General features: G+C 43.2%; 8 protein-coding genes across 14 annotated transcripts; 3 read left to right on the top strand and 5 right to left on the bottom strand.

Moving 5' to 3' along the window:
- Positions 1 to 11,320: 11,320 nt before the first annotated feature.
- On the top strand, positions 11,321 to 22,459 carry slc1a1 (solute carrier family 1 member 1). The gene is made up of 12 exons (XM_038976026.1): positions 11,321 to 11,420; positions 15,588 to 15,728; positions 16,050 to 16,142; positions 16,346 to 16,460; positions 16,615 to 16,657; positions 16,884 to 16,994; positions 18,014 to 18,198; positions 18,660 to 18,767; positions 19,318 to 19,440; positions 21,172 to 21,366; positions 21,707 to 21,841; positions 22,219 to 22,459. The coding sequence occupies exons 1-12, from the start codon at positions 11,321 to 11,323 to the stop codon at positions 22,457 to 22,459; spliced, it is 1,590 nt and encodes a 529-aa protein (XP_038831954.1).
- Positions 22,460 to 34,680: 12,221 nt separating this feature from the next.
- On the bottom strand, positions 34,681 to 38,561 carry trmt10a (tRNA methyltransferase 10A). The gene is made up of 7 exons (XM_038975786.1): positions 38,118 to 38,561; positions 37,116 to 37,284; positions 36,816 to 36,887; positions 36,609 to 36,683; positions 35,738 to 35,887; positions 35,420 to 35,525; positions 34,681 to 35,243 (listed from the first exon to the last, which is right to left on the bottom strand). The coding sequence occupies exons 1-7, from the start codon at positions 38,285 to 38,287 to the stop codon at positions 34,984 to 34,986; spliced, it is 1,002 nt and encodes a 333-aa protein (XP_038831714.1). The 5' UTR covers positions 38,288 to 38,561; the 3' UTR covers positions 34,681 to 34,983.
- Positions 38,562 to 89,686: 51,125 nt separating this feature from the next.
- hacd4 (3-hydroxyacyl-CoA dehydratase 4) lies at positions 89,687 to 99,529 on the top strand. Its single transcript, XM_038975771.1, has 7 exons — positions 89,687 to 89,789; positions 90,286 to 90,392; positions 91,170 to 91,297; positions 91,631 to 91,743; positions 94,266 to 94,372; positions 95,397 to 95,528; positions 98,666 to 99,529. Exons 1-7 carry the CDS (start codon positions 89,695 to 89,697, stop codon positions 98,746 to 98,748), a joined length of 765 nt encoding a protein of 254 aa, XP_038831699.1. The 5' UTR covers positions 89,687 to 89,694; the 3' UTR covers positions 98,749 to 99,529.
- Positions 99,530 to 99,541: 12 nt separating this feature from the next.
- Positions 99,542 to 167,834, bottom strand: focad (focadhesin). The gene is made up of 42 exons (XM_038975770.1): positions 167,761 to 167,834; positions 167,570 to 167,644; positions 167,172 to 167,326; positions 162,586 to 162,684; positions 148,022 to 148,123; positions 147,481 to 147,724; positions 147,107 to 147,307; positions 146,428 to 146,515; positions 145,898 to 146,091; positions 145,357 to 145,617; positions 140,246 to 140,350; positions 139,811 to 139,912; positions 134,906 to 135,036; positions 134,354 to 134,480; positions 130,166 to 130,300; positions 129,437 to 129,487; positions 129,267 to 129,350; positions 128,668 to 128,812; positions 127,598 to 127,786; positions 127,120 to 127,241; positions 122,280 to 122,372; positions 121,992 to 122,080; positions 118,325 to 118,366; positions 117,845 to 117,953; positions 117,059 to 117,175; positions 116,610 to 116,848; positions 116,359 to 116,448; positions 113,072 to 113,222; positions 112,728 to 112,847; positions 111,080 to 111,202; positions 110,847 to 110,924; positions 110,027 to 110,098; positions 109,795 to 109,897; positions 105,014 to 105,223; positions 104,705 to 104,820; positions 104,218 to 104,478; positions 103,970 to 104,059; positions 103,648 to 103,825; positions 103,200 to 103,297; positions 100,407 to 100,658; positions 100,144 to 100,219; positions 99,542 to 99,948 (listed from the first exon to the last, which is right to left on the bottom strand). Exons 1-42 carry the CDS (start codon positions 167,815 to 167,817, stop codon positions 99,875 to 99,877), a joined length of 5,448 nt encoding a protein of 1,815 aa, XP_038831698.1. The 5' UTR covers positions 167,818 to 167,834; the 3' UTR covers positions 99,542 to 99,874.
- A 7,533-nt stretch (positions 167,835 to 175,367) lies between these two features.
- Positions 175,368 to 215,869, top strand: mllt3 (MLLT3 super elongation complex subunit). Its single transcript, XM_038975824.1, has 14 exons — positions 175,368 to 175,461; positions 176,065 to 176,245; positions 197,479 to 197,561; positions 197,818 to 197,961; positions 198,787 to 198,825; positions 199,908 to 200,036; positions 202,418 to 203,011; positions 210,795 to 210,867; positions 211,020 to 211,073; positions 211,188 to 211,332; positions 211,657 to 211,756; positions 212,126 to 212,194; positions 212,642 to 212,713; positions 214,132 to 215,869. The coding sequence occupies exons 1-14, from the start codon at positions 175,450 to 175,452 to the stop codon at positions 214,261 to 214,263; spliced, it is 1,827 nt and encodes a 608-aa protein (XP_038831752.1). The 5' UTR covers positions 175,368 to 175,449; the 3' UTR covers positions 214,264 to 215,869.
- An 11,355-nt stretch (positions 215,870 to 227,224) lies between these two features.
- Positions 227,225 to 228,774, bottom strand: LOC120030369 (histone H2A.Z). The gene is made up of 5 exons (XM_038975755.1): positions 228,677 to 228,774; positions 228,320 to 228,397; positions 227,920 to 228,033; positions 227,664 to 227,793; positions 227,225 to 227,558 (listed from the first exon to the last, which is right to left on the bottom strand). Exons 1-5 carry the CDS (start codon positions 228,677 to 228,679, stop codon positions 227,497 to 227,499), a joined length of 387 nt encoding a protein of 128 aa, XP_038831683.1. The 5' UTR covers positions 228,680 to 228,774; the 3' UTR covers positions 227,225 to 227,496.
- A 13,899-nt stretch (positions 228,775 to 242,673) lies between these two features.
- On the bottom strand, positions 242,674 to 244,833 carry LOC120030705 (DNA damage-inducible transcript 4-like protein). Its single transcript, XM_038976156.1, has 2 exons — positions 244,722 to 244,833; positions 242,674 to 243,442 (listed from the first exon to the last, which is right to left on the bottom strand). Exons 1-2 carry the CDS (start codon positions 244,810 to 244,812, stop codon positions 242,961 to 242,963), a joined length of 573 nt encoding a protein of 190 aa, XP_038832084.1. The 5' UTR covers positions 244,813 to 244,833; the 3' UTR covers positions 242,674 to 242,960.
- Positions 244,834 to 273,820: 28,987 nt separating this feature from the next.
- Positions 273,821 to 285,790, bottom strand: LOC120030684 (uncharacterized protein PB18E9.04c-like). Of its 7 annotated transcripts, none has more exons than XM_038976128.1 (12): positions 285,507 to 285,790; positions 281,261 to 281,350; positions 280,982 to 281,083; positions 280,517 to 280,615; positions 280,297 to 280,371; positions 279,768 to 279,788; positions 278,298 to 278,342; positions 277,995 to 278,036; positions 277,336 to 277,437; positions 277,198 to 277,222; positions 276,993 to 277,060; positions 273,821 to 275,557 (listed from the first exon to the last, which is right to left on the bottom strand). In XM_038976128.1, the coding sequence occupies exons 1-12, from the start codon at positions 285,568 to 285,570 to the stop codon at positions 275,544 to 275,546; spliced, it is 747 nt and encodes a 248-aa protein (XP_038832056.1). In that variant the 5' UTR covers positions 285,571 to 285,790; the 3' UTR covers positions 273,821 to 275,543. The 7 variants fall into 7 exon arrangements, with proteins under 7 accessions (XP_038832056.1, XP_038832059.1, XP_038832060.1 ...); XM_038976131.1 differs by having other exon boundaries at positions 276,990 to 277,060; positions 280,982 to 281,059; positions 285,507 to 285,789; XM_038976132.1 differs by having other exon boundaries at positions 276,990 to 277,060; positions 280,994 to 281,059; positions 285,507 to 285,789.
- Between the last annotated feature and the right edge of the window lie 2,568 nt (positions 285,791 to 288,358).

Raw genomic sequence — 288,358 nt, 5'->3', positions numbered from 1 at the left:
GGGAGGCATCGATTTTCTTAATGACATCAGAGGATTAGTATGCGAACCAGGTCAGCAGAGACCCTTTTTTTAGTAGACAGTGGATCTGGAAAATGTGAGAGCAGTGGTGGATTGGCCAGAACCCATGTCCAGGGTGCAACAACGGTTTCTGGGGTTTGCAAATTTCTACCGCCCTTTCATTCGGGGCTACAGCACCCTGGCGGCTCCCCTCTCTGCACTCACCTCTCCCAAGGTACCGTTCACATGGTCCCCAGCAGCGGACAGGGCTTTTGTGGATCCGACGCAGCAATTCACTACTGCCCCCATCCTCATCCATCCGGACCCGACCCGTCAGTTTGTGGTTGAGGTTGACGCTTCCGACGTGGGAGTAGGGCCGTCCTTTCCCAGCGATCCGTCCAGGACCAAAAGCTTCATTCCGGTGCCTCCATGTCCCATCGTCTCAACTCTGCGGAAAGGAACTATGACGTTGGGAACCGGGAACTCCTGAAGGTTAAGATGGCTCTGGAGGAGTGGAGACACTGGCTGGAAGGGGCGGAACGTCCATTTTTGGTGTGGACTGACCATAAGAATTTAGAATACCTCCGCACTAACAAGCGCCCTAACTCAAGGCAAGCCCGTTGGGCCCTGTTATTCACCAGGTTCAATTTCACCATCTTCTACCACCCAGGGTCCAAAAATGTGAAGCCGGACACCCTCTCTCGCCTGTACAGTTCTGCTGCCACACCCTCTGAATCTGAGACCATCCTCCCTGCCTAATGTCTGGTGGCTTTGGTTGTCTGGGGTATTGAGGCCCTGGTTCGCAAGGCACAACGTTGAGGGGGGGCCCGGTTATCCGGGCCTTTGTTCCTGATTCGGCCCGGCCTCAGGTCCTGGAATGGGCTCACTCCTCTAGGCTTACCTGTCATCCTGGTGCCCGTCGTACCCTGGCTTTCCTCCGACAATGCTTCTGGTGGCCCAACATGGCTCCTGATGTCTCGGCCTTCGTCGCCGCATGCATGGTGTGTGCTCAAAATAAGACTTCGCGGCAAGCTCCGTCTGGCCTCCTTCAGCCACTCCCTGTTCGTCATCGCCCTTGGTCCCATATTTCCCTGGATTTTGTCACTGGCAACACCACTATCCTGACGGTGGTGGAAAGGTTCTCCAAAGCCGCCCATTTCATACCTCTCCCCAAGTTACCGTCAGCCAAGGAAACGGCCCAGCTCATGGTGCAGCACGTCTTCCGACTCCATGTACTCCCGGTCGACATTGTCTCTGATCGGGGTCCTCAGTTCTCGTCCCGATTCTGGAAGGCGTTCTGCACCCTTATCGGGTCGTCGGCCAGCCTGTCGTCCGGGTTTCATCCCCAATCCAACGGCCAGTCGGAGCAAGCCAATCAAGACATGGAAACGACACTTTGGCGTCTCGTCTCTAGTAACCCCACCACCTGGAGCCAGCAACCAGTCTGGGTGGAGTATGCTAGGAACACTACCCTGCTCGGTCACTGGACTCTTCCCTCTTCGAGTGCTCCATGCTCTTCCCGGAGCAAGAAGTAGAGGTCAACATACCCTCAGCCCAGATGTTCGTCCGTCGCTGTCGGTGTACCTGGAAAAGGGCTCGGTTGTCTCTTCTCAAGATCACCTCCAGGTACCGTCAACAAGCGGACCGCCACCGGACTCCGGCTCTCCGCTATCGTCTCGGGCAGAGGGTATGGTTGTCTACACGGGATCTGCCCCTCTGGGTGGAATCCCGCAAACTTTCCCCCCGTTTCATTGGTCCTTTCCCCATCTCGAGTCCTTAGTCCTACTGTTGTTTGCCTGCTGTTACCCCGTACCCTCCGTATACACCCTACTTTTCATGTGTCCAGGATTAAGTCCTTGTCTCACAGCCTTTTGTCTTCTGTTTCCAGGCCCATCCCCCCCCCCCCCCCCCCCCCCCCCTGCGTCATCGATGGCCAGCCAGCGTACAAGGTGAGACGCCTCCTGAGGGTTCGACCATGGGGCAGGGGTTTCCAGTACGTGATTGACTGGGAGGGTTATGGCCCGGAGGAGAGGTGCTGGGTTCCCGCTAAAGAAATCCTGGACCTGGCCCTCATCGCCGACTTTCACTTCCAGCACCCCGGTCAACCAGGTATGCGCCCAGGTAGGACACCAGGTGGCGCCTCTAGAGGGGGGAGGTACTGTCACGCCCTGATCTGTTTCACCTGTCTTTGTGATTGTCTCCACCCACCTCCAAGTGTCACCCGTTTTCCACATTATTCCCAGGGTATTTATTCCTGTGTTCTCCGTCTGTCTGTTGCCAGTTTGTCTTGTCAAGTCAACCAGTGTGTTTTTCCATGCTCCTGCTTTTTCCTAGTCTCTGTTTTTCTAGTCCTCCCGGTTCTGTCCTTTGCCTTCCCTGACACTGAGCCTGCCTGCCTGACCATTCAGCCTGCCCTGACCTCGAGCCTGCCTGCCACTCTGTACCTCCTGGACTCTGACCTGGTTTATGATCTTTTGCCTGTGCACGACCTTTCTCTTGCCTGCCCCTTGTTTTATAATAAATATCAGAGACTCTAACCATCTGCCTCCCGTGTCTGCATCTGGGTCTCGCCCTGTATCGTTATAAGTAAAGGTTGTCTAGTTTTTTTCCCTCTGGTTGCACATGTGACATGCTGGTAGAAATTAGGTTAAACGGATTTAAGTTTGCCTGCATTAATGTCCCCGGCCACTTGGAGCGCCGCTTCTGGATGAGCATTTTCTTGTTTGCTTATGGCCTTATACAGCTCGTTGAGTGCGGGCTTAGTGCCAGCATCAGTTTATGGTGGTAAATAGACGGCTATGAATAATATAGATAGTGTGGTCTACAGCTTATCATGAAGTATTCTACCTCAGGCGAGCAATACCTCGAGACTTATATTAGACATCGCGCACCAGTAGTTCTTGACAAATAGACGTAGCTGCTGTGTCCTGCCGATGCACGGAGAGTCCAGCCTGCTCTATATTATGTGTCATCGTTTAGCCACGTCTCGGTGAAACATAAGATATTACAGCTTTTAATGTCCCATTGGTAGGATGGTCTTGATCGTTTTCCAATGATTGCACGTTGGCCAATAATACAGAGGATATTGGTGATTTACCTACTCATCGGAAAATTCTTACAAGGCACCCCACCCCCTTTTTCTCCGTCTTTTCGTTGCGTCGGACTCATTAAAGAAAAAATCTTCGTCCAGTTCGAGGTGAGTAATCGCTGTTCTAATGTCCAGCAGCTATTTTCGGTCATAAGAGACGGTAGCAGCAACATTATGTACAAAATGAGTTGCAAACAATGCAAAAAATAAATAAAAAATACCACAGTTGGATAGGAGCCCGTAAAACAGCAGCCATCCCCTCTGGCGCCATTATAATATTTGTGTTAGTGCAAGAAAGACAAGTCTTCGTACATACGTCCCTATATTATCCAGCATTTAGTTTTGTGGAGAAATGGAGCATACGATTAGCAGCGTGCATTCGCCATACATTTAAGGAGTCAGGTTACACTGAGATTGTGCCCTTGAATCAAATGGTGCACTTTAACGGTTGTTTCTTTACCAGCTTTTCCCGCTAATCTGGTTTAACTTCTCTGCGCTACGGATCCCTTTTACGGGATCATTTTCCTAAACAACTGCTGAATTGCAGGGTGCAAAATATTACTAAAAATATTTATAATCATGCAATCACAAGTGAAATATACCAAAACACAGCTTAGCTTGTTGTTAATCCACCTATCGTGTCAGATTTTGAAAATATGCTTTACAGAGAAAGAAATACAAGCTTTTGTGAGTGTATCAATCAATGCTAGAACAGCTAGCCCCAAATTAGCATGGTAACGAAAGTCAGAAAAGCAATAAAATGAATCGCTTACCTTTGATAATCTTCGGATGTTTGCACTCACGAGACTCCCAGTTACACAATAAATGTTATTTTTGTTCGATAAATATTACTTTTATAACAAAAAAACGCCATTTGGTTTGCGCGTTATGTTCAGAAAACTACAGCCGGTCCTGAAAGGCAGAAGAAAATTCCCAAACGTATCAGATTCAAAAATATTACTAAAAATATTTATAATCATGCAATCAGGTTTCGCGTTATGTTCAGAAAACCAAAGCCTCGTTCCGTTCGACGAAAATTCAAAAAAGTATCCGTAATGGTCGTAGAAACATGTCAAATGTTTTTTATAATCAATCCTCAGGTTGTTTTTAACAAACATAATCGATAATATTTCAACCGGACCGTAACCTATTCAATAAGAGAGAAAAAGAAAATGGAGAGCTACCCTCTCGCGCGCAGGAACTAATCAGAGGACACCTGACTAGTTTTGAAAACTCTCGCTCATTTTTCAAAATAAAAGCCTGAAACTATGTCTAAAGCCTGGTCACAGCCTGAGGAAGCCATTGGAAAATGAATCTGGTTGATACCCCTTTAAATGGAAGAAAGACAGGCCAGGAAACACAGATTTTTAAATAAAAAAATCACTTCCGGGTTAGATTTTCTCAGGTTTTCGCCTGCAGAATCAGTTTTGTTATACTCACAGAATATTTTGACAGTTCTGGAAACTTTGGAGTGTTTTCTATCCTAATCTGTAAATTATATGCATATTCTACGATCTGGACCTGAGAAATAGTCCGTTTACCTTGGGAACGTTATTTCAAAAAAAAAAAAGCTTCGAGAAAAAAGCTTTCTAAAGCTTCGAGAAAATATGGTGTGAATTTGAAGCTCTATCACAAGCCTTTTTGTTATGGTGTTTTTCCCCTAAAATATCTCTGCTAATATTTCCATTAACGACATTTTACAAATGTTCTGCTTTCTACTGTGTGTTTTCCTCTTGCTGGATCGTTGCAACATGACCATCAACATAATTGGAGATCGCTTCTGTACTATCCCCACACCAATGCTGTCTAAGAAGGAACTGCAGAGGATGGATCAGTTGGCGACGGGGGAGGAATTGGAGATGATGTGAACACCGTAGCCAGAGCCCTCAAGGTGATGTAGTTCATTAGGCATGGATTCATTAGGTTCCAAATGGAAGACAACAGATATAAATATTAATTGACTACCTGGACATATTTTTTGTTGTTGCATGCTTTATTGAATACAAACCTGGGGTGACATTGTTTGTCCTCAAAACAGTATTTGCGTGCAAAGAGATTGACAGAGGCAATCACCACATTCTTATCGGCAGACTCAGCAGCCTTGGTTTCTCAAATGACTGCCTCGCCTGGTTCACCAACTACTTCTCAGACAGAGTTCAGTGTGTCAAATCAGAGGGCCTGTTGTCCGGACCTCTGGCAGTCTCTATGGGGGTGTCACAGGGTTAAATTCTCGGACCGGCTCTTTTCTCTGTATACATCAATGATGTCACTCTTGCTGCTGGTGATTCTCTGATCCACCTCTACGCAGACGACACGATTTTGTATACTTCTGGCCCTTCTTTGGACACTGTGTTAACTAACCTCCAGACGAGCTTCAATGCCATACAACTCTCCTTCCGTGGCCTCCAACTGCTCTTAAATGCAAGTAAAACTAAATGCATGCTCTTCAACCGATCGCTGCCCGCACCTGCCCGCCCGTCCAGCATCACTACTCTGGATGGTTCTGACTTACAATATGTGAACAACTACAAATAACTAGGTGTCTGATAAGACTGCAAACTCTCCTTCCAGACTCACATTAAGCATCTCCAATCCAAAATTAAATCTAGAATTGGCTTCCTATTTCGTAACAAAGCATCCTTCACTCATGCTGCCAAACATACCCTAGTAAAACTGACTATCCTACCGATCGTTGGCTTCTGCCATGTCATTTACAAAATAGCCTCCAACACTCTACTCAGACTGCATCCAATTTGCTATCACAGTGCCATCCATTTTGTCACCAAAGCCCCATATACTACTCACTACTGCGACCTGTATGCTCTCGTTGGCTGGCCCTCGCTTCACATTCGTCGCCAAACCTACTGGCTCCAGGTCATCTATAAGTCTTTGCTAGGTAAAGCCCGCCTTATCTCAGCTCACTGGTGACCATAGCAGCACCCACCCATAGCACGCACTCCAGAAGGTATGTTTCACTGGTCACCCCAAAAGCCAATTCCTGCTTTGGCCGCCTTTCCTTACAGTTCTCTGCTGCCAATGACTGGAACGAATTGCAAAAATCACTGAAGCTGGAGACCCATATCTCCCTCAATAACTTTAAGCACCAGCTGTCAGAGCAGCTCACATATCACTGCACCTGAACATAGCCCATCTGTAAATAGCCCATCCAACTACCTCATCCCCATACTGTTATCTCTACTTGCACATTCATCTTTTGCACATCTATCACTCCAGTGTTTAATTGCTAAATTGTAATTATTTCGCCACTATGGCCTATTTATTGCCTACCTCCCTCATCTTACCTCATTTGCACACTCTGTATATAGACTTTCTCTATTGGGTTATTGACTGTATGTTTGTTTATTCCATGTGTAACTCTGTTGTTTGTGTTGCACTGCTTTGCTTTATCTTGACCAGGTCACAGTTGTAAATGAGAACTTGTTCTCAACTAGCCTACCTGGTTAAATAAAGGTGAAATAAAATAAAAATAATAAAATAAAAAGTTGGAGCTAGTTATATAATCTGAGAACTAGAGATCCTAATTCTGCATATTCGGACTGTAATAATGTAATGGATATTTTCAATTACCAATAATGAGGAGAGACAAGGTCAATCACCAATCAGGATATTCACTTTATTAAAAACATATTGATAAGGGAGCTGGTCACACCACCCACAAAGTGAATAGAGTGAGAGCCCACTGAGTGGAGTGAGCCTCTGGGTTATATACTATATAGGTGCAACATTAGAGATGACGTACAATGGTTCCAGACACCAACCCCACACATCCTGTGCCAAATCTTGGCCCCAAATACAAAGATATTGTTTTGATCAGTACTAAGAACTTAAAAGGACATTTGTTATTACTTAGTCTCCACCTTGCTAAAAAGGGAACTAGGGAAGAGAATAATCTCCCCCAAGGTGCAAGGAGGGGGTGACTGATGCACAGACATTGTGATTGGTGATTGGTTCCCCATTACTCACGCCATCCCTTCACATGGTTTGCAATTGGTAAAGACACATATTCACATATGGAAACAATGGTCCCTTCTGACCTCCTTTGCCCTATTCACTTTCTGATATTTTGTACAGCAACAGGGACATGTGATAGACAAGCCTGACTTCTCCCCTCTCTGGGCCCCAGGTGACTGAGGCCATATGAGGTGCAGCTGCCAACACCAGAGTCCGAAGGGAAACATTCTAATAATAAGAGTTCAAAAGTTCAATCATGTAAGCATATTCTGCAGATAAGACATCTTAATTATCTATGTTACTTAGCTAATTCTGATTCTCCTACCACAATATCTCATGATAAAAAAAGATATCTGAGTTCACCCCCAGTCGCCTAACGCCTCCTAAGAAAGTGACCGGATCCTCCCATAGCACCACAGGGAGCGAGCGCAATAGACTCCACAACAGCCACACTGTCTGACACCCAGGTTTAAGCATTTTAGCAGACCCTTTTATCCAGAGTGAGAGCATACATTTTCCCCCGTGGGAATAGAACCCACAACCCTGGCATTGCAAGCCCCATGCTCTACCAACTGAGCCACAGGCTGCTAAGTAGCCCTGTTGGAACACTTCGTTATGGGCGGGATATTAATATATGCATATGCCATGTTTTTTAAAATCTATTTTGTGTACAGATTTAACAGCTTATCACTGCCTATCCTCTTCCAGACCTATTAACTGTCATATATATATATATTGTATTTCTCTGAATTCTGTATAAACTCCGCTAGGGATGGGGGGGAAATAGATAAAGTTGAGTATTGCAATATTATTTAAGACGATATATTGATTCTATGACTCCAAGTACCGATTCTTTACAATTATTCAGTTGATTATTTTACGATGATAATAAACATTCTGAATCGAACAAATATTCAGACCCCTTGACTTTTTCCACATTTTGTTACGTTACAGCCTTATTCTAAAATTGATAATATTGTTTTTTTCCCTCATCAATCTACACATAATACCCCATAATGACAAAGCAAAAATAGGTTTTTAGATTTTTTTGCAAATGTATTCATAATAAAAAATTGAAATATTACATTTACATAAGTATTCAGACCCTTTACTCAGTACTTTGTTGAAGCACCTTTGGCAGCGATTACAGCCTAGAGTCTTCTTGGGTATGACGCTACAAGCTTGGCACACCTGTAATTGGGGAGTTTTTCCCATTATTCTTTGCAGATCCTCTCATGCTCTGTCAGGTTGGATGGGGGGAGTGTCGCTGCACAGCTATTTTCAGGTCTCTCAAGTGATGTTAGATCAGGTTCAAGTCCAGGCTCTGGCTGGGCCACCCAAGGACATTCAGAGACTTGCCACTCCTGTGTTGTTTTGGCTGTGTGCTTAGGGTCATTGTCCTGTTGGAAGGTGAACCTTTGCCCCAATCTGAGCTCCTGAGCGCTCTGGAGCAGGTTTTCATCAAGGATCTCTCTATACTTTGCTCCATTCATCTATCCCTCTATCCTGACTAGTCTCCCAGTCCCTGCCGCTAAAAAACGTCACCACAGCATAATGCTGCCACCACCATGCTTCACCGTAGGGATGGTGCAAGGTTTCCTCTAGACGTGACGCTTGGCATTCAGGCCAAATAGTTCAATCTTGGTTTCATCAGACCAGAGAATCTTGTTTCTCATGGTCTGAGAGTCTGTTGGTGGCTTTTGGAAAACTCCAAGCAAGCTGTCACGTGCCTTTTACTGAAGAGTGGCTTCCGCCTCGCCACTCTACCATAAAGGCCTGATTGGTGGAGTGCTGCAGAGATGGTTGTCCTTCTGGAAGGTTCTCCCATCTCCACAGAGGAACTCTGGAGCTCTGTCAGAGTGACCATCGGGTTCTTGATCACCTCCCTGACCAAGGCCCTTCTCCCCTGATTGCTCAGTTTGGCCGGGCGGACAGCTCTAGGAAGAGTCTTGGTGGTTCCAAACTTCTTCCATGTAATAATGATGGAGGCCATTTTGTTCTTGGGGACCTTCAATGCTGCGGACATATTTTGGTGCCTCCACACAATCCTGTCTTGGAGCTCCACAGACAATTCCTTCGACCTCATGGCTTGATTTTTGCTCTGACATGGACTGTCAACTGTGGGACCTTATATAGACAGGTGTGTGCCTTTTTAAAATCTTGTCCAATCAATGGAATGTACCACAGGTAGACTCCAAGTTGTAGAAACATCTCAAGGTTGATCAATGGATGCACATGAGCTCAATTTTGAGTCTCATAGCAAAGTGTCTGAATACTTATCTAAATAAGGTTTATTTTTAATAAATGTGCAAAAATGTATAACCTGTTTTCGCTTTGTCATTATGGGGTATTGTGTGTAGATTGATAAGGAATAAGGCTGTAATGTAACAAAATGTGGAAAAAGTCAAGGGGTCTGAATACCTTCCAAATGCGCTGCATACTGAACAATGTTATGAAGAAATAAGGACAGCAGAATGTATGTTTAGAAATGAGATATCTTCTCAATGTTCAATTAGAATGGTATTTCTATCAATGGGCATTTTTATTAAAGGATCTTGTGTTATATATTCTTATACAATGCATTTTGTGTGTTAGTTAGTGTAAAGATTAGGTGCAGGTGTCTAAGGCACAGTAGGTGGCAGTATAGTTAAGGAATGGACACTGTGCGGGGCTGTTGTTGCCAGGCCAAATAGGCGATACGATAAAATCTCAGCTAAGATTTGGTGCCTCCACACAATCCTGTCTTGGAGGGCAGTTTGTAGTCCAAAACAGTTAATTACATTCATCCACAAATTTGACATTTGAAAAATTAATGCACACAAACAAAACTGAATGGAAAGGCATTCCCATGAATCATACGACTCCTATGAACATTGAGTTAATCATTTGATAGTTGTCGCGAGAATTTTCAATCCCAATGATAATAACTGACAATCAATAGCTCTGACCAATCCCCTAGATCTGTAAGACCATGGGTTTAATAATAATTAGTCAGAGACTCAGCTTATGCAAAAAGATAGTACAGTTTATTCAGAGAACGTTCTAAAGTCCATTATACAAAGACATCCATTTTATAGCTGCACACATACTTCCACACAAACTGTAGATATCCTACGCACATACATACATACGAACAGTAGGTGAGTTGTATCTACTATTTATCACTACCAAGCCAGCAGTTCCATTCCCCCGAGATTAGAGAAACCTTGAGAAGTACTCCCTATGCTATTATAAGTTCCTTAGAGGCCTAGCCAGGTCGGTTCAAACACAGTTTTAATTGTTCTTCGGGTATTTTCCTAGGCACCCACATCCAAGTTCAAATCCTAACCTACGCCTTGCTCAGACAGTCTGTGTTTTTCCACTATACAGATACATTGTTTAACCTAATTCCGACTAAAACTATACACATCATCAGATTATAATTTTATGATTCTAATCAATTTCATACAGTCATAAGGTTTCAGTGGAATTATTTTATCATTATCTTTCAACATATACATTATTTTATCAATAGTACATGTCAGAAAAGACCCATAATTATCCATACATGTTTTACATGGTTCTTTATGCTTTTAATGATCCATACATGTTTTACAGTTGTGAAACCAAGGATGCCCTTTGAAAAAGGTTTTTCATAGGCCATCTGTAACATCACTGCAAAATCTTTCCAATCCCTCCCAGAAATGGTTAACTGTCTGTGCACATATGATACAGCAGTCAGCAGCCAGCCAAACAATATTGTGCCATTTCTCCATAACATACTAACTCTGTTAGGATACTACCCATGCAAAGTAGGCTATTGCATTCAGTGACTGTCTCTGGAGAATATATTTTTAATCTCCTAGATGTAATGAAGGAGAAAGACCCCAGACTGAGCAGCTCTCGGGGGTGTGTAGGTGGGTGGGTGTGTGCGTGTAATGGTGGGGGGTTGGAGGTGACCCTATGGATAAAAACCTGGTGATGTATCTCCCCCTCTCATTCTCTCCGTCACACACACTTTCTGCCTCACACAAACACAGAGACACACACAAGAGGCGGTTCTCTCCAGTCTCTCTCCATCAGAAACAACTGACAGCCAGGCAGGCTAGCCGCATCCTCTGGTAGCTATAGCAGCAGCGCAGACAGCTACTAGCCGCCTCTACTGTCTGCTGCATCTGTCAGCTGGCCGCCCGATACGTGGAGCCTTTTGTGTCTCCGGAGAGTCCCGAATCCCATTGTGCTCTCTATTGCGGGGGCTAAAGGAAACAACCAACAGCCACACCAATGGACATGATGGGGAAGAAAGAACGCAGGGGCTGGGACTTCAAAGGCTTGCTGAAGAGGAACTGGCTGCTTATTGCGACCATTGTGTCGGTGCTGTTAGGTAAGTGAAAGCGAAGCCCCCATAATGTCTGCGCTCTGCTTAACGTGAATAAGTCTTGCTTGATGTCACACTTCCGCGAGGCTGCCCGTCTGTCTCCACTCTCCTTGCTCTGTCAATGGTGGTGCATCCTACCCATTTCCCCTTCCCTCTGTCCTTTTTTTCAGCAATTTATTTTCTCCTGTTTTGCCACATTTGTCATTGCTTTCTCTCCTGATGTATTCCCCTGCTGCAGTCCAGGCTTGGAGTCATCCAGCAGCCTCTCTTGGTCATATAAGGATGCGTAGGGCTGAGGGCTGGTTGATTAGAATAGCAATGTGCACGCATGTGTGTGTTGTGTGCATAATGTCGGCTTTGTGCATGCTGCATACCAACCTGGTCTCAGAGCATTTCGTATGATTCTGTACGTAAATCCGAGACACTACATTTAGTATATGTTGCGTTTTGTATGTATTAATTTGTGGATGTCCATCACCAATTTCGTATGATATATTCCAAATTACAATTTGTGTTATATGTTAAGAATTTACTAAACGTACAATATGTTACACATTTCCAAAACGTACAATATGTTAACATTTTTCAAAATGTATGATATGTTTATGAGTTAGGTTAAAGGGTTAAGGTTAGGGCAAGAGTTAGATAAAAGGGTTAGGGGAAAGGTTAGCTAACATGCTAAGTAGCTGCAAAGTAGCTAAAAAGTAGTAAGTAGTTGAAAAGGTGGAAATTAGCTAAAATGCTAAAGTTGTCCATGATGAGATTCGAACTCACAACCTTTGGGTTGCTAGACGTTTGCGTTTTACGACCAATCACCCTACTTTCGTTTTTGCCTTAAGTAACCATCTGTCTTATGTAAGCAAACCAAACGTAACATACTAATTTGGGTGTTCTGGATTTACGTTTACTATGTTACATCTAGTGTATGAGACCAGGCTGTGCATGCATCTGTGTGTGTGCTTATGCTGTGAGGATGTTCGAAGATGGATGCAAACAGTGTGTGACTGTGGCTGTTCATAATGAGTATCTGTGTGTGTTTCTGTGTGTGACTTATCATTATAGTGTGTGACTGTTCATAATTGTGCACGTGTGTGACTGATCATTATGCGTTCGCAGTTTCTGCTACACCATTCGTTGCCCACTCTCCGACAGAGACAGGGTTCCCTGTGCTGAGCTTTGCTGCCTCCCAGAGCCTGTCTCACAGCCCCAGTCGAACGTGACTAGACTGAAGCGGCACACTCCACTGGCTCCTTCAGTCCAGTCAGTCGGTACAGCTGTTCTGCATGCAAGGTCCTGTCAATGTGATTCGCAAATAGTGTGATTCAGGGGCCATATATGGCCCAGCCCACCACAGCATTTCTGGCTTATGACATTTATTTAATAGATATAAAATACATAAGGGATAATCAACCAGGGGCTGTGGAGTCCTGTGGAAATAACCTACGACACAGTCTCGCCGTGGTATAAACTATAATATGCTCCTTTGTTGTCATTCACAGTGCTAAAATGCAAAGATGAGCTCACAGCAAAAGGCTAATGGTGGGGGTGGACAATTAATCAAAAAATGCATTGTTAATTATGGAACGTATTACTTTATTATGCAGAGAAGGCTATTATTTATTTAGATTTATTCACAATCCTCCTCTGAAGCTGCCTGCGACCCCTTGTTTGTAGAAAGAATTACACACTGATTTGTATGGCCCCTGTCACCGAATTGTCCTACCCGTGAACAATTTTTGGTGCTTGCTTGGCTTCTTAATGGTTGGACATTTATCATTTTATGAACTAAATGGACTTTGGCTCAGTGGCAGTATTGTGTCTAATGCGTTTTAAAGGCTTTCGACCAATTAAATGATAAATGCTGACTTTGAAGTGTCCTCCACAAGGATTACACCATCTCTGCTTAAGCAGAGTTTTAGAATGTCAACATAAACCTGTGTTGGTCCAAATGCACATGGCAAAATAGATAATCCATTCCTCTTTCTTACGTTCTAAGAGCTACAGTGGAGAGGAGTGGGGGTTAAAAGCCAATTGGAAGCCGGGGACATGGTATATGAGGGTGCAGTGAGATACCTGATGGGTTGGACGATGCTTTTCTCATCAATCATCTTGGGAGAAAAAACATAAACTTAACTGGAAATCAACCAATCGTCCATCGTTAACACAATGGAAAGGTCAAATGCTTTATTATCTGAATGTTGAAAGTGCGTGGGCGACTGAGAGAAACAAAATGGTGCAATTTGAGGCCATATGGCGGAGTGATGCGGGCGCTAGAGATGAGGGTGGGAGCAGGTGGGTCTGGGCAGGGGTGATGTTGTGGATGTTTGTGTGCATCTGTATGTTGTTTGTATCATATATGTTTTGTGTAGTTCAATAAAATCTTTCAAAAATCTAAATAAGGAAGCTGGGGACTTTTAGGTGGCCATAGTAGTGTCCCATTTGAATTCTGGCCTAAGTTTGAGTGTTCTGATTGAGCCTTCATTTTTCGTGAATTTCATCAGAGAAATGGCAGCATACGCCTTTAATTAACACCCCTAATTGAGTGACATGGAATCTTGAGTGACAACAGAGAAGTCAGGACCTCGTTTGGATTACATGCTGAGATGAGCACTCTTGTCAGTCTGTAATTTGGTTGGATGCCATGGAACGCCTTAAACAGAAAAGTAGTTCTGCCATTGGATGACAAAAGTTCACTACTCCACCATGTGGCCCATGTTGCTGACCACTACTCTTTAATAGCAAGGCAGCCCCTTTCATGCCAGTTCTGTACTTAAGTAATTACATGGGCGGTATTGTTGGCCGTCATCATGTATGTTTCATTCATAAGTAAGTAATTTAGCTTTGCCAATAACTGTCCTGTTGTGGCAGTACGAAAATGTATGCACTCACTACTTACTGTAAGTCGCTCTGGATAAGAGTGTCTGCTAAGTGTCTGCTGCAAGATTTCCATCTCCACATGCTGATCTAGGATCAGGTCCCCCCTCTCCATATAATCATATTTATTAGCATCTAAAAGACAAAACTGATCCTAGCACACATACTCTAAGACGCTTTGTGAATTCCGACCCAGATCTCAAGAGATGTGCCGACTCATCTTTTTAATTAAACCATGAAAACTGATCAGAAAACGTCATGGAGAGTGCGATTCGTCAATTTTTGGAAGCACATTATTTTACAGAAATTACCTGATATTTACATAGAAATTGCATGGCAAAATGCGAATTATAACATAACTTATGAATCACTTGTTTGCTTCAGGAGTATTCGTCTAGGCTTGTGCAATGTCTATTTGGGCGTATTTGGTTCTCAGCATGTCAACATGACCCATCCAGTAGCCCCCACAACAGTTTCTAACCTTACCACCACCACCATTAACACTAAACCACTACTATACAGTGTATTCATTATGAGAGGTTTTATTTTTCATTAGGAATGATGTAACTTGTTCAGTTACGATTTGCTGTGTCATCACCTTGCACAAGGTTATTTTATGGTGGCCTGTAATGGTTGATAACACACTCAGGGTGGTGGGGCGGGGGGGGTTTGAGAAACTCACTGTATGTGGCATTTATGGGCGAAAACCCCCATAGCGATGCGCAATGAGCCTTATAAAAACGCCAAGACAGGCAGCCCGCTTGGCCAATAAACTAATGCTCTCCAAGGCCGTTGTTGCTGCGCAGGTCAGCAATAGCAATGCTACATAGCTTATGGCTAAAGGAAGTGTTTTCCTCAATGTCACAACCTTGAGCCAGCGTCATGAAACCCAGAGCAAGGCGAAACTTATGCAACACCTTGGCCCGTAAAACTAAAAACAAGAAAATCACATGGGCATAATATTGTGGTAGCTTACATGGCAGCTCTGAAATGATAATGATGTTTCCGTTTTAATTTGACGTGGCAGGCAGGTCAAACATTAATATTGTTCCTTTTTGTCATCATTATCTCTCCCTCTCTCTGTTCTCCCACTTTAAATTTCCACTGTGAAAATGCATCATACTCAGTGTATGGCTAGTGTGGGACACGGTCTGCAATAATACAGTGTGATGTATTGAACTAGCCACGCATTGAACTAACCCGTGTGAACCAACCTCTTGAATTGGCTGTCTTATTTATCGCTTTCTTTCGCTCGCTCGCTCTCCCTCCTTTCTCTTCCTCCTTCCTTCTGTCCCTCAGGGATAGGTCTTGGGGTGGTGGTCAGGGAATATGCCTCCCTCTCCCACCTTCATAAGCAGTATTTTGGCTTCCCGGGAGAGATCCTGATGCGGATGCTCAAGCTGGTCATCCTGCCCCTCATCATCTCCAGCATGATAACAGGTAACTTGGGATGAATTGCATTTCAGTCACTCAGCACTATGTTTAATGAAGAGGGCCATCAGAGAAGGTTAAGATATCTTACTTAAGTATTAATCCTCTTAGTTCCTAGAAGAACTTGGGCTGCTTTCTTTGCCTCAGGCCATGGCAAGCGGATCTTCTTGAGTTCTGCGTCTAGACATCTGCGACAGGTCATTGTTGCGCCAGATATCTTAGTCAAGGACAAATGAAATAGCCATTGTCATTGAGAGGACTTGTTGACAGATATGCCTCCTTTGGGTGAACAACAGGTTACTTGTCTTTCTGTCTTGTTTGTGGTCACAGGAGTCGCCGCCCTGGATTCGGAAGTTTCTGGAAAGATAGGTTTGAGGGCTGTGGTGTATTACTTCTCCACCACCATCATCGCAGTCATTCTGGGTGAGTTAACAGGATGACTGGCTTGGTCCCATTCTCTTTCAGCTGCCATCTGTTATGAAGCATGAAGCACTGAACAAAATGTGGAAGGTTTCAGTGCCTCATGCTTCAGATTAAGTGAGTGACATACTAACTATGTAACATGTTGTTATTTACACGTCACCATTGAAAGCTGAATATTGACTGACGGTTAACATGTGTTCCAGGTATTGTATTGGTGATGACCATCAAACCTGGTGTCTCTCAGGAGGCCGAACATATCGACAGGACAGGGATCACACCAAACGTCACCACTGTCGACACTCTACTGGATCTTGTCAGGTGACAGCTACGCTTCATACCATCATATAGAAGAATAGTTTTATAGAATTTCTACAAAAGGTCCATTCTCCATCAGTCAGAGGTGCAGTGTGTATAACATTTCCACATTTGTCTCACATTGTTGCAATCTCAACATGTTTTATTCCATCCACAGAAACATGTTTCCTGAAAACCTACTGCAGGCTTGTTTCCAACAGGTAAACGTCATTGTCTGATTTGTACATTAAAGCTTTCAGTTACTAGCCTGGTACCAGGTGTGTTTGCGCTGTCTTGCCAATTCTCATAAGAGTTGACAAGACAGCACAAACAGATCTGGGGCCAGGCTATACAATCACTGCACTTTGAGGAGAAAACATGATCCTACATTAAAATGTAACCATGTCAAATGTAACTATTTCAATTCAACCTATTCAATCATTCCAGTACAAGACAAAGCGCAAAGAGCTGGAACCACCTAAAGTGAAGGGGAACACTACAATTACAATGTTCCCTCCTCTCTCTACCGCTGTCATGGCAACCATTTTCCCCCCAGAGGTAGGTGTCACTGTTTCCATGTGTTTATCCACCTGCGTGTCAAAAGCTGTGATTTGATAGGATCGAAGCTGCTAAGCCTGGTTTACTTTTAATCAGATGTGGTTTACTTTCTATACCTGATTAGAGTTAATCAGATTTGGTTTACTTTTTATACCTGATTAGAGTTAATCAGATGTGGTTTACTTTCTATACCTGATTTAGTTAATCAGATTTGGTTTACTTTTTATACCTGATTAGAGTTAATCAGATGACTATCTGTCCAATCACAATCTTTGTCTTTGTGGGTTGAAAATGTGGGTCTTCAACTTAGCCTTTGTTAATTGACACCTGACCACCCACATCTAATGTAATGGATATGACCACAAATCAACTTACATTATCATGCCACTGTGTAGACGGGTCAATATGTTGTGATCTGAGGAAAAAGCTCAAGACATGGATGTCAGCCCACTGTAACACAATACTTCACAAGTGGATCTTTAAAAAAAAATGTATACAATTTTTAACCCCTTTTTCTCCCCAATTTCGTGATATCCAATTGGTAGTTACATTCTTGTCCCATCGCTGTAACTCCCGTACGAACTCGAGAGAGTCGAAGTTCGAGAGCCATGCGTCCTCCCAAACACGACCCTACCAAGCCGCACTGCTTCTTGACACACTGCTCGCTTAACCCGGAAGCCAGCCGCACCAATGTGTTGGAGGAATCACCGTCCAACTGGCGACCGTTTCAGCATGCACTGGAGTTGCTATAGAGCGTGACTCCTGCGGACATCCCGGCCGGCCAAACCCTCCTCTAACCCGGACAATGCTGGGCCAATTGTGCGCCGCCTCATGGGTCTCCCGGTCGCAGCTGGCTGCGACAAAGCCCTGGATCGAACCCGGATTTGTAGTGACGCCTCTAGCACTGAGATGCAGTGCCTTAGACTGCTGCACCACTTGGGAGGCCCCACAAGTGGATCTTTTGACCAAAATCTATTTTGTACTTAAACTACTTTCTTCCTTATTTTTCCCCTCTGCAGAACATCACCAAGGACTATAAGATAGTCGGGTCATATTCTGATGGGATCAACGTGCTGGGCCTCATCGTGTTTTGTGTGGCGTTCGGCCTTGTCATCGGCAAGATGGGCGAAAGGGGACGCATTCTGCTGGAATTCTTTGACGCTTTAAACGAGGCCACCATGAGGCTAGTCCAGATTATCATGTGGTACGTAACAGCCTGTTAGACGACATACATCTCTCACTTACAGTACATAACAGCTGTTTAGGTGAATTCATCCGGTAGCTGTTTTCTATGCTATTATAGATGTAATGCTGCCATTTCTGTGGTGGTGATGATGATGATGATGATGATGATGATGATGATGATGATGATGATAACAATGGCATTAACACTACATTCTTAGAAAAAAAGTGGTCATCTAGAACCTAAAAGGGTCTTTGGCTGTCCCCATAGGAGAACCCTTTGAATAACCCTTTTAGGTTCCAGGTAGAACCCTTTTGGTTCCAGGTAGAACCGTGTTGGGTTCCGTATAGAACCCTTTACACAGAGGGTTCTACCTGGAACCCAAAATGGTTCTACCTGGAACTAAAACGGGTTCTCCTATGGGGACAGTCAAAGAACCCTTTCAGAAACTTTTTTCTAAGAGTGTATTGTTGCAATTACAGCTACATGCCAGTGGGGATACTCTTCCTCATAGCTGCCAAGATCATCGAGGTAGAAGACTGGGAGATCTTCAGAAAGATGGGCCTGTACATGGTGACAGTGCTGAGTGGGTGAGTCTGAGCCAGCCATCTTAGTCCCTCTTTCTCTTTCTGATACTTCGCCACAACAATGCTAGATTTATAGCTGGCATTAGGGTCCAGGTTTCCTGCAAAGATACTATAAAAGCCCAGCTCTGTCCCGGCACAGATAAGAACCAAGGACATTTAAAACTGCTCAACCTGCAGTTGCGGTAATGAGGCCTTTGGCGAACGCCTGTCCAACCCGTAAATTTACCGGACAGAATGATGCTTCTGGGTGACCAGCAAAAGGAAACTGAGTTTAGTGAGGGGGAACGCAGTCATGTGTGTCCCAAATGGCTATATAGTGCACTACTTTTGACCAGAGGCCTATGGGCCCTGGTCATAAAGTAGTAGACTATAAAGGGAATAGGATGCCATTTGGGACGCAACCCTGGACATTGTGTTATTATAAGCTGGAGGAGGAGAGTTTTAGTCCCCAGTTAACGCCAGGGGTTAGTCAGCTATTTCTTACGAGTCAAAACTTGTTTGATCATCACAATTTTTTTTTCATGGGAATGTAATGTTTTATTTCTCTCCTTAGCCTAGCTATCCACTCCACCATTTGTCTGCCGCTGATCTACTTTGCCATTGTGAGGAAGAACCCATATACCTTTACCTTAGGGATGGCCCAGGCACTGGTCACTGCTCTTATGATCTCTTCCAGGTAAGCCTCAGTCACTATTCAGGATCATACAGTCGTGGCTAAAAGTTTTGAGAATGACACAAATATTACATTTTCACAAAGTCTGCTGCCTCAGTTTGTATGATGGCAATTTGCATATACTCCAGAATGTTATGAAGAGTGATCAGATGAATTGTAATTAATTGCAAAGTCCCTCTTTTCCATGCAAATGAACTGAATCCAAAAAATTAATTTCCACTACATTTCAGCCCTACCACAAAAGGACCATCTGACATCATGTCAGTGATTCTCTCGTTAACACAGGTGTGAGTGTTGACGAGGACAAGGCTGGAGATCACTCTGTCATGCTGATTGAGTTCGAATATCAGACTGGAAGCTTCAAAAGGAGGGTGGTGCTTGGAATCATTGTTCTTCCTCTGTCAATCATGGTTACCTGCAAGGAAACACATGCCGTCATCATTGCTTTGCACAAAAAGGGCTTCACAGGCAAGGATATTGCCTTGATAGGTAAGATTGCACCTAAATCAACCATTTATCGGATCATCAAGAACTTCAAGGAGAGCGGTTCAATTGTTGTGAAGAATGCTTCAGGGCGCCCAAGAAAGTCCAGCAAGCGCCAGGACCGTCTCCTAAAGTTGATTCAGATGCGGGATCGGGGCACCACCAGTACAGAGCTTGCTCAAGAATGGCAGCAGGCAGGTGTGAGTGCATCTGCACACACAGTGAGGCGAAGACTTTTGGAGGATGGCCTGGTGTCAAGAAGGACAGCAAAGAAGCCACTTCTCTCCAGGAAAAACATCAGGGACAGACTGATATTCTGCAAAAGGTACAGGGATTGGACTGCTGAGGACTGGGGTAAAGTCATTTTCTCTGATGAATCCCCTTTCCGATTGTTTGGGGCATCCGGGGAAAAAAGCTTGTCCGGAGAAAACAAGGTGAGCGCTACCATCAGTCCTGTGTCATGCCAACAGTAAAGCATCCTGAGACCATTCATGTGTGGGGTTGCTTCTCAGCCAAGGGAGTGGGCTCACTCACAATTTTGCCTAAGAACCCAGCCATGAATAAAGAATGGTACCAACAAATCCTCCGAGAGCAACTTCTCCCAACCATCCAGGAACAGTTTGGTGACGAACAATGCCTTTTCCAGCATGATGGAGCACCTTGCCGTAAGGCAAAAGTGATAACTAAGTGGCTCGGGGAACAAAACATCGATATTTTGGGTCCATGGCCAGGAAACTCCCCAGACCTTAATCCCATTGAGAACTTGTGGTCAATCCTCAAGAGGCGGGTAGACAAACAAAAACCCACAAATTCTGACAAACTCCAAGCATTGATTATGCAAGAATGGGCTGCCATCAGTCAGGATGTGGCCCAGAAGTTAATTGACAGCATGCCAGGGCGGATTGCAGAGGTCTTGAAAAAGAAGGGTCAACACTGCAAATAGTGACTCTTTGCATCAACTTCATGTAATTGTCAATAAAAGCCTTTGACACTTATGAAATGCTTGTAATTATACTTCAGTATTCCATAGTAATTTCTAAAGACACTGAAGCAGCAAACTTTGTGAAAATGTATATTTGTGTCATTCTCAAAACTTTTGGCCATGACTGTACAATCTGTTGTGTATAGCAAAGCATAGATGTAATGGCTGACTTATCTATGTATCCATCCATCTAATCCATCTATCTATACAATCCACCCATCCATCTATCCGTGCATCCATCCTTCATTAAACTTAAAAACGACCTCCAGCTCTGCCACCCTGCCGGTCACCTTCCGCTGTGCCGAAGAGAACCTCCGGATCGACAAGAGGATCACCCGCTTCGTGCTGCCTGTGGGTGCCACTATCAACATGGATGGCACGGCTCTCTACGAGGCGGTTGCTGCAATCTTCATTGCCCAGCTCAACGACTACTCTCTGGATGTGGGTCAGATTGTCACCATCAGGTAAATCACCAACAGCCTACGTCGAAATTAGATTTTATATTCAATGTACATAATTTGAGCAAGTTAACGTGTCTTAGTATACTTGTGATCAGAACCCATAGCCTTTGGTGGCATTGGACTTCAGCTGCTCTGAATGAGTATGCCACTCAGTGATGTAAGAACAAAACATATTTGATCTTGACAAAACTGAAAAAACTCAATTGTAATCAGGTGAAATCTGCTGTCACATCAATTTATAACATCTGTCGTGTCATTATTTTAGTATCATGTGTCAAGCATCTGACCTAATAATATGTCAGGGTAAGGGAATTGTAAAGATGTTAACTTACTCCAATTTCAGTATAACAGCAACAGTAGCCAGCATCGGAGCTGCCGGTGTGCCTAACGCTGGACTTGTCACCATGGTGATTGTGCTGACTGCCGTTGGACTACCTGCAAATGATGTCACTTTAATTGTTGCTGTGGATTGGCTACTGTGAGTAATACCTTGTTGAGCGTAATATTGTCAAGATAAATAATTATTTTAGTGATGAATACAACAGTGCGACGTGTTAAAGGTAGACTCAGCAATATAACATCACCATACGCAGTGGTGCGACTTCTTAAGAGAAAACAACAGAATTTCAATTTGTCAAGACTGCCACTACTTTCTCTTCCCGATTTGTGCCATCCCTTGAGCAATGCCCAAGAGGGCCAGTCTTGGCAGAATACATTTTTTTGTTGTTGATGTCTGTAAGCAGGGAGTTGCCCAGCAATGTATGATGATCTGATATTGCAAAGTCTACAGTATCTTTAACTAACTCATAATCAACAGACAATAGTCACTCACCATACCCCCTCCGGCTGTTTTAGAGACCGCTTCCGCACCATGATCAACGTGCTGGGGGATGCCTACGGAGCTGGCATCGTCCAGAAGCTGTCCAGGCGGGAGCTGGAGAGGATGGACGTCACCTCGGACGTGGACGTGACCAACCCCTTCGTCCTGGAGACCACGCTGGACGACGAGGAGTGTGAGAAAAAGTCTTATGTCAACGGCGGCTTCACCATCGACAAGACCGACGCCATCTCCTTCACCGAGACTTCACAGTTTTAGGAAGGAGGGCGGGGAGCAAAGAAGTGCCATTGCTGCTAGATGTTAGCCTGGTGGTCCCATCCTGTTTGCAGCCTGGTTCTAGATCTGTTTGTGCTGTCTTGTCAACTCCTATGGTCATTGGCGTGACAACGACTATTGGAGTTGGCGAGACAACACAAACAGACCTGGTACCAGGCTAGTCTGTTTGTGATTTAGCCAACTCCTCTCTATGTTCGTTCATTGCCATGTATACAGTGTAGTACGGCTTGACAAGGATAGAAGAGTTGGCTATAGCCAGGGGTGAAAGTCAATTTAATTTCTTCCCAGTACGGGACCGCCTATGTGTGTACGCACTTCATCATAGAATTGCATATAGAATCCCTATTCATTCATAAGGATCTCTGTGGGCTTAGTCGTAAAGATTTGTAATTAAGGCCTCCCGAGTGGCGCAGCGGTCTAAGACACTGCGGTGCTTGAGGTGTCACTACAGATCTGGGTTCAATCCCGGGCTGTGTCCCAGCCGGCTGCGACCCGGGAGACCCGTGAGGCGACGCACAATTGGACCAGCGTCGTCCAGGCTAGGGGACGGTTAGGCCGGCCGGGATGTCCTTGTCCCATCGCACTCTAGCGACTCCTGTGGCGGGCCAGGCGCATGCACGCTGACACGGTCGCCAGTTGGACGGTGTTTCCTCCGACACATTGGTGCGGCTGGCTTCAGGGTTAAGCGAACAGTGTGTCAAGAAGCAGTGCGGCTTGGCAGGGTCATGTTTCGGAAGAACCACGGCTCTCGACCTTCGCCTCTCCCAAGTCTGTACGGGAGTTGCAGCGATGGGACAAGACTGTAACTACCAATTGGATATCACCAGAAAAAGGGGTATAAAGTTTTAATAAAAGGAAAAAAAAGATTTGTCTTAAACACATGGCATAAACACAACCAATCATGATGTTTAAATCTGATTGTCCAACAATCACGTCAAAAGGGCTTCTTTAGCCTATTAGTCTACTCGTGCACAATCATTCACTCAAAATATATTTCCAGCCTCCAAACAGTGGTGAATGGAAAGAGACACAAAACACCACAAAGTGTAATGACATTTTGACAATTGTCATTAGGCCAGAATTTATGCGCCCACTGCTGTTCGTTAGCGTCTTGGTGTCGGCCATTCATCTCTGCCTTGGCAAAATTTCAGTGTTCTTGTCGAACCACATCGCATTTTTGGAGCGTAGGCTATCCCACCCGTTCGAGTCCATTTGCTCATTTTTCATGCCTCTGACATGCGGTAGCCTATTGATAAATAATGGTGTAATGGTTCTTGACATTTTGTTATAAATATTGTGACAGGCTCATGTTGTTTTACCAGTACGGCGTAACCCCACTATTTATTTTGCTGGGACGCCATACTGGACCGTACCGTCTTACTTTCATCCCTGGCTATAGCACATACAGTATACGACCAGACTTGGTAGAAATGTGAGGGGGGTTCGAAGCTATTCATAAAACCAGCGCTTGTAAAAGGGAGAAAAAAACATGACATGAGACATTTTCAAGCTCGAACGTTAGCAACATTAGCCACCATGTGTTTTCTCTCAATGCTCTTCCCAGCACTGTCCCTGATGATCATCCTGCTTTTTAACCATGAGTGGAAATCCACAGCAGCCCTTAAAATGAGCTGGAAAGTGTCTGAATTGGCACCCTATTCCCTAAATAAGCCCTGGTCAAAAGTAGTGCACTATGTAGGGAATAATGTGCCCTTTCAGACAGACCCATGCTCTCCTTTACTAAAAGCGCTTCCATCGTTATGTTGACATAATGAACACAGTCACTTTTGAACGAATCAATACTTTTGTTATTGTTTTTACATAAATGGAACTAGGATATGGGGACTACAAGAGGAGTCAGAGCTTTTGAAATGAATACCTCCAGGTATGTGTTCTGGTGGTCGTTTGTCTGTTTGTATTTGTGTCTTTGAGAAAACGTAAATAATATATCGCCGGGCTGAGCTGTGTAAATGTATTGCAAAAAAGAGCATGGAAGAAGAAATACAACTATATTCCAGACGTTCAATATACTGTGTATTGCAAAGATTCAAACAGACTTTCATAAACTACAGTGTTCCGCTTTGTTTGCCCTTCAGAAGACAACTACTCTTTACAAATGTCTTTTCATTTTTGTCAAAATTCTTGTCAATTTTGTGTGTAATGTTAATGTTATTAAGCTTCCTGTGTCCAACTGTAGATTTACAATATGTGCCAAACATCATATTCATTCATTCACTTTGTATCATTCCATGCACATTTTTTCATTGCATGAAGCAATATGGCAAAGAAATACAGTGAAACTTGTAATGAACATAGACTTGCTATACAGTATGTATTTTTCAAGTGACAAATGGCCTTTAGTAAGACAATAGAGTTGATGGCACAATAACGAGGTTCTGGAGTTACGACTTAATTGAATACTGTTAAATATTTGGAAATATTTTCATAATGAATTGCTAAAGAGTTAACGCTTAACCCTCGTTAAGGGGGGCTATATGGATGACTTAAGTATTTAAGGATGGTCTTAGCGACAAAGGCTTTCTGATAGCGAACGCTAACTATAAAAGCTTCATGATAGTTTGTCAGAGAAACAATAAAAAATGGTGGCGCCTCTGAAGCAATGTTTCAGAAGACCCGGCAGTAGAATCCAGGAATTCAATTGAATGCAGTTGGTCCAATTCCAACTTTAACCATGAAACCTTAGTTAAATGAGATTTTAGAAAAACTCAGAATGATGAGCTCCAAACAGCTCATAAAAAGGCATTATGTACGTAATCACTTTGTGTGGTCCAACAAATTAATTATTTTATGTAGCCTTACTTTAGCGATATGACCCTTTCTGAGCCTTCACGTCAGTTGCAATCAAGGTGTTTACATTTTTTTAAATTATAATAATCTCCATCAATTTATTTCCATTTTTCATCCCTTGAGGCATGGGATTATTGAAACTGCCACTCAATGTTACAGCTCATTGCAATCCACCCTCTGTGACTTGTTTTTGTTCTACAACAGTGGCATAAGGGCCTAATTTGAGGTAGTAGACAACTTTAATATATAAAATCTCTGAAGCTGGCAAGATTTTGGGTACTGGAAAGCAAATTGAGGGCAATTTGTAACATTTGGTTAATCAGATGTGACTAAAATAAAGCTTGTGAATCAGGTTCTTCTGTACATTTCAAAAGCACATTATGATGATATTAACAACAAATCAATAAATGGCTATAGTGTGTACCATTCACAAATCACCTCAGTATATGAATCAACATGTACTAGATGTATCTAACTGCAAGCTAATAAAGACAAATATAACTTGGGCGTTTCTCTTTTGGAGGGGTTTCAAAAATGGTTGAGAATGGAGTATTACAGAGTTGTGGACATTACTTCTTTCATTTACTTGTTTTTTTCTGTCCAGCATCTGATTATTGAATGTGCATATTTTTCATTTTTCTACTGAGAATGGTTACTGTACACCGTTTTTTTTTAATTATCTATGAGCAGTGCTTGACTTGGGCAGGAGATCACCTCACATTTTCTACTGCTTGAGCTCCTGTTCCTCTTATAGAATATTATCTCAAAAGTATTGTGGAACTCCTGTACCCAAATATAAACAGTACCGGCACCCAACATGAGTACCGGCACCTATTTCAGTCCAAGTCAAGCACTGTCTATGAGAATGCCTTAGCACAGGGTTTCCCAAACTGTCTTGCTTCGTGACCGAACATACACAGACCAAAGAATAAGTAAAAAATATCATCTTGGCAGGAGACAGAACATTTAGCAGTTTTCAAGGTAGACGGCGAATGACGTTGCCACGAGCAGCACCACAGATATTGAGATGAGCGAGACGCAAGACTTCGCTCTCAAACAGTCACTCACACACAGTATGCGCATGTGCACGGGTTCGCTTCACGCTGTTCATAGCGTGGTAGCCAGGGGACCAAAAGTTAATTAACCAGGGGACCAAAACAGCGGAGAAGTTGAGCCTTGTGCTTGAACGCTATTAGTTGTTGCAGAAATTGACCCACTATGCTGTTTACTTTCAGCATCTACGTCATATCGCTGAGTCTACCTTTAAAGCTAATTTCCTGCAATTCTACATATTTTGCCATGGAGCTGAAAGAAATGTTTGCAGTTTTAAAGCCAATTTCCTGCAATTCTATACATTTTGCCATGGAACTGAGAGTACATTTAGCAGTTTTTAAGCTATTCTACGCATTTTGACATGGCTACTGATGTGTTCAGGGTTGGGAAAGTTACTTTCTAAATGTAATCCGTGAAAGTTAATAGTTACCTGTCCAAAATTGTAATTAGTAACTTTTGGATTACCCAAACTCAGTAACATAATCTGATTACTTTCAGGTACTTTTAGATTACGTTCTCCTTAAGAGGCATTAGAAGACAAACATCCAACAAACACATTTGGTGTGTCATCAAAGTGGTCTTTGGCTTGTGTTCAGACTCTCTCTGGTGGAACAAACTTAAACTTGCACCTTTTTTCAATGCTGAATTGAATGTCATTGAGAAAACAGAAAGGTGTCATAATGGCTGTTTGGCAAACATCCTTTCTGAATTCAAAAGTAATCATGTAGTTTTTCAAAAGTATCTGTAATCTGATTACAATATTCTTGCTGGTAACGTAACTGACAACAGTAAACGTTTTTTTGTAATCAGTTACTCCCCAACCCAGGTTCTTATGCTCAGACATTATAGCAAAATGAACGGGAGCCTGATTATCTAGCTTTTATTTTGTTGATTGTAAATTCTCAAAGATTATAGACTAGGTTACACCTTACGATGTTATAAATGGAATGAAATGCCTTTGTTCTCTCTCTTATCCTGTATCCCGTCCATGGAGGAAGGTTGTATGATCAATCCTAGGCTTCTAGGCCTCTTGCCTAGTAGGCATTTCTTTGTTCATGTCTTGTAAGTTAACCTTAGGATCTATATGCTTGGAATAATGCCTTGTAATGCTTGTTAATGCTTTGTAACTTAATCTTTATGCCTTGTATGTGAATCCATTAATTTAACAAATAAATTAAATACATTTCTATTTAGAATTCCATTTCTGAGACATTTCTTGATTGCCTATTACCGTAACTCAACTATAGTGTTCTTACATATTGCTATTTATCTTATGGAGTCAGATAATTCATTTAATGGGCTAATTGCTTAGTCTTATTCAGAGTCGCATGTGATGTAAATATAACATACAAATATCAAATAATAATACCCCACTACAAAGGTACGGTTATGGAATAGAGCTAGATCCCAATGTTCCTGAAGCAGCCAGTCAGTGTATATAATCACCTCGACGGCTATAGAGCTCGCCAGCTTGTAGTCCTAAATAACGGAAATGAGTTACCTCTGGTTCGTTCAGCCATTCCTAATCGGGAAAATGAATGCGGAAGAGTAAGGTTTTGGGATGAATGCAGAAAATAAGGTCTTCGGAGATCTTATACGTTTTGTTCTATGAGATAATATCAGTCAGTTAACATGACCTTTATGAATTATGAAGCTTTTTATGTGCTTTTTTTTTATTTTACAAAATGCTTCAACATTCACAAAAAGTGACCTTAGCTGCAGTTGCGTAGGCAGAAATCAGTTGATGGCAGGGCCAGCAACAATCTACGTGTGCCATAATTTGGGCACTCAAATCATTCAATTATCATAAAAGCCTACCCTATACAGCAAATTATCCAGTGTTAAATCAACACTGACAGTGTTCAATTTAACACTGGGCCAGTGTCTATACAGGTCCACCCTTTTGAGTGTTAAATTAACATTGTGCTTAGTGCTGACGCTGTTACACTTTGTAAGTGTTAGGGAATGAACACTTTCAGTGTTATGCAATAACACCTCATATAGTATTTTTAACACTAGGAAGTGTATGTAGTTTGCACCAATGGTGTTATGCAATAACACCTCATTTATTTAACCATTACACCAAGACATCCGCATCTCTTGACAAGGTAACTCAATGTTGGGTTAAGGACATTACAATAATATTTACAAGTCTTTCTTGCCACATGCACTTATGTAAGCATTTATAAAGACTTCAGAATTGGAAGCAGAGTTCCACCCATGACTGTATTTGTTAGTGACAGAGACATGGTTGTTGAATTTGTTCATTTTCAGTCCTGTGGACTTCACCAAGTGAGTTCCTACTGTAGGAGAATGGTATCATTAAAATTTGAATGTTTATGACAATACATTACATATATCATAAGGCATTGGTCACCAACCGGTCGATCGGCAGTGGTCACCAACACATCAGCACTGAGTTCACACCACATCACTAGCTTAATCCCATATCTGTTTGTGCTATCTTGCCAACACTTGTCATTGTCAATCTTGCCAACACTTCTCATTGTCAATCTTGCCAACACCTATGTCATTGTCAATCCTGCCAACACTTCTCATTGTCAATCTTGCCAACACCTACTGTATGTCATTGTCAATCTTGCTAACACCTTTGTCATTGTCAATCTTGCTAACACCTTTGTCATTGTCAATCTTTGTACAAAAACAGATCTGCTCTATGACATCACACAACAGCCAGAGAGAAAGAAGAGAGAGACAGAGACAGATAAAGGGAAAGAGGAGAGAAAAGGAAAGGGTGAGGGGTGATTTCTGTCTTTCTGCTGGAGTTCAAGATCCCCCCATGATCAATTCTGCATTTCTATCGGGTGTATCCTCCTGTCCATACCAAACCCTACGGTGGCTAATTGCTAATACTTTTAATAAAATTTGTGTGATGTGATCAGAGGATGAGACAAGATATGACATTGTCAAAACATTGGCTTTCAAACAAAGTGTAGGGATCAGGCATGACTGCAGACCTGGGTTCAAATACTAGGCTATATGTTTAGCGTTTGTTCTAGCCTGCCCGGCGTGCCAGATGGGCGGGGTTTGCCGGTTTACAACTATGCTATTGGTTCCATTGCGCCAGGCAAGCTCAATGAACCTGACAGGGAAAAAAGTAGCTTTTATAGGTTTCAGCTGTTGAGAATGTAACTGGGTCAATTGAAGTTACAATCTTGTCAAGGTATATTTGGGGTCAATTGCTGTTGTGATTACTGTTATGGATTCCTATCCACCCACTACAAATGATAGTGGTGTGTGTGTTACTCACATGGGAGAGTCTGTGCACTGCTCTTGGGGTGATAGGGAGTCCTCGGACGCGGGGATGGACCTCCTCCCACGTGCCCTGGGAACTTGGGCGTAACCTGTCCATAGAAATAGAAATAAGAATCAGGACAGGCTTCAACTGGGGCCTTCTGGTAAAAACTTGCCCCGAACCAAGTGCCATGGAGGACCTTCGTCAATGGCATACGCTCCTGATAGGAGTCAAGGGCTTACGTCAAGTTAAGTCAAATAGGCTAGACATACCTATATGGCTCAAGCTTTCCATGTAGGCGCGCCAAAGCATGGAAGGGATAGGTGTGGGTGTAGGGGTGGGAGACCCCCCTTTGTTAGCCAGGGAACATTGCTGGCTTGGACCTGGGGGGTAGTCCAGGAGATTGTCTGTGTCAGAGGACGGGGACCGTGGGAGACAAGGAGAGGAGCCGTTGGTCAGGGTGTGTTTGGCCATGACAAGGAAGAGATGAGGTGTGGGGGAGTTGCCAGTACCGAGCCAAGGGTCCCTCTTCTAGGGACAGGAGGAGAACACAGCAAAAACACAAAGTCTAATACAATAAAGTGAGGTAACACGTCACTTGAAGGGGTATACATAAAATGACAGGCATGAACCAAATTGATTGAGTTGGGAGTCCAAAGCCTGAAATAACCCTATCATTTGCCAAACGGAATGTTGTTTTATTTGGAACTGGTGTCCAAAGGTAGACACTAGTCTTTTACATGAACTAATGATGTGCTGCTTTTGCTGTCTCCATATCCTTTGTTGTTATTGTCTAATTATTGTTGTTGTAGTATGTATTGGCTTGTGCAATCAAAATTCATCTTTAGGGGATTGATAAAGTACTATCTAATCTTACCTTATTAGTTGAGTTCAATGTCCTATTTCCTTTATCAACAATGCCATCATCTCAATAAAAGGTGTTACGCCCAGTACAGGATGTCATTGCTACATGACTGAGCAGGGCTATGGATAAAAACACATCTGGAAATATTCCTCATCACTACAAATAACAGTGAGCTATTCTCTGCCACCTGCTGGCTGTATATTGCCACACGCACACACAAACACAAATGCATGTGCGCACACACACCCACAAGCACACACAAACCGAATAAAAGAACATGAACACGCATCAATATAACTATCACTTGAGCCCACTGACTTGTCGCTGGCTCTCTGGTATGACATAGCAAAAGTCATACTTTCATTTGTCACCATGACAACTCACACCACTAGAAGTTAAATATACTAACATGGCAAGGTCAAAACTCCTCATCTATATCCCAGCTTGAAGCCAAACTGAGCTGTGCCAGTCGACCCATGTTTCCATGACAACCGTCCATCTGGCTGGCTTTGTACGGGGGAGAGGGAGCACAACCTGGGCATTGCTGGTGCCCATCGGGCACCGTCCCAATCTCCTCCTCAATACCCATTTTGGGACCTTTTAGTGTGTTCCTTTGGCCCCACCGTCCTCTGTGAACAAATGAACGAAGACAAGAAAAGAGCAAACTATTACGGAAGCCACATGTTTGACTCCATTCCATTTATTCCAGCCATTACAATGACCCTGTCCTCCTACAGCTCATCCCACCAGCCTCCTCTGTGCTCAGTGTTTCAATCTTGGTCCTTGGTCCGATGGGAATAAGTGAAGTGGTTGAAATGATGTTCTGCACATAGGCATACAGCTCCTACCTTGGACCAGAGACACCTCGTGCTAGGGTAGGGGACAACAAAGTCTACGGAGAGTGATAGAAGTGCTGATGATGTAGTGAAAACATTACCATTGGAGAACTGAGATGGGTGTTGTTGACCTTGGCGTTCGCAGAGCACTCGCTGATGTTGTTCTGGTGGAGAACTCTAACCTTGGAGCAATACCCTAGGGAAGATGAAAGAGTGGAGGACTTGAATGGATAGTGGCCCGCTCCACTAGTTAGAAGAGCAGCTTAATGCGTCAACATAAATTGTATCCTCTCAGTACTTGTACGCTGTCTCTGTATTTTCCTACTGTGACCTATCAATTAGTGTCCAGTGAAACATCCTTGTCTCACACATCTCACTGTAGCAGGACTATAGCCTACATCTCCATAGTGATGGTGTAAGCTCTGTGGTGTAAAAAGCTCCTACTTACAAGGAAGCTAATAGACCGTGTCATGAGAATATTTCTGACCAATCCAGAGAAGGAAGGAGGCCGTTTGGGTTCTGGGAATAGCAAGCTTCTGGTGTCATCCTCAAAGCAGGCCAGGGCCTTCTCCACTGCAGCAAAGCATACAGTGGTCAATCATTGTGGTCCTGTGTGGCTCAGTCGTTAGGAACTTGGCGCTCACAATGCAAGGGCCATGGGTTCAATTCTCGCTGGGGTCACACAGTGTACTAAAATGTATGCACTCATTGTAAGTTGCTTGTATATGGCATATGATCAACTTGCTTATTGTCTATAAGGCTACCACGTTTCCATCATGTTAAACACTTAGCCAATTGTTGGACTAAAGTCACTTCTTAACATTTAGAAGATAAATTACAGAAAATCAAGCCTGCTGATGAACAGCTGTTTAGTTAGTATCTACTGTGCAAGAGCTGGGCTGGAACAAAAGCATGCACACCTGATAGCTCTCCAGAAGAGTTGGTTGGCCACCCTTGGTTTAGAATAATCAGGAGGAGACGTGTCACATTGAGCCACCTTCTCTAATCTCATCTTCTCTTGAAACAGGAGTGGGAAGACGGGGGAGACACTCCAACTTGTGGTATTGGCCCATGAAGCACCCACTGAGGTAGATGTCATCCTTGGCTGGCAAATGCACACCAGGGCATGATACCTGAAATGCATCATTATATTTAATAACTGGTTATGGTGTCGTGACATCGGCTTTGCAAACAGTTAGGACGTATGTTCCCCATTGATAATGTAGCAATTGAAAAGGAAGATCCAACCAAATTGGGGCTTATACCATAACTCTCCAATGATGATGACCATCTGTGCCATAAAAGCCCTGGCCTCGTGGCAGCGGCAGTAGTGCCAGTACAGTACACTCAAGGATACACAATTACTGCAATTCAAAATGATGAAGTCCGGTAAAAACAAACACTGTGGATGGATCCCACAAGTTTATCACCAAGTTCATTATTGTTATGCATGTCCTGCATGTGTTGGAACAGAGACAGTTGAGTTTATTTTCCAGGTTGCTCAAGAGAACCCAATAGCACCCCTAAAAATGTTTTGGATTATGTCAGTAAGATGCCAGTTATTATGTCAGTAAGTCTCTCTCCTCGTCTCAAAAACGCATGAAGTCGCATTATGACAAAAAAGGCTGTTGGCCGTTCTTTTGCACCAGGGGTGTTTTAGTTTTGTTGCTCATCTCTGTCGGCACGTTTTTCTGGACCATATCTTGTGGAAATGAAACTCAGTGACACCAATTATGTGATGAAGACCCCAGATCGAAGGCGTTCTTCTCATGTGTGTCATGTTAACGTACATAATATGCTAAAACGTGACTCTCCAGACAGCTCCTCAGGTAAGCCGGTCCAGCCCGCTGTCTCCAGTGTGGCTGCGGTGGTGCTGAAGCCTGGCTGGGACCTAGAGGAGGATAAGGAGGACGGGTTGGAGTTACGCCATACGTTACAGCAGTGTGAACGCCTATGTAATTCAGAGATGCTGAAGAAGTTACCCTCTCAAATGGAACATTTGGATAACGATCAAACTAAGGACCTTATCCTATTGATAAACCGTTTTCTCAATGTGTTTCAGGACGTTCCAAGTCGCACGTCCATCTTGGAACACGACGTGGATGTGGGGAACGCTGCTCCTATACGTCAGCATCCGTACCGGGTTAATGCAAAGAAAAGGGAGGTAATGAAAGGTGAGGTGGCTTATTTATTACAGAATGACATAAGCAGTACAATTTGGCACTTCTGCAAACACAATGTTAACTAGACGCTGAAAAGTAGCAGGTGCATTACACATGCCAAAGGGCATCACAGTGTATTGTACGAAGTTATCAGGCGTAACGAAAGCCGAGATGTCTGAAGCTCGAGAGGTCAGAGGCACCTGCCAATAACCTTTTAGCAAATCTAACTTACTAACGTAAGCAGCATATCCAATTCCATCAATGCAGTCATCTAATCGAGGTAGAGGAAAAGAATCAGACTTTGTAACTGCATTTACGCGACGATAGTCTGTACATAAGCGGGACGTACCGTCAGGCTTAGGAACAAGAATACATGGGGAACTCCAGGAGCTGGAGTATTCTTGTTCCTGAGCTTCAGACATCTCGGCTTTCGTTACGCCTGTTAACTTCGTACAATACACTGTGATGCCATTTGGCATGTGTAATGCACCTGCTACTTTTCAGCGTCTAGTTAACATTGTGTTTGCAGAAGTGCCAAGTTGTACTGCTTATCTTGACGATGTAGTGATACTTTCGTCTACTTGGTCTGATCTTCTCTCCACTTTGAAAAGTGTGTTTCAGCGGTTGGAGAATGCTTCTTTAACCCTCAATTTGGCCAAGTGTGAGTTTGGAAAGGCTACTGTGACTTACTTAGGGAAATAAGTGCTAAATGGACGTGCTAGTTGAATGGGCTAGTTTCCAGGTAGATAACTCTAAATACAACACTGTAAACGACGCTCCTCACAAAGTAAACTACTCTGAAGCAGGTACGTTAGCTAGCTAGTTTAATTAACAAAACGTTCTTACCGCCCTGAGCTGTAATTAAACTACCACTTTCATTGCTTTTCTATTCATTTGATGTTAGCTAGCTGCTAATGTAGTTTATCAGGCCATGTATATATAGCAAACAGAAGCAGCACAGGTCATCGTCATGTGTTTCCATGGCGTCTGAAACTTCCGGTTTCAACCAGATTATTTTAGGTGTATCATCTTTCCTTGGCCACAAGAGGGCAGTAGGTTAAAATGTATAATACTAGTGCAGTGATTCTCCTGCAGAATTACCCATTACATTTACAGTGCTCCAGTGCTTGGATGAATTACCAGGCAACTTTAATTGCATATTGATGTATGTAGGTTATCTTTCCTACAGAGACCCAATTTTATACCAGTAATATCAGTCTGTGTAAGTCAAAATGTTTTAATTTAATGAAAAGCATTAGACTTGCTACAGAGCACCAATAACAGGTCAAAAGGTATAACATAGATCTGCAAATGTGTGACTTGTTCACTTAATATATGCACTCCAAGTCAAATATCTTCCATAAAAAAATGCATAAATCAACAGAAATCTGATAACAAAACAATGACTAAAAACTACTATAATTCTGCAATCAAAAATAACTCAAACTCGCAATTCACTAAATCAACCATATTGCAACAGATAACAATTCATATTAAGACCCAGAAGAACATGGTAGCATTTGGGGCTATGGTGCAGTCTGCTCTTTGGGAGCCTCTTTCAACTGCAGTGTGTCCTGTCCTCCCTGTCCTTTCTCCTGTTGGTCCTGTGTGTTCGTGGTGTTCTGTATGACTGGCTCTGCTGTGTCTGAGTCTCTGTCAGAATCCTCCTCTTCCGTCGCTGTTCCCTCTTGGCCCAGGGGAATGGCCCCTTTCCTTAGAGGCAGGACGGTGAAGAAGGCCTCCTGCCAATCCCTCTTCTCCAAGTACACCAGCATGATCTCAAACACTGTGGCAGGGAACATGCACACACAAACACAGTTATACATTAAGAATTTAATATTAAAAACCCTTATCACATACCACTCTTTTATTCAAATTTCATAGGTCTGTCAATGCTACACACTACGGTAAATGGAGGTGGTTTCCTATCTTGAGGTGTAAATCTTTAGGATATTTCCTCACCGTGGTTGACCGCCAGCACCTTGCGGCTGTTCATCTTGACGAAGCTGTTCAGTGGGAGCTGTGCGTGGTCGATCCCCAGCTCCTGAGCCCGCTCAAAGGTGATACCCTACAGGACAGGGTAAAAGGTCAAACACAATGCTCACCAACGACTGACATAAATGGCTCAGACCTAGGTGAAGTGTCTCGGGGCAGGGGGTCAATTTGGAATTGGTTGTCTTGACTTGCTGCTTAACATACCCAACATGTTGAGTTAAAAAAAATACTTAATAGACCATAAATGAATCTTCTAAATGTTCTAGGTCATTCTGTAGTCCTGACCTTGTGGTGGTTGTGATCCACCAGGCCTCCGATGACGTAGGCCTTGGTATCGTCCAGCTCCGTCAGAACGTTGGGAGAGTCAGAGGTCAGGTACACCAGCTGCTCCTTGTTCACCACCTCGTGGTACGCCTCTGCTTTCACCGTTATATCCTGCCCAGGACGGACGGACGGACGGACACACACACACAAACAAAAATGTACCAGGTGTTAATGTAAGTTGCCACCTCCTAACCTACATAACACCCACGGCCTAATGACATATTACTCTTCCTTCTTCACTTACAGCCGTCTTGAACCACTCAGATTGCATCCCTAAGTAGTGGGATATTTAATGGGTAATATGGTTGGCATCTGATGGAAAGTGTTTGGGAGAGGTGTTGACTTGTGAATGTATCCATTTGCACCCAGCTCAAAAAATCTATTTTTTATTGTATTTAACCTTTATTTAACTAGGCAAGTCAGTTAAGAACAAATTCTTATTTACAATGACGGTCAAACCCTAACGACGCTGGGCCAATTGTGTGTCACCCTATGGGACTCCCAATCACGTCCGGTTGTGATACAACCTGGAATCGAACCAGGGTCTGTAGTGACGCCTCTAGCACTGAGATGCAGTAGCTTAGACTGCTGCACCACTCTTGTTGCACCAGACAAGAGTCTTGCCACCTTTCGCCAGAGCTTTAAATATGGAAACCCCCACGAGACATTACTCCCCATATGTATGCATACCCCTCAAGTCATTTCCTATCTTCTCAAACACAGTGTAAAATAAGCAGTGCGTCTCTGAAAAACACTCCCCTAACTATTTCCATTAGTAATTTCAACATGCATTGGCAGTGCGTATCCAAACTAACAGACAGGGTACACTCACCTTCCAGTTAACCCATCCTTCATCGGTCTTATCCATGTTTTGCTTCAGCTGTCCACCAAGGCTGGTTAGATAAAACTGGGAGATGAAGAGAGAGAAAATACAGCACTAAGATGAATGAGTCTTGAATCACTTGAGTTCAGTGGTGGTTGATGGATGATTCTGCAACCGATGATGATGCAGGGGGTCCTGTGGGGCAGGTAGACTCACCTGAACAGGGTGCACCGCTCGTCTGTTCACTGCATAGCATCTCTGTATTTGCTTATGGAGCTTCCTAACATCCTTCACAGGGGAATCAATACATAAAGCATGAAACACAGGATTCAATACTGTGCCATCTTCTATGTACACGGAACGTTGCAGTCAGATAGAAATGCCATGAATAGAACTGCCGTGATTCGTTACTCTACATGTCTGAGATGAATGTTTGTTCGACACAATATATTTATATCTGAACATTCCACAACGTTGTGCCCTACTGACCACAGGGGGCCCTGACAGTCTTGCTACCTTAAACATCATGAGGTTGTCGAAGCTGCAGTCTATCACCAGTCTCAGGGGGCTGCTGAGCTTCACCTCTTTCCTCAAGCGCTTCCGGCCAGCCACAAACTCCCCTCCCTCCTCCCCCTGGGTCTTCCTCTCGAGGCTCCTCTTCTGCCTCTTCTCCTTCCGCTTCTGCCTGTGAAGGACACAGTTGGTCAAACAGAACTTTAAAAAGGTAAGACAATACACGACATGATCATCGTACACAAAATGGTGCTTTCTGCTTTCGGATATCAACAACATTACAATTTGTCACATGGGCATTCTTCAAGGTACAACTTGCCATAAGTCAATAGTGGCAATCTTGGTAGATTTGAATTATATTGTTGTTGTTTGTAAGCAGGAAGTAGTATGATGATGTCATACTGTTGAGTTAATTATTGCCCATTATGCCCAGAATCACTAAGAAGTAGCCTAAGTGAATACAGGGGGCAGTTTAAATGTAAAACATCACTTATGTGAAACACAGTATACCTAGCTAGTTAACTAGCTACTTGCCTGGAAACCCGATGTTGAATTGCATTGAATTCTAAATCGGCACAAATGAGTGTTAAGATCAATAAAGTTTCCTCTCTCAACCTCTACAAGCCAGTATGTTGAATTAAATGAAATTTAAAACATACTCTACCAGTTGTTACAACTATTGGTCCTTTTGACAGTAGGAATGTGAGACAATATATCCACAGGAAAGTATAAATAAATCACCTTATCAAAGCGCTGTTAGTGAATTCAGATTTCTATCCACTGAAGCATAAGCAGAACCATGTAAACATGTGCAGGAGCTCAGCAAGTATGCATCACTGAGGTATAAATGCGTGGCGTGAATGCATTTGTATTTTAATCTTGTGTGCATGCTTCCGGAGATAGAAATCTTTGAAAAGTTGATTTAATTGTACAAATTTCTGCCCGACATTGACTTCAATGCAATTCAACGTCGGGTTGCCAGGTAAACAAGCTAACGTTACTTACTTGCGAAGGTTCCTTTCCTCCTCCCATTTCTGGTGCCTCAAAAGCTTCTTCCTCTGGTTTTTTGAGAGAATCTCTGTTCCTCCGTTATTACCAATATGTGCATCCTTATTTTCAGTGGCAACATTGTTCTCCCGGGACGGTGTCAAATCTTTGACAGTGTCGCTGGACATTTGACGTGTATTTTTTTATTCTGTTGTAAACTGAATGCGGAGTGTCTTCGACCAGGCTGCCTGGTTGTAACTACTAGCTAGCTAGTGTTCAAATATACGCACGTACTACGGGAAAGTAAAGCTTACCAACCTCATGCATATAATAATTCACACACACATTAGTTAACTATTGTTTTTAATCGAAAAGTACCATCTAAGAACCTAACAAATTGGCAAAATATTCCCTGTCAGTCTGGCCATTCCACATGTAGCTTTTTCGTTGTCGCACAGTGGGTCGTCATCAGCAAACACCTTATTCTTCTTAGGTGGGGTTTAACGGAGGTTGGCATCCAATTTGTTGCATTACCGCCCCCAACTGGACTATAGTATAAAGCCATTATACTTTGTGATACAAAATAGGAAAAGGGGAAATAAAAAAAAACACCCTTCCAACTAAGCCTACACTCATCAAAAACACACTACCTCGTTCCACTACTTTAACAATATCTTCTCCTGCACCATGCCAACGGCCTGGGGAGATGGGACACCACCACTCAACACAGCCAGGAACTTTTTTGAAGTCAAATCTCATACACCCAAGTACTTCTCTGCAGCTGCCACCACAACATCTATTTTCTGTGATTTAAGTTCCATTTCTGCAGTAAAGTTGATAACCATTGCTCTGAACGCTAAGAAGCCAACCTTGCTGATGCATATATCACTCATTGGCCTGTCCCTCTGTGCTGGAACAGATCTACTTCTCACAGGGATCCTCTCAGGATCCATCACCCTTGACCCATCCTCCTCTACTTTCCTCACTACCTCAGCATATGACACCTTCTGCATGGTCGTGGTACACAGAATTATGGCCCAGTTTATCCTGGTCAGTTTGTGGTCAGGAACAACTTCTGGCCCTACACCGTCTGTGCAAGTGGGCCTGCAGAAGGAGCCGACCCTGCACTGTCAGTTTGCCGTGGACCACAAGGCCCCTCACCTCACAGTGGAGTGGCATCTACAGCGGCACGGTGGGTACCGAACCAATTTGTTCAGCTACTCCAGCAGCTCAGGGCAGACAGAGGGCAGCGGGGTGTCAGTAAAGGGCATTGCCAGGGGTGACGCCTCCCTGACTGTGCCCGTTACCAGTGTGAGCAGTGAGGGGACGTAGGTGTGTTCCATCCGCGTACCCCTACTCAGTGGTAGCCTGGACATTGCCCTGCTTGTCATGGGTGGGACCTCTGGGGGTGTGAGGGGGGTAGCTCACTGTGTTGGGGTCAATTCAGTTTTCAATTCAGTCAAATCAGGAAGTGATTTGAAATGATTTCATAATCATAAATCGAGCTGTACAAAAGAGTACAATACTTTACTTGCGGAAGTATACGTAAAGGTTCACAACTTCACATAATCACGCGACAGACACTATTAAATGATACCTCACTAACCTCTCCATGATATTGCCCATCTTTCGGGTTTCACCCTCAGAGCCTCCCCGTGTGTTCTTGACCACAGAGCGGTTTTACCCCCGGGACATGGAGATTGACCTATTCAAGGAGACCAGTAGTGGTCATCGGCCTGAGTAGCTGGAGAATATCACTTACTACAGTCACCATAAAAACAACGATGGTACCTACTCTCTGTCAGCCTTTGTTGTGCTGCGGCCCTCCCCTGAGGAATCAGAGTGCGCATTGTATTCCTGTAGAGCGTCTCCTTGCCGGGCCTGTACATCCACAAGAGCATTATTATAACTCCTACATATGTGTGGCCTGTACCATTTTAAGCCCAAAGTTTTTAGCAGCTTCATGGTTAAGCATGTTACTGCTCTGCAATTTGCTGTTAGTGCATAGGGAAGATTGGAGCTAAATCCAACAAGGGTCAATTGTAGGGTAACTTGGGGTAAAACGCAACCCTACCTCAAAATACGTTTTTGGGAGCGACTTAAAAAATTGTGATGACATTTTTAGTTGAGCAAGAGTAGTGGCAACCAGGGAAAGTTTTGTTTCCAGAGGAAACAATGTGTGTGGTACTATGTTATTTTTTTTTAAATTAAATAAATGCTTTTATTTAAGAATTTCTGTACTGCTTCTGGATTGTGCATTGTTTAAACAGTTATGCTATACTTGCTTCTGTCTTTGTTAATCTGGAAGACATAAATGTATAGCCTATATAGTCTGATGTAGACTATAGATTTTAGCAATAGAAGTAAAATCCATAAAGCCATATCCTTTCCAAACAGGGAGACTGGAGGAAGGGACCTCAGGAGAAGTGAAATGGCCTCTGTCAGTATGTCTGGAATGTGTTGCTGGCCAACTGGGATTAAAGGGTCTCTTCCACATCAATTTGATCCTTCCGAAGTCTGGCCACAACCCTGTCTGTGACCTTCCTCCGCCTGGGATCAGCCACGATATATAAATGCTGCTGGATCAGGTCTGTCGAGCATAAAATGAGATGACAAAAGTCCCTGCTATTAACCTACCATAAAATGGTCTAATTGAACACACTTCAATGGCCATCTATAGCTTTCATAGACAAGTCATTACAGTGTACTATACTATCTCTGAATATGTCTGTCTATAAATAGTAATAAAAGAGGCAGGTTTGGTATCACCTGTTTCTTTGATCTTACAATCTTACTTCCTTAGTGAAAGCTGGAATGTTCCGCTTCATAAACAGTCATTGTCGTTAGATGACAGGCATTCCATATCCAGAGTGGCTTGCATACCTTGTTTATTTATTTTCTTTATAGGGCTTATATAGTATGTGGCATTGTGTGCTGGGCTTGTGCCCACTGTTGACTGCCTTTGACCAGTGTGGACAGGTGGACTGTAAACGTTTGATGTTAAAGCTCCATCAATAAAAGGACAGTAGATAAATTACAGGAGTCAGGACCACAACAGGTGGTGCAGTATTTGTGGCCTTTTTGCCTGGATGCATGCCTGGTGAAGGCAATGCTTCAACTGTAGATACAATGCTCTTAGGAAAGCAAAGCAACTCTGGATCATTCATGCTATGGGTTTCAGAATGGAATGGATATGTGATGAAGCAGAAAAATAAATAATTGAAACATTCTATGTAAATAAAGTTAGATTTGGTTTGAATGCTGTCACAAGTGTAGAGAGGAGTAGGCAGGAGGCAGTCGCAGGTATAGAACTACTGAGTTTTTAAAGCACTATATAAAAGCGGGACGAAACCAAAAGTGCAAAATAATAAAGTACTCAGGAAATAGTAGGAGAGATTCCTCTCAGGAAAACAAGCAACATTTACAATGACCGACAAAGACAAATGACAGAGGGAGTATATATGCAGTGATAGAGTGGGTATTGGAACCAGGTGTGTGTATTGATGACGAGACAAGTCCGGGGTTGATGAGTGAAGGGCGTTTGCTTCAGCAGCGGGGTGCCGCCGACCTTGGGGACAACCCCGGAGATGCAGTGCGGGTCGGTCGGGACAACGCCTGGGGATGTCCCGACTGAGAGAACAGTCCAGGACGTCCCGCTCCGGAACCCAGCACCGCTCTTCGGGACCGTACCCCTCCCAGTCGACAAGGTACTGGAGAGACCCCCCACGACGCCGTGAGTCCAACAGGCTGTGGACGGTGTAGGCCGGGGACCCCTCGACGTCCAAGGGAGGTGGAGGTGCATCGTGGGGTCCAGCAGCTGTAATCTGTACGTCACCTCATTGACTCTCCGCAGGACTTTGAATGGCCCCACAAACCGTGAGCTCAGCTTCCGGCTGGTCCTTCGTAGAAAGCCAGACCCTGCCACCGGGGTGAAAGACAGGGGCCACACTGCGGTGACGATCAGCCTGCACCTTCTGCCGGAGGACGACACGCTGGAGACAGGTGTGCGCTGTGTTCCATACCTCCTCGGGGCGCCGGAACCAATCGTCCACCAGGGCATGGACTGGGATAGGGGGTTGTAAAGGGTATAGAGGAATGCATAATAATAAGGCCACTGACCGGTCTAGGAAATTGCCTGTCCACTAGGGCAGGACTCAGTGGGGGGCCAGGATAGTCCGGGAAGGTGACAGGAAGAAGGACGGGCTGGGTGGACAGAGAGGAGCAAGGCACGTCCACTCCTACCTGGGAAGGTACAGGAGCGCTCCTCGGGCCTGTCGCTTCCTCGCCTGGTTCTCCTACTGGGACAGGTGTTCCAGGGGTTGTCCGACTCCCAGCAGTAGGAGCAGAGACCCTGTTGACAGCTGCGTTGACGTTCCTCTGGGGGAAGGTGCATCGTGCCCACCTCCATGGAATCCGTCTTGCTGGAGGTTCCTGGGAGAGACCTGAACCCCCGGGATGGGCGATGACAGGCATGCAGGAGATTATCCAGGCGGATCAATCAATCAGATGTATTTATATAGCCCTTCTTACATCAGCTGATGTCACAAAGTGCTGTACAGAAACCCAGCCTAAAACCCCAAACAGCAAGCAATGCAGGTGTAGAAGTACGGAGGCTAGGAAAAACTCCCATGAAAGGCTGGAACCTGGGAAGAAACCTAGAGAGGAACCAGGCTATGAGGGGTGGCCAGTCCTCTTCTGGCTGTGCTGGGTGGAGATTATAACAGTACATGGCCAAGATGTTCAAATGTTCATAGATGACCAGCAGGGTCAGATAATAATAATCACAGTAGTTGTCGAGGGTGCAACAAGTCAGCATCTCAGGAGTAAATGTCAGTTGGCTTTTCATAGTCGATCATTCAGAGTATCTCTACCGCACCTGCTGTCTCTAGAGAGTTTAAAACAGCAGGTCTGGGACAAGGTAGCACGTCCAGTGAACAGGTCAGGGTTCCATAGCCGCAGGCAGAACAGTTGAAACTGGAGCAGCAGCACAACCAGGTGGACTGGGGACAGCAAGGAGTCATCAGGTCAGGTAGTCCTGAGGCATGGTCCTAGGGCTCAGGTCCTCCGAGAGAAAGAAAGAAAGAAAGAAAGAAAGAAAGAAAGAAAGAAAGAAAGAAAGAGAGAGAGCATACTTAAATTCACACAGGACACAGGATAAGACAGGAGAAATACTCCAGATATAACAGACTGACCCTAGGCCCCCGACACATATACTATTGCAGCATAAATACTGGAGGCTGAGACAGGAGGGGTCGGTAGACACAGTGGCCCCGTCCGACGATACCCCCGGACAGGGCCAAACAGGCAGGATATAACCCCAACCACTTTGCCAAAGCACAGCCCCCACACCACTAGAGGGATAACTTCAACCAGCAACTTACTATCCTGAGACAAGGCCGAGTATAGCCCACGAATATCTCCCCGACGGCACGAACCCAAGGGGAGGCGCTAACCCGGACAGGAAGATCACGTCAGTGACTCAACCCACTCAAGTGACGCACCCCTCCTAGGGATGACGTGGAAGAGCACCAGTAAGCCAGTGACTCAGCCCCCGTAATAGGGTTTGAGGCAGAGAATGCCAGTGGAGAGAGGGGAACCGGCCAGGCAGAGACAGCAAGGGCGGTTCGTTGCTCCAGTGCCTTTCCGTTCACCTTCACACTCCTGGGCCAGACTACACTCAGTCATAGAACTTACTGAAGAGATAAGTCTTCAATGAAGACTTAAAGGTTGAGACCGAGTCTGCGTCTCTCACATGGATAGGCAGACCATTCCATAAAAATGGAGCTCTATAGGAGAAAGTCCTGCCTCCAGCTGTTTGCTTAGAAATTATAGGGACAATTAGGAGGCCTGCGTCTTGTGACCGTAGCGTACGTGTAGGTATGTACGGCAGGACCAAATCGGAAAGATAGGTAGGAGCAAGCTCATGTAATGCTTTGTAGGTTAGCAGTAAAACCTTGAAATCAGCCCTTGCCTTAACAGGAAGCCAGTGTAGAGAGGCTAGCACTGGAGTAATATGATAACATTTTTTGGTTCTAGTCAAGATTCTAGCAGCCGTGTTTACCACTAACTGAAGTTTATTTAGTGCTTTATCCGGGTAGCCAGAAAGTAGAGCATTGCAGTAGTCTAACCTAGAAGTGACAAAAGCATGGATACATTTTTCTGCATCATTTTTGGACAGAAAGTTTCTGATTTTTGCAATGTTACGTAGATGGAAAAAAGCTGTGCTTGAAACAGTCTTGATATGTTCATCAAAAGAGAGATCATGGTCCAGAGTTATGCCGAGGTCCTTCACAGTTTTATTTGAGACGACTGTACAACCATCAAGATTAATTGTCAGATTCAACAGAAGACCTCTTTGTTTCTTGGGACCTAGAACAAGCATCTCTGTTTTGTCCGAGTTTAAAAGTAGAAGGTTTGCAGCCATCCACTTCCTTATGTCTGAAACACAGGCTTCCAGGGAGGGCAGTTTTGGGGCTTCACCATATTTCATCGAAATGTACAGCTGTGTGTCATCCTCATAGCAGTGAAAGTTAACATTATGTTTCCGAATGACATCACTAAGGGGTAAAATATATAGTGAAAACAATAGTGGTCCAAAAACGGGGACTTGAGTAACACCGAATTTTACAGTTGATTTGTCAGAGGACAAACCATCCACAGAGACACACTGATATCTTTCCGACAGATAAGATCTAAACCAGGCCAGAACTTGTCCGTGTAGACCAATTTGGGTTTCCAATCTCTCCAAAAGAATGTGGTGATCAATGGTATCAAAAGCAGCACTAAGGTCTAGGAGCTCGAGGACAAATATAGGCCGATAGTTTTTTATATTTTCTGGATCAACGTTTGGCTTTTTCAAAAGAGGCTTTATTACTGCCACTTTTAGTGAGTTTGGTACACATCCGGTGGATAGAGAGACTTTTATTATGTTCAACATAGGAGGGCCAAGCACAGGAAGCAGCTATTTCAGTAGTATATAAGAATAGGGTCCAGGTATATACTGGAATAGGGTCCAGTATGCAGCTTGAAGGTTTAGAGGCCATGATTATTTTCATCAATGTGTCAAGAGATATAGTACTAAAAAACTTGAGTGTCTCCCTTGATCCTAGGTCCTGGCAGAGTTGTGCAGACTCAGGACAACTGAGATTTGGAGCAATACGCAGATTTAAAGAGGAGTCCGTAATTTGCTTTCTAATAATCATGATCTTTTCCTCAAAGAAGGTCATGAATTTATCACTGTTGAAGTGAAAGCCATCCTCTCTTGGGGAATGCTGCTTTTCAATCACCCGAACTCAACCCAATTGAGATGGTTTGGGATGAGTTGGACCGCAGAGTGAAGGAAAAGCAGTCAACAAGTGCTCAGCATATGTGGGAACTCCTTCAAGACTGTTGGAAAAGCATTGCAGGTGACTACCTCATGAAGCTGGTTGAGAGAATGCCAAGAGTGTGTAAAGCTGTCATCAAGGCAAAGGGTGGCTACTCTGAAGAATCTAAAATCTAAAATATATTTGATTTGTTTAACACTTTTTTGGTTACTACATGATTCCATGTGTGTTATTTCATAGTTTAGATTTTTTTCACTATTATTCTACAATGTAGAAAATAGTCAAAATAAAGAAAAACTTTGAATAAGTAGGTGTGTCCAAACTTTTTACTGGTACTGTAGATTGAGTAAAACCAGCAGTTTTGATTGCGCTGGTTCTACCACTTCGATTGCATGATTTTCCAGGAGCAAGGAGATTTCTGAGCAGAGTGTTTGCTTTTGAGTAGGGTTACAACCTGTTGTTTTCAAAACACCCCTGAAAAGTGGGGATCGCTAACAAAATTGTAGTGTGTAGCCTTGTGTTAGAGTGCATAACACCCATTTGTTGGCCATTGACCTTTTCTAGCTGGAAAGATAGTGCTCGAGAAAACGGTGTTGTGCTAGAGAGTCGGTCCCATCAGGACCGAGGAAGTGCGTGCTGTGGTGCAGAGGGGATGCGGCCTGCATATGGTGCACCTCTGCCTCTTTGGCGATGCTGCGCTCCACCTCTTCAGTAGGGCTGAGTGTGTCTGTTCCTCCACTCCTGAGCAGGTGCAGCGTGAGTCTAAACCTTGCTTCTTGGCATCTCAGTTGGGGAACTGTATGGGGTGTAATGGTTTGTTGGTTGATGCATTCTAGGCTTTGGAATGAGGCGCTGAAGTTCCATCTGTGCTTCTCTGTCCTCCTTAGACACTTGGAGGTTGGCCGCTGCTGGGCCAAATGTCTGGTCAGGTGATATGGGCACACCTAGTAGTGGAACCTTCTCTTCGTCAGGGAGGATGGACTGCGCTAACCATCAGCTAACCATGAAGGCATTGGATGAGCAGGTCTGTAACTGTAGACCGTTCTTTCATGGGCTCAGCATCATAGTTTGCAGAGAAGCATTCCTGCAGCTCCTTATGACAGAATTGCTGATTTGCTAACAAAGCCTATTGGCTGAAGCAGTGCTGTCATGTGTGCTGCATGGTCGCAGTTGTAAATGAGAACTTGGTCTCAACTGGCCTACCTGGTTAAATAAAGGTGAAATATATATATATTTTTTTATTTTATAAAAAAAAATAGGAAGCGATCAGATGCCTGCATCGTTTGTTAGGCCGCTCTTGGTCTGAACTGTGACAGAGAAGCAGGCAGAAGCAAATTATTTGTCCATACGGGCTAAAACCATTCTCAACTGCACCGTGAACTGTAGGGGTTGGGTTTGGTACCGGCAAGGGAAACCTGGCCAGGATGTGCTCGAGGTCAGACTCAATGGTTGCCATATGACTGTCCAGTGACTTAATCTCTTTGCGCATCTCAGTGTTGAGATTTGTGCCCAGGCAATGATGAGTGATGCAGTTTATTGATCATTGATCTGTGTGATAAACTCATCTGATGAGAATCCAGAGGCTCAGCCCCCAAAGCACGCAAGTCGAGATTTCAATGCTTTTGGTTTGTGAATGCAAGAGCTGCTACCCTGTGCAGCCGCTTGAGCATGTTCAGCTCCCAAGCAAAGAACGCAAAGTGTGTGCTCATCTGAGGCTAGAAGTTGTTTTTCACACTGCTGACATGGGGGATTGATAGCAATCTCGTAATGTAAAACACATACATGTGAGCGTGAAGAAAAGACAGTATGTCACGCCACACCGCCTTTTATATGGAAAGTGTCAAGTTGTATTTGTCAACATTTTAAGGGATGAGTAGATGGACATAACCTACTGCAATCATTCTGATCGAACACATTAAAATATTTTATGTGACTGTGTGTGTGTGTGTGTGTGTGTGTGTGTGTGTGTGTGTGTGTGTGTGTGTGTGTGTGTGTGTGTGAGAGAGAGAGAGAGGGAGAGGGAGAAGGACCCCTTTGGCATTTACGGTCTGAGTTCATCCTTGGTGAGAATGTCTTTACAAATACGTCTGGTTGTCATCTATGCCAGTGTGTATCATCAGGGTATCAGGAGATAGGAAGCCCACCTGCCAACTCTGCCTCTCCAGCACTGTGACACCATATTTTCTGAATCAGTAAAGCTGTTGCTTGACTCAATATTGTCAAAGCTGCTAGCCATCGGTATAGCTACACTGCATATTGACTTTTTCCTTGCCATGGTCAACTGTAAATTGAGAGGCATATTAGCCAATAACAGTGTTTAATTAGTTCATTGATTTGTCATGTCCAGGTAACACTGTTATTCTTGTCATTAGAATCACTGGTGTTCAAGAAACATGTTACAATTTACACAAAGTGTTGAACTATGTTTCCTGGATAATGGTTTCCAACATACAATTGGCAGTACTTCACTGAAGAGCAATATTTTTTTATTGTAATTCTAATAGCAGAATACTTAATTTTTTATACTAGTTTCTGGTAACAGAGTGGCACTCTAAATTTGACTGAACACAGTTTAGCAACAATGGATAATTCCATTTATAGGGCCTTGCTCTGAGCAAGAGGACAAGCACATTAGAGTGTCTCCTTTGAGAAACAGACGCCTCACAAGTCCTCAACTGGCAGCTTCATTAAATAGTTCCCGCAAAACACCAGTCACAACGTCAACAGTGCAGATTATTGTCAGAAACTCACAGGTCTGCTGTTCAAAGTATGTTGTTTTCACAGTTTTAGAAACAGGAAGTCCTGGTTTGTTTTGTAATGTCTCTCAGGGTAATGAGAGAAGGGTCTGACTTATGTTGTTGATACTTTAAAAATATACCTTCCAGAAAATACTCTCCTTCCATTTGTCCAAAAGTATTTCTCATTCATTGTGTTCGAGCACTGCTCATTCATGTTTTAATAGTAATGATATACAGTCGACTCCTGATAAGTGCACTTTGAATAAGTGCAAACTCTGTGGGGGGTTTTCCAGTCCCAATAATATATGCCATATAGCAGAAGTTTTGGGACTTGAGTGCATACATTTTAGTCCGGCTCTATCTGTTCGGGGTGCCAAGCGAGGTTTTATTGGGCCCCCTCAACCTCACAACCCATGCAACAAGCAGATTTTCATATGGGCCCAAAACATGACTGGCGGTTACGTTAGTTCATCTCTATGCTTCATGGCTAGGTCTGTCTGTGACTGACATAGGAAGGAATCCTGTTGATGCACTACAATATTTCAAAATTTCACCTTGTGTTTTCTCAACATTGAGACTGTTTTGTTTGTTTTTCATCAGGGGCCCTATGCATAGTGTGTGGTCTGCATATAGTGCAAAACGGCCCTTATTTTAGGGTTGCATGTGTGACCCCAGCGGGAATCAAACCCTCAACCCTGGCATTGCTAGTGCCACGTTCGTACCAACTGAGCCATATAGGACCACTAGTGTGAACTTGTTAGCTTTAGTGGCCTTTTGAAATGAATCCAGAACGAGTATCATCTTTCTAAATTAACACCTAGATACACAGATTAGCATGATGATGGCATAGCTCTTTCACTTAAAGTTCAAGGTCCAACTCATCAGTCACCCATTATTGGATCTTGACTCACTCTCTCGTGAATGGCTTTCCAGAACGCATAAACACATACTGAATAACAGGAACACATACCATTTACTGAGGTCTAAGTATAAAACTTCACCTTTTCCGCCTTCTCTTAAAAGTTCAAAGGGTGCATCTATGGAAGTAGCAGCTTCGTTTGTTTGGGTGATAAAGAGAATACCATTTCTTCAATTTAAAATTGTAATCAATATTCAAATTTTTCTTGAACTCACTACCAACACCTGTGTTCGGTTCACTTCATATCAACGAAGAAATGTTATATAACATACAGTATCAAACAATGTAAAGTAATTAAGTAAAAATACTTCAAAGTACTATTTAAGCTGTTTTTGTTGGGTCTGTACTTTACTTTACTATTTATATTTTTGACAACTTTTACTTTTACTTCACTACATTCTTAAAGAAAATAATGTACTTTTACCTCCATACATTTTCCTCCATTCATTTTCCCTGACAAATGGTCCAATTCACATACTTATGAAGAGAACATCCCTGGTCATCCCTACTGCCTCTCATATGGCGGACTCACTAAACACAAATGCGTAGTTTGTAAATTATGTCTTAGTGTTCTAGTGTGCCCTGGCTATCCGTAAATTACAAAAACAAGAAAATTGGTTTGCTTAATATAAGGAATTTGAAAAGATTTTTACTTTACTTTTGATACTTAAGTATATTTAAAACCAAATACTTTGGGTGACTTTCACTTTTACTTGAGTCATTTTCTATTAAGGTATTTTAACTTTTAATCAAGTGTCACGGATCCCTCCGAAACTGTGTAATTACGCACACCTGGTGCCCATTTCCTTGATTAGTAATTGTATTTATGTGCCCTTTGTTTCGCCATTCGGCTGTCCATTATTGTTCCCATGTCCGTTGGTCGTGTGTGAGTACCTACGCGTTGTCTTACACTTGCCCAAACCGGCTGCGCGCGTGCGCCATCGTGCGCTATCGTGCATAAATTTATTTTTGCCCCCCCACACCAAACGCGATCACGACACGCAGGTTAAAATATCAAAACAAACTCTGAACCAATGACATTAATTTGGGGACAGGTCGAAAAGCATTAAACATGTATGGTATTTTAGCTAGTTAGCTTGCACTTGCTAGCTAACGTTAATTTGTCCTGTTTAGCTAGCTTGCTGTTTCTAGCTAATTTGTCCTGGGATATAAACCTTGAGTTGTTATTTTACCTGAAATGGACAAGGATCTCTACTCCGACAATTAATCCACATATAAAACGGCCAACCGAATCGTTTCTAGTCATCTCTCCTCCTTCCAGGCTTTTTCATCGTTTAAATTATATGGTGATCGCATCTAAACTTTCATTGTATTACCACGACTACCGGCAAAACAGTTTTCGTCTTTCTTTCACCCACGTGGGTATAACCAATGAGGAGATGGCACGTGGGTACCTGCTTCTATAAACCAATGAGGAGATGGGAGAGGCAGGACTTGCAGCGCGATCTGCGTCAGAAATAGGAACGACATCTATTTTAGCCCTTGGTGTCGCAGACGCTCCTTGGCGCGCGCAAGCAGTGTGGGTGCAATAATTGAATAACATGGGTTTCTAAATTTATTTTGCGACGCTCGCGCACGCGACGTGTCGGGTCTGGTCAGCATGTCAGCCTGTGCTGCGTGTTTTGTGCGTTGTGTATTACGGGTCTCGTCCGGTGTCATTCTAGAGGTTTACCCTCGCTCTTTTGTTTGGGTACATCCCAGTGTTTTGTATACATGTTTGTTTTGGGTGTATTAAAAACCCAGATGATGTATTCCTGCTCCTGTCTCCAAATCCTTTATATCAGGTGACATCAATTATGAGAATTGGGTACCTTTTGGGTACTCGTATCAAATAAATAAGAAAAGGAGACCAAGTTCTGGAAAAGTATTTCAAATTTATTAAACAAGTCTCAATGTACATTTGCTTGCAAAAACACATTAATTCGCAGTAGCAATATATTTTACACCATAAAGAAGTCTGTGCTTGTTTCCTTCAACTGCTAGTTTTCTACATTTCCTGTGGCCAGTAGAGGCATATTCAATTCCTTTGCTGTTTCACAAAAAATCTACATTTTCTTTTCCGTTAGGTCCATCCATATTGTGAGGTAAGGAGAGACCTCAATATCTAAAAGACACTCACTTTTTTTCACTCACTTTCTCTTCCTCCCTTCAACCCTTATTTTTAGACTTGCTCATACCCTCACAACATTCTTTAGTCCTTCTGTCCAATATTTAGTATACACCTTTCACAATGACGCCTCAAAGGTTAAACCTTTTTTCTGCAGCAATACTCATCAAATGTAGTGGATTACAAAAATTCCATCCCTAGCCAACCCTGAAACAATCCACTGCTGCAAATATATTTTTCCACGAAGACCTGTGTGATTTATGAAAACAGGTAAAATTATGAAAGTAAATTGTGTAAGTGTATTGTCCTGCATTAAAGTAACTGTCCAGTGTTTCCAGATTTTGATGAAATATGACCAATTATTAATTACAATATGAGTGAAATAGATTTCCTTAAAAAAATGGTTACTAAGTATGTTTTTCTGTGTTGGAATGGTGTGGGCGTACCCCAACAACAGAATGGTGTGGTCATATACTGCTCATTAAAAATATTAATGCGAGTAGACCGCAGATTGGCCAGCTCATCCTCCTCGGGAAGGTGACATCATCCTCTGAGGAAATAGCAAGTATTTTTTAAACGGTCTGTTTGAGATACAAGTTTAAAGTGTTTTTTCTCCAATTGCAGCTTTGGCCACAAATACGAGTATTGGATAAGTCAACAACAAAACATAGTCATTAAATTTGATTTTCACTAGACAGTTACTTTAAAGGCCCAGTGCAGGCAAAAATGTGATTTGCCTGTGATTTTCTATATTTCCACACTAGGTTGGAATAATACTGTGAAATTGTGAAAATTATGACCGTGCTCTTTTAGTGTAAGAGATGTTTGAAAAGACCGCCTGAAATGTCAGCCTGTTTTGGTGGGATGGAGTTTTGGCCTGCCTGGTGACATCACCAAGCTGTAAATTAGTTAATAGACAAATAAAAAAGAGAGTTCCAAACCTCTCTGCCAATAACAGCTAGTTTTCAATTATCCCCTCCCCACTCAGACCACTCCCAGACAGTCCTAGCAAAATTATTTGAGAAATTGCTCTTTGCTAAGCAGCTATTATTGTTTATTTTTGGACCTTTAAAAATATCAAACAGCAATCCCAAAACATACTCATGAAGGGAAATGGATGGACTGGCCAGCAGTTCCGAAAGCATGTGGTTTGCTGTACACATCAATATAATACAGCGAAAGCCCCATCAGCTTGTCCAAAACAGACTTCAACTCATAAATGTGAGATTACTGTATCCCTGTTACTGTAAAAACATCAAGAATACTTTCAACACCGCAAATCTTCAGTTGTGTTTTTATGAAATCTTATGAAATGTCTAAACATCCACCTCTTACTCACAGTGCTTGCTACCTGCATTAAGAGCACTTAAATGTGACAGGGCAAAATTGTCAACACTTAATGACATTGCAGTAATAACAATACCCAAGATAAACAGGCAACAACATACCAATTTCAGTAGAAGTATATCAAACCAAACCACATATTGCATAATGTGTATTCAAGACAAGCGCTCATTCATTTTCAATAGTAAAATAATGACAAGGTTCAGAAAGAAAATAGAATGTCCACCATAATTGTTTTTAGTGCTAATATTGTTGGCAACATATCGTTTTTTTAAACAATTAAACCAATACAAGATTATACTGTACTGAACTGAACTCATCAACAGGGATAAAGCAAACAGCGGGTGGCACCGTAACAGAGAGAAGGGAGGAAGCCGTCTTCCATTCTCCTGAGGACTTAGTTCAAGTGTGCTGTTCAAGTGTGCTGTCCAAGTGTGCTGTCATGCCTCATGTACTTGCTAAAGAAATAAATGGGACAAGCTGCACCCTTCCGGAAGTTGTGCATTTTAGAACATAGACCTCTAGTGTGGAGAATGCGACAAAGAAAATGTCTACAACATATTTCCCAATCCGTTCCTAGGAACCTCTCAGTGAGCACTTATTTTTAGCCCAGCACTTGCACACCTGATTTAACTCCTCAACCCTTGATTTGTTGACACAGGTGTGTTAATGCTGGGCTATAACAAAGGGGTAATGCTGGGGGTCCCACATGAATGGATTTGGAGCCTAATCTTATTAATAACCAATGGAGGGTGGGTTTGACAATCATGCTTTTCTTACGTGAAAATACATGATTACTATTATTAATTCAATGTCCAGATGAAATTGATTATCATGACAATGCCTGCGAGAACAATTGCATGAGGTTATTTTGCATTGCATGAGTATTGCAATATGAAATCAAAATGACACAAAATCAAACATGTAAATAAAATATACAGCACATGGTAAAAAACTACATTAACTAGTGGATTTTTTTTTTTTTTTTTTTATACAATTAAACATTTCTGCCAAACTCCCAAATGTAACACAGAGTTGTTAAGAAAATAAAGGGGGATAGAGTGGTAGCCTACTTCAGAAAGGTGAGGCAATAACAATCCTGTCGGTTGAGATGACCAAGAACCCTGATGACCATGACGACCGGCATTGATGACCATGAACCATAGAGTCCAGACGGTAGGGTTAGTGGCACTGGAGGGCCCAGAACACATCAGGACACGTCAAAAGTCACTCCTGTGTTGGAAACAGAACACATCAGGGCATGTCAAAAGTAACTCCTGTGTGGGAAACAGAACACAAGATAATGGGAGATTGGGATTAGGAAACTGGAAACTTGTCATGGTTCCTACATAAAACGTTAACACTTTAGTTGAAGAAAAAAAGGTACTATCTAGAACCTAAAAGGGTTCTTCAGCTGTCCCCATAGCAGAACCCTTTGAAGAACCCTTTTTGGTTCCAGGTAGAATCCTTTTGGGTTCCATGTAAAAGCCTTTCCACAGTGGGTTCTACATGGAACCCAAAAGGGTTCTACTTGAAACCAAAAAGGGTTTTACCTGGAACTAAAAAGAGTTCTCCTATCAGGACAGCCGAAGAACCCTTTTGGAACCCTTTTTTAAGAGTGTACCTAAAGAATCATGCTTATTTACTGCTACAAATTAATGTGGCATGTATGGAAATAAATATCCTTCAAATAAAGTATTCCCCCCAAAAAAACAATGAACTGCAGGAATTACAGCATAACATTTTTCTGCAATTAACGTTAATAGTCCTTGTTTTATAACCATAACCAAGGGGTATGTGGACACATGCTCATCGAACATCTAATTCTAAAATCATGGGCATTAATATGGAGATGGTCCCCCCTTCGCTGCTATAACAGCCTCCACTCTGCTGGGAAGGCTTTCCACTAGATGTTGGAACATTGCTGTGGGGACTTGCTTCCATTCAGTTACAATAGAATTAGTGAGGTCGGGCACTGATGTTGGGCGATTAGACCTGGCTCGCAGTCGGCTTTCCAATTCATCACAAAGGTGTTTGGTGGTGTTGAGGTCATGGCTCTGTGCAGGCCAGTCAAGTTGTTCCACACCGATTTCGACAATTTCTGTATGGACCTCACTTTGTGCACGGGGGCATTTCATGCTAAAACAGGAAAGGGCCTTCCCAAAACTGTTGCCACAAAGTTGGAAGCACAGAATCACCTAGAATGTCATTGTATGCTGTAGCGTTAAAATGTCCCTTCACTGGAACTAAGGGGCCTAGCCATAACCATGAAAAACAGCCCCAGACCATTATTCCTCCTCCACAAAACTTCACATTTAGCACTATGCATTGGGACAGGTAGCGTTTTCCTGGCATCCCCCAAACACAGATTCGTCTGTCGGACTGCCAGATGATGAAGAGTGATTCATCACACCAGAGAACACGTTTCCACTTCTCCAGAGTCCAATGGCGGCGAGCTTTACACCACGTGTGCCGACACTTGTCATTGCGCATTGTGATCTTAGGCTTGTGTGCGGCTGCTCGGCCATGGAAACCCATTTCATGAAGCTCCCGACGAAGAGTTCTTGTGCTGACGTTGCTTCCAGAGGCAGTTTGAAACTCGGTAGTGAGTGTTGCAACCAAGGACAGAGGATTTTTACCTGCTTCAGCATTCGGCAGTCCCATTCTGTGAGCTTGTGTGGCCTACCACTTCGCGGCTGAGCCATTGTTGCTCCTAGAAGTTTCCACTTCACTTCACAAACAGCACTTACAGTTGACTGGGCCAGCTCTAGCAGGGCAGAAATTTGATGAACCGACTTGTTGGAACGGTGGCATCCTATGACGGTGCCACGTTAAAAATCACTGAGCTTTTCAGTACGGGCCATTCTACTGCCAATGTTTGTCTATGGAGATTGCATGGCTGTGTGCTCGATTTTATACACCTGTCAGCAATGGGTGTGGCTGAAATAGCCGAATCCCCTAATATGAAGGGGTGTCCACACACCTTTGGCCATGTAGTGTACTTGGTATAAAACTTTTTAGTTGGGTAGGGGAAGTCCCAATCTAATTGTCTGCTGTGCTTGCGTCCCTGCTGGTACTGTATGTGCCCATGATTTGTTTATGTAATGGCTGAGTGCCAGAGATGCTGGTCCACTTCTCACTTTTTCCCTTCTGCGTGACTGTGTCCTATAAAAAGGTTGACGCCGTTGCAGCCCTGCGTTGCCACAGCCAAGAGCCTTGATTTCCAGCAGCAGCTGGCCTACCCCTGTATCAGCACAACAAGTGCCTTGCATCGCACTGACCTTTCCCTCCCTCCCCCGGCCCCCTAGCTATGCTGGCCTGGCCACGCCTCTTCCCCTTCCCCAGCAAACACCAACCAATGCCACTCTGGGCCAGCCGAGGTCTCCTATCCCTGATATCATCCTCGATAGCTTTAATATGACACATCATTCTGTTACTGGAAGCAGCTAGTATACTTTGAGATGTGGGTAAACAGTGTTTCTTAACTCCGTCCCTTGAACATCCCACTCCCAAGGTTGCACATGTTCCAGCCAAGTTCAAGCACACCTGATTTAACATATAAAGGGCCTGGTGTTGAGTTCAGCGGTTGAATCAGGCATGCTTGAGCAGGGCTAGCATACAAACGTGCAACCTAGGACTGGAGTTGAGAAACACTGCAAGAGAGGCATGTCTGCAGGTGGAATGGGCTCGCCTTAGCCGAATAGAACTGTATCCTTCATCCCAAACAGCATGTTTAAAAATAGCAGGTGGTTAATGTCACTTGTTTTAAACAGAGCTGTTTTGATACCAGGTCTGGAAAGAGGTTAAAGTTCAAAAGGTTGTGCATGCTAGAGTTGCATTACTCAGGAGTGGGTTACCACCTATTCATTCCCTTTACTGGAATAATTAACTGTTGCAGAATGCCAACAGGCTCATAAACACGGGGCTTCAGGTCACCTGCAACACCTTCTGTCCCTGTCTACACACATTATTAGCTGCAGTAATGATATGTTAATTAACTGGTTCAAGGGCTCCCACCTGGGAAAATACTGTACCTCTTGCACTGTAAGGACGTGTTTACACTGGAACTGGTTTGTACAAGACGTCTCGGCCTAGACACATATTTTTGTAGTTAAGACGATGGAGTATTTTTGGAGTTAAGAAGATGGAGTATTTTTGTAGTTAAGATGTTCTTCTATTCTATGATCCCGACTTATACATTTGAAACAGCATTATTATGTTTTTGAGACTGATATGTCACCCATCAATCCTCCCTTAAAATAGCCTAAGACTTGACACCAAAAATCACCTGGAACAATATCCATAGATGTTTTACTCCATTATAGTGTAGGGAAAGATACATTGGTGCGCAAGTGATTAAGATTGTGAATTATACTGTCATAATTAGGATGTAAATTATGCTGATTAGTGAGAAGAAAGAAATATAACAAGGGATGCCTGTCTTAATGCAGCCATACTATATGATAGAGTACTCAAAAAATTCACTTACGTATCATGTGACAGGTCCTGCCGTTTACCTGTGCTCCACCACAAAGCTCATGGTGGTCCCATCGAAAGAGGGCGGGGCGATGATGCGTGGTCCCTGCTGGGAGGTGATGCTGATCACTGGCTGCTTCCCGTTGGAGAAGCCTAGGACCCCCGGCCTGCCCTGCTGCTGGACTTGGCCCATACTGGAGCCTCCAGCCAAGGGAGACTTCCCAGACCCTGTGGCCATGTAGTAAGGACTCTCCATGTCCATGTAGTCTGGCTGGGAGGAACCGCCTTTGTCTCCGGAGTCTTCCTGCTCCAACGGCATGGAGAGCTGCGACTGCATTCTAGTGGGGATCAGGGTAGGCGTGCTGGGCATGGCGGGCATGAAGCCTGGGTAGATCATATAGGTGGGGCCATAGGAGCCGGGACTCAGGGCTAAAGGCAAGATGGGCATGGGCATGGGCGGCATTTGGGGCATGGACATGGACATGGGAGACATGGGCTGCTGGGACATTGGCACGTCCACATACTGGCCCGTCTCGGGGTCGAAGAGGCGGCGGGTGGCCTGCTGGACGGGGGTGTCCACCAGGTAGTAGTTCCCTGTGCTGGGGTCAAAGAGCATCTTTCTCTGGGTGCGCTGGTAGTGGTCGATCTGGGGGATGGCTTGTGGGGACATGGTTGGGGAAAAGCAGTACATCTGTGGTTGGGCGGACGCCATGCTCTGAGCCATGGGCATGTGGTAGATGGTGGCAGTTGGCGTGTCCTGGGCTCTCGTCTCCATGACGATGGTGGAGCGTTTCTGTGGGGAAAGTCGTGTCTCATCCTGCCTCCTGGCGCCGCAATAACCGGGTGGGCTGGCCATCTGGGACTTGGCGCCAGTGGCGGGGAAGTTGTAAATTGCTGTCTTCTCGCATCCACCGCCAGCGGACGCAGCGGCTTGCTTGGCGCTGGTGGCATGAGACTTGACGGGCATGGTGAGGTAGTTTTCGTGCTCGGCTGAGGCTCTGCTGAACTGGAAGGGCATGTCTGCCGTCATACTGTTGGCTGTCTCCCTCTGTCTCTCCCTCTGTCTCTCTCTCTGTCTCTCCTCTGCCTTTCTGAGCTGCTGGGAGATTTTCACTGACACCGGAAGTTTAGGAGACACTTGGCTGAAGCCTTTGCAGTAAGGGGATTGTGATACAGCATGTGGCTGTGATGATGCCTTGTTATTGTTATTTGTGGGGGGGTTTCCTGAAGCCATGGAGCTGACATTAAACACATTATTGGTACCCATTGGTGTTCCACCTAGCTGAGCCAGGGATTTGGGCACATCCCGGCTGATGGGAATGTGAAAAGTCTTCGGGGGCTCTTTCTCCTCTCGTTTGGGTGGTGTCGTTTCGCAGACGGGCAAGGCGGTCGTAGCAGGCAGGGATTTGCCAGAGTTAGGGTATGAGTCCCTCCGGATGAACTTGTCCATGTTAAATGTTGGTACGGCCATGGCATTGGCCACATTCACTCCCTCCTCCTCTGGCCCATGCTCCTCTCTGGATATGAGAGAGAGCACATGACTGTCTGATAATATGGAGTGTGGCTCTGATTTCCTCTTCCACTCATTTCTATCAAAAACATACAACTGCTCCATGGTTTTGACTGCAGCCTGTAATTTCTCGAAGGCACCCAGGTTGGACATTTTACACTCAGGTTTGGTCTTGTCACCGATGTCAGGTGTTTTATCCTGTCTTCTAGAAGCTGTTCTGGTTTCAATTACAAGTCCAATGGGGCCTTCAGACGAATCACCTTTCTGTTGTTTTGCATTGCCTAATGGCTCTCTCCATGTCGGTTGGTGGATGCCGCTTTTGGTGCCCTCTTGCTGGGGTGATGACCTGTCAACTTCAAATGAATCCTCGTTGAGCCTCGGTTTAGAATACCCAATTAAATTTCCAGATAGCTTCCCATTCCCATTGGTATTGGTATTCACAGACTGACACTTTATTACTATGGGGGAAAGCGACGCAGGGTTTCGATAAGACCCCTGTTTGAAAAGCTTTTGATCTGAGTTCAGGTCGCCGGCGCTGGCGTTATTATCCAACGACACAAAGTGATAAGAACTTTTAACCAATTTACGCACGTCTCGAACTTGGTGTATAGGTGTTTGCAGCTTGCCCCTGTGGTCTCGTATGTCTCTGACCGTGAAGTGTGGTACTTTTTCGGAGGACTCACCCTTCAACGCTGCGGCGAGCGCTTGACATCTGGACTCGTCGCCTGCCTTTATCAGGTTGACTGAGTTGCAGCCTATATTGGAAGGCACCAGCTTTGCAACGTTGAACGGGTCGCTTTTGTTTTCTTTTACACTCCGTAAACTGATTTTAATTTCCGGTGATTTGGATGTTACCACACTCCTCGGACCAGCGACGTATTGGGTGTTTTTTGCGCGTAATTTCATACCTCCTCCCTCTCCTTGATCCGCGGCCGCGCGGGTCGAATAATTCATAGTTGGCAGCTGTTTTGAAACTTCTCTCTCATTGGACAGTTGTTGGATACTTGGCACAAACAAATGTAACATTTTGGTTAGCTCACTGTTGCCTGAATCGGTGTACAAGTCCGTTTCCCCCTGGTTGTCGTTGGACGAAGACGGTTTCCCCTCCGGAGTTTTATCGTTTATATGTTCCTTTTGAAACTCTAGCTCACCGTCTCTCCAGGATCTGAATGCGCTATTTTGGCTGCGTAGCAGTGTGTTGTTGGCCACTTCGAATGCTCCTTTTTTAGTATCGAATCCTACTTCATTTGTCGACGCTAAATTCGTTTCTGGTGCAAGAGTTAAAATGTCTTGTCTACGACATTCGTCCTTGGCATCGCACGAGCTAGTGTCCACTAAGTCCCCTAGTTCATCGACACAAACAATAGTTAAGTCTGAACTCGCCTCTGAGTATTTCGGGCTTTGCCTTTGGAAATCCTTGGACTCTTTCGGTGTAGCCCTCTCCCTTTCCATGTGCGCAATTTCAGGCTGTTGTTGGAGAAGGCAGTGAGATGGAGCGTGATAGGACTCGCGTATCTCCCCCCTCTCCATTTTGCGCTCCTGCTCAAACTGCATTTTCTTAGAAATTACATTTTTAAGAAGGCTCGAGGCGAATATTGCTTTCTTGTGTGTGCCTTCCATGGTTTCCCCTGCATTACAGGGTTGCTTGCTGGCCTCATTCCTCTGGCCGCTTGGCAAGGTGCTGGTAACTTCATCTGTGGAACGTGATCCTGTTGCGTTTTGTGCAAATTTCGAGCGCCTTTCGCTCCCAGGCAGCCCTGATTTGACATTACAACGAATATTTAATGTTTCTGTGAGCGTGATAACTCCACCGTGCCCCGTCCCAAATTTTCCCATAAGCTCAAGTTTCTTTGCTGCAGAAGATGCGTTATAGGGACCAGAAAGAGCACCATTCAATGCAAAGAGCTTGTTCGGGGGCGGTTTAGTACTAGCCAATGCCAAACCCTTATATCCTTTATTGTCTTTATTCTTAACAATTTCAGAGGATGACGTAGAACTTTTATTAGACCCTGTATTTGGTTCGCGTCCCTGAGACATGTTCATGTTGCCATATTTAAGGTCAACAAAAGTTGACCACCTGTTCAACCCCAGCTCGGAGGCGGAGGACTCGCTGGAGGTACTGAAATTGATGGCATCAAAATATGGGTATGCTAAACTCTTGAACGCTCTGGCAGTCAAGTTGCGCACTTCCTTATCGGCGTCGTCAAGTTCACTGACGGCGCTGGAAGCACCGCTGGAATAGTCGTTAACATCTTTCCCTTTTAATTTCTTGCCAAAGTGCAAGCGTCCGGGGGCGGCTATGAAACACTTAGCACTATCACAGACATTCTCCGTATTTGCATCACCAGCTCCTCTAAAAACATAGCGACTCATGTCTCCGGCGTGCTTGGCATGATAAATAATATTTTCATTTTCTTGGACGTTGCTAGGCTCATTTATAGCTCGAGAAGTCGTTTTGATTGACAGGTGGATCTGTCCTATAACATTATTTTGGTTCTTTGACAGACTTTCATCTGAGATGGCGCACTTGTCCCTGTCCCCGAGATCACTTTCCAGCTTAGTGCTGACTGCCCGTCCGCTATTAGCCTGACCCTGATTGCTTTTCACCCTCTTCTCTCTTCCTGCCATCGTTCCATCGCCGTCAAAAGCAGCATATTCTACAAAAGAGTAGATCTGGTTATCATCCCACCCCTGTCCGATATCATTATCGACATCGTGATCTGATAGCTCGGAGAGCTGGATCTCGTGCGTGGTTATGTAATGAGGCTCATCCTCCACGGTACTGCAAGGCACGCAATCTTCACAATCACCGGTCAGCACCAAGCTCACATCATCATCCGATTCACTTTGCCCGCTTAACATGTCAGTGTATTGTAAATCTTCATTGTCAATTGGCATATTTTCTACATCCTCAAATGAGTCCTTTCCCGGTGTACACTCCGCGGTGACCTCCCTATTACCAACGTATCTAGGGGATTCGGGAGAGTCCATCATGTTTTCATTCATGTTAGGAACCTCAGAGAAGCAGACAGTTCCAAGAAACCCTGATAGATAGCCCTTGGCACACTCCTTTGTGTTAATATCCTCCTTTAATTTGTCGCCGTTGATATGATCAGTCACCTTACTCATCAGGTCTCCGTCTCCAGAAGTTTTCTCTTCTGCTCTCGAGCCACCGTTGCCCTCGTCAATCGCCATTTGGCTCCCCTCACCGGTGACAGTGTTCGTGTCGTCTGTATCTATGTCAAGTAAATCATTAAATTCAACGTACTTCGATTCGTCTTGCGTCCCAGTGGTATCCTTGCTATCTGGCATGCGCTTTTTTAACACGACGGTGGACTTTGGGTAAGTTCGATTTTTGTCGGACGCGTCCATTGTTTCCATTGCATTATGCACGCCTTTTATGCTGTCTATTTTACATTTGGCATAGGATAGAAAAGAAACAATAGAGGTAGAGGTCCCCAGGATTCCCTACTTCACTCCCTGATGTCCAGAGAATCAACCACAGGATCCTAGTGGAGGTATTGCTGTGCGCGGCGGCTCTGGCCAACAGTGGCACTCCGGACTGTCACTTCGGATGCCATTGGACACGCCGACACTACAGACATTCCATACTGGAAGCATAAAGCATCTAAAATGATTAGCTATTTCTGAACCGGTGCGCGCTTCCACAGGCGTGAACAAAATTAACGCATTAAGCTATAGGCCTACTGTATAATGGATATTTTTAGTTGCTCCAACTCAAAGCCTGAACTTGGGAGATGAACAGAATAGGCATTGTGTGATGGGACGGACCCGTTGCAGCTGGTCTTAACAATACACAAATATAGAAATGGTGACGAAATGTTAAAACGGCTTTTTTTAACTTCGGTTATGTGCAGCGTGTTTTGTTTCACACCGGAGACAAGGCTGTCTCACAGACATACCACCCAAGTGCAAACAACCCACTGGGCACAGACGTCAATTCAACGTCTATTCCACCTTGGTTCAACGTAATTGAAATGACGTGGAAACAACGTTGATTCAACCAGTGTGTTCCCAGTGGGAATGATTGGAAGGGATTTAGAACTTAATGTAAATGCTTGTAAACGCCTAAGTGTATTATCACACTTTTATGCAGGGCATTTTAAGCCACATGATAATTATTTTAAGACTAAAAGTGAGATGCGTGTCACTGGGTGGGAATAGGATAGTCACGTTGTAAGCGTTGCTTGTAGGCATATGCCAATAGGACAGTAATGTTTTGCTGACACGCACAGGCAATGGTGAATATGCACGGTTGCATCTCAATGAATCTACTCAATTGTTCTATTCTCAATGAATAGTTATTTGTGTTGAAAAATAATTACATTGCTTAGGCTAATGACAGTCAATACAGACCATTTATTTAATCATGAAATGAACACTCAATATCGTATTTTCCATAAAAGCACAATTCTAACTGATTTTGTACACAAATAAACAAATGTCTCTTGACATGTAATATGTATCAAATTAAGGCTAGATTTTAAGATAGTGATTTTCAGTATAACAAAAATGTTTTGCTGTGTTCTGCTCAAAAGTGACCGGTTCAGAACCATTTCTGCGCCGGACAGCTCCTTAGGACCGCCTCCGTAAATTCAATTCGCACACAAATGAGCTCGTACACTATTGGTTTAGGCTGCTAAGCATACAGTCACCTGCAAACATATTGGCACCCTTCATAAAGATGAGCAAAAAAGACTGTATAAAATAAATAATTCAAATACTGAGCTATATTGTATGCAACAAAAAAGGGAAATTATTTAATTTTATACTAGCACAATTGCTCAGAGAAATGTATTTTGTTTAACAAGTAATACAAATAAATACAAAAAAGATAGGTGTCAATATTATTGGCAGCTCTGTTTTCAATACTCTAGCAGCCTCCCCTTGTGAGGATAAAGACAGCCTTTTTCTAAAATGTTTTATGAGATTGGAGAACACATTGGGAGGCATCTTAGACCATTTCTCCAAACTCCACATCCTTGATATCCTTCGTCTGCGCTTATGGACTGACCTCTTCAATTCAAACCATAGGGTTTCAATGGGGTTCAAGTCCAGAGACTGAGATGGCCATTGCAAAATGTTGATTTTGTGGTCAATTAACCATTTCTTTGTGGATCTGGATGCATGCTTGGAGTTATCGTCTTGCTGGAAGATCCACTTGTGGCCAAGTTTCAGCCTCCTGGCAGAGGCAACCAGGTTTTTGGCAAAAAAGTCCTGGTACTTGGTAAATTTCATGATGCCGTTGACCTTAACAAGGGCCCCAGGACCAGTGGAAGCAAAATAGACAAAGAGCTCTATTTCCATGTCATCTGACTATAGCACTGCCTGGAGTTTGCTAAACAGCATTGGCACTTGGATTGGAACTGGTGCTATGATCAGATGACATGAAAATACAGTTCGCTGGCCACGCACACACCCAGTGGTGGGTTTGGCGTCAAAAATGGAGGAAAATGCAGAAAAGTACCACATACCTACTGTAAATTATGGTGGTGGATCTGTATATTATTGTTTTTTTTACCCTATTTTCTCCCCAACTTCGTGGTATCCAATTGGTAGTTACAGTCTTGTCTCATCGCTACAACTCCCGTACGGACTCGGGAGTGGCAAAGGTCGAGAGCCGTGCGTCCTCCAAAACACAACCCAACCAAGCCACACTGCTTCTTGTCGCAATGCCCACTTAACCCAGAAGCCAGCCGCACCAATGTGTCGGAGGAAACACCGTACACCTGGCGACCATGTCAGCGTGCACTGCGCCCGCCACACCACAGGAGTCACTAGTGCGTGATGGGACAAGGACATCCCTGCCGGCCAAACCCCCCCCCCCTGGCCCGGACAACGCTGGGCCAATTGTGCGCGAGCCCCATGGGGTCTCCCGGTCGCGGCCGGCTGCGACAGAGCCTGGACTCGAACCCAGAATCACTGCGATGCAGTGCCTTAGACCACTGCGCCACTCTGTAGGCCCATGGTGGATCTTTGATGTTATGGGACTATTTTGTTCTCATATAATTTATATTATTATAATCTTTTTTTGTAGTATCATACATAATTGCTGTCATATTTTATTGCAAGCAATGGGATTTAAAAACATTACTAGTACATTGTGTTATTACATTACCTGGAAACATAAAGAGAGCATTTGGGGAATGTTCTGGGGTGGTTGTTACTGATGTTGTGCACACATTTAATTGAACTTTAGGAGAACATTCCAAGGATATTTAAAATATTTTCAAAAAAAATTAACACATTTTGTTGTCAAAAACATTCTTTGAATGTTTGGGATGTTATCATCCTTATGTTAGATAAAACCCCAACTAGAACTTATTGCGAATGTTAGCTAACGTCCTGGGAATGTTCCTGGTTCGCTGGGCAGTTTGCAAGAGTTTTTTTCAGCAAGTGAAATAAAGATAGTAGCAACTGTATTGATGACAAAGACTTTACTGTTCGAATAATGACATATAGTGCATTCGGAAAGTATTCAGTCCCCTTGACTTTTCCACATTCCACAATGAAAAAGCAAAAACAGGTTTTTAGAAATTTTACCAAATTTATTAAACATAAAAAACAGAAATTACACATTTACACAATTATTCAGACACTTTACTCAGTACTTTATTGAAGCATCTTTGGCAGTAATTACAGCCCCGAGTCTTCTTGGGTACAAACTTGACACACCTGTATTTGGGAAGTTTCTCCCATTCTTCTCTGCAGATCTTCTCAAGCTTTGTCAGGTTTGATGGGGAGTGTCGCTGCACAGCTATTTTCAGGTTTCTCCAGAGATGTTCAATTGGATTCAAATCTGCGCTCTGTCTGGGCCACTCAAGGGCATTCAGAGAGTTGTCCCAAAGCCACTCCTGCGTTGACTTGGCTGTGTGCTTAGGGTCGTTGTCCTGTTGGAAGGTGAATCTTCACGCTAGTCTGAGGTCCTGAGCGCTCTGGAGCAGGTTTTCATCAAGGATCTCTCTGTACTTTGCTTCGTTCATCTTTCTCTCGATCCTGACTAGTCTCCCAGTCCCTGCCGCTGAAAATCATCCCCACAGCATAATGCTGCCACCATTCTTCACAATAGAGATGGTGCCAGGTTTCCTCCAGATGTGACGCTTGGCATTCAGGCCAAAGAGTTCAGGCTTGGTTTCATCAGACCAGAAAATCTTGTTTCTCATGGTCTGAGAGTCATTAGGTGCCTTTTGGCACTCCAAGCAGGATTTTATGTGGTTTTTACTGAGCAGTAGCTTCCGTCTGGCCAATCTACCATAAAGGCCTGATTGGTGGAGTACTGCGGAGATGGTTATCCTTCTGGAAGTTTCTTCCATCTCCACAGAGGAACTCTGGAGCTCTGTCAAAGTGACCATCGGGTTCTTGGTTACATCCCTGACCAAGGCCCTTCTCCCCCGATTGCTCAGTTTGGTTGGGCGGCCAGCTATAGGAAGAGTCTTGGTGCTTCCAAACTACTTCCATTTAAGAATGATGGAGGCCACTGTGTTCTTGGGGACCTTCAATGCTGCAGAATATTTTTGATACCCTTCCCCAGATCTGTGCCTTGACACAATCCTGTCTCGGAGCTCTATGGATAATTCCTTCGACCTCATGGCTTGGTTTTTGCTCTGACATGTACTGTTCACTATTGGGACCTTATATAAACAGGTGTGTGCCTTTCCAAATCATGTCAAATCAATTGAATTTACCACAGGTGGACTCCAATCAAGTTGTAGAAACATCTCAAGGATAATCAATGGATACACCTGAGCTCAATTTCGAGTCCCATAGCAAAGGGTCTGAATACTTATGTAAATAAGGTATTTCTGTTTTTTTTATTTTATAAATTTGCAAAAATGTCTAAAAACCTGTTTTCACTTTGACATTATGGGGTATTGTGTGTAGACTGATGAGGATGTTTTATTTATTTAATCCATTTTAGAATAAGGCTGTAACGTAACAAAATGTTGAAAAAGTCATGGCTTCTGAAAACTTTCCGAAGGCACTGTACTTTGTTATTTATGTCTGACAGTCATACGCAAGTCACCATAAGTTGACATCAGCTGTTTATGACATAGGTTATGACAGTATTATGACAGCATTCTTAAGGATTAACTCAAGTGTTATCAATGATACTTCTATATCCCTAAAGATGCCATTTCTCTGGGTGATAGTGTGATTGGTAATGGTGATATCTACAACGTGATGGTCTATAACAGGGGTGGGCAAACTTTTTGGCTCTGTTGAAATTCAACAGAGGGACGCATTTTTTGGGGGACCAATTGTTTGTTAAAATCAACTTGTGGCGGCCTCCCGAGGGGTGCAGTGGTCTAAGGCACTGCATCGCAGTGCTTGATGCGTCACTACAGACCCGGGTTCGATCCCAGGCTGTGTCACAGCTGGCCGTGACTGGGAGACCCATGAGGCGGCACACAATTGGCCCAGTGTTGTCCGGGTTAGGAGAGAGTTTGGCAGGCCGAGATTTCCTTGTCCCATTGCGCTCTAGCGACTCCTATGGCATGCCAGGCGCATGCACGCTGACACGGTCGCCAGGTGTACGGTGTTTCCTCCGACACATTAAGTGCGGCTGGCTTCCGGGTTAAGCGAACAGTGTGTCAAGAAGCAGTGCGGCTTGGCAGGGTCGTGTTTCGGAGGACGCACGGCTCTCGACCTTCGCCTCTCCCGACTCCATACGGGAGTCGCAGTGATGAGACAAGACTGTAACTTCCAATTGGATACCACGAAATTGGGGAGATAAAAGGGGTTACAAAAAAATATATATTAGATTTTTTCGTGGAACAGTTTCATTTCAATAATGACTTTTTCTGTAAAAAATGGCTAGCTGGAGCTTATCTGAGTGGTCGGCTGTGAATGCCCTCACCTGCTAGTACTTATTGCTGATTGTTAACATTCTGACTTGCTAAAGCCTGTCCGATAAGAACAAGACAGACTTGTCCATATCCAGAGTTGTATTGTCTCTTGGTCACCACCACACATTAGGACACACATACACATAGAAGAAGTGATCTTTGTGATACATAGGAGTGGACTTGTGTTTTTTTATGGATGAGGTCAATCCATAACGCAGACGAAGGACATCAAGGATCTTCTATGTGTGTGTGTCATCTGCCGACAACGATAGCAACTCTGAGATAGTTGGAGTGGCCACAGTTAAAATGTGCATTCGGGCATTCTGATTGGTGGAAACCAGGAGGCTGTGATAGACAGCTGAGAAGGGTAGAAATCCCCCTAACCGGACTGTGGGGAAAGACACATGCACAGGCATGTCCTTTTTTTACATTTTCGTTCCTCAAAATCATTGTCACGTGGTTTATCATAAAAATCTGAAGTAAGATGATAAAATCTAAAAGTTCAAATTTAACTATGGTGAGAGCACCAGCCTCTGCCATATGGACACATTGATAGACTGTGATCCATTGGTGGCTAAAGAAATTAGAGCATATAACTCAGAGATAGCCTATAGGCCAATGCAGCAGTAGGCCAATAACTTCCATCATCAACTAAGTAAAATACATAGGCCTAAACCCGACAAAATAAAAACAGTATAAAATATCCTTATGAAAATTCTGGTCCTTTCAATAACATTCATCTCTCCACCCTGCCTGCTTGCCTCCCTCCCTTTCCATCTGTCTTGACTTGGCTATTGCTAGTATCAAATCATCACTGGGTCTGGCCAGAAGCTGACACTTGCGAACTTGCAACATTGTATCAACTAGCCTATTCCATGCCCTCAGAGTTTCCTGTGCCAGTAAGCTCGGGACAGACAGCTGTTTTTTTTAAAGACTTTTCCACGGGATATATGGGATAATCAGATCATGATATTTTGCTCTATCACACTGAGGCTCTGTGATTATCGAGCCTGGGAGTGTTGGAAAGATTTAACAAATACTGAGGTACTATCAATCGCAATGGGTGTTCAAAAGACAGACTTCGTTGACTTGCGTGAGGTTAACAAAAAATGACTGAGAAGCTCAGCTGATGAGTGGTGTACGTGATGAATTAAGACAATCAGAAATCAGACATTGTCAAATGGGCACTTTTCTACATAGGCATGTATTCTGGAAAGAGACGCACCACCTCTTCGCCACACACGCCTCACATTCTTCTCGAAGCAACGTTTTAAGTTATACTCAAGTCACACTATCTTCAAAAATGTTTGACACTTTTCACTGACAGCCGCAACTCAATCAGCTAAACCTATTGCCACGCGCACAACCCATGGGCTTCCCAAAGTATAGCATAGGCATAGCATAGGTCTACATACTTTTGATTTGAAACAATCCACAGCAATTTCTTTTAAATAAGCTAATGATCCTCTTTGCCTAAGTCATGCTCCCTGGTAAAATATTTTGAATTATTTCATTTAGACAGGAGTAATTATATAATTATGTCGAAAAATCTATTTACTTTAGAGCAATCCAGCATCCTAACAGTGCACTGTGCACCTGCCAACTTTCCTTTCCAATTCGCAAGAGGCTGAAACCAGATCTGTACATAATGAATAGATGCTCATGTCCCCGCCCTTAACAATGGGAGGATGTAGACACCTGCTCATCAAACATTACATTTACATTTAAGTCATTTAGCAGACGCTCTTATCCAGAGCGACTTACAAGTACATACATTCATACTTTTTTTGTACTGGCCCCCCGTGGGAATCGACCCCACAACACTGGCGTTGCAAGCGCCATGCTCTACCAACTGAGCCACACGGGGCCTCGTCTCATTCCAAAATCATGGGAATTAATATGGTGTTGGTCCCCCCTTTGCTGCTATAACAGCCTCCACTCTTCTGGGAAGGCTTTCCACTAGATGTTGTAACATGGCAGAGGGGACTTGCTTCCATTCAGCCACAAGAGAATTCGGGCACTAAGGTTGGGCACTGATGTTGGGCGATTAGGCCTGGCTCACAGTCAGGGTTCCAATTCATCCCAAAAGTGTTTGATGGGGTTGAGGTAAGGGCTCTATGCAGGCTAGTCAGGTTCTGCCACACTGATCTCGACAAAGGTCATTTCTGTAAGGACCTCGCTTTGTGCACAGGGGCATTGTCATGCTGAAACAGGAAAAGGCCTTCCCCAAACTGTTGCCACAAAGTTGGAAGCACAGCACTGTCTAGAATGTCATTGTATGCTGTAGCATTAAGATTTCCCTTCACTATAACTAAGGGGCCTAGCCCAAACCATGAAAAACAGTCCCAGACCATTATTCCTCCTCCACCAAACGTTACAGCTGGCACAATACATTCAGGCAGGTAGCGTTCTCCTCCTCCTGGCATCCGTCAAACCCAGATTCATCAGATGATGAAGCTTGATTGATCACACCAGAGAACACGTTTCCACTTCTCCAGAGTCCAATGGTGGCGAGCTTTACACCACTCCAGCCGACACTTGTCATTACGCATGGTGATCTTAGGCTTGTGTGCAGCTGCTCGGCCATGGAAACCCATTTCATGAAGCTCCCAAGAACGGTTATTGTGCTGAAGTTGCTTTCAGAGGCAGCTTGTAACTCTGTAGCAAGTGTTGCAACCGAGGACAGACGATTTTTACCCTTTACCCTTTACGCGCTTCAGCACTCGCCGATCCCGTTCTGTGAGCTTGTGTGGCCTACCACTTCGTGGCTGAGCCATTGTTGCTCCTAGACGTTTCCACTTGACAATAACAGCACTTATAGTTGACCGGGGCAGCTCTAGCAGGGCAGAAATCTGATGAATTGACTTGTTGGAAAGGTGGCATCCGATGATGGTGCCACGATGAAAGTCAAAGCGCTCTTTAGTAAGGCCATTCTACTGGCAATGTTTCTCTGTGGAGATTGCATGGCTGTGTGCTCGATTTTATACAACTGTCAGCAACGATTATGGCTGAAATAGCTGAATGCACTAATTTGAAGGGGTGTCCACATACTTTTGTATATAGTTGAAGTCTGAAGTTTACATACACCTTGGCCAAATACATTTAAACTCAGTTTTTCACAATTCCTGACATTAATCCAAGTAAAAATTCCCTGTCTTAGGTCAGTTAGGATCACCACTTTATTTTAAGAATGTGAAATGTCAGAATAATAGTAGAGAGAAAGATTTATTTCAGCTTTTAGTTCTTTCATCACATTCCCAGTGGGTCAGAAGTTTATATACACTCAATTAGTATTTGGTAGCATTGCCTTTAAATGTTTTAACTTGGGTCAAACTTTTCGGGTAGCCTTCCTCAAGCTTCCCACAATAAGTTGGGTGAATTTTGGCACATTCCTCCTGGCAGAGCTGGTGTAACTGAGTCAGGTTTATAGGCCTCCTTGCTAGCACACGCTTTTTCAGTTCTGCCCACAAATTTTCTATAGGATTGAGGTCAGGGCTTTGTGATGGCCACTCCAATACCTTGACTTTGTTGTCCTTAAGCCATTTTACCAGAACTTTGGAAGTATGCCTGGGGTCATTGTCCATTTGGAAGACCCATTTGCGACCAAGCTTTAACTTCCTGACTGATGTCTTGAGATGTTGCTTCAATATATCCACATAATTTTCCTCCCTCATGATGCCATCTATTTTGTGAAGTGCACCAGTCCCTCCTGCAGCAAAGCACCCCCACAACATGATGCTGCCACACCCGTGCTTCACATTTGGGATGGTGTTCTTCGGCTTGCAAGCGCCCCCCTTTTTCCTCCAAACATAACGATGGTCATTATGGCCAAAAGGTTCTGTTTTTGTTTCATCAGACCAGAGGACATTTCTCCAAAAAGTATGATCTTTGTCCCCACGTGCAGTTGCAAACCGTAGTCTGGCTTTTTTCGGTGGTTTTGAAGCAGTGGCCTTTCAGGTTATGTCGATATAGGACTAGTTTTACTGTGGATATAGATCACTTTTGTACCTGTTTACTTCAGCATCTTCACAAGGTCCTTTGCTGTTGTTCTGGGATTGATTTGCACTTTTTGCACCAAAGTACGTTCATGTCTAGGAGACAGAACGTGTCTCCTTCCTGAGCGGTATGACAGCTGCGTGGTCCCATGGTTTCTACTTGCGTACTATTGCTTGTACAGATGAACGTGGTACCTTCAGGCGTTTGGAAATTCTATGATGTCAAGCAAAGAGGCACTCAGTTTGAAGGTAGTCCTTGAAATACATCCACAAGTACACCACCAATTGACTCAAATGATGTCAATTAGCCTATCAGAAGCTTCTAAAGCCATGACCACATTTTCTGTAATTTTCCAAGCTGTTTAATGGCGCAGTCAACTTAGTGTATGTAAACTTCTGACCCACTGGAATTGTGATACAGTGAATTATAAGTTAAATAATCTGTCTAAACAATTGTTGGAAAAATTACTTGTGTCATGCACGAAGTAGATGTCCTAACCGACTTGCCAAAACTATAGTTTGTTAACAAGTAATTTGTGGAGTGGTTGAAAAACAAGTTTTAATGACTCCAACCTAAGTGTATGTAAACCTCCGACTTCAACTGTAGTATATATCACAAGAGAAAGCATCCGAGCGAGCGAAACAGCGCCCCTCTATATGTAGCCCATGTATCTGATGCTGTCTGGACAGAAATAGTATGAGATGCCATACTCTTTTGGTCCAGACACATCAGATACATGGTCTACACATACTGAGACAGAATGGCACAGTTTCGTTCGCTCAGATGCTTTACCTGAGATTGATGCGTCTTTCTGTCGGTGAGCCTCGGTCAAATAAATGATCAATATTTCAATATTTTATTTGGACTGACAAGTAGGAGCAGTGCACTATATGACTGTTGTTCCAAGATAGCAGGAAAACATAAGGGTGTTGAGTTAGTGCTGCTGACTATAGAACAGTGTTCTCCAACTCCTATCCTGGAGAGCTACTGGATGTGCAGGCGTTTGTTCCAGACCATCACTAACACACCTGGTTCAAATAATCAACTAATCATGATCTTCTATCGACACCATGATAGCTGGATCGGGTGTGTTACTGCAGGGGTGGACACCCAGGGGCTTTCCAGGATCAGAGTAGGAGCCCCTGCAGAGTCTGCCCGGTTACGCATGGGGGCATGGGAGATATTGTGTTCAGATGACTATCATAACTGAGAAATGATCCGAGTACGGTGTCCATGTTGCTGAGATTGAGGCTGTCCTAATATGGACACCGTATCTGAGAGCTAGGTAAAGATCTTAACCTAACATGTTCAGATGTAAGAGGTATATTTTCAAAACTCTAAGTACAAACCTCTAAACTGATAATCGATCAATCAAATGTATTTATAAAGCCCTTTTAACATCAGCAAATGATTGTGCATTTGTTGGGATTTCACACATCTTTCACCCCTGAGTCATTCATGCAAAATCAATGTTTTCTGTGAAATATGAGCACATTTTGTTTAGTCACCAATACATCAGATAATGATAGGCTCATCATTTAGTCATTTCAACTGCCATTTAAAATATAATATATACATTTCTAAACTGTTCGTTTTGAATGCTGAATAGAAAGAACAGTAGATGGTAAATATAATTTTCCGTACAGTATTTGACTATAACTTCACATGTAATATGGCATGTTGTGAGGATGTTGAGAAATATGTCAGTTTCATTAGTTTTTTTTATCGCTTTGGTGCAATCTTCACAAGTAGGTGGTACATTTTCACAACTCTTAGTACAAAACTCTAAACAGAATATTAAAAAAGGCAGTTGTTTCAAAACTCCAGTACAACACACAAAATCATAGTCAATTTATCCCCAAACTTAATCAGTGTTTTATCGAGAAATAAATGTTTCACATGTTCATATAAAGTAATTTATTTTCACAATGTAATGCTCACATTACTTTAGATATGATTCTCTTCTCTTAAAATCCATTTTACTATTACTTAATTGATGATCACTTAAACTTTTAGTAAACCTATACATTTTACATTTAAACTGGTTTGTCTACCACATATTTTGAGAACTACATAATGAAAATGTACACTGAGTGCACAAAAAATTAGGAACACCTGCTCTTTCCATGACATAGACTGACCAGGTGAATCAAGGTAAAAAGCTATGATCCCTTATTGATGTCACTTATTAAATCCACTTACATCAGTGTAGATGAAGGGGAGGAGACAGGTTAAAGAAGGATTTTTAGGCCTTGAGACAATTGAGACATGGATTGTGTATGTGTGCCATTCAGAGAGTGAATGGGCAAGACCAAATATTGAAGTGCCTTTGAACGGGGTATGGTTGTAGGTGCCAGGCGCACCGGTTTGAGTGTGTCAAGGGTTGTTTGGTTTTTCACGCTCAACAGTTTCCCTTGTATATCAAGAATGGTCCACCACCCAAAGGGCATCCAGCCAACTTGACACAACTGTGGGAAGCATTGGAGTCAACATGGGCCAGCATCCCTGTGGAACGCTTTCGACACCTTGTAGAGTCCATGCCCCGACAAATTGAGGCTGTTCTGAGGGCAAAAGAGGGTGCAACTCAATATTAGGAAGGTGTTCCTAATGTTTTGTACACTCAATGTATGTCTGAAGTAGAAACATAAAAAGTATGATATACACTGAACAAAAATATAAACGCAACATGAAAAGTGTTGGTCCCATTTATCATGAACTGAAACAAAAGATCCCAGAAATGTTCCATACACACAAAAAGCACATTTGTTTACATTCCTGTTAATGAGCATTTCTCCTTTGCCAAGATAATCCATCTACCTGACAGGTTTGGAATACCAAGAAGTTGATTAAACAGCATGATCATTACACAAGTGTTCCTTGTGCTGGGGACAATAAAGGACCACTCTAAAATGTGCAGTTTTGTTACACAATACAATGCCACAGATATCTCAAGTTTTGAAGGAGCATGCTATTGGCATGCTGACTGCAGAAATGTCCACCAGAGCTGTTTCCAGATCATTTATGTTAATTTCTCTACCATAAGCCGCCTCCAATGTTGTTTTAGAGAATTTGGCAGTACGTCCAACTGGCCTCACAACCGCAGACCACGTGTAGCCACGCCAGCCCAGGACCACCACATCCAGCTTCTTCGCACAGCCATTGAAGAGGAGTGGGACAACATTCGAAAGGCCACAATCAACAGCCTGATCAACTCGAGGCGAAGGAGATATGTCGCATTGCATGAGGCAAATTGTGGTCACATCAGATACTGACTGGTTTTCTGATCCACTCCCCTGCCTTTTTTTTAAGGTGTCTGTGACCAACAGATGCATATCTGTATTCCCAGTCATGTGAAATCCATAGATTAGAGCCTAATGAATTTATTTTAATTGACTGATTTCCTTATATGAACTGTAACTCAGTAAAATCTTTGAAATTGTTGCATGTTGCTTTTATATTTTTGTTCAGTGTATACTTGAATGTACTACTATGATGATGATGACTATTATTTTACTTCACAGTACGTTAAAAAAAAAGTCAGATATTGACAAGATCAGAGACGTACTGTATGTTACAAATCAAATTCACACTGCTTTAGTAAAATTGCATTGGCCAATAAAAGCAGACACTTTTATCCAAAGTGACAACTGTCCACACATTTTGGTATGTGACCCCAGTGGGAATCGAACCCACAACTCTGGTGTTGCTAGTGCCATGCTCTTGTAAACTGAGCCACATACAGGACCACTACAATACATACTGTAAGTACTATACAATACTGTAAAATACAGTAGACGATTACAATATAGGTGGAAGATGTCTGGTTGCCAGACCCATGAGCGTACCATCCTCCTTCAGGCCATGGATGAGGCATGTGATGACATCGTTCCTGACCTACAGTATGTCAGGCTTGATTTCGCCATGCCAAAATGGTTTTCCCCAGGTTCATGAACAATGACAATATTTACTGCGATTTCTATGAGCACCTAAAGTATGTCCAAAGGCTCAAGACATACTTGATGCAAACTAGTGCCTGCTAATCGTTATGTTTCTTTCATTTCTTTCATTTGATTACATTGTGAAAGATGTCTTCAATGATCACACCTTTTTTTATTTGATTTTATTTGACCTTTATTTATACAGGTTTTTCTCATTGACATCTCTTTTCCAAGAGAAACCTGGTCCAATAGCAGCAGGGGGAACAACGTTTCAGACCAAACAACTTACATACACTAACACAACATTAAACAGAACTATTAAAACACACATACAGTTCAACAATTACATATTACGTTAAACACACGAAAGTCTTGACTAAAAACAGCTGTCCTAAAGACAATTACACTCTTTTATGATATATACATCAATCAAGTGTTTAAATTCAACCAACAAAACTTGATCATACATGGAATAGAACATATGGAAATTTGATGTTCAGTCAATTTGAATGGATAGTGCAAGTGTATTGCCTAACGTGAAAACACTGTAATTTACAGTAGCCTTCTGTAGCATACAACATAATGATTGAAATATATTGTTATATACAAGCCAAGTATTTCAGCAATGCATTGTACACTACTCTATAATTCAAAATAGAGTGACTCTTTCCACTTTGTCCTATTGAAGCCCACTGGCTGATGGAGAAGGGTGTAGTATTTACAGCCACATCCATATATGATTTGGTTTTACCTTCCAGCATACACTACATATACAAAAGTATGTGGACACCCCTTTAAGTGGATTCGTCTATTTCATCCACACCCATTGCAGACAGGTGTTTAAAATCAAGCATACAGCCATGCAATCAGGTCAATGGCCTAACTGAAGAGCTCAGTGACTTTCAATGTGACACCGTCATAAGATGCCACCTTTCCAACAAGTCAGTTCGTCAAATTTCTTCCCTGCTAGAGCTTCACCGGTCAACTGTAAGTGCTGTTATTGTGAAGTGGAAACGTCTAGGAGCAACAACGGCTGGACAGTGGTAGGGAACACAAGCTCACAGAACGGGGCCGCCAAGTGCTGAAGCTCGCTACAGAGTTACAAACTGCCTCTGGAAGCAACGTCAGCACAATAACTGTTCGTCAGGAACTTCATGAAATGGGTTTCCAAGGCCGAGCAGCCGCACACAAGCCTAAGATCACCATGCGCAACGCCAAGCGTCGGCTGGAGTGGTGTAAAGCTCGCCGCCATTGAACTCTGGAGCAGTGGAAACACGTTCTCTAGAGTGATGAATAACGTTTCACCATCTGGCAGTCCGACGGACAAATCTGGTTTTGCGGGATGCCAGGAGGACGCTAACTGCCCCAATAAATAGTGCCAACTGTAAAGTTTGGTGGAGGAGGAATAATGGTCTGGGGCTGTTTTTCATGGTTCGGGCTTGGCCCCTTAGTTCCAGTGAAGGGAAACATTAGCACTACAGTATACAATGACATTCCAGACGATTCTGTGCTTCCATCTTTGTGGCAACAGTTTGGGGAAGGCCCTTTCCTGTTTCAGTATGACAATGCCCCCATGCACAAAGCTAGGTCCATACAGAAATGGTTTGTCGAGATCGTGTGGAAAAACATGACTAGCCTGCACAGAGCCCTGACCTCAACCCCATTGAACACCTTTGAATTGGAACGCCGACTGCGAGCCAGGCCTAATTGCCCAACATCAGTGCCCAACGTCACTAATGCTCTTGTGGCTGAATGGAAGCATGTCTCAGCAGCAATGTTCCAACATCTAGTGGAAAGCATTCCCAGAAGAGTGGAGACTGTTATTGCAGCAAAGGGGGGACCAACTCCATATTAATGCCCATGATTTTGGAATGAGATGTTCGACGAGCAGGTGTCCACATAATTCTGGTCATGTAGTTTATGTTGATGTCAGATTGATACATCTATGTGGTGAAAATATACATATGTACAGTTTTCAGCAGTTATCAAACTATGTACAGTGTATTCGGAAAGTATTCAGACCTCTTGTATTTTTTCACATTTTCTTACGTTACAACCTTATTCTAAAATTGATTACATACATTTTTATCTTCATCAATCTACACACAATACCCCATAATGACAAAGCGAAAAAAGGTTTTGAGACATTTTAGCAAATGTATAAAAAAAAACAGAAATACCTTATTTACATAGGTATTCAAACCCTTTGCTTTGAGACTCGAAATTGAACTCAGGTGCATCCTGTTTCCATTGATCAACCTTGAGATGTTTCTACAACTTGATTGGAGTCCATCTGTGGTAAATTCAATTGAATGGACATGATTTGGAAAGGCACACACCTGTCTATATAAGGTCCCACAGTTGACAGTGCATGTCAGGGCAAAAACCAAGCCATGAGGTCAAAGGAATTGTCCATAGAGCTCCGAGACAGGATTGTGTCGAGGCACAGATCTGGGTGAAGGGTACCAAAACATTTCTGCAGCATTGAAGGTCCCCAAGAGCACAGTGGCCTCCATCATTCTTAAATGGAAGAGGTTTGGAAGCACCAAGACTCTTCCTAGAGCTGGCCGCCCGGCCAAACTGAACAATCTAGGGAGAAGGGCCTTGGTCAGGGAGGTGACCAAGAACCCGATGGTCACTCTGACAGAGCTCCAGAAACCTGGCACCATCCTATGGTGAAACATGGTGGTGGCAGCATCATGCTGTGGGGATGTTTTTCAGCGGCAGGGACTGGGAGACTAGTCAGGATCGAGGGAAAGATGAACGGAGCAAAGTACAGAGAGATCCTTGATGAAAACCTGCTCCAGAGCGGGGCGAATATTTACCTTCCAACAGGACAACGACCCTAAACACACAACTAGTGGTGCGGGGGCTGTGCTTTGGCAACGTGGGTGGGGTTATATCCTTCCTGTTTGGCCCTGTCCGGGGGTATCATCGGATGGGGCCACAGTGTCTCCTGACCCCTCCTGTCTCAGCCTCCAGTATTTATGCTGCAGTAGTTTATGTGTCGGTGGGCTAGGGTCAGTTGGTTATATCTGGAGTACTTCTCCTGTCTTATCCGGTGTCCTGTGTGAATTTAAGTATGCTCTCTCTAATTCTCTCCTTCTCTCTTTCTTTCTCTCTCTCTCTCTCGGAGGACCTGAGCCCTAGGACCATGCGTCAGGACTACCGGGCATGATGACTCCTTGCTGTCCCCAGTCCACCTGGCCTTGCTGCTGTTCCAGTTTCAACTGTTCTGCCTGCGGCTATGGAACCATCCGGTGACCTGTCCACCGGACGTGCTACCTGTCCCAGACCTGCTGTTTTCAACTCTCTAGAGACCGCAGGAGCGGTAGAGATACTCTTAATGATCGGCTATGAAAAGCCAACTGACATTTACTCCTGATTTATTATTTGACCATGCTGGTCATTTATGAACATTTGAACATCTTGGCCATGTTCTGTTATAATCTCCACCCGGCACAGCCAGAAGAGGACTGGCCACCCCTCATAGCCTGGTTCCTCTCTAGGTTTCTTCCTAGGTTTTGGCCTTTCTAGGGAGTTTTTCCTAGCCACCGTGCTTCTACACCTGCATTGCTTGCTGTTTGGGGTTTTAGGCTGGGTTTCTGTACAGCACTTCGAGATATTAGCTGATGTACGAAGGGCTATATAAAATAAACTTGATTTATTTGATTTGAACTAACAAAACGCAGGAGTGACTTTGGGACAAGTCTCTGAATGTCCTCGAGTGGCCCAGCCAGAGCCAGACTTGAACCCGATTGAACATCTCTGGAGAGACCTGAAAATAGCTGTGCAGCAACGCTCCCCATCAAACCTGAGAGAGCTTGAGAGGATCTGCAGAGAAGAATGGGAGAAACTCACCAAATACTGGTGTGCCAAGCTTGTAGCGTCATACCCAAGAAGACTCGAGGCTGTAATCGCTGCCAAAGGTGCTTCAACAAAGTACTGAGTAAAGGGTCTGAATACTTATGTAAATGTGATACTGCAGTTTTTTATTTGTAATACATTTTCAAAAATGTCTAAACCTGTTTTTACTTTGTCATTATGGAATATTGTGTGTAGATTGATGAGGGGGAAAAACGATTTAATCAATTTTAGAATAAGGCTGTAACATAACAAAATGTGGATTAAGTCAAGGGGTCTGAATATTTTCCGAACGCACTACATCATTTTGGTTCAGTATCAGTTTTGAGCACTTTGATTAAGTGATAGTTAATTGTATTGTTAAAGTTAATTGTATTGTTAACAAATAACAAGACAATCATATCAAAAGTAAAGTGAATATTGCATTTTGAAAAGCAGATACTTAGATTGAATATGTATCCAAATAGAAAGATTTATTTGAAAAAATTGAAAGTTTTGAGTTTTGGAGTTTTGAAACATGAGCAATTTGGATTATCTGTTTAGATGTTTGTGCTTAGAGTTGTGAAAATGTACCATATACTTGTGAAAATTGCACCAAAGTGATTGAAAAAACACTTATTAGACAATAAGCTAATATGATTCATATGGTTTTGAGATAATGTGCCATGTTTGTGACAGGTGACAGAATTAGTTATTTTACAGTAAAATGTATTATTATTTTCTTAAATTATGTAACTCTATAAATTGAACCAGTGGGTCAGTTTGTAGATTTGCTTCATAAATAGTTTGATCACAACACTGGTTTAAATTTAATAGTGCCGTGTGTGTGTGTCAGTGTTGACGACCAGACATAATCAACACTTCATTCCGAGATTCAACAGCTGCATACTCATATTGCGTACTCATCCCTGCCAAGAGTTACAGCACTGGTCATGTCACGGTCAGAGAGTGGCCCTACTCAGTATTACACAGATCTCATTGATCTGGTTTGTATCTCCGATATCTGGATGACAGATTTAATGCCAAATTACTGAAACGCGCACTCCTGGTTGCAAACTCCTGTTTGATCAGAGATAAGCTTAAGGTAAGTAATCAGATCAAGCGGCATAACAGATGTTTTGGTGGTGTAGGAGGTGGAACTGCGTTGGAGCTCTCAAATTGTTGAGCAGCTGCTCTTGTGATCATTGTCACGAAGCCACACCCGTCCCACTCGCGTTAGAAGTTCCGAACAAAATAGTGTAACGTTTACAGAAATAAATCAAAGTGAAAATCATTAAACAAAATAATGAGGATTTAATCAGCCTGATCAAGGTGTAGATTACATCTCACAATCCAGTGTTCGAACTCGTAAATAAAGGCTGCATGGGATTTGTCTTAATGCAATGGCAATGTCCGCTTTAGGTATAATGCCAGGAGCCGCTTGTGGATTTGACAGCTCTAAAGCAGTTTCACCTCTGACACCCTCAGCTATGCAGTTGTCGGCTAATGCATATCTGATTGAATTCTAAGCCAGGAAGAAAGGAAGGAAGGAAGGAATAAATTGATAAGGCCCACGAGCGATCAGGGCAAAGCTGCCTTTGAGGAGTCAGGGTGGGCATCCAACAAAGAGGTACAGTTGTAGAATCTCCATGGCTCTGCAAGGCAATGGTGGCCAACCGTGTAATGTACACTGGGTATCTAGGTAACCAGAGAGGTACCCAGCCGCCAGGGAAGAGAAGGAAAGTGGGCGAAGCCCCAGTTATGTCAGCTCTGCATCTGAATAACTCCGGCCCCTGTTGCATAATCCAAATGATTTCTACCGTCTGTATATTTCTGTCTGTCTGCCCATCTGCCTGTCTGTATATCTGTCACTTGTTTGCCTCGGCTGTCTAGTACCAAGTTTATTTACCTGACCGTCTATCTATGCGGACCTCATTCCATTAAAAAACACCATTCCATGCTGTGACCAAGGCTAAACCTTCCTTCCCCCACTGAAACAGGGTAAATTTAGAGCGCTATTTTAGACAGGCGGGCTGGTCAGTGCAAGTCTTGGAGAGTAGATACAGTTACTTTTGGAGTCAGCTTGTTAAAACAGCAGGTGGTAAATCATGTTGGCCGTTAATCGTAAATGGTTCCAAGTCCTCTGCGGGTGGTTAACAAGGAACTGGTACCCTAGAATTCACACGCACGCACGCACGCACGCACGCACGCACGCACGCACGCACGCACGCACGCACGCACGCACGCACGCACGCACGCACGCACGCACCCACCCACCCACCCACCCACCCACCCACCCACCCACGCACGCACGCACGCACGCACGCACGCACGCACGCACGCACACACACACACACACACACACACACACACACACACACACTCACTCACTCACTCACTCACTCACTCACCAATACACAGTGCAGACTTTCACTGGATCAGTGATTTGTCATGATTGATCATTTTTCTCATTTTTCTTCTCACAAAACCTCTCAAAACACAATATGTCTACATACAAACACTGCTTTAGTGTATTTTAACCGTACAATGGGTCTTCACTGTGTACAGCTTCACTACATACATTTCCAAGGTGATAATTATAGCCATTGCCTAATACCTCAAGGTATTCAACACAGCGCTGTATTCACCCAGTGATTTAGTTAGAGCTCATAGGTCATACTCTGCTATGGGTCAGTACAGGCTCTAAGATGTCTTGTGAAAAGCCCTGTAAAAGCTATCAGCTATCGGGAGGCAAGGCAAGACATCTTCTTTAGCAGCCAATAACGCATCCAGACATGAGGCTTCCTAGATGGGCCATATCTCTCATCTCAATTCATAGGCAAGGCACACATACAGTATATGGGGCTGGATTCAAATCCAAAAAAGCCTGATGGTTCATGATATGCCTGTGGCATATCAGAGAGCGAGAGACAGACAGATAGAGAAAGTGAAACAGCTGTAAGCTAACATACAAAAGGCCTAGAACAAAGATAACAACCCAACACACGGGGCAGCGGTCTAAGGCACAGCATCTCAGTGCTAGAGGCGTCACTACAGACCCTGGTTTGATTCCAGGCTGTATCACAACCGGCTGTGATTGGGAGTTTGATAGGGCGGCACACAATTGGCCCAGCGTTGTCCGGGGGCCCAGAGTTCTCCGGATTAGGGTTTGGCCGGGGTAGGCCGTCATTGTAAATAAGAATTTGTTGTTAACTGACTTAGTGGTTTCTATGCGTTTGATGCCGTTCCAGCCATTATTATGAGCCGTCCTACCCTCAGCAGCTTTGACTGATACTGGAGCTTTTCTCTACTGGGTCATGTTAGCAGTGGCTGTGGGTTCACACTTCACACACATAGGAGAGAACATAACAGGGATAGGAGTGTTGTACAGGCATGGAGGTGTTGGGTAGCTGACGGATGGCCTCCGAACCCTGTACCTGTAACATCAAAACGGGCCGGTGGGAGCCTGACACCCTGCGAGGCTCCAGAGGAAGCCTGGTGAACAGGCATGATGAGTCCGACCGCTTTACCATCTGTCACTATGCATTTATCAGCTAGTCAGCCAATGGGGTCAAGGCTGGAGCTGGACAGGGGATTTCCAAAGGGAGGGTAGATACTAGGTGTAAAGGTAATCTGATATGGATCCTGGTATGGTTGTATGGGACCTGGTACTGGAGCCTATAATGTGTGGGTGATAAGCGTAATGTTACAAGACATTTGCATGACAATTGCTACTTGTATAGTGTTTGTATAATCATTTTTGTTTACTTGTTTTATTCAAGAAATCAAATCCAACTTTTGTTTGGTTTTTTGTTAAATTTCCCTTTGCCCGCCTTACCCTCAAAAAGAACAACAGAACACTCCCCATTTCTCTAATGATAGTTACTTCAATCATCAATTTTGACATGGCACTTCTCCATTCTTGAATTGGAATTTCAATTCACTTCTACCACCAGGCCATCAGACTCCTGAACAGCTAACCCTAGCTGTCTACTTGCTCAGGTGCACACCTGAGACTATTTGCACCTTAAAGGGCAATTCCACCACTTTTCAACCTCATATTCATCATCTCCGGTGCCAAACCAGTGTCTAAATATGTGAAAACAGCGCGTTTCTATGACCTGTTGTTAAAAAAGAAATGAACGGTCCTAAAACATGCTTCCCTGTGGCATCGCAGGCTATGCTTAAAAGTAGAAAACAGTGATTTTCAAAACTTACAATGAGTTTCTATCCAGAGGGAGGGTATTTTCCTGCTCCCCACGCATCCACGAATATCATAGTGTTTGAAAATCACTGTTTGAAAATGTTTTCACTTTTGAAGATGTCATCGGGTAAAACTTTGTAACTTTATATTTCTTTCTACAAATCTTAGAAATGCGCCGTTTTCACATATGTTTACACTGGTATTGTGCTGGAGATACTGAAAATGAGGTCGAAAAGTGGTGGGGTTGCTCTTTAAAGCTGCCACGTCCGTTTGCCATATCACAACAACAAAGAACTTACTGCAAACAACAAACAAACACACATTATTGCACGCGCGATAGAAGAGAACAATATGTACTGCAATAACAACGATGTGGGGTGGCCAGTGACGCTGTTCCCCCCCTACTGCCGATTCCATCTTTAAAGACTATCTACACCTAGAGACTATTTGTACTGACTCTCCCCACATCCAAAACTTACACGCACAACTATGGCAGGTAGCCTAGGGTTAGCAGATGCTAAGCTACAGTAGTGTTTCATCTTCCGCGTAGGTCATCGATTTTATTTTCCAAAGATTGCACGTATAAGGTATGAAAGCAAGACTATTTGCATTGCGAGCGTTGGGCCAGTAACCGAAAGGTTGCTAGTTTGAATCCCTGAGCCGACAAAGTGAAACATCTGTTGATCTGCCCTTGAGCAAGGCACTTAACCATAATTGCTCCAGGGTCGCCGTCAATAATGGCTGATCTCTGGCTATGACCCCACTCTCCAAGGGTGTCTCAGGGGGAGTTGGGATATGAAAAAAAACACATTTCCACCTCTCACTTGTACATGCAGTGAAACAGGACAAATATAAGCACCCCCTATTTGACACACTGATATTCAACGCTGCTTACCTAGTATATACTGTTGATTTAACTGCACTACCAATACACTACCCACTTTATATTTGTAAATTCAGTTATACTTGACATAGCACATTCAGTATATATTCTGTACATCCTATTATGTATATATCAGTTTATTACTTTGCATACTACCTTCTTCTAATTACTTGATATTTTACTTTTTTAAATTATCGATATTCATTATTGTAATGTAATGTTGAAGGAGATAGCATGCAAACATTTCCCTGCACCTTTTATACATGCTGTAACTGTGACGAATGTCATGAATTGCCTCGGATTGACCCATTCCACAAAGGCCACATACCTCTAGGTCTAGGATTAAGTTGGGAAGCAATGAAAAACATTGGTAGCGGTTTGGATGGCTGACAAATCTGAGCAGACACTGGGCCTCTCTTTAGTCACCTGCCCTGACAACAAGGAGCTCATTGGGTTGTATTTAACCCGGCCTCCTTGGGACACCAGGTCTGTTGAAGGGTTAGCAAACAGGCTCCTTTGGTTGTCTACAGAGAACTATATTAAGGGCTGGTGCCTTGTGGTTGTAATGGGTCCCTGAAAACAGAATATGTTTTCACAGAAACATGATTCTCGCTTGGTCCGTCTAGCAATCCATTTGGATTAGTGTTGTTTTTTTTCTAAGAATATGATGGTTGGGTGACCTTAGACTCTGGAGTCACGTTTTATGGATTTGTGACAACTGCAATACAGGCATGTGTTCATACTGTATATTGTCTCTGTAAGCTCATAAACTAAACTGCCAGTAGAGATACAGGGTGTTTGCCTAGTATTTACTAAAATACATATAGTATCCTACTTTGAGGAATTCTAGACAGTTGGTAGCTATATACCTGCTACCAAATGGTACTAAATATTACTTATTTGAATTAATCATAAACAAACAGAATAGTAAATACTAGATACTTATTGTGTAATAACAATCTTACCTCTTTTCTCAACGTAAACATCAGGTAAATAGTAAAGTGTAAGATAATCAATCACATTGTAGGCAGTCATATTGGCATGAAGCCGTTTGGTTTGGAATTGTGTGGAGAGCGTCCTAACGTCCCCCTTCAACAAGGCATTTCTTCATCCGTGCACTGTGGTAGAGCGGGCAGAGACACAGGCATCTAAAAACTGCAAACTTGGAATGGACTTGAGTACTTCTCCGGTGTCACTTTGACCTTCCTATATGGTGGGAACCTCTACCCAGTCCCAACAGACAGTCTTACTTTACTAAAGCCCTGTCAATGAGACATTTGTGGGATCTGAAAAACAGAAATCATTGGGTGCTACTTTTCTGCAGTAATAGAGGGCCTGCATCTTTAAGACATTCAATGCGAGCAAAAGTGAGCTGTCATCAATACTCGTAACCATGCCCGGCATGCAGGGTTGCTCCCTACAAGCTCCATTGTTTATTTTCTACCACACACCATTAACCCGAAACCACACCATCACCACCACTACCCCATCCTGGTGTCTAATAGCTGTCTATTTACAAACCGATGTTGGCACTAAGACCACACTCAATGAGCTGCATAAGGCCATAAGTAAACAAGGAAATGCTCATTCAGAGGTGGCGCTCCTAGGGGACAGTGATTTTATTGCAGGGAAACTGAACTCCGTCTTACCTCATTTCTACCAGCATGTCACCTGTGCAACTAGAGGCGACAAAACTCTAGATGACCTTTACTCCACACACAGAAACGCATACAAAGCTCTCCCTTGCCATCCATCTGGCAAATCTGACCATAACTCTATCCTCTTGATTTCTGCTTACAAGCAAAAACTTAAACAGGAAGTACCAGTGATGCGCTTAATACGGAAGCGGTCCGATGAAGTGGATGGTAAGCTACAAGACTGTTTCGCTAGCACATCCGATGGCATTGCGGAGTTTACCACATCAGTCACCGGCTTCATTAATAAGTGCATCGACGACGCCCCCCCCCCCCCCCCCCCTCCGCGACCGTTAATACATATCCCAACCAAAAGCCATGGATTACAGGCAACATACACACTGAGCTAACGGCTAGAGCTGCCGCTTTTACAGAGTGGGACACCAGTCCGAACGTTTATAAGAAATCCTGCTATGACCTTCGATGAGCCATCAAACAGGTAAAGTATCAATACAGAACTATGATTGAATCCTACTACGTCAGCTCTGATGTTCATCGGATGTGGCAGGGTAAACTATCATGAATTACAAAGAGAAACCCAGACATTAACTGCCCAGTGACACGAGCCTACCAGACGAGCTAAATGCCTTCTATGCTCACTTCGAGGCAAGCAACCCTGAACCATGCATGATAGCACCCGCTGTTCTGGATGACTGTGTGATCATGCTCTCCGTAGCGATGTGAGTAAGACCTTTAAACAGGTTAACATTCACAAGGCCGCAGGGCCAGACGGATTACCAGAATGCGTAGTCAGAGCATGCGCTGACCAGCTGGCAAGTGTTTTCACTGACATTTTCAACCTCAACCTCAACCTGACCCAGTCTGTAATACCTACATGTTTCAAGCAGACCACCATAGTTCCTGTGACCAAGAACGCTAAAGTAACCCGTCTAAATGACTATCACCCCATAGCACTCACATCTGTAGCAATGAAATGCTTTGAAAGGCTGGTCATGGCTCACATCAACACCATTATCCCAGACACCCTGGACCCACCCCAATTTGCATACCTCCCCATCAGATCCACAGATGATGTAATCTCCAACCTGCCCTCTCCCACCTGGACAAGAGGAACTCCTATGTGAGAATGCTGTTCAATGACTACAGCTCAGCATTCAACATCATAGTGTCCTCCAAGCTCATCACTAAGCAAAAGGACTCTGGGATTGAACACCTCCCTCTACAACTGGATCCTGGACTTCCTGACGGGCCGCCCCCCATGTGGCAACAACAAATCCGCCACGCTGACCCTCAACATGGGTGTCCTCAGGGGTGCCTGCTTAGTCCCCTCCTGTAGTCTCTGTTCACCCACGACTGCTTGACACAACTCCAACACCATCATTAAGTTTGCTGATGACTTGACGGTGGTAGGTCTGATCACTGACAACAATGAGACAGCCTATAAGGAGGTCAGAGGCCGCAAGGCACTACAGAGAGTAGTGTGTACGGCCCATTACATCACTGAGGCCGAGCTTCCTGCCATCCAGGACCTCTATACCAGGCGGTGTCAGAGGGAGGCCCAAATAATTGTCAAAGACTCCAGCCACCCAAGTCATAGACTGTTCTCTCTGCTACCGCATGGCAAGCAGAACCGATGCACCAAGTTTGGAACCAACAGGACCCTGAACAGCTTCTACCCTCAAGCCATAGGACTTTTAAAGAGTTAGTTAAATAGTTAACCAAATAGCTACCCGGACAATCTGCATAACATTTTTTGACTCATCACATACACTGCAGCTACTGTTTATTATCTATCCTGTTACCTAGTCACTTTATCCCTAGTTATATTTACATATCTACCTAAATTACCTTGTACCCCTGCACATCGACTCGGTAATGGTACCCTGTTTACAGTATATAGCCAAGTTATCGTTACTCCCCCTAAAAATTGTCAAAGACCCCAGCCACCCCAGTCATAGACTGTTCTCTCTATTACCGCATGACAAGCGGTACCGGAGTGCCAAGTCTAGGACAAAAAGGCTTCTCAACAGTTTTTACCCCCAAGCTCTAAGACTCCTGAACCGTTAACCAAATGGTTACCCGGACTATTTGCATTGTGTTCCCCCCCCCCAACCCCTCCTTTATGCTGCTGCTACACTCTGTTTATCTTATATGCATAGTCACTTTAACTATACATTCATGTACATACTACCTCAATTGGCCCGACCAACCAGTGCTCCCGCACATTGGCTAACCGGGCTATCTGCATTGTGTCCCACCACCCGCCAACCCCTCTTTTTACGCTACTGCTACTCTCTGTTCATCATATATGTATAGTCACTTTAACCATACCTACATGTACATACAGCCTCAATAAGCCTGACTAACCGGTGTCTGTATATAGCCTTGCTACTCTTATTTTCAAATGTCTTTTTACTGTTGTTTTATTTCTTTACTTACCTACACACACACACACACACACACACACACACACACACACACACACACACACACACACACACACACACACACACACACACACACACACACACACACACACACACACATAACTTTTTCCCCCGCACTATTGGTTAGAGCCTGTAAGTAAGCATTTCACTGTAAGGTCTACATCTGTTGTATTCGGCACACGTGACAAATAAACTTTGATTTGATCATTGTGTATTTATTATTACGTTTATTATTACGTGTTATTACTTTTCTATTATTTCTCTATTTTCTTTCTCTCTTCATTGTTGGGAAGGACCTGTAAATAAGCATTTTACTGTTAGTCTACAACTGTTGTTTACTAAGCATGTGACAAATAAAATTAGATTTGATTGGGTTGGACCCTGTGGGTGCTGTTCACACCCGAATCCTGAGGTGTCAGAGTGGCATGCTGCAGCTATAAGCAAGACCCCTTGGCATGTCACACTGCATGGCTTCTGTTACACCGACATTGGGGAAGCACAACATGTAGGTCACATGGATTCATTCCATACACTATATTAGCCAAAAGTTGACTTTGTGGAAATGTCTGGATTACCTAGTCTTGTAAAAACAAACAAATGACCAAGGTTGTTTAACGTTTTACTTCAAGTACTTTAAATCAAGTTAGATTGGGTTGGTTTACAGGGTATGGTTTAAAAACAGATTATGGAGTAAGGTTGAAAACCAGTGATGTGAAGACCTCAAGGACTGAGTTTGAATTCCCTTGTTCAAAATCAACCACTAGAGGGCATTAACCCCCATATCTGACAGATGGTCAGAAATCAGCGACTTAAACCACTGGGAAAAGATGCATAACAGGGGTGCCAGGTTCCCTTAGGTAGGCTAGTGCGTTCCCACACCTCAACATTCTCTCAAACCCCTTCATGGGTCTGTCTGCTCACTCTTCGGCCGTGCGGTGTCTTCCCACTTCTGACATCAATGTAGTGAACTGGGCGGTGGTCTGACTCTGCATACAATAACACCACTGTCTGACTGAATAGCCGGATTTATGTTTATCCATGCAGCATTGTAACAAAGCACTGCAGGTATGATTGAATTCTAGTATAATTCATATTCATACAACATTTGATCTATTGTTTGTTTTATTTATCATATTTATGGACCTTTGATTTATATAATATTTTAGGTAGAGGAATAGATAACGTAACATATGCAAGCACGCGCCATACTGCGCATACAGAATCAGCATCATCATCATTTTTTTAGGAGGAAAAAGCACCAAGCATGACTGAATATCCGACCAACCTCCTTGACGTCAGATAGTTGCACTTGCATGAGAGAGATGTCGACTTCCTCGAATTTGGGATTTCCAAAAGCACAGGAAACAACTTTAGTACATCATTTACTTTTTCGTCCGTCGTTTCCAGGTGAAATGAGGTAAGGACACAAAGCTTTGTCTAGCCCAATTTCGGAATTAAATATAGGGAACTTCCCCTTATGACAAAACTGCATAGAAAATCACCAAATGGTTAAAAACACTAGTCGAGTGGCATTATGTGGCTGAACATTCCGTGACTGTTAACATTCTTTTCAGTAGCCTAAGGCTATTATGCTAATTTATTCCAACAAGCCATTAACCACAACAGGATTTGTCAAGACTTGTTGAGGCGTTTTAGGAAAACATAAGACAAAGTTAAGAATTGAGTCGCGTAGTAGGCTGTATAATGATTTGTTTTATTGCCAAACAAATACATATATATTAATCTTAGAATTATTTTATTAAAATAATGATAATTAATTATAATTCATGTTATGTTGTATTGTCATGAGCTATTATTATGTTAAATACTGTAAAAGATGTCTTCCTGTGGAAGGTATGCATATCATCATTTTTTATAAATCTTGTATTAGTGTGTATTCTTTTCTTTTCTAGGCTCAGCATAAGACTTGCTTACCTTTTCCTGTATAACCTGCTTCAGTTCTGTGGGCACACATGGATATTTGCAAACATGACAGCCAGGTTTCTCACATTTGGTGGAGGTAAGTTGTCGAGAGCAGAGTCAAAACAGCAGAGCTGGATAGTCTAGACCAGGGATGGGCAACTTTCACTGAACTCATAACGAGGCGCTGCAGGGGTCTGCTACGGGTGTGCTGATCTCGTTACTACTGTTATTCGTACGTTTTATCATGCTTGATACTCGTGATTGGAAAACCCGGAAGCGTGCTTTAAATGTCGGTAGAGCCTATACTTCAAGTAGGCTACGCGTTACTGCGCTATTACTCAGATCACATCTTTATGTTCCTTCATTCATTACGCACATGCAGTCAGAACCGGATTTAGCCTTTTGTCATAATTTTGTTGGTGCCCCCCCCCCCCCCCCCCACCTTGAGAGCAAAACATTTTCGCAGCCCCCCTCTTGACAGCTGAGAGAAATTGTTTTCGTTTTTGCCATTTTAAAGCAAGTTTGCTGCATTTCTACACATTTTGCCACGGAGCGGAGAGAAGATTTTGCAATTTTATAACAAATTTCATGCAACTCTACACATTTTGCCAAAGGGTTCCCCTATGGGGACAAACCGAAGAACCCTATATGGTTCTACTTAGCACCTTTTTTTTTATAAGAGTGGAGACTAATCTAAAAATGTTTGGCTGACAGTCAGTGACTTACATAACGAGAAAAACTGCTGTGGGCTGCTAGTAGTTGCCCATCCCTTGTCTAGACTCAAGAGCCTATTCATAAATGCTTTACAAGACTGTATAATGCAGTATGAGTACAGGTAAAGTATGAACCCAAACCAAATGTTCTTGTTTTCCAGATGCGCTTGCTGACACCTTCTATGCTGTGGGGGTTGTGATGAGTCTATGCCAGCTGTTGTCCGTGCTGGAGCTCTTCCACATCGCTGATGGGATCGAGAAGGCACGCCTTCTGCCACGGTTTGTTCAAGTGTGTGCCACTGCCAAGCTTAACACTGTGTTCTGTCTCTTTGGAGTCTGGGCCCTGTTCAAATACTACAAAGTGTACCCTTCATCCATTAATTGAGAATTTTCACTTTACCGATCAGACAAAATAGGACCTGTTAGAGCAATTCCTCTCTGATTAGTGGTCCTGTTTGGTGTGTACACGACTGTATGTGACTGTGCAAGAAACAAATGGAGATAAGTGATGCACTATGTAATTTTGGAAAGCACAGTATGTCCGCAACGACTTCTGTGGTAGTAGTTCACGCCAATATCAAAGACCTCAAAAGTAGTCTAATGCCAACGTTTCCTTGTCCAGGTTATGACCAGAAACTTCCTACTGTTTATGGTGATAGTCAGTCAAGAGGAGATCCAGAGTAAACCAGTTGTGTGTGCACAGTTTTACCTGTGGAATATTCTAGATCTGTTAAGGTATGTATATTTCATCGGAACAAAGACATACAAAGGGTTTGGGTTGCACATTTTTGTCCTAACTCAGCACTTACATCTGATTCAACTATTCACCTAGCCCTTGATTAGTTAGGCTGGAACAGGTGTGTTGACCTGGCAGTATGGTGCCGTGACAACAACATTTCCCTCAACCTCAGTAAAACCAAGGAGATGATCGTGGACTATAGGCACAGTCATGAAGAAGGTGCGACAGTGCCTCAGGGTCGCATGGCGCTACAGAGGGTGGTGCGGACAGCCCAGTACATCACTGGGACCGCGCTCCCAGCCACCCAGGACCTCTATATGAGGCGGCGTAAAAGGAAGGCCTGGAAAATCGTTAACTCCAGCTACCTAAGCCATAGACTGTTCTCTCTGCTTCCGCATGGCAAGCGGTACCGGTGCATCAAGTCTGACACCAACAGGCTCCTGAACAGCTTCTATCCCCAAGCAATAAGACTTTTAAATAGCTAACAGAATGTCTACACGCTCTGTCTGAGTTGACCCTTGTATTTTATTTTTGTACTGTCTCTATGCACACTCACAAGACTCTACACATTCTCACTCACTGACACGCGAACACACACATAACATGCACACATTAATACTGACTCTACACACACGCACGCACATATAATCATAATTTACGCTTCTGTTACTCTGTTTATCATATATCCGTATGCCTAGTCACCGTAGCCGTATACATATATACCTCAGTATTCTTCAGAAAGTTCTGAAAGTATTCACACCCCTTGACTTTTTCCACATTTTGTTGTGGGATTCAAATTGATTTAATTGTCATTTTTTTGTTAACAATCTACACAAAATACTCTGTAATGTCAAAGTGGAATAAAACTTCTAACATTTGTAAAAGATTAATGAAAAATAAAACATGGATATATCTTGGTTAGATAGGTCTTTAACCCCCTAAGTCAATGTGTTAGAATCACCGTTGGTAGTGATTACAGCTGTGAGTCTTTCTGGGTAATATGTCTTTAAGAGCTTTTCACACCTCGATTGTACAACATTTCTATTACTCTTTTCAAAATTCTTCAAGCTCTGTCAAATTGGTTGTTGATCATTGCTGGACAACCATTTTCAGGTCTTGCCATAGATTTTCAAGCAGATTTATGTCAAAACTGTAACTCGGCCACTCAGGAACATTCACTGTCTTCTTGGTAAGCAACTCCAGTGTAGATTTGGCCTTGTGTTTTTGGTTATTGTACTGCTGAAAGGTAAATTCATCTCCCAGTGTCTGATGGAAAGCAGACTGAACCAGGTTTTCCTCTAGGATTTTGGCTGTGCTTACCTCCATTCAGTTTATTTTTTATCCTCAAAACTCCCCAGTCCTTAATGATTACAAGCATACTCATAACATGATGCAGCCACCACTATGCTTGAAAATATAGAGAGTGGTACTCAGTAATGTGTTGGATTGGATTTGCTCCAAACATAACACTTTGTTTTCAGGAAAAAAAGTAAATTGCTTTGCCAATTTTTTTACAGTATAACTTTAGTGCCTTGTTTCAACAAGATGCATGTTTTGGAATATTTGTATTTTGCAAGGTTTACTTCTTTACTGACTTCTTTTCAGTGAGGTTAGTATTGTGGAGTAACTAAAATGTTGTTGATCTATCCTCAGTTCTCTCCTATCACAGCCATTAAACTCTGTAACTGTTTTAAAGTCACCATTGGCCTCATGGTGAAATCCCTGAGCGGTTTCCTTCCTCTCCGGCAACTGAGTTAGGAAGAACGCCTGTATCTTTGTAGTGTCTGGGTGTATTGATACACCATGCAATGTGTGATTAATAACTTCACCATGCTTAAAGGGGTATTCAATGTCAGCTTTTTTTTACCCATCTACCAATAGGTGCCCTTCTTTGCAAAGCATTGGAAAACCTCCCTGGTCTTTGTGGTTGAATCTGTGTTTGAAATTCACTGCTCAACTGATAATTGTATGTGTGAGGTAGTCATTCAAAAATCATGTTAAACACTATTATTGCACACAGTGAGTCCATGCAACTTATGTGATTTGTTAAGCACATTTTTACTCCTGAACTTATTTAGTCTTGCCATAACAAAGGGGTTGAATACTTATTGACACAAGACATTTCAGCGTTTCGTTTGTAGTTAATTTGAAACATATAATTCCACTTTGACATTATGGGGTAATATGTGTAGGCCAGTGACACAAACATTTAATCAATTTTACATTCAGGCTGTAACAGAATGTGGAAAATTTCAAGGGGTGTGAATACTTTCTGAAAGCACTGTAGCTTCTCACTTTCTCTTATTTCTTGTGTGTTTTTGTTCTACCTTATGTAATTTTTAGTGCTACATTGATATTGGTTACTGCATTGTTGGGTTTTGAGCTTGCATGAAAGGCATTTCACTGTTCTTGTGCACGTGACATTAAAACTTGAAACTAGTGTTAAGATGGAACAAAAATGTGCACCACTCCAATGGTTGCTAATGGGTTGACTTTTGGTTCTGTCTGGCATTTGCAGGTACCCCCATGTTCTCCTGTGTTTGATGGGAACGGATTCCTTTGGCATGCTGTGGGCTCGATACACCCTATCCATCCCCATCTACATAATCTCCGTCATCACAGAAGGTTCATACGTTACTATTATTTTACATAAGGTGCACTCAGTAAGATTTCATTGCCACAGCTCAGGGATTATTTCAACTATTAAAATACACCCCCTGGTTTTTGAAATAGATTCTTGCAGGGACGTGAATATGGTTACAAAAAAGAAAATATCTGAATGAACCTGCTGTTTTTATACAGTGAGGGTTTGAGACCGATGCTTTGACAGTAAACATTAAACAGTGGTTTTATAGGTTGCTTGGAATGTTATTTTTCTCTCACAGAATTTAGTTCCTGACCAACAGATTCATTAGACTCAATATCTACAGACTCAGGGCTCATTGCATCTTACGGAATGCCCCTTTAAAAGGCCAATCTGCAGTTGAAACAATAACAAAGCTTCTACCCCATCACTGTTTTAGTAAAGAGATGAGGGATAGAGTTTGAGAAATGTAACCACTCTCAAATGTATAGACAGAGCTATGGATAAAAGGACTGATCATCCATGATATCAAAACCATGTTTTGAGGCTATACAGTGTTTGTTTTTACATGTGTGTTGTTTACAAACATTGTAGTAAAACAAGATTATATTTTGGGTTCTGATGGGCTACAACAGTTGAACTAAGCTCATGAGGCATTTCTAAGTAATTTTTTTTGAGGGGAGAGAATTTAGAGAAATGTAATAGTACACTTTCACTTGGTTTGTTTTAATCTCCTCTCACAGTGTCTCGTTTTATCCTGTTACAGTTGGTGATGATGTGTCAGGCGTTGCATGTTGTGAGGAAACAATATTTCGAACAGACAGGAAGTGAGTTGGCACAGCAGGCTGACCAAGATATTAAAGTCAGGAAATGGGACACATTCCAACTTCTTTAGGCGCCTGTGTGTGTTTTTTAGACAGTACAGAGAGTACATGCATTTTGCCTAAACAACTTCTGTGTTTTAACAGTAGACCATAGACATTTTTGCAATTTTGCCTTCTACTTGGTCTATTTTGTGTAACGAAGAGTGTGTGCGAAGAATCTTTCTGCTTTGGTCTTTTCCAGGCATTACCATTCACCAATCACTGCCTTACTTTGAGTCATTGGGAACATACTCATTCCAGCTCAGCCTGCCTGTGTCTGCAGACATTTACTTCCCTATCCTCCTGAAGGCATACTTACCTTTACTGGCTGTTGGTAAGTTAACAGATTTAGCTTCCTTAGCAGAGCCTAAAGGCGCATGCTGACTGAAACTGGAAGAGCCATTTACAAAAAGGGAATGTTTCTGTAATTAATTCCTTAAATGAGTTCCACTATGTCTGACGGAAACAAAACACTGCATTCCACAGTAAGAACCTCATACCAATGTTTAAGCATGGTGGTGGTAGTGTGATGTTTTGGGTATGCTTTGCTGCCTCAGGACCTGGATGACTTGCCATCATTGAAGGAACCATGAATTCTGCTCTGTATCAGAGAATTCTAAAGGAGAATGTCAGGCCATCTGTCCGTGAGCTGAAGCTGAAGCGCAGATGGGTCATGCAGCAAGACAATCATCCAAAACACACAAGCAAGTCTACATCAGAATAGCACAAAAGCAACACATTCCAAGTTCTGGAATCGCCTAGTCCAGGGGTTCCTAAACTTTTTTGTCCCACGACCCCATTTTGATATCTGAAATTTCTCACAACCATGTGAAAAAAATTCTGTACATAACAGCCAATGTTTACTTTTTTATTTGGGGCTATGGCGGTCAATTGAAAAACATTCTAACATTATTTCTGATTGTCTTCTCACCATCACATACTTTTAATGTGGGGCTATGTCAGTCAATTGGAAATTAGTCTGACAATGTATCTTATCTCACCACCACTAATGAGATGGGTGTGCTTAATGCATGTCGCGTCGGAGCTTCTCAAAGTCAGGGGGCGTGGTCGACACTGCACTCCTCATCTCTGCGGTCACATCCAACCTGGATCGATATTTGGTTTTAATTCAGATGATTGCGCTGAATACAGCTTCACACAGATATGAGCTGGCGAAGGGTACCATGAGTTTTATGCTGCTTTCAAGACAACTAGGATTCAAGGTCAAATCCTGACATTAGTGATCTTCAAGTCGGGAAGTCGGAGCTCTAAAAAGAGGCCAGAGTTCCCGAGTTGGAATTCCAAGTTGGATGACTGTCAAAAACGATTTTTTTCCTCTCGGAGTTCGTTTTTCCCCCCAGAGTTCCCAGTTGTCTTGAATGCAGTGAAGTCGGATAGCAGAGATCTCTGAGTTCCCAGTTGTTTTGAACGGTGATGATTTCTCTATTTTGAAAGTTACAAATCTTGAAAAGTTCATTGCTTACAAGCAAAACATTTTGGAATTATGTCAACAATGAACTAATGAAACAAATACAAAAATAGATTTTGGGTGGAATTTTTCATTAATGCTCAGAGGCCTACCATAGGTCAGGGCTGGCCGACCCTGTTCCTGGAGAGCTACCCTCCTGTAGGTTTTCACTCAAACCCCAGTTGTAACCAACCTGATTCAGCTTTTCAACCAGCTAATTATTAGAAGCAGGTGTGCTAGATGAGGGATGGAGTGAAAACCTACAGGACAGTAGCTCTCCAGGAACAGGGAGTCAGGAACCAAAACTCGTTCTTAGAGACCTGTGAATGCATTCAGTCACATGACAGCTCGATCAGATGTTCGATTTTACTTACGGGCACGTCAACTGAGCCAGGACCACAGTGAAACTTCCAAGTGTTGGGAGGTGAGCGGTCATCACTCGTGTGATCCGAGGGAAGGGGGCATGGTTCGCTTTTGAAAGATACATTTTATTTTCATTACACAAAAAGTCGACTGTCTTTTTTTTTTTTTTTTACACATCCATTGTGAATGACAACGGTTCCTCTCAATGCGAAAAAACCTTTCCAACACTCCCCCTCGATAACCGCCAAGCATTGGTATGAAATAGATCATTGTTATCGGATCCCATATCGCCACAGTGTTGCGAACTGCCGTGCGCGCAGTGGATTGTGGTTTGATGTAGTTTACAATCGAAGTTACCTGCTGCAGTACACCTCCGAGTTCTGTTCTCAGGTCTTTTTCCGGCAGTTGCTCTTGGTGTACCATACAATGCGTCCATATGGCAGAGTGAGACACATTCATAACTAGAGTGCAGAGGTCTGCCCACCGTCCCGCTATAGATGGAGCCCAATCTGTGCAAAAGCCCACCATTCGAACCCATGGAATCTGTTTTTTTATCAATAGAGGCACGTAGCAAACTAAATATCCCATGTACCCTTTCATGCTCGGGAATCATGAGACGCATCATCATCGCATCTGCCGACATGTATAGCGAACAAAAGTCAATACATGGGCATCTCGGCCCTCACAGCTAACGTCCATTTGGAGAGCATAAGCTGGGGAGTTTTGAGTCCAGCTTCAGTTCTCTCTTGATTGCTAGCAATATCATAAATGCTTCATTTAACAGTCTTATATAACAATGGTATAAAGCGAGTTTCTGTGCCTCTGCCTCTCCACACATTGTTTCCACCAAATCAATTGCCTAGCTATTCACCGTGGGAATGACTTATGTGCAATGGTCAAGTACTGCCTTTTCCCACTATTTAAGGTCGCTCTGGGTTCTTTTAGATTTGAATAATTTTCATTTACATTTTTAAGATTAAACACATTACAATGATTTTGAGATAAAAAATAAAAAATAATATAATCTTTGTAAGTATATATTTTTTTCAGGATTTTGGAAATTCTCCCGTTACCCCATTTTCATATCAGGTGACCCCACATGGGGTTGCGACCCCTAGTTTGGGAACCACTGGCCTAGTCAAAGACCATACCTAAACCCAATTGAGATGTTGTGGCAGGACCTGAAACTAGCAGTTCATGTTCGAAAACCCACAAATATCATTGAGTTAATGCAGTTCTGCATGGAGGTGTGGGCCAAAATTCCTCAACAGGGATGTGAGAGACTGATCAACAACTACAGGAAGTGTTTGGTTGCAGACATTGCAGCTAAAGGGGGCACAACCAGTTATTGAGTGTAAGGGGGCAATTACTTTTTCACACAGGGGCATTGGGTGTTGCATAACCTTGTTAATTAAATAAATAAGCATCAACATTTTGAGTCATTTGTTCACTCAGGTTCCTTTTATCTAATATTAGCATTTGGTTGAAGATCTGATAACATTCAGTGTCAGAAAATACACACAAAAAAATAGAGAACATCAGAAAGTAAGCAAATACTTTATCACAGCACTCTAGCTCCTGTACTGAATATTTTATATTTTCAACTACTTGCTAACTGTGACAACCTTTTGTCTTTCTAGGGGCTTGTGTAACCGTGTGGCATTCGCTGAGTGCGAGGGAACTGCGTCTTGACAAGTGGAATAAGAAGATTAAAAGGAAATGAGGTGGATTTCTTATTGTAGGATATATCACTTCGGGAGTTCCTTAAGAAGACATGATAGACATTATTACCCAACAGCAAATGAGAACATCTTCCTAAGAAGCCTTCATTGCACAACATCGCTTCGATGAGGTCACACTTTCGGAATAGTTGGCTAAGCAAAATGTTTATAAACGTGTTCAGTTGAGAAACTTGCTGGTCTTTTCTTCCAAGGCTTGATGTCTAATCTAAGCACTACTTAGTCTAAAATGAACAAAACATCAGAAAATCAGTTTGTGTTAACATCTCAAGTGTTTTAATGAGGAACTCATGGTTGCACAACAAGTCTTTTTCTCAATAATGTTAGTAAAGCAAACAATTGCACAGTACAAGTGGCAGGAATGATAAGCTTCCATACACACACACACATATATATGTACGTACGTACATACATACATACGTATGTGTATATATATATATATATATATATGCTTTGTCCTGGGGAAAATAGATTGTTTCATGGCCAAACCATCCCACAGTGGAAAGCCCACCTTAAAGCCAGGGCAGGCACAGGGGTGTCTAGACTCTCTCCACAAGGCCTTTCCACAGTGCTAGATTCCTTAGTTGCTACATCCATATTTTATATATACCCATTGATTCTTGAAGACTATAACTTGCCTCGTGAGTTTTGTTCAATTGTTGTACTTCATCAGAACCCAAAATATAAGCTTGTTTTACTCCAATGTATAAAGTAACCAAACACTGTATAGCCTCAAAACATAGTTCAAACTATAATGTTGATATAATGGATGGTCAGTCCTTGCATCCATAGCTCGGTCTATGAATTTGAGAGTGGTTACATTTCTTCAGGCCCATCCCTCAGCTTTTTACCAAAACAATCAAGGATTCTAGCTTTAAGCAGGACACCTCAGAGTGGGGGAATTCTTCTTCTCCTCCCTTTCAAATTCCATCCCTAACCCCCAAGTCACCTCTGCGGCTGCTACCCTGGGATACCGCCCACAATACACTGCTACAAGCAGACCAAGGCAGTGAGTGTTTAAAGCGTCAAAGCTGAAGAAGGTCAGGCTGGGCCGAATGGCTGTGATGTCACTTCCTGTGAGCCCAGAGGAAAGCAGGAAGTTGGCCCAGGTCACCAACCGTACGCTCGCGTCCACACCGCTTTTTTCTTGAAATCTGTGGAGGACTTCAGAGCCAGCAAGGCAGCTGTACAGAAAGGGGAGAGAAATATCGGTGGGGTGTGAGAAACCAGTACTTAAAGTCGAGAATGGTCAGTGGTCAAAATCAAAAAGCCCTTTTGCCTTGAAATACTGCATGTACTTCCTATTTTTCCATATAAAAGTGTCTGCTAAATGACCATATTATGAATTGGACATTGAGCTTTGTGGCGCTGTGTCTTACCTTTGGCAGTGTTGATGGAAGTCTCTGACAGACCCGTTTCCGGACCTTCAGTGATGCTGAAAAGCCAATCTATGAACTAAGAACCACAGAAAAATAGTTTTCTTATTGGTAACCGTCTGCTACCAATTCACTGACATTATTCATCTCTTATGTTGTTTAGAGCCGTGCGTAGTAGTGTCTTTTTGTGATCTGTTTCCACATAGTAAACCTCATTTTGTCATCACACAAACAAAATGATCAATGTGTGGAGGTTGGGGATCTACCTTCTGTGACTGTTCCCTCCAGGGCTCTTTAGCCAATAGCTGCCTCAGGCTGTGGGGCAATCCCAACAGGCATAGCGAGACTGACTGCTCGGCCAGCACGGCGTCACCGTAGAGAGCGTGAGGTAGACCGGGCGGCTCTGACCCCTGCTGCCATGGAAACCACTGGGTCCTAACGCCCAGAAGGAGGGGCATGGTGTGGTCGCCCCAGGAGATCACCGCCGCAGCGAATACCTGGAGCAGGAAGTCTGTGGCCTGCACAGGATGATAGGGTAATGGAGTCCAGGTTATTCAGCCCAAGTATATGCAACACACAAATAGACTACCTGATTAAAAGACTACACACTGTGCACTTGGCAATTAAATGACTATAAAAGCATTCCAATGCTAACAAATAGAAGTCAGAAATCATACTATTCCTTGAAATACCACATCTACAACTTCACGAGGGTCGACATTACAAAGTAATTCCTGAATGATAGCCATTCAACCAGAACCCACCCACTACAGACCCACCCACTACAGACCACTACAGCACATACAGTGAGCTCCAAAAGTATTGGGACAGAGCCAAAACAACAAAACATGTGCCAATCTACTCCAGCACTTTGGATTTGAAAATATACAATGACAATGAGGTTAACATGCAGACTGTCAGCTTTAATTTGAGGGTATTTTCATCCATATCAGGTGAACCATTTAGAAATTACAGCACTTTTTGTACACAGTCCCCCCATTTTAGGGGACCAAAAGTATATACAGTGCATTCAGAAAGTATTCAGACCCCTTAACTTTCCCCACATTGTTACTTTACAGCCTTATTCTAAAATTTATTAAATTGTTTTACACACAATACCCCATAATGACAAAGCAAAAACTGGTTTTTAGAAATGTTAGAAAATGTATTGAAAATAAGACTGAAATATCACATTTACACAAGTATTCAGACCCTTTGGTCAGTACTTTGTTGAAGCACCTTTGGCAGTGATTACAGCCTTGAGTCTTCTTGGGTATGACTCTACAAGCTTGGCACACCTGTATTTGGGGAGTTTCTCCCATTCTTCTATGCGGATTCTCTCAAGCTCTGTCAGGTTTGATGGGGAGCATTGCTGCACAGCTATTTTCAAGGCTCTCCAGAGATATTAAATCGGGTTCAAGTCCGGGCTCTGTCATGGCCACTCAAGGACATTTGGAGACTTGTCCCGAAGCCACTCCTGCGTTGTTTTGGCTGTGTGCTTAAGGTCGTTGTCCTGTTGGAAGGTGAACCTTCGCACCAGTATGAGGTCCTGAGCACCCTGGAGCAGGTTTTCATCAAGAATCTCTCTGTAATTTGCTCCTTTCATCTTTCCCTTGATCCTGACTAGTTTCCCAGTCCCTGCTGCTGAAAAACATCCCCACAGCATGATGCTGCCACTACCATGTTTCACCGTAGGGGATTGGTGCCAGGTTTCCTCCAGACGTGACGCTTGGCATTCAGGCCAAAGAGTTCAATCTTGGTTTCATCAGACCAGAGAATCTTGTTTCTCATGGTCAGAGTCGATTAGGTTCCTTTTGGCAAACTCCACTGAGGAGTGGCTTCCGTAAGGCCACTACCATAAATGCCTGATTGGTGGAGTGCTGCAGAGATGGTTGTCCTTCTGGAATGTTCTCCCATCGCCACAGAGGAACACAGCCTGGAGCTCTGTCAGAGTGACTAATGGGTTCTTGGTCACCTCCCTGACCAAGGCCCTTCTCCCCCGATTGCTTATTTTGGCTGGTCGGCCAGCTCTAGGAAGAGCGTTGGTGGTTCCAAACATCTTCCAATTAAGAATGATGGAGGCCACTGTGTTCTTGGGGACCTTCAATGCTACAGACATTTTTTGGTACCCTTCACCAGATCTGTGCCTCGACACAATCCTGTCTCGGAGCTCTACGGACAATTCCTTCGACCTCATGGCTTGGTTTTTGCTCTGACATGCACTGTCAACTGTGGGACCTTATATAGACAGGTGTGTGCCTTTCCAAATCATGTCTAATCAATTGAATTTACCACAGGTGGACTCCAATAAAGTTGTAGAAACATCAAGGATGATCAATGGAAACAGGATGCACCTGAGCTCAATTTCAAGTCTCATAGCAAAGGGTCTGAATATTTATGTAAATAAGATATCAGTTTTATATTTTTAATACATTTGCCAAAATATCTAAAAACCTGTTTTCTCATTGTCATTATGGGATAGTGTGTAGATGAGGATTTAAAAAAATGTAATCCATTTTAGAATAAGGCTGTAACGTAACAAAATGTGGGGAAGGGGTCTGAATACTTTCCGAATGCACCGTATATGTATTAAAGTAGTCAAACATGAAGTGTTTGGTCCCATATTCATAGCACGCAATGACTACATCAAGCTTGTGACTACAAATTTGTTGGATTCATTTGCTGTTTGTTTTGGTTGTGTTTCAGATTATTTATGCCCAATCGAAATAAATGGTAAATAGTGTATTGTGTCTTTTTGGAGTTACTTTTATTGTAAATAAGAATAGAATATATTTCTAAACACTTCTACATTAACGTGAATGCTACCATGATTACGGATAATCCTGAATGAATTGTGGATAATCCTAAATGAACCGTGAATAATGATGAGTGAGAAAGTTACTGTCCCAATACTTTGAGCTCACTGTACCAATATCTCACCTGCACTCTAAACATACCAGCTATCCCATGTATCAATTCACACACATGCACACACACACAGAAATAACACAGCATCTGTGTATGTGTTTCTGAGAATAGTGTTAAAATACTGTACTGACCTGCTTGGTGTCTCCACACTTGACAGTGGTCACTCCGTAAGCAACATTTCTTATGAGTCCCATCAGCTCCAAAAGCCACTCCATTCGTTTGGACACACCTAGAAAGTGTACTTGTTATAAACCAGGGTTTCCCAAACTCTGGTCCTCCAGTACCCTCAACGTTACATGTTGTTATTCTAAACCTGCACAAGCACACGTGATCCAACTAATTGGAAACCACAACTAATAAAGATAATGGATTCGCCAAGTATTTCAAATCACGTGTACTTTTGCAGCTAGAACAAAAATACTTTAGGAGTACTTCAATGACCAATAAATGATCAATGCAGTATATTACAAAAACTTTCCAAATACCCCTGACCCCCCTTGGCACTTCTATAGGTCAGATCAGTTCAAGCACAACGTTGAAATCCGCCAGCCCTGAAAGCTGATTGGTTGCTGGGCTGACCTAAGTTGGGGCTGGCGGCCAGACGGCATTGGTAGAAAGTCTGCAGGAGGAGCCAGCCCACCTTGTGGCTGGACCAACCCCGGAGCACGGCAGCGATGACATCGTTGAGGCCCAGGAGTGGCACTCGGCCCTGGGAGGTGAGGTGAGCCAGGATGAAGCTGGTCTTCTCCATCTGTGCCTGTAGAGGAGGCAAGAGAGCAACACATCACTCAAAGAAGGGATGTGATCGATATCGGACAAAATAGAAACGCAGCAGGAAGACAACATTGGTTTTGGGGAAGGTTGATTTTAATGACGCATGGGGTGAGGCGACAATCAGTACCTCTGTGACTTGGGCGATGCGGTCGATCTCTGTGTCAGCCAACTCGGACAGACATTTGGAGACTCCCACGTACAGGTGCACCTCTTGGTCCTACAATAAACCATGGACATACATCTCAGTGCATGGTCGATATTCAATAATGCTTAGTGATCACTAGTCTTGCACACACAGCCATTTCTTGTCGTGTGATTGACTAAGAAGAAAAACTGACAGGTGTACTTGTCTAAAACAAAGAAAGATTTCCCTGCCTGTATGTGGTTGGGGAGTACGTTGAAGATCTTCTCTATAGTAGTACACAGGACGGCCCAGACGGTGTTGGGCGGGTTGGGGAGGGCCATGGCCTGTGCCAGGCCTCGGAGGAGGGACAAACAGATGGCCAGGCGCTGGGGCCGGACGTCCTGCTGGAACTGCTGCAGACCCAGGGTCTCCACGTAAACCTGAAGCTTGTCCTCCGACACGTGCTTCATCCATACAGAGAGATTGTCGTAGAGGTGACCTCGCGTCCGCATCTAAGGGGAAGACAACCGTGGAGGAAGAATGAATGGAGGGCTCACACTCTTCACTTCGTTCCCAGGGAGGGTTTATTACAAGCTGTAATGTCTGGCCAATTGACCAATTAACTTCCAGGGAGAAAATGAAACCCATAGTACTTTGACCATCCACTGACATTCAGAATTGAAAATCCCTGAATGGCATATTCATAGAGCATTACAAACTGGGTTATGGAGGACTCACACTAAGACTGTGGACCAGGGGAGGGCTCAGCCACACCCCCAGGAAGAGAGATGCACTCTGGGAAGACTGGGCTTGGTTGGATGCCAGCTCTATACATTGGTGTTGGACCACCTCACCTGTTGGGAAAATAACATGTATTTTGCTAATACATGATTGCTAGGCTTTCACTGTGTGTGTGTACATATTTTCATATTTATCCTTTCCTACTGAGATGTACATCTCTTTTACAAGGAGGCCATATCATTTATCTGTGTGTTTGTGGACTGTATGACTATGTGGAACAGATAGGTGGCGAGGGTATCACAGTACCAAAGTTGAGCCTCATGAGAGGGGACAGGATGGCGCTCCAGTTGACAGGGGGGTACTGGTAACTCCCTCCCACTGTGGCCAGGGGGCCCAGGGCTGTCTTCACCAGGCTAGGGTGGGAAAACTCTGGACCTTTCTTTCCTGCCTCGGTGAGGAAGTCCACAACAGACCTGATCACACTCTTCTCTGGGAGGTAACTGAAGTCCTGGGGCACTGCGAGAGAGAGAGAGGCGCCTGACTAAGCTTTTTTCCATGCATTGGAAGGGGCAGGATTTACACGTTTAGCACGACTCCATTAGTTGTGTTACACAGGGCAAGCTAAGTCTAGCTAAAGTATTTAAAAGAAAATACTGAGTCATGCGTAGAAGTACATACAGTCGTGGCCAAAAATATTGGCACCCTTGCACTTTTTTCAAGTAACTCACAATTTTCACAAAAAATAAGTTGAAATTGACCAAAGCGTTTGGTCTCCACAATTTATTTCATTGTTAATATTACAGAATGTTTGTTTTTCCATTCAGAACTTAATATATCTATTTAAATCAGAAAATAAACAAATGGCATTATTGATACCCTAGACTTAATATTTGGTAGCACAGCCTTTAGTCACAATTACTGCAATGAAGCACTTCCTATAGCCATCAATGAGCTTCCTGCACCTTTGTACTGGCAGTTTGGCCCACTCCTCTTCTGAGAACTGCTTCAGTTCTCCCAGATTTGAAGGGTGCCTTCTCCCAACTACTGTTTTCAGATCTCTCCACAAGTTTTCAATGGGATTTAGGATCTTGACTCATTGCTGGCTACTTCAGAACAGTCCAGAGTTTTGTCTTGAACCATTCCTGGGTGATTTTTGAAGTGTGTTTGGGGTCATTGTCCTGCTGGAAAACCCATGACCTTCGACGGAGACCCAGCTTTCTGACACTGGGTCCGACATTGTGCTCCAAAATGCCTTGGTATTCTCCTGATTTCATGATGCCATGCACACGTTCAAGGCACCCAGTGTCAGAGGCAGCAAAGCAACCCCAAAACATCACTGAACCTCCTCCATGTTTGACTGTAGGGAAGGTGTACTTCTCGTTGAAAACTTCCATTTTGTTTTCTGTAAACAGAGAGATGGTGTGCTTGGCCAAAAAAACTCTAATTTGGTCTCATCTGTCCAGAGGACATTCTCCCAGAAGGATCTTGGCATGTTCAGGTATGTTTTGGCAAATTGCAGTCTGGCTTTCTTATGTCTCTCTCGCAGCAGTGGGTTCCTCCTGGGTCTCTTACCATATAACCCCCTTTCATTGAGTTGGCGACGGATGGTGTGAGTTGAAACTGTCATACCTTTGTGTCTGATGGTACGCTTGAGTCTGTGTGGCAGTTGATCGAGGTGCATTCTCCACCATTCAAACAATCCTTCGCTGCAATCTTCCATCAAGTTCTCTTGCGGCCACGTCCAGTGAGGTTGGCTACAGTGGCATGGGCCTTAAACTTCATGATAACATTCCGTACGGTGGAAACAGGAACATCAAGGTCTCTGGTGATGTACTTGTAGCCTTGAGATTGTCAACGCTTGGCTACAATCTTGTGTCTGACCTCCTCAGCTAATTCTCTGGTTTTCGTTCTTTTCTCCATGCTCATTACGGTACACACAGTGACACATAACAGGAGAATGAGTCCTTTTCTCTATTCAAACTGGTTGAATGAGTGATTTTTATATTGCAGGCACCTGCAACTCACCACAGGTGAGTTCAATTCCAAAGTAAAGGAAAATCACCTGCTTGAAATCTAATTATTTCTAACTACTTAAGCTAACATACAGATTTGTTCAACTGCATACCAAAGACATGCATATGTGGATACCAAAATATTTTTTAATTTCAGCAGAAATTGTGCATTATTTGAAAAAAGTGCAAGGTTGCCAATATTTTTGGCCACAACTGTATAGAACAGTGGTCACCAACCGGTCGTTCGCGATCGACTTGTCAATCTCCAAGGCAGTTCTAGTCGATCGGCAAACATTTCTGTATAAAACCCAACGATAAAGCCTTGTGTTCCTATTTTTTTATATATTTTTAAAAATGTATTAGTCTCGGGCTGTTGGTGGTAGGTGCAGCCATTTCAGCTGCCCTGCGCGCCGGGTAGGCAAACTGTTGCCATTTCATGTGTCTGAAGGTACAAACTCTGCCTTCCCAGTGGGCCTGGAGAGGAAATCAAGTGCACTATGTTCCCGCTGGCCAATCAGATTGCTCAGATGACCGAGTCTGCAATAATGTAGCAGACATAACAGAAAGCTACGCCAAAATTGATACTGTGAGATTTCAAAACGTTTAAAACCATGACTAGAGACTGTCAACGAATACAGCAAAGAGCTGCTGTTTTTATGAGTGTTCTTACTCAGCACTGTCAACACTTTGTATTCAACACTTTTATAATCCATAAAATTCCTGTTCTTCCTATTATCACTCAGCGCTAAAACAAGCAGTGCAGCAGTAATGAATGAGAAGGAAAGTGTATCTACAGCCATGGCCAAAAGTTTTTGAGAATGATAATATTAATATTAAATATTAATTTCCACAGAGTTTGCTGCTTCAGTGTCTTTAGATATTTTTGTCAGATGTTACTATGGAATACTGAAGTATAATTACAAGCATTTCATAAGTGTCAAAGGCTTTTATTGACAATTACATGAAGTTGATGCAGAGTCAATATTTGCAGTGTTGACCCTTCTTTTTCAAGACCTCTGCAATCCGCCCTGGCATGCTGTCAATTAACTTCTGGGCCACATCCTGACTGATGGCAGCCCATTCTTGCATAATCAATGCTTGGAGTTTGTCAGAATTTGTGGGGTTTTGTTTGTCCACCCGCCTCTTGAGGATTGACCACAAGTTCTCAATGAGATTAAGGTCTGGGGAGTTTCCTGGCCATGGACCCAAAATATCAATGTTTTGTCCCCGAGCCACTTAGTTATCACTTTTGCCTTACGGCAAGGTGCTCCATCATGCTGGAAAAGACATTGTTCGTCACCAAACTGTTCTTGGATGGTTGGGAAAAGTTGCTCTCGGAGGATGTTGGTACCATTCTTTATTCATGGCTGTGTTCTTAGGCAAAATTGTGAGTGAGCCCACTCCCTTGGCTGAGAAGCAACCCAACACATGAATGGTCTCAGGATGCTTTACTGTTGGCATGACACAGGACTGATGGTAGCGTTCAACTTGTCTTCTCCGGACAAGCTTTTTTCTGGATGCCCCAAACAATCGGAAAGGGGATTCATCAGAGAAAATGACTTTACCCCAGTCCTCAGCAGTCCAATCCCTGTACCTTTTGCAGAATATCAGTCTGTCCCTGATGTTTTTCCTGGAGAGAAGTGGCTTCTTTGCTGCCCTTCTTGACACCAGGCCCTCTTCCAAAAGTCTTCGCCTCACTGTGCGTGCAGATGCACTCACACCTGCCTGCTGCCATTCCTGAGCAAGCTCTGTACTGGTGGTGCCCCGATTCCGTAGCTGAATCAACTTTAGGAGACGGTCCTGGCGCTTGCTGGACTTTCTTGGGCGCCCTGAAGCCTTCTTTACAACAATTGAACCGCTCTCCTTGAAGTTCTTGATAATCCGATAAATGGTTGATTTAGGTGCAATCTTACTGGCAGCAATATCCTTGCCTGTGAAGCCCTTTTTGTGCAAAGCAATGATGACGGCACGTGTTTCCTTGCAGGTAACCATGGTTGACAGAGGAAGAACAATGATTCCAAGCACCACCCTCCTTTTGAAGCTTCCAGTCTGTTATTCGAACTCAATCAGCATGACAGAGTGATCTCCAGCCTTGTCCTCGTCAACACTCACACCTGTGTTAACGAGAGAATCACTGACATGATGTCAGCTGGTCCTTTTGTGGCAGGGCTGAAATTTAGTCGAAATGTTTTTTGGGGATTCAGTTCATTTGCATGGCAAAGAGGTACTTTTCAATTAATTGCAATTCATCTGATCACTCTTCATAACATTTGTGAGTATATGCAAATTGCCATTATACAAACTGAGGCAGCAGACTTTGTGAAAATGTATATTCGTGTCATTCTCAAAACTTTTGGCCAGGACTGTATAGGCTTGCGTTGTTGTTATTATTAGTGACTTGGGTCTTTTTTAATATCAAGGAATATTTCACTTTCTCTGTTTATAGGTGTAACAACATGAATTTGTGCATGAGGCAGAAATAATGCGGTGTGACTCGAGTTTCGCCATCAGCTGGAAGACGGTGTCCCTTTTTGGTCAGTGTCAGTGGAGGAAAGGGAGAGCGGAGGGATATTGAGAGACGGACCCTCAGTCTGCTGCTCTCTCCCTTCGCTGAGACTGACCATCAGATGCAGGCACCAGCCCAGTAAAATAAAAATAGCATTATTTAAATGTAGGCTCACTCAGCTGTGCCTCACAAGTACTACACCAATGGCTCTATTACCGGTGTGATCATATAGTCTACCTCAATTTTTTTTATTTATTTAAATGCCCCGAACAACAATGCATTGGCAGGTCAATTCAAGCAAAGCCAGTATGCGGTGATAATGTATTGGGCCTATAGCTTACTGCACAAACCTCATTTCTACAGTACTGTTTTTAATTGGTTAATGTTGCATAGGCTTACATTTTTTTAAGTCATGTTAATAAAAAATCAGAGCGGTAGATCTCGGCATGCATTTTGACTCAGAAAAGGTTGGTGACCACTGGTATAGAACCACTGAATTATAGGATCTCTATGAAGCCACAAATCTCTAGGTATGTTAGGTCTGAGGCATGTTGTTGTGTGGTCCTTACCTGCTGTGCGGCTGTGGCTGGTGGACATGTGGGCCAGGTGGAGGTGCCCCACCAGACAGGCACTGTTAGACTGCAGCCCGATGGCCCCTGAGAATGTGATGATCTACAGGTGAAAGACAGGACCAGTGTTAGTTTGTTGCTTGTTTCTTGCTTTATGCATGTCCCTTGTGAGCTGTTAAAACAACATCCTCTTGAAGGACAGTAAACGTCATCAATCAATCAACTTTCTTACCTGTGTGATGGCCCGTATGACCTCGTTCATTCTGCTCTGCTGCTGGGAGGACTGCTCAGATTCATTCTTCAGCTAGAAGGGAGAGAACGGACACACATTGTCACTTATAACAGAGAGGAAGAGTAAGAGAAAGAGAGAGGACCAACTGGGCGTAAAATCAGTCTCCCACCAGCAGGTGACGTTTTTTCGCCAAGCAAGGAGTTTTTGTATGGAGGTCAATGAGAGTGTGTCGAATTTGGTCCCCAAAGAATGTATGGCTTATTTGCTACGTGAGGTTTACTGGATCTAATAGAAGTCTTGTAATGCTTAAGTTGTTACAAGTGTACTGATATAAGTAGGACACGTGACATCCTGGCAACTTTGAGAAAAAATACTTTATATCGGAGTTGTTTCGAGATGGCCATGCATATTCATGACATGAGGTTAGTAGCATAGCATCTCTCTCCATTGAATACAGGCAGTTGACTTCAACAACTTTCATTGAATATTCAAAAAAGGATTACAATAATGAGATGTATCCACCAATCCAAAGAAAGGATAGGTGGGAGCTAGACAGCCTGCCGTGCTGCTTTGTGGACGACGACTCCCATTGTTAGGGCCGGAGAGACATCTTGTCAGTATTTCCATTCTCTTTGCTTATATTCACTTAGAACACACTCTACCATTGCACATGTAAAGCCATAAATAGCTGTTTGGCTCTATCTAGGGGGAAGTTTTTGAACTGTTCATTTGGGAGGATTACCTTTTGTATTTGTACAGTACAGCTCTGCACTTTTAAGTTCGATTCCACTAACCCCATCTCAAATGTAGGAAGACTCACCTGAAGGATGCCAGTCTCTGATCCCACCAGAGCCACCAGGCCGTTGACAGCAGCCAGCCTCTGCATGGTGGGACAGCCCTGCAACACAGGGGAGGAGAGCCCACTCAATGAATTACAGCCGGACTCACACTGTTCATTGGCATGAATCACTTGCGATGCCAGGCCCATTGTTTGAAATAGCTTGTTTGGAACATAGGTAAACGTTTGCTCTGCCCTGGTTGTCGCTCCAGTACCTCAGCCAGTAGGATCTTGATCCAGGCATCCAGAAGGCGGGGTTGGATGTCCTCTGCCTTGCCGTGGCCGAAGGACGACAGACCATGAACAACTAGGCCAAGAGCCAATGAGAAACCTGGAGTCTGGACAACACAGGAAAGACGTATAGTTGTAGATTAACTTCTCTAGGGTATGTGGGACGGTAGCGTCCCACCTAACCAACAGCCAGTGAAATTGCAGGGCGCCAAATTCAAAACAACATAAATTTCATAATTAAAATTCCTCAAACATACAAGCATTATACACCATTTTAAAGATAAACCTCTCGTTAATCCAACCAAAGTGTCTGATTTCAAAACGGATTTACGGCGAAAGCACACTTTGCGATTATGTTAGGTCAGTACATAGCCACAGAAATACACAGCCATTTTTCCAGACAAAGAGAGAAGTAACAAAAAGCAGAAATAGAGTTAAAATTAATCACTAACCTTTGATGATCTTCATCAGATGACACTCATAGGACTTCATGTTACACAATACATGTATGTTTTGTTCGGTAAAGTTCATATTTATATCCAAAAATCTGAGTTTAGGCGGGACGCTACTGTCTCACTTGGCCAAAGGCCAGAGAAAATGCAGCGCGCCAAATTCTAATTAATTACTATAAAAATCAAACTTTCATTAAATCATAACATGAAAGATACCAAATTAAAGCTACACATGTTGTGAATCCAGCCAACATGTCAGAATTCAAATAGGCTTTTCTGCGAAAGCATACGATGCTATTATCTGAGCATAGCACCATAGTAAACAAAAGAGAGAAAACATTTCAACCCTGCAGGCGCGACACAAAACGCAGAAATAAAAATATAATTCATGCCTTACCTTTGACGAGCTTCTGTTGTTGGCACTCCAATATGTCCCATAAACATCACAAATGGTCCTTTTGTTTGATTAATTCCGTCAATATATATCCAAAATGTCCATTTATTTGGCGCGTTTGATCCAGAAAAACAACTTGCGCAACGTGACGACAAAATATCTCAAAAGTTACCTGTAAACTTTGCCAAAACATTTCAAACTACTTTTGTAATACAACTTTAGGTATTTTTTAAAGTAAATAATCGATAAAATTGAAGACGGTATGATCTGTGTTTAATACAGGAAGAAAACAAACTCAAGCATGCTTTCTGGTCTTGCGCCTCTATCAAACAGTACACATGAAGTGACACTTTTTCAAGATGGCCGTACTTCTTCATTACACAAAGGAATAACCTCAACCAATTTCTAAAGACTGGTGACATCCAGTGGAAGCGGTAGGAACGGCAAGCAAGTCCCTTAGAAATCTGGATTCCCAATGAAAACTCATTGAAAACAGGGTGACCTCAAAAAAAAAGAAATCTGAATGGTTTGTCCTCGGGGTTTCGCCTGTTACATAAGTTCTGTTATACTCACAGATATGATTCAAACAGTTTTAGAAACTTCAGAGTGTTTTCTATCCAAATCTACTAATAATATGCATGTCTTGTCTTCTGGGGATGAGTAGCTGGCAGTTTAATTTGGGCATGCTTTTCATCCAAAATTCCAAATGCTGCCCCCTACCCTAGAGAAGTTAACAACATTACACACACACAAACCTCGCACACTCATGAAAATGTACCATCTCACCTGCTGGCTCTCCTCTGTCATGCTACGGAGAGCGCTCATGATCTCCTCTGCTTTAAGGGCATCAACTACCCCTCCACTGAAGGCTGCCACCCCCACACCTGCTACAGAGTAGGCCAACACCTTAGGAGGGAGGAAAGGAATGAGGGAAGGAGATAGCATATGGACATTTAAATGATGATTTATAAAAGGTGAGCAGACTATAAATATTATCTGGTAATAACCTTATAAATTATTTATTTAAGGGAAGACATCGTTATAAACCCTGCTTCAGGTGTCAAATTTGACCCTACACAGTAAAACAGCAGTGAATGAGAAATAAACTAATATGAAGATTTGGGCCATACCTCCTGCAGCATGCGACCCTGACTGCTGCTGTCCCCCTGTAGGGCCTCCAGCAGCTTGTCCAGGGTGAGGCCCACACGGACCCGGTGCTCTGTCTGTCCACTGCCACTAAGGGCCCCCAGCACCAGGCCTAGGCCCAGCACACAGCCCGCACTGGAGAAAGGAGAGGTAGTGAAAAACGGAAGATAGTAGGGGAGTACATTGTTGCACAAACTGAAAGCTTGCCACCTCATACGCACGCATGCGCACATACAGCGCATTCGGAAAATATTCAGACCCCTTGACTTTTTCAACATTTTGTTACGTTACAGCCTTATTCTAAAATGAATTAAATTGTTATTTTTCCTCATTCATTTACACACAATACCCCATAACGACAAAACAAAAACAGGTTTTTAGAAATTTTTGCAAATGTATTACGAATAAAAAACAGAAATATCACATTTACATACAGTACCAGTCAAAAGTTTGGACACCTACTCATTCAAGGGTTTTCCTTTATTTTTACTATTTTCTACATTGTAGAATAATATTAAAGACATTAAAACTATTAAATAACACATATGGAATCATGTAGTAACCAAAAAAGTGTTAAAGAAGCCACCCTTTGATGACAGCTTTACACACTCTTGGCATTCTCTCAACCAGCTTCAACTGGAATGCTTTTCCAACAGTCTTGAAGGAGTTCCCACATATACTGAGTACTTGTTGGCTGCTTTTCCTTCACTCTGCAGTCCAACTCATCCCAAACCATCTCAATTGGGTTGAGGTCGGGTGATTGTGGAGGCCAGGTCATCTGACGCAGCACTTTCCTTCTTGGTCAAATAGCTCGTACGCAGCCTGGAGGTCTGTTTTGGGTCATTGTCCTGTTGAAAAACAAATGATAGTCCCACTAAGCGCAAACCAGATGGTGTATCGCTGCAGAATGCTGTGGTAGCCATGCTGGTTAAGTGTGCCATGAATTCTAAATATATCAAGACAGTGTCACCAGCAAAGCACCTCCACAACTCCTCCATGCTTCACGGTGGGAACTACACATGTGGAGATCATCCGTTTACCTACTCTGCGTCTCACAAAGACACAGCGATTGGAACCAAAAATCTCAAATTTGGACTCATCAGAGCAAAATGACAAATGCTCGTGTTTATTGGCCCAAGCAAGTCTCTTCTTCTTATTGGTGTTCTTTAGTAGTGGTTTCTTTGCAGCAATTCGACCATGAAGGCCTGATTCACACAGTCTCCTCTGAACAGTTGATGTTGAGATATGCCTGTTACTTGAACTCTGAAGCATTTATTTGGGCTGCAATTTCTGAGGCTGGTAACTCTAATGAACTTATCCTTTGCAGCAGAGGTAACTCTGGGTCTTCCATTCCTGTGGCGGTCCTCATGAGAGCCAGTTTCATCATAGCACTTGATGGTTTTTGCGAAGGCACTTGAATAAACTTTCAATGTTCTTGACTTTTTCTGGATTGACTGAATTTAATGTCTTAAAGTAATGATGGACTGTCCGTTTCTCTTTGCTTATTTGAGCGGTTCTTGCCATAATATGGACTTGGTATTTTACCAAATAGGGCTATCTTCTGTAAACCACCCCTACCTTGTCACAACATAACTGATCGGCTTGAGGAAAGACGCATTGAAGGAAAGAAATTCCACAAATTAACTTTTAACAAAGCACACCTGTTAATTGAAATGCATTGGTTGAGAGAATGCCAAGCGTGTGCAAAGCTGTCATCAAGGCAAAGGGTGGCTATTTGAAGAATCTCAAATATATTTAGATTTGTTCAACACTTTTTTGGTTACTACATGATTCCATGTGTGTTATTTCATAGTTGTTGTCTTCACTATTATTCTACAATGTAGAAAATAGTAAAAATAAAGAAAAACCCTGGAATGAGTAGGTGTGTCTAAACTTTTGACTGGTACAGTAAATATTCAGAATCTTTGGCAGCGATTACAGGCTTGAGTCTTCTTGGGTATGATGCTGCAAGCTTGGCACACCTGTATTTGGGGAGTTTCTTCCATTCGTCTCTGCAGATCCTCTCAAGCTCTGTCAGGTTGGATGGGCAGCGTCGCTGCACAGTTATTTTATAGTCTCTCCAGAGATGTTCGACCGGGTTCAAGTCCGGGCTCTGGCATGGCCACTCAAGGACATTGAGATTTGTCCCGAAGCCACTCCTGTGTTGTGTGGCTTCAGTCTGAGGTCCTGAGAGCTCTGGAGCAGGTTTTCATCAAGGATCTCTCTGTAATTTGCTCCGTTCATCTTTCCCTTGATTCTGACTAGTCTCCCAGTCCCTGACGCTGAAAAACATCCCTACAGCATGATGCTGCCACCACCATGCTTCACCGTAGGGATGGTGCCAGGTTTCCTCCAGACGTGACGCTTGGCATTCAGGCCAATCTTGGTTTCATCAGGTCAGAGAACCTTGTTTCTTATGGTCAGAGTCCTTTATGTGCCTTTTGGAAAACTCCAAGTGGGCTGTCATGTGCTTTTTATTGAGGAATGGCTTCCGTCTGGCCACCCTACCATAAAAGCCTGATTGGTGGAGTGCTGTAGAGATGGTTGTCCTTCTGGAAGGTTCTCCCATCTCCAGAGAGGAACTGAAGCTCTGTCAGAGTGACCATAGGTTCTTGGTTGCCCTTCTCCCCCGATTGCTCTGTTTGTCCGGATGGACAGTTTTAAGAAGAGTCTTGGTGCTTCCAAACTTTTTCCATTTAAGAATGATGGAGGCCGCTGTGTTCTTGAGGACCTTCAATGCTGCAGAAATGTTTTGGTTCCCTTCCCAAGATCTGTGCCTCGACACAATCCGGTCTCGGAGCTCTATGCTCTAACATGCACTGTCAACTGTGGGACCTTTTATTGACAGCTGTGTGCCTTTCCAACTCATGTCCAATCAATTGAATACACCACAGGTGGACTCCAAACAAGTTATAGAAACATCAAGGATTATCAATGGAAACAGGATGCACCTGAGCTCAATTTTGAGTCTCATAGCAGAGTCTGAATACTTATGTAAATAAGGTATTTTTTTTAAATAATTAGCCAAAATTTCTAAAAACCTGTTTTCACTTTGTCATTATGGGGAATTGTTTGTAGATTGATTTTTCTATTTTTATTAATTTAATACATTTTAGAATAAGGCTGTAACGTTAACTAAACGTGGGAAAAAGTCAAGAGGTCTGAATACTTTCCAAATACTCTGTATAAGATGGTAGTGCAGTGTCAATCCAGCCATTCTCATATCTTATATTTATTGAATAATTTATAGGTGCAATTCAGACACACTCACTTGTACTCCAGGTTGCTGTCAAAGCAGCAGGCTTCCAGAGTGTCTAGAGAACTCATCAACAGCTCTGTGATCGTCTGACCGGACACATCACTGAACCAGAGAGATAGAAGGAAGGAAAAGAGAGAATGCTTTGGAAAAACACAGAAACACAATGACACCCAATGTCACAATACCAACAAACAAACACACACACACCTCAAGAGTCAATTCTCACACACACACCACCTCTACCCCCATGGCAAACCCCCTACCTGAGCCTCTCCTGGTGCAGGCAGGACAGCAGCATGCCCAGGGCCAGGCCAGAGTGAAACTGGACGGCCTGGGAGTCGTCTGCGGTGGGCGAGCCGGGAAGCCCCGCCCTCAGGGTGGCTAGGACCTGTGGCACGCTGTCCTTGTGCCAGGCAACCAGCACGGGTACCACCAGGGACAGGGCCAGGGCGGCACAGGAGCGGGCGATGGCACTGGCCGTGTTCTCTCCCGAGTAGGACCGCTAAGTAGGATCAGTAAGTTGAAGAAAATACTAATTAAAACAATAAAAAAAGATAGGCCTACCCATACTGTTGAATGGTATTGTAGAGACATTCAACAACAGTGTACAGGTATCCATTTCATTTTATGATGTAACATCAATATAGCATGATTTAGATGCCAGCATAATTCAGTGATAATTCTAGTTGTTGTGATTGGTTGGTGTACTGACGTGTAGGAACCAGGGGAAGACTTGTCCTCTGGGCTTGTAGCTGCTGCTGACGATGCTGAGGAGAGTGTCCAGGACCATGGCCAGCCAGGTGGATGTGGACAGGATCTCAGGGCCCACCTACAGCATATACCACAACAAACATGGCAGGGGAGAGTTACAGCACCACCCAAATGGGAGAAGCTTTAGATGACTGTGGTCCTTTTTCAGTTCATATTTATTAGGACATTATCTGGTAAAACAATGGGATACTTTCAGAGACACTCCTTTCCTATTTTATGGTACATAAATGACCAGCTATTTACTTAAGCAATAAGGCACGAGGGGGTGTGGTAATATGGCCAATATACCCACAGCTAAGGGCTGATCTTAGGGATGACGCAACGCGAAGTGTCTGGATACAGCCCTTAGCTGTGGTATATTGGCCATATACCACAAACCCCCAAGGTGCCTTATTGCTATTATAAACTGGTTACCAACGTAATTAGAGCAGTAAAAATAAATGTTTTGTCACACCCGTGGCTGATATAGCACGGCTGTCAGCCAATCAGCATTCAGGGCTCGAACCACCCAGTTTATAATAAGAAATAACATGGTAAAATGGTAATTCCACAGTAACAACCTTAGCATGCATTATTTGTTGTTTTCTCTTCAGATTCATTATAACAAACACTACTAGGCACCAGGGTACTAGTATCCCTTGACACCACATCATTTCCTAGTTAATACCAGGTAAGTACCAGTGCTATAAAATACAATGCTCCCATAACGTGTGGAGTCTGCTCTTACCCCAAGTCCTCCCTCCGTGTCAGCGGGCATGTTGCTCTCGTATTTGGCCAGCACCGCAGCCAGACCGCTCAGAGCCAAGATGGAGTTCCCCTGCACCACCGGACTGTCCCTATCGCCACGGAGGCACAGGTGTAACACAGGGTTACCATGACAACAGTAGCAGGACTCACCGCCATCGTCAACCAAACAGTGTGGCTACAGGCCAGTGCTCCTCGATCCCGGTGTTGGGGGGCTTTAAGTGCGTACAGGATTTTGTTCCAGTCCAGTACAAACCCACCTGCTTCACGGGTTTGAATGATGGCACTGACCTAGTCTAGAATAGTCCCACTGTTTTGTTGAGACCATCAACAGACAAACAATCGGTAAAATCCCTTACCATAATTATAAATGTAATATAATTGCGACAAGTTACATTGTTAATGCATACATTTGACACAGTGGGAAATTCAATGTCAATGCAGAGGAGACAAACAGACTTACTTTGCTGCAGATTTGACAACATCAGTCAGCTGGTCCCTGACCCTGTGTAGAGGGAGAGGATAGAGGGAGAGAAGGGGAGAGGAAGACAAGGAGGATGATTTAGATTCTATCGCTGGACGGGGGGTGAACGTTTCATCTTCTCATGTCTTGATTTACGATTACGCACGCACACAGTCTCTTTTCATCTGAGAGTAGCACATCACTCACATGGCGGATGTCTGTCCCAGTGAGAGCATGCATTGACACCGATGTTCCCTCTGGTGTGCGTGTGTGTGTGGAGATACAGTTGAAGTCGGAAGTTTTACATACACCTTAGCCAAATACATTTAAACTCAGTTTTTAACAATTCCTGACATTTAATCCAGGTAAAAATTCCCCGTCTTAGGTCAGTTAGGATCACCACTTTATTTTAAGAATGTGAAATGTCAGAATAATAGTAGAGAGAAAGATTTATTTCAGCTTTTATTTCTTTCATCGCATTCCCAGTGGGTCAGACGTCTACATACACTCAATTAGTATTTGGTAACATTGCCTTTAAATTGTTTAACTTGGGTGACACGTTTCGGGTAGCCTTCCATAAGCTTCCCACAATAAATTGGGTGAATTATGGCCCATTCCTCCTGACAGAGCTGGTGTAACTGAGTCAGGTTTGTAGGCCTCCTTGCTCGCACACGCTTTTTCAGTTCTGCCTACAAATTTTCTATGGGATTGAGGTCAGGACTATGTTGTCCTTAAGCCATTTTGCCACAACTTTGGAAGTATGCTTGGGGTCATTGTCCATTTGGAAGACCCATTTGCAACCAAGCTTTAACTTCCTGACTGATGTCTTGAGATGTTGCGTCAATATATCCACATAATTTTCCTTCCTCATGAAGCCATCTATATTGTGAAGTGCACCAGTCCTTGTCACGACTTCGGCCGAAGTTGGTCCCTCTCCTTGTTCGGGCGGCGTTCGGCGGTCGACGTCACCGGCTTTCTAGTCACCACCGATCCATGTTTCATTTTCGTTTTGTCTTAATCATACACACCTGGTTTCCATTCCATTAATTATGTTCCTTATTTAACCCTCTGACTTCCCTCTCTGTTTTGTGCGTTATTGTTGGTCATGTGGGTTCGTGTTGTTAGTGCTCTGGATTATTGTGTTTTTTCCTTGTTGGAACTTAACTTATATTTTGAGTAAATTTTGGACTATTACCGGTACTCATATGTGTCCTGCGCCTGACTCTGCATTTTTTCCATTCAGTAACACCCTCACACTCCTGCAGCAGAGCACCCCCACAACATGATGCTGCCACCCCCGTGCTTCACAGTTGGGATGGTGTTCTTCGGCTTGCAAGCCTCCCCCTTTTCCCTCCAAACATAACAATGGTCATTATGGCCAAACAGTTCTATTTTTGTTTCAGACCAGAGGACATTTCTTCAAAAAGCACGATCTTTGTCCCCATGTGCAGTTGCAAACCGTAGTCTGGCTTTTCTATGGCGGTTTTGGAGCAGTGGCTTCTTCCTTGCTGAGCGGCCTTTCAGGTTAGGTCGATATAGGACTCGCTTTACTGTGGATATAGATACTTTTGGAGCTGTTTCCTCCGGTGTCTTCACAAGGTCCTTTGTTGTTGTTCTGAGATTGATTTGCACTTTTCGCACCAAAGTACGTTCATCTCTAGGAAACAGAACGCACCAAAGTACGTTCATCTCTAGGAAACAGAACGCGTCTCCTTCCTGAGCGGTATGACGGCTGCGTGGTCCAATGGTGTTTATACTTGCATACTATTGTTTGTACAGATGAACGTGGTACCTTCAGGCGTTTGGAAATTGCTCCCAAGGATGAACCAGACTTGTGAAGGTCCACAATTTTTTCTCTCCGAGGTCTTGGCTGATTTCTTTTTATTTTCCCATGATGTCAAGCAAAGAGGCACTGAGTTTGAAGTTAGGCCTTGAAATTCATCCACAGGTACACCTCCAACTGACTCAAATGATGTCAATTAGCCTATCAGAAGCTTCTAAAGCCATGAGATCATTTTCTGGAATTTTCCACAGTCAAAGGCACAGTCAACTTAGTGTATGTAAACTTCTGACCCACTGGAATTGTGATACAGTGAATTATAAGTGAAATAATCTGTCTGTAAACCATTGTTGGAAAAATTACTTGTGTCATGCACAAAGTTGATGTCCTAACCCACTTGGAAAAACTATAGTATGTTAACAAGAAATTTGTGGAGTGGTTAAAAAACAATTTTTAAATGACTCCAACCTAAGTGTATGTAAACCTCTGACCTGAACTGTATTTGGCCTGCAATTTCTGAGGCTGGTAACTCTAATGAACTTATCCTCTGCAGCAAAGGTAACTCTGGGTCTTCCATTCCTGTGGCAGTCCTCATGAGAGCCAGTTTCATCATAGCGCTTGATGGTTTTTGCGACTGTGCTTGAAAAAACTTGAAAAGTTGTTGAAATGTACCATATTGATTGACCTTCATGTCTTAAAGTAATGACGGACTGTCGTTTCTCTTTGCTTATTTGAGCTGTTCTTGGCATAATATGGACTTGGTCTTTTACCAAATAGGGCCATCTTCTGTATACCACCCCTACCTTGTCACAACACAACTGATTGGCTCAAATGCATTAAGAAGGAAAGAAATTCTACAAATTAACATTTAAGAAGGCACACCTTAATGCATTCCAGGTGACTACCTCATGAAGGACTGGTATAGTTATCTCTAGGACTGGTATAGTGATCTCTGTTGAGGTGATGGATGGACCAGTTGTTTTAATCCACCTTAGTATGCCTGGAATCTTGGCTTCAGTTAACTTTTTGGAAGAATCGGCTGTGCACATTTCCCTCATATCACTGTCAGCCATTAATAGTAGAAAAATTGTCCAATTTGGCTCAGTTGGTAGAGCATGGCGCTTGAAAAGCCAGGATTGTGGGTTTTGATTCCCACTGGGGCAAACCATAGGAAATATGTATGTGTGCATGACTATTAGTCCCTATGGATAGTGTATGCTAAAGTGCATATTATTAAAAAAAATTAAACATTGATACCAGAATATTGTGATGAGGAGAGGAAGCTATTTTAGACTATTGATATGTAGCCCATATTCCTGGCAGATTAGCCTTCAAATGATCCCCTCATTTGAGAAGAGAGCTGTTTTAGGAAGTCAATACATCTAGTTAGTAGTTTCTGTCACTGAGATACACTGGAATTACATTACAAGATTGGCATCCAAATTAGATAGTTAGATTCATGCGAAGCTATACAAAAACTATTAACACTATTGTCAATCTTGTAATGTAATTCCAATGTAACTCAGTGACAGAAACTAACTAGATTTATTCAGGAATGTTTCCTAATTCTGCGTCTTTTACCCAATGGTAAAGGGCAGAGTAATCTGTGTTAAGAGCTGAGATGTTTTTGATTATAGGGAGAGGGGTCAAAATGACAGGGCTTTATGGTGGATGCCACAGAGGACGTAATTCAGAAAATGACCATCTCCGCAAAGGTCAACTATGTCCTGTTGTTCCATAGTCTTAAATAATGTCATACTGTCGGCTACAGGGACCAATGAAATGTGCTCTGTTAGAAGATGAGCTGGATTATGGTGGAATAGAACGGCATGTTTAAAGACAGGTGTGTGTGTGTGTCCGTGTCTATGTGTGGGTGTGTGTTCTCACCAGAGCCAGGCACAGTGCTGTTTGTACTGCAGCTCCTCTGGACTCTCCTTGCCTTGCTTCTGCTGCATCTCCAGCTCTGCCCGACGACCCTAATGACCACAGCAACCATGACCACACAGCAAGCACATACACACAACCACCATACCGGTACAGCAACTATGATCGCAAATCAACCGGCAACCATGACCATAAATGACCATTCATACGGCAACCATGACCATAAATTGACCAGGAAACTCAATAGAGATAAACAGAGAGACATGCAGTATTCATACGGCATGCACACACCTGTAGGACGGCATGGTAAGCTCGGCTCATGAACCCTCGCCAGGCCTGGGGTAGGAGGAGGGCACGATGCCACTCTGATGGCTGAATGTTCACCTGACCACAGAGAAGAGAAACACTGAGTATGTATGTACATTCATACATGTACACTACCGTTGAAAAGTTTAGGGTACTTAGAAATGTCCTTGTTCTTGAAAGAAAAGCCAATTAAAATAACATTAAATTGATCAGAAATACAGTGTAGACATTGTTAATGTTGTAAATGAATATTGTAGCTGGAAACGGCAGATTTTTTAATGGAATATCTACGTAGGTGTACAGAGGCCCATTATCAGCAACCATCACTCCTGTGTTCCAATGGCACGTTGGTTTAGATAATCCAAGTTTATCATTTTAAAAAGGCTAATTGATCATTAGAAAACCCTTTTGCAATTATGTTAGCACAGCTGAAAACTGTTGTCCTGATTAAAGAAGCAATAAAACTGGGCTTCTTTACACTAGTTGAGTATCTGGAGCATAAGCATTTGTGGGTTCGATTACAGGCTCAAAATGGCCAGAAACAAAGACCTTTCTTCTGAAACTCGTCAGTCTATTCTTGTTCTGAGAAATGAAGACTATTTCATGCGAGAAATTGCCAAGAAACTGAAGATCTCGTACAACGCTGTGTGCTACTCCCTTCACAGAACAGCGCAAACTGTCTCTAACCAGAATGGAAAGAGTGGGAGGCCCCGGTGCACAACTGAGCAAGAGGACAATTACATTAGTGTGTCTAGTTTGAGAAACAGATGCCTGACAAGTCAATCAACTGGCAGCTTCATTAAATAGTACCCGCAAAACACCAGTCTCAACCTCAACAATGAAGATGCGACTCCGGGATGCTGGCCTTCTAGGCATTTTCAGTTTCTTGGCAATTTCTCGCACGAAATAGCCTTAATTTCTCAGAACAAGCATAGACTGACGAGTTTCAGAAGAAAGGCCTTTGTTTCTGGCCATTTTGAGCCTATAATCGAACCCACAAATGCTGATGCTCCAGGTAATCAACTAGTCTAAAGAAGGCCAGTTTTATTGCTTTTTAAATCAGGACAATAATTTTCAGCTGTGCTAACATAATTGCTAAAGAGTTTTTTAATGATCAATTAGCCTTTTAAAATGATAAACTTGGATTAGCTAACACAACGTGCCATTGGAACACAGGAGTGATGGTTGCTGATAATGGGACTGTACGCCTATGTAGATATTCCATAAATAAATCAGCCGTTTCCAGCTACAATAGTCATTTACAACATTAACAATGTCTACACTGTATTTCTGACCAATTTAATGTTATTGTAATGGCCAAAAAATGTGCTTTTCTTTCAAATACAAAGACATTTCTAAGTGATCCTAAACTTTTGAACGGTAGTGTATCTGTTTCAGAACAGTATGTGTACAAATAAACTGAAAAATGGTGACGTAGGTCGTCCATCTTTAAACACGTTTATATAAAAAGAACTGTACATGTTTCCAAAGATCATCACACACCCAAACACACCTTGGTGTGGAGTTTTCATAGAAAGCATTTTGCCTGTCTAGTGGGAGTTAGCCTGTGTGTACACAAACGTATCTAGCAACTCATAAACAAAACACTTGAGAGGGAAGGTTGATGAACGGACTGCTAAAATAAACAGTTTGTGCAGTATGATGAGGATGCTTCAAACTGTTACTGTAGCGTACAACTAGGGCTGTCAGCCGGTGATTGTCAAACAAACAACTGCCGATCTCACGGTAATTGACCGTTAATTAACATAAACACATTTAGCATCTCCTGGCGTCCACACATAGCCTACAAGCCACTGATGCAGACCTTTGGAGCATCTACATTTAAAAAAGTCTAATAAATCCATGTAATATAGCCTACACCAACACAATAAATCCATTACTTATTTTAGACAGATCTAAAGAAACATGATATGAAAAAAATGTAGTCTATTTCAGAACAGAATAGCATACTCTGAGTTGTCCTTATGTTGGGCCCTGAAATGGCTAAGCCATATGGCAGTGGGTTACACTAGTTTATTTATCAAACAAGATTTGCTTAGAATTCTGTGGCATTACTTTATATTATGAAGAATGCAATCGAACTTAGCTGAATAAAACAGAAAGGATATTTTCTCCATGCATCTTTTCTGTGTTGAGCGGTTAACAAAGAAACAGGTACTCCTATTTGCTTCATTTATAGTTATTTATGCAACTTTAGTTGTGACAAATGTTGGGCCATACCTTTATATTTTTAATACATTCTAAGGCTGCATGATGCAACTCTAATGATGATTTGCGCAGGCTGTACACACTTCATCAGTCTCTCATTCACAATTTGACAAGCACTTGATAACGCCTCGAATTTCCTGGCTGCATGCCCTTTGTGTGGCCGTAATGCCCCCTAAAAAAATCCATGCCTTTTGCGGCCAGTGGCCTTCGTGCCCTTGGGCTGAATATAATAATTCTAATTCCCTTCTCTCGGCTGTGTGCCGAAGCACCTCTCACTCACATGGTGCTCAGTCACGTGATCGGGTCTTTCTCACAGGCTGAAGACAGACACATTGGTGATGCAAATTGCGCACATACTTTTCCTATTCCAAGGCACATATTGAAGATATTGGAAGAACTGTCCACATTTACTTTTTGTCAGCCAACAAGCCGAGTAGGTCTAATGAACAGCAAAAGCACTAGCATATGTCAATCTACTATCCACCATAGTACAAAAGTTGACCTATTCTATTCTGTGTGAGAAATAAATATTCCAAACATAGTCTGGGACAGTTGTGGGATGTGATAGATCCCAGATTAATACAACCACTAGCGTCAAAAAACATGTTTTAAGCAATGAGCCTGACGCAACAGATGAGAACATTTAGCTTAGAATGTTGATAAACTATTAGGCAATTTCTTCACATTATAAACGCAGAAATGCGCACACCGCTGTAAGCTTTAAGTGCTAATGTTCCATTAGCAGGAAAACACCATTCTCAAAAGTGACCACAAATGTGATTATGCATGTAATGATTTTATTATAAAGGTGCATTTTTAAGGTGAAAATGATCTTCCCAAACTTGAAACTCCCCCGCTGCATATGTAATGCCAGTTAGGCTTTACACCTGTTGTAAAGCAGATGCATGTGCTTAATTTTAAGAAGTTATTTGGCCACTTTAGTTGTGATACAAACCTTATCAAAACATATAGGCTAGGCTACATGAGGTGTGCGACTATGATTTGAAAAAGTCTCCCCAAAAAAGAATGCGCTGTTTGCCTTAAACTGGGCATAATTCACAAGTGATAATATATCATTCAGATAGGCTAATATTGTCACCCATCACACCATTATTGATTTAATCTTGTCTTTACATATACTAAATAATACATGTGTGAAATTTGCTTTGATTTAGAATGGACCATTATCATGCACCTGTCTTGAAACAGGGGCAAACAGGGGCATACGTCATCTATGCACTTCAATAGCGAATGGAGGACGCTTTTCACCCGGTTCATTTTCATGCCAGACAGGTAGGATATACTCCTCTTGTAAAGATAAACAATGTGCTTAAAATAAGAAAGTTGAGAAATAAATATAGTAGACCTAGGTAATAGAAAGCTGATAGGATCCTCCTCTTTTTAATAGAAGCCATCACTCTGTTTTCTCGTGCAATTGCATAGCCTATAGAAATGTTGCGCAACATGCGCTCATGGGCTCTCATGAAGTGTTTGATTAGATTTTCAACTACATTTGCATTGATGTCAGAGTGATTAGAGGGACAATAGAGTGCTGAGTACCTGGCAGTTAGCAAGTTTAGTAGGCTACTAATGACCTTCAGCAGCGTCAGAGCTTGGAGAAGCCTAATTACTGTGACTAAATAGTCACGTGGAATTTGACTGCCGTCATGACTCATGACCGCCGGTGTGGGGGTAATACGGTCACCCTAACAGCCCTACGTAAAACCAGCTGTCAGTTTGAAACATGGCTGTTGGATGATACACAGTGGCCACCAGATAAAAGAGACAAAGTATAAATGTAGAAATGTTCAGGTTACTTTTCTCAAGTCAACCAGCCAGTGATGATGACGGACGGAGAGAAAGAAAGAGCGAGAGGAGACAATGAGAAACAGAAAAGGTAAGGACAACAGAAAAAGAAGAGAATGTGAGTAGATAGAGAGAACATGAACGAAAGAAAGATAAAGCGACCAGAAATATGATGGGATAGGGGAGAAATACAAAGGCATCTACAGAGAGAGAGAGGAGACACCCCCTTGCCCCTACCAACTAACTCGGAGGGCCCTCCGTTGTCACGTGTTGCTGATGAAACTTTGAGGGTTACTTCCAGAGTGGCGATGGAATCAATAAACCCATCAACTTCGGAACACACTCGTGACTTGAATGATGCAATTCATGTTCCACTTTTAAATAATAAAACTAGCAATTCAGATGAACAAATCCCCTGTTGTTTTACAAGATATAAACCTCAGTAACAGTTAAACATTTCATTTGGGAGGTATTTAAGTCTCAAAATCAGGAAAACATGCATGTGGAACATAATTAGGCACGCCTCTCCATTCTATTCTATGAAATTGCACAAACTCCAAACATATCGCAGTGTGTGTCGGGATAGCACTTCGCTCTGAAGCCGGCAGCTTTGCTGGCTCGTCCGAAGTTGCTATCTGAGGGTCTAATTAACCCCTACACCCTCAATAAATGTCACTCCCTCAGCTTTGGGACACTTGTGCAAATGGCGGAGGTGCACGTGAATGCGTAAATGGAGGGCCGAGGGGAAAGGGGTGATTTGGGATTCAGCCAGAGAGATAAGGGAGGTCACCTCGTGAATGAGAGTGGCTAACATCTGCTGGTAGCTCCGTCCCCTGCTGAGGAAGAAGCGGTTGATTGGTCGTCCATCTCGGTCGGTCTGGACGGGCAGGTCAAAGGAGAGAAGGAGGCCGGCTGGAAAACACAAACATTATATCACATAAAACTTACATTTGCGGAAAACCTAGCTAACCTGGTCCTAGTCAAACAAATTCAAAATATTCATTTGAGAAATGTAACCTTTATTTTCATGAACAGTAGACTAAATGCATAGTAACTCATGCAGTCAAGAATTATTCATTTTGCATACCTTTAACTGACTAGCCAATTCCTGATTTTTATTAATTTATCCTTATATTTCAATACAGGGGATGTCAACAATTTAGCAGACTTATTAAGGCCTTAAATAAAGTAATTTAAGAATTTTTTTAAGGACCTGCGGACTCCCTGTTATTGAATTTTTCTTATTGATGGTGTGTGTTGGTACCTACCTGCCAGGCCAGGTTTGAGACCAGGCTGTTTGCTCTTCTCATAGGTCTTCAGCATGAAGCCTGGGATCCCTGCCACCGTTTTCCCCTGGTCTGACCGGAGGCTCCCCCTTTTCAGGGCAGAGTGGTACACCCCACGGGGCATCTGGCTCATCTCCTGCCTCACCAGTGATGTCAGGAAGAGCTCAAATGCTGAACAGAGGGGGGTGGGGAGAGAAAGAGAAAGAAATTGGAAAAGAGAAGATAGTGGCATATTTGAATTCTGTTGTTGAAGTCTGCAATGGAACAAAATAGAAGTCTCAAAAGTGCAAACCGCACCCATCCGGCACTCAGGAAGGCTAAATGAAACACTATTTGAAATAAAAACAAATACTATTTGAATTTGGGCAAACATACTGTATATAATGGATGCCATGATGGATGTCCCCAACCAGTATAAGACCAGAGAAGAGTATTCACAGTTTCACACACAATGGGAGACTATGGTGTAAACACACAGTTTATTTTTACGAGGCAAAGAAGGAAAAGAGTGGCCCGGGGCGTCTGGGAACAAAGCACGTCGACAAAAGGACATTGAGTGTCGGTTTACTTTTCAGAATTCCTCATCGTTTAATATAATTGACACGCTTCATTAAATTACATTGGAGCAGGAAACTGGAGTGGGGTAGAGTTTGGTCGAAAGAGGCTGTCGAGGGATTGGGGCAGAATTTCTGATTTATTCGAGTCAACTGCTCTGTGGTGCTGCGTTTCAGCATGTAGAGACAGTCCTCGGGGGGTATTGCTGAATAGTTTCACACAAAACAATTTAAACGCTGCATTAAATCGAATACACTATTAAATCAAGATCCGAAAACACTTAGTCCCATCCTCAAAAGTTGGCACGGTGCTCAGTACTGACTGTGATTCTAAAGAGCTGTAGTGAGAGAGAGCGAGAGAGAGAGAGAGAGAGAGCGAGCACGTGTGTGTGTTGTGAGTATATGTGTCTAACAGTACAGTAGTTATAAAAAGGACAGAAAAGGAAAGAACCAAGGTAGTTAGAGATGTGGGGTATATTAGATATGAGCAGCTTCTACCTGGCAGGACTGAGAGGGATGTGAGACCTAGGAGCTTCACATAGGATGGACCTGGAATGGACAAATCCTCTTCCTCCTCCTCCTCCTCTTTCTCCTTAACCTGTTCCTCCTCCACACTTTCAGGAAGTTTTGCGACCGGCCTGGCCTATCAGGAAGACAAACCAGCATACCAAAGACATGATTGGCTGACTGATTGCATTACACAACAATGATAAACAACCATTTGATTAATTATGAGTATAATGGATTAAAATCAGATTAAGATAACTTTTTGGGTCGATTGCACATAAGGTCCATACAAATTTTGACTTCCGCTTTCAACCCAACCCCGCCGATACATATACAGGTTTTTGGAGAGGTGCGGGGGGCTACCACACTAGGTGCCCGGGGAGCTGTTGCTGTGGCGGGTTAAGTGTCTTGCTCAAGGGCACAACGGCAGGCAATGTCATCTAGGACTCGAACAGGCAACCCTCCCGTTGCTGGCCTGCCTCTCTTACCGCTAGGCTACCTGCCGCTCCAGGGATTAATTACTACTACATAACGTTGCTAGGTGGTTGTAGGAACATTGGGAGAGCGTTGCTATCCAGTGGGACTCTCACCTGCTCGGGGAGGTGAAGGAGCGTGTGCACTGCCTCTGAGAACTCTGACAGAGCCTTGTATCCACAACTGGCCACCTCAGGATCCTGCAACACACAAACCCATCAAAACAAAAACATGCAGAGATCTGGGATTTGGCTAGTCTGGGAAGCAGGCTGATTTCTCCACCAACCTTGTTGAGAGCGTAGCCCCAGAGAAAGCTGACCACCTGCTCTTTGAGTTTCTGAAGGAGAACAAGCCATAGTTAAGGGCGAAAAGGCCTCAAATCACATCGAAATGGGGGCCTCCCGGGTGGCGCAGTGGTCTAGGGCACTGCATCGCAGTGCTAACTGCGCCACCAGAGTCTCTGGGTTCGCGCCCAGGCTCTGTCGCAGCCGGCCGCGACCGGGAGGTCCGTGGGGCGACGCACAATTGGGCTAGCGTCGTCCGGGTTAGGGTGGGTTTGGCCGGTAGGGATATCCTTGTCTCATCGCGCTCCAGCGACTCCTGTGGCGGGCCGGGCGCAGTGCGCGCTAACCAAGGGGGCCAGGTGCACGGTGTTTCCTCCGACACATTGGTGCGGCTGGCTTCCAGGTTGGAGGCGCGCTGTGTTAAAGAAGCAGTGCGGCTTGGTTGGGTTGTGCTTCGGAGGACGCATGGCTTTCGACCTTCGTCTCTCCCGAGCCCGTACGGGAGTTGTAGCGATGAGACAAGATAGTAATTACTAGCGATTGGATACCACGGAAAATTGGGGAGAAAAGGGGATAAAAAAAAAATATATATATATATATATTTTTTTAAATCACATCGAAATGAAATGCTGCACAAAAACAAAAAAACACTTGTTAAAATTGCCATTGTTAAAATATGGGCCCCAGGTGTGTTATGCATAGTCAACAGATTTGGAGGACAGGTGGTGTACCTCGTACTCCTCTGTCTTGACAGTGAGCTGTGGCAGCAGAGCCAGGAGCTCTGCTATGGCCTTGACCACCAGAGGTCTAGAGTCACAGCTCAGCTTAGGGCCCAAGGCTGTCCATGTGGAACCCACATCCACCACCTGGAAAAACATCATCAATGTTTACGACCTGAAGACAACGTTATCTTAGGGGGTTTATTGAATTATGCTTATTGTAACAATCACATACCAAGTAAGACAGTATTCATATACAATATTCATATTCAATATTCAGACATCTTAGGAAATTTAGTGGCAGTGCGTGTGTGTGTGTGTGTGTGTGTGTGCGTGCATGCGTACGTGTGTGTGTGTCTGTGTGTGCGTCAGGGTTTCCATTAGGCAAATGTGGCGCCGGACAACGCGACGAGAATATCTTAAATTTACCAGCCATTTGAGAAATTTACCGGACAGATATGCTTTAGGGCGTTCACTCACGGTGTTCAGAATCTTAACAGAACATGCAACTCCTGTAATGAAGCAGGCAATAAAACCTCCTTTTCAAACAGTTGCCAAAATGCAATTCACAGGAAAAAAGGGGAAAATAAACACTTAATCACCACTTGCACTTGACCCCCCCCCCCGTAACACCACCAGCGAAACCCCCTTTCTAGCTCTGACAGCTACGTTGAGGAAAAATATACTTTCTATGCCTGTGATATATGCTTGTCCCACCTAGCTATCTTAAAGATGAAGGCACTAACTGTATGTCTCTCTGGATAAGAGCGTCTGCTAAATGACAAATGTCAAAAGCACACCTGATGCGAGCGATATATGATAGATCTCCATTCGAAAATTAGAAAGAGGGTGAAAGAAAGTTGATCTGAAAACCAATAGAACAGGTATGAAATGGCATATGAGGAAGTCTTTCATAGGCAGCTGTGTGGCAAAAGGCCTAGCTGATTATTGAGCTGCTGCTGTCAGTGAAAAGCATCTAAAGTGTGTGAAGAGAATGCGCCTTGAGTATAATTTCAAACAATGAGACAAGAAGAAGTGGGGTGTGTGGCGAAGATAGCCTGTAGGTGTGTCTCTCTCTCCAAAATGTATCTCTCTCTCCAAAAAGTATGTGCTCAACTCTCCAGAATCCACTCCGCTGTCTCCCACCAATTCTTGCGCATTCATTGTTCTATGTGAATTTATTGCCCTTTGACTGTTTATTTATTTTATTTTTATATATATAGCAATTGCTTATTACATCTGTCACCAGTAGTAAATGTACTGTTAATCCCCGTCATTTGGTTACATTCATTTATGTTAACGCATTTGTATTACTAATTAGGCCTACAGTTATTTTGCATTCTCATTCTCGGAGTGGAACTGTCATTTGCAGAGTTCACAACCTGCTACACTTGTGAGAAACAAGTTTGGTTTTTATTTTATAACTATCATTTACGAGTTGTCCATTTTTTCATTGTCTTTTGTTTGGAGTGCTCCATGTGAGCAATGAGCATGGGTTTGGTCTCTCTGTCTTGTTAATGATAAGGAAGCGCGACCGCCTGCCTGAGCACGCACACAACGAGCGTACCTGGCCTGCTGCGCGCAAATGAGTGCCCATTTGGGGATGTTTGCTTTCTGATTGTCTTAGTCACCACAACCACCACTAATAAATTACTGAGAAGGTCAGCTTAAGTCAACAAAGTCTGTTTTTTTTAACATCCATTGCAAATGATTGCCTAGGAGTTCCTCAAAGTAGGCCTATTTGGAAAATCTTTCCAACAATCTCCCCCTCGGTAATCACCAAGCCTCCATGTGAAAGAGCAAAATATCATAATCGAATCATCCCATATATCCAGTGGAAACTTCATAAAATAGCCTACCTTTCCCTTGTGCAAAAACAGCTGTTTGTCCCGAGCTCACTGGGGGAAACTCTGAGAGCCCAGAATAGGCTAGTTGATACAATGTTGCAAGTTCGCTAGCTACAGCTTTGGGCAGAATCCAGTGAGGATTTGATAGAATTTTGCACTTCACTAGCAAAAGTCAAGACAGATAAGGGAGGCAGACAGGCAAAGTAGAGAGATGAATGTGATTGAAGGAACCATCATTTTTAATCAGTAGGCTATATTTTCTACTGTTTTTATTTGTCGGCTTTATCTATTTTGAATTGGTTGACAATGGAAGTTATAGGCCAACGGCTGCATTGGTCATCTCGGAGTTCCATGCGCTCATTTATGATATTTCGCAGCCAATGATTACGGTAATGTGTCCATATGGCAGAGGCTGGTGCTCTCGCATTAGTTGAATTTAAACTTTTATATTTAAATTATTTGAACTTCTCTAGGGTTAGGGGGCAGCATTTTCACGTTTGGATGAAAAGCATACCCAAATTCAACTGCCAGCTACTCATCCCCAGAAGATAAGATATGCATATTGTTAGTAGATTTGGATAGAAAACACTCTGAAGTTTCTAAAACTGTTTGAACCATGTCTGTGAGTATAACAGAACTTATTTAGCAGGCGAAACCCCGAGGACAAACCATTCAGATTATTTTTTTTGAGGTCACTCTCTTTTCAATGGATTTTCATTGGGAATACAGATTTCTAATTTACCTTCTTGCAGTTCCTACCGCTTCCACTGGATGTCAACAGTCTTTAGAAATTAGTTGAGGGTTTTTCCTTTGTGTAATGAAGAAGTACGGCCATTTTGAATCAGGGTCACTTGTTGTGTCCTGTTTGATAGAGGCGCATGACCAGAAGGCTAGCTACAGTTTGTTTTAATCCTGTATTGAACATGGATCATCCCGTCTTCAATTTTATCGATTATTTACGTTAAAAAATACCTAAAGTTGTATTACAAAAGTAGTTTACATTTTTTGGCAAAGTTTACAGGTCACTTTTGAGATATTTTGTCGTCACGTTTCACAAGTTGGAACCGGTGTTTTTCTGGATCAAACGCGCCAAATAAATTTTGGATATATATCGACGGAATTAATCGAACAAAAGGACCATTTGTGATGTTTATGGGACATATTGGAGTGCCAACAACAGAAGCTCGTCAAAGGTAAGGCATGAATTATATTTTTATTTCTGCGTTTTGTGTCGCACCTGCAGGGTTGAAATATGCTTATCTCTCTTTGTTTACAATGGTGCTATCCTCAGATAATAGCATCATTTGCTTTCGCCGAAAAGCCTATTTGATTTCTGACATGTTGGCTGGATTCACAACCAGTGTAGCTTTAATTTGGTATCTTTCATGTGTGATTTAATGAAAGTTAGATTTTTATAGTAATTAATTAGAATTTGGCGCGCTGCATTTTCTCTGGCCTTTGGCCAAGTGAGACAGTAGCGTCCCGCCTAAACTCAGATTTTTGGATATAAATATGAACTTTACCAAACAAAACATACATGTATTGTGTAACATAAAGTCCTATGAGTGTCATCTGATGAAGATCATCAAAGGTTAGTGATACATTTTATCTCTATTTATGCTTTTTGTGACTCCTCTCTTTGGCTGGAAAAATGGCTGTGTTTCTCTGTGGCTATGTACTGACCTAACATAATCGTTTGGTGTGCTTTCGCCGTAAATCCTTTTTGAAATCAGACATGTTGGCTGGATTCACAACAAGTGTAGCTTTAATTTGGTGTCTTTCATGTGTGATTTCATGAAAGTTAGATTTTTATAGTAATTTATTTGAATTTGGCGCTCTGCATTTTTACTGGCTTTTGGCAATATCCCAGAGAAGTTAACTAAGATTTGTATGATTTCCACATGACATTGATTTTGAGAAACAAAAACATTATTGAAATGAACCTGATCCACAAAAACACTTATATGAAAATACTAACAGACAGGCAGATTGGTAGAAATGGTAGGATAAATTGTATGCTTCCCCAAACTTGCAACTCACGCGCCACCTATGAAGTTCAAATAATTGCCTCCATCTTTCTATGGTCTGATTTCCAAGAACGTGAAGACATGCCTCATAACATGAAGTAAAACATTCAGGTTTCAAACAATGAAGTATGTTTTCAAAACGCATACTGCCTCACGCTCACATTGTAAAGTGGTGGGTGACGCGTTGATAGCCTGCGTAACGTTGGTTTTTCTCCTGGTCAATTTGTCAGACCACAATTTTTTTTATTGCCGTTTAAAAAAAATATCTGGCCAAAAGCCAGCAATTACCAGCTAACAGAAACCTGGGCGTGCACGTGTACGCTCACCTCGGTGCGGCAGAGCTCGTGTAGACCTTGCAGGGCCAAGGCAGCAGGGGTGGCCTGGTCTGGTCTGGAACACTGGGCCAGAGTGTGTGTGATGGCAGCCAGCATGTCCCCTCCGTGCTGGTAGGGCCTGGGACAGACGAGTCATTAAAACCTCTTTCTAGAAGTGAATTCAAAATCCACCCCTATCCCTTACCTCCAAGGCACTTTTGTAGCTCTGAATCTTTCGTAAGATTGAACAAGTGTATATCTAATATGGATCGAAGGGTAGAGGGTGTAGGGCAGGGGTGGCCAACCCTCCTCCCGGAGAGCTACTGAGTGAGCAGGCTTTTGCGCCAGCCCCGCTCCAACACAATTTAATCAGCTAATCTAGGTCCCGATGAGCAGCTGGTCAGTTGAATCAGGTATGTTAGAGCAGGGACGGAGCAAAAGCCTGCACAGCCAGTAGCTCCCCAGGAGGAGAGTTGGACACACTTGGTATAGGGAAAGCGAGGGGCTTAGGAAGAACCCTGAGGGGACAGACCGTATAAGTCTCAGAGGAGTGATGGAGCCCACCTCTCTCTGCAAATGTCTCTGACACAGGCAGCCCTGGCTAGAATCTGTTCCCACTGGGCCTCCTTCCCCAGGAGCACAGAGGACTTCTCGAACTGGGAGATCAGCCTCTGGAGGTCAGGGTACACACGGTCCTACAGCCCAGAGAGAAAGAGACACTTAATCCTAAACCAAGACCGCCAAAGTGTCAACTCCCGCCATCTGGGAAACAATGCATTGCAAATTAAACACCCTTCTGAAAGTGCAGTGTGGACAATCAGCTGGCATCATATATTGTATTGTTATTTGAATGTAAAAAAGTATTGTGTTTTGTTTGTGATCTGAAAAACAAGAAAACGTAATACAACTTTATATTGAATAGATATACACATCTATATATCTACACTATCGTTCAAAAGTTTAGGGTCACTTAGACCTTGTTTTGAAAGAAAAGCACATTTTTTGTCCATTAAAATAACATTAAATTGATCAGAAATACAGTGTTGACATTGTTAATGTTGTAAATGATTATTGTAGCTGTACAGAGGCCCATTATCAGCAACCATCACTCCTGTGCTCCAATGGCACGTAGTGTTAGCTAATCCAGGTGTCACGTTCCTGACCTTATTTCCTTTGTTTTGTCTTTATTTAGTTGGTCAGGACGTGAGCTGGGTGGGTATAGTCTATGTTCTAGGTTAGGTTGGTCTTATTGGCCTGATATGGTTCTCAATCAGAGGCAGGTGTTTTACGTTGTCTCTGATTGTAAACCATATTTAGGTTGCCTGTTTTCACTATTGGTTTGTGGGTGATTGTTCCTGTTCGTGCGTTCATGTGTTCTATGTTCACTTGTTCAGGACTGTAGCTTCGTTGGTTTTCGTCTGTTTATTGTGTTTGTTCGTATTGAAAAAGTATTCCAATAAATATGGAAACGTACCACGCTGCGCTTTGCTCCTCCTCTCTTTCCACCGACGAAAGTCATTACACCAGGTTTATAATTTTAAAGGCTAATTGATCATTAGAAAACCCTTTCGCAATTAACCCTTTTGCAATGAAAACTGTTGTTTGGATTAAAGAAGCAATAAAACCGGGCTTCTTTAGTCTAGTTGAGTATCTGGAGCATCAGCATTTGTGAGTTTGATAACAGGCTCAAAAATGGCCAGAAACAAAGAACTTTCTTCTGAAACTCGTCAGTCTATTCTTGTTCTGAGACATGAAGGCGAGAAATTGCCAATGAGCTGAAGATCTCATACAACGCTGTGTACTACTCCCTTGACAGAACAGCGCAAACTTGCTCTAACCAGAATAGAAAGAGGAGTGGGAGGCCCCGGTGCACAACTGAGCAAGAGGAGAAGTACATTAGAGTGTCTAGTTTGAGAAACAGATGCCTCACAAGTCCTCAACTGGCAGCTTCATTAAATAGTACCCGCAAAACACGTCTCAACGTCAACAGTGAAGAGGTGACTCAGGGATGCTGGCCTTCTAGGCAGAGTTCCTCTGTCCAGTGTCTGTATTCTTTTGTCCATCTTAATCTTTTATTTTTATTGGCCAGTCTGAGATATGGCTTTTCTTTGCAACTCTGCCTAGAAGGCCAGCATCTCGGAGTCGCCTCTTCACTGTTGACATTGAGACTGGTGTTTTGCGAGAACACTCCTGAGTGGCACAGTGGTCTAAGGCACAGCTTTGCAGTGCTAGCTATGCCACTAGAGATCCTGGTTCGAGTCCGGGCTCTGTCGCAGCCGGCCGCAACCGGGAGACCCATGGGGCGGCGCACAATCAGCCCAGCGTCGTCCGGGTTAGGAGAGGGTTTGGCCGGCAGGGATGTTCCTGTCCCATCGCGCACTAGCGACTCCTGTGGCGGGCCGGGCGCAATGCACACTGACACGGTCGCCAGGTGTACGGTGCTTCTTCCGGGTTAAGCGGGCGTTGTGTCAAGAAGCAGTGCAGCTTGGCTGGGTTGTGTTTTGGAGGACACACGGCTCTCGACCTTCGCCTCTCCCGAGTCCATACGCGAGTTGCAGCTATGAGACAAGACTGTAACTACCAATTGAATACCACAAAATTGGGGAGAAAAAGGGGGTATACATTTTTTTTTTTAAACGATCCCACAACTAAAGAAGCCGGATGTGGAGGTCCTGGGTTACATATTGTTTACGGTTGTGAGGCCGGTTGAACGTACTGCCAAATTCTCTAAAATGACGTTGGTGGACATTCCTTCAGTCAGAAAGCTAACTGCACGCTCCCTCAAAATGAGACAAAATTGCACATTTTAGAGTGGCCTTTTATTGTCACCTGGTGCACCTGTGTAATGATCATGCTGTTTAATCATATTCTTGATATGCCACACCTGTCAGGTGGATGGATTGTCTTGGCAAAGGAGAAATGCTCACTTACAGGGATGTAAAAAAATTTGTGCACCAGATTTGATAGGAATAAGCTTTTGTGCGTATGGACATTTCCTGGGATCTTTTATTTCAGCTCATAAAACACGGGACCAACACTTTACATGTTGCGTTTATATTTTTGTTCAGTATATACAGTTAAAGTCGTAAGTTTACATACACTTAGGTTGGAGTCATTAAAACTTGTTTTTCAACTACTCCACAAATTTCTTGTTAACAAACTATAGGTTTTGGCAAGTCGGTTAGGACATCTACTTCATGCATGGCACAAGTCATTTTTCCAACAATTGTTTAGACAGATTATTTAACTTATAATTCACTGTATCACAATTCCAATGGGACAAAAGTTTACATACACTAAGTTGACTGCGCCTTTAAACAGCTTGAAAAATTCCAGAAAATGATTTCATGGCTTTAGAAGCTTCTGATAGGCTAATTGACATAATTTGACATAATTTGAGTCAATTGGAGGTGTACCTGTGGATGTATTTCAAGGCCTACCTTCAAACTCAGTGCCTCTTTGCTTGACATCATGGGAAAGTCAAAAGAAATCAGCCAAGACCTTATTTTTTTAATTTTTTTTTATTGTATTGTAGACCTCCACAAGTCTGGTTCATTCTTGGGAGCAATTTCCAAACACCTGAAGGTACCACGTACAAACAAAAGTATGCAAGTATAAACACCATGGCACCACGCAGCCGCCATACCGCTCAGAAGGAGACGCGTTCTGTCTCCTAGAGATGAAAGTACTTTGGTGCGAAAAGTGCAAATCAATGCCAGAACAACAGCAAAGGACCTTGTGAAGACGCTGGAGGAAACAGGTACAAAAGTATCTATATCCACAGTAAAACGAGTCGCTCAGAAAGGAAGAAGCCACCACTCCAAAACCGCCATTAAAAAGCCAGACTACGGTTTGCAACTGCACATGGGGACAAAGATCGTACTTTTTGAAGAAATGTCCTCTGGTCTGATGAAACAAAAACAGAACTGTTTGGCCATAATGACCATCGTTATGTTTCGAGGAAAACGGGGGAGGCTTGCAAGCCGAAGAACACCATCCCAACTGTGAAGCACGGGGTGGCAGCATCATGTTGTGGGGGTGCTTTGCTGCAGGAGGGACTGGTGCACTTCACAAAATAGATGGCATCCCGAGGATGGAAAATTTTGTGGATATATTGAAGCAACATCTCAAGACAGTCAGGAAGTTAAAGCTTGGTCGCAAATGGGTCTTCCAAATGGACAATGACCCCAAGCATACTTCCAAAGTTGTGGCAAAATGGCTTCAGGACAACAAAGTCAAGGTATTGGAGTGGCCATCACAAAGCCCTGACCTCCTATAGAACATTTGTGGGCAGAACTGAAAAAGCGTGTGCGAGCAAGGAGGCCTAAAAACCTGACTCAGTTATACCAGCTCTGTCAGGAGGAATGGGCCAAAATTCACAACTTATTGTGGGAAGCTTGTGGAAGGCTACCCAAAACGTTTGACCTAAGTTAAACAATTTAAAGGCAATGCTACCAAATACTAATTGAGTGTATGTAAACTTCTGACCCACTAGGAATGTGATGAAAGAAATAAAAACTGAAAGAAATCATTCTCTCTACTATTATTCTGACATTTCACATTCTTAAAATGAAGTAGTGATCCTAACTGACCTAAGACGGGGAATTTTTACTTGGATTAAATGTCAGGAATTGTTAAAAACTGAGTTTAAATGTATTTGGCTAAGGTGTATGTAAACATCCGACTTCAACTGTGCACACACACATAGATATGTACATACAGGCCCCTCGGAAAGTTTTTTTTTTTTTAATTCTTCCTCACTAATCTACACACAATATCCGATAATGACAAAGCAAAAACAGGTTTTTGAAAACCTTTGGCAGTGATTACAGCCTCGAGTCTTCTTGGGTATGACGCTACAAGCTTGGCACATCTGTATTTGGGGAGTTTCTCCCATTCTTCTCTGCCGATCCTCTCAGGCTCTGTCAGGTTGGATGGGGAGCGTCGCTGCACAGCTATTTTCTGGTCTCTCTAGAGATTTTTGCTCGGGTTCAAGTCTGGGGCTTGGCTGGGCCACTCAAGGACATTCAGAGACTTGTCCAGAAGACACTCCTGCTTTGTCTTGACTGTGTGCTTAGGGTCGTTGTCCTGTTGGAAGGTGAACCTACGCCCCAGGTGTGTGCCTTTCCAAATCATGTCCAATCAATTGAATTTACCACAGGTGGACTTGTAGAAACATCAAGCATGATCAATGGAAAAGATGCACCTGAGCTCAATTTCAAATCTCATAGCAAAGGGTCTGAATACTTACGTAAATAAGGTATTTCTGGTTTTTGCTTTGTCATTATCGGGTCTTGTGTGTAAATTGATGAGGATTTTTTTTTTTTATGTAATCAATTTTTAGAATAAGGCTTTAATGTAACAAAATGTGGAAAAAGTAAATGGGTCTGAATACTTTCCGAATGCACTGTATGTATATATTCACATAAAAAAAAGTATGAATTAGACTATTGCTCTCCCATCACTAACCTGTTTCTCCCACAGAGCGGTCATGAGGCGCAGTGCCACGGCCCTCAGCTTGGGGGCGCTGCCCAGCATCTGGAGAGTGTGGAGCACCTGGGGAAGACACAACTGACAACCACACAACACAGGTCAGAGAGGGGAAGCCACACACAGACACACGTCAATATAAAGTATGATGTTAAGTTTGAGCCAATACACTATTCAATGACACTCATGCATAAATTGGTACACAGGAACCTTTCTTGGAAGGCTTTGCGTTAAGTCTATCTTGACCATATTCAATGTGAGGCAATGAGATGCAAACTCTAAAACTGAGCACTGTCCTTTGATGTTGAGACTCCTACTACTAGTTATAGCAGCTAAAGGTATAGCATTTTTCCACTGTTTGGGGATATGACTCAGCCTTTCAAACAGGCCAGCCATGTGCAGTGCAGTAAGTACCTTGTGGGTCCCAAAGTTTGGCAGCGAGTACAGCACAGCGTGGGACAAGTCTGGGTCACACTCCTTCCCCAGCTTAAACAACAGAACATGAAGAAGGGATGGGACCTGCAGAGAGAGAGAGCGAGGGAGGGAGAGAAAGACAGGGGGAGGGGTGAGAGAGAAAGAGGGATAGGGAGGGAGAGAGAAAGAGATAGGGAGGGAGAGAGAGAGAGAAAGAGGGGGGTGGGAAAGATAGAAAGTGAGTGAGTGACAGACAGACAGGACAGACGGGGGACACACTAGTTGAAGCATGTTTACTTGAAGCACTTTTCTTCTTGTATAGGGGAGAGTGGGAGTAAAGGGGGGGTAATATTCTACATTCTTGCCCGAGTTCTTCTCACCCACATCATTACAGGCCGCGCTAAGCTGCACACTGTCACAACCGATCCATCTCACCCGCCACCGCCACCCCCGCCACCACACAGCGCAAGGAAGAGGCAAAGGAATCGTCGGGCTTTGAACTTTGAAAGTCGCGTTCCTGCGCTGGTGTTACCCCCCACTCCCTCCCCGCTCTCAAGGAGCTCCTCATTCCTTAATTTCTTCCTTTCTTAATAACTTACTTCTGTCTCTCGCTTTTCACTCCCACTCTCTCGCCTTCCTTCTTTCCAACCCCCCACAGCTGACACACTGTTGTACAAAAGCAGAGTCTTGTCCCGGAGGCTTTTGCCATTCCAAGACACCTAAGTACGCTTCCTCTCTCTCCCACAAACCCTGACAAACATATAGAGCCTTGGGGGCAGAACAAACAGACAACCCCAGCCAAATTAGTGTCAGTTCTAGTGGAGGTATCATCATCATCATCCCAGGCCAAGACTAGAGAATATGGAAAGGGAACTGAGGGAAAATGAATCTGTTATTATAGAAAGCAATAAAGACAAATTAGGTAATGCACACACGTCCAACATACAGCCAGCCCTCCATACAGTATAGTGAAGGGGTGCCAAACAGCAGGCCCATGGGCCAAATAGAAAACTGTGGCCAGATAGGTACACAGGCAAAAATATGCTGCATTTGTTTGCTTGTTTTTGCTATGCAAGTAAGTGGAACAGCCTTGTGTTCTTGTGTTAAGTACATAAGGTATAGATGCAGTGCCTTCAACACATTACTGAGTACCACTCTCCATATTTTCAAGCATAGTGGTGGCTGCATCATGTTATGGGTATGCTTGTCATCTTTAAGGACTGGGGAGTTTTTCTAGATAAAACATAAATTAAGCTAAGCCCATGCAAAATCCCAGAGGAAAACCTTGTTCAGTCTGCTGAATGCAGTTACCTTTCAGAGATGAAGTTACCTTTCAGCAGGACAATAACCTAAAACACAAGGCCAAATCTACACTGGAGTTGTTTACCAAGAAGACAGTGAATTAATTTCACAGAGCTTAAATAATTTTGAAAAAAAGAAGAAAAAAAATGGGCAAATGTTGCACAATCCAGGAGTGGAAAGCTCTTAAAGACATACCCAGAAATACTGACAGCTGTAATCATTGCCAAAGCTGCTTCTAACAAAGTATTGACTCAGGGATGTGAATACCTATGCAAATATGATATTTTAGTATTTCAATTTCAATAAATTAGCAAGATTTTCTAAAAACATGTTTTCACTTTGTCATTATGGGGTATTATGTGTAGATGGGTGAGGTTTAACCTTTATTTCCCTTCATTTTGAATTCAGGTTGTAACACTACAAAACATGGAATAAGTAAACAGGTATGACTTCTTTCTGAAGGCACTGTAAGGCTTAATAACAACCTCCGGAATGGGAATGCTCAGTGGTTCCCTCCTAAAATCATATAGCCCCTCCTACCCCCAACAGTGTAAACTGTTCTAACTTCTGAACTGAGACGGTGCGGGATTAACTCCCTGTGCCCCCCCAATAACAGGGACGTAGCCTCTGGCCCCTCCCCATGGATAGCAGGCCTCCCTCTCTTGGCCAATATCCATGATCTTATGGACACCATGGTGAGATCAGGAATGTCACTTACCAGTTAGCGCAAACATGGGATGCATTGGATTGATAGAATTCCGCGTCACTGTCAGTGTGCCTACCATTATTTACTTTCATCACCACTATACATGTTTCCATGTTTCCACCTAACTCTGTTGGCCCCCTGGTTTGGGTTGAAATTGTGTGCAATTGGTTTCATCCAAAAACGTTAGCTTCAAAGGCCAGGGACTTAAGTTAAGTGCGCCGTGAAAGAGCTATTTTCAGTTCTTATAAAATCCAATTACATTTTGAGGGAATCCTCTGAAATGCCCCAATGGGCGCCCCAAACGGTCGTGTCAGAGCAGAGGTTAAAGCCACTACTCCATGCCTTGCTTCCTTCTTTCCTTCCTTCCTTCCTTCCTTCCGGGAGTAAAAGAGTGAGAGAAAGGTGTCCTTCTCTGACCCTCAGTCCCCTGTCGGCGACGCCTCTGCCACTGCTATGCCTTCATTAGCATAACGCGCTTATCGCTCCCCGTTCGCCCACACCTTGCCCTGTTGCCTAGCAACCCTAACATCTGCATGGCTTATCATTGGGGAGGGAGGGGGGGGGGGGTTCTCTCCCTTGCCGTTTTTTGTGTGCCTTTGAGGGAACGGCCACCTGTGTTCCCCAATACAATAACTTACCACCTCTGCAATTACATTAAACGCACCGTTGTAAAAATCTGGGGCCATATGGTGTCAAACTACTCAGAGTACGATCAGTTTTGCCTTTCACATTTCACTAAGTAAGATTACTTAAACAAGGGGAACCTGATCCTAGATCAGCACTCCTACTCTGAGAAGCTTGAAACATACAGCCACAGATCTTTACAACAGTGCATTGAGTGTAACTACAGAGTTTAGATGGTGTGGGGGGGGGGGGGAATTAGCCCACAAGCGAATGGTGTAAAGGAGAAATTAATCAGCCCATAAAAACTGTATATGGGGTGTCGACACACACACACACACACACGTGCACAAACACACACTGTAACGACACAAACATGCTTCATACTGTACACACACACACACACACACACACACACACACACACACCAACACGGAAATACCATGGGTATAAAAGGCACCAATAACTTACTGCTCCCCACTTAACTAGCAGAACAACAGGCGCTCAGGGAGCAATTACAGAATCAAAAGGTGTGCACTAAGCCATCTAATGAGCGCTGCAAATAAGGGTGATATACAATGTGACATTTCTTTATTGTCTATAGCAGGTGATAGTCCTCCAGGGTCGCAGTGTCTGACGGTTTTAATCCTTTGCCTTTCAACCGGCGGTATATAGTGCATCCGGAATGTATTTGAACCCCTTCACTTTTTCCACATTTTGTTATGTTACAGCCTTATTCTAAAATGGATTCAATCGTTTTATTTCCCCTTCATCAATCTACACACAATACCCCATAATGACAAAGCAAAAACAGGTTTTTAGAAATGTTTGCAAAAGTATTGCAAATAAAAACTGAAATAATTGCATTTACATAAGTACTCAGACTCTTTACTCAGTACTTTGTTGAAGCACCTTTGGCAGCGATTACAGCCTCAAGCCTTCTTGGGTATGATGCTACAAGCTTGGCACATCTGTATTTGGGGAGTTTCTCCTATTCCTCTCTGTAGATCCTCTCAAGTTCTGTCTGGTTGGATGGGGAGTGTCGCTGCTATTTTCAGGTCTCTCCAGAGATGTTCGATCGGGTTCAAGTCCAGGGATCTGGCTGGACCACTCAAGGACATTCAGAGACTTGTCCCGAAGCCACTCCTACGTTGTCTTGGCTGTGTGTTTACGGTCGTTGTCCTGTTGGAAGGTGAACCTCTAGAGCAGGTTTCAATCAAGGATCTCTGTACTTTGTTCCGTTCATCTTTCCCTCGATCCTGACTAGTATCAGTCCCTGCCGCATGATGCTACCACCACCATGCTTAAGCCGGAGGGATGGTATTGCCAGGTGATGAGCAGTGCCTGGTTTCCTCTAGACGTTACGCTTGGCATTCAGGCTAAAGAGTTCATTATTGGTTTCATCAGACCAGAGAATCTTGTTTCTCATGGTCTGAGAGTTCTTTAGGTACCTTTTGGCAAACTCCAAGCGGGCTGTCATGTGCCTTTTAGTGAGGACTGGCTTCCGTCTGCCGACTCTACCATAAAGGCCTGATTGGTGGAGGGCTGCAGAGATGGTCGGGTTCTTGGTCACCTCACTGACCAAGGCCCTTCGCTCCCGGTTGCTCAGTTTGGCTGGGTGGCCAGCTCTAGGAAGAGTGTTGGTGGTTCCAAACGTCTTACATTTAAGAATGATGATGGCCACTCTCTTCTTGGAAACCTTCAATGCTGCAGAAATTGTTCGGTACCATTCCCCAGATCTGTTCCTCAACCCAATCCTGTCTCGGAGCTCTACGGACAATTTCTTCGACCTCATGGCTTGGATTTTGCTCTGGCATGCACTGTCAACTGTGGGAGCTTATATAGACAGGTGTGTGCCTTCCCAAATCATGTCCAATCAATTGAATTTACGACAGGTCGACTCCAATCAAGTTGTAGAAACATCTCAAGGATAATCAATGGAAACAGGATGCACCTGAGCTCAATTTCAAATCTCATAGCAAAGGGTCTGAATACTTTCCATATGCACTGTAGTGATAGCAACAAACAGGGTTGTGTTCAGTAGGGAGAAACTGTTTGGAAGCAGAGTGAAACAGGGAATAAGAATGCACATTTTTGTTTTCAGTTTCAAAGCGATTTGCTCCAGTTTACCGTTCTGAACAAGACAGGGCAGGCAAAAAAAAATATGCATAACGTTTCTGTATTTTTTTGGGCAGGATTTAACATCATACGAAATGGATGACGGTGTGCACAATTTTCGGGGACCCATTTTGGCTCGTGAGCTCTACTTTCAAAACTACTGGCTGAAATTATACAAAACCTTTTAACGCATCTTTAAGTGATTCAATAAAAACTATTGTTCACCCCCAAAAAGTATGACAGTTCTGTGTTTCCTAGAGTTGAACTTTATATAACTTTCAGTTATGTATGAATGTGGGTCTTGCATGTGGTCAACAGTAACTTCAATAAAATGTGGCTTCAGCATGCGGTTTCCAGTAGCTACCTGTGCGGGGTCTGCCTGGGCGATGGCAGCTGCGGTTTTCAGGGCCAGTCTGCAGACGTCCTGCTGACCGGTGACCACCAGGTGAGCCACGGTAAGGGTGAGGGGAAAGGGGACGCGCTGGCTCAGGGGCAGGGCCGAGGTCACCACCAAGAGCCACTCGCTAGCCGCCACCGGGTCCCCTGTCACCTGGCGTAGGACCTGGGTGGCCACCAGCACCTCACTGGACCACGGGCTGAGGGGTAAGGCTAACTGGGACACCTTCTGGTAAGGAGTAGGAAAGAGAGTGGGGATAAGGGGGAGATGAGGGTTGGAGGGGGGTTGGCAGAACTATGGGTATAAAGACCATATGCTAACAAGAATGCAGGGCATCATATTTACAGTATGACACACGTACTGTTAACTTGGCATATTTCATTGCTTGGCATTAATCAATGCTCCTCTCACGCACGTCATAAAAAAGGTAAATCTGGAGGTAAATCCGCTTCAAGTTTTTTTGTGAGTAGGCCTTTATAGAAATTAACTAAGAAGTGCATTTGTTTACCTCAGCAGGCTTGGAGGACTCTCTCTGGGCATTCTGTAGGAGGCTCTGGGCCAGGCTTTGGTTACGTGTGTGTGTGAGGGGGTCCGTCAGGGGCTCCATGAGGGAGGAGCAGGAGAGGACCTGCAGGAGAGGCAGCACCAGCACCGGGGTCCCCCAGGGGGGTCGCTCACACTCTGGGGGGGCCAGACTTAGGGCTGCAGGGGGTAAAGATACCATCATTAAGAGGGTTGGGGTGTAGGGATGGAGAGAGAGGGAGCGATGAGTGTGTGGATAGCCGGAGGCAAGTATAGTGGAGAGAGACAGAGAGAGGTGCATGTAGGGAAGGTAGAGAAAAGAGAGGCGAGTGTGGGGGAGGGAGAGAGCGTGGAAGAGTGAGACAGGTGAGAGTAGTAGAGAAAGAGGCAAAAGGAACAAGTGAGAGAGGTGAGTGAGTGACAGAGAGTGAGAGAGGTGAGTTTAGAGGAGAAGAGAGAGGGACAAAGAGAGGGACCAGTCTGTGTAAGGAGAGGAAGCTGAGAGAGAGTTGATACCCAGTGTAAGCAGCCCGGTCTGCTGGGACGCTGAGGCCTCGAGAAGGAGCAGAGCCAAGCCCACCATCATGTCCTCCACAGGGAACTCCTGGAAAAACACACACATGCAGTCACACGCACGCACTTTCGAGGAAGTGAGAATACAAACTGACAACCCCCTCCTACCCCCCCCAACACAAACACATACACACACATCCCAACCCCGAGGGGTCTTGAAAACGCAGGGATCGTAAGCGCAGCACACTGAGCTCAAAAGATTCCCTCTCAGTCTCCAACCCCCGGAGGAATCTTTGGAGCTGTGTGTGCTCCCCAACCAATGCTTTGAGGAGATTAGGATCGCACAGCGAGGCGGATCTGGATACATTGAGCGGGAGCTGTCGACAGAATCCTAACAAACCTCCACAGCCACAGGCAGACAAACAAGCTAAAGAGCTGCTGTGCTTTGTGTCTGTCTGTGGGGAAACGGTTTGCTGGGGGTTCTTCCTTCTCAGAAATATAACATAACCATAAACAGCGGTGCAACGTCTGAAAGAGCGTGAAGCAAGAGGCTGATCTCATTAGAAGCCACACAAACTGCTTCCTGATCTGTGCAGATGAAGGAGATAAGACAAGGTGAGGAAGCCATTTTAAACTATTGAGATGTAGCCCTGGTCTACTTTGGCTTGCGCGGCTGGCTCACCTCTGTGCGGGTGGAGAGGAGCTGGTGCAGTAGTTGGAGTAGTGGTCTGCAGTCTCCGCTAAGCTTCAGACTTAGCTGACAGGCACACAGCAGCTGCAGGGCCAGCCGGGCCCTCTCACTCCCCCAGTCGGCCACCTCCAGGGCCGGGATCATGGCCTCCACGAGGCCCCGCAGCTCCAACACTGCCTCCACACTGTCCACCTGAAGATGGAGACATAACACAGGCCGCGTCAATGATCATACCATACCTGCTATGTTGTGTCTTTCACATGTGCTGTATTTTGCTATGCTATAGTGGGTTCACAGGTTCATGTCTACACTGTAAATGGTGTGTTTCCTCAAAGAAACAAAAAGGAAAACCAATCTCATCTCACCTGCATGTGAGGAACTAGCTCGTAGAGACAGCGAACCAGGCTGTGGCATACCACAGGGCTCTGTCCCGGGTCCTCTTCATTTTCCTGGTCTTTCTTCTTTTCTTGGTTGTGATCCCCCGGCTGGGGGGGCAGTAGGACCCTGAGGAGGCTGTGTCTGAGCAGAGCGTACTCTGGCAGCCGCTGGGGCTCACAGTACAGGTAGCGCAGGAAGGGGGCCAACATGGTCACGTACGCAGACTCACCCCTACACGTGTTATATGCATGCACACACACGCACAGACAGGGGAAATCTACGTTAAACACACACTTGCACGTCCATGTAGTAAAATGTAACTTTAAAGCAGATTTATAGTAGATAATAACACGCCTCGAAGAAGAACACAACTCAAACAGGTGAACTAGCTGACAGTCATGTCATGATTTATGGAGGACGCTCCAGCTATACGACCAGATGACTTGGACATGTTTGAAGGCCGAGCAGTTCGGCCTCTCCTCTAGTTGGTTCGCGGGGCTGGCCAGGGAAGAAAACCCTTTAGCTAACCTGTCAGCGGCCCGCTGGATGAAGTCGTCAATCTCCAGCAGCAGAACGGGCCAGCAGTCAGGGCGGTTCTCCAAGACGATGATGTATGGATGGGGGCTGCTCCTGTAACATATTAATTTATTTGTTTGGCTTTGCTTTGGGCTACTGGTAGGTATGCAATCTCTATGGATGTGTGAAGATGAGTTATGTTTGCTCACACACTGTAAATAAATCAGTAAAATTAGTGTGCGTCCCAAAGCGGCAACCCATTCCTTATGTGGTTCACTACTTTTGACCAGAACACTATGGGCCCTGGTCAAATGAAGTTCACTATGTAGATAATAGGGTGGCATATGGGACGCAACCATAGTGTCTTATAAGCCCATATGTCTAGGCAGCAAAGACACTTAAATAAACAAATCATTCATAATCAATTATCCCACTTGTTTATCTGTCTTCCTTCGTCTCATTTAGCTGACAAGGCCAATGCAAAGCAATCAAGGTTTCAGGTTTCAAGTCCATGTGAAAAGTGCCGGTCCGCTGGAGTTTAGTTTGAAAGCTAATGCAACACATACGCATGAACATATAAAAAACAGGGGAAAAAAGACATTTGGATATTTGGTTTCATGTATTCTGTTCCCTTATTTAGATATTTCATTATATTACAGGCCAGTGGGTAATAGTGTAGATATTAGGGCCACTTCGTTGTGCTCATAGTCTTTCCCTGAATGAGTGTGAGTCTAGCAGAAGCCTGGCCTTGAAGAAGGGTGTGACTGACTGATGCATCTGGGCCTCATCGACTAAGAGTTTCTCAGGCAAATGTTCTTCTGAACAACTTAATGTTGAGGTCAAAGGCTGTTTACACAGCCACCCTAAATCAGATTTTCTTTCTATATCCGATATCGCTTTCTGACCCTCCACACAGTTTTACATGTGACCCATATCAGATTTGCGCATTCACACTGACATAGCATTTGAAGTAGCACGCAGATGCAATGCTCATTTCCCGTCCCTGTTCCTTAAAAAGTTGGTGGTTGTCATGGTAACGGCAGGTTATGTGCAATAAGATACACGTCAGAGCAAAAAAAATCTGATATGAGCGTCCTGACAGAGGCCGCATAGGGTTTGTGTCAGAATTGAGATCCACATATGGAAGTGGTATAAATTGGAAGTCAAAAGATCAGATTCCATGTGGGTTTTTGTTGTTGTTAATGTTTACACATTTTACATTTTAAACAGTTTAGATAGGTATCAGATATGCAAATAATTGCAAGACCTGAATTGGACTGCTGCATAAACACAACTAACATCCTAAAATGACCACAGAACTCTGAATTAGGTCAGATATCAGTCAGCAGCTTAATCTTGTCACAAAATTGTTTCACTGAGACGTGACCTATCCATCAAACAATATATAGTCACATTTAGATGTAGTAATTAACTAAGAATCTGTCTTAGTTGGAAACAAGCCAAATAGTCTTAATATAGGGCTATTACTTTTTAGTCCATCTTAAAACAGATATTTTGTTGTCATGCTGAGCCTTAAAAATGGGCATAACCAGAGGCTTTCTACAAAGTCTACAAAGCTCTGTGTAACTTGGCAGACGAGTTCTTCTTCTGACCTGCCCAAAGTGTACATAGATTCCTCCAGGACAATGGATCCACTTCTGACCACCAAGCTTCAAAAAGGTTGATGTAGGCAAGTCCTATGCCTCAAGCTAAGGCTAATGGAGTTTAGGCCGACAAGAAAGCAGCTCACACAGGAAACCTCTCTACCCAACAAAGTCCCTGGCAATGCCTTTAAATGGCCTGGCTGTCATTGTAACAGGATCTTGCCTTATCTACTGTCAGACTGGACAACAAAAGAGAGGGGGCACAAAAACATTACGAGGAGGACTACCAAAGCCAAAGAAGCCTCTTCCGAGGCTAATGCCTGCCCTCGCCCCTCCTCCCAGTCTTCCCCCTGCCACCTGGGGGTTGGGGCAGGGCTGGCGTCAGGCAGACTGTGCCCAGGCTAAGATCTGGCCACCGGCCGACTGGCGAACAGAGGGGCTGTGGTGCTCCTGGTCCCAACAATCCACAATGATGTTCAATTAGGTCAGAAAAGGAGCTCCAGTCCTGAGTAGTTGTAAGAGGGAAATGGTTGACTGTCTTAGTGGTTAAAGAAAAGTAGGTAAACTCTGAACACCAGAGGAGCTGGAGCTGAAGAGGGCAAAGGCTCTTTTATGAAAAGTGATTCATGGATTACAATAACGAGGACATAGCATCCCACTCTTTAGAATCTGAATGAGTAAACCAACCTGAAGTCTACATTTCAAGAGAGATTGGACATGGCCTTTGAACAAGACAAAGGCCCAGGTTAAAACAACACACTTGTGGCAGGGGGACATTGCCTGCAGACAGACAGGCGTGATTCTGACCACTGCCCCACGTCAATCATTGCACGCGCCACTGAGTGCCTCCAACACTGGAGGAAGGACGTCTCTCTCTCTCCCTCTCCCTCCCTCTCTCTCGTGTGACTGACCAGCTTGCCTGCCACAGTCTCTTGCGGAACAAAGCATCCCCCTTCCTTTACCTCCCCCTTCCCCTTCCCTCCACGTCCCATGCCGTAATCTGTCTGACTATCTCTCTATCCCTCTCCTCAGGTTCCCCGTGGTTCGTCTCAACCTCCAGTTCAATGCGGCCTATCCATCAGGCCTTCTTTCTCTCCAGACAGGCCAGACAGACCCACCATTACCTGCTTTCACAGCCAGACAATGGAGGGAGCAGGAAGCCGACAAGACTGACCTTGCTACCTTGCCATTGTTGAACTGCAAGTTCATTGGCAGTGGCAGAATAAAGGGCGCTGGGTTGGAGGGTAACAGGGCTTTAAAATCAAAGTTTGTCGTCTTCAGATTTTAAAAAAGTGGTCTGAAGTCCACATCCCACACCATTGGTTGTGTAGATACACTATACCAGGCTATATGGCTGAAGTTATAATGAATAGAAAAGATTTGGAAATTAGATAGTGTTCATCTTTTCCATTCATTTGTGATTGAGGCAAACAGCTGGATCTAGCCCACATAACAGATGGCGTGCAACATGAACACACCTCCCCCATTAGACCAGTTAGGACACGTGTCAAACTCATTCCACAGAGGGCCGAGTGTCTGCGGGTTTTCACGCCACCCTTGTACTTGATAGATTAATAAAGTCATTAATTAGTAAGGAACTCCCCTGACCAGGTTGTCTATGTCCAAAAACCCGCAGACACTGTCCCTTTACAGCTAGAATCCTTAAATACAGCATTTTATTAATTTTTTAAAACTTATAAATGAAGGATAAATACCCATTTATTCTTGAAGAATAAATCAAATCAAAGTTTGTCACGTGCGCCAAATACCGAATGATAAGGGTAGCAATTTCACAATGCAAAGTGATTCACAGTGCAAATTTTTCCTCCCCAAGATAAAGTTTCTTTACAACTTTGTAACCTCAAATCAAATCAAAGTTTATTTGTCACGTGCGCCAAAAAACAACAGGTGTAGACCTTACAGTGAAATGCTTACTTACAGGCTCTAACCAACAGTTCAAAAAAGGTATTAGGTGAGCAATAGGTAAGTAAAGAAATAAAAACAGTAAAAAGACAGTGAAAAATAACAGCAGCGAGGCTATATACAGTAGCGAGGCTACATACAGGCACCGGTTAGTCGGGCTGATTGAGGTAGTATGTACATGTAGATATGGTTAAAGTGACTATGCATATATGATGAACAGAGTAGCAGTAGCGTAAAATATACTTGTCTTATGAGTTTAGTTAAACTGCTGTATCCTATCAGAACCCAAAATATAATTTTGTTTTACTCCAAAGTTTGTAAACAAACACTGTATAGCCTCAAAACATGGTTCAAACTATAATGTTGATATAATGGATGGTCAGTCCTTGCATCCATAGCTTTGTCTATGAATTTGAGAGCAGTTACATTTCTCCAGCTCCATCTCTTAGTTGTTTTTTTACAAAACAGGGATGGGGAGAACACTTTGTTACTGTTATAATTAAGGATTCTAACTTTAACTGCCCAATTAACTTTGAACTGTCCTTTTAAGAACCCACCAGTCTGGCAATGTGTGCAGGTTACACTGACTCCCAGATGAACTCAGATCACACAAAAGGAGGTGGGGGTTGGGGTGAGGGAGACACGACAGGGCCTCACCGGGAGAAATGTATACAAGCTTTAGTGCCACACCAAGTCGGAATCGGAAATCGTCGGACGCCCAGGAGATGCAGCTGAATTGAAGCCTGTCTGGTTGGGTGGGACCGACAAGGTTATGGGGACAGACAGACAGATACAGGACGTGATCCTGGGAGAATGTCGCTCGTTTTCGCATCGCCTGAACACCCCCTCCTTCTGGTCCCGCTGGGTAGTTAAGTGGCTTAGTGTCTCTGTGGAAGATTGAGCGGAGCAGCGGCGGGCAGACGGTCAACAATGGGCACCTAGTGGGCATTCTTCATTAATCCCGCAGCATTTACAATCGCCCGGCAGAGCCAGGCGCATCCACCAATGGCGGAGCGGGGCTGTCGGCCCGGCGGCTCCACCCTGCTGCCCCAGGCACATTCATCTTCTCACCAGGGAATGACAGGGAGTGAGACGGAGAAGAGATGTAAAGAAGGGGAAAAGGTAACAATAAAATGGAGGGAAATATAGAGGAAGGGGGGAGGTATAGAAAGAGAGATACAGGTATGGTGTGAGAAAACAAGAGGGATGGAGAAAGATAGAGAAAAGATAGGCCTAGCTTGCATCTGTGTCTTTTTACCCACAACTCTGTAACTGATTTCGGGGGCCCCAGGATCTCGGCAGAGGTCCACATCAAAGACTGGGGTAGGGAAAACGAGGACAGGGGAGGGGGAGGATTCTCTCTACAGGCTTTGAGAAAAGCATACATTTCTGCCCTGGATATACAGTAGCTAAGAGTTGTGTACATTTTACAATTACAATTTTGCCATCTAGCAGACGCTGTTATTTAGAGAAGCCTACAGTAGTGAGTGCATACATTTTCATACTTGTCCCCCATGGGAAGCGAACCCACAACCCTGGTATCGCAAGCGCCATGCTCTACCAACTGAGCTACACGGGACTGTATTGACTTGTCCCCAGAAGGATTCCCCTACCCTTGGTGGTTGACACCCATTCATTCTCAAAACCGGAATAGCCATGTCCGTCTTGGAGAGTTGTGTGCTGGCTAGCTGGCTCAAGGTGCAGCTTACTATATGGCTGCTCAGATCACTATTGAAGCATCTAGTGGCTGTAGACGCTGGCCCTTTTGTACTCTGACGCGATTCGACCCTACCCCCCCAACTCATGCACCTCATTCCTGACACCTTAAGTGACGGCTGAGGTGTCATGATACATGGTTCATCACTCCACTATGAAATTAAATCAGAGCTGGGCCTTAACAGCCCATCGGTGTAGGTTGATGTTACCCAAATGAGATATTAATCATTATCAGCAGGATGGCTCAGCCAGAGGACAATCCTATGGAAGGGGTCGGTATACTAACTTCCTAGCATTTCTCCACAGGGAAATAATTCTATGCTTCCCAAATTAAACCCTATAGTGCACTACTTTTGACCAGCCCTGGTTAAAAGTGGTGCACTAAGGAATAGGGTGGCATTTGGAACGCAGTCATGATCTACAGCCCCATAATTGCAGTAGAAGGCAAAGTACTCCCATATTACTATGATATCATCACAGCATTTCTACTGCTGTACAAAAGACTAAGACATACTCCGAGTTGATATTCACGTAATAAGGAATTCCCCTCGACCACAACTTGGGGGAAACAAACATTCTTTCCCATTCCCCCCCATGGTAAAATATTTTTGGCTTACACAGAATGAGAGAGAAAAAACATCCCAAACGCTGCTGTGTTGTTCAATGTACATGTAACCAGGTCAAAAATCCTGTGAGAAGAGGCTTCAGGCTATTCGGCGTGGGAGAGTGGGAAATGTGGGGACCCTGTGTCCAAGTAGCTATGGGTGTGGAAAACATTTCATCACAGGTAAGACATTTAACTAGTTTAGTATAGCCCATGTGTAACTCCACTCACTACTTGTAACTGTATAGTCTGTTAGTTTGTGTCGTTGGTTTTGGCTAGCTTAAATGTTCCAGTCGGTAGCTAGCTGGCTTGCACTCACTCATGTGGCTGCTAGCACCTTCATGAAAAGGGAAATGAGGGAAGCCCTACAATATAGTGTTTTTCTAAGTAGTGTGAACTCTTAGAAAAAAGTACATGTTGTACTTTTCTTAAATGTAGTTTTGTAATTGACTAAAACAAGGAGACAACAAGATAACTGCGTTTGAAAAGGGTCAAGTTTCTACTGTGAGCCAATGGTGTAACCTAGGTAACCACAGGTTGTTTTCCCCACAGGCGTCCTATCTAATACCGACTGGGACTATTACTACTCAGAAACAGTACTATTATGACCTCGTTGTAGCATTTCTATGAAAACCCATTAAGACATTAGGCTACTAATGTACTACATCTGTAGCATTTTCATGACTTCATTAGAATCTTAGATTACTATGATGACATCAATGAAGTATTTCCACAACTAAATAACAACATTGTAGTATTTCCATGACCTTACAGCGGAGTAACTCAGATATTACTACTACAGACGCTATTATGACAATGTTATCATAACCATAGGGGAAAACATAACTACCTCAGATGTTATGACATCACGCTATTATGACTATTACAGATGCTATTCTGACAGGGAGAGATGTTATGACATGTTTTATTATGACTACTACAAGTTATGACATGTTATTCTGACTACTTTAGATGCTATTATGACCACTACATGTTATTATTACTACAGAAGTCATTCGAACAACGCTATCGTGACTATCCACAGCTGTTATTACAACAGAACGGTATCATTACCACTGCGGAAAAATGTTATGTTATAATAAGCATTATTATTATTCATTTCATTTGTAAAGCGCTTTTCTCAACCCAAGGCACACAAAATAATAACAACAACAATCCAAAACACAGCAAACAAATCAACACTATATACAGCTGTCGCCAGAGCCGGAGGACATGAGAACAGAATTAGCAGAGGTCCTTGAAAGCCTTTCTGAACAGCACGGTCTTGAGCTGTGCCTTAAAGGAGGACAGAGACTCTGTAGCCCTAATAGTGGGAAGTGAGTTCCACAGCCTCGAAGCCGCGCAACTGAGAGCCCTGTCACCCGGAGTTATTAAGTCTGCTGCGGGGCTGAAGGGAAACAGAACCGGAGGAGCGACGTGTGCGTGTGGGGCAGGAGGGTCGAATGAGGTCAGACAGGTACTTGGGTCCAGAGTTGTGGATAGCTTGGTCGGTGTGAACCAGGATTTTGTAGTCGATGCGTGAGCATATGGGGAGCCAGTGGAGGTTGAACAGCACTGGAGTGATGTGCTCGCGGGAGAGGTGTGGGTGAGCACGTGAGGAACAGTTCTGGACATATTGTAGCCTGTTAAGGCACTTGGCAGATGTGCCAACAAAAAGGGAGTTACATGGAAAAATTTGACATTGGTCAAACTCTTGATGTGCGCCTCAAACGAGAGCTGACTGTCAAATATCACACCCAGGTTGCGAACCTGACTGGAGGAGAGGACCTTGACATCATCAATATTGAGGCTGTAGCTGCTGATGTTGGTAATGATAGTGCCAATCAGGACGACCTCTGTCTAGTTGCAGTTTAACTGCAGGAAACTCAACTGCATCCATGTTTTGATGTCCTGCAGGCAGCTGACCAGGAGTGCAGTGCCATTGGCAGTGTTTGTGGAGACATACAGCTGTGTGTTGTCAGCATAAAAGTGAAAGCCCAGTTCGTGTTTCCTCAAGATGTTCCCAGTGGCAGAATGTGGATACAAAACCGTAGTGGCCCCAGTACGGAGCCTTGAGGGTCCATGTCGGAGCACAACTCTGTCTGATTTACTGGGATCGATGGCTACAAACTAGTAGCGATCAGTGAGATAGGACCTGAACCAGTCCAAGACAGTGTGTGACAGGCCCTTCTCCATGCAGTCTAGCAGGATGGCATGGCTGACCGTGTTGAATCCTGCACTGAGGTCCAGCAGTCAGAGGATGCTGGCAACCCCAGAGCCAGCATTCACGAGGTCATTAGTGACCCTTACCAGGGCAGTCTCAGTACTGTGTCTAGCTCTGAAACCCAACTGGAAGGGCTCAAGTAGGTGGCCAGGTGGCTTTGGAGTTGGCTACAAACAGCACGTTTGAGGAGCTTACTCAGGAAGGGCAGGTTGGAAATAGGCCTTTAGTTCTGGAAGTTGTCAGGGTCAGATCCAGGCTTTTAAAGTACTGGTGTGACTGCAGACAGTTTGAGCTGAATGAGGGACACACCCAGTGATGAGGGACTTGTTGATCATTTCTGTGAAGATAAACTCCAGAGCAGGTAAGCAGGTCTTGACAAGGGAGGTGGTGATAGGGTCAAGTAAGCAAGTGGTGGGCCTCTTTGTCCTAACCAGCTTGGTTGCATCAGCTGCAGTGACTGTGGTGAAGGTGGAGAACCTTGACTCAGGGAGCATAGGACTTGGTAGCTCAACTAAAGAGGCTTGGGAGGTCAGGAAGGTGCTATTCATGTTTTAAAGTTTGCTTTGGAAGAAGCACAGGTATTGATTGCACCGTTCTGGGAAGGCTGAGGTAGCACAATTGTTCACAGGTTGGAGGTAGGGCTGTTATGGTGACCGTATTACCGCCACATCGGCGGGCACGAGTCATGATCGCAGTCAATTTCTACGTTACCGTTTAGTCGCGGTAATTAGGCTTCTCCAAGCTCTGATGCTGCTGCTGGTCATTAGTAGCCTACCAAACATGATAACATGCTAACCACCTGGTACCCAGCACTCTATTGTCCCTTTAATCACTCTGACATCAATGCAAATGTAATCGAAAATGTAATCAAACACTTCATGAGAACCCACTAGCTCATGTTACGCAACATTTCTATAGACTATGCAATTTGAAAACATAGCTTTGATGGCTTCTATTTAAAGAAAAAGGAGGATACCATCAGCTTTCTATAGGCTAGGCCTACCATATTTATTTCTCAACTTTCCTAATATTAAGCACTTTGCTTCTCTGTACAACAGGAGTTTAGCCTACCTGGCTGGCATGAAAGGAACCACGGGAAAAGCGTCATCCATTCACTATTTAAGTGCATAGATGACATGTATTTTTTCCCCTGACCCTGTTTTGAGACAGGAGCGTGACAATGGTCCATTCTAAAATCAAATTCACACATATATTATTTAGTATATGTAAAGAGAACATTAAATCAAGAATAGTCTGATGGGTGACAATAATATTCTATCACTTGTGAATATCCTATCACCAGCTTGAATGCAGTAAGGCAAGAAACAGTGCATGCCTTTCCCCCCCCCCAGACCTTTTCAAAATATAGTTGCACATGTAGCCTAGCCCAGGTGTGTATAGTGGCCAAATGACTTCTTAAAATGAAGCACATTCATTTGCTTTACAATGGGTATAGAGCCTAACTGGCACACACACACATTGCGTGAGCTTCAAGTTCGGGGAAGATCATTTTCACCATAAAAATGCATGCATAATCACATTCGGGGTCACTTTTGAGAATGGTGTTTTCCCGCTAATTGATCGCATTTTGGAACATTCGTACTTATTGCCTACTGCCGTGTGCGCATTGCTGCGCTTATAATACTGAAGAAAGCCAAATAGTTCATCTACATTTTAAGCTAAATGTTCTCATCTGTTGCATCAGCTTCACTGTTTAAATGAACAAGCGAAGCCCACAGCCATAGCCAGACAATGGCCTAACATAAGGACAACCCATAGTATGCTATTCTGTTCTTCTGAAATAAATCTAAAGAAAGATGATATAAAGCAAATGTAGTCTAAAAATAAATAATGGTGTAGGCTATATTAAATGGATTTATTAGATGTTGTAAAATGTAGATGTTCCAAAGGTCTGCATCAGTGGCTTGTAGTCTATGTGTGGAAGCCAGGAGATGCTAAATGTGTTTATGTTAATTAACGATCAATTACCGTGAGACCGGCAGTTATTTGCTTGACAATCACCGGCTGACAACATTTCATGACCGCCACAGCCCTAGTTGGAGGAGCTTGCTCACAATAGAGAACAGCACCCGGGACTTACCACTGCTGTTGCTGATCAGTTGGGAATAGTAGGATGTCCGAGCTGCATTTATGGTGTGTTGGTATTCTTGCTGATGTTGCTCATAAACTCAGCAAAAAAAAAAAAAAAAGTCCTGTTTTCAAGACCCTGTCTTTCAAAGACAATTTGTAAAAATCCAAATAACTTCACAGATCTTCATTGTAAAGGGTTTAAACACGGTTTCCCATGCTTGTTCAATGAACCATAAACAATTAATGAACATGCACCTGTGGAACGGTCGTTAAGACACTAACAGCTTACAGACGGTAGGCAATTAAGGTCACAGTTATGAAAACTTAGGACACTAAAGAAGCCTTTCTACTGACTCTGAAAAACACCAAAAGAAAGATGCCCAGGGTCCCTGCTCATCTGCGTGAACGTGCCTTAGGCATGCTGCAAGGAGGCATGAGGCCTGCAGATGTGGCAGCCATAGCCATAGCCAATAAACTGCAATGTCCGTACTGTGAGACTCCTAAGACAACGTAACAGGGAGACAGGACGGACAGCTGATCATCCTCGCAGTGGCAGACCACGTGTAACAACACCTGCACAGGATGGGAGCGTCCGAACATCACATCTGCGGGACAGGTACAGGATGGCAACAACACCTGCTCGAGTTACACCAGGAATGCACAATCCCTCCATCAGTGCTCAGACTGTCCGCAATAGGCTGAGAGAGGCTGGACTGAGGGCTTGTAGGCCTGTTGTAAGGCAGGTCCTCACCAGACATCACAGGAAACAACGTCGCCTATGGGCACAAACCAGACAGGACTGGCAAAAAGTGCTCTTCACTGACAAGTCGCGGTTTTGTCACACCAGGGGTGATGGTCGGATTCGCATTTATCGTCAAAGGAATGAGCGTTACACTGAGGCCTGTACTCTGGAGCGGGATTGATTTGGAGGTGGAGGGTCTGTCATGGTCTGGGGCGGTGTGTCACAGCATCATCGGACTGAGCTTGTTGTCATTGCAGGCAATCTCAACGCTGTGTGTTACAGGGAAGACATCCTCCTCCCTCATGTTGTACCCTTCCTGCAGGCTCATCCTGACATGACCCTCCAGCATGACAATGTCACCAGCCATACTGCTCATTCTGTGCGTGATTTCCTGCAAGACAGGAATGTCAGTGTTCTGCCATGGCCAGCGAAGAGCCCGGATCTCAATCCCATTGAGCACGTCTGGGACCTGTTGGATCGGAGGGTGAGGGCTAGGGCCAATCCCCCCAGAAATGTCCGGGAACTTGCAAATGCCTTGGTGGAAGAGTGGGGTAACATCTCACAGCAAGAACTGGCAAATCTGGTGCAGTCCATGAGGAGGAGATGCACAGCAGTACTTAATGCAGCTGGTGGCCACACCAGATACTGACTGTTTCTTTTGATATTAACCCCCCCTTAGTTCAGGGACACATTATTCTATTTCTGTTAGTCACGTCTGTGGAACTTGTTCAGTTTGTCTCAGTTGTTGAATCTTGTTATGTTCATACACATATTAAGTTTGCTGAAAATAAACGCAGTTGACAGTGAGGACGTTTCTTTTTTGCTGAGTTTACATCTGCGCATGTACAGTTAGCCTAGTTTTCTTATACGGTCGTTCTAGACGACGGACAGTTGCTTTGAAAGAGCGTCGCTCTTCAGTGTACCAGGGAGGCGATTTGGAGAAAGACAACATAAAAGGTTTTCAAAGGAGCAACTTCATCCAGTATGGAGGCCAAGGCAGTGTTGTATTAAGCCAGAGTCAGTAACTGGCAGGTAGAGATCGATTTAGTAAGCTGGCCAGTGTTAACCGTTTTCAGACTTCTAAACTGAATGGAGCGTTTCTTGGGCCGAATGAGTAGAGGAATAGCTAGGGTGAAGGTGATGAGTTTATGGTCAGACAGCCCTGACACATTTCCTTCCAATTTGGCGAGACGCCTGTGGAGACCAGGTCCAGTTTATGGCCTTTCTTGTGGATAGCAAAGTCCACGTGTTGTTGGTGTCCAAAGTTGTCCAGGACATCCGCCAGGCCGGTAGAGAGACTGCAGTCAGGGGAGTCGACATGTATGTTGAAATCACCAAGCACTAGCATAGCATGGGCTCAGGGGTGTTAGTAGCTCAGATAGTTCAGCAGGAAAGTTAGGGAGGCCAACAAATTAACACAGACAGTACTGATACAGAGCCATTGATCTTGAAAGGCATTCATTCAAAACATGACAGCTGGTACTGCAGTAAAATCACAGTGCTGTCAGTCCTGCAAATTACAGCCAATCCGCCACCCTGTCCGGATGTGCGAGGACAGTCCAGGTAGGTGTATACCTGATGGAGGGAATTTGTGGAGGGATATGTACTCATTGGGCTGATGCCAAGTCTCAGTGAGAAAGAGAATGTCTAGACCTCTATCAGTGATGATACCATTCAGCCGTAAACCTTTGTTGTTTATGGACCTTGACTTTAAAAGCCCCAGTTGTGCATGATGTACTGCTTGGATTACGAGTGCACACACCAGACTTAAGTTTGTTAATTAGTCTCCTACCGCCCCGTCATCTGCATTTTTTCCGCAAGATCCCGTCTTGCTTAAGGCTGTTGCTCAGCTCCCTGCACAGGGTTGTTTTAATATGTTAAAATCTTGGGTGTAGTGAGTGATAGTTGCTTCCATTTCTGTATCTTTTGCTCCAGCCTTTGGTCCAGTAGATGGGAGATGAGATAAAAAGAGATGAGGATCAAGGAGGATCTGAGCTGGTACTTGAATCCAAACAATTAGCTAGTTGATTGGAGAAGTAGTCAAATATATATATATATTGTATATACACAAAAGTATGTGTGGATTCATCTATTTCAGCCACACCCTTTGCTGACAAGTGTATAAAATGAGCACACAGCCATGCATCTTCATAGCCAAACATTGGCAGTAAAATGGCCTTACTGAAGAATGGAATGGCCTTACTGACTTCCAACGTGGCACCGTCATAGGATGCCACCTTTCCAACAAGTTAGTTCATCAAATTTCTGCCCTGCTAGAGCCACCCCGGTCAACTGGAAGTGCTGTTATTGTGAAGTGCAAACATCTAGGTGCAACAATGGCTCAGCCACGAAGTGGTAGGCCACACAAGCTCACAGAACGGGACCGCCGAGTGCTGAAGCGTGTAAAAAAAAGTCTGTCCTCAGTTGTAACACTCACTACCGAGTTCTAACTGCCTCTGGAAGCAACGTCAGCACCAGAACTGTTCGCCAGGAGCTTCATGAAATGGATTTTCATGGCCGACCAGCTTCACACAAGCCTAAGATCACCATGCACAATGCCAAGTGTCGGCTGGAGTGGTGTAAAGCTCGCCGCCGTTGGACTCTGGAGCAGGGGAAAAGTGTTCTCTGGAGTGGTGAATCACGCTTCTGGGTTAGGCGGGATACCAGGAGAATGTTACCTGCCCCAATGCATAGTGCCAACTGTAAAGTTTGGTGGAGGAGGAATAATGGTCAGGGGCTGTTTTTCATGGTTTGGGCTAGGCCCCTTAGTTCCAGTGAATGGAAATCTTAATGCTACAGCATACAATGACATTCAAGACGATTCTGTGCCTCCAACTTTGTGGCAAGAGGTTGGAAAAGGCACTTTCCTGTTTCAGCATGACAATGTCCCTGAGCACAAAGCGAGGTCCATACAGAAATGGTTTGTCGAGATCGGTGTGGAATCTCATCGAACACCTTTGAGATGAATTGGAACACCGACTGCAAGCCAGGCCTAATCGCCCAACATCAGTGTCTGACCTCAATAATGCTTGTGGCTGAATGGAAGCAAGTCCCCGCAACAATGTTCCAACATCTAGTGGAAAGGCTTCCCAGAAGAGTGGAGGATATTATAGCAGCAAGGGGCTAGGGGGGGGGGGGCAACTCCATATTCATGCCCATGATTTTGAAATTAGATGTTCGATGAGCAGGTGTCCACATACACTACATGACCAAAAGTATGTTAACTAATTTAACGTTGTTGGTAACATTTTTAGTTCTGTTCAATACTTGATCAGCTAAAAGTTGATAAAACATTGCACATAGAAAACACTTACAAATAACTAAGGATACATTTGCAGGAGTAAACTACCAAGGTTGCCACTATGCGCCATGGCAAGCATGAAATTACCTGAAAGAGTAGTGATAAGTGATGTGGACTCAAAGACCCGCACTCCACTCCAATCAATAGTCTCACACTCAGAACCTAACTTGATGTTATGAATCAAAAGTAGCCTAGACATCTTTCCTCATGTGGTCACAGTAAAGTTGAGAAATAGAGCGATGTGTATGGTCCTATATGGCCCCCAACGTCAGACCACGGGAAATAAAAATAAAAAGTGGACTAACCTGACGGAGCGGGGACAAGTGAAGTGGAATAACCTGATGGACTAGCGACAAGTGAAGTGGACTAACCTGATAGAGTAGGGACAAGTGAAGGGCGTTCCTTTGTCTCGCTGGTCCGCTTGCACCTGGAGAAGCCTTCCTATCACTTTTATCAACCCCTGCACATTCCTGTTCATAAGAAACAGAAAAAAATGAATAAGGCCAGGAGTATAACTAGCAGTTTACAGAAAACCCAGATAGATTAGGGCTATACTGTGCAGAGGACCTTACAGGGATACTTCGGGATGTTGACAATGACGCCCTGTATATACTTCCCCAGAGTCAGATGAACTTGTGGATACGTCTGTGTACATGTCTGTGTACAATATGAAGGAAGTTAGAGGTAGTTTCGTGAGCCAATGCTAACTAGCGTTAGTTAGCATTGGCTCGCAAAACTTCCTCTAACTTCCTTCATACTGGACAAACTTTGCTGTGGGGTTGTGGAAGCTGTAGTCAGAGATTTAAGCTATCCGATTGGCCAGCGCAGTAGGAGCACTTGATTTAGCTCTCCTGGTCCGCCGGATAGGCAGTTTGTTTCTTCAGACAAATAAAATAGTTCAAAATGGGAACACTTTGCCTATCCAGCGTAGGGCTTCTGAATCAAGTGCACCTACAAACAACAGTAGAAGACTAATAAAAAAAGACTGGAGCTCTAGGCTTTATCATTGGCTTTTCTACAGAAATGTTTGGTGATAGACTATGAATGCCTTGAAGATTGACTAGTTGACCAGGATCGACCGGTTGGTGACCACTGCAGTAAGAGAAGCACACTGTACACTTGTACAATGATATTAGATGGCGCATGCGATAATATCAGAGATGGGAAAGGTCACAAGCTGTTTGGCGTTCCATTTCCTGCTGCGCTGGCCATTACCTCAGCACGATCAATAGCTCAAAGTCAGCAGTAGCAGCAGCCTGGCGAGTGCCAAAACAGCGTGTCCCCTCCTCAGTGAAATTACTTTGTTACCATCTTATTACAGTGAGAGCAGAGGGCCCAAGGTGTTATGAACAACGCAATGCCAACAGGGCAGAGCGTTCAGATTCCAATGCATCACCATCATTCAATGTGTTTACCATTGTAACAGACCTGAATGATTTTGGTTAACAACAAAAAAGAAATAAAAAAAATAACATACTCAATGTCATACAGTGAATGATAGTGGCCATGGTTATCATACTGCACGGATATGATCTCTAGGCCTATACGTGGAGTGCAGTGTATTTTCAATGCTACAGAACTACTATCGAAAGAGTTCCATGACTTTTAATATAGCACGATCAACTGCTCTACAGTTTGGTGTGACAATACCGTGTAACAGGATGTCCTGATAAGTGTTCAACCACAGAGAGATAGGGGAGGGGCTCATGTCTGACAGTATGGCTAAGCTCTGTTAAGACCTCAACAGCGCGCAGGAGGCTGTCGTAGAAGAAGAACGGTAGAAGACAATTTTTATGAGTCTGACTCTAATCAAGTCTGTCTGAACTCTCTGAGCACCTGTAATAAAAGGCTGTAATACACACCGAGACATATTTTCTGAATTGTGTGTGCGCGCGCCAGGGTTTCCGTTAGCTGGTAACAGCCGGCTTTTGGCTTATAAAAAAATTGAAAAAGATAAATAAAACTGGCTCTGGCTAGTTGTCTGGGAGAATAAGAAAATAATCCCATTGCGAATAAAGCTTTTTAGCTTATTCATTGATGGAAATACCAGTCAATGTTAATACATTTGACTGGTCATGCTTAGCGGTCGATAGGTTAATTTGCAGAATTTTGTGGAATTAAATTGGCACGTGTACAGTATATTCGGTATGCATCTTATTTATCACACGCGTACAGCATACAGATACTTTGTGGGAAATCTGCTGCTGCTACAGCCTCTCAAACTGCATGCATAGGCAATGGACGGCAGGCTTCATCAGCGCATCACACACCACTTTGCAATGAGCTGGAGGCAGTATGCATTTTGAAAACATATGCTTAATTGTTTGAAACCTGAACGTTTTACTACATATTATGAGGCATGTCTTACCTTGCCAAAATATCCGTAGAGGCAATTATTTTATATCAACTTTCTTTCGTTGTCCAGTAGCCAAAGGCACAATCCTATTAGATCTCCCCTCTTTCTAATGGATATTTCCATCTCTGTCACATGAAACCGATCGCATGTGCAGTGCTCTTTGACAACAGTGTTTTCCTCCGTAAATTGCATTATGGAACAAACACTTGAGCATAGCCTAGTGCCTTGTGCATATTGCTGCGCTTATAATGTGATGAAATAATAGCTGATCAACATTTTAAGCTAAATGTTCTGATCTGCTGCATCAGACTCAGTGCTTTTTAACTTTTTTTTAAATGTAGCCCAGGCCTACTGGTTGTATGAATTTGGGATCTATCGTCCCACAACTGTCCCAGAGCCTGTTTGGAATAGGCTATTTCTTACTCGACAAGCGGACTATAAAATAGGTCAACTTTCTACTATGGGGGATAGTAGACTGACAGAGGCTAGTGATTTTGCTGTTCGTTACTCGTCTTGCTGGCTGAGGAAAAGTAAATGTGGACAGTTCTTCTAACATCTTCAAAGAGCACATCAGAATTCAAGAATGACCACACATCATTGCATCCTCGACTTGCATGTTCTGTTAATATGAATTACCATCATCTAAATGTGATTTCTGTAATTCTGAGCACCGTGGGTGGACGCCCTAATCAGGTCACGTGCCCAATGCATATGGGTTAGAGGTCGACCGACTATGATTTTTCAACGCCGATACCGATTATTGGAGGACCAAAAAAAGCCGATACCGATTAAATCGGACGATTTTTTAAATTTATTTGTAATAATGACAATTACAATAATACTGCATGAACACTTATTTTAACTTAATATAATACATCAATAAAATCAATTTAGCCTCAAATAAATAATGAAACATGTTCAATTTGGTTTAAATAATGCAAAAACAAAGTGTTGGAGAAGAAAGTAAAAGTGCAATATGTGCCATGTAAGAAAGCTAACGTTTAAGTTCCTTGCTCAGAACATATGAAAGCTGGTGGTTCCTTTTAACATGAGTCTTCAATATTCCCAGGTAAGAAGTTTTAGTTATTATAGGAATTATAGGACAATTTCTCTATACGATTTGTATTTCATATACCTTTGACTATTGGATGTTCTTATAGGCACTTTAGTATTGCCAGTGTAACAGTATAGCTTCCATCCCTCTACTCGCCGCTACCTGGGCTCGAACCAGGAACACATCGACAACAGCCACCCTCGAAGCAGCGTTACCCATGCAGAGCAAGGGGAACAACTACTCCAAGTCTCAGAGCGAGTGATGATTGAAACGCTATTAGCGTGCACCCCACTAACTAGCTAGCCATTTCACATCGGTTACACCAGCCTAATCTCAGGAGTTGATAGGCTTGAAGTCATAAACAGCGCAATATTTGAAGCATTGCGAAGAGCTGCTGGCAAAACGCACAAAATGATGTTTGAATGAATGCTTACGAGCCTGCTGCTGCCTACCACCGCTCAGTCAGACTGCTCTATCAAATCATAGACTTAATTATAACATAATAACACACAGAAATACGAGCCTTAGGTCATTAATATGGTCGAATCCGGAAACTATCATCTCGAAAACAAAACGTTTATTCTTTCAGTGAAATACGGAACCGTTCCGTATTTTATCTAACGGGTGGCATCCATAAGTCTAAATATTCCTGTTACAGTGCACAACCTTCAATGTTATGTCATAATTACGTAAAATTCTGGCAAATTAGTTCGCAATGAGCCAGGCGGCCCAAACTGTTGCATATACCCTGACTCTGCGTGCAATGAACGCAAGAGAAGTGACACAATTTCACCTGGTTAATATTGCCTGCTAACCTGGATTTATTTTAGCTAGATATGCAGGTTTAAAAATATATACTTCTGTATATTGTTTTTAAGAAAGGCATTGATGTTTATGGTTAGGTACACGTTGGAGCAACGAGTCCTTTTTCGCAAATGCGCACTGCATCGATTATATGCAACGCAAGACACGCTAGATAAACTAGTAATATCATCAACCATGTGTAGTTATAACTAGTGATTATGATTGATTGATTGTTTTTTATAAGATAAGTTTAATGCTAGCTAGCAACTTACCTTGGCTTCTTACTGCATTCGCGTAACAGGTGGGCTCCTCGTGAGGCAGGTGGTTAGAGCATTGGACTAGTTAACCGTAAGGTTGCAAGATTGAATCCCTGAGCTGACAAGGTAAAAATCTGTCGTCCTGCCCCTGAACAAGGCCGTTAACCCACCATTCCTAGGCCGTCATTGAAAATAAGAATGTGTTCTTAACTGACTTGCCTAGTTAAATAAAGGTGTTAAAAATAAATAAAACATTTAAAATCGGCGTCCAAAATTACCGATTTTCGATTGTTATGAAAACTTGAAATCGGCCCTAATTAAATCGGCCATTCCGATTAATCGGTCGACCTCTAATATGGGTCCGGTAAATTTCTCAAATGTCCAGTGAATTTCAAAAATGCTTCCGGTCAAATGTCCGGCGCTACATTTTTTTGCGGAAACCCTGGTGCGTGCGTGTGTGAGTGGACAAGCGTGTGTGTGTAATACCTGGCGGAGGGCAGGAGGTTGAGGACGCTGTTGAGTATGTAGTGCAGGTCGGCGTGGGCCTGCTCTACCAGGAGCACCACAGCGTCACAGCAGGCTGAGCGCACAGCAGCACAGTCACTGCAGCACTGCTCCCACAGGGTCTCCATAGCTGGGCCCTGCAACACAGTCAGACACAGTCAAAGACACAGGAGAGGCAGAGGCACAGCCACTACGGCACTGCTCCTACAGGGCCTCCACACCCGGGAGTCAGACACAGTCAGAGACACATGATATGGTCATAAACAAATTGCATCAATCGAAAACACAGCGGGTCAGTCAGAAACAAATGTTACAGCCTGAGGCACAGCTTCACACTCAAACATGATACTCAGACACAAATTTGAAAGCCAGACACCTACCTGGGTGGAGGACTGGCTGATCCTCTCATTCTGGCCCTTCTCTTTCAGCACAGCCGCAACCAGACTCCTCACCGTCTGCAGACATAGACAACAGGCTTACTACGGAGTTAGATCCTGGCTCACAATAACCTGAACAGTATGACCCCCATTGCATCCCCAATCCAGAGACAATCTCTCAGTCAGCACTTTACCTGGGCTTGTATGAGCGGGCTGGGAAAGTCAAATCTCTTTTTCAAATTCTCACTCATCTTCTCTGGTCATGCCTGCGAGTGAGGGAGAAATACCAAAAGATTATTCTTAGGATTGAGAGCACAGAAACTGGAATATTTCCAAATAAGTTCAAACTTAAATAGAACGGAGCTCTCCTTGTTGAAAACAAAAGTACACAACAAAACTAAGGTTATTGAAGAGGATACCTGGAAAATAAAACTTTCTGGCCATGTTTCAGAGACATTTTACATTACATTTTTAGTCCTAGCTCCCAGGGGACTGACATGACAACCTACGAAACGAGCTGAACTGCCCAAAGACAGAGTGATTCCCCAAACTCCAGCCATCTGCTGTGTCATATAGGCTACAACTAGCCTAATGCACTGTGTACCTACATTGAAGAACAGCCCCCAAGCAGGTACCTGTATCCCTTTGAAAGACGACCCCCGCAGTGTGAACTAAAGCTCTGACAGGTGGCATTGGCCACTGACATAATTTTGCATGAATTGAATGCATTATTCACGAGACACTTTCCCGAATACAGACAGATGACTGGCCCCCGAGCAGTTTGCTAGTCGCTACATTGAATACATTGAAACTTGGACCATCTCAGGTTGTTGTTCCATTAAAGAATGACAATGAGGCAGAGAGGACAGACAAGTGGACTGACTACCAGATGGTTATTGTCAGGGCCCTGGCTGCCTGGCTGGCTGATAGCCAGGGAGATCTGTATGTGCTGTGTGAGACTCTGAACAGAGGGGGAATATGGGAGACAATGTAGGCCCCCCCCTACCGCACCGCACTCCAGCCCCACCCGTTCCCCCTCTATTATAGAGCTGATAAGTGACAGGCCAACAGTGTGCAACAGCCCATTCACAGCCCCTGACGCAGCTATAACATTCACTCTCAACGACGTAATACAGCATCCACAGAAACAGCCACACTACTGCAGCCCAAACGTATAGCGAGGTAAGGCTCTCATATTCAATGCTAAAAGTAGACTTCTGACAACTGTCTTCTACAAGTTGGTGTTTATGGTTGAAACTTATCGTAGGCCTTTGTGACGTGACTGACTAGGATTAAAGGATAAAATCCACCTGTCAATGCTGGTTGGGTGATATTACACTGCACAAGGTGCTTGGTTCCATAAAATGACATTTTGTTGTGAAGGGATTGAAATGTGGCCTAAATTGTGCCGTGTTATTAAATGTGTATAAAAGACAATAGAGGGAATAAACTAACATTCATATTCTTTGAGTGTAAAAACAAAGTTACTGTTGTTGAATTAGGCATAAGCAAGATGGTATAAAATCGTTTATGGATTGACATGACTATGTTCAAACATATTCAACTTGCTCTATAGTCTGACTATGCTGAGGTTTGACACCCAGATATAGTCTTTTAAAAAATAGATGTTATTTCACTGTGCTGCATGGCACATTTTCCAAACTCAAAGAGGGACAATAGTCAGTGAAACATGTCAATTAAACTATTCAGGGGTTTCTAGACTGCCTTTAACTTGCTCACTAACAATGTAAACAGGCCTGTACTGCTGGCTCAGCATTGTTAGTGTAAACAATGTGACATTGTTTAAAATGCTCATTCCTGTGCCTTTGAAAGTGATAGTCCTAATGCTTGTGGATAGCAGAATTGACTATGGCTTGTTGCTTGTCCTCCAAAACGATTTAGTTACTGGTTAAGGCAGGCAGGCAGAACAGATAGCACATTATGTTTACATTGTGAATGCAATGGGATACATTTGGTAGAATTACCATAAACTCTACCAACAGCGTGGCTGCCTAGCTGCTGGTGTACCTGGGGTTACTAATAGTAGAGACAGAAGACATATCAATACTATCATGATGAGTTTCCTGGAAATTAGTTGCAAGCGCCAAGTTCCCTGACGCTTGCAAATGTTAAACAAATGTACTGTAGCTAGCTAAAACAACATCTGTGCATTAGAGACGTCTCCAACGCCCAGAAAGCTCCGATTCACCACGAACAGGTCGGAAGCCCACAACAGCTCAACACACATTTGGAAGTGCCGAATAGCCTTTTCTGTTTCTTTTAAAATGTAGAAATGTTTTGTTAGTACATACCGGCCGAAACGTGAGTAAATGAAGATAGTTACTCAGCGAAACTGCATATTTGGTAATCAATTAACGTATTTTTACATTATAACGCTTGCAGAGCTGGTGAATGGGAGTTTGAGTCGGAGCTTTCAAATATACTGGTTCAGTAGCTAGCTAGATATCAAGCTACAGCTAACTTTACTGTACATCTAAGCCACTTTCACCTTCAGTTAGGTTAATCATTTTGAGGGATTGATAACTTGCAAATAACACACACAGTTACAGTTGGCAGTAAGTTAGATACAAACTAACAGAACGTCTGTTGAAATTATAACTAGCTAGCTTGCAAAGTTTAATGAATTTGGTGAGCTAGCTCCTAAACTGGCCACTGCACTGAATAGCCAATAACGTTAGATTGCAGCGCGCGAAATCTTATTCCACATAAGACATGCAGTATTTTAAACGTCTACACATTTACATTACTGACCATAATACAGACCTAAACTTTCTAACTTAAAATGATCAACCAATATCTGTAATTGCAATACACTTCAAACTGTACCTCTGGTCCAGAACTGGCAAAAACACATGGGAGTACGGTGTGCAGTAAGCGTCAAACAAGTATGGAAAACTCAATTGAATAATTACGTACATGTCATTCAAACTTATTTGAATAAACAATGATGTCATATTTGAAAAAATAAGAATCCTATTTTTCTTGAATTGATTATTATTGCATACATATATTTAAACTTGCATTAATCTGGATATAGCCTACTGATGATGATGATGAGGAGGAGGAATCACTGGACACAGGTCTTGTGCATCCTATAAAACACCAAATTGCCAAAAGAAACCTACTGTAATGTTAGATCAACATTTCACTAGCAAGTTTTTTTATGGTTGTTTCCTTCATTTCAGCATGCAAGATCATAACTGAAATGGTCTTTTAGCTGTAAATTGCTGTTATCATAAAAAAAAATGATTTTTGTTTTCAAATAACATTGTTGGGACTGGGACTTAGTTTTCCAGGGAATTGTCAAGTGTGAAGAAATGTTTCTATTCTATTAAATGAACTGTGCTGTGACCTTGAACAACGTAGGATGATTGCCTTGAGTTTCTGACACCTCAAGTGAAATTTCTCTGTGAATGTGCTGGATTTCTTGATTTCTTTTTTAAATTATTATTATTATTTGTGTACTTGTTTGACATTTTACTGCATTGTTGGGAGCAAGTAACATACACATTTTGCTGCACCCACTATAACATCTGCTAAACTGTGTACACGACCAATAAACTTTGATTTGATGAGTGGCATGGCCAAACCAGTCCTCACAGACATGATGGTGTTGATGAGTATGTAGGCTCAACAGGTGGAACCAGTGATAATTGGTCCTAGTGTTACATTAAATGTCAAGGACACGATATAATACCAAAATTAAATTGAATCATAATGAATCATAGCCACTGTCATCCCAGGTTTGCTTGCTTGCTCGATCACATCGACAGCGTCATTGCATTTTGGTACACCAGAAGTACATTCCTTTCCAATGGAACCCTGGGTTCGCATTGCAGCATTCCGTTGCAGAGGCAGTTGCAGTACTTTCTGTGTGGTGCATACGTTGGATTTATGCTTCAAACTGTATGCGTAGACGGCTTGACAGAAATGGTAGCAGAAGGTGAATGTTGAACTTTTGTTGCACACATCCATATGATGCTGCGTACTATTTTGCGCAATGATGCTATCGGTGTGATCAAGGCTATAGCGTTTCTTCAGCAAACATTCTGTGTGCAATACAAATATTTAATTTTACTTGATGTGATTTGGATTGGTCTATTGTGTAAGTGACTATGGCCAAAGGTGGCTTGGTTAGGTTTTTCTCTGGACTTCCTGTTTTAACGGACCGATGAGGAAATCGATACTAATCCATCCTGTCATGGCGCTTTGGTTTGGCACTGTATGCATCACCACCTCTGCAATAGGTCATCTTTTTGTGCTTGCCTCCATTATACCGATATTAAGAGCTGTCAGATTAGGACACCACTTGACCTGATCCTCAATAAAATCATGATTACCTTTGTAACAATAATCCATGTGTTCAAGCAGATGTAATCTCTAGTGGGCAGACTACCTAAATGGTACAGTAGATCTTCCTTTAAACTATTGGCACCGATAGCTAATGAGCAGCAATAGTTCCGGTGCATGGGTTTTTCGTCACTGGTTATTTGGACAAATCACGATTTCGCAGGTGCGCATCTTTCGAATTTTGCAAGGGGAGGGTACATCCAACCCATACGCTACGTTCGTAACCAAGGGGGAAGGGGTAATTTACCACATACCACTGGGAAAAATCCACTTTACCGCCCCTCCAACTGGTAATTACTAGTGGAAACGCATCCATCATCCTGAGCTCCCACATGCTGACCTCTGACATCACCTACTAAGGAAATGACCACAAATCACAAGGCCAAATCTACACTGGAGTTGCTTACCAAGAAGACATTGAATGTTCCTGAGTTTTGACTTAAATTGGCTTGAAATCTATGGCAAGGTTTGAAAATGGCTGTCTAGCAATGATCAACAATCAACTTGGCAGAGCTTGAAGGATTTTAAAAATAATAATTGTCAAATATTGTACAGTTCAGCTGTGCAAAGCTCAAGGGTGTTTATTTATTAATTCATTTATAGAGCCCCACAGTGGAGGTGTCAAAATACCCATAAAACCTAGTGGTCAAACAGGGAAATGGTTCCAATCCTTTTTCCAACATTCATTTTTCCCATGGGGAATTTTAGAAACACTTAAAATAATTGTCAGTTTAAAGAAACGCCAATTTATTTGTTACTAAATGTAGAGAACATTAGACAGTTCATCCAGAGATTCTTACTTTTGCCTCGATTTGTCAGTCTCATCCAAATCATCATGGCATTTGTAGTTCTTTATGACAGCCACATTAGCAGCTAATTAGCATTTCATTTTTTTGGGGGGGGGGGGGGTAAATACAGGTGAACGTATTGATGAAAGTCACCTTGTCCAAAAAGATTTACACGGTTAGCGAAATGTCACGCCAGGGCAGGCCTACACAAAAAAAGGCCTTATTTTAAAGTATATCTAAAATCCCCTATGGGAAAAATGAAAGGTGGAAAAACAATTGGAACCAATTCCTTGTTTGACCGCTAGATTTTATGGGTATTATGACACCTCCACTGTGGGGCTCTATTTGTCAGGGACCATGTACAACATGCCATTGCACCAGATTTAGCTAGTTTGCTAATTGTCATTTGTAGTGCCTGGGCTTAACACCCATGGACACAAAACTTATGCTGCTTTCGTTACCAAGTTGGTGTTGGGAATTTGCCAGTTGTGAAGCCGTAAATACCAGTTGGAGGGCCATTCAAGTGGATTTTTACCAGTCTTATGTGGTAAATTCCCACTTGGTTAACAAACTCAACATTAATCGAGCAGCTGACCAATTACGTGAGACTTTAGTTCTGGGCTAACTGAGATTAACGTAGAAGCAACATCAAGGTGCAACAAAGGTGATTGTAAAAACAATTACATTTTTCAATGGGGAATGATGAACAATTGGTTAGTTGTCAAATCCAACACTTGTTAAGTCCATATTGTTAGGTTCTCTTTCTTGTGAAACTGACACAACTTAAGAACAAAGACTTAGCCCACTGATGGAAATTGGAAACTGAGCCCTTGCATTGATATCTCAATCAGAAACTGTATTGAGCTCATTCACGTCATACTGGATGTATGTAGACATGATCAGAATTGGTATTCGGAGTTAGCCTATAGTTCAAATTCAAGATGTTTAAAGCTGATTTATGGTCATTCCATATATGCATTGGCTGTACAGCATTTACTGCTATGCGGCCTCTGCAGAAGTCAGTCCATTCATGCTTCGTGGAGCAGCGCTGTTGTGAAGGAAGTTGTCAAGGAATTTAGTTTTTGTTTATACATGACCTCTCACCCGCTCCTACATTCAACCAATCACATCAATGCGGAGCTATACAGAGCCTCTGCATTGTTAAAGCCAATTTATGCTTGATCCAATTATGTGGTTGGATGATGTTGTAGTTGGAGGCTTCGTATTGAGGGTGTGATGCATTTTCGGAGGGTGTGATGCATTTGCGGAGCCTTCGGGGCACAGCAATTGCGTCATACCCTTAGTTTTTTAGCTCCCGGATCGCATTGACAGAGCAAGCATAAATTGGCATTTAGGTTTATGTGTGTTTTAACATACATATTTCTTACAATGGCTGAAGATGTAACATAAGTTTCCAAAAACACCACACAGAGAGAATGTTTGTTTAAAAAAAGGGTGTATTCGAGGCATGTGAATCGAAAGAAAAGGAAGCACTGGATCTTGGATCAGTGTTCTCCCTTTCCAATATATTCCAATTGGCAAATTTGTATTTGTAGTCACCTGTTCCTTTCGTTACGGGCGGTCCAAAAAAGACAGGTAAAAATCTTGATTTTGTGTTTAGCAGAGATCGGCTGTGTATAAAGTAATGAGGAAGGCCAAAAAAGCTTCTAACGACGTACTTAGCTGTTCTATGAGTGGTCTGAGGCAGTCGTTAATAACGAGCGTTTTCAAGAGAAACTTCAGTAACGATGGTTTTGGGAAACAGTTGGGAGATTTAACGACTGCTCCTATGAAAGATGTAATGATGAACGTGCTTTTGGGAAACCGAGGCCATAGCTGTTGTGAAGGAAGTTGTCAATAAAGTGTGTTCGTGTTCATACAGGACATACCGCCCCCACCAGTTATATGCCGCTATACCGAGCCCTCCACATTGTTACAAAAGTTGGGAGGCGCAGCGATGTGGTACGGCGCTTGATTTGGCCTCCGCAAGCCAACCGAGGCTCCGCAAGTGCGTCACACCCGCCATGTGGAGCCTCTGGACCACATTACCAGATCAAGCATACTTGGGTGTCATTATGGGCTGGCTATGTTCAAGGAACATGAGATGTTGGACTAAAAAAAACATATGAATAGTTATCTATTTTGGGCCTCATAATATATTGTTTGTTTTGATATGGATGGTGTATGAATGATTATGTGGATTCAATGACCATTTGCGGAAAGTATATTTTTGAGTATATTGTTTGAGTATATTGACATACAATTGTAGGCTAATAGAGGATTAAAAAAATATCTAATAGCAGAGTGTAGGCTGTGTTTGATATATTGGATAATGTTATGTTACAGTATCAAGTGCTCCAGTCAACGCTGTTGTAAGAGAGCAAATTTATGTTTTGACTGTTCATGCTGGGTCACTATGTGTACACATCAATGGTTTAAAAGCCACTTGCCTGTGTGGGTAAATTGTGAGGTGGATTTACTATAGCCCATGCATTGGTTGTCTGCGCGTGTGCGCTGTCTCATTGGTTCGCTTTCCCGCTGCTCGTCTGCGGCTCTTGTCAGTGCACAAAACAGCGCATGCGTCTTATTTTGCTCCTCAGCCTTTGAAACTCGGGGTTGAGTTCAATTAGGAGAGACCATGTCCGCCATCAGCCATATGCACTTCTCTATCTTCTCATTTAAAACAAATTCTCCATGAAATAGCGGTAGAACGCGGCCTCGAGAATGGCCACATCGGTGAGTACACTGCTTGCGACCATGCTTAGCAAGGGTGTGTTGCACGGTATTGTTTTCTTTGCTAGAAGAAGGCGGAATTGCCCGGCGCGTCTGAGCAGAAGATTTCCAGCCATATTTCTATCGAAGTACAGTAGAAACACAGATAGCTCTTGGTTAGAACTAGTTGAGCTGGGAAGCGCATATAGAATGCCGCATATCTCGTGTATAGAAACATTAGTGCGAAAGTGATGCTTGGATAGTAAAATAATGAAAAAGGTCTACCCTGGTAAATTAGACTTTTAATAGTTTTTCGGCGTTGTTCAAAATGACTTGCAGTTTGTAGCGTATAGACTACGGTAGCCAAAGCTACTTAATGAACATCAATATAGGGCAGGCTATGCTTTCTAGACCCGATGCTTTCTTTGCTGAAATACTATGCCGGATAGTGTGTATGGGATTTTGAGTAGGCCTATATCAAATCGAAATGTGTTATTCTGCAACGTGAGTGTTTTAATTGATTTATTCCACGCATTGCGTGTGTGCCTATTGAGACCATCGTTTTGCCATGGTGCCAGTCCAGCCTTCGATTGGCAACAATATGTGATATGATATTGGATGTTACAGGGTGCTGTTCAGGTGAAACTAGAACTTGGACATCGTGCCCAGGTCAGAAAGAAACCCACGGTGGAAGGCTTTACGCACGACTGGATGGTGTTTGTCCGAGGACCAGAGCACAGCAACATTCAGCACTTTGTGGAAAAAGTAGTTTTTCACCTGCACGAAAGCTTCCCAAGACCAAAAAGAGGTAGGATTATAATTTACCCTAATTTTTATTAGATTGTTTTGGATAGTTTTACTGTCATAGAAGAATAGACTGCTTGATTGCAAAGCAAACCTTACAACTCCGGACAAAGACTATATGGGTTGATTTGTGTGCACGAACTTTCTTGGTAGAAAAAACCCCCACGCTGTTTTGTTATAGCCTTCACTTTGCAGAGTTTGTCATTTGAAAATATTGGAATTTCTACTCCCGAAACTTGCTTAATTCATTTGAACATGCCCACCTATAGCGCATACGTAATTTATTGGATGCGCAGTTGGAGAATTGAATACCAACATATTGATTCATTTTAGAGTTTAAAACAACCTGAGGTTAGATGAAAGCAATATGATTTTTTTATTAGAAGAGGCAAATTCCGCCCCACCTGCTGCAGGCTATGAATGATTGGGCAACCCAAAATAATGTGAGTATTCTGCAAACCATAACGTGTCTAGGTGGCTTTGTTTTTAATAGCTGATCCATGGAGGGTAACTTGGGTTTAAACGCCCCCCTTGTGGGAATTCTCAGAAACGACTTTGTCGCCAATTTCTTTACCCCCAACACTTTCCCTGGAAAAGTGTCCCTAAAAATGGAATCTTTCGTCTCAACTTTTTTAAATCACTCCAACAAAACGATTTTGAGGTACATTGGTCAAATATTGGGTCATTTACAAAAATATACAGTACCAGGCAAAAGTTTGGACACACCTACTCACTCTAGGGTTTTTCTTTTATTTTTACTATTTTCTACATTGCAGAATAAGAGTGAAGACCTCACAACTATGAAATAACACATATGGAATCATGTAGTAACCAAAAAAGTGTTAAACAAATCCAAATATGTTTTATATTAAACATTCTTAAAACTAGCCCCCCTTTGACTTGATGACCGCTTTGCACACTTTTGGCATTCTCTCAACCAGCTTCATGAGGTAGTCACTTGAAATGCGTTTCAATTAACAGGTGTGCCTTGTTCATTAGTAAAAGTCCGAGTCCATATTATGGCAAGAACAACTCAACTATGCAAAGAGAAACGACAGTCCATTACTTTCAGACGTGAAGGTCAGTCAATCCAGAAAATGTCAAGAACTTTGAAAGTTTCTTTAAGTGCAGTTGCAAAAACCATCAAGCGCTATGATTAAACTGGCTCTCGTGAGGACCGCCACAGGAAAGGAAGACCCAGAGTTACCTCTGCTGCAGAGGATAAATTCATTAGTTAACTGCACCTCAGATTGCAGCCCAAATAAATGCTTCACAGTTCAAGTAACAGACACATCTCAACATCGACTGTTCAGAGGAGACTGTGAATCAGGCCTTCATGGTTGAATTGCTGCAAAGAAACCACTACCAAAGGACACCAATAAGAAGAGACTTGCTTGGGCCAAGAAACACTAGCAATGGACATTAGACCGGTGGAAATCTGTCTGATGAGTCCAAATTTGAGATTCATATTTCCAGTCGCTGTGTCTTTGTGAGATGCAGAGTAGGTGAACGGATGATCTCCGCATGTGTGGTTCCCACCGTGAAGCATGGAGGAGGTGTGATGGTGTAAGGGGGTGCTTTGCTGATGACACTGTCTGTGATTTATTTAGAATTCAAGGCACTCTTAACCTTTATGGCTACCACTGCATTCTGCAGCGACACGCCATCCCATCTGGTTTGTGCTTAGTGGGACTATAATTTGTTTTTCAACAGGACAATGACTCATCACACTTCCAGACTGTAAGGGCTATTTGACCAAGGAGAGTGATGGAGTGCTCAGCATATGTGGAAACTCCTTCAAGACTATTGGGAAAAGCATTCCTCATGAAGCTGGTTGAGAGACTGCCAAGGGTGTGTAAAGCTGTCATTAAGGCAAAGGGTGGCTACTTTGAAGAATCTAAAATATATATTTTGAATTGTTTAACACTTCAGAACTTACTACATGATTCCATATGTGTTATTTTATAGTTTTGATGTCTTCACTATTCTACAGAAAATGTAGAAATAGTAAAAATAAAGAAACCCTTGAATGAGTAGGTCTGTCAACTTTTGACTGGTACCTATTTATTGAACAAAAATATAAAGGCAACAATTTCAAATATTTTACGGAGTTAGAGTTCATATAAGGAAATCAGTCAATTTAAATAAATTAGGCCATAATCTATGGATTTCACATATGCATCTGTTGGTCACAGACGCCTTAAAAAAAAGGGTGTGGATCAGAAAACCAGTCAGTATCTGGCATGACCACCGTCGGTCTCATGCAGCGCAACACATCTACTTCACATAGAGTTGATCAGGCTGTTGAATGTGGAATGTTGTCCCACTCCTCTTCAATGGCTGTGCGAGGAAGCCGGATGTGGAGGTCCTGGGCTGGCATGGTTACATGTGGTCTGCGGTTGTGAGGCAGGTTGGACGTACTGCCAAATTCTCTAAAATGATGTTGGTGGCTTATGGTAGAGCAATGAACATTCAATTCACTGGCAACTGCTCTGGTGGACATTCCTGCAGTCAGCATGCCAATAGCACGCTCCCTCAACTTGAGACATGTGGCATTATGTTGTGACGAAACTGCACATTTTAGTGGCCATTTGTCCTAGCACAACGTACACTTGTGTAGTGATCATGCTGTTGAATCATCTTGATATGCCACACATGTCAGGTGGCTCTTGGCAAAGGCAAAATGCTAACTAACAGGGTTGTTCAGAAATGTGTGCACAAAATTTGAGTGAAAAGCTTTTTTTCATATTGAAAATTTCGGACATCTTTTTTTAAATTTTAGCTCATGGGACCAACACCTGACATGTTGCTTTTAACATTTTTGTTCAGTGTCTGTATCTCACACACACAATATACCATTAGGGGAGCCTAAAGATAAATAATCCAGTTGTAGAGATTTTATTTAACCCGTTTTTAATAAAGTAGTACAATTACTTAATGGTCGATTTGGCCAAAATGCCCCCAGGGCAATCCAAATCATCTGTAAATTACACAATTGTATTTATTTATTGAATAACCCCACCCCTTCTAAATGTATTTGCCTAAGGATGGCCAGTATGCACATATCTAAATCTTACCAAAAATGTGCTTTTCTTTCCTTAGAAAATATAAATTTCCCATAAGGCGGACGGTTTCCCCCAAGTTAACCTAAACTAGAAAGGAAAAATGTGACCGCTACCCAGTGTATTTGGCGATGGTAAACAGAAGAAGGTTTGTTCAAACAGTGGAGAGCATAGTGGTTGTTTAAGTGTCTGGCACGGCTGGAAGGGATCAATTATAGTATTTGTTGGTTTGGGATTTTTACCCCCCCTTTCCTGCTGGTGTGTTTGAGTGTTCTTCGGCATGACAAGTGCTGGGAAACGTGCCAAAGTCGGTGCCTTGGAGAGACCCTGTCATATTGTAATTACACGCGACTCAGATTGCCGAGGAACATTCGTCGTTTATTGGGAACAGTTGTAAGATCATGCTGTAGTTCAACCAACAACAAAAAAAGTATTTACTCTCCTTTAACACTAATACCCGGCCTCCTCTCAACAGTATGTTTATGAAGAACAGTCATTGCATCAAGAAAAATATGCATTAGGCAAAGTACAGAATGGGTCTTATAGAATAAATGTGCTTATAGGGTTCTGTTGCACCTCAGTAGGCTCTTTTACTATGTAAATTCTTTGTTGAAGTTCTTATACTTTGGCGCTTACACCTCTTTTTATAATATAAATATTCTGGTTTGTTGGGTATTACTGACTTGACTGTGGCCATTTGTATGTTAAATATGACCTGCCAGTGTTTTCTGGTTTCACACACAGTGGAAACTTGTTGCATGGGCAGTTGGACTAGACAGCTTTCTGATACACCTCACATGCTTATTACTTTGTCCAGGGTGTTAGCACAATTCACAACATGGTCATTGTGCATTTACCAACATCACCTGTAAGTGTTCAAATATTTCCATTGACAGCAGGTAATTGTGTGCTTTCATGTTACCAATACCTATAGTAGAAGCCTACAGTGCTCTTATTGTGACTCCTATTCCTAAAATTCAAAAATGTCACTAGTATTCTCACAGTTTTGACTGAATGAATGACAACAGCCTATTACGATATTCATTAAAATGCTGGTAGACTTGAACACAAGACAGCCATAGAACCAGTCAGCCACCATAAGGATGTTTTCATTGGTGTTGCATATGCTTGGTCCCTGTTCACTGGTGCAGGTAGGCTACAGTCTGTCGTACATGGTTGATTGTAACCCCCCCCCCACCCTTGCAATCCACCAAAGGCTGCTTTTGAGTCTGCTCTTTGTGTTGCAAAGAGACAAAACAGCCTGCTAGACTAGAGCCAGGGATTGAGGTTGAGATCAGTTCAAGAGAAAAGCTTTCTCTTTTACTGAGAGAATACTGTCTCTGAATGCTGGATTACGGGTGCAAATGTTATAACCTGACTCAGTGGATTGGATGTTGTAAATCATCACAACTCAAGTATGGCTTTGATAAGAAAGTAACTAGCCTCTTGGTCTTGCAAGAAAAAATGCATAAACAATGATTTGTAAGTTGCCTTCTACTTCAGTTTTGAATAAAATAAAAAAATAGACAGTTGCTGTTAAACGTAAAGTTATTTCTTTATTCATTACACCAATGTTATGTACTGTTTGATTTCTTAAATTGAGCAATATCTGAGCTAGAGAGCTTCATTTGAACATGGTGGCGAGTATTCAAGTGGGTGAAATAGAAGTGGATGTGTAGTGCACTGCATAGTATGATGTATTTGGTTATGAATCTACCTTGTCCATCAGTTTACTGCTAAGTCATTGAGCAAATCAGTCTTCTTTCAATAAACTGGAAAATCTGTGTGTTTACATGCGCGTAAACAAGAAGCCATTTCAACAAGCATAAATCTATACTGTGTTAGGCAAATGGAGGAGAGGTGGTCAAGGCAAGTGCTATTATACAAAGTATCGCTTGTACTTGACGTTCCAAAGTGCTGCTCGCATGTTTTCAATGCGTGCAGGGAATTCTTGGGGCATTTGAAACGGATCTCTTCATTCGTGGGAACACCTGACTCAGAGTTTGATGTGGTTAGCAAAAGTACATTTATCACCCAGTATTCCTGATTCATTGCATAAATGACAGACCTAAAGATGTGCTCATGAGAACAGCTGAGGTGTGTGTGCCTGTCTGTCTGACAGTGTGGTGAAATCCTCCCCCACTGTTTATTTCCCCATAGCATTAAACATAAATCAAACTAGCGTTCCTGATTTGGACACGGAGCTGCTTGAGATGTACGCTAAAAGTATGTGGACACCATCAAATTTAATGGATTTGGCTATTTCAGCCACATCCGTTGCTGATAGGTGTATTAAATCGAGCATACAGCCATGCAATAAATAGAATGGCCCATACTGAAGAGCTCAGTGACTTTCAACGTGGCACCGTTATAGGATACCACTTTTCCAACAAGTCAGTTGGTCAAATTTCTGCCCTGCTAGAGCAACTGTAAGTGCTGTTATTTTGAAGTGGAAAAGTCTAGGAGCAACAGCTCAGTCGTGAAGTGGTAAGCCACACAAGCTCGCAGAATGGGATCGCCGAGTGCTGAAGCACATAGCTTGTAAGAGTCGTCTGTCCTCGGTTGCAACACTTGCTACCAAGTTTCAAACTGCCTCTGGAAGCAACGTCAGAACTGTTCGTCGGGAGCTTCATTAATTGGGTTTCCATGAACGAGCAGCCACACACAAGCCTAAGATAACCATGTGTTGGCTGGAGTGGACTCTGGAGTGCGGAATCATGCATCACCATCTGGTAGTCCGACAGACAAATCTGGGTTTGGCGGATGCCAGAAGAACGCTACCTGCCCCAATGCATAGTGCCAACTGTCAAGTTTGGTGGAGGAGAAATAATGGTCAGGGGCTGTTTTTTCATGGTTCGGGCTAGGCCCCTTAGCTCCAGTGAAGGGAAATCTTAATGCTACAGCATACGATGACATTCTAGACGATTCTGTGCTTCCAACTTTGTGACAACAGTTTGGGGAAGGCCCTTTTCTGTTTCAGTATGACAATGCCCCCGTGCACAAAGTGAGGTCGAAACAGAAATGGTTTGTCGAACGGTGTGGAAGAACTTGACTGTCCTGCTCAGAGCCCTGACCTCAAACCTACCCCATTTTGGGATGAATTGGAACATAGGCATGGGTCGCAGTCAAATTGCCCAACATCAGTGCCCGACCTCACTAATGCGCTTGTGGCTGAATGGAAGCTAGTCCCTGCAGCAATATTCCAACATCTAGTGGAAAGCCTTCCCAGGAGAGTGGAGACTGTTATTGCAGCAAAGGGGGGACAAACTCCATATTAATGCCCATGATTTTGGAATGAGATGTTTGAGCAGGTGACCTCATACTTCTGGCCATGTAGTGTATGTTCTGAAGAAGCCCTTTGACAAGCGGTGAGTAAAATTAGGGTTCGCTCTAGTACCCCCCCTGCCCTTTATTGATAAATGATGTGCTTGGCTAGATGTTCCAAAAACCCAGCAGGAAGATACTTCCTTTTAAATCCTTTTTGTTTAAATCCCCTGATATGACACATGCCATGAGATCTTACCCCAGTCCCTAGGAGGTGATGGTAGTATGCAATGTTCCCTCTAATTCCGGTGTGTGTTTACTGTGAACACTGAGGGTCTACTTGATTTGGCTTAGTTTTAACATCAAATATGATGGCGGAAATACATCCCCATAATATTTTAACATGGTAATAGCTGTTCTATCATTCAGCCTACAGTATCAGCCAATGTGAGGTGTTCAACGCCTACGTTCCATGAGACTTAAAAAAACAAACATGCAGGGTTTGACATTAACCTGTTTATCCACTGGTCCTTCAGACGAGGCGGCTGACAATGTTTGCAAGAAACCACTTTACAAAATAAAATTCATTATTAGTATAACATTATTAGAGACAATCAGACAAATTATGCTACGCTCTGTCTATTGGTTACTTAGCTTATTCAAGACCGTCTTAGAATACAACACTGCCCCTTTAAGGCATAAAAGGCCTACCTGACTCGCTTTTCAAAGATGGCTAGAAGTGCACACATCTTGTGCTCTTGTAAGATGCAATCTCCCCCCGTCCCCATTGTTGACTAGAAATTAGCTATAACTGGGCTGATAACTCACAGACTAGCAAAGAATATGAACAAATGTGCAAACGTTGCTACATGCAGCTCTCGCTTTGATCTCAAAGCAAGTGCATCTACTCGGCCGCTGTAGCCTAAACACAGTCCAGTTCAAAGTGAATGGCACAGATCCATATATGGCAATGGTCTATTTGCATATAGGCCTACTGCAGCTCTGATTGGTTATGGGCCACCAGTCTGTGTAGAGTACTGGCCTGAGTCATGCCTGTCAATGCAATAGAATCCTACTCCAATACACTCTGCCTGTAAGAAAATATCTTGCACAGTTTTGCATACTAAATCTTGCATAGTTTATTTTGTTTCGGTATATTACATTGAAAGTGGCTAATATTGTGTTGATTCGATCACAATTCCCACAGTAGAGCTACACGGCGATAGTGTTACCTGAATGGGGGAACTGAACTTCACTCAACTTTCGACAATCTCGCACAGGCTCATATTTCTTCTGCGCAAGGGCCACGCACACGCGTAGCTTAGAGGGAACATCGGTAGTATGGTACTTCAGTGTTTTCACATGGTAACAAATTGCCAGCCTAAGTACTTCCTGAGCTCGAAGTGTTTTGTATAAAACGTATGCACAATAAATTGGGTGAAATTTTAAATATTATATATAGGTATTTGAAATTGTTTTGGGGTGGGCAGTGTTGCCACCTTTTTGGGTATGGTGGTTCGTTAATAGGTTACCCTCGTGAGAGAGTGCGCTGACATCAAAACTTGGTGTTGCCAACAGTGACATTGGGTTCTCTTTTTAGGCAAGGTCATGGTTTTCAGGCTAGGCAATGGCTTTTAAATGCTTTCAGCCTTGGATCCTGTTTGCAAGGATGATGTATTTGCAGCTTATCACTCAATTTGACCAATTGGGCACTCTCCTCTTAGCCTGAAACCTTCCTTAGCAAGTTCAAGCTGTATCCCGGTTTGCAATCTACTGCCTCACACGTTTTTATTCTAAAACTCTGTGTTGGCTCCTCTAACGGGTAAATGACTGGTGTTCTGATGGTACACCTAAAATAAACAGTAAAAAGGTAGGCTACATTTTACTCTTCAGGAGCAGTGTGACATCAACGCGCTCTCTGTGCTCTTCTGTTGGGTACAAAAGCCCTCCACAACCAGTCTTCAGCTTGGCTGAAATGTATGATGCCGTTGTCAGGTAAACAATCAGGCTTATTATTTTGTATCACGGGAGGTTACCCCTACCCCTCTCTGGTACCTTTGATCAGCGTTGGGTCTCTGATGGGCGACGCCAAAGAAGTTGAGGGCAAACCTAGCATAGACAAGCATGTTTGACAGTTTTAATACTGGTCTTGTAAGGGCACAGCTAGCCCCCTGCAGAGAGGGATGTGTGCACACACACACCTTCCAAGGATGTGTAGCTCTGAAAGTCCCACTTACACTCTTTCTCACTTCCCTCTGTTTTAATAAAGCCGTCCTGCAGCTGTTGTGGATCACACCGGTGCCCTCTCCTCACTTGACAGGGAAGTTATACTCACTTTGCTTAGAAAAATATCTTGTGGATGGTTTACATTTTTTATCCATCCTAAATGTTTACAAATCTAGAATAAAGCAGGCTATATATGAATTATGAAGTCCATAAAATGACGATAACATTTGTCACGAGAGTAGTGGTCAGTTGCCGTCCCCATTCTTCACTATTCTGCTCTGTCTTGATTTTAAAGCTTCCGATTTTGTAGTTTTATGGCCAGCAAGACATTTAAAGACCTGAAGAAAATGTCTATGATTGGCTGCCATGCTGTGTAGCCTTGGAAACCTGATATTTAGTCCTGTGAGGAGGACTGGAGGGAAAGGGGGGGGGGGGGGTGAGACCGACCCCCATCCCAAAATAAATGGACTGGAACATGGTTTAGTCGGCCATTTTTACTTTGGGCTTCACCTGTCAAAGCATAACCAATACACCCCTCTTATTTAAAAAACATTTTTTAGGGGGGCTGACTTGATTCCGTCATCGTATTGTTCTCTGAGCGAGATTTCCCTATTTTACAGACGTGTTAGTAACGTAGCCTGTTATGACTCCCTATTCAATACACATTTTTCTTTTTTTGCCTGTCATTTCAGGTTATGAAATGAGCACTTGCTCATCATATGCAGTGTATGCTCTGTGCTGTAAGGATGCTCTCACACCTGCCTTGAAGCCAGTGGGAATAGCTGGCCTGTTCCCTTGACTCCACAGTCATAATCGTAATTCAAAACCTCAGCGAACATTTAAGGCATGATCGTAATAAATCATGACCATTGGCTCTATGGGAAGTTTGAAGCTATTGATTTTACGGAGCTGAGCAGATCACATTTGTGTCACATGCAAAATATATTTCCCTGTAAAAAGATGCTGACGACCGGTAAACTGATAGTTCACACTGGCAGAGACGTTAACAAGGTATTGGGCAAAACGGGCTCAGAGCGTTGTTTAAAATCTTAAATCTAATCCTCTATTCCTATTTATTTGTGTAACAGTGCTTCTCATTTTCTAATTGTTTGGGGGGTTTCAACTACCCTTACTCCATGTTGCTTTAACTTACCTGGCCACCGTATATCTCTTTTCAAAAGCGATAGAGAAAATGTTGTGGGGCATAGGAAGTGAACTGGAGACTTAGCGGTAACTCTGCTCTTGCGTTCCCCCACAGCTGCACTGATTTCCAGTTTCAGTCCAGGAGGGGAAGCTGCTTCTCCTCGACACATTAAAATTAATGATGCAACAGTCTGTAAAGTCACAGTGCCGCCTCATTATAGGCAGCAGTTAGGCCCTGGCGTTCAGGTGTTGCCGTGGCGACGGCCACTGCCGAATGGCATCGCTGTCGTCTCGGCGGAGCGCACCAACCCTGAAGAAGTTAGCTCTGGACTGGAACCGAGAATGGGCTATTTTTTGCAATCAGCTTCGATGGCACATGCTGCTTTGTGGCGTTAAGCACCCCATTTGGCGTGTTTTAATCTGGTTTTGAGATGGTACCTCTTAGGATGTGTGGGTAATATTTCATGAAAAGCGTGTCCCTTTAATGGGAGGGCATTTCGTCATTACGGGGGTGGAATGGGGGAGTTGAGAAGCGTTACTGGATCTTTGTCGAGACACAGTGAAGGCCTATTTTTCTGTAAGAAGCTCTCCGATAACCAGTTTAAATAAGGTGTGTGTGTGCACGCGCCTGCCTGCCGCTATTCCCTCCATAGTGGTGGTTTAGCTTAATGATTGGCTCAGTATGTTGGCCCCTGGGTCTTGCCTGGGCTCCTGGAGTTGTAGCATGAAGCCTTTTTTTGTTTTACTTTCCCCATCCTCGCTCTGCCTTTCCTAATCATTATTTTTTTGGCTGTGCACATACCACAAGTCAAGTCACTGGAGTACCCATACACGAGATCTCCTCAGGCTTAAACATGTCTTAGATGTAGTGTGCCATTCCTCTCCTCCCTTTGCTGTGGTTTCGCTAATGTGATCTCGTCTTGCTCTGATATTGATGGCAATATTGTCTTTGTCTGCAATGTAGTACGTTCTGATGCAGTTAGGGGAGTGCGGGTTTGGTGTTGTGCTAGCCTAGATGTGCATGGTTCCGTTTGCAGTCAAAAGTAAATGTTGAGACGTTTGTCTGGATATTGGGAGTGAAGGTGCATGTGTGCGTGACCCTGCCAGTGTTTACTAGCAGTTGTACAAGCTTCACTTGAACGCTATTATTTATTTATTGTATTTGTATCCTCCTCATTGTTATCGTTAATTATTAATTGGTGGGTATGATAAATGTTAAGCGCGAAGTCGATTTCCAGCAACGAGTTTGAATGTAGAGCCCAGAATAGACTCCTGCTTGCGGACACCAGATCCGCACACACCTCTGCTGAGATAATTGTGTCTCCAGCCCTGGGGCTTGACATGTCATCCCTGCCTTCAAACTGATTATTGCCCATTGGAGATGTGCAGAGTGTGACTCATTCCTCTCCCCTGATTTCCCCCTCATGATTTGGGAGGTCTGTCGGAAACACTCCTCTGCCAGAAGCTCATTTTGGTTTGGTTTCCCCCACTTCTCCTCCTGCTGCCCTCTGACTGCTGCTTTACCTCAGTGTCACCCCAAGACAGTCATGCCAGCATTACATCCATTCTTCCCTCCTGCCAGCCGGATATTGGCCTTTTGATGCCTTTTTTTGACATTCAACCCCTTTTTTTTACTTTTTAAAGAGGGTGTATACATTTTTACAATTTAAGAAAGTTTCGTAGTTGAGGCGTTATTCTTATCAGGGAGAGACAGGGGGGTCGGTCAATGGTACAGGGCGTTTAGAGATTAGCAGTTGCTAGCCACTAGTTATGCCGCGTGTGTGCGCACCTTGGGTCCTTCAGTTCATTCTACTGTTTCCTAAAGACCACTGTCACAAAGCTCCAGTGTTCCTTGATGTTCCCAGCACTGGACAAAGCCCCCCTCTGCCTCTACTTCCCTGTGCCCCCCCCACCCCCCCCCCCCCCCCTTACTGGAGAGCAGAGGTACCATCAGCCACTGGATGTGCCCCCCCCCCCCCCCCCCCCCCACCCCCCCCAGCTTCTGGCCAGAAATCAAAGAGCTGTAGGAATTTGCCAGTAATTGTTTTACGACTCGGCAGAAATCATACCTACTTGTATAGGTGGAGCACAAAGGGCCTGGGCCGTGAAACGGCAGGCTGCCTGCCGCCGCTGCTGCTGGCATGAAAGGAGTGGGAAAGGGGTAGAGATGGAAGGGGGGGAGCAGCCGCTGAAAAACAGGAACTGAGCCGTAAATGCTCACTCTCCCCTAGTTTTGTCAATGAAAGGAGGGCGGAGGAAGTGCTTTATTGATGAATTGTCTATAAGGGCTGTCTGTTGGCAGGTCTTTCTCTCCTGATCCCCCACTCACGCTCACCATAAAACATTTTAGTATTTATTTTTGTTATATCTTTTTTTAAACTTTACAGCATCTAACTGAAGCTGGAACATTTTAGTCAAGACTTGCTGCACTGTGTGAGGGCCTCATTAATGAGCCAAATGGCAAGGTGTTTGGCTTTGTTGAACTGGAATTTGAGTACTGAGTAATTGTCATCCGCTTGAGGTTTACACACCCCTGCCATACTCTGTCATGCCTATTAGTTATTCTTGGGCACTGTCTTGATGTACTAAACTGATTCTGTGTTCATGAAAGTTAAATGTGGCTTCACGATATGAAAACTATTTTGGCTCCTTTTCGTTTCGCGCCTCCTGGTTTCCATCAGATTCCAATTGTTTTACTTTGTTGCATTTAGGCCATGTCAGATTGTCTAAAATATTTTAACCAGGTTAGGCTCGTTGAGAATCAATTTTTCAACAGAGACTTTGACCAAGACGGCAGGATCAACACATCGGTTTCAGACAAACGGGCAGATGAACTCAAGCAGACGAAGATGCCTCTTACGTCACTCCAAATAATTTCACGTGTCTAAATGCTTGCTATAGATGGATATCTGTAAGAGGGGTGAGGGATGTGGTGAGCACAGTAAGGAATCGGGGCAGAAATACATTTATTTTAGTTTAGGCCAAGGAACAGGTTAATCTTATTGTTTGTAATCGGTCACTTTTTCAAAGACTGTCCCGTCACTGCTTTTAAAAAAGGAATTATAAAAGATTAGTCTTTTTTTCTTGTTCTTTTGGCAGTCCTTATCTGTAATTTAAGTAGAAGTAATATTTTGTCGTTCAAATATTTGATTCAGAATGGTTGGAAATACTTTTAAAATATGACCGAAGCAACTTGTCAATTTCTCATAAGTGCTTTCACACAGCAACATTGTGCCTAATCTATAAAGCAATTTGTAAATGATGAGTGGACCCTTAATCTCAAGGTAGACTTTTTCTAAAAAGGTGTCTACAAAAGGGCTATTGGGAAGATTTGACCATATATTTTATGCATTGTTCGACTAGGTCTATTGTGAGCATGACACCCTTGCAGTTTGTCTAAATGAACCGTCCCATCTACCATATGTATGACTTGTGCAGTGCTCATCTTCCCCACCTGCAGCACAAGGAGTTAAAACAGAGTGGGAAATACTTTCTGGTACAGAGGAGCTTGGGGGTAATCCGACGGCATGGAGGCAGTGATGACAAACGGGTGATGCAACACCAGCTTTGTTCTGTTTCACGCGCTCTGTTCCTGGGTGGGCGAGGTGGTTGGCAGTGATGGCAACTGCCTGCGTTTCCTGATAGCTTTGTTGTCCTTCCATGTAATGCATCTTTAACTGCAATGGCAGTTTTTCTTTCAAAAGAAGCCAGTAGAGAAATTTGTAGAAGTACTGGATGACTATATTCTATTAGAGGAAATTGTTAGTTTCAAAAGCACAGATTTTATAAGAAATGGTTTAATAATAAAAAATATACAGTACCAGGCAAGTTTGGACACAGCTACTCATTCCAGGGTTTTTCTTTATTACTATTTTCTACATTGTAGAATAATAGTGAAGACATCAAAACTATGAAATAATACTATGAAAAAAAACAAAACAACCTTGAATGAGTAGGTTTTCTAAAACTTTTGACTGGTACTGTATATTTGTCATCTCCCATCATGCCTCCATTATTACAGTGGCACTACACAGGACAAAGAATCAAATGAAAACCTTGTGCGGCGCTGGTCTGGGAGTGCTTTTGAAGGCTGGGGGAGCAGCTTGAACATCGGGAGTGATAGAGGGACCACCAATGGCCTTGTTGACCGATGGCTAGCCGCTGTGCTGACAGCAAGGCTCCCTGGGTAAAATATGGCGGGGGGGGGGGGGGATTTGGCGTTCTTAAGCCTTTTACAAGCCAGGGAGTTCAGCAAGGTATGCTGAAAACTATACTGTACAGGAAATTAAATCGCATTGCGAGGGAGTGAAATTGGTCGCCGCAGCCACCATTAATGGCCTTTTAATTAGAACCATAATGGAATTCTACCCGGCAACCGATCACCCTGGTATGGTGCCAATTACGGCGTGTGAGCGCCCTGTTTTCTAGTAAACCTCGTGCCCTCGTTCGTTGATTGGAGAGGGGGGGGGTGTGGTGAGCTGGTGTGGGGTTTTGGGCTAAAGGAATGTATCCCCTTACCATCTTGGCCCCTAATGGTCAATTACAGGGGATAGCTGGCATCAGGGAGACACTACAAATCTAAGAGGGGACTGGGTGGGAAAACTATACTGAGTTCAGTCAAGGTCCCATGCAGACTGACCTAACCCAATCTGTTTGGCCTGTATCATGCCATTGTTCGCATAACGACTTAATGCTGTTGAGAGCGTCCTGGTGTCTTTTTTTGCTCACTATAAATGCTTTGTCTTGCGTTGAATGACTTTCTAATTAATGATCTTCGTAATTAAAAACGAAGTCTTGTTATGAGTAGTGTTTTCTAAGACTATAAAAAGAATGCTCTCGTTTGGGGTTTACTTTGAGGTCCGCCATGGACTGTTAAGCTTGGTGTTTAGTGTTTTTCCCTCTGTGCTCAGCTGTGGTTGGTGAATGAGGATATTGCCTACACGTGTTCACTGTTCACCCCTTTTATATCAGCGTCGGCCTGGCCGCTGAATCATCATTCAGTACGCTCACATTCAGCTGTTTTGGATCAGTAGTGTAAAGGGGTGTATGGGACGGGAAGTTGCACCCTCAAGATCTAGGCGAGAGATCTGTGGTTGTCTATTTCTGAACAAGAGGGTGTGGGGTATATGTGTAGGAACCATGGGGAAACCGAAAGGCACTAGAGGGAACTTTCATTTATTTTTTATGCTGTAGTCATGGAGTAGGCCATACTATTCTCATGAGATCCAACCATCATGCCCCTAAAAGACTATTTTCCCACACTGATAGTGCCTGTACTATAATCAGGTAGAATAGTAAGCGTGACTTGTGTGACGTCGTAAGGGAAGCTTGAGGAAGTGGGCCACTGTATCCGAGTGACAGATGTTTATGATTTGGTTACGAGGTTGGTATTGTTCATGTACTCCCCCTGAGGTCTCCCATCTCTCTCTCTCAGGACCCGTGTCAGTCTAGGAGAAATCCCACTGAGTGTTTTGTGTATGTCTGAGCGCTGCTACCATGACACCCTGTAGCTTCAGTGACACAACCCCCTCCCTGTCTTTGGTGTCTTCCAATATGGTAGGTGAAGAATCACACCTTTTTTGTGTGTTTTGAGACGTCGTCTTCCCACCCCCAAATGGCAAGATGTGCTTTGGGGAAGCGCTTTCATCCCTGGTTCTCCCTGTCTTTTCTCGTTTTCCTTTTGTCGTTGCATGGTTGTTTTTGTCTGAGCATTGGACCGTCTCTCTCCACTAATTCAAACTTCCACTCGGCATTGGCAAAAGGGAGCAAATTGCCTATATGAACAAGAGCTGGGCCCTGGCAGGAAACAGGCTGTATGTCTTTGATTAGCGCATAAGTTGCCAGGTCAGGTTGGTCCCTGCTGCTACAGTAGTGGTCAAAACTACACTAAAGTCTTCAACTATAAGGAACGTTTTGGTGCTGATGACTTTCAGGTATTTGTGTAGCAGTCTGCTTGAGGAATTAGCCTTGTTTGATACAATGATAGAGAATGAGGATAAATGAACTCCCCATAGCCATAGATTGTTAGTGGCGGTTCTCTTCAGATCACAGTTGTGACATTCTACTTCCTTCCCCTTTTTGATTGGACAGACTGACACCCATGTTGTGGCATTGAGTTAGGTCCTAATGAAAATGCTTAGATTAGCATTTTTCTGTAATCAGTCTAGGGCTGAGGGCTGCTCATGGGCTTGTACATCAGTCTGCAGCCAGTCATATAGGTCAACAGTGCAGAAGAAAAAAGCTAGAGGGAGAGGTAAATGGGGAGCGGATAGCGTCGAGCCTGTGGTAATTAAGCCCATGCCTGGGACCAATTATCGGCAAACCAATTTTAATTTTGCAAATGGTTTGTTATTTCAGGTCGGCCGCTGCTTGGCCAAGTGAATGAGCAGATTTGATGAGGGCCACAGCATGGTCTACACTCCACCCCCCTTTACATGAGCATTGTGCAATACTGTCTAGAACTCTTCAGTCAACTCCTTTAAGGCCATAACCTGCCGCCTTCCATAGTTTGGCACTTGCTTGACCAGGGGATATCCTGGGTGACACCTTTTTTTGCGGCATTGGCTTTTTCCTACGAGCTTAGCAACTGGCTTAGCAACTGTGTGTGGCGTCTTAAGTCCCTTGCTAACTCGATTAGTCCAAAGGGGAGCAGGTGACCTCTCCTTGGTTGTACACTGGCCTGTGTGTGGAGCATGGTAACCACAGTGGTTTGGGGGAGGGTGAGGGAAGATGTTCAGCAGCGGACTGAGGACTCACCTCTGCGGAGCATCTAATCATTACTCTCCATAGATTGAGCAGCTCACGCCACTATTAAATAGTCTCGATGTGCAGAAGTTTGTTTCAGGATAATTATTGTTCCTTATCACAACTTCATTTTGATTCTGTAGAGCTTTTGTCAACAGTTGTAATTCTTTTAAAGTTGGACGTTAAAATGGACTTGAAAGCACCTCTTAATATCTTCTGTGCTATCCTTTCCCGTTGGGAAGACGCTTGACCTTTCTGCACGGCCTGTCATTCAAGACCTCACAGCTGGGACGTTCGATTAAAAATGGAAGTGATTCACTGTGGCTTGATGGCCTTAGACACTAGAATCTCTAGATGTTCCAGTTAAATGATGAAACACAGCTAGTGCACCGTCTGCCTACGGAACAACAGGAACGGTAAGGCTGCAGTTCCATGAATAATGGTGTTTCAGCTGAGTCATGGACCAAATGTCAACCAGTAGAAATAGTCAGACTAAAGACTAGCTTTCAAATTACTTGGGTTTTTAAACTGCAAGTGTGAGCACTGTTGAATAGAGCTTGAAATATAACTAATTTGTATAGGTGTCAATATTTGACTAGTTACCAGTATGTACCTGTTCCATCAATGTTTCTGTTGTTCCATAGGCAGACGGAGGCCCATATGAGTTACAATATGGAGTATGACAGCATGTCCTCTACGAAAGCTTTTTATTCAGCCGCTTTGACGGATCAACTTGACAGATGTATTTATTTTCTCTTGAAAGTGCCTTAGGGTAAAGTTTCGCAAAGTGCAAGTGGATAATCTGTATTCTAACAGTTACTTTACAGACGTTAAGTGCATCTGTTAGGGAAGAGAAAGCATTCCGTAATTAAACCTATGGCACTAATCCTAAGCACGATGCAGTAAAGGCATGTTAAAAATGCCTGTAACTCAGAAGCTGAAGCAAGGTTTGAAAGGAAACACTTTGAAGTTTGTGGAAATGTGAAATTAATGTAGGAGACTAACACATTAGATCTGGTAAAAGATAATACAAAGAAAAAAACATGCTTTTTATTTTTATCTTTGAAATGCCACAATGTAGTATTGCAGTTTAGGTGCAATTTAGATTTGTGCCACTAGATGGCTGCAGTGTGTGCAAAGTTTTAGACTGATCCAATGACTCATTGCATTACTGTTCAAAATGTTGTATCAAGTCTGCCCAAATGTCCCCTAATTGGTTTATCGATACATGTTCAAGTATATAACTGTGCACTCTCCTCAAACAATAGCATGGTATTATTTCACTGTAATAGCAACTGTAAATTGGACAGTGCCGTTAGATTAACCTCTCTGGGGTAGGTGGGACGCAATCGTCCCACCTGGCCAATAGCCAGGGAAAATACAGAGCGCCATATTCAAATAAAATGATATAAAAATCAAACTTTCATTAAATCACACATGTAAGATACCAAATTAAAGCTACACTCGTTGTGAATCCAGCCAACATGTCAGATTTCAAAAAGGCTTTTCGGCGAAAGCATAAGATGCTATTATCTGATGATAGCACAACAGTAAACAAAGAGTAGCATATTTTAACACTGCAGGCACGACACAAAACGCAGAAATAAAAATATAATTCATGCCTTTGACGAAATTATTTTGTTGGCACTCCAATATGTCCCATAAACATCACAAATGGTCCTTTTGTTCGATTAATTCCGTCGATATATATCCAAAATGTCAATTTATTTGGCGCATTTCATCCAGAAACACAGCTTCTAACTTGCGCAACGTCACTACAAAATACACCGATCCCGTAGAGGTTAAGTTAAACACTCGCCATTTGAGATGAGGGGGTGCAAATAGGGGGAGGGCAAGGGGGAAGAGGGAACATCTGATTTCATGAGCGGAAGGAGCTGTTGGTGAAGTAGCTGCAAGATGTCCTCAAATTTTTTTTATTATACTGTTCAGTTCTATGTCCAACGTTTGGCTCATTACAAACCAGTCTCTGGGGAAAGGGAAAATGCATTGTGACTGGCATTGTTTTCTGATTGACATCTCGGCTTGATCCACGGGGAGAAAAAGTGAGTACCTCGGGCCTGCTCAATAAATAGGCTGGCCCTCTGTCTCCCTTCCAAACTTTGCTCTAATCGTTGGCAAAGTTCCTGTTACAGGTCAATGAGTGTATTGTGTACCTCGCTCTTCCAGTTGTTTATTGGGATGAGTCTTGTCCTGTAGGCAGAACATTCTGCTAGATGTGCCTGTTGCAAAGTCAAAATTGTCATAAACAAAAATTTGAATTTGTCTTTGAAGGTCAAGGTTTGGCATTAGGTTTATCAGTGTGGTTAGGTTTAAAATCAGATTTTTATAACTTTTGGGCTGTGCCAATTAGTGACTACTCTGCAGAGCTTCCTCCAGAACAAGATTCATTACGAAAAATGCTAACCTGCCTTCCAGTTGCTCCTTCACATGTACAGTGACCTTTTCAATTTCGACTAGGGAACCATAGCCAAGATGGTACTGCCAAGCCAAACTCCTCCCACAGCTCAAAGCTCAGTCATTTAATTTGCTTTCCTTCTTCACCTTTCCTGTCTGTGACGCACACAGAGATGGTAACATAGCCAATGTGTTGGCTTGGTAAATCTTTTCTCATCAATTTAATGAGTTCCATTCTAGGGTCACTTGTTGCTATGTGTAGATTACAAGCAGTGTGCTTCTAATGGTGATCTACTCTTCACTGGTTGCTTATCCAGTTTTGTTGCCACATGAGATTTACCATGCAGCAGGGATCCTACATTTTTGACAAATCCCAAAAATGTACATTACAGCCCCTAATGACTTTGGGGGCTATCAAGACCATGGTGTTTTTTGTTGTTTTTAGTCAAAAGTCCGTCCTCTCTCCTCCGTGATCCGGGAACTGATAAGTGTCTTCCTTAGTAGGCAAGCGGAAGACTGTCCTCCTTGAGTTGAGCAAATCTAAATGAGAAAAGGCCTATAAGGTCATGTGGTGAATGGGTTGTTGAGCTTTGCTGTGTTAAATGATGGGGGTGCTCTTTCCTGGGCAACAAGTAGGAGACACAGTGGGAGGTAGCAGCATACCTGGGAGACCAGGTGTTGATGCTAGCTAACCCTCAGGAAACACCTTCCAGACAGTCTCTTAGGTCGACAAACCTGCTTCTCCACGTCACCGCCACATGGGGGGATAAATGTCGGAGGCTTAAATATGTGAAAGAGAACTGCTCAGACAGAGCCCAGACTATCCCACACTATGTTTCTGTGTGGTGCAACTCAACTCATATTTTCCAGGTTCTACATAAATAAGTTCGGCAGGCTACGGTGAATGGAACCTTTTAGCCACATGTAATTGAACCTGACCCGACCACGCAATTAATCACGACCCACAATATTTGCTCAGCGTTATTGGGTTCTGGGGCAGCGCGTACCCCAGCAGTGAGGTTGACTCTGGTCTAGCCATCAGTCAACCCGAAGGTGGTGGCGCTTAGAGCTGGTGTAATGTGAACAACTGACTTCCTGTCTGACGTTGCAGTTTGGCTCCTTGGATTTTTCTCTCTTTGTACTAGGTTACTGCCAGCCAGGACTCTGTAGGGGACGAGTACTTTTTTTGACCATTTCAACACTTTTTTTTCCTTGACGTTTCGAGAACCGTTTCTCAATTTGTCAGATTTGGCTAGTTTGAACGGTTGGCATACACTGGTGGAGAACGCAGTCATTTAAAAACCCATTTTTCTCTGAATGTATTGTTTATCCCTGTTGGTTGTCTGTCATGCTGTGCCCTGCCATTCCCTGCTTTTACTGCCTTTTTAAAAGACTGTCTGACCTTGACAGAGTTATAATGACTGAATTTATACTATACCACTCCTCCAAATGAGATTAAATGAGCTAAGGAGCCCATTGTATATTACTTAGCGCCTTATCAATGTACAAACTGTAATACTATGGTTATGCTTCACATGCTACTCCGTAAAGATGATCAAAAGCTAAAAGATGTTGAAAGGGAGCAAGTAGATTCTCTTAAATTTGCCTTTCAGATGCCTTACTATCAGTAAATACACACACTGACTGAACATGCAGACTAATTGGCAGTCTTGCTGCAAAGCCCCCAGGGACGTGGGGAATGACAAACAGGTGTGTCCGAGGGGGGTCACCTGACCTGAAGCGCAAGTTGTTTGTCCTGAAGAGCTTGATGGGAAACAAGCGTTTCATGTCGTGGGCTGCCAGGATTTGAGATGTATTTATATCTAATATTAGCCCAGAGTTTCTGGTATCTGTGTTGCATCAGATTGGTGGCGGAAATGGTCTTCATGTTTATAATGAGATCCCAGTAGAGGGAGCGCTTTCAGGTAGTACCTTGGCAGTGTGAAGCTGTGAGCAAGTGTGGCTGGCAGCAAGAGACATTCCAATTCCCATTAGTGCCAATGTCTCATACACACATTAAGGGCTTTGTGTTTGTAATCTGAAAGTAACCTTGATGACAATGTAGGTTAATACTTTAAAAAAATATATAATAATGTTAAGAGGAATATATTTGGTACCTTGAGACTTTGCTGTTGCTTGTGGTTGGAATTAGATTTGTTTTCTAATCACGTTCACTTTTTCTAAGGAGCTTGTCGGAGCTCGCCCACTTAATTTTTTTAAGGCTTTAGTGACCGACACATTAGAAACACTGAGTGGTGACCGACACAGGGAGCACACGGGATTCATATCATTGTTTCAGAGGACTAAGGATAACGTATTTACAAGTGAACACACAGCATTGACTGAAAAGCACTTTTTTTTACTCCCTCTCTCTATATTTCAGTGTGCAAGGATCCACCCTATAAAGTGGAGGAGTCTGGATACGCAGGCTTCATCTTGCCCATTGAAGTTTACTTCAGAAATAAGGTACATTTAACAAGGTTTTGACCTGCGTTGCTTACTAAAGATTCCAACCCTTAAACATTTGGCTTAGCCTGATATATAAGAGACCATGATCATCCCACATTGGGACCTTTTAATAATCTAAAAGTAGCATTTGAGTTGTGGGTAATGGCAAAAAAAATATATCTCTATCAATATACATTTTACCATTTGGACTTTGGTACCCAACTGACTTCTCTCCTTTCTTTTGTTCCTACGGATGTCCCACTGCACCTCTCAGGAAGAACCTAAGAAAGTGCGCTTCGACTACGACCTGTTTCTACACTTGGACGGCCACCCGCCAGTCAATCACCTGCGCTGCGAGAAGCTCACCTTCAACAATCCCACGGAGGAGTTCCGCAGGAAGCTGCTTAAAGCCGGCGGGGTACAAGATGACAGGACTGGGGGGTGGGAGATGGAAATTGACTAGGGGTGCATCTCAATAGCTGGTGTGTATCTTAATAGCCATAAGGTGGCCATACTGGATGGGTAGGCTTTTGCTCCAGCCTTCCTTGAACACCTGATTCAGCTGTGAGAGCAGGGCTTGAGAATAGGCCTTCATATCCAGTATGGCCAACCAAGGGAATGTAACGCAATGAATAACACTTTAAAAACATCCAGATGACATAAGAACTTTGACCTTGCTGGCCACGAGATATGAACCATGTCGGTTGCATATCAGGCCAGCCATTGGTAGGCAAATGGGCTTATCAGGCCAGCCATTGGTAGGCAAATGGGCTTATCAGGCCAGCCATTGGTAGGCAAATGGGCTTATCAGGCCAGCCATTGGTAGGCAAATGGTCTTGTGCTTTTTATTTTATTTTCTTCCCAGTGCCCTCCTGAAAACCTTGTGTGCCCACATAGGAATGTCCCAAAACATTTTTGTGGACAATCGCTTCAGGAACATATGTAATTTGTAAGGTCATGAGTTTTTTATTTTTAGCAGGCCACTCTCCATGCTCATTCCAGTAACACACCAATGCTTTTTGGTTTTGCGCATGACATCATACACCTTAATGTCTACAGGCCTTTTCAGAGGAAACAAATACGATTGGAAAAAGACGCGCTGACTGTGACATGGTTTAATTAAGAAAGGACTGGTTTGCCATGGCAACATTTATTCAGCTTTCTCTGGATGTTTTGAGGCTTTCTCCAATAGAGCTGATTGGTGTGTGAGTGCACTAACATGCTTTATGTGTGTCCTTCACAGCAACGGGATCCTCACAAAAGAAGTTTGGACGACTCTCAAGTAAGACTTATGTGAACTGCAACATTCTTCCAATTGAGATATTTACACACAAGAATGTGTTGATACTGAAGCTTCAATGCTATTGGTCCACTCACTATGACATTGACAACGATTGGCTTTGACAATATTGACTTGTATCCAAGACCTGTATCCAATATGCACAGTTGGGCAAGCTTCTATTATTTCTGAGACTTTCCCCATGTTGTTGACCCAGTGTTTCCCCTACCATTGTAAAGGCAGAACCCACCCCGCCTAGCTCTGTTATCCCCCTCCTAAAAGAGTTTGACATCTGTTGGTTTCATTTGGAGAGAGGGTAATGGAAAGACTGAAAGGTAGGGATAGTTGTATCAAAGGAAATGCTTACTAAGTAGTTTTGGTGCTGACTCACAGCAGATCATTTCAACCTCAGAGAAACGGGCCTCATGTTCCCAGTGAAGTGTTAACCCTTTGTTTAGATCTTGCTGCTAGGCAAGACATGAAATGTGTTTATTCTTCCCTCGGCTGCTATGTTGAAGTGACACCACAAACAAACGCACCCTCAAATTTAGACACACAGGGAAGCAGCTGTGTTGTCTTTTCTTTGCTCGCGTGTGCTCACTGTCATTCCATACAAAGTAATGACTGTCTGTGAGCAGTTCCAGGAATAACGTGCCGTGTTAAGTGGACAAGTTTATTTTTTTGAGGAGGTTTGCTGCTCTTGGCATCGACAAGAACGCTACAATAATCTGCTAGCCTCCCTAAAAAAATTGTTTAAATATCCAAACACAAGCAGTCTTTAGTTTTACACACAAGCAGCTATAATAAGCAGGAGTTATGAAACAGTCCAATTCATGCTGTACTTGATATTCAAATAGATTGGTTAAGCTCTTCACTCCCAGACCATGTGGGCACAAAATACAATACAATTAAACTGTTTTCCACATCAGGACAATATCATTCTGTTAATTTCTCTGCCCTTTTTATTGCAGTGTATTATTACTGTATTATTTTTCTGTTGTAGATTTGATTCCCACAGGCTACATTATATATTAAATATGTCACTGGATAAAGGCGTTGGCTAAATGACCCCGTTTTACTTCCAGGTGATGGTAATGCAGGAGGGTTCCACATCTCTGTTCGGCCAGCACCTCAAGCTGCCCACTCTCCCCAGCAACTCCCTGACATTGACCTTCTCAGACGCTAAGAAAAGCAAGGCCTTCCCAGGGTCGAAGGTCAGTAGCGGTCTCCAGGTACAGACCAGGGCTAGACCGACTCCCCCTCTTCTCAAACTCTTCCCAAAGAACTCCCACTTCAAAGCCCCCCCCCCCAAATAAAATACTAATAATCGCAGTATACTTGGCTGGGTTCAAAGGTGTTTAAATATTCTAAACTCATACTTGGCTAGGTTCAAAGATGTTGAGGGTATTTAAATTCTGTGGATTTCCAAAAGACGTTCAACTCTGCATTTCTTGGCTGCTGCGAGACCACATGGTCCTGTTCCCAATAACTTTCAGACACACTGAAGTCCTATGCTACCAATGACGGTTATAGCACCGGCCATAATGTATCAATTAGGCAGTATATAAAAGTCACTTTAGTTTTAAAGCCTGTTGAAGCTTGGTACGTATCAGTGTTTCATTGTGATGCAATTGTTCTCTAGCGGTCTCAGAAAGCCAACTTTTAGATGCATATGTGGTATTATCCGTCATGGCTGTAAATCATACATGTCAATAAACTGGCATGTTGCTTCCATTTACTTGTTATTTTTAGGCCCTTTAAATGGTATCATTTACCGTGGCCTGGCAGAGCCCACTCTGGCAGGACTGGGTTACGAGAGGCCCAGTGCACATGGAAACGGTTTCCAATCCAAACAGACTGTGCGTGTGTGATGGATTACTGATGGCACAGAGGGGTCACACACGCACAGTAGTTCTACCATTATCTTCCACTAACGTCCAATGGCAATACACCTACTGTTGTCTCCTCTCCCTCCAGTTCACTTGTACCCGACTTGTTTTTTTTAAAGTGTTACTGATTGCTATGGGCAGTCTGCCAAGTTTTACTTGACTATAAGTGCATTTTTATAGGCTAAATGACCAAAACTCAATTGTTGCACATAACTACAAAACAGCACAATGCGTAAAGAACCGTTTCTCAGTTGCCTTGACAGTTATAAGGTGCATAAGCACCTTTGAAAGTAATATTCTCTGTACATAGCACTGAGTAGCAGGTGATTGTAACAAGTAGACTGCAGTAAAGTAGATGATGCACACATCCATATACTCTGGAGTGGCAAGTACCAGTGGGAGGGATTGGGTGCTGTTTTTGTGGCCAGTTAATGTATTGGGGCTGTTATTGGCGAAGCGCATCACTTTCAGACCAGTAAAACTTTGCTATAAACGGCCTTTAAAGTTTGTTGGTGGGAGTAGTTTTGTGAGTGGGTTAGCAGCTTTACGTCCAAAAGGTCCCAGGGTCAGGAGCAAAATAAAAGGGTTTTGGAGGTAGTTTGGGCAGGTCGTAACACCCCCCCCCCTGTCGTCTAGACATGCTTAATGGCTTCATGGCATTGATGAAATATTGACGGGGGGCCAGCAGGCGTGACCCCGGGACAAACAGCCTGTGTCGTTTAGTTAGTGAAAAGAGAATGCACTGGCTTTAGTCGCTTCCATTTCCAGGTTTGCTCACCGGCCGTGCCACTAAGGTCGCACTTACAGCTGTTGAGTCTTCCCTCCCTTCCCCCACATTCTGGACAAAACAAGTTCCCAGCTCTTTTCTCAAGTAAACCCTTTTTCTTTTCTTTTTTCTAGAATAGACGTGCTCTTTATTGAGCGAGCAGTACAGAACCCCAGGGTGGCACAAGGGCTTTCTCAAAATGAACACAAAGTATTAAGACTCCTTTTAAAATGCCATGACCAGACCAAACCTTTTCTGTGCTCATTTATTTGTCTGGGGCGTATTGATTTGAGCATTGTAATCAAGCCTTCAGCGCTGGAAGCCAAGTAAATAATTCCCTGTAGTGTTTAAAAAATATATATTGACCCCAACAAATCTCACTGAAGTGGCAAACCTCAAATTGTATCATCCCTAACCATTTCCCTGGATATCTAGTCAACAGTTGATGAAGACTAATTTCAGTGGTGTGTATATAGAAAAGCCCTTGATCAAAAATGTACTTTTAGGCCCATACCGTCCGCTATGGATCAAGGGAGTTATTAGCTGAGCTCATTGACATGCTGACGATTAGCAACAAAGTGGGTCAAACAAACTAATTAGGTGTTTGCCCCATCGTGTCCACTGACCCTGAGACGGGATTTCTCCATCTTCCCTCTTGCCAGTGTGCAATCGTCTGCAAACTAACCTTTTTCATTATGTACGTAGCTTGTGCGGGCTGTATTTAATCCAAATGGTAGAACTTGTTATTCAGATAATCACTTAGTTAGTGAATCATATCAATAAACTGTTCAACTATCCATTAAACCTAAAGGTAGCTCAAATCCCAACGTAACCTTAGAAGTTGTTGTTGCACATGAGTTAAAGTTGATAGCTTGATCGACCATCCTATAGGAGACCATCCAAATAAATTGAGACCTAATCTATGTGCTTTTCGCTGCAGGACGGCTTCAAAGGATCTGACTCTCTCCTCACCACAACCACCACCAGCTCATCCAAGCTCCACAAACCCTCCAAGGACTACAAGGACAAGCCTTTGAAAGAGCCCAAAAGTGCCTTCAGAGACTGTAGCAGGGAACCAAGCAAAGCCTCCAAAGATACATCCAAGAAACCCAAAGAGAACCAGCCTCTTCGGGACAACCCCCCCATCCCCAAGATGGGCTTCAAGGAGCCCAAGGCCATGTCCAAGGAGCACCGGCAGGATGGGGGCTACTCGCACGGGGCTGGGAATGGGACAGGGACTAACAAGCGACTGTCCATCACCGACAGCGAGGACCACCTGACCAAAAAGCGCAAGAAGGGCTTCTCGGAGTTGACGTTAAAGCCACCGGGGGGCTCGTTGCTGCCGTACCCCCAGTCCCACTACTCGGATAAGAAACTGCTGAAGGACAAATCCCAGGTGCGGCCCGCTAAACTGCGGGTGGACGGCGGTGAGGCGCTGGGGGAGCGCAGGAAGGCGCCGACGCTACCTCCGTTCTCGGAGTTGACGGACGCCAACGACTCCGACATGGAGGACAATATGTCCACCAAATCAGATGTGAGTGGAGCCTATATGTATTTTGTGTTTGTAGGTTTGTGCCGTCTGCCTTGACCACATTGGAAGAGTTGAATTATACTTTCATGTCTTCTGGGCTCTACTCTGTAGCTGTAAAAAGAGGTTAATTTTAATTTAATTTAATTTTTTATAATTGCTTTAGGGATGAGCAATTCTGGTCCTCGTGGCCAGTGTCTGCTTGTTTTTGTCCCTTCAAATCAGTGAGTAGTGAAACCAGGTGTACTTTTGGAGCAATAAAGTGTGTCCATTTTGTTTGTACTGTTACGGCTTCACATTCAGGATCAACCGATAGGAAGCAATCTTTCTATTTAGCATTTTTGCACATTACCATATGAGTATGCCCATGGAGCCTACTGGACTTTTTTTAGTATTAGGTAGCAGAGTGGAGTTTCTGCCTGGTGCGGTAAGAAGGTTATTGAATCCTCTGGTTTTAAAAGTGGGTCTGTTCTGTTGGTCAGTCTCATCCTCCGCATGACCAGGCAATAAACATCTAATGACCGAGTCCAAGGGGGTGGCTCATAAACATGGTTGGTGTGCAGCTGCAGAGGGGCTGCTTTTGTTTGGAAGGAAACAGGAAATGGATACCTCCTAAACAACCACCCCACCTTCATGAATTTACCTCCCAGTGCCCCATTTTGACATATCCAAAAAAGCTGCCCATGCAAAGCGACTAATGTTTGCAGGTTTAGAATGTTCTGCTAAATCCAGGTTGCATGGTCAACTGTTGCGTTCTGAATTCTTTTTTTTAGTTGACAATTTGGTTAAATTTGATACTCTGTGCAAAGGATTAGAGATCTGGGAAATTATTTTTACATACCACAGTCTAGTTCCTTTTGTAAGTGTTAAGATGAGAATAACAGTCATATTTAGACCTTGAGAGAAATCAGTAGGCCTTTCAGTGTGTTGCCAGCTCCTCACACATTCAGTAAAGGATCTTAACAAAGTGGGGACTGTTATTAGCAGAAAGGCAAGCTGGGAGATGTATGTTTTTACGGCACCCAAGGAGAATGCAGAAGGACGCCAGGAATAGCCAAGAGCTCCTCTTCAATCTTTTGCCTTTTAGAAAAGAGGAAAAAGGGGGCAAACATTCTGCATTTGTCAGAAAGCATCTCATTGTCTTTCTCCGTTTGCTTTCAAATTTTCTTTCATGCCCATGGTGTGTTCACCAGTCCCGCTACAAATACATTACACACACACACACACACAGGTGCTAATCTCCCTTAACCATTTCCCCGTCAGAACCAGCAGAGCCATTGCAGCCCAAAGCCAAATGTGTGGTGTTGGTGGGGGGAGGGAGGAATTTGCCCTACAGGAATGGTCATAAATGGGAAGTGGGGTGGGTGCAGGGCGAGTGGAGACAAATGCCAGGTGGTCAGTCCTCCACAAGCTGCCTTGACGACTCTGGTGGCCCAGTCCTGGCTATCCCTGCTTACGCCTAACGCGAACCTTCATTTGATCTGTGCTTCTGCCACGCTATGTAGGCCTGGGGGAAACCACCAAAGGGGAGAGAGAAAGTAACAAGAAGAAGAAAGTCTAATGAAGGCCCCACAACTACACATGGGTAGATCATATGCTTGTATTTTAGGTTAACTTCTTTCATGTAATGGAAACACAGGCTGTTTCCTGAATTTGTACTTCGGTATAAGCATTGGCCTACTATTGCGCAATAGTACACACAAGTTGGTCCCTCATCAATACAAAATGTGTAGGCTGTGCACACTGCACATGTTGCATGCCTTCCTGACTCTTTCTCAGCGCAATAGTGTGGTTTGTGGTTGGTTTTATGTTTGTGGAGTGCTACATGTCCATGAGTTACAGTCACTTTTGTTAGGTTGACCTACTACATGACCAAACTGAAAGCGCATGGCACCTTAATTCACATCGAAACGACCTTGTTTGATCAACCTCCCACTGAATTGAGAGTGAATTAACTGACGTTTTTGCCAAGTCCAGCAATGTTCATCTTGTACTTGTATCTCACTTCAAATAAAATTGTATTTGTCACATGTACAAAAATTTGCACAAAAATGAAATGGTAACACAATATAATAACAAGGCTATATACAAGGAGTACAGGTACCGAGTCAATGTGCAGGGGCACGAGGTAGGGTAATATGTACATGTAGGTAGGGGTAAAGTGACCTGGCAATTAGGATATATAATAAACAGATTAGCAGCAGCATGTTTGAAACGTGTGAAAGTGTCTGTAGCGTCAATACACATGTTTGTGGTGTGTGTTGGAGCGTTAGTGTAATATGTGTGGGTAGAGTCCAGTGAGTGCATAGAACCGGTGCAAGAGTCGGTGCAAATAACTGGTGGCTTCGGGAGACTGAAAGAGAGGAGACGGCAGATTGATGGGGGCAACCTAATACTAAAGTCCTGTTTATTGTCCTATAAGAGGTCTGCTTTGGTGGCTTTGAGCAAGGCAAGACAAAAGCCCCTAAAGCAGAATGGCTGTGAGATTTACGATGTACTGAAGAAGCCCGGGCCCATAAACCAGTAGACCAGCTGCATGTTTGTTGTCGGAGGTGACGACTATTGAAGTTTCCCTACCTTTTGTCCTCACTTCTCGCTCGCGCTCTCTCGCGAAAAGAATGGTGGATGTTTCTTTGGGGCCTTCTACTGTCTATTGGGAAGAGAAGTTGTTTATCCTTGTTACAGTTGGGCTGATTGAAAGTTTCCCTGCAGCACAGGTAAAGAAAAAATGCTGCAAAGGGGATATAACTGCACTACTAGGGACATACTGTATTTTCCTGATTTAATTTATTGTTAGTTGACTACAAACAAACTTGCCGCCACCATGCGAGAGTTTGTCACATTAACGATGTTCCTTTGCTGCAGCTTTTGCACAAGCACTTTGAAAAGTAACATTTAAACCAAGACATCTGTAGGTTTCCTGGTTTAGGTGCAAATCAAATGTCTGCAAAAAAAGTATTAAAAATAGGCTAATGGCCTTACGTGCTATGAAAATGGACATCTAAGATGTGGGTTTCTTACTCGGACCACGTGAGGTCCATTTACTCGGTTTCTGTCGGTGTTTTTGACTCCAGCACACTAGAAGACCTCATAATTATGAATGAAGGCTAATCTTTGGCCCTCTTAATTGACTAAGTCTTTGGATCTGAGAAGTTCATAAACTGTAACAAGGGTATACGGTTTCAGAGACCGGGGTTAGAGAGGGCTCTATTTGGCAGCCCGGGCCCGTAGATTAAGAGGCTGTATCCCCATAGCCAGGGAGGCGATTTGTGGCTGCTCGCACGCCTCTAGAATTTGAATGGAATTCCATCTCGTATTCCCCTTGCTCTCCTGTGTAGTACAACGAATTACAGAGAAGGCTTTCCCCAGGGCTGAACCGTACTAGGCAAGCAAGTCAGTCGCTTTGGTTCGAGTTGCTGTCTAGGGTTAGGCCTTAGCCTCTACAGTCAGCAGACATAGACACACACATCCTGGAAGTTGCATGTCATAGCGGGGGAAGGAGTAGATTTATCTTTACTTTGTGTGGTGTCTCAGGGCCACAGATCAAACAAGAAAATGATCTGTCATTTAGCTTCAAAGTGCCTTTCCCCTCAGTCTTCCACTTGGATGAGGTTTAAAGCTCCCAGGCACACAACCATGTGGTCACACTCACACACTTGGATGCATTGTCTGTCATTGCCTATTTCGTCTGCTGGATACTGTATTGTTTTTCTCGTGGTATTTTGTAGTCTTTAGCCCAGGGATGCACTCCTACTAGTTTCCATTTCTCCCTGGCTCATACCTAATCAACAAATGCTACTGATTGGCTGGAGAGGACACAGTACTACAGTACAGACCTCTGCTGGAGAATTGGAAGAAATCAGTTTTGGCCTTTAATCATCAGCTCTGTTTCTCCCTACAAATCAGTTTTGGTATCTTCTGTGAAAAACCTATTTTAGCTGGGTGTGACATGTAAATGTCAAAATACAATTGATTTGTCCCCCTCCCCCTCCCTTTCTCCCCAACTTCTACCTTGTCTCATTGCTGCAACTCCCTTAAAGGGCTCGGGAGATGCGAAAGTGGAGTCACGCGTCCTCCGACCGATATTAGCATTTTTCGCGCGTCGTGTTCAAATCGTTTGATTTTGCTAAACTTCACAATCAATGTTGTATACTTTCGGATTATATGGACATGATGCGGGGAAAAGGTTTATCGGTCTCATAGTCCCAGTCGGTATTAGATAGAATGACGCGGCCCTGCCCGCCTGTGGGGAAAACAACCTTTGGTTACCCCATTGGCTCACAGCAGAAACGTTTTGAAACGCAATTTTCTTGTCTGCTTATTTTAGTCAATTACAAAACTATATTTAAGAAAAGTACAACATGTCTAAAAATTACTTTTCAACATTGCCTGCTCCAGAGCATTCTCACTACAACTTATATTGTAAGGAAACCAATTTGTCATTGTGTAATTTGTCTGAACTATCCCTTTAATTATTTTTTCTGTCGGTCTTCCCTGCTTATTTACATAAAAAATATTGAGGGGATGAGTTGTGGCTGATTTCTTGCGATATGGAGGACGAAACCAATGATGACTTAGTCACGTTTGGCTTAACCCACACAGTGCTTCAAGAGCCAGCTAAAATATAACACTGACAAATAATACTCTTCCTTATTTTATGGGCATGTGGTTGACTTTAGTAGTATGTCTGTGCTGTTTCACTTAACTATTTTTACAATGGTAGTGGGAATTTTAAGCAGTTTGGCTATTTTGTTCTGTGTTTCATGTTTAGCTAGTGGCTGGTTCTTGCATCTTGTCAGCTGTTGCACCACATTTGCTGTCTGTCAGTTTTGATTGAAGTCACTTTTTCATTAGCTTTAAAAAAGTAATGTACTGTACCGTTACAGCTTTGCTATTAATCAAGGCAGGGTGAAGGGTAAGGGATAGGCCTTGGTAATCTCCAGCTCTCTCCTTCACTCGCTCTCTTTCTCTCTCTCTCTGGGACACAGCACAAATGCCAGACCAGATGATTTTAACGTGGCTCTCTCCACAAGCTCTGAAATGCCCTTTATTATTTTTTACAAGTTTCTCGTTTTTGGCTGGACAACCAAAGACGGAGAAAAGCCTCTTGATTTACAACCAAGGCCTCTGACCATGCATTTGATGTCAGCGAGACACCCAGACAGACAAACAGGCTGTAAAATGCTCCAAAAAGAAAGGGAGAGAACATCAAAGATTCCCTCATGACTCTGTGGGACCCCACAGGGGGGCTTGGTTTTAATGGGCTTACCCCTACACTTGCCAGCCAGACACTTGGCAGCATCAATACTCAGCCCAGATCTTGGTAGAAGTGAGGGGAGGAGGAGTTTTTTGTGTGTGGTAATGGAAGTTTGTTGACTCTTCCCCAATTTGGAATGGAAATCGTACACAGCCTTGCAGCACACCTCACAGGCCAGACAGGAAACCGAAGCCCCGCCATATCAGACATAGATCCATCACCTGGAAATTCTCCAATTCAATTAATTCTATTTGTTGCCTCAGGAAAATATCTTGTCCTCTCCATTCAGGCTCTCTTCGATTTTTAAATCCACCGTTCCTTTGTTGCAGCAGGTGTATTCATAAGACGGCCCTATCAAGCGTTTTATAAGCTGAAAACATTTTGTATCAGCCCTGTCCTGGCTGTAAATCACTGCTTTGTGCTGCCTTGGCTGGAGGGCCAGAACACTTCTGTGAGTTGGATATTGTTCAGGAGACCTAGGCCTGGTTTCCAAGGGGTCATCTGAGAGGAATGTAAACAAATTAATTCAGATTAACTTTAATGGCTTCTTCAGATTTCCTTTTGTGCAGCCTTCTAAGGAGGATTAACTTAATGGTAACTTGCAGATTTTCATATCTTTCTCTACTGAAAGGAACTATCACCCCCTTTGCACTAACTTAAAATAAAGTGAAAAAATTTACAACTTTTTGTTAGACTGACATGGATATGAAAGTTGGTGTAATAGGTAACACAGAACTTCTGGTGTCATTTGGAGCAAAGTAGATCGGTACATCTAGGCACTCATCTTCCTCCCTGGTACTATGAGTGTCATGATATGATGTCCTCCTATAGAGTCTCTTTATTCATATACCCCTCCCCTTTTTGTTCACTCAAATTGTCTCGGTTAACATACTGCCATCAATCAGTACCATTTTCAATTAGTGATTAGCCCATACATGAAGGAAGGAGGCATTTTCAAAGTATTGGAACCAAGCCATTGCTCACCCACACATGTTAGCGTTTCTACAGTGACGGGAGAGGGAATGTTGTGCATGTGCGTTGTAAATACAGGAGCCCCTGGGAGCCCAGCCAGTAAACCTGTCACAGTCTCCTTATTGGCCTATGCCAGGGATTTCATCACTGCCACTCACGCCACCGGGGTGCCAAGCCTGCCTACAGAGCCCTGTCTTCCTAAGATTTAATGCACCTAATAGGCTTTTTGGACTCTTATTAGCTATTATTGCAGCCTATAACCATAAGCCCAATAGGAAGTGTACTAAGGAGAAATTGAATGGTTGGGAGAGCCACATCCAGTAGAGAAGTTGCGGATGCCTCCTGCAGTGCTAGAGGCATCACTACAGACCCGGGTTTGATCCCGGGCCGTATCGCAACCGGCTGTGATCTGGAGTCCCACAGGGCGGCACACAATTGGTCCAGCGTCGTCCGGATTAGGGGAGGGTTTGTCCGGGGACCTTTACTTGGCTCATCACGCTCTAGCAACTCCTTGTGGAGGGCTGGGTGCCTGCAGGCTGACCTCAGTCATCAGGTGAACGGTGTTTCCTCCAACACATTGGTGCAGGCGGGTGTTAAGAAACGTGGTTTGGTGGGTCGTGTTAATTTACTTTTTGTCAATCTCGGACTTGAAATGTATTTGTTAAAATTATATTTGATACTGTACATGCACACGACTTGCAAGAATTGGGAAGTATTTGATTCTTCTACACCTCCATTGCTAGCTGTTTGCGGTTTTAGGCTGGGTTTCTGTACAGCACTTTGTGACATCTGCTGATGTAAGAAGGGCTTCATAAATTGCTGGTTTTATTTAACCAGGAAGTTCCATTGAGGTTAGACTTCTTTCCCAGTCGAGACCAGTGATCAATATGTTTTTCACTGTTTTTCTCATTAGAATTGGTTTGTATGAAACTTAGGCAGCATGATGGCTCTGAATAGGACCAAATTCACCCCAGACCGCTTGAGTTGATATGGGCGTGCAGCCGTGTGAATGTAATATGTGGATGGGTATGCGGGAACTTTAATTTGGATTTTCTGGCTTGCTCCAGAAATGTTGTCTTTTGGATGTGGTAATTGAACCAAATTCCCTTTTTTATATTGACATGCTGCAGTCTACCTTTCAATTGTTGCCTTCCTGCCCAACTGTCTGTTTCGTGTGTGTTGAGGGGGGGGGGGGGGGGGGGGGATACTGCTTTCAACCTTGTGAAGCATTGTAAGTCTACCATGTTTGGGTTTGACAAGCCCAGATTTACACTGTTATGCCTTTTAGGATGCAAGATGGTAGATAATTGGGACTAACTTTCTTCTGATCTCCAATCCCCTCGCATTTCTATGTGACACACACACTACCATGGCCCTCTGTGGAAATGTTATGCTGGACTTGAAGCATGGGCTGCGGACTCAGTGTTTTGTGTCCAGTGTTTGCACCCTACCCAAGGGGCTTTGTACTCTCTGAGCACCGACGTTTGGTCATTTGCCATGTAGTAGATCTCTGATAGTGTATTGGTCACTGATCTCTCTTTCCCCTTCCCCTCTTCCCAGTCGGAGCAGCCCAGTCCAGCCAGTTCAAGCTCTAGTTCCAGTTCAGGATTTGCAGCCAGCCACAAACGCCAAGGTAACACCAGAACCTATGCATACACACTTTTCTCCAGATCACCTGGAAATGACAATCTTTTTTAATTTTTTATTGGCCACCCCAAATGAGGTATAACATGTTGCATCTCTTCCCCTTCACTCCCATGCTGTGTTTTTGTTCCATGGACACAGTGGCCGAATTCGTCCGCAGGAAGGTAGGGGCCGTCCCTGCCACAGCCCACACAGGTAACCTCATACCTGACTACACAATCCATGGATGGAATCACAAGACTGGGCATGATTAGTCACTATCAAATTGTTTCCTCTTCACGAATGTTCGCTTTCTCTCTCTACACACAGTGTTGGGTCCCCTTCGTTCAATAATTCACGACCTGCACTCCGACGACAACGAGGATGATTCGGAGGAGGAGGACAACGATGACAACGACATGGACTCTGACCTGGAGCGACCGATACACACGCACATGACACACCGCCACCGCCGGTAGGTAGTGCCTGGCCATTGTCATGGCAACATGGCCCTTTGGGGGGCCCCCCAGGGTCGTTTTCAATGGGGCTTTAATGAACTGGCAACTTAAAAGTTACTAGTATTATATGCCATCTCAGGTACTACCTCTACCGTTGTGCCCTTAAGGAAGGCTCTAAATCTCAAAATAGCTTCAGGGATGCTGCTCTGACCTTGTGCTGTGTGTGGTTCGATTGGATGGAAAAACAACTACAAAAATACATTTTCCATTTTGAATAATGTTCCATTATCAGTAATAATGTTGTATAGTATTCCAATGGTTGTCATCCTCCTTTTCTGCAGGGTCAGCTTGAGTGATGGCACTGAGAGTGAAAACAGCTCAGCGCCCTCTCCCCACTCTCGCCACGAGCCCCCGCCTTTAATAAACACCAGTAATAACCAGGTAAGACCAATAAAATTATAAACATTATGAAATTGAACACAGCTGTTATTGGTTTTAGACACTGCTTGTATGGAAACATCAGTCTTATTAGCATCCTATAATTCCCAGGATGCATTTCCCTCGTGCGCCAGCCACAATGCTACGCGTAAATAATGACCTTTGTGTAAAGTTTAAACAAAGCAGCGGTTTTCCAGTGGGTACATATGATAATCCCTTATCTGGTTAATATTCACTTAGGACGAAATGAAAGGAAATGGGTCAAAACTGGGAGGGGCCTACCTGAACTTGTCTAATAAGAAACGCTTGTTTTTCGTTGCCAAACTTATTGCTACGTTGTGTACTGATGAATACAACCCTGATGTCTCGCAGATACTGGAGGTGAAGAGCCCCATTAAGCAAACGAAGCAGGATAAGAATAAAAACATTGACTGTGACAAGGTGAGTAGCTTCCTTGTGGTTGGGTTTTACAGAGATAAGGTCATATCAGTGTAATTGAATGGCATTGTAGCCAGGACATTTGCAGTCCTAAACTGAAGTCTCTGCGGTCACCAAGGCTCTTGCAAATGGACAGGAGACAGTCTTCCTGATAATCATAACTTGGCCCGGTTATTCGCCTTGTCATAGTCCCAGATGGTGTAAATAGGTAACAGACCTGGTGTAAATAGGTAACAGACCTGGTTCAAATACACACTTGAAAATTTGAGGTTTGCTTGAGTTCGCACTTTTGCGTCAACGCAGTTGGCACCGTTGTCGTCCCAGGCAAATTTTAAATCAAACCACGGCTCGCGTACATGAAATTCGGATTTGACCCAGTTAAAAAAAAAAAGGTCTCGTTTAGTTGAACTCCCCCATGCTGATGGGCCGTGCTTTCCGTCTGTCTCTCAGGCTTACCTGGATGAGCTGGTGGAGCTACACAGACGACTGATGACACTGAGAGAGAGGCACATACTCCAACAGGTGAGGTCCAATAGTGTTTGTGTGAGTTTGCTGTACTAATACATGTGTTCTCGGAGGACGAACCCGTACGTTTGCCGGTTCATGTTTGCATGGAAGATGTCGCTTGCTCGGTCGTGTTGTTTGGGCTTCATGCTGTATCTGTTACGCAGCACATTATAATTGAGGACTTCGTATAGGTGTCTGGCAATTATTAATGATTTGGTTAACTTTTTTTTCCTCCACTCCATCTAAAAGCACACGTCCTCTTGCTTATGTTCACAAGGCCTATCATATGACCGCATTAATGGAGATTCCCAGCCGCCGTTGCCAAGGAGCGGGCTCGCTTTCCTAATGAGATGTTTGGCTCCGAGCATTGGTGGAAAAACTCCTCCCCACACAACATCAGCGACCCGAGCGCTAACTCACGGCATAATCAAGCTAATCCTCAGAGCGCTTGGAGACTTCAGTGACATAGCAGTGTTTCACATCCTCTGAATATGAGACATGTGAATGATTATCTTTCCAACCTCCCAATGCTATTTTGCCTCTTTTTGGAAAAACTGCAATGGAGTCATTTCATTTTTTTGAAGAAGAAGAATCAAGAAAATGTGGCCACTTTATTTTCAATAGAAATGAATCTGTAGTATCTGCCAAAGTGCTGTCCTATCTGACCAAAACCAGGTCCGGTAATCTTGGTGTGGGTCCTTCTCCCCGGATACGGGGGGAGGGGTGTGTGTTGCGACTCGGCTTGCAAGCATCTGAATTCTATCTTCCATGTCATAACAATTGGCCGAGTCTCCCTGCACTCCTGGTCCGGCCGGCGCTCAGGGAGGGAGGACGAGAAATGCGTTCCACATGGAGGCCCAACCGGTGCTTTGTAGTATGAAACGGATCAGGCTAGGGTCACCCATTACGTTACAACAACGCCACGGCTTCAGACACCGGAGTTCCAGTAATCACTGCAAGATAGACGCATACACACGCACACACTTCCCTATCGGAGGAGAGCTGGAACCAATAAGACACCAGCCAAGGAAAAAGCATATTACCTATTAGGGCCTCTCCCTCTCTGATAGAGTTCACATGCAAGGAGTGCAGTGGGGTGAATTAGGGGGGTCCCCATTCCAAATTCAGTGTAGTAAAAACCGACACTAGCCCACCCACCGTTCAATGACGCTTCCCACAAATTTGTTTTGAATTGGTCTATATTATAGTGTGCGGTTCAACATTGTCTGAGTAGGCTGCTCCCTGAGACTGTATAGGGTGGAAACTCTGCTGCTGGTCAATATACCAAACATTAGGGCAACTTCCTAATTATGTTGACTGTGGATGATTTAACAAAGGAAATGTGTACAATTCCTCCGTTCTTGGTAGAATTAGGGTTTACAGACTGTAGTCTAAGGGTTGACTTTCTATCTGTGCCTTCTTTCCCCTCACAGATAGTGAACCTCATCGAGGAGACTGGACACTTCCACATCACAAACACCACGTTTGACTTTGACCTCTGCTCCCTGGACAAAACTACGGTGCGGAAGCTCCAGAGTTACCTGGAAACGTCTGGAACGTCATGAGGTCTGGGAGCTGCTGGCTGCTGCAAGGAACAATGTTGGAAGAACTTAGGAATCTTCCTCTTTTGTTCTCCCCCCCCCCCCCACCCCCCAAAATGTACTTTTCACTGCAACGCAAAAAGACGACCTGTCACGGCCGGGCCCTGCCCCGGGTCTTAGTGCCTGGCCTTCTGGTCGCTCCACAATGCTCGTTGGATCCTGTCTCTCCACGCGACCAGGGTAGCCCGTAAGCACAGACCAGAACGATGTGTCGTGTCACCCTGGAGATTAGTCCTGTCGACCAGGAATATCACCCAGAAAGCCTTGAAAAATTCCACAGTTGACAAAAAAAACGTGGTGAAGAAAGAGACCTTGCTTTTAAAACTAATGTGCATATTATTACCATGTATTGAATTTTTGGGCGTTCTTTGTGATGAATGGTGCATGTTCAACACTGCCTTACCACGTTTGTCGGTCTTTATTTATTGAGTTTGAGTTTCGTGTGTGTGTGTGTGTGTGTGAGAGAGAGAGAGAATAGCAACACTGAGTTAGTCTTGTGCAAGCACTTCACAACATGCATCTCTCTGGCTCTGGCAGGACGGTGGAGCAGCGCGTTGTCATCACGACGTTAAGATTTAAATTATCTTACGTGACGGATGACTTGAATGGCAATCAAACGTCCCGCTATATGAAGACCCTCTCCAAAACAATAATTGTTATCAGTGCCCACCGGTACGAGCTGAAGACAAATCATGGACTCAAATTGTTGGAATTAACACAATTGTATATTCCATTCTTGGTACCAAAACTTTAATTGATGTATTGGACAATGACGAGGCAAATTTCCAAAGTGTGCTGCATGTTGGTTTTACAAGCTCTCCACTTGTATTAGCTGCTCAAGTTGAAACCAAGCCTAGTGTTTGATCAATCTATTCTGCCCTACCAAGCAAGAAGGCAGTAACTGCTCATAGCGTGGAACAGATAGAAATGGCTTTTATTTACCTTGTTTTCACAGTAACTTGATGCAGTTACTGCTAACATGACCCCCATTTTCTCCTAAATACAATAGAGGCAGAATACTTGTCCACATGATTAAGCATGTATATAATGTTGCAAAAATGACTAACTCATTTTCAACCAAATGAGCAGTTACTGCCTTTTTTGCTTGGTTGGGCAGTATTGTAAGCAGGCCTGTGCTAAAAAGGAACTATTTTGAATCCTGGAATTTTAGGGGGGGAAAATGTACTCTTACATATGTAAGACATTGAATCTTATTTATTTCACGGTGACCTCCGTTGCCAAATCAAAGTTGTGCATTAGAATTGAGAGAAACTGAACTGATTTTTTTTTTTTTTTGTGGAACTTTGTTCTTTTTGCTAGCCTGAGGAGTTGAAGTTAATTTTGGTATTCCTGTTGAGGCATCGCTCTCAGCAGACAGTGGTTGTAGCTGCTCACAGGGCCACGCAAAGGCAGAACATGTTGCATTTCTTCTTGACCAATGTCAGTCTTATGAGTTTGTGTATTCTTAGGACATACAATAAAAATGCTGTGTTTTGTACAGATGAGGACATGTGCAACCTGTGGTAAAAATAGTTAGTCACTGTAAATGTAAACATTCTTTGTTTTGACTTTGTTGCAATGACATTTTGTAATTTCTCTTTTTTCTTTTCTTTTTTTTTTTTTTAATGTTTAAGCCCAAAGATGTTTGTTTTGGTTGGGATATCATGATATATTGTTTATTTGTATATAAACGTTGTGATTAGTAATGTCATCTTTCATTTCTTGGAAGGTTGGAAAAAATATAACATTTGGTATTTTAAACTATGGTAGCTTACAATCATGTGTTTTAGTCAAAGCTATAACTGGCTTCTGGTGGATCCACAACATGCAGCAATTTTTGGGGGGTTAATTTCATCACTATACTTGACTTTCTTCTATTTAGTTATACAATTCAAATGGCAGACTAAATGACCACACTACTCCCCCCATGTTTCTAATTTGGGAGGGCAACACGATTACTTCCTGTATACACGGAGTGTACAAAACATTAGGAACAACTTCCTAATATTGAGTTGCACCCTCTTTTGCCCTCAACAGCTTCAATTCGTCAGGGCATGGACTCTACAAGGTGTCAAGCGTTCCACAGGGATGCTGGCCCGTGTTGACTTAAACCGGTGCGCCTGGCACCTACTACCATACCCCATTCAAACACAATAAATATTTTGTCTTAACAATTCTCCCTCTGAATGGAACACACACAATAAATATTTTGTCTAAACAATTCTCCCTCTGAATGGAACACACACAATCCATGTCTCAAGGCTTAAAAATCCTTTAACTTGTCTCCTCCCCTTTTATCTACATGAATTGAAGTGACATCAATAAGGGAACATAGTATTCACCTGGTCAGTCCGTCATGGAAAGAGCAGGTGTTCTTCATGTTTTATAAACTTGGTGTATATGAATGCTTCTATTTGGAGAGAAGTGAGTGCTGGGAATAGGTATACAATACCAACCTTTTTCGAAGGGACGTCTAATGCTCGGGTCTGTTCAGGATGGCGCAACGTTACAGAACAATAGGCATAGGCAGTAATTTCAGCTCTATGCTTTGCATTTCTATCTCCAACATTCTGAACATTTCGCTCTATTGAATACACCCCCTCGGTTATCCTCATCTGTATATCTAGCAGTCATCTAAATCTCCTGTCTCTTACCTATTGAGATGTAGGGGGAGACATGAGGTTGCAATGTAGTGCAGTTTTGTGTTGGGTTGAATGTGGAACGTATTGTCTCAGTCTCTGCTGTCAGTTCTACCAAATCTGACTCATTTACTGTGTGTTTTCAACTTGCAGACTATTTCCTATAAAATGCACAGTTGCAATTCCTTTCTGTGAGGACATTGGTTTTGTGTGATTCAAGGTTTCACGTTCAAGGTTTCATTCATGTCACTGAATTCCAATGACAACTTGATCATTTGATTACCCTAGTTTTCTTCAACTAGCCACTAAGTACTGTATAAACGCCACTATTCCTTTTGAACAAAGTGTTTATTTCTCAGTGGATCTTCGAATGCCCAGTGTTTCAGGATGTTTTGAATCCTGAATCGTCGAGACAAAGTAAATAGGTAGCCTTTTCCGGGCCTTGGGGGAGGAGCCCACAGTATGTGCCGTTTCTGTAGCATGAGAAGTACACTCCCTGAACAGGACCCTAGTTTATCGCTGAGACAAAAGCAACTGTAAAAGGGGAAAAGTTCATGAACCATTTAAAAAAAAAAAAAATACATAACACAGGTCTCAGGTCAGAATGTTGATCCCCTCTTTTAATTAGCTGACACGATTTGTGTAGCAAGTGGTTTTTAGGTTTGTCAATGTAGGTGGTCGGACAAACGTTTGGAAGGCATCCAGACTCCCCATTTTGTGAAGGGGATGGGGAAGTATCATGCTCAAGCCTTTTATCAGGGAAATAACCTCTTCTTTTAAAATAGGATTTTCAGCTCTTGTTCGCTGTATTGCTGGCCAATTGAAATCCTCTCAGATTCGTTCAGAGCTCGCTGCCAAGGTTAGCTGTTCTGGGCCCTGTCCAGGAGTGTGTGCAGATTATAAATGTGTTGTCTCAACCGGATATGATTTTTCTGTCATGTAGAATATGGAATTATGTCTGCTCTTCATTACATTTCTATCTGCAACACACTGAATATACTCCTCGATCTGTGTGGTTGAGAGAAGTAGGGAGAGGAGGATGCCATTTTAGACTATTGAGATGTACCCCCTACAACCTGCACGGTAAGGACCTTCCTGTCTGTAAGGAAAACTCGGTGTGTCCCAAATTACACCCTATTAATGACGTAGTGGCACTACCTTTGACCCGAGGCCTATGGTCCCTGGTCAAAAGTAGTGCACTATAATGGGAATAGGGTGCCATTTGCGATGCGGCCAGGGAGTAGCTGGTATAGGGTTGGACATGTGAAGGCCATGGCCACTAACGGACATGCTAAGCCAGCCAATTTAACACATTTTGAGCAGCTGTTTTAATGAATTGGAGCAGCTGGACGATGGTGGTGCCAAGGTATTTTGAGAATGTGATACACTTCTAATCGCATTAACACGGCGCCATCATACTCCTTACTCTGCCATTCCACCTCGCGTAAGAGCCAGAGGCTACTCCAGTTGTCCATTGATCATTTTCACACTGTATTTGCAGCGGCGGGAAAGAGTCATCCCAACAGAAGTCTTAAGGAGACATTATCGTTCTAGAAGTAATTTACAAATGTCACTATTGTTGCAAAAAAAATGATCAGTTCTTATATGCAGGTTTTTTTGCCTCTTGGGAAGTTACTTAATGACAAAGAGATTGAAATGGCTTAAATAATCATCATTTATAATATTTAGTTTTTGCAGGAGTCTCTTTTTTAAAGACAATTCCACAAGCTGTTGTGTCTGTCATTCTGGTAACAGCTTGGATATACTTGTTTTGCTTGCAGACCTGTTTGTCAGTGATTTAAGAGAGGGTATACTGCGATCATATCACACCATTTAAGAAGAGAGTCTTGTTTGGTTGTGGTCTGAGCATCAATTCAAAGATATCCGCCTTTCACTTAAGCTGCTTTTCAATGGTCTGGTTTAACTATACAGTATGTATACATATACATGGCGGTGCAGGCTGCAAGGCAACAGGCCTGAGCCTCAGAGCTTGTCCAGCTGCTTTTTGTCACACAATGATAGTTATGGATTGGACATGGCTGGATCCTTCAATCGTTTTCCCACTCCTTTCCTCAGTGTGTTTTAGATTGTTAACTTCGTTTTTTTTTTGAGCCATGGTTTCTTAAGCTCTTCTCTTGAACTCTACACTCATTGTGATTCGCTGCAGCTGACACCATACCCTGTGTATATAGCCAAGTTATCGTTACTCATTGTGCATTTATTCCTTATCTATTATTTCAAAAATTTTCTCTGCATTGTTGGGAAGGGCCCGTAAGTAAGCATTTCACTGTTTTACAAAGCATGTGACAAAATTTGTTTTGGAATTAGTAGCAGGGCTATTGCATATCCCCCTCAACGTTCCAGAATAGGGTGAAAATGGCAGCCGTATTGGTCAGGGAGAAATTCAAACCAGTCTATTTGGAATGAATGGCAGTAGAGGCATAATCCTGTTTGTACTTGTGCAGGAAAATAAAAGTAAGTCAGGTGATGTATGTAATATATTTATTGTAAACCCTTTTGTTTTCTTGTAAAGCTGTGTGTGCTATTATGATACAATATCAGTACTTGTTGTATTTACAACTTATCTATACTGAGCAAAAATGTAAACGCAACATGTAAAGTGTTGGTCCCATGTTTCCTGAGCTTAAATAAAAGAGCCACGAATTTTCCATTTGCAAAAAAATATTATTTCTCTAAAATGTTGTGTACACATTTGTTTACATCCCTGTTAGTGAGCACTTCTCCTTTGCCAAGATAATCCATCCCCCTGACAGGTGTGGCATATCAAGAAGCTGATTAAACAGCATGATCATTACACAGGTGCACCTTGTGCTGGGGACAATAAAAAGGCACTCTAAAATGCACAGTGTTGTCACACAACACAATGCCACAGATGCCTCAAGTTCTGCAGGAGCGTGCAGTTGGCATGCTGACTGCAGAAATGTCCAGAGCTGTTGCCGGAGAATGTAATTTAAATTTCTCTACCATAAGCCACCTCCATCATTTTAGAGAATTTGGCAGTATGTCTAACCGGCCTCACAACCACAGACCCTATAAATAATGCATTTTATTTTGTAAAGTAGTTAATTGCATCAAACACATTTTCAGTCACCTTATCTGACGGACAAGTGGATAAACAGGTCAAGCTCTGCATGTTTTTTTTCAATGTAGGCCTACATTGAGCACCACACATTGCCTGCTGCTGTAGGCTGAATGATAAAACTGCTATTTCCTTATTACAAATGTTATGGGATGCATTTTTCTCCATTTGTTTTTGATTGTAGGCCACTCTGGTAGACCTACATTATTGTCAAATAGCCTACTTGGCCACTGTTAAAACGAACTTAAAGCGGGTACAGTGTTCACAGTAAACGTGCGCTGGAAGTTGCACAGAATTTTCACAACTTTCAGGTTTGCGCTCAGCAGACATGAAATTTGCTCAGTGTCTGAAGGCCCATTGTCGTGCCATTCATCCACCGCCATCAACTCAGGTTTCAGCATGAAAATGCACAGCCCCGTGTCGCAAGGATCTGTACACAATTCCTGGAAGCTGAAAATGTCCCAATTCTTCCATGGCCTGCATACTCACCAGACATGTCACCCATTGAGCATGTTTGGGATGCTCTGGATCAACGTGTACAACAGTATGTTCCAGTTCCCACCAATATCCAGCAACTTTACACAGCTATTGAAGAGGAGTGGGACAACATTCCACAGGCCACAATCTACAGCCTGATCAACTCTATGCAAAGGAGATGTGTCGTGCTACATGAGGCAAATGGTGGTCACACTACTGACAGGTTTTCTGATCCTCTCCCCCACCTTTTTTTAAGGTATCTGTGACCAACAGTTGCATATGTGTTCGCAGTCATGTGTATTTCAATTGACTGATTTCCTTTATATGAACTGTAACTCAGTAAAATCTTTAAAATTGTTGCATTTATATTTTTGTTCAGTAAAAATCCTATCAACTGATTTCAGCCAGTGTATGGCTGTGGATTAACTGCCTTGTTTGAATAGAATGTTGGTATATTGGCAGTTAATTTGAATAATTCCATAAATTTTTCTAAAACTGGCTGACTAGCAAAAAAATAAACCGTGCAGATAAATTCTTCAAATTAATTATTTCACACTATTTTATCACAGCACTGGCAAGCCATGGTTGACCATCTCCATGACCAAAATGGCTGATCTTTAACACATCTGAAAGTTCATGTCTAGTATTCTAATTCTGTCAGAAACACCATTGCGTCGTCCGCGGCAACGACACCATCCGGCGACTAGATGATAATCCTGCGAGAGGGAGTGAGACGGTGGAGACGAGAGGAGGATGAAGAGAAGCATTACTCATTTGTGTCTGATTTCACTGGGATTCTAAAGGAGCGAGAGAAAGAGGGGAGAGGAGGGGGGGGGCTGCTTTGGGGATCCTGGATTAATTTAAGCCATTTCACAATGTCCAGCCACAGAAGAGAGAGGACGGAGGGATGAGGAAGCGAGGGATGGGTGAGGCGGAGGGGGGTTGAAACAGTTCAGTCAGGGCCAGCAACGGGACATCCTGTTGTAGCTTCCAAATACCATTTCCTCCAATAAAAAAAAGAGAGGAACGGTGAGGGGGGGCAGTGGGGGAGAGACCTCTGAAATAATCTCCCACAGTAGACACACAGAGACATTGATTGTCATCTTGGCATGAGGCCAAGTCTGGAGAGAAAGCTCCCTCCCTCCCGCTGCCCCTCTGGAAGGCAGTCAAAAAGCACCTAAAGGAAGTCATTAAAGCTGAAGGTTGATGAAAAGTCTCACCCCCCCTCCCTCTGTCGTCCTTCCCTCCGTCTCAGCCCCCCCGCCTTCCCTCCCTCTCTCCCCAAAGGCATGCTCCAGACTGTTCTCGACAAAGGACCCCTAAATGCTGACATCACAAAGAAAATTGTTCCTTTGCATCCACATGTTTACACTGGCTCTAGAGTTGCGTTCGGTGTGACAAGAAATTACTAACCAATTTTAGGATGATTACCTGTAGGTGTCCAATGAGAAGGCTCATTTGTGTTTTCTGTTTTACAAAGTGACTTACAATTGGTTATTTGAGTTATGCATTGTGTGCTTTGGGCATGAAATCCATTTTTATGGATTGCATGACACATTTAAGAGTTGGACATGATATGAAAACAAAAACTAAAAAATAGTTGAACCTAAGGAGCCACGTCAAAGGTAATTCCAGTATACACTTTTTATTTTCTGGGAGGAAATTGATAGTGAATGGCGACCACCGAAGCATCCCCGCCTCCCATTTGCCAAGAGATTTCATCCACCCAGACTAATCTGCCATTGTCATCAAATTTGCCCCCAGTGACAATAATTCAAAAGCATTTATCATATGCTTTAGCTTAGTTGTGTCCCGTCTCTTTTTCTCTGTGTGGCCAATCTTGTTGACCTTGCTGTCAGCTCTCCTGTAGAATTCTGGGTGGCAGCTCTGTCGCCCCGAAAGCGGCATACAAATTAGCTTTTCAAAAATCAGATCAAGTTATGTAAAGAACAAAAGCAAGCAGACATCAAAGAGGATGGTGAGAAGAGGGGAGCGCGGCAGGGGGTAGGGGGGATCCCCCTAGGTCTCCATACAGACGGGGACCAAGCGAGGGCCGCATAAAGGGTTCCCAAACGTCTGGGTCCCCAGACGCCCTGGGTTTGATTGTTGTTTTTATTCCCCCCTCCCCTCCTGGCACCTCCCACCTTCTTCCAACCCCAGACCTTGCTCCATCCCTTCAAATGAGTCCAGCTTTTTTGGAACGAGTCCCAATCCTAGACCTGGTCTTTGATTTCGGTGGGGCTTGGCACTGTCTCTCTTTCTCTCTCTAGGAGGACCAGTGAGCCGTGACCCCTGGCAGCCCACCCCAGTCTGTGAGCCCGCAGACACTCTCCCTCACAAACACACATGTACACACACACACACACAATGCCCTGCCACAAAACCCCACAGGAAAGGAGGGAGAGACACACACAAGGGAAAAAACTAGACAAATCTATTGAACTCCAACTTTCAATGGAATCTTATCCTCTGAAAACAGATTACAGATCTGCTCTCTAATACTGCTGTATGTCTGTTCTGGTGAGTTGGATTTAGTGTGTAGTCTGCTGGTGGTACCAGGGAGACTGAAACCAGTAGAACCTGACCTGCTCAGCATTCAAATGCTACCAGCCAGCCACCTGCCACCAAACAGACCAAAGTGTTGAACATGAAAGAGGAAGAGAAAAACAAATCTTGAATTCAGTATGTCTGTTGACCGTCTTTCCCAACTGTTGTCAAACGACACATAGCTTTTTACTAACCGGTAAGCATAGCTCCCTCAAGATGTGTTGTGGAAGGAGATTTTATAATATGGTATTTATGCAGGCAAAAAAAATTCATGTGGAGAGTAAATATATTCAGCTTATGTGGCATTATTTTGTCAGTTATAAAATATTAACAATGAGCTTTAACACCAGGATAAGTAGTCACAAAACTGTAATGGCATAAGGAAGTTTAAACATTAACGGCCTAACATACAGTACATGTAAAAAATAAAATGAAAAAGGTTATTCAACTCTAATGCAAGTCTACTTAACCTATTCAATTACTGCTGTTTAAAAATGTATAATATGTTGTATATACTATATAAATACATTCTATATAACATATAGTATAATTTAATATCAGTTCTTAAATACTGGATTGAAAGGTTCATAAGAGTTAAAAGGAAATCACATTGTCTTGCACAGCAACATTTTCCTCCATTGTCAGTAGTAAATTCCCATCATCTCGTGATGACATGCTGATATGCATGTTCCATTAAAGCGTCATGAACCTGAAATACTCCCTGTCCCTCTCTGAAGGCCCAAGATGTGGGGGGATAGTTTCCAGCAGGGCGTAGGGAAACATAATGGGTGTGTCCCAAATGGCACCCTATTCCATATTTGGTGCACAATTTGTTATCAGAGTCCTATGGACCCTGGTGGAATGTAGTGCACCATATAGGGAATACAGTGCCATTTGGGAGGCAACCCAACTCTACAGCCTCAAGGTGTGCACTACTTATTTTCAGCAAACTAATTGAAAACAAATTAACGCAGAGACCCCTTTCTTTCTCATCTTAATTGACTTAAAGGTTCAGTACTGCGGTGTTGGCCTGGTTCTCGGTTTGTGAACTGTGTGGACTGGAATGGTCTTGATTGGGGAAAAGACTCATTAGCCAACAAGTTTTCATCACAGATACAAAATAAACAATCAATAGGCCAATCAGACAACAATTGAGGATTAGCTATTTAAAAGAGTACATATACTTTAATGTTCTTATAGCGGTCTAACGTTAACTTCTTACTCAGTGTAGGTGTAGTATGGGACTTGGTCTTCACTGACCCAGTGAGATTGTGAACTAACCTTTTGATCTGGCCATTCTATTCAACAGCAAATACGTAAAGCCAATCAGCCTGTCCTTCCTATTTCTGCCTCCACCAGCCTCCACTAGTAAGACCAGACAATCAACACCTCATCTATACCCTCACCAATCTCACCAGGCTGAATCATGGGGCCAACAGGCCATGCTGTCATGCCCACAGGCTGACAGACAGCTCTCCAACTCATACTCTTCTTATTTCTGCCTTGACAGAAGAAAATATATGATCATATCACTAGTGATCCCGGCAGTTTCCAGGCTGTCTGGCTTGCCCTTAAAGAAATGAGGGTGCCTGTCTGTGCTCATTGCTGTTAATGAATCAGTTGAAACTCTGGGACCTGGAGGATTGTAGGCAATCCTTCCTGAAGTGCAGGGTGCTGGAGGGCACACTGATGCGGCTATGAGAGGAGCTGCCATGCCATCAATGGCCCAGCAGGCAGGGTTGGGGAGTTTTTTTGTAATCTGATATAAAAAAAAAAAAACTATAACTGTAATAATATTGTAATTAGATTACAGGTACTTTTGAAAAAATTGATCATTACTTCTAGGATTACTTTTAAATTCAGAAAGGCGAAAAAATACATTGACACCTTTCTGTTTTCTCAATGACATTAAAGTCAGCATCGAAAAAGGTTTTGTTTGTTCCAGCTGAGCGAGTCTGACCACAAGTCAGAGACCACTATGATGACACACCAAATGTGTTTGATGGATCCTTTTTGTCTTCATTTACTGCCTCTTAAGGGGAAAGTAATCCGAAAGTAATCCAATTACGTTACTAAGTTTGTGTAAACCAAAAGTTACATTACATTTGACAGGTGACTAGTAACTAACTGATTACATTTAGAAAGTAACCTTACCAACCCTGCCAACAGGTGCAATGAGATGGACCCTACAAATGATCTCCTTGTTTGAGCATGTTCAAGTTAACCAAGTTTCTTATCAATCAAGAACAAAAAGAATGCCAATGGACATTGCTGTAACCACTCTCAAATTAGCCGGGTTTATTCATTAGTCAATATCGTAGCAACGAAAAACAAGTTTCTATTGGACAAATCCAGGTAGGTCCCTCCCTGTTTCATTCAATTTGCTTCTGTTTGGTTCCTAGTAAATACAATCCAGGTTGGTGAAAGAGGTAGGTGGTCAATATGATTTAGTTTATATAGTTCTTGACATAGTTAGTGTATGGCAAGGTGCCACCATATATTTACAAACTGTATAATCCATTATGAAAAAGTCAAATTGGAACTTGAAATTGTGCATGTTTATAACCAATCTTTAACAATTATTAATAACCGTATTCCCTTCTGCCAACATATCTCCAAACAGTATCTCCTCAGGCGAGTAACTTGGTGAGAAATGTCGTCGGCACTCAAGCCAAAGCCTGCCTTTGTCATACCGCACACCTGTCTAGTTACCTCACTCCCGTCCCTGTCATAACCCACTGAAAATCTATTGTCATTAATAAAGTGTTACTCCTCAAAAAAGGATTTCTACTGACCCCCCCCCCCCCCCCCCCCCACCCTCAACTTGGGTGCCTTTGACTGAAAAGATACACAGATAGGCCTACAGAACATTCAGGTGTTGGTAGATTCCATTTAACTTCATCAGCAATTCAAGAAGTGATCCCTTTTTTTTCAAACAAGTGTTCATTAATTAGATGCAAAAATCTCATCTGTGGGTAACTGCTATTGCAGGTTTCCCCAACTAGCAGCCCGGATTTATTTATCATTTCAATTGTTGGACATAAAAGACCAGGAAATTAGCTCAAAGTTGTTTTTATTTTGGAAATCTGTTCCCACGCATAATAGACAAGTGATCGTAAATGTAACAAGGTTTGAAATGTTGCCAAATTTATCTGTTTGGGCTTCTTGCGGTCAATTTAAAATCTACAGATTATTTGTAATTATGTTCCGTCCCCCGACCATTCGCTCAAGAAAATAAAAATCGTCCCGCGGTTGAATGTTGGTAGGACTGTCAAATACTCCATGGTGCAAGTGACCCCTTGTGGACAAAATAGAAGACATTGAGCTGAATTTACCTGAATCTATTCATCACTTAAACATTTACAATTAGAGATACACATCCACTGAGAAAACATGTAGATGTAGTTTGATGCAATGTTTTAAACTCAGAACAAAAGTGGTCTATGTAGACAGTGGCACAAATGTGCTGTCATTTTATTAGGGAGTCATGTTCAAAATAACTGAAAGACTAAAATCCCACTGACAAGTTTTATATTCAGTGAAAGCTTATTTTATGCATTTTCCACTCATAGCAGCAATATTTCTGCTGTGTGAAGACTCACCAAGAAAGTATTTCCCGCATAGGTAGCTTCCTGATTATCTCTGATGCAGTGACAGGCTCCAACTGCCTGAAGCATGTCAATCACACACCCATACAATTTCTCCCTTAAGAACACCTGGACAGAGGCTACATCAGGGTGAGAATAATGTCAGCTCGAGGGCCACGTAAGGTTTAAAAATTCAGTGAAGGGCTGCACAGACGGACCGATGTGTCAAAAGCAATTTACAGGCCAGAAACACAAGTTCAGAAACAAAGTATTTCTAATTGATAATGGTCCCATCAAGATTTAGACATTGATGAGTGGCATGGGCTCAGATCCAAGCAGCCCATTGCCCACCAATGGGCTATGAAACTTTTACCTCAGGGAGGTGCACTTGAGCAAAAAACATGGCATTTGATGTCATTCTAGGTTGTGCCAGCACACAAAGGAGCTGGAAAAGTTAACATCCATGAAGTAAACATGCTGTGTGTTGTAATTATAGTATTTCCCTCATTGCAAGTCAGGGACATGTAGACTATACCAGATTTATAGGGCACAAATGTTCACTAAAAGACAAGGAACAGATTCACAATACCGTGGCGCTTTATTCAAATACAACTTCAAACATGGAAATGCCACTGGTATGCCAAAATGTACACAATAAAAACAGCACACAACTGCAGTTGTATCAACAAAGCCAAAAATCAAAACCAGCTTCTCTGAAGCCACTTTTCCTCAGATGAGTAGATGCAAGTTCATACATTTAAAAAGTCCTAAAGTTCTACCAAGCAAAACATTGTTGAATCATTGAAGCAGAATGTCCTGAGATGACCCCATGCCACTGTTTGCAGGGTTATACAGTCTTCTGCTGTCCCTTCTTTCCAATCAGTGACTTATGGATATGAGGGATGACACCTGAAAGTGGGAAACAAACAATCAGTGGATTCAAACATGAAATATAAAACAGGGAAATGGTACAATAGCAATACCAGTGGGAAACAATACAACTGCTGCACTTACCACCACCAGCAATGGTTGCTTTGATGAGAGAATCCAACTCCTCATCGCCTCTAATGGCCAGTTGCAAGTGACGTGGAGTGATACGTTTGACCTTCAGATCCTTTGATGCGTTTCCTGCCAGCTCCAGAACCTGAAGTTCAAGAGCTTGCAGGTAAATATCACTGACTCGAGTGAACTGCGATTGCATACATGGTACTGCATGGTTTTGTGCCATAAACCGCAACAAAATGAAGTGAGTGTTTTGAACATGCGTTACCTCAGCAGTTAGGTATTCAAGAATAGCCGCGCTGTAGACAGCTGCAGTCGCGCCAACTCGACCATGGCTCGTTGTTCTGGATTTCAGATGTCTGTGAATACGACCCACGGGGAACTGAAACAGGGCGGGAAACGTTATATGCATTTATTTACCCAACTAGCCATCAGTAAGTTGCGAGCAAATTACACTGGTTTGCGCGACTCCCCACCCTACTTGGCAGTTTGTTAGCAGGTTACGAACATTTTGTAATCTTTAGAAAATGGCGTAGTTTTGAATGGTTAGATTCACCGCCACAATATTAGTTAGATGGTTAAATCGTTCGCAAATTAACATATTTAGCCTACATTACCACACGTTTATCATTGGCGCTAGCAAACAAGCAATGAATGAATGCACTCACCTGCAAACCCGCCCTCTGTGAGCGCGAAATGGCCTTTGTCTTAGTCTTCCCGGAGTCTTTTCCTGCCTTCCCACCAGCCTGAAATATACAGTTTTATGGTATGGGTTATTTTATGTATTAAACCATTGCTGAAAGACAGCAGTGTGTGTAATTAGCCTGTTTATTCTACAGTGCGTGTTGGGGTTTTGATTATAACCAGCCAATGCCAAGGGATTCAAATTGCTAATGTCAGCTAACTAGCCAACGTTAGCTAAAGAATATTACCTTTGCTAGCTAACACAAATACGTGCTAATTCTCACGGTAAACCCGTTGAATAAAGTGATGGATTTAGTATCGAAGAGTAAAAAAAAATATACCATTTTATATGATGTCCTGGCTATTTGCAGCTGCACAGATCCTCGGCGAGCACTTGTCTAGTTTGAACAACTAGTTCCGCATCAGATTGCCATGCATTTATGAAGGGGAGCTTGATCCGGGACTTTGCATGGAGGAAGTCAGCCAATCAACTCTCGAATTCATTTTTTGGCATAGCGTTTAACCAATCACAATGCAAAAGTGCTCACTGTGCGGGAAAATGTGACACGTCATTTCTCACTGAACGTTGGATAATGTCGTTTCTATTTTATTCTCAATTTATGTTATTATAATAATCATAATAATTTCATGAGGAAAAAACAAACAGGCAATAGATCATGACAGGTCAACCAATAAAGGCCAAGTCTTTGAAAGTTACAGCTTGTTCTTCTTCTTCGGTGAGGTTTTATCGCGGTTGGCATCCAATATGTTGCATTATCGCCCCCAACTGAACTATAGTATACATCCATTACAGTTTGTGATACAAAACGGGAATAGGGAAAAAATACCCTATTACCCTACCAACTAACCCTACACTCAATAAAACCCACCACCTTATTCCACTACTTTAACCCTATCAGATCCTACCCCCTGCCAACACAGGACACTACCACTCAACACACCATGTAATTCTTCTGAATTCAAACCTTGTACCCTCAAGTACTTCTCTGCAGGTGCCACCACAACATCTATTTTCTGTGACATATGTTCTGTCTCTGTGGTACAGTTAAAATACCATTGCTATGAACGCTAAGAAGCTAACCTTACTGAAACATATATCACTTATTGGCCTATCCCTCTGTTCTGGCACAGATCTACTATTCACAGGGATCCTCTCAGAATCCCTCACTCATGATCCACCCTCCTCTACTTTCTTCACTGCCTCAGCGTACGACATCTTCTGCACTACTCTGACCATGGCCACCTCAAGCTGCCTCTCTCGCACCGGACACCTCTGATCCCCAACAAGATGGGCACCACTACAGATGACACACACACATTTGTCCACCAAAACTACACATTCCTCTGTCCTATGTCCTCCTGCACACTTTTCACATTTTGGATTCTCCCTGCTACACACTGCTGCAACATGCCCATAAACGTGGCACCTATAACACCGCAGTGTATTCGGCACAAAAGCACTAACAGCATAACTCATACAGTGGGCTCCAAAATTACAGGCACCCCTGACTGGCAATGCACAAACTATACTTAAAAAAATATCAACCATATAATTATAGAGATAAACTCAAAATACCAACATGTGAAAAATACTGTACTTTGTTAATGTTGAAAAACAATGTCCTCCAAATCAAGGTTTCACAATTAATGGCACCCTTAAATATTATTGTAAATAACATCTACCAAAATTAAACCAGGAATTAAATGCCACTTATTTAAGTTTATCTAAGTGTTAAGGAACTATATTGAGCCATTACATCACTTCCTTTTTCACTAGGGTATAAAAATTAGGTAACACGCATGCAATATCCCTTTGTCATCCAACACCATGAAAAAAAGAAAAGAACTGGACAGATGGTCGTAGACCTTCATAAATCTGGTAATGGCTACAAGAAGATCCACAAACAATTGAATATACCACTGAGCACTGTCAGGGCAATTATTTAAAAAATTCAAAAGATATGGAACAGTTGAAAACTTCACGGGTAGAGGACACAAATTCATTTTGCCCCCCAGGATAGGGAGGAGGATCGTGAGAGAAGCAACAAAACCCCAAAGAATCACTGTGAAAGAATTGCAGGCCTTGGTGGCGTCTTGGGGTCACCAGGTTTAAAAAAAGCACCATCAGACGCCACCTCCACAACCACAGTCTCTTTGGAAGGGTTGCCAGAAGAAAGCCCTTAATGACCCCAAGACACAGCTTGGAGTGCTTGGAGTGCTTGGAGTTTGCCAAACGTCATTTAAATTATGATTGGAAGAAGGTGCTCTGGTCAGATGAGACCAAAATTGAACATTTTGGTCAGATACTGCATCGGCATGATTGGCGTCGAAACGTAGATGCATACAAGGAGAGGCACCTCATACTCACGGGGAAATATGGTGGTGGGTCAGTGATGTTTTGGGGCTGTTTTAATTCCAGAGGTCCATAGGCACTGGTTAAGATTGATGGCATAATGAATTCCACCAAGTACCAGGCAATTTTGGCTGACAATCTGGTTGCCTCTGCCAGAAGGCTAGCACGTGGCCGTATGTGGACTTTCCAACAAAACAATGACCCAAAACATACCTCAAGATCCACACAGAAATGGTTCTGGAACAACAAAATCGATGTTCTGCCATGGCCATCTCGGTCCTCAATCCAATCGAAAACCTGTGGGCTGAGTTGAAGAGGACAGTTGATAAGCACAAACCCAATAATGTGAAGGATCTTGAAAGGATCTGCATAGAAGAATGGTCCAAAATCCCTCCAAATGTGTTCCTTAACCTTGTCAAACATTACAGGAAAATAGCATGCTGTTATCCTTGCCAGAGGTGGTGGCACTAAGTACTAAATGAAGAGTGCCAATAATTATGAAACCTTGATTTTGGTGAAATGTATTTTGTATTAAATAATTGTATGATTTTGGTGGGTTCCATTGAAACATTAATAAAGTACAGTATTTCTCAGATGTTGGTATTTTGAGTTTTTCTCCATAATTATATTGTTTATATTTTTTTAAGTATTGTTTGTGCATTGCCAGTCAGGAGTGCCAATAATTTTGGAGCCCACTGTATATACTAACATTACTTTGTCAGGTAAAGACTCCAAATCAAAGCTCAAAAGAACAGACAGTGTCAACTCTGTTTTAAAAGCGGCATCCTCCGAAAATGGAGAGGTTAATTTGAAATTAGCAAACTTTATAGAGAATTACATAACATCTGTTTCTTCTGTGTGTGGACCTCACAATTTTATTGAAATTAAATAGCTACAAATGTTTTGTTCATAATTAACCAAATATCTGCATGTTCAAGTTTCTTCAAATGAATGTAGTGTGAAAAATGGCATTATGAAACAAAAATGGGATTATGATTCCGTGATATTCAATTGATTCCTTGAGGGAAAAAAGCACGATTAATTACCATACAGACAGTCAACTGAAATAGGGCAACTGAGAGGATAACGGTCTACAGAGGGCTACATGATATCCATTTAAATACCAATTTCTCAACAATGCATATCTCAAATAAAGGGAATGTTTATGGCAAAAGATCCCCTCCTTTCTATGAACAACTAGACCATTGGCAAGTTGAATGTAGGGTTTGGGGTTAAAATTGTGTTAGTAGTTAAGCCTAAAATAGGTTAAGCTGATTTACTAGATCTCTTTGCTGATATCTACTTTACTGAGGAAAAATGTACTTACTATGACTGTGAAATGTGGTTAGCCCACCTAGCTATCTTAAGATGAATACACAAACTGTAAGTCGCTCTGGATAAGAGCATCTGCGAAATGACTAAAATGTAATGTAAATGAAGTTATGGTATACTAATAGAGATACCTAAAGTTTCTCATGCACTCTCCAACGATCAAGCATTCAACCATTCCTCCGACCATTGTAATGCAGTAATGCACCAATGTCCTAGGCGCATACACTTCAAATAAGCCACTGGTTGTGACATACGGGGGAGGGGGTTGGGACTATTGAGAACTGCCTGCACACCTCTGAACAGGGTTTGAATAGCTACCCATTGTGTACCCTAACCACATAATGGCTCTGATGCCAATTGCTGCCATCGTTAGGTAAGGAAGGTATTGTGTAGCAATGGCCAAACCCATCCGTTCAACCATCAGCCTGTTTATTTCTGTTAGGCAAAAGCTCTCTGACCCGGCTCCATTGGGTCTGTGCAGCAAAGTGCCCGGGCACACTGAGTTCCCTCTGGAAGGAAGGAAAGTGGACCCACTCCTTCCATGAAGCCAGTCTTGCCAAAATTGGTAAAATGCATAAACTTAAGACATGGTGGAATACCTGTTTTGGTGAAATAAGCAATCTTGAAACGTTGTTGTAAAAAAAAACTGTGGCACAGCAACGTTGTTTATAAAGGAACACAAATGACTTTCCATGTAACAATCAGTTAATATATCAGGGGGAATAGGTTTTGTCGTGCCCTCTTCACGTCGGTCTTGGTGTGCTTGGACCATGTTAGTTTGTTGGACACCAAGGGAACTCGAAGCTCTCAACCTGCTCCACTACAGCCCCGTCGATGAGAATGGGGGGCGTGCTCGGTCCTCCTTTTCCTGTAGTCCACAATCATCTCCTTTGTCTTGATCACGTTGAGGGAGAGGTTGTTGTCCTTGCGCCACACGGTCAGGTCTCTGACCTCCTCGCTATAGGCTGTCTCATCATTGTCTGTGATCAGGCCTACCACTGTTGTGTCATCAGCTAACTTAATGATGATGTTGGAGTCGTGCCTGGCCGTGCAGTCATGAGTGAACAGGAAGTACAGGAGGGGACTGAGCAGGCACCCCTGAGGGGCCCACGTGTTGAGGATCATCTTGGCAGGTGTGTTGTTACCTACCCTTACCACCTGGGGGTGGCCCGTCAGGAAGTCCAGGATCCAGTTGCAGAGGTGTTTAGTCCCAGGGTCCTTAGCTTAGTGATGAGCTTTGAGGGCACTATGGTTTTGAACGCTGAGCTGTAGTCAATGAATAGCATTCTCACATAGGTGTTCCTTTTGTTCAGGTGGGAAAGGGCAGTGTGGAGTGCAATATAGATTGCATCATCTGTGGATCTGTTGCAAATTGGAGTGGGTCTAGGGTTTCTGGGATAATGGTGTTGATGTGAGACATGGCCAGCATTTCAAAGCATTTCATGGCTACAAATGTGAGTGCTACGGGTCTGTAGTCATTTAGTCATTTAGTGTTCTTGGGCACAGGGACTATGGCGGTCTGCTTGAAACATGTTGGTATTACTGACTCAGATAGGGAGAGGTTTAAAATGTCAGTGAAGATACTTGCCAGTTGGTCAGCGCATGCTTGGAGTACACTTCTTGATAGTCTGTCTGGCCCAGTGGCCTTGTGAATGTTGACCTATTTAAAGGTCTTACTCACATCAGCTGCAGAGAGCGTGATCACACAGTCGTCCGGAACAGCTGATGCTCTCATGCATGTTTCAGTGTTACTTGCCTCGAAGCGAGCATAGAAGTTATTTAGCTCATCTGGTAGACTCGTGTCACTGGGCAGCTCTCGGCTGTGCTTCCCTTTATAGTCTGTAATAGTTTGTCAGCCCTGCCACATCCGACAAGTGTCGGAGCCGGTGTAATACGATTCAATCTTAGTCCTGTATTGACAATTTTCCTGTTTGATGATTCGTCGGAGGGCATAGCGGGATTTCTTATAAGCTTCCCGGTTAGAGTCCCGCTCCTTGAAAGCGGCAGCTCTACCCTTTAGCTCAGTGCGAATGTTGCCTGCAATCCATGGCTTCTGGTTGGGTTTGTACGTACAGTCTCTGTGGGCACGACGTCCTCGATGCACTTATTGATGAAGCCAGTGTCTGATGTGGTGTACTCCACCAATGACATCGGAAGAATCCCGGAACATATTCCAGTCTGTGCTAGCAAAACAGTCCTATAGTTAAGCATCTGCTTCATCTGACCACTTTTTTTTCTTCACTTTTTTAACCAACAGTGCAGATCAAGAAAGAGTTAAGAAAATATTTTACAAATAAACTAAAGTAAAAAATTATAAAAAGTAACAGAATAAAGTAACAATAATGAGGCTATATACAGGGGGTACTGGTACCAAGTCTATGTGTGGGGGTACAGGTTAGTCGAGGTAATTTGTACATGTAGGTAGGGGCGAAGTGACTATGCATAGATTTCAACTGCTGATTGCTGCTTTAAGCATTTGCTTTCATTTTTACAGATATTTGTCCAGATATTTTGTGTGTATTTCATTGTGTATTGCTTGTTAGGGTAACATTTTGTATTTCAGGCATGTCATTTCCCCCATTCAATTGAATAGTAATATTGCCATTCCCCCACAAGATGGCAGTATGAATAAAATTTTATTTTCCTGTCAAATCGCCAATTGGCAACCCATCCCTTATGGGATTGACACATAGACCAACATTACAATAATTCACTATGGTAATTAAATGATCATTCTTCAGTATGTTAATAGTGCTTCCTGCATTGGTGAGAAGGACCTTTACTCTTTGTCTTTACTATCAATAAGAATAGAATGCTTTGGGCGCCCTCATATAGTTTGTCATTACTGTCAATGGGAGGAGAATGCTTTTGGCGCCCTCATATAGTTTGCCTTTACTATCAGTAAGAAGAGAATGCTTTGGGCGCCCTCATATAGTTTGCCTTTACTGTCAATGGGAGGAGAATGTTTATGGCCCTTACAGCTACACAGAAAAAAGAAATGCAACTTGCAACCATTTCAAAGATTTTACAGTTACATATAAGGAAATTAGTCAATTTAAATGAATAAATTAAGCCCTAATTTATGGATTTTACATGACTGGGAATACAGATATGCAAAAGGTAGAGGCGTGGATCAGAAAACCAGTCAGTATCTGGTGTGACCACCAGTTTCCTCATGCAGCGTGACACATCCACTTCGCATAGAGTTGATCTGCCCAGTACAGTTGAAACCGGGATTCATCCATGAAGAGCACTCTTCTCCAGCGTGCCAGTGGCCATCGAAGGTGAGAATTTGCCCACTGAAGTCGGTTATGACACAGAACGGCGGTCAGGTCAAGACCTTGGTGAGGACAACGAGCACACAGATGAGCTTGCCTGAGATGGTTTCTTACAGTGTGTGCAGAAATCTTTGGTTGTGCAAACCCACAGTTTCATCAGCTGTCTGGGTGGCTGATCTCAGACAACCCCGCAGGTGAAAAAGCCTGATGTGGAGGTCCTGGACTGGTGTGGTTACACGTGGTCTGCAGTTGTGAGGCGGGTTGGATGTACTGCCAAATTCTCTATAGAGAAATTAACATTTGATTCTTTGGCAACAGTTCTGGTGGACATTCAAGCAGTCCACATGCCAATTGCACGCTCCCTCAAAACTTGAGAAATCTGTGGCATTGTGTAGTTTGACAAAACTGCATATTTTAGAGTGGCCATATTTTAGAGACCCTAGCACAAGGTGCACCTGTGTAATGATAATTTTGTTTAATCAGCTTCTTGATATGCTACACCTGTCAGGTGGATGGATTATCTTGGCCAAGGAGAAGTGCTCACTAACAGGGGTGTAAACAAATTTGTTCTCAGAATTTGGGAGAAATAAGCTTCTTGTGCGTATGGAAAATATCTGGGATTATTTACTTTAACTCATGAAACATGGGACCAACACTTTACATGTTGCGTTTATATTTTGGTTCAGTGTAGTTTCTGTTCCAGTACAGCACTTATAGTTGAAATGCTTTTAGTTGAAAGGTATAGTTGAAATGCTTTGTTGCAAACCCAATTCTGGATTTGAGATGTTTTTTTCTTCAGTTATGGCTTCTTTCTTGCCTCTTTGTCACGTATGCAGTTCTGTAGTGACTGGGATATTGTTGACCCATGGACAGTTTCCTCCCATCCAAACCTTTGACCTTTCAAAACATCCTGACCCATCTACCCACTTGTTTTGTAGTTTTCAGGTTGTACATTTTTTTTTGCAGACATAGAGCAATGATTAAACATTATTTTTTATATGGCACTAATGCAGTATGGGGTCAGGAAGATCTAGATTCAGGGCCCCATTTTTGCAACACAGAAAAGTAGCATCAGTGTCAAAAGAGGCCGTATTACTCAAAATGTTGCATTTATCAAAAGACCTTCGATGGTGTCCAAGAGAGGCTGATGATTGAAAATGAAACAGTGCAGATACAGAGTATTTGAAGTCCATTTTGACAAAGCACAGCTTTTTTGGCACTGTCAAAATGTATACCATAGTCAGCTCGCATCATCTTCAAGACCCTGGTGCTTGCCTATGGAGCAGCCAGGGGAATTGCACCTCCTTACCTTCAGGCTGTGCATAAACAACATCCCAACCCGAGCACTTCGTTCCGCCATCTCTGGTCTCTTGGCCCTCCCACCCGTACGGGAGGGCAGCTCCCTCTCAGCCCAGTCAAAGTTTTTCTCTGTCCTGGTGTAACAGTATAGCTTCTGTCCCTCTCCTCGCCCCAACCTGGGCTCGAACCAGGGACCCTCTGCACACATCAACCACAGTCACTCACGAAGCATCGTTACCCATCGCGCCACAAAAGCCGCAGGGGAACCACTACTTCAAGGTCTCAGAGCAAGTGACGTCACCGATTGAAAGGCTATTAGCGCGCACCACCGCTAACTAGCTAACCATTTCACATCCGTTACACTCACCCCCCTTTCGACCTCCTCCTTTTCCGCAGCAACCAGTGAGCCGGGTCAACAGCATCAATGTAACAGTTTAACTTTACGTCCGTCCCCTCGCCCCGTGCGCGAACCAGGGACCCTCTGCACACATCAACATCAGTCACCCACGAAGCATCGTTACCCATCGCTCCACAAAAGCCGCGGCTCTTGCAGAGCAAGGGGAACCACTACTTCAAGGTCTCAGAGCAAGTGACGTCACCGATTGAAAGGCTATTAGCACGCACCACCGCTAACTAGCTAGCCATTTCACATCCGTTACACTGGCACCCGAGTGGTGGAACAAGCTTCCCCCTAAAGTCAGGACAGTGGAGTCCCTGTCCATCTTTCGAAAATGTCTGAAATGTACTTGATACGATTGTGATGTGTTATTGTTTCACCTAGCTATCATAAGACAAATGCAGTAATTGTAAGTCGCTCTGGATAAGAGCGTCTGCTAAATGACAAAAATGTACACTACATGACCAAAAGTATGTGGAGACCTGCTCGTCGCACATCTCATTCCAAAATCATGGGCATTAAAATGGAGTTGGTCCCCCCTTTGCTGCTATTACAGGCTCCACTCCTCTGGGAAGGCTTTCCACTAGATGTTGGAACATTGCTGAGGAGACTTGGTTACATTCAGCCACAAGAGCATTAGTGAGGCTGAGCACTGATGTTGGGCGATTAGGCCTGGCTCACAGTCAGCGTTCCAATTCATCCCAAAGGTGTTCGATGGAGTTGAGGTCAGGGCCCTGTTCAGGCCAGTCAAGTTCTTCCACACCAACCTCGACAAACCATTTCTGTATGGACCTCGCTTTGTGCAAGGAGGAATTGTCATGCTGAATCAGGAAAGGGCCTTCCCCAAACTGTTGCCACAAAGTTGGAAGCATAGAATCATCTAGAATGTCATTGTATACTGTAGCGTTAAGATTTACAAACTTTACCGTTGGCACTATGCATTGGGGCAGGTAGCGTTCTTCTGGAATCCACCAAATGTAGATTTGTCCGTCGGACTGCCGGATGGTGAAGCGTGAGTCATCACTCCAGAGAACTCATTTCCACTGCTCCAGAGTCCAATGGCGGCAAGTTTTACACCACTCCAGCCGAAGCTTGGCATTGCGCATGGAAACCCATTTCATGAAGCTCCCGACGAATAGTTATTGTGCTGACGTTGCTTCCAGAGGCAGTTTGGAACTGAGTAGTGAGTGTTGCAACTGAGGACAGACTATTTTTACGCGCTACGTGCTTCAGCGGTCTCGTTCTGTGAGCTGTGTGGCCTACCACTTTGCGACTGAGCCGTTGTTGCTCCTCGATGTTTCCACTTCACAATAACAGCACGTACAGATGACCGGGGCAGTTCTAGCAGGGCAGAAATTTGAAGAACTGACTTGTTGGAAAGGTGGCATCCTATGACGGTTCCACGTTGAAAGTCACTGAGCTCTTCAGTAAGCCCATTCTACTGCCAATGTTTGTCTATGGAGTTTGCATGGCTGTGTGCTTGATTTTATATACAGTTGAAGTCGGAAGTTTACATACACTTAGGTTGGAGTCATTAAAACTTGTTTTTCAATCACTTCACAAATTTCTTGTTAACAAACTATAGTTTTACCCAACTTATTGTGGGAAGCTTGTGGAAGGCTACCTGAAACGTTTGACCCAAGTTAAGCAATTTAAAGGCAATGCTACCAAATACTAATTGAGTGTGTGTACATTTCTGACCCACTGGGAATGTGATGAAAGAAAAAAAAGCTGAAATAAATCATTCTCTGTGCTATTATTCTGACATTTCACATTCTTAATGGTGATCCTAACTGACCTAAGACAGGGCTATTTTTACTAAGATGAAATTTCAGGAATTGTGAAAAACTGAGTTTAAATGTATTTGGCTGAGGTGTGTGTAAACTTCCGTCTTCAACTGTACCTGTCTGCAACGGGTGTGGCTGAAATAGCCGAATCCACTAATTTGAAGGGTTGTCCACATACTTATATATATTTAGTGCAAATGTAAAATGTCTTCTCTTGCTGCTTAGTGACAATAATGCCTTTAAAGCAACCAATATACATCAGCACTCAGTTACTTCGGAATGGTGGACTTGGAGATACATTTTGCTCTATAATTGACCTTGTGGCCTCCAAGCGCAGGCATTTCAGGAAAGTTATAAGTTCAGAGGCAGAGGCGTTATGCAGTGCATGACATGCAAAACATTTTTGAACTCATGGTCAAATCTGATATCTTTAAATACAATATCTTTCTAAATGAGGACCTTACAAATCGATAAAACTTAGTGTAGTTGCAATGGGCATGACCCAGTTCAGAGGCACTTACGCAACTAACATCTTCAATCGAAAGAGCAAATCAATAGAACAGAGAAAGAGAACTAGTGCCTAAGTGCATTCTCATTCTATCACCAGTCTCTTGATAACGGGCCCAATTGAATGGCTTCCCAGCAGGGAGATGTGACTTTGAACACGTGCCAAGCTCTTAATCTATTTTGGTGCTTTTGGAAAATGTTAAACTGTCTGAAGGTTACAAAGGCCAGATTTAGAAAATGTGTGATAAATAGCAGTCTAGCATTAAGAAGAATGGGAAGGTGTGCCTGCACAAGAGGGTTAAAATGTTCTACTATCCAGAATATGAGGAAATGCATTCAAGTAATGCAGTCAAGGATATGCAGGTGTCCTTTACAGGGTAAAATCTTGGTGTTAGTTGTATCATGCCTCTAACAAGGGACTATCCCTTTAAGTATATTGCGTTACCACTTGAATCTCATATATGTGGTATATCGTGCTTTCCTGAAGTGAAGTAAACATGTATCTGTTGAAAGCTCAAAGGTAATCATCATGTTCACTTAGTAGACACTTTGTAGAATACTTAGAAACATTCTACATAATGGAAATGTACAAGGACACATTGCTAATGTTTTGTATGAATGTGCGTAGGAGTTTGGTTATTTTTAGATGCAACTTATTTGATGCACTTGGGTCTTGGCAGCAGTGGCATACAGTGGCGCTGCGTTGGCAGGGATCATCCTCGCCGAGGTGACTTTGGGTCGAAGGGTGGCCTACTTTCAGCATTCCAGAAAAGGTCAACAGAGAGACAACGCCCCCCTTGGGATGTGCCAGAAAAACGAATGGTCACAAGGCAACGGCTTATTGTAAGGATGGATTAATTAGGTTAACTCGTACATATTCGGATCAGTACTTTCTGCAAAAGGTCAGCGATTGGCCAATACAGGCTACATAACCAGGTGTCAATGTCCAAGCATAAGACCCCCCCCCCCCTCTCTCCCCAATGAAGAACGATCAACATCACCAGATGTAATTCCAATTTAGTTGGCAAGTGCACCTATTGGCCTATTGGGGGAAGTAACATTTAGAAGGGTGAATAGGCATACTGTATAGTCAATGTTGGTTAGCCAAGGCCTCAGAAGTGGGAAGAGTACCTAAAATATTGGTTTATTAATACTTGGTTGACAAAACTTTTTTTTGTGCTATGGAGAATGCATTATCTGAAAAAAAAAAAAAAAAGTCCAAATCCACCCAGACTAATACAAAACAAATCTCTCTTAGGCACTGATCTCAGAGGTTTGAAATATAATTCAGCCTCTGCTTACGTTGTAAACATGTAGCTCTAATTATTGTACTTGAAACGTAATATGTCTGACATTGTGTGTTGTGTAAAGGCTTAGGTTCCCTTATATTGGTGTGGTATGTTGAAGAACTGACAGTAAACTTTACTGTCTAGAAAGTACATGCCATTCATTAGATTGAGTAAGAGTTACGAAGTATTTACATATGGCAAATAAACTTAAAACTAGATAGTTTGCAGTCTAGTCGGTGCATTTCTGTCATATCGAATTAAGCAGCTGTTTAGGAATAACTTTACAACTCTGTACAATTTCAGACAGTAACACATACCAGCGCAATAGGCAATTGTTACCTCCATATTCTATCATTAATCTGGAGAGGCGGTATTCTGAACTGCTTTGAAGCTGAGGTGTTGTAGGGTGTTTGGGGTTGTGTGTTGTGAGCTGTGTATAGTGTTTGGGGCTGTGCCTCTTTGCTTGACATCATGGGGAAATCAAAAGAAATCAGCCAAGACCTTAGAAAAAAAATTGTAGACCTCCACAAGTCTGGTTCATCCTTGGGAGCAATTTCCAAACGCCTGAAGGTACCACGTTCATCTGTACTAACAATAGTACGCAAGTATAAACACCGTAAACTTCCGACTTCAACTGTATATACCGGATTTGGCCCTGATAGCTGAAGTTCCGTCTAGGAAATGGAAATCTATGTTTGCACCACTGTAGTGGCCTGGGAGTGCCTGGTTCTGTACAATGTAGGCTCATGTAGATACTTACAGCTGATGATTTGTTGACTCAAGAGGGAATCACACATTTAACATGTGTAAGGAACACTACACTTAGTGTAACATTCAGTAAACAAATGGAGTCACTCATCCAAGCAATCACTAGCTGACATACAAAAGTCTTGACACAAGCATGTGAAGGACAGTTAGTAGCCAGGAACTACTGTATATGGGTTAATTATCCCATAGACACATTGCAAGTGTGTCACCCTATTGCTTTTGCATTGTGTGTGCTCACTTTCATTGCATTTAGTGGAAGGCCTGATGCATGGTATAAGTGGGTGCTCTCATTTATCAAATACACTGGAAAAAAATATACTGTTCGCAATGCATGGCTCTAAAAATGTAGATTTTTTTTTATTTTTATAAAGCTTTTGATGACAAGATTTCTACAGGTTGGGATTATGTTAGGGGTGCATGTTGCCCAATGTATATTGTGTCACATTACAGGTCACCAATAAGAATTAGATCATAAGATATTCCAACTGCTATAACTTTGCAATAGGTGTATTACTGTAGTGGGGAAAATAGGACATACTGAAAAGAAATATAAATGCGACATGTAAAGTTTTGGCACCATGTCTCATGAGCGATCACAAATGTTCTACACACATCTTATTTCGCTCAACTTTTGAGCACAAATTTGTTTACATCCTTGTTAGTAAGCACTACCCCAGTCTCATTCATGGCACCAGAACATGTAGCACAGCTGGCTTGGTGACAGAATATCCAACATCCTGTACAAAAGTTACAATTGAATTATTTCTTTGGAAATTTAAAATGGCATCGAACAGATTGAACACATTAAATAACACAAGTGACTCAAGGTAGGTTTAAAATGTTTAATTGTCAAAAAGACATTGCCACTGCCTTTAACAGGATTCTCAACAAAACAAATCTTAAGTTACTTAAACAGCCATCAATTGAGAAAGGTATAAAAAGAACAAGCCCTGAAGAACCCACGTGGAGCTAGGATCTAACAAGTGCAAGAAAAAAAACATTTAGATTATTCTTCAACATTATCTAAGTGGCAGTTTAAGGCATCCGTCAAGGTTGGAGCCACGTCAATGAGCAGCATGTTCACAAGGACAAACATTCAATGGCTCGCTAACAAAAACTTATATACCCTCAAGTCAGCATTGAACACCTACATTATGTCCCCCCGAACTTATCCAAGTCCTGTTCCTATAGCCTCTAGGTGGGTTTACTTTGCTGCACAGCAGTGGACAAATCTGGAAACAAACAGATTGGCAAAGTTTGTTCAAATATTGTGAAGTAAAAAAAAAAAAAAAAAAAGTTATGCTACTCTTGTTTAGGCATTAGACAATCCATTACAGTAACCAAGACTTGTCCGTCCATTTTGAATAATCAGTTGTAGAAACCTGGACATTGGAACAGACAGGCTGGACAACAGTAACCTTTGTACAAGACAAAATACAGTTTATGTGAACGAGTATACAAAAACATGTAGAAAATAAGACCCTCCAGGAGAGATCTTAACATTCAGATATTCAAGTGTAGAAAAGCATTGTACATGCCACCCCAAGGACAGCTGACTGAACCATAGTGTCCCACCTTCCTCAATTCCCCCTTCTCAGTACTCTTCTACCACGGTACCAGCCAAGGAGGAGTAGAGCTTCTTCTTGATGAGCCGGAAGCCAGGGCTGAGTTTGAGCGCATGCCTGAAGCCTGGAGTGAAACAGGCACCAATGTGCAGGAAGTCCCTGAGACTGGGCCAGGCGCTACAGTCCTGCTTGAACACCAGCGTCAGCTCGAAGGTGGGCACCACGTCTGCATTGTACACGATGCGCTCCAGCTGCTTACAGCACTGTTCCTGCTCCAGGTGCAAGTAGAGTACACAGCCGCGTAGGCCGCACGGCTCACCCGACGACAGGCGCAGTACATCGCGTGCTATCCTCAGAGTCAGCTTCTCAGGGACCAGCACCTTAGAGCAACGCATCGTGGTCTTCTTGGCCCGTGACAGGCAGTTCTCAAACATCTTGGCCAACTGCTGACACATCCTGTCCTCAGACACCTCCACGTTCAGGTGGGGCTCAGCCAAACAGGAATCCAGCTCTGACAGAAGACAAAAAGACAATAGTTGAGTGATGTTTTAAAGACAAAGCAAAAGTGCAGACTATGGGCCTCAGTCAAATACAAGAACATTTGATAAAGTTAGGCGTGTAACTTAAGGGGGAGACATGGACCCCCCCCCCAGTATTAGAGACTGGACAATTTGACCCAGTCAATAATATACCATGAGGAATTTGATGATTGAAAATTCCCACCGTGACATTGCACAGCAGTAGGCTGGTTTCTTTCTCCTTTATACATCAATATGGACGTGAAACCAGGTACTGGTGTCTGTATACGGTTTCTTGAGTAAGTGGTGTTCTTATATCATATTTGTGCAACAGTAGCAGTTTGTTCAATTGGCTAAGGGGCATAGACTGTTTCCCCATGACTGAAAGTTTGGGACAGCGATAGCTAATAATTAACACAAATAGAGATGGGCAACCCCATGAGTCTGACCATTTATTTATAACCACAATGCTGAATCAGTTGGGCTACAGATAATCATTCTTATTGCTAACACACCAGCCTGATATGGACCAATTTGTCAGGCTCATTTGAGGGGGAAATTATATTTTAATGGTGTCACCATTTGATTTCCATACATTGGAGTCACCAGGCTGCATTCAGTATGAAAAGACAAACAAAAAAATGCAACAAAACACCTGCTTAGACATTGCCAGGTCTTTACACCAGGATTGGCATTTGACCCATCAGCTAACCACATTGTATAGCAATCGGTCAGTCGATGACAGTCTTATGTGGCACAAAGGCCTCCCAAAGTGTCATGTCCTCTTCACTGCCAGAATCCACTGGATAGCCTAACCACCATAATGCTTATTGGCTTTCACCCATCCAGTCCTCTCAGGTCAGTGAGAAGGAAATGAGACTTGAGCCAGAGTCACGGTGCATGGACTTGTCAACATAACACATTGTCTGCACTCAATCTTTATAATTGTCAGGTGAGGTATGTGACAATTGGATTTCAATGTTTCATAGAAGTTAAAATTTTAACTACAGTACAACAGCAAGAGTCATTATGCAGTCTGTGCATTCAAATCTCACATTGATACATGCCAACATTATTTGAAGAAACGGAGTCCTGTTGGCCAGCATATGATAAAAGATAATCATATTTTGACGTCACCATCCCCTTCCATTCTTTCCTGCAACTACGCACCAATACTGGAGTAAACAAGCACTGAATGAATGGATTGGAGAATTTAGAAATGCCCAGCTGCAATATGCCCACATACATTGGAGAAAAGCTCAAAACGCTTACCATTTTCAATACAAGTCAAGTCGTATCTACGGTCAATCAATTCTGATACGCATTCCGGGTTTTTATTCTTCAGTTTGCTTGTAGCAACCATGGCGACCAACCCTTTAGTTCCTTTTTAAAAGTGCTGTAAAAAATAAGGTACATGTTATTACAATTTAGCAATAATTCACAAGCCAACTTCGCATAGCCTACACTTTGTGAGCTAGCAAACATTCGCCAATTTATCAACACAAAGCTTATAAATGTTCAAAGTAGGCCAATTTGCATCTAGTTACTGTTGCTAGGGATGTTCGTAAATTCAATCTGGAGTGCCAGAGTGTGCTCTCTGGGCGTTCGTAAATTCAGAGCGTTTCGCTTCGGAGGGCTCTCAGCTTTTCATGGCTCTCAGAGCGTGCCGAGGAGTAAGGTTGATCCGAGCGTTCTGACCTCAACAGCAGTCAAGCACCCAAGCTAACTGGCTAACATCGGCTAGCTACTTCCAGACAAATGAGAGAACACATCCCGCTGACCATTTCAGTCGCCCTAGCAGAGCTGGTTATGCTGTTCATGTTATCCAGAGCGTTGGTGACTAATTACGCTTGTTTTGCAGAGGTGTTCGTAAATTCTTCAATTATTCTGTGCTCTGAAATCGGAGTACATAAGAGTGAATTTATGTAGGCGCCCTAAATATATGTTTCGAAAACTTCTGTATAACATTTTTGGCTAGTCCTAATAATGACGCAAAACGTTCGCTTGCAGCATCAGAACATTCAACAAGTATTGAATAAAATAAACTAGCTTACCTTGATATAGCTATGTTGGTTCAAAATAAATTATAAAGGCTCTCTTATAAATACTTTCCCCACATAGGCTACAAACACACCCCCCACAAACATTAACACTGCCTACAGCTAGAGCAACGCCTTGGGGTTACTTATACTCTTCTTCTCACAGCTCACGCTGCTTTGTCCAATCGGAATCAGTTTATCGTTCTGGAAATTGCTGAAGTTAATCACGCGTGCAAGCAACACACCTTGCGCTTTTCAGGGCTCTCAGAGAACGTCTGCCCCGAGGCACATGATTGGCCACGGAAGAAATTGCGTCAACCAATAATCAATTAACATTAATTTGTTTCTACCTGAATTTTTCAATCACTCACGTGCGATAATTCTTCTGTCAAAAAGTGCTAGTAATCAAACTACCATATTCAACAGGTAGTGGTCCTAAACGTATGGCTGTCTTGTACGCATCTTTCTTTTTCCCAACGCGCTTAAGCCAAAACCACGCACCGTTATTCAGAGGAGCGTCCTACTACGCTCCCATTGGGTAGCTAGCGTTGTCTCAATCACAGGCGATCAGTGCAGAGACAGTGACCTTCCAAGGTAAGGACGGAAAGTGTAATTTAACAATTAGCTGCCTACCATAATGCAGGCCTATTATTATTATGTTTGTTAACATTTCCCATGTATTTATTTTCAGAGTTTCAATGAGTTGTAAAAATTTCTCAGATAACTCTGCTTAATTCCCTAAATTGAAGGTCAGCTAAGTTAACCTAGTGTACTTAACGTTACTAGCTCGGTATTTGAAGTTGTTATATTGTTATTAGTAGTCTATTATCAGGTATAAGCATATGCTTATTATTCATAATTTTTCAAATATTTATTAGCTAATCATTCAGTCGAATATGCTATGCTACAGCCATTGAATCCATCTTTGAGCGTTAAGGGACGTTAATGGCTAGCTCGGTCCACAACATTGTTATTATATTTTTCAATCTTGAAATACAAGGGCAAATGTTATTAATCAGTGACTGAAATTTTGCGCTATGTGATATTCACTTCCGGACTTGGAGAGAGCTCAGAGTTGTAGAACGCTCCTCTGAATAACGAGGCGTGGCTTTTGCTTAACTGCGTTGGGAAAAAGAAAGACGCTTCTTGTACTTCATTGTTCAGAATTTAATGAGATGCGTGCATATCCTAGAGGATGAATGAGGCCTCTAGTGGCCAAAAGGCCGTTTTCGCATGGGCAGCACCCTAGCGCCCCACAGTAGAGGCACAGATAGAACAATAAGACAGCTATTTCACTGGATGTATAAATGTGAAGCATCCGGTTGGCATTTCCACTCACTACCAAATATGTTAGTGAGAGGAAGCCCACTGGCGCGCAGTGGGAGAAGATGGAAAGAGATGGATTTTGGCCGATATGCTGCACATTTTCTCATCGAATAAACATTTGAGCTCAATAATTTTCTGTTGCCAAAACTAGAATTTATTATGAACAGAGTGGACTAACTTTTGTAGACTTTACCCGTTCCAAATGTTTTTAAAAAATCCCCCTGTTTAGAAGGAGCGCAAAAGCAAATTGAGTTATTGCACATGCGCACTTCACAGAGTAGGCGTTCCGTAACGGAAATATGCAGATTCATACTAAAACGCCCCAATAGGATTTCTCTAGCGCATGCTTGGCTCTGTCCACCTCCTTGCTTGTTCTGCCCACTATGACTAATTTGTATCTTGGTTTAGTTATAAAAATCTTTGTTGGAGGTGTACCCATAAAACCTAATCATTTTTCTACCATAAATATTTCCCATAGCTCTGTCAGGTTGGATGGGGAGTGTCGCAGCACAGCTATTTTCAGGTCTCTCCAGAGATGTTCGATCTGGTTCAAGTCCGGGCTTTGGCTGGGCCACTCAAGGACATTCAGAGACTTGTCCCGAAGCCACTCCTGCTTTGTCTTGGCTGTGTGCTTAGGGTCATTGTCCTGTTGGAAGGTGAACCTTCACCCCAGTATGAGGTGTATAAGAATGTATAAGAATGATATAAGAATGATGGAGGCCACTGTGTTCTTTAGGACTTTTAATGCTGCAGAATTTTTTTGGTACCCTTCCCCAGACCTCGACACAATCCTGTGTCAGAGCTCTACGGACAATTCCTTCGACCTCATGGCTTGGTTTTTTGCTCTGACATGCACTGTCAACTGTGGGACCTTATATAGACAGGTGTGTGCTTTTCCAAATCATGTCCAATCAATTGAATGTACCACAGGTGGACTCCATTCAACGTGTATAAACATTTCAAGGATGATCAATGGAAACAGGATGCACCTTGATCCTGACTAGTCTCACCAGTCCCTGCCACTGAAAAGCATCCCCACAGCATGATGCTGGCACAACCATGCTTCACCGTAGGAATGGTGCCAGGTTTCCTCCAGACGTGACGCTTGGCATTTAGGCCAAAGAGTTCAATCTTGGTTTCATCAGACAAAAGAATCTTGTTTCTCATGATCTGAGAGTCTTTAGGTGCCTTTTGGCAAACTCCAAGCAGCCTGTCACGTGCCTTTTACTGAGGAGTGGCTTCCGTCTGGCCACTCTACCATAAATGCCTGATTGGTGGAATGCTGCAGAGATGGCTGTTCTTCTGGAAGGTTCTCCCATCTCCACAGAGGAACTCTAGAGCTCTGTCAAAGTGAGCATCGGGTTTTTGGTCATCTCCCTGACCAAGGCCTTTCTCCCCCGGTTGCTCAGTTTGGCTGGGTGGCCAGCTCTAGGAAGAGTCTTGGTGGTTCCAAACTTCGTCCATTTAAGAATGATGGATGCCACTGTGGTATTTTGGTACCCTTACTCATATCTGTGCCTCGACACAATCCTGTCTCGGAGCTCTACGGACAATTCCTTCGACCTCATGGCTTGGTTTTTTGCTCTGACATGCACTGTCAACTGTGGGACCTTATATAGACAGGTGTGTGCTTTTCCAAATCATGTCCAATCAATTGAATGTACCACAGGTGGACTCCATTCAACGTGTATAAACATTTCAAGGATGATCAATGGAAACAGGATGCACCTTGATCCTGACTAGTCTCACCAGTCCCTGCCACTGAAAAGCATCCCCACAGCATGATGCTGGCACAACCATGCTTCACCGTAGGAATGGTGCCAGGTTTCCTCCAGACGTGACGCTTGGCATTTAGGCCAAAGAGTTCAATCTTGGTTTCATCAGACAAAAGAATCTTGTTTCTCATGATCTGAGAGTCTTTAGGTGCCTTTTGGCAAACTCCAAGCAGCCTGTCACGTGCCTTTTACTGAGGAGTGGCTTCCGTCTGGCCACTCTACCATAAATGCCTGATTGGTGGAATGCTGCAGAGATGGCTGTTCTTCTGGAAGGTTCTCCCATCTCCACAGAGGAACTCTAGAGCTCTGTCAAAGTGAGCATCGGGTTTTTGGTCATCTCCCTGACCAAGGCCTTTCTCCCCCGGTTGCTCAGTTTGGCTGGGTGGCCAGCTCTAGGAAGAGTCTTGGTGGTTCCAAACTTCGTCCATTTAAGAATGATGGATGCCACTGTGGTATTTTGGTACCCTTACTCATATCTGTGCCTCGACACAATCCTGTCTCGGAGCTCTACGGACAATTCCTTCGACCTCATGGCTTGGTTTTTTGCTCTGACATGCACTGTCAACTGTGGGACCTTATATAGACAGGTGTGTGCTTTTCCAAATCATGTCCAATCAATTGAATGTACCACAGGTGGACTCCATTCAACGTGTATAAACATTTCAAGGATGATCAATGGAAACAGGATGCACCTTGATCCTGACTAGTCTCACCAGTCCCTGCCACTGAAAAGCATCCCCACAGCATGATGCTGGCACAACCATGCTTCACCGTAGGAATGGTGCCAGGTTTCCTCCAGACGTGACGCTTGGCATTTAGGCCAAAGAGTTCAATCTTGGTTTCATCAGACAAAAGAATCTTGTTTCTCATGATCTGAGAGTCTTTAGGTGCCTTTTGGCAAACTCCAAGCAGCCTGTCACGTGCCTTTTACTGAGGAGTGGCTTCCGTCTGGCCACTCTACCATAAATGCCTGATTGGTGGAATGCTGCAGAGATGGCTGTTCTTCTGGAAGGTTCTCCCATCTCCACAGAGGAACTCTAGAGCTCTGTCAAAGTGAGCATCGGGTTTTTGGTCATCTCCCTGACCAAGGCCTTTCTCCCCCGGTTGCTCAGTTTGGCTGGGTGGCCAGCTCTAGGAAGAGTCTTGGTGGTTCCAAACTTCGTCCATTTAAGAATGATGGATGCCACTGTGGTATTTTGGTACCCTTACTCATATCTGTGCCTCGACACAATCCTGTCTCGGAGCTCTACGGACAATTCCTTCGACCTCATGGCTTGGTTTTTTGCTCTGACATGCACTGTCAACTGTGGGACCTTATATAGACAGGTGTGTGCTTTTCCAAATCATGTCCAATCAATTGAATGTACCACAGGTGGACTCCATTCAACGTGTAGAAACATTTCAAGGATGATCAATGGAAACAGGATGCACCTTGATCCTGACTAGTCTCACCAGTCCCTGCCACTGAAAAGCATCCCCACAGCATGATGCTGGCACAACCATGCTTCACCGTAGGAATGGTGCCAGGTTTCCTCCAGACGTGACGCTTGGCATTTAGGCCAAAGAGTTCAATCTTGGTTTCATCAGACAAAAGAATCTTGTTTCTCATGATCTGAGAGTCTTTAGGTGCCTTTTGGCAAACTCCAAGCAGCCTGTCATATGCCTTTTACTGAGGAGTGGCTTCCGTCTGGCCACTCTACCATAAAGGCCTGATTGGTGGAATGCTGCAGAGATGGCTGTTCTTCTGGAAGGTTCTCCCATCTCCACAGAGGAACTCTAGAGCTCTGTCAAAGTGAGCATCGGGTTTTTGGTCATCTCCCTGACCAAGGCCTTTCTCCCCCGGTTGCTCAGTTTGGCTGGGTGGCCAGCTCTAGGAAGAGTCTTGGTGGTTCCAAACTTCGTCCATTTAAGAATGATGGATGCCACTGTGGTATTTTGGTACCCTTACTCATATCTGTGCCTCGACACAATCCTGTCTCGGAGCTCTACGGACAATTCCTTCGACCTCATGGCTTGGTTTTTTGCTCTGACATGCACTGTCAACTGTGGGACCTTATATAGACAGGTGTGTGCTTTTCCAAATCATGTCCAATCAATTGAATGTACCACAGGTGGACTCCATTCAACGTGTAGAAACATTTCAAGGATGATCAATGGAAACAGGATGCACCTTGATCCTGACTAGTCTCACCAGTCCCTGCCACTGAAAAGCATCCCCACAGCATGATGCTGGCACAACCATGCTTCACCGTAGGAATGGTGCCAGGTTTCCTCCAGACGTGACGCTTGGCATTTAGGCCAAAGAGTTCAATCTTGGTTTCATCAGACAAAAGAATCTTGTTTCTCATGATCTGAGAGTCTTTAGGTGCCTTTTGGCAAACTCCAAGCAGCCTGTCATATGCCTTTTACTGAGGAGTGGCTTCCGTCTGGCCACTCTACCATAAAGGCCTGATTGGTGGAATGCTGCAGAGATGGCTGTTCTTCTGGAAGGTTCTCCCATCTCCACAGAGGAACTCTAGAGCTCTGTCAAAGTGAGCATCGGGTTTTTGGTCATCTCCCTGACCAAGGCCTTTCTCCCCCGGTTGCTCAGTTTGGCTGGGTGGCCAGCTCTAGGAAGAGTCTTGGTGGTTCCAAACTTCGTCCATTTAAGAATGATGGATGCCACTGTGGTATTTTGGTACCCTTACTCATATCTGTGCCTCGACACAATCCTGTCTCGGAGCTCTACGGACAATTCCTTCGACCTCATGGCTTGGTTTTTTGCTCTGACATGCACTGTCAACTGTGGGACCTTATATAGACAGGTGTGTGCTTTTCCAAATCATGTCCAATCAATTGAATGTACCACAGGTGGACTCCATTCAACGTGTAGAAACATTTCAAGGATGATCAATGGAAACAGGATGCACCTTGATCCTGACTAGTCTCACCAGTCCCTGCCACTGAAAAGCATCCCCACAGCATGATGCTGGCACAACCATGCTTCACCGTAGGAATGGTGCCAGGTTTCCTCCAGACGTGACGCTTGGCATTTAGGCCAAAGAGTTCAATCTTGGTTTCATCAGACAAAAGAATCTTGTTTCTCATGATCTGAGAGTCTTTAGGTGCCTTTTGGCAAACTCCAAGCAGCCTGTCATATGCCTTTTACTGAGGAGTGGCTTCCGTCTGGCCACTCTACCATAAAGGCCTGATTGGTGGAATGCTGCAGAGATGGCTGTTCTTCTGGAAGGTTCTCCCATCTCCACAGAGGAACTCTAGAGCTCTGTCAAAGTGAGCATCGGGTTTTTGGTCATCTCCCTGACCAAGGCCTTTCTCCCCCGGTTGCTCAGTTTGGCTGGGTGGCCAGCTCTAGGAAGAGTCTTGGTGGTTCCAAACTTCGTCCATTTAAGAATGATGGATGCCACTGTGGTATTTTGGTACCCTTACTCATATCTGTGCCTCGACACAATCCTGTCTCGGAGCTCTACGGACAATTCCTTCGACCTCATGGCTTGGTTTTTTGCTCTGACATGCACTGTCAACTGTGGGACCTTATATAGACAGGTGTGTGCTTTTCCAAATCATGTCCAATCAATTGAATGTACCACAGGTGGACTCCATTCAACGTGTAGAAACATTTCAAGGATGATCAATGGAAACAGGATGCACCTTGATCCTGACTAGTCTCACCAGTCCCTGCCACTGAAAAGCATCCCCACAGCATGATGCTGGCACAACCATGCTTCACCGTAGGAATGGTGCCAGGTTTCCTCCAGACGTGACGCTTGGCATTTAGGCCAAAGAGTTCAATCTTGGTTTCATCAGACAAAAGAATCTTGTTTCTCATGATCTGAGAGTCTTTAGGTGCCTTTTGGCAAACTCCAAGCAGCCTGTCATATGCCTTTTACTGAGGAGTGGCTTCCGTCTGGCCACTCTACCATAAAGGCCTGATTGGTGGAATGCTGCAGAGATGGCTGTTCTTCTGGAAGGTTCTCCCATCTCCACAGAGGAACTCTAGAGCTCTGTCAAAGTGAGCATCGGGTTTTTGGTCATCTCCCTGACCAAGGCCTTTCTCCCCCGGTTGCTCAGTTTGGCTGGGTGGCCAGCTCTAGGAAGAGTCTTGGTGGTTCCAAACTTCGTCCATTTAAGAATGATGGATGCCACTGTGGTATTTTGGTACCCTTACTCATATCTGTGCCTCGACACAATCCTGTCTCGGAGCTCTACGGACAATTCCTTCGACCTCATGGCTTGGTTTTTGCTATGACATGCACTGTTAACTGTGGGACCTTATATAGACAGGTGTGTGCTTTTCCAAATCATGTCCAATCAATTGAATGTACCATAGGTGGACTCCAATCAAGTTGTAGAAACATCTCAAGGATGATCAATGGAAACAGGATGCACCTGAGCTCAATTTCAAGTCTTATAGCAAAAGGTCTGAATACTTATGTAAATAAGGTATATCTGTTTTTTATTCTTAATATATTTGCAAAAATTACTAAAAACCTGTTTTTGTTTTTTCATTATGGGTTATTGTGTGTAGATTTCTGAGGAAAAAAATAGAATAAGGCTGTAACGTAACAAAATGTGGAAAAAGTCAAGGGGTTTGAATACTTTCCGAAGGCACTGTACTTGATATACAGTCTAATAATAGCAATGCAAAATCGTCAGATGTTTTCCTTACAACACATGTATGAGAAATGCATGACCGGATGGATTGAAAATTCATTTTTCACTTGGGGTAGGCCTACTTTCATGCTTGGAGCTCTCCTAAATGTCATTTTGAAAACTGAGCATAACATTTTGCTTTTGCCACCACATCTACTTGTGTATTATTTTTTCATCAGACCTCCTTTATTGTGGCCTAAACTAACCAGATTATACAAAAAAACAGTTCCATATTCAATTATCTTTTGTACTAATTGATCAAAGACAATATTCAATGTTCTCCAAACATGGCCATCCTGAATGGCGAGAGTTGCTTCCAGATGCCTCTGGAAACGCTATCTGGGGAGCCTTACTGAGCAGCTGCCCACCGAAGTCATGGTGAAATTGGTCAAAGGAGTAATAGAAGCAATCAAGGGCCTCCTCCAACGTGAGTAAGTAAGGTAAGTGCATATCATAGTTTTTTTTGTATGTTGTGTTGGCCTATGTGATCGACTGGGTTCGAACTATGTTAGCCCACTGAGCTAGCCTGGTGTTACTTTGGGGAACTTATACTAGTCTTCATGTCTCAGGCACCAGCACGGTTAACTCATCATGTGAGCATGACTCACCAAACCACCTCAGTTACATTTCACCCCCCTTTGCCATCCTCCTTCTCAGAGACCCATTCAGGTCACGGAACCAATGTGACAGACTGGGCTTGAACCTGGGTGTTCCGCACGGCACAAGGTTAGCCCACTGAGCTAAAGCCTCGGCTCAGGGGGCAATCACCAGTCTTAAGTTCTCAGGCAAAGTTACTCATCACAAACTTGTGGTTCACTGAATCATGTACAGGAATTTTACGGAAAGGCACTGGAAGATGTGTGTGCATTGTTTAATAACAAGGTAGAACACTGATGTTTAACAATGTAGCTGCATTTAGTGCTGAGCGATTAACCAACATTTTGGTTATTCTTCATTTTTTAAACAACTAATTGATCAGCGTCGTTTCTATTATTTGAATTCCATTCATCTTTATTTTTCTGTGAGCTTAATGCTCAGTTTCACTAGAGATAAATCAGATCAAGCCCAAACTGTGTGATGTAGTAGGGAGTTGTACTTTCCAACAGTACTAAAATAGTTATTTTGTCAGACAGTATAGGTAACAGTTCTATAGAGATGAGGACTTAGAATGAAATAATAAAAATGTAATAATAAAAATATAAATAATAAAGTAAACAAATAAAACAAATGTAATATACACAACTGAAATATTTTTATAAAGTAATGTGAATAAATTATCGTTAATAAGTGATAAGCAGTAATGGGTAGTCTCTATCATCACGGGACTTTTATTAATTGTTTTATTCTGTGTTGTTACAACATTCAATCTGCATAATGCATAGTGCATTTTAATGTAAAAATAATAATAATCATAACCGAAATCGAAAATGTGATTTTCTTAAAAAAATAATCGAACCGATCTCAAAAAGCACTAATCGCTCAGCTCTAGCTGTAGCAAACAGCCACACTCAGGGAACCCATTATCATTCCCTCTCAACAGCCATTTGATTTCTCCCATGTAATCTGACTCGGCAGGCATGGCCCTCCCTACATACAGCTGAGGGTAATGGAATCCAGCTCACCAGGGAGCTCTCTGCTTTGCTCCCACTGTCACATGGATAGAACAAGATACCCATAAGAAAACACAGTCACGTGTGTTTGCCAGTGCAGCCGACTATTGCCCATCTACCAGCTGCAAACTAGAACAACACCTGACAACCGCATTTCCCTGAAGTGTTGTGAGGAGAATTCATCACAAACAACCTTTTCATGTTGCATTAGCTTCAAGTCAATAGTATTTTGAGAAAATGCAAAAAAACACATCACAGACAGCGGTGTTATTATCAAAAGCATCTTGAAAAGTTAAGTTGTTAATATTTGTGACCGACCGCCTTGATTCGATCTTATGTAGCAACATTTGAAATTGTGTTTTTTACATTGCATAAAAGCAGAGACACAGAGCTACGAAATGGTATATCATACACTGCATTTGAGGAACAATAGGAAAGTAATTTTGCTTTGAAAGTTCATAAACTTGGAACCCCACTTTTGAGAAAATGGCCCTGGAATGTTTTTGGAATGGTACACCTACTGGAGAGCTCTTCTTTGTCTACACCCATTCAGCATCGGTCACCCCCTCTTAAGCCAGCCCCACCAGTCTCTTTAAGGATTCACATGTGAGGTCATGTGCTAAACAGTGAGTAGTGTAGTAAAGATTAAGACTAAAAGTGGTAAAAGTAGTAGCCTACAATAAGGAAAAATTCCATGTATACGGAAAGTGTCCAGATAAAAATATTTAATAAATATTAGATGATGCTTACCCAGACACGCTTGTCTAAATTGATGGGTCATGTGAAATAAATGCTATAACCCCCAGCCACATCTTGCTAAGTGGATGGTTCTTTACAGAAGGTGTAAACGGTACAGCGAAATGGTTACTTGCATAGTAGCAATATCAAAAAGAGAGAGTGCCAATATAAAGAAAAAAAAACAAGTGTCAATGCCAGTAGAGAAAGAACAAAATAATATACAGTATGTACAAGAACAATATCAATAACGATATCAGTGATATTAGTGATCGATGAGGTAGTTATATGCATACAATCAGGGGTAAAGTGGCTGAGCAGCAGGATAAAAAAAATTGTAGCAGCAACATATGGCATGTGTATTAGGAGAGAGTCATGTGAATAGAGGCACTGCAGATAGTGCTGATGACTGGGAACTGGTCCACCCAGACCACGAATGAACAAGGGAATCTATATTCGGAGAGCTTGTTTCTGTCCTGCCCTTGACTTTGGTGCAGGGCATGTGATGTCCATAGCCTCTTCGTCGCAAAACTCCCTGATTTTCTCAAAGTCTAGCTGTGTCCAGTCCAGATGGTGCTTGTACAGGCAAACCATCTATGGGAGGAAGGATGTCAGCGTTGTGCAGCAGCTGAATCCTGGTCCCGACTGAGTCCGAACGCTCCTTGGCGACAACAACACCAGGCTCCAGAGCATCGAAGCTGTAAAACAGGAAATAACAAACAAATGGAGAAGATATTACAACCTTGAATAACATTTATTCACCTCCCAAGTTTAGATAAGAAGAATAACCTCATACAATGCAATGGAAATGATATTCACCTGAAGTGCTGGTACTGCTTGATCTGTGGCAGCGGACTGAAGTACGGAGTCAGGTGTTGTTGCCAGCTATGGCTTTCCACCAGCACCGTACCATCATCTAGTCCAACTAGCTGTGGGATGTTGACCCCTGTCACAGTGCTGTCCTTCACAACACCAGCAATCTCGGAAAAAGTGTTCACTCTGGTGTTTTTGAAGCGCTGCTTGATGAGGCTGAAGCACCAGTCGGGGGCAAACTTGGTGTGGCCTGCGATCAGGAAGTGGTTCAGACTGTGGTGGAGCTTGTGCAAGGTCCGCCAGGCACAATACCAGAGCACAAACTTGTTTGACCACTGCAGTAATCACAATTCAGGTCCACACGGGTTTCCCCAACTCCGTAGTTGGTGAAGAAATAGTGCACGTAGTTGATGACTGCGCTGCTGCCTTTGCTGGATGACATGCCTTCATCAATCAAGTAGTTGACTTGTTGTGGTATTCCTTCACAGCAGACAAAAAAACAAGCCACCTTGCGAGAAGTTAAAAAGCAGATGTGACCTGGCTGCATAGGGTCTGAAGGATAGTGCACCTTCAAACAACAACAAAATAACATTTAAGAAATTAAAATGAATTGTCTCACCCCTGTCAGTTTGTCTTTACACAGCTCAGTGAAAGGCATTTGCCTGCTTCCCATATATATAGATATATACACACACACAAAAAAAGTATATATATATATAAGGAGGAAATGTTGCTTAATTGTTGAGCAAACTCAAAGCTGTAATGCATCCATGCTTGCTGGTTCAGTAGGGCCCCCCAGAGACAACTGCAGGTCTTGACAGGTGGTCTTGCAGTCAGCAACCATCTTCTGGTAAACAGAACGCTTACTCTGAACAAGCAGGAGATGGGTCTCTTGGTTCTTCAGCTTGGCTGACTTAACAGCTTCTGGCAGATTGGCAGATCTGAAGACCTGATAGTTGTTCCTCTGGCACTGCCAGCACAGGTCTGTCCTGGGCTTAGTGCTTGAGATGTGGGGCAGCTTGCTTGGCCCGTTGTTTCAAGTCACTCTGGTTCACACTGACCTAGCGATAGCGCCTGATAAATTCAGGCAGAAAAGTGATTGAGAGCAGTAGCAACACATTTGCAGTTCTCCATGGCTAACGTTGTATTTGTCGGAAGAAAAAAAACGACAGTAGAAAGGATTACCGAAGATGCTACAAGATGCTACACGGCAGACCAATCTGAAACTCATGTCTCGGCATGTCCAGCCCATTCATTATCTCAGCCAATCATGGCTAGCAGGAAGGTTCCTGTCTTCTTCTTTGGCTAAACCAACTAGGCTTGTAATTTAACAACTTTATTCGTATTTACAGATGACATATAGGTTTGTTATTAAGGCACATGAAAATTCAAATGTTCCAGAAGGCATTTCTGCCAAAAAACGCATTTAGATCAGAAATATAATTAACGTTGGTGTTATTTTCTCATGTGGCACACAGTTCATATCATTTCATAAATGTTGCAGGCCATAAAACTATGTTTTGCCCGCAATTGACCCATTGCCAAGTCCCGCCCTCATTAGTTACTGTTTGCGAGGTTGGACACTTTTCCCCGTGCAAATAATATTATTATAATTATTATTATCTGCGCACGTGTACAGATGCTCCTCACACTGCTACAATGGTGATAGTTATGGGACCAAAGCAGCTGAGATCTGTATCTCTCTGCAGGCATACTCGGGCAGATCCTCTACATCTCTCTTATCAAGCCCTTTTGTTCTTGCGACCTCCTTTCTTCTCCTCCATCTCAGCCTTCCCCATGGCCACCAACTCTCTTTTCTCCTCCACTGGTCACTGGAGCCATGGCAATGGTCATTGGTCCATCACCTCTCCCTAGTGCTGCAGTATGGTTGTAGGTCTGTGGACTGGTGTTGACCAGAGTTAGAACAGCACATTTTCACACCTCTTCTCTATTTCTTCCTTTGTGCTATCCACTCAACATGTTTTGCTTCATTTCCATTTTCTTCTTATAGATCTTTTTGGATCTTCTCAAGGAGCTCCCACAACATAGCCTGGGTGTCTCCCTTTATCTCTCTGCAGGCATACTCAGGCACACCCTCTCCATCTCCCTCCTCTAGCCCTCTTGTTCTTGCAACTTCCTCATTGTTTACATTTTAGTAATTTAGCAGATGCCTTTATCCAGAGCGACTTAGTTAGTGCCTTCATCTGTAGATAGCTAGGTGAGACAACCACATATCACAGTCGTAGTAAGTACATTTTTTTCCCTCAAAGTAGTTATCAGCAAAGTCAGTGCTCGTAGGAAAATAAAAGTGCATCTGTGCCTTCACCCTGGCCACCTCTTTCTCTCTTTTGTCCTCCATCTGGGCCTTCACCCTGGCCACCTCTTTCTCTCGTTTCTCCTCCATCTGGGCCTTCACCCTGGCCACCTCTTTCTCTATTTCTTTCCTCCATTGGGGCCTTCACCTTGGCCAACTCTTTCTATCTTTTCTCCTCCATGAGTTGTCCATGATGTGATTCGAACACGCAATGTTTGAGTTGCTATACCTTCGTGTTAAACGCCCACCTATCCTACCCGACCAACCTCCCTCCTTCCTATCGTTTCTATCTTAAGTAACCTACTGTCTTCATTTGTGATTGAAATTAACTATATATACAAAATCGTGTGCCTGTCATGAATTTCCAATAAGTAATTTATGTCTATTTCAAAATAATCTGTGATAGTGGGTTGTGTGTTGCAGTATGGTTCTAGGTTTGGGGACGGGGGTTGACCAGAGTAAGAAAAGCACATGTTCACATCTCTTCTCTATATCCACTCAACTTTCTTTCATTAATTTCCACCTTCTCTTTCTGTATATTTTCAAGCAGCTCCCACAGCATAGCCCGGGTCTCTCACTGTAGGCATACTCAAGGACACCCTCTCAATCTCTCTCATACAGCCCTCCTGTTCAATTTGGGGATTTTTACAACTGGACACCTCCTTCTCTCTTTTCTCCTCCATCTCATCCTTCACCCTGGCCATCTACTTTTCTGAAATGAGCAGTTCTTAAGAGGCATTGTGGTTACGACATGAACTGCAGAAATACGGCAAAATAACAATGTTTATCTCTGCGGTTGAATCACAAAGCAGAGTGGGTTTGGGTGTACTCTGCACTTTCTCGTTCAAACAAATGACTAGCAACGTTTTAAATTCCAAACCCCATGTTGTGTTAGAGCTAACATTGTGGATGGCAGTTTTCAGGTTACATGTCACAAAATAGTTTTAAAACAACTTCCGGTGGCTTAATCCAAAGCATAAATTGGAAAATTCATCTTTAGAGGCAGGCCTGGATGAATCCAAAATGTTTAGGAAATCTAACTTTTTAATGGACATAAAGGTCACAATGGACTTTCAATGACATTGAAATGGCTGTAATGAGGGCAATAGTCTTCAGGTACTCCGTCTGCCTGTGACCTTCAGTTTAAAGGGGAGCACTACCAAACTCTGCCTGTGAAATATTCCCATCTGTTGAATCAGCTTCCCTGAATGAAGCAAAAATATGACTGGTTGAGCTTCACATTACTAATCCAGTGCAATGGAGGCGGATCCTCTGTCCTGTCCAAGGGGCCTGGAATGCTCGCACCCATAGCCTCTCAGCAATGCATGCCTCATATTGCATCCCCTGACCTTCCTGTGGAATCTAAATCGGGTTGCATTTCTCTTCCACAGAATCCCCAGCTACATAGTAGTTGTCACTAGTTCACTATAATAGGCAGGTCATGTCTAAGAGGCAATTTGTTACCTGAATTGTTGAATCGAATCACCGGTTTCCTGTTTTAAAATTGGTAACGTTGAAAGCAGTGTTGCAGATGGTGGATTTCATGATTAAACTGAAGGAAGGCGCCACCAATGAAACTAAACCCACATCACATCTTAAATGGGGTCATACATGTTTACAGTTGGCACTGTGCCCACCACTTCACTGTCTCTTCAATGTAAATGTGCCGGAAATCTAACCGCGACCCCCTCTCGCCTTTCAAATGCCACCTGCTCATTAATCAACTGAAAAATTGAGGTGACCCAGTGCCATGTTGAAATGAGAAGTGAAAAGGCAATGAGAAGCTAAGCTCCATGGGGAGGGAGAAATGGTAGCTGATGAGGTCTCCTCTGAAGTGTTGGTCTGGCTGGCCTATCATAGTGTTCTTAGTCAGAATTCTTGGGGAGAACTGGAGTGCATCTGAGTAGTTGCTTATGTTCAAATCAAATGACATTTTATTGGTCACATACACATGGTTAGCAGATGTTAATGCGAGTGTAGCGAAATGCTTGTGCTTCTAGTTCCGACCATGCAGTAATATCGAACAAGTAATCTAACGATTTCACAACAACTACCTTATATACACAAGTGTAAAGGAATGAATAAGAATATGTACATATAAATATATGGATGAGCGATGGCCGAACGGCATAGGCAAGATGCAGTAGATGGTATAGAGTACAATATATACATATGAGATGAGTAATGTAGGGTATGTAAATATTATATAAAGTGGCATTGTTTAAAGTGACTAGTGATACATTTATTACATCCAATTATTAAGTGGCTAGAGATTTGAGTCAGTATGTTGGCAGCAGCCACTCAATGTTAGTGATGGCTGTTTAACAGTCTGATGGCCTTGAGATAGAAGCTGTTTTTCAGTCTCGGTCCCAGCTTTGATGCACCTGTGCTGACCTCGCCTTGTGGATGATAGCGGGGTGAACAGGCCATGGCTCGGGTGGTTGTTGTCCTTGATGATCTTTTTGGCCTTCCTGTGACATCGGGTAGTGTAGGTGTCCTGGAGGGCAGGTAGTTTGCCCCCTGTGATGCGTTATGCAGACCTCACTACCCTCTGGAGAGCCTTATGGTTGTGGGCGGAGCAGTTGCCGTACCAGGCGGTGATACAGCCCGACAGATTGTGCATCTGTAAAAGTTTGTGATTGTTTTTGGTGACAAGCAAAATTTCTTCAGCCTCCTGAGGTTGAAGAGGTGCTGTTGCGCCTTCTTCACTTCACCACGCTGTCTGTGTGGGTGGACTATTTCAGTTGCCCGTGATGTGTACGCCGAGGAACTTAAAACTTTCCACCTTCTCCACTACTGTCCCGTCGATGTGGATAGGGGGCTGCTCCCTCTGCTGTTTCCTGAAGTCCATGATCATCTCCTTTGTTTTGTTGACGTTAAGTGTGAGGTTATTTTCCTGACACCGCACTCCGAGAGCCCTCACCCTTTCCCTGTACACTGTCTCGTCGTTGTTGGTAATCAAGCCTACCACTGTAGTGTCGTCTGCAAACTTGATGATTGAGTTGGAGGCGTGCATGGCCACGCAGTCATGGGTGAACAGGGAGTACAGGAGAGGGCTGAGAACGCACCCTTGTGGGGCCCCAGTGTTGAGGATCAGCAGGGTGGAGATGTTGTTTCCTACCCTCACCACCTGGGAGCGTCCCGTCAGAAAGTCCAGGACCCAGTTGCACAGGGCGGGGTCGAGACCCAGAAGACGTCTCTCAAATCAAATCAAATGTATTTATATAGCCCTTCTTACATCAGCGGATATCTCAAAGTGCTGTACAGAAACCCAGCCTAAAACCCCAAACAGCAAGCAATGCAGGTGTAGAAGCACGGTGGCTAGGAAGAACTCCCTTGAAAGGCCAAAACCTAGGAAGAAACCTAGAGAGGAACCAGGCTATGAGGGGTGGCCAGTCCTCTTCTGGCAGTGCCGGGTGGAGATTATAACAGAACATGGCCAAGATGTTCAAATGTTCATAAATGACCAGCATGGTCAAATAATAATAATCACAGTAGTTGTCGAGGGTGCAACAAGTCAGCACCTCAGGAGTAAATGTCAGTTGGCTTTTCATAGCTGATCATTAAGTGTATCTCTACCGCTCCTGCTGTCTCTAGAGAGTTGAAAACAGCAGGTCTGGGACAGGTAGCACGTCCAGTGAACAGGTCAGGGTTCCATAGCCGCAGGCAGAACAGTTGAAACTGGAGCAGCAGCACGGCCAGGTGGACTGGGGACAGCAAGGAGTCATCATGCCAGGTAGTCCTGAGGCATGGTCCTAGGGCTTAGGTCCTCCTCCGAGAGAGAAAGAGAGAATTAGAGAGAGCATACTTAAATTCACACAGGACACCGGATAAGACAGGAAGTACTCCAGATATAACAGACTGACCCTATCCCCCCGACACATAAACTACTGCAGCATAAATACTGGAGGCTGAGACAGGAGGGGTCAGGAGACACTGTGGCGCCATTCACTGATACCCCCGTACAGGGCCAAACAGGCAGGATATAAGCCCACCCACTTTGCCAAAGCACAGCCCCCACACCACTAGGGGATACCTTCAACCACCAACTTACCATCCTGAGACAAGGCCGAGTATAGCCCACAAAGATCTCCGCCACGGCACAACCCAAGGGGGGGGGCGCCAACCCAAAGCACTTCATGATGACGGAAGTGAGTGCTACGGGGCGATAGTCGTTTAGCTCAGTTACCTTAGCTTTCTTGGGAACAAGAACAATGGTGGCCCTCTTGAAGCATGTGGGAACAGCAGACTGGGATAGGGATCGATTGAGGACGCGGATGCTCTGAGGACGCGGATGCTCTGAGGACGCGGCTAGGGATGCCGTCTGGGCCGGCAGCCTTGCGAGGTTTAACACGTTTAAATTTTTTACTCACGTTGGCTGCGGTGAAGGAGAGCCCGCAGGTTTTGGTAGAGGGCCATGTCGGTGGCACTGTATTGTCCTCAAAGCGAGCAAAGAAGCTGTTTAGTTTGTCTGGGAGCAAGACATCGGGGGCAATCTTGAAGCGTGGAATCAGATTGGTCGGACCAGCGTTGAACAGACTTGATCCCAGGCGTTTCCTGTTTTAGTTTCTGTCTATAGGCTGGGAGCAACAAAATGGAGTCGTGGTCAGATTTGCCGAAAGGAGGGCGAGGGAGTGCTTTGTATGCGCCGCGGAAGTTAGAGTAACAACGATCCAGGATTTTTCCAGCCCGGGTCGCGCATCCACCAGTCCAATAAGAGAGTATTCCTTGGAGTCCACCCTTTCCATCAGGGCCTGCACAGAGAGGTTGAGTGTCTGGATGGACAAAAAATCTACAGGGGAGGACATTGACTTGGAACATCTCTGCCAGTGGAGGCTGCTGAGGGGAGGACGGTTCATAATAATGGCTGGAATGGAGTCAATGGAATGGTATCAACCACATGGAAACCACATTTGATACCATTCCATTGATTTCATTCCAGACATTATTATGAGCTGTCCTCCCCTCAGCAGCCTCCATTGATTTCTGCGTAGCTTTGAGAAGATGTACAGTACATACAGTGCCTTCAGAAAGCTGTGTTACTGCCTGAATGAAAAATGTATTAGATTTTTTTTTTGTGTCACTGATCTACACACAATACCTCAATGTCAGGAGTAAAAATGTGCTTAACAAATTGCATAATAAGTTGCTAGTGGTTAACATGATATTTTAATGAATACCCAATCTCATACAATTATCTGTAAGGTCCTTCAATCGAGTAGTGAATTTCAAGCAGATTCAACCACAAAGACCAGCCCCCTGGCTGGTTTTTCAATGCCTTGCAAAGGGCACCGGTTGGTAGATGTGTAAAAAAAAAAAAGAAAAAAAAAAGCAGACACTGAATAACCCTTTGAGTATGGTGAAGTTGTTGATTAGGCTTTGGATGGTGTATCAATACACCCAGTCATTACAAAGATACAGGCATCCTTCCTAACTCAGTTGCCGGAGAGTAGTGCTGAGCGATAACTGCTTTTTGAGGTTGTTTCGGTTCGATTATAGAAATTATTTCACGGTTTTCCCATTTTGCTTTCGATAAAAAAATGTTTAACATTAAATGTATTTTGTATTGTTGGTTGAATTCAGTAACAACACAGAATAAAACAATGAATAAAAGTCCCATGATGGTAGTAACTGCCCATTACTGCATATCACTTATTAACCATTTATTCACATTGCTTTACTTTTAGATGAAATATTTCAGTTGTTGTGTATATTACATTTGTTTTATTTGATGACTTTATTTCATTCCAAGTCATCTAATCTCTATAGAGCTGCTGCCTATGCTGTCTGACAAAATCCCTATTTTGTTGTTCTTCAAAGTAAATAATGCATACTTTTATGACTGCTGAATAAATAATGCATACTTTTATGACTGCTGAATACCAACTAACAATCACAGATCAGTGGTTGTAATAGTAGAATGCACTTTTTCAAAATTGGGTACTGCATCATCAGTTTTCCTCTTGTCATGTGAGTCATTGCTGTGTCATTGTCAATTAGTTGTCATTCCAGTGTTAATTTGCTAAATTGTAATTACTTCGCTGCTATGGCCTATTTAATGCCTTACCTCCTTATGCCATTTGCACACTGTATATAGATTTTTCTATTGTGTTATTGACTGTACTTTTGTTTATCCCATGTGTAACTCTGTGTTGTTGTTTTTTGTCGCACTGCTTTGCTTTATCTTGACCAGGTCGCAGTTGTAAATGAGAACTTGTTCTCAACTAGCCTACCTGGTTAAGTAAATAAAGGTGAAATAAAAAATAAAATAAATAAAAAATTGCATACCTTAGAGAGCTATTTATAACTTGTCAGAAATGTTCAGATCAACTAGCTCATGTCAGCTAATGTTTATTAGCTAGGTTTTTAGCCCATTGATTTTGTTGTAATGTTTAAATCACTGAAATATCACATGAATACACATTAGACATAGCAAAATGTAAAGAATTGCATGAAATAAGCTTTAAACCTGCAAAATGATCTCCACGAACAAGAGGGGCGTGAACAGTTTGTGTTATGGACAGTGCTTGTGTCCATAGAAATAGACGTTGCGCACTCTCTGAGGGACCGCTGACTTATATCATGTATTTTCAGGTAGAGATACCTCGCAAAGCAACAGCTGCTCTCGATATCACCTGCTGATCATTGCGCATTGTCTCTCATCATTAGCAAGCGTAAAAGAAACACAGACCGAACAAGTAGATGCGCAACGGATTATGGTCATTGTAGTTAATTACCAAGTTTTATGCGATAAACTATATAGAATATTGGCCTGTTGGAAACGACATTTCCCTACGACATCGCACAGTTCAGGCTGGATCTGATTTATCTCCAGAGAAACTGGACGATGTGCGTATTGAGCTCACAGGGGAAAAAACGAATGAAATGGAATTCAAATAATTGAACTGATATCGGTCAATTAGTTGTTTTTAAAACTGAAAAATAACCAACAGTTCGGTTCATTGCTCAGCACTACAAACGATTCAGGGGTTTCAGCATGAGTCCAATGGTGATTTTAAAACAGTTACAGAGTTTAATGGTTGTGATATAAGAACACTGAAGATGGATCAACAACCCTGTAGTTACTCCACAAAAGTGAAAAGAAGGAAGCCTGTACAGAATACAAATATTCCAAAACATGCATCTTGTTTGCAACAAGGCACTTAAGTAATACTGCAAAAAATGTGGCAAAGAAGCAACCTTTTTCTCCTGAATACAAAGCGCCATGTTTGGGGCAAATCCAACACATCACATCACTGAGAACCACTCTTCATATTTTCAAGTATGTGGTGGCTGTATCATGCTATGGGTATAGTTGTCATCAGCAAGGACTAGGGAGTTTTTTAGGATGAAAATAAATGGAATACAGACATAAGCACAGGCAAAATCTTAGTTGCAGAAACTGGGAGACAAATTCACCTTTCAGCAGGACAATAACCTAAAACACAAGGTCAAATCTACACTGGAGTTGCTTGCCAAGAAGTCATTGAATGTTTCTGCCTGAGTGGCCTAGTTACAGTTTTGACTTAAATCTGCTTGAAAATCTATGGCAAGACTTGAAAACAGTTGTCTAGCAATGATCAACAATCAACTTGACAGAGCTTGAAGAATTTTTAAATGAATAACGGGCAAATATTGTACAATCCAGGTGTGCAAAGCTCTTAGAGACTTACCCAAAAAGACTCACAGCTGTAATGGCCGCCAAAGGTGCTTCTACAATGTATTGACTCAGGCGTGTGAATACTTACAGTACCAGTCAAACGTTCGGACACACCTACTCATTCAAGTTTTTTAATTAAAAAAAAACTATTTTCTGCATTGTACAATAATAGTGAAGACATCAAACTATGAAATAACACATATGGAATCATGTAGTAACCAAAAAAGTGTTAAACAAATCAAAATATATTTCATATGTGAGATTCTTCAAAGTAGCCACCCTTTGCCTTGATGACAGCTTTGCACAATCACCCAGTGAAGCATGGTGGTGGCAGTATCATGCTGTGGAGATGTTTTTTCAGCGGCAGGGACTGGGAGACTAGTCAGGATCGAGGGAAAGATAAATGGAGCAAAGTACAGAGAGATCCTTGATGAAAACCTGCTCCTGAGTGCTCAGGACCTTAGACTGGGACGAAGGTTCACCTTCCAACGTGACAACGACCCTAAGCACACAGCCAAGACAACGCAGGAGTGGCTTCGAGACAAGTCTCTGAATGTCCTTGAATGGCCCAGCCAGAGCCCGGACTTGAATTTGATCGAACATCTCTGGAGAGACCTGAAAATAGCTGTGCAGCGACGCTCCCCATCCAACCTGACAGAGCTTGAGATGATATGCAGAGAAGAATGGGAGAAACTCCCCAAATACAGGTATGTCAAGCTTGTGTCGTCATACCCAAGAAGACTCAATGCTTGAAGCCAAAGGTGCTTCAACAAAGTACTGAGTGAGTAAAGGGTCTGAAAACGTACGTAAATGTGATATTTCCGTTTTTTTTTTTAAAACAACTGTTTTTGCTTTGTCATTATGGAATATTGTGTGTAGAATGATAAGGGGAAAAAACAATGTAATCAATTTTAGAATAAAGCTGTAATGTAACAAAATGTGGAAAAAGTAAAGGGGTCTGAATACTTTCCGAAGGCACTGTATTTCATTAGGCTCTGTTGGCTATGGGCTCTCCAACCGTGTTCCAGGGGTCTTGGACCTATAGGCTACATTTGGGCTTCGAATTCAGGATACCCTCCAAGTGTAGAGCGCAGTCTTAACGGAGTGAATCTCTCTCTCTCCCAAACTCCTCAGAATTGCGGTGCTGCAAGGGGGTTGAAGTGGAAGGCAATCTTCTGTTTTGCAAGCTGTTCTTGCAGGATGGGAGACAAGTCAGCGAAGGCCTCACGCAGCTCCTTCTCTCCTCCCCGGAAGTTGGTTCCCTGGTCGGAGCACAGCTCAGCAGGCCTCTCTCTGTGGGCGATGAATCTTCTAAGGGCCATCAGGAGGTCTAAGTGTACACCCCTCGTGGTGAGACACTTGAAGATTATCCCCTATCTCTTCTCGATGCACCATCCCATTTTGACCTGGAAGGGCCTGAAGCGTTCCATACCCGCTTGAAGAGGTGCAGGCGTGCAGCTGGCAGGTCAGCCATCTTGAGGACAGCAGGTCTGTATTTCCATTGACAGCCTTCTTTGTAAGTGTGCTGGAGGTGACGGATAACTTCCCGCCCGCAGATGATCCAAAAAGTGCGGCGGATCTCTGCGAACATCCTCTCAGGGCCAGAATCTGTGCCACGTAACCCCCTGCATGGAGATCTGTTAGCTCTTGAATCTCGAGCCACCTTGGTGCCTACAAAAACTTTGAAGTGACAAGCCACATCAGCATGGTTGTGGAATCTGTTCACAGGATGGTCTGGTCGATCTTCAAGGTAAGCTCTTCCTCTAGTAGCTTGGCAAGCTGCACTCCAGTCTTGGCATGGAATGTAGTTGCTTATGAGCAACTCTGAACGGGTAGGTCTTGCCGTGACTATCTTCTGTTCACAGGTACGCAACGGACACTTCGGCTTTCTCAGATGCGTCGCAGAATACATGGACATCTCTGGTGACACTCGACTGGTCGACATCTGCAGGTACGTAGCACCTAGACAGGGTGATGTATGGCAGGATCTGTAGCTCTTCTTCCCAATCATTCCAAGCCTGAAGTAGATCTTGAGGGAGAAGAAGGTCATCCCAGTGTTTATCCCAGAGGTGCTGGACCAACACTTTGACTTGAAGGGTGTACTGCAGAATGAACCCAAGGTGGACGTACTGGCTGGCGAAAACCTTGTACACATTCCGCGTGGTCGGCACTTTGTAGTCCACGGCTCGATCCTTGTACTCCAAGGTTTCCAACTGGCAATGCCAGCTGAAGTCTAGGGTAGACTCAGGTAAATCTTCTTCCTCCTCTGGGGCAGGCCAAAGCTCAAGGCTGTCTAATCTGCACACCCAAGAATGGTCCAAGCAGCAGGGACTCGTTCAGGTTGAGACCCTGGAACTGGGAGGAACAGTTGAATACGATGCGATTTCTTGCCGCTGTGTCTCACCATGTGGTGGGGGATGTACCACGATTCTCCTTCTTGAGTATGTCAGGGCTTAAACTTCTTACCTGGGCTTGCCTGCATCAGCTTCTGTATCTCGGCACTGGAAGCTGCAGCTCTTTCTGGGTCCTTAGCAAGCCGTCTCTCCGTGCTTCTAAAGCTTGGCATCACCGCTTCCTTTGGGACTTGGAAGCAGGGCGTGTCTCTCTTGCACATTAGCAGGGTGACATAGAGAAGCACTACCTCCACGTGTGCAGTCTTGGGCTTTGAGCAGGTCGACGGCTTCCTGATCCTGCCTCGGCTGGGTCACATCTTCCTCATTCTGGAACGGTAGGGTGTCAATCTGCCAGAGCTTCTTGACATTCCTGAACAGCACAGAAATTGGGGGAATGATGGACGTCAGTAGGCACTTCTGTGGCCAGAGGTGTTGCTCCACAACCCTTGCCGGACCCTGAAGCGTCCATCCAAATCTGGTCCAGACGGCCGCTGGCCCGCCCGGAGGACCCAACCTCACTGGTTCGATGGCGGTGATGAAATTGGGATAATCGGCACCGATGAGGACAATAGGCCTGGCGTTGACGAATGGCTGTATGAGGAAACCAACCAAGTACTTGTACCTCTTCTGAAGGCAGGTCACTGGATAGGAATGGTCTGCTACTCCAAGATGAGTCACTGTGAAGGCCCCATTGATCTGGAAACTGGTCTTGGGTTGCGAGGTTGGAGAGATGCTTAAGGTCACTGATGCACCACAGAGGGTCTGCACCAGAGAGGGTCTGAAAGACTAGTTCTTCGGGGGTCCCCTGTAATTCAAGCTTCCATGCAGCGTCTGTAAGAAGCATGGTACGCTCGGACCCATCGTCCAGATTGGTGTAGGTGTCCAGGGTACGGTCTCCATGGAGTAGGAGCACTCTGATCACCTTCAGCAGGACACAATTGCAGTCAGCTGGTCTGTCCAGGTAAAGCACGTCTGTGGCTGTGCTTAGCAGGCAGCTTTCCACTTTTGGTGCCTCTTTGGTGGGGTCTGGCATTGACCTTGTGAAGGACTTGTAGATGTGTTACCCGGCAGAGACCACAGGGCTTCTTAAGGGTGCACTGGGACACCTGATGGTCCCTTCCACAATGCAAGCACGTCTTTCTGATCCACTCTATTACTTGTTCCTTGGTGAGCGTCTGGATGGCTGAACACTGGTTGAGATAGTGCTCAGAATTGTTGCAATAAGGACAGTATGGCTTCACCTTGCTTTTCTTCTTGCCAGCAGCCGAGCTGTTGGATGCTGTGGCAGCCGCTCCACTTTCCGGGTTGTCTTTAGCTCCATGAAGGATGGAAGCTGCACGTTTCCCATGGCGCCCTTCTGACTTCTGCCCAAGCCTGTCCTTATGCCCTTTGCCTGATGACTGGCCATTGTTGTCTAGACACCATGAATCATACTGTAACCACTCTGAGAACTCGAGTAAGGTCTATGTGGTACCTGTCTGGTGAAGAAGCATGTGACGGTGGGTGTCACAGGTGATAGCTTGCTGAAAAGGCATTCTACATGAGACTCACACATCAGCTCTATGTGGCCATATGGACCCAGTGTCCGGAGCATTCTCGCTAAGAACTGGACCTGTATTGTAAACTTGTTGAAGGCAGCTGTATCTCCACGGTGTACATCGGGAGAGTCCATGACACTGGCTATCTTCTTTAGGGTGACATGGTGTGGCTGTCCAAACTTCTCGTTTAGGACTGCCATGGTGTCTGAGTAAGGCGTGGGGGAGTTGAGGTAGGAATCTGTCACTAGGCAGACTTCTTTTAGCTTTAAGTGATACACCAGGATCTGATCCTTGAAGAGCTTGTTCCCACCAGCTGGCAGGGGGTTCTCTAGTGCGATCTTTAGGTGAGCGAACACACTTGGGTCTCGGCTCCTGAAGTTAGGGATGGTTGGCCTAGACCCTCTGTAGGTCCTGCACTGCTGCGGCGGCGAAGCCTCTAGGGGGCGGCAGATGGGGTTGAGGGTCTGGCCTAGGTAGCCATGGAACCTGGCGGGTCATAAGCTGCTGCATGAGGGTGAGCCCTATGAGGGAGAGACTTCTGGGTCACTGCACCAACTTAGCACTGTGAAAGTGCAGCACTGGCCTGGTGAGGATTTTGGCGATAGTCCCCATCAGGGTGCTAGCTTGACTCTCTGGGACAGTGCAAATGTGTAGCCTCTCTTGGATGGTGGCCTGGAGGCAGCAGCGGATGTTGCCTGATCCCTCATGACTTTGAGCTCACTCATCATCTTGTCCAGGAAGTCTACTACTTGTTCTTTCTCTGGCTGCTCTGGTTCTTCCTCTGTAGGCAATGGTGGTGGATAAGGCCACTCACCATCGCCAAATTCCTCTTTGTTGTCATCGCACTCCTCGCTGTACTCCTCGCTGAACTCTTCTTCTAGCTCAGGTGGGTGAATGAGGTGGACTGGAAGGACTGACCTGAGACGTACAGTGGGGCCAGACTAGAGGTCAACCGATTAATCGGAATGGCCGATTAATTAGGGCCGATTTCAAGTTTTCATAACAATCGGAAATCGGTATTTTTTTTTACACCTTTATTTAATCTTTATTTAACTAGGCAAGTCAGTTAAGAACACATTCTTATTTTCAATGACGGCCTAGGAACGGTGGGTTAACTGCCTCGTTCAGGGGCAGAACGACAGATTTTTACCTTGTCAGCTCGGGGGATTCAATCTTGCAACCTTACAGTTAACTAGTCCAACGCTCTAACCACCTGATTACATTGCACTCCACGACACGTTCTTAGCCTGTTACGCGAATGCAGTAAGCCAAGGTAAGTTGCTAGCTAGCATAAACTTATCTTATAAAAAACAATCAATCAATCATAATCACTAGTTAACTACACATGGTTGATGATATTACTAGTTCATCTAGCGTGTCTTGCTTTGCATATAATCGATGCGGTGCGTATCGTTGCTCCAATGTGTACCTAACCATAAACATCAATGCCTTTCTTAAAATCAATACACAGAAGTATATATTTTTAAACCTGCATATTTAGCTAAAAGAAATCCAGGTTAGCAGGCAATATTAACCAGGTGAAATTGTGTCACTTCTCTTGCGTTCATTGCACGCAGAGTCAGTGTATATGCAACAGTTTGGGCCGCCTAATTTGCCAGAATTTTACGTAATTATGACATAACATTGAAGGTTGTGCACTGTAACAGGACTATTTAGACTTATGGATGCCCCCTGTTAGATAAAATACGGAACGGTTCCGTATTTCACTGAAAGAATAAACGTCTTGTTTTCAAGATGATAGTTTCCGGATTCGACCATATTAATGACCTAAGGCTCGTATTTCTGAGTGTTATTATGTTATAACTAAGTCTATGATTTGATAGAGCAGTCTGACTGAGCGGTGGTAGGCAGCAGCAGGCTCGTAAGCATTCATTCAAACAGCACTTTCGTGCGTTTTGCCAGCAGCTCTTCGTTGTGCTTCAAGCATTGCGCTGTTTATGACTTCAAGCCTATCAACTCCCAAGATTAGGCTGGTGTAACTGATGTGATTAGGCTGGTGTAACTGATGCACGCTAATAGCGTTTCAATCATCACTCGCTCTGAGACTTGGAGTAGTTGTTCCCCTTGCTCTGCATGGGTAACGCTGCTTTGAGGATGGCTGTTGTTGATGTGTTCCTGGTTCGAGCCCAGGTAGGAGCGAGGAGAGGGACGGAAGCTATACTGTTACACTGGCAATACTAAAGTGCCTATAAGAACATCCAATAGTCAAAGGTTAATGAAATACAAATGGTATAGAGAGAAATAGTCCTATAATTCCTATAATAACTACAACCTAAAACTTCTTACCTGGGAATATTGAAGACTCATGTTAAAAGGAACCACCAGCTTTCATATGTTCTCATGTTCTGAGCAAGGAACTTAAACGTTAGCTTTCTTACATGGCACATATTGCACTTTTACTTTCTTCTCCAACACTTTGTTTTTGCATTATTTAAACCAAATTGAACATGTTTCATTATTTATTTGAGGCTAAAATTGATTTTATTTATGTATTATATTAAGTTAAAATAAGTGTTCATTCAGTATTGTTGTAATTGTCATTATTACAAAGACATTTTTAAAAATCTTCCGATTTAATCGGTATCGGCTTTTTTTGGTCCTCCAATAATCGGTATCGGCGTTGAAAAATCATAATCGGTCGACCTCTAGGCCAGACGGTTGTTGAGTAGACTTTGTGGGGGTGTAGCTGGAGCTGGCTGCAGTCGGGTCAAGGGGTGGCTGGAGACTGCAGACCTTTTCCTCAAGTTTCCTCATTTACTGTTTAACTTCGTCAAGCTCGGCGAATTCTCTCTGTACAGCTAGTTCAGACATATGCAGCTTCTCGTTCTCTTTATGGATCTCCTCTAGCTCTGCTTGGTAGACCTTTGGCAGCTTCCTGTGTTCCCGGTAAACGTAGGGTGTGGAGGGTTAGTATTTAGTATTTGATTAGGATCCCCAATTAGCCAAGGCAGTGGCTACTCTTCCTGGGCTCCAAACCTCTTCCTGGGGTCTGCTTTCCTCTGTGCTCTTTTCCTCTGCCAGCTGTAGGGTAGCTGGGGTTATGAACCATACCCTTTGTAGTGATGGCTCTGATGGTCCCACTTTTGGGCAGCATCTCATTGAACCTGGTGATTGGATGAGGTTGCATGTGAAGAGGTGAAGGGGGTCATATTGGCTTCTCCTTCTTGATGAGAATGCCACTCCTCTTCTTGCTCATGTACATCCTATAGTGCTGTGCCATGGTGTGGTGAAGCGTGCTGTCTTTGGCTCACATAGCCTACCTTGTAATTTTGTAGATGCTGTGGTAGCTGTGTCTGACGCTTCGGACAAACTGATGGCTACTACTCACGTAGTAGTCTTGCATCTTGCTCTGGAAGAAAGCACTGAAGATCTGTCTCGAATGGACCAAAATTAAGTGGAGGACCTGTTGGACTATATATTCTTAGGGTTTTCTTAGCACTTAATATGTTCTCTCCCAGGTACTTGTAAGGGCACAGATGACAGACAGGTAGGATTCCAGTTGAGGTGGTTTAATAACGCTGATTCACATAGAACAGGAACGGCACAGCACAGTGTATGGGCTAAGGCACTTTAAGGTATGGCTTGACAATTGTTTTAACCAAGAGTGTGTGTGGTTATGAAAGTAAAAGGGGAATGTAAATACAATAGTAAATGGCAGGTATAAGCTTAATACATCCTCCAATTACATTGGTAATAAACAATAATATGACTTCAATAGGTTATGTGCTGCACAGGACAAAACAGCCTAACAACATGGCTGTGACTTCACTAATTAAAGATCAGAAGGGTGTAGCCACCCAGCACTACAAAGCATCATCCTCACATAACTGCATGAACTTGAATGCATGCATGTCTACACAATCCACAATAAAACCAAATAAACTATACTTCACACATACAGTATTTATAGTTACAGGGCATATTAACAAGGCACTGGGGAACATTATACTATACAAATCACAAATGTCCGAAATGAGATGACAAAAACAACCGAGCTAGCAAGCTTGCATTTGCTAGCTTGTGGCAAAAACGCGAATTAGCATAACAAAGATAAACTACATAATTGTCAGCGAGTACGTCCACAACATTAACACATGAAGAGTAAGAAATATGTACTCATATATCTGAAGGATACACACTGGCCTTGGTAAAACAAATAATGCTAACTAAAGGAAAAAACAATAGATGGCTTGAACTAATCACTTGACTTTTCTCTAGTTACTTCCTTATCCACAGAGCTGGAGATCGCCCAGCATGCTCTGCTCCACTTAACCGGTGGGCGGAGCTACAGCTCTCCTATACTGAATAGTTTATTCTCCATAGCCTTTCATATGGTTGCGTTATATAATTCAGCACATTAAAGATACGGTGTGTAGCCAGATAAAATCAACATCAACTTTCGTGAGCACGTACAGGTGCAAAACAACACATATTCAACCAATGCCGATCCGTCAAATAACGTTCTTCTTTATTTTAGAAATTCAAATCATCTTTGACCAGTGGGAAGTCTTATTGTTTGCTCTAACATACACAATAACTGGTTGAAAAGCAGGAAACATACCGGCAAAATAGCTAATCTTTACAATCCTGGCATTTACACTGAAAGCTAAATAATTTATTACAACAGATTTAAAGCATACAAACACTTAATAATGTGTACTGGTCACTAACTGGTTTGAATCAAGGAATTGTGTGCTGAATTCAGGTTCAGTGCATTTGGATTTCATACATGTTTGTGTGATATAAAATCAAAACCAATATCTTAAATACAGGGATGAGACAAACAATCCTCTTGCACCCAGACAATGAGCTTTCGGTTTAAATTATTTCTCAATAATTCAAAATCTATCATTCTTTTCCTGAATGAAATGTCTGGATGTTAGTCTTGATTAAATTGAGATCACAGTTCCTCCTTGGCTAAATTACCATCAAAATAAGAATACAGAAAATAGTGAAGTACATATTTTTTTAAATGAAATACAGTATCTTAGTGAATATTTTTTTAACAAACACATGTTCAGTTAAGAGTCCCACATCCTACAATACTCCACACCAATCTTCTTTCCACACTATACAGTATAAGAATGTGTCCACTTAGCTTCTGGGATTCTTATACGCCATATTTGATTGTCCAGCATTTTTAGATAGTTGAAGGTCTTGACCATTTTTGGGGTTGTGAGAGCTATTGGTCATATACTGTAGAATGGGATGCCCTCCCTTTTATCTTGCACCAGCTGAAAGGGAGAGTTCAAAATTAACAAACTGGTTATGTATTATAAAACCCCAACTCAGGATCATACAGTATTTGAGAGGTGTGGTTATATAAATGAGACTGCTCCTTATAACATCCCTCCCATTACAACAGGAATTTCAGTAGCCAAACGTTGTCGAACGTTGCACATAGAAATGCCATGAATAGAGCTGGCGTGATTCCTTATTCCTTGTTCTACATAGCATATTTCTGTCTGAATGTTACATAACATTGCCTCCTGTTGAAATCACCCCTGGTGTGTTTACTTTGTGGTTACTCAATAGAACAGTAGAGGTCAGTATTGTATTATTGTCCAGATATCTGAGTTTGGCCTGTGTTGGCTGAAAGTGGGACAATAGCCATAGACCTAGGGGTTAATTGCACTGTGTTGCACAAATGACAGTAGCCCACATTGTCATTTGACAGATGTCTTTCTCCAAAGTGATTTAGTCAAAGAAGCCTCTTATACATTTTATTTCATCATAAATCTCTCAGAGACTGCAACATCCAAATCTCCCAAACAGCTTTAAAACAACTTGATGTAATAAAGTGTAGGCTTATTGAAAAGGAATTTGAAATAAATCCAAAATTGTGACAATAGCAGTCAGTTATCCAAAACCCTAACCAACACTTTCTCTCTCAGCAAAATTCCTGACCGCTGACACCATTTCCCCCTTCAGCTACTGGCCAACAGCTCAAGGCTCTTATTACACTCCATTTGCACACACTGCATATAGATTTTTCTATTGTGTTATTGACTGTACTTTTGTTTATCCCATGTGTAACTGTAGAATCTTAATTTGATCACACAATTGCAGAAGAACTTTACACACAGGGTCTGACCGGCAAACATTGACATTTGCCGGCCCAGGGAGCCACACAATAGGGGCTGTCCAAAATAATATGTGTTTGTGTGAGGAAGTCTGTATCTTTCATCCCCTGCTGGTCTTTCAAGGGAGGGGCAAAAAATCACAGGAAACACCTTCCCCTGCTCTCCCCAGCCCAGGCCCATTACTGAACATGCACAATGAAATATTAAAAGCGCCCAGCTTCCCGGGAATAATTGCATGTCCACGCCAGATAAAACAAAGTTGTAATGTAAAGGGATGGGGGAAAGGACAGAGAACTTGGAAAAGTTAAGTAGAAGACTACTGGTATGCATGTTTCTCTTGAACTTTGATCATTTGATTGAAGCTTTCTTCCTTGTCTTTCAATTATTGAAGGGTAGGAGTCATGGGAACTGCTTGGACTAATTGTTTGGTAGAATCTTTTCACACTACTGAACCGAGCCAAACTGCACTGGTCTGGTTAAGCATCCACCATAGTTGCAGGAACTGTGCTGAAGAAGACTGTGTGAAATATATAACAGCAATTGACAATGCTAACTTGCTAGTAAGTAAACAGTTTAAACGTACCACCTGAGGACTTCACCCCGAGAAGCATGACACCATCTTTGGTGCTGTCCGACCTGCTCTGGAAAGAGGCACTGCAAAGAGGAGAGAGCAGAGCATATTGGGAGTAAAATATAGTATTTTTCTTTAAAAGATGATGGTATATTTGAACTGTTCAAATGGGGTACTGTCTAAATGGTATCTTCGTCTACAGTCCAAAGACTATACTTACTTTTCTGTTCCATTATCAATTGCCTCTGTTGAGGGACAAAACAAAAGTGTGACACTTAGTTTGTAACGTCAATAGACTTCTGTGTATGTAGACATAGTGCTGTGCAGAGTCACATCTAATTCAGTAATTAAGTAATACCTGTGTGATCGTGGAGCTTCATGCATTTAAATTTGAAAACGAAGATGACAGCAGCCATCACAACTCCCAGGACTGGCAAAAGAATCCACAGCATCTTCTTATCTGGAGACAAAGAGGAAGCCCATCTTTCTTTAGTGTGGCAGACAAAACTGTTGTTTTTCACTCTATGAGAAGTTGGATTAGTACCATTGTTCCAACAATGTATCATGTAGCCAATTTATGATGAGTTGTAATTGAACATGGCCTGACTAATGACTTTGTACACACACACACACACGTGCACACACACACACACACACACACACACACACACACACACACACACACACACACACACACACACACACACACACTGACAACCCAGTCAAATGTGAAGTGTGTGCACCCTCTGGTGGGTGTGCTATTGGTAGAACATAGATCAGGAATAGGCAACCCTGGTCGTGGAGTGCCGCAGGCACTTCATGTTTTTGATTTAAACGACCTGGAAGACCAGGTGTTTTGAATTTAGGCATTCATTGAACTGATCCATTAGCCCCGTTGGTGAGGTGTGGTGCCTAGTTGGAACCAAATCCTGCAGTACCTGCGGCAATCTAGGAACAGGGTTGCCTACCCCTGACATAGATGTTGAGGTAAATGCGCCCATAAAGTTGCAACATTACTTGATTTAGGAGTTTCTGGTTCTTCTTCTCCAGCATGGTGACCTGAGTAGAGAAATAACATACTGTAAAACTCAAAATACTCTGTAGCGTGATTTATGTAGTAAATTCTATGATAACTTCTATGAACTTTCAATAACCACGAGAAGGAGATGCTAGTTCCATAATTTGGAACTTGCCATCTGGATAATGTGTCTATTTAAAATGTTATGTTTGTTTTGCTGACTGTGTGTGTTTTTCAGTGCGAGGTAAATTTGTGTCAGTGTGAGTTCATTTCTATACAGATGATGGTAGCAGAGGACCTACTGGCATCTTGACCCACAGTCCTATTGTTCATGTCTTCTACCTGACCTGGAAACATTGTAATTTGTATCATTATACCATCCTGTTCATTTTCAGATAGTGGACAAATAAGTGCATTGAGGGTAGGGTTGCAAAGCTACTGGTCATTTACCAAAGTTACCAGAATATTCAGTAATTTCGGTAATTAATAGGTCATTTATGGCAATCTATGGTAACTTTGATGATTTATACTTGAATAACTTTCCAAAATTGTATTGATATATAGTATTCCTTATTACAAATGAAAATAATGCCATTGTTGGTTAGATGCTTTTTTCATTAAATAGGCATTATTCTCTTGAACATACGGTCTATCCACTAGAAATTAATGGAAAATATGGACACAGGTCTAATAATGAATACTATATATATACAGTACCAGTCAACAGTTTGGACACACCTACCGGTACTCATTCAATGTTTTTTCTTAATTTTTTACTATGTTCTACATTGTAGAATAATAGTGAAGACATCCACACTATGAAATAACACATATGGAATCATGTAGTAACCAAAAAACTGTTAAACAAATCAAAAGATATAAAAATGTTTAGATTCTTCAAAGTAGCCACCTTTTGCCTTGATGACAGATTTTCTTGATTTAGCACCTGTGTTTTATTAGTTTCTTTATGAAAATAGTTAGCGAACACCAAGACAGTAGCTAAAGCGAGGGGCTATAGCAGCACACAAGTAGACATCAAATGCATGCTGGCCCGGGCATGCCCTGAGCTCATTAAGTTAGCACTACTGGAGTGAAATTGGACTGGGCGAGAAGGCCGACGCTCCAGCCTTTGGGAATCTCGCCAATAATGAATACTATATATATATATACATATATAAAGAGAGGGAGATAGAGAGGGAGAGCATATGTTTCAAGACAAAATAGCCCAAAAAAAAGCATCTAACCAGCAATGGTATTATTTTCAATCAACTCTGCAACAGTCCCAACAACTGTCTTTTTTCACAACTGCCAACAGTTTGGCGCCAAAACATTTACAAAAAGGACATTCACCTAGTAACAAAAATAAGTGTGTAAAAAAAATATAAAGGATATTTCATGCTGAATCTCACATATTAAACACCAATGGTATTCATTAAGTTGATGGTTTATATTTAGGATAATGTTAGTCTTATTTGATTATTTAAAATGTTTTAAGGGCACAGAGGGCCAGAGATAATTACAGACACCTATGATAATCTGAAGTACCCAGAAGGGCCACTAGATGTCTTGTGATAAATTATATAAAATCCTTGAAAGTTACCCAAATTCTTGTAGTTTACCTGTAAACTTCAAAATTTCCAGTAATATACCCTCGCTTTGCAACCCTACAAGCATTTCGCTACACTCGCATTAACATCTGCTAACCATGTGTATGTGACAAATAAAATTTGATTTGATTTAATTGAGGGACAGTGATAGTGCTTTAGACTTACCTGTAATCCCACCACCTGAAACTGAAGAAAACATTAATGGCAAACCATTGTTATTGGGTCATGAGGATAGTACCTGAACAAGGCAGTTAACCCACTGTTCCTAGGCCGTCATTGAAAATAAGAATTTGTTCTTAACTAACTTGCCTAGTTAAATAAAGGTAAAATAAAAATACATCAAGTGTTTTTTATTAAGAAATGAAGGCTATCCGAAATTATGTAATATCTACACAAGCTGGCTTTGTCATATTTATTTATTAGAATGAGTATACTTAAGTCACTTCCATTGATTGTTAGCTAGCGGTGGCTCGAGTTCGCTGAAGTTTTTAGTGGTTGTTAAGAGAACCCAACCATGGATTACAGTCTTCCTGGCCCATATAAACTACTTCCAGGGTAAGGAACCATCTAACGTTGAGTTGTAAAATCCTGAAATTCCCCTTTAAGTTTCAGTCTCATCCAGTCCCAAGTTATTGGTTTAGTGGGTTATTTGATGGAACATAAGTGAATAAATCAGATTGACAGTAAACGGTACCTTTCTCTTCTGGTTGTGAGGTGGTCAAGGATCCTGGTGAAGGAAATCCATGTCTCTGTGTGGTTGTCTGAATAACTGAAGAATGACAATTTTAGCTTTACTGTAATCAGTAGGCTATTTCTCATTACAGAGCAGAAGGTATCTTTAACCCAATGCTTTGCTTGCTATCATCTATCTTATCTCTATTGTAATTTGAGAGAGGGTAACAACCTCCTCTTACCTTGTAAGTTAGTGTTTGATGTAGGCTGAACTGTGGTCCCATTTGTGAGTGGGTCACTCGTGGGAACAGTTGTTGTGGCCTGGGTCTCTACCCATTTTGCTGTTAAGGGGGATGAATGCACTCATTTAGAGCATTTCTAACATTTAAGATCTGGGGCAGTATCAATCATCTTAGTAGGAGTGCTGATCTAGGATCAGGTCCCTCCTGTTCATGTAATCTTATTCATTGTGATCTAAAAGGCAAGACTGATCCTAAATCAGCACTCTGAGATCCTTGATATATGGGCAGCCTCTGGTTATTACCATTTGGTTATTCCAACAGCCATGCATCTGTAGAGCTTATTTGACATATGAGCACATCTGACCTAGGGTGTAGGACCTCTGTCATAGAAATACAGTTTACAGAGCAGACTGTAGTCAGTATTTTTTTCAAATGAAACTTAAATGGCCAATATAAATTAAATACCATCAACATTACCAGGTGGAGATGTGGAATGCACTGAGAGATGGGGTGGTGTTGCTGCTGTTTTTTCCGTGGCAGTTACTGTGACAGATTTGTTCTCGGTCACTGGAATGTAAAATCAGTCTAAGAGCAGAGTTACTAAACCAGCATGCTGTACCTCTCTCTAAAGAGGAACCCGTTCTAAGGTTACAATGTCCTAAGGTTTTGACAGTTATTTGAACAAGAGATTAATACAGCTGTTTGAATCTGAAACCATGCTTTGATATGTTTTCTTTTACTTACTGCGTGTGGTCACAGCAGCAGTGGCAGCAGCATCGGTTGTACGGACAGATGTAATGGGAGGAGGAACACTTGTATTGGGTGTCTCAGTTGCTATGATGACAGATCAAATATATTCTAACTCAGTAGTGTAAAATAAGATGCAAATCATCAAAAAGTAGCAGCAGGAGTCGTCGGTGCTGAGAAAATCTTAGACTTAAAATAGCAACCAGATTTAAAAAAAAGACTATCGCTGTCTATGCGTCTGCCTATTGTTCATCTCTTGAAATATTACCTCAGAACCTCATAATATACCTACGTGGAACTTGGTCTAATGGCAGTCCATCAGGTTGCCCTGCTGCTGGTTGTGCCATTGGCGCTTCTGATCTTTTTTAACAATACCTAACTTCTGTGGCAACACCAGAACCATACCGAACGACAAACAGGCAAAAAATGACTTCATGATTTAGTAAGTTGTTTACGATTTCAAGACTGAATGTAATATATTGTTGGCTAATACTTCCTGTTAAGAGAACCTGTAATTGTACCACGTTTAGCAATAAGCTTCACCTGCAGACTAATTCTCAGTAAGGTGCGGCTCTAAATCCTTAAGCAATCTAGAGGATGTGAGCACTCCAAAGAGCTCACATTATGACAGATCGAAAGTCACCATTTCTATTTTGGTCGCTAAAACATTTCCTCAGACATAATGGTCCCTTTTAGATTCAAAGGTTAGCCAATTGTGTTCCTGTTTGGCATGGTTTGAAAGACCACTGTCTGACATCTATTTATTTTAATTTTAAATCGGACGATGCACCCCTGAGAAAGCCGTCCCGTCTGTGACACTTTGAGGTGGATATCCTCTGCTTCAGGCCCAGACCTGTGAAAAGCTGCATCCTGTCCCAGACAGAGTATTGTTGTCCCCTGGCCCCTACTGGCTCGAACAGTCAAAGGGCCAGGCAGGGTTTCCTGTCTTCTCCCCCGTCAGAGAGGGGCTTTAGCTCAACTGTCTTCGTGCCTGATGTTTCACACTGACTTTTTGAGCACATAACCCAATACTTGACCCCTGCTTTTGCCTCTTTTTCCTCTGCTATAGCTGCATTTTGTCTTGTACAGAGACCACTCCTCATCGGCAGTGTCGGCAGATTCACCCCTGCCCCCACCCTTTCATAATAAGTACTGTACCTTATGGCAACAGTAATAATCTATTTCCATGATACAGGCAAATGCACTTGCATTTCACCCTTTATCAATTTAGTTTTCTGTATATTATGGTGGGACATAGTGGGGCAAAAAGGTATTTAGTCAGCCACCAATTGTGCAAGTTCTCCCACTTAAAAAGATGAGAGGCCTGTAATTTTCATCATAGGTACACTTCAACTATGACAGACAAAATGAGAAAATCCAGAAAATCACATTGTAGGATTTTTTATGAATTTATTTGCAAATTATGGTGGAAAATAAGTATTTGGTCAATAACAAAAGTTTATCTCAATACTTTGTTATATACCCTTTGTTGGCAATGACAGAGGTCAAACGTTTTCTGTAAGTCTTCACAAGATTTTCACACACTGTTGCTGGTATTTTGGCCCATTCCTCCATGCAGATCTCCTCTAGAGCAGTGATGTTTTGGGGCTGTTGCTGGGCAACACGGACTTTCAACTCCCTCCAAAGATTTTCTATGGGGTTGAGATCTGGAGACTGGCTAGGCCACTCCAGGACCTTGAAATGCTTCTTACGAAGCCACTCCTTCGTTGCCCGGGCGGTGTATTTGGGATCATTGTCATGCTGAAAGACCCAGCCACGTTTCATCTTCAATGCCCTTGCTGATGGAAGGAGGTTTTCACTCAAAATCTCACGATACATGGCCCCATTCATTCTTTCCTTTACACGGATCAGTCGTCCTGGTCCCTTTGCAGAAAAACAGCCCCAAAGCATGATGTTTCCACCCCCATGCTTCACAGTAGGTATGGTGTTCTTTGGATGCAACTCAGCATTCTTTGTCCTCCAAACACGACGAGTTGAGTTTTTACCAAAAAGTTATATTTTGGTTTCATCTGACCATATGACATTCTCCCAATCTTCTTCTGGATCATCCAAATGCTCTCTAGCAAACTTCAGACGGGCCTGGACATGTACTGGCTTAAGCAGGGGGACACGTCTGGCACTGCAGGATTTGAGTCCCTGGCGGTGTAGTGTGTTACTGATGGTAGGCTTTGTTACTTTGGTCCCAGCTCTCTGCAGGTCATTCACTAGGTCTCCCTGTGTGGTTCTGGGATTTTTGCTCACCGTTCTTGTGATCATTTTGACCCCACGGGGTGAGATCTTGCGTGGAGCCCCAGATCGAAGGAGATTATCAGTGGTCTTGTATGTCTTCCATTTCCTAATAATTGCTCCCACAGTTGATTTCTTCAAACCAAGCTGCTTACCTATTGCAGATTTAGTCTTCCCAGCCTGGTGCAGGTCTACAATTTTGTTTCTGGTGTCCTTTAACAGCTCTTTGGTCTTGGCCATAGTGGAGTTTGGAGTGTGACTGTTTGAGGTTGTGGACAGGTGTCTTTTATACTGATAACAAGTTCAAACAGGTGCCATTAATACAGGTAACGAGTGGAGGACAGAGAAGCCTCTTAAAGAAGAAGTTACAGGTCTGTGAGAGCCAGAAATCTTGCTTGTTTGTAGGTGACCAAATACTTATTTTCCACCATAATTTGCTAATAAATTCATAAAAAATCCTACAATGTGATTTTCTTGATTTTTATTTATTTTTTCCCTCTTTTTGTCTGTCATAGTTGAAGTGTACCTATGATGAAAATTACAGGCCTCTCTCATCTTTTTAAGTGGGAGAACTTGCACAATTGGTGGCTGACTAAATACTTTTTTGCCCCACTGTATTTGCAAGGGAGAAAACTGCCATTTCTCTCGCCACTCTAGAGAGGCGTGCACTGCAGTGACCTTTGGTTGGGTGTTTCCTGCAGATGTTAGATTCATACGAAGGAGATTTGCTGCCGATTGGACCATTTCACTTCGAAAGGGACTCAGGACAATAATCTCTCCCCCTGTGAGAGAAGGGGCAGTTTGGTTCCCACTGACTATCTGCAGTTCCAATCACCTCTCTGGGCAGCACATGGCGGTTAACGATCCTCTTGGATCCGTGCCCATGCTCCAATCAAAACAAACAATCTGGAGACTCCCTCTTTTTATTTTCCACCAGCCCAAGTAACCACATTAATTTGTCTTTGGCCTGGACATTATTTAATTCCTAGATGTTTTGTCTTTGTTATCCGTGTTGTCCGATGCATTACGTCCCTCGAATAGATCGCCAAAAATGGCTAAAGTTGATCATAAGTCGACTTGAAATGAAGTAGACATGAAATAAAGGTGTAAAGTGAACACAAGGTGATGAACAGGGTTCCTCATACACACCTAATAAATACTATTTTAGGTGTGCATTTTGTCTTTCAATAGACCTTTAATAAAATAGGAATAATTTAGGTCCTGCATGAATGTTTGGTTGGTCTCCCAGTTTTGGTTGGTCTCCCTGTCAACATTCATGTCCATGTGACCCTCTTGGGTGACTTGCACCATGGGGAGGTTTCAGGGTTATCCTGGTAACACTTGACGCAACTTAACACAAAGTGTTCAGAAATTGTATACTACTTTATAAATATTAATTGCACTTTATTAAGGTTTGTGGCTGTACCTTCCTCCACATGAGGCTGACCAGGATAATATACATTATTTGGGGAAAACTACACAAGATTCACATCAACAACAATAAAAAACAACGCTGCTCTTATCTCAGGCTACGGCAAACGTAAAAACCCACTGAGGCATCACTGGACGTCCCTGGAGAAATGTTCAACATGTGAGCCTGTCTGTTAGAACAACTCCCAGACATACTGTGTTTCATGTCATACTATAACATAATTCATGATCCAAATGTCGATATACAAGATTTTTTGTTGCAAACCAAGTCTGGTTAAGATGGTAAGTAAATACTACAGCCAATTAAAACAATTATTCTACTTATCAAGACAAAATAACATAAAACACAATACATTTCAACTACTGGTAAGTCATGTTGTCTATTTTTTAAGTGTACATTTGTCCTGACTACAACTTTTTAAATCCATTACTGACTGAATAAAAAAAAAACATTTCTGCATATGCAACAATAGATCCTTTTTCACCACGTACGATCTCCTATCCAAGTATGTTTGTAGTCATTTTTTACTCCCAAAAGCAGTTCTAAATATCCATGTAGGCTTACCTGTAGTGAGGAGCTTGAGCGGGGTTAGGAGAAGGATAAGAAGGGCAATCCTAACGGTCTTCATGGTGGTTCTACTGAGCGCTCCCGTCCTGGGTCCTTTTTAGGGGTCTGCAGAGCTGTGTGAGCCACTGCTATCAACCACTGGAAAAGTTGTTCACATTCTTGCCGATTTCTGCTTATTGGCACTTTCTTTGATAAAAAAAAATGGGAGGAAGTAGACCAGCTTCCCTTGAGGTCAGAGGGTATGGGGAGGCTATTTCGGCCAGTGGGAGAAGTCTTTCACGTGTCCCAGCTTGGACAGGATCTCGGCCCCAAAGGTGTGTTTGTATTTCAACGCCAACTCCTGTCACTTATTTTTTCCTGCCCGCACGTTGCAGGCGTGGCGTGACCGGTGTGAAGGAATCTAGTAAGTGTCTCAGACTTGGCTGGGCTGTGTATGACCCAAAGCAACATGTACAGATGTAGGATCTTAATTTGATCACTCTTTTGTTGCTGAGAATTTTCCTGCAAAGCAGGAAATGCAAACTTGTAGTCGATTTGAGAATTAGAAGGCTTCTAAAGGTTGTAATTTCCCCAATTTTCCCCAATTCCCTACATCTGTAAGGCCTGTCAGTTCAGAATGGGCTTTCAGGAAAATAGTTTTGCCTCAAACTGAACTGCATGTTCAGCTCTTCAGCATATCCTTGAGACACCCACATTTTCAAAGGAACTCATTCAAGGTGACAAATAATTGTTACACTTCTTATGTAAAACCGTGCTCACTAAAACCAATATAGTGGTCAGTTGCAACTCTCGTTTGACTCTTTTAATATAGCTAGGACCATTTTTTATTTATTTTTTCATTTTATTTCACCTTTATTTAACCAGGTAGGCAAGTTGAGAACAAGTTCTCATTTACAATTGCGACCTGGCCAAGATAAAGCAAAGCAGTTCGACACATACAACAACACAGAGTTACACATGGAGTAAAACAAACATACAGTCAATAATACAGTAGAAAAATAAGTTTATATACAATGTGAGCAAGTGAGATAAGGGAGGTGAAGGCAAAAAAAAGGCCATGGTGGCGAAGTAAATACAATATAGCAAGTAAAACACTGGAATGGTTAATTTGCAGTGGAAGAATGTGCAATGTAGAGATAGAAATAATGGGGTGCAAAGGAGCAAAATAAAAAAAATACAGTAGGGAAAGAGGTAGTTGTTTGGGCTAAATTATAGATGGGCTATGTACAGGTGCAGTAATCTATGAGCTGCTCTGACAGCTGATGCTTAAAGCTAGTGAGGGAGATAAGTGTTTCCAGTTTCAGAGATTTTTGTAGTTCGTTCCAGTCATTGGCAGCAGAGAACTGGAAGGAGAGGCGGCCAAAGGAAGAATTGGTTTTGGGGGTGACCAGAGAGATATACCTGCTGGAGCGCGTGCTACACGTGGGTGCTGCTATGGTGACCAGCGAGCTGAGATAAGGGGGGACTTTACCTAGCAGGGTCTTGTAGATGACCTGGAGCCAGCGGGTTTGGCGACGAGTATGAAGCGAGGGCCAGCCAACGAGAGCGTACAGGTCGCAGTGGTGGGTAGTATATGGGGCTTTGGTGACAAAACGGATGGCACTGTGATAGACTGCATCCAATTTATTGAGTAGGGTATTGGAGGCAATTTTGTAAATGACATCACCGAAGTCGAGGATTGATAGGATGGTCAGTTTTACAAGGGTATGTTTGGCAGCATGAGTGAAGGATGCTTTGTTGCGGAATAGGAAGCCAATTCTAGATTTAACTTTGGATTGGAGATGTTTGATGTGAGTCTGGAAGGAGAGTTTACAGTCTAACCAGACACCTAGGTATTTGTAGTTGTCCACATATTCTAAGTCAGAGCCGTCCAGAGTAGTGATGTTGGACAGGCGGGCAGGTGCAGGCAGCGATCGGTTGAAGAGCATGCATTTAGTTTTACTTGTATTTAAGAGCAATTGGAGGCCACGGAAGGAGAGTTGTATGGCATTGAAGCTCGCCTGGAGGGTTGTTAACACAGTGTCCAAAGAAGGGCCAGAAGTATACAGAATGGTGTCGTCTGGGTAGAGGTGGATCAGAGACTCACCAGCAGCAAGAGCGACATCATTGATGTATACAGAGAAGAGAGTCGGTCCAAGAATTGAACCCTGTGGCACCCCCATAGAGACTGCCAGAGGCCCGGACAACAGACCCTCCGATTTGACACACTGAACTCTATCAGAGAAGTAGTTGGTGAACCAGGCGAGGCAATCATTTGAGAAACCAAGGCTGTCGAGTCTGCCGATGAGGATGTGGTGATCGACAGAGTCGAAAGCCTTGGCCAGGTCAATGAATACGGCTGCACAGTATTGTTTCTTATCGATGGCGGTTAAGATATCGTTTAGGACCTTGAGCGTGGCTGAGGTGCACCCATGACCAGCTCTGAAACCAGATTCCATAGCGGAGAAGGTATGGTGGGATTCGAAATGGTCGGTAATCTGTTTGTTGACTTGGCTTTCGAAGACCTTAGAAAGGCAGGGTAGGATAGATATAGGTCTGTAGCAGTTAGGGTCAAGAGTGTCCCCCCCCTTTGAAGAGGGGGATGACCGCAGCTGCTTTCCAATCTTTGGGGATCTCAGACGACACGAAAGAGAGGTTGAACAGGCTAGTAATAGGGGTGGCAACAATTTCAGCAGATAATTTTAGAAAGAAAGGGTCCAGATTATCTAGCCCGGCTGATTTGTAGGGGTCCAGATTTTGCAGCTCTTTTAGAACATCAGCTGACTGGATTTGGGAGAAGGAGAAATGGGGAAGGCTTGGGCGAGTAGCTGTGGAGGGTGCAGTGCTGTTGACCGGGGTAGGGGTAGCCA

The sequence above is a fragment of the Salvelinus namaycush genome, chromosome 36 (assembly GCF_016432855.1).
Source record: "Salvelinus namaycush isolate Seneca chromosome 36, SaNama_1.0, whole genome shotgun sequence".
Taxonomy (NCBI): domain Eukaryota; kingdom Metazoa; phylum Chordata; class Actinopteri; order Salmoniformes; family Salmonidae; genus Salvelinus; species Salvelinus namaycush.
The sequence above is the reverse complement of the archived record's forward strand: the minus strand, read 5'-3'. Positions and strand labels throughout refer to the sequence as shown.

Coding starts and splice junctions, on each gene's coding strand:
- slc1a1 (XM_038976026.1), top strand. CDS start 11,321: ATGGACATGATGGGGAAGAAAGAACGCAGGGGCTGGGACTTCAAAGGC. Junction 15,729..16,049: donor CATCTCCAGCATGATAACAG/GTAACTTGGGAT, acceptor TTGTGGTCACAG/GAGTCGCCGCCCTGGATTCG. Junction 16,658..16,883: donor TGCAGGCTTGTTTCCAACAG/GTAAACGTCATT, acceptor CAATCATTCCAG/TACAAGACAAAGCGCAAAGA.
- trmt10a (XM_038975786.1), bottom strand. CDS start 38,287: ATGTCCAGCGACACTGTCAAAGATTTGACACCGTCCCGGGAGAACAAT. Junction 37,285..38,117: donor GAGGAAAGGAACCTTCGCAA/GTAAGTAACGTT, acceptor TGTCCTTCACAG/GCAGAAGCGGAAGGAGAAGA. Junction 36,684..36,815: donor GAGCGGTGCACCCTGTTCAG/GTGAGTCTACCT, acceptor TTCATCTCCCAG/TTTTATCTAACCAGCCTTGG.
- hacd4 (XM_038975771.1), top strand. CDS start 89,695: ATGTCGACTTCCTCGAATTTGGGATTTCCAAAAGCACAGGAAACAACT. Junction 91,298..91,630: donor TTCTGCCACGGTTTGTTCAA/GTGTGTGCCACT, acceptor TTCCTTGTCCAG/GTTATGACCAGAAACTTCCT. Junction 94,373..95,396: donor AATCTCCGTCATCACAGAAG/GTTCATACGTTA, acceptor GGTCTTTTCCAG/GCATTACCATTCACCAATCA.
- focad (XM_038975770.1), bottom strand. CDS start 167,817: ATGAGTGAGAATTTGAAAAAGAGATTTGACTTTCCCAGCCCGCTCATA. Junction 127,787..128,667: donor ATCCCTCTCAGTCCTGCCAG/GTAGAAGCTGCT, acceptor CCCTCTGTTCAG/CATTTGAGCTCTTCCTGACA. Junction 122,081..122,279: donor CTTACCATGCCGTCCTACAG/GTGTGTGCATGC, acceptor TGTGGTCATTAG/GGTCGTCGGGCAGAGCTGGA.
- mllt3 (XM_038975824.1), top strand. Junction 197,962..198,786: donor AGCTGCTTAAAGCCGGCGGG/GTACAAGATGAC, acceptor TGTCCTTCACAG/CAACGGGATCCTCACAAAAG. Junction 210,868..211,019: donor AGCCAGCCACAAACGCCAAG/GTAACACCAGAA, acceptor CCATGGACACAG/TGGCCGAATTCGTCCGCAGG.
- LOC120030369 (XM_038975755.1), bottom strand. Junction 228,034..228,319: donor CACAGAGGGCGGGTTTGCAG/GTGAGTGCATTC, acceptor GCCCTGTTTCAG/TTCCCCGTGGGTCGTATTCA. Junction 227,794..227,919: donor TTGAATACCTAACTGCTGAG/GTAACGCATGTT, acceptor CTTGAACTTCAG/GTTCTGGAGCTGGCAGGAAA.
- LOC120030705 (XM_038976156.1), bottom strand. CDS start 244,812: ATGGTTGCTACAAGCAAACTGAAGAATAAAAACCCGGAATGCGTATCA. Junction 243,443..244,721: donor CTTGACTTGTATTGAAAATG/GTAAGCGTTTTG, acceptor GTCTTCTGTCAG/AGCTGGATTCCTGTTTGGCT.
- LOC120030684 (XM_038976127.1), bottom strand. CDS start 285,570: ATGAAGACCGTTAGGATTGCCCTTCTTATCCTTCTCCTAACCCCGCTC. Junction 277,438..277,994: donor ACCAGAAACTCCTAAATCAA/GTAATGTTGCAA, acceptor CTTTGTCTCCAG/ATAAGAAGATGCTGTGGATT. Junction 277,223..277,335: donor GAAGCTCCACGATCACACAG/GTATTACTTAAT, acceptor GTCCCTCAACAG/AGGCAATTGATAATGGAACA.